This window comes from Dipodomys spectabilis, unplaced genomic scaffold, assembly GCF_019054845.1.
Source record: "Dipodomys spectabilis isolate Male_0828 unplaced genomic scaffold, ASM1905484v1 ptg000095l, whole genome shotgun sequence".
Taxonomy (NCBI): domain Eukaryota; kingdom Metazoa; phylum Chordata; class Mammalia; order Rodentia; family Heteromyidae; genus Dipodomys; species Dipodomys spectabilis.
In genome coordinates this window covers 36,875,961-37,164,318 of record NW_024870772.1, presented here as the reverse complement: position 1 = coordinate 37,164,318, position 288,358 = coordinate 36,875,961, and positions in this window count along the sequence as shown.

Here is a 288,358-nt window from a genome sequence, read left to right as displayed (position 1 = left end):
TTCTAGTAGTTTCCCTCACATATTTACTTTCCTATAATTTTCCACCTCAGAACTTAAAGTCCTTTTCATATATATATATATATATATATATATATATATATACACACATATATATATCCTTGTTACATATATAACTTTGTTATATTCATATATATATATATCCTTGTTATATATATATATATATATATATATAGCTTTGTTATATGTAGAACTTTGTTATATACATATGTGTATGTATATGTGTGTGTGTGTGTGTATATATATATATATATATATATATATATATATGATGTTACATAAGCTCAGTTCTAATCACTCCCTTGAGTTACTCATTTCTGTGTACTATCATGTGTGCACTGGGCACATTTTTATAGACTTGTGTTTGTTTCCTTGTTAGTCTACCTTTTGTCAATCTAATTTATTGGGTGTATATAGAGATCTTGCCAGAAAAGTTAAGATGAGTAAAGGGAAAATATTTTTTTTCCTCTCCCTTATATAAAGATACTAAATATTACCTTGGCTTCGTCAGTATTCCCCTCTAAGGTCTCAAAGCCAAGCAAAGATTTCTTACCTTGTGAATCACTCAGCCAGAGCATCCCAGGAGAAAACGTTCCTGGTGTGCCGTGCCTGCCTTTGCTCTCTTTCAATAGATGTCATTCCTGCAGAGCTAGCTCAGAGCTCTCATATTGTCTTAATGCCCAGAGCCTGCCAAAACTCTTTGGAAACGTATCCTTGTGCATCGAACCAACAGGGTGGAGAATTCCACTCTGAGGAGCATGAAAACCCTGAAGGGCCACATCACTTCTCTCCAAGGAGTTCAGGGAGGAAGATCCAAAGACTCTTGCCAGAAGCTTATATTGTGTTGTTTGAAACATCACCTTTAACAACTGTATTTAGGCTACTGGCCCTGAAATAGTGCATTTCTTTCTGGAAGGAAAAATTCAGTGAACTCCATGTGAGAAAAAGATGGTTGGGAAAATGAAGAGATTATTTTACATAGCCAAAGAAGGAAATAGAAACAAAGGAAAATTTCGTGTCCAATCTGAATTCTGGGATATTTTTTTTCCCTCCCATGTTCTAGAGCCAACTTGGTTTTATTTTTTTAATTTAACTAACTTAAAATTATTGTTATCATTAAGTAGATGTACAAAGGGATTTCATTTTAATGCATCTTGATCAATATTACCAATTTGGTTATAGAAAAATTATGAGTATCATTGAGTTATTTGTTGGGATATATATATATATATATATATATATATATATATATATATATATATATATATATATATATATATATGTGTGTGTGTACATACATATAGTATCTCAATTTGAAAAGATGAAATTATATATACAGAATTATATAAAATATATAATACATGTACATAAGAGTATAGCATATATTACATATATACATATATTATATCTTACATTATTAACATTATATATTATATATAAAATAGTTTGGGGCAGGTTATTGAGTCTTTTGCGATCTAAAATGGAGGACCTAAAGTCAAGCATCATATGGTAATTGTGAATATTTAAAAAGATAACCTATAGAAGTGCTCCAGAAATCTCAGCCATTAGTATATACTATAAGTTGTCTTACTTTATACAAAAGGTCCAGATAACCAGAAAGATTAAGCATCAGATTCCAGGTCATACAATTAATTATATGACAGGTTTCAACCCAAGATTATCAGAATGTCAGTTCTGTCTCCTTCAACATTTGACTCTATGGTGGGACCATCTTCCTGACAATTCTGCCAACATTGTTTTCAAGACTTATTAACCTCTACTTTCAGGCTTCTAACTTTTGGATTTTTTTTTTTCTTGAGAGTACAGTCACCTCATGACTTCTCAGTCCAACTAGAGCCATCTTTCCCATAGAGTAGATCTGGTAGTTCATATTACATCTCTACCTTCACTCACAGATTTTTCTCTTTGATTTTTTAAAGTGATAGTGCCTCTTACTGATAAAACATCATCAACTAGTGATGGCATCCGTGAGCATCAGTACAAAGGAAAGTACAATTGGCCTTCTGAATATATTGTCCTACAGCCCACAGACCCAATTGGATTCAAGTAATCATGTATCATGAGTATTTTTAAAATTATATTTACACTGATTATGTAAAAGTTTTTCCCTTGTAATTATGTGTTAAATAACTTTATATCAAGGTCTCTGAGCTCCTGATTTCAGAAGTTTCAATGTTTGTCCCAGAAGGTTCCAGTTACTTTGGAGCCTGTGATGAAGCAGTTCATCCTGGAGGCAAGAATTCAAGGAAGTGGGAAAAACAGAAAGTGGTCAGATCCCACTATCTATTTTAAAGTCACACCCACAACAATCTGCCTACCTCCTCATAGGCCCCTGGAGGTTCATGGTCCTTCCAGGAACATTCAAGATCCACACTATACTACAGTATTTTCTAAACAGTACAGTATAATAATTTTTATATTATACTTCATTATATTAGGTGTTATAAATAATATGGAGATGATTAAAAGACAAAAAATGTATTAAAGGACAAAAATCACAATAATTTAGTGTAACGGTTCTAATTGGCTTTATTTTCAGTCCTAGAATTAAATAACATTTTACTCCATAAAAATTAAATAACTGTCTCCATGGGCTGAGAAGAAAAGTTTAGTTTTATAGACTGAAAAAGAGTAAAGAAAATGGAAGTGAAAGGACAAAAACCCAATTGCTGTGCTTAATGTTACTTCCTTTGTAAAGTGAGCACAAGGAAATTAAATAAGAGCAAAATAATTGCTTAGTCAACAAGAAGCTAATTCAGATTAGTTCTTTTGTATAAGAATTAAAGCTGTTGGGCTGGGAAGGTGGCTCAGTGGTAGAGGGCTTGCCTTGCATGCATGAGGCCCTGGGTTCGATTCCTCAGCACCACATAAGCAGAAAAAAAAAGCCGGAAGTGGAGCTATGGCTCAAGTGGTAGAGCGCTAGCCTTGAGCTGAAGAGCTGAGGGACAGTGCCCAGCCTAGAGTTCAGGCCCAACGCCCGGACCCCAAAAAAAAAAAAAAAAGAATTAAAGCTGTTTCAAAATTCAGTTGGTGTCTCTAATTCTGAGTTATCAGAAGATCAAATACACAGCTTTATTTTTAGTTTGGGAATATGGAACCTTAGCATGAATGATTCCATTTTGATTCTTTTTAGCTTCATCTTTTAGGGCTTTGTGGAGGAATTAACACAAAATAATAGTCTCTTATTAACAACATGAGAACAATAACATCTCCTTTGCCCAGAGGTTGGGATTTGGGGAAGGTAAACAGAGCTCTCAGTTGTGTGAAATAATGACTAATGCAAATGTAAGTTACTATTCTTAAAGCTCTGCATTCCTTATAAGCAAAACATAACATATTCAAAGTGATTACCATGATCAGTATTACTTTTTTCAGGATTTCTCGAGGAAGTAGCATTATTTCACTATGTGTTTATAAATAACTTCATATATGTTAGAGAAATTGGAACGTGAAGGCTTCTAACAGTGAAGAAAATAAATAGAAATAAGTCAAGGGTACGATTACTCAATGGGATGTGCTTGGTTAATGTATAAATGACAACAAATGATATTAAGTTACAAGGCATTTCAAAGAATGTTTCCTCAATATCAACTGAGTAAAGTAATAGGTTAAAGTAAATATTCATGACATTAGTAGATTGAACTCAAAGGTCCTCAGGCCTTCCAAGTTAGTGTTCAATTCAAATCACATTGACATGAATTCTTTCTCTCTTTTTTTTTTTTTTTTGTATGTTGTGAGGCTTGAATTCTGGGTCATGTGCTGTCCCTCAGCCCTCTACCCAAGGCTAGCACTCTACCACTTGAGCCACAATGCACTTCTGGTTTTCTGGTGGTTAATTGGAGATAAGAGTCTCACAGGCTTTCCTACCCTGGCTGGCTTTGAACCATGATCCTCAGGTCTCAGGTGTCTGTCCTGAATTCTAACTTTCTGTTGGGCTACAAAAGAGAACATCTGGAATATTTTGCATTTGCTTATGATAATTTCAGATTTTTCTTATACAGACTACTTGTTGGAGTCTACCACTCATAAGTCCTATGAAGAAGGTATCTTCTTGAGGAATATTATTAGCCTCTAGAGTAGCATATTCTAATGCTCCACAATTACATAACCCCTGAAGAGCCTAAACATCCTACTGGAGTGTATTTAGTGCAGAGTCAGATTCCTGAATGGGCAGGTTAGCTGTGATCCATACATAGGCTTCCAGCTGGGAATGCTTTGGAAAACAACTGTTGAAAAGCCAACATCATTTTCTTTTGCTTCACATCACTCAGTTTAAAGCAACTCTTATAAAATGCCTGTCATCCAGGAAGCCTGCCTTCTTCACATGACCATAAAACAACCCTTACTGTTGCACAGGCTATAAATAACTATGATCTCAGATTTCTTGAAATCTTTATTGTACTTTTAGTGGTGATGCTGGTGAATTAAATTCTATAAGAAAGCCAGCAAATTGTGTAAAAAAGAGGAAAGAGGTAAAAATATGTTCTCCAGCTTCCATGAAACCAACCTGTAATTACACTGGGATTATGATTAGCAGTACCACACATCGAGCTATTTTCCACAGCACCCATGGCCTCACCAGTGCCTGCACAGCACTCTTGGCAAGCTCTGTTGTGCTTATCTCCTGGTGCTTTTCTCTAACAAGAGGACATTTGTACAATATTCTATTTAAGCATTAAAGAATGATTCTCAAATCATCTTGCCTTTGATGGGAAGTAAAAGATCAGGACGCCCTGCCATCCTGAAACGTCACAAAGGAGGGAGTGTATCAGTCTCTGTGGAAAGCTCCCAAGAATTGTTCGCTGTTCCTGCCCCCATTTTTTTTCTGCTACCAAGGTTGTCAAGCTCAGGGAGACAGTGTTTTTGCACATACAAGTGTGGGGTGGTGTATAGTCTAAGGTATGGATAATTCTCCTTTCAGTTAACTCATTGGAGAACTCTACAAAGTCAGATGCTATGAAAATTCTCTTATACAAGCTGTAAACTTCTATTCCTTTTTTCATAATTTTCACATTTTAAAAACTTGAACAAGGCAATAGTGGCTTTCATCTGTTGTGGTACCCACTCAGGAGGCTGACATCTGAGGATCAAGGTTCAAAGCAGCCTTGGGCAGAGAAGTCCATTAGACTTTTACATCTGATTAACCACCAAAAAAGCTGGAAGCATAAGTATGGCTTAATGTGGTAGAGCATGAGCCTTGAGTGAAAATTCCAAGCAAGTGAAGCCCTGACTGAGTTAAAGCTCACTGCCAGCACACACACACACACACACACACACACACATTTAAACTCAAATTGCAGGAAGTCTTCATAAAATTGAATATATCTGGGCGCCAATGGCTCACACCTGTAATCTTAGCTACTCAGGAGGCTGAGATCTGAGGATCACGGTTCAAAGCCAGCCCTGGCAGGAAAGTCCGTGAGTCTCTTATCTCCAATAAACCACCAGGAAACTAGAAGTGGGGCTGTGGCTCAAGTGATAGAGTGCTAGCCTTAAGCTGAAGAGCTAAGGGACAGCACCCAGTCCTAGAGTTCAAGGACAAAACTGACAAAAACTAAACAAAAACTGAATGTATAATCATCAAAAGACCAAGTTCTATCAGCCCTGACTGGAAGTGAACAAAACAAAAACAAAACAAAAATTGAATGTATAATCATCAAAAGACCAAGTTCTATCAGCCCTGACTAGAAGTGAACAGGAAATCTAGGCATGTTCTGCAGCCATGTGAGTTGGTATCATGGATGTTTACTCTGAGCTGATGGAACTTTCTTCTTAAACCATTTGCTTAAGGAAGATATGGTGTCACTGGTGTTACTCAACTCCAGACTCAAATTCAAAATTTTGTGAAAGGTAAAACACAGAAAACAAAGGAGTATAGCAGAAAACTGAAAATAAGCTCATCATCTAAGATGTCTGTAAAGCAATCTGACTGTGGAGCTATTGAGTTGAGAATAGAAAAGGAGGTTCATGGACAGTTCAAAACTTTCTGTGACAGCATGAAATTTGTATGCATTTCTTTTTATTTCTCTCTCTTTTTTGTAAAATTAATGAGGGCTTGGTATTAGGCCTCATGCATGCTTAGCCACACACTCAATGTGTATTTTTTATTCTTTAAAATATATGAAAATAAATATTTCTTTCTTTCCCTATTTCATTTTACTGCAAAATTATTTAAATGACAACTAATGAATGATTATTCTTTAGACTTTTCCATTTCTTTAAATTTTCTCATAAGTAAGTATGATGTCAATAAATGTTAAAGTGTTTAATGATTTTACTTATGTACAATCATTTACTTATGTAACTTTTTCTTCACATGCCCAGTTGCACTGGACATAGATGAAAATGAATTAAGCAATCCAAAGACAGTGATGGGTGGGAGGAATGAGAGGGAAAGAGGGACCAGCTTACATCAAGCAAAGGGAAAGAAATGGAAACATCACCTGATGTGGAAGAAATAATTGTATTGTCAAAGCTCATAGAATTCACAAACTTTAAGACCATGATAATGCCAATTTGCCTTGTTCAGGTTAAAATGTATTTGTGACTTTAACTATCACTATTCCACAATATTGTGAAATATGAGAAAGTTATGTAACCACCTAATCTCAATTATAAAAAAACAAGAAAAGAAAAGTGGAAGAAGGGATGGGTTAGGAGTGATGGGTGATAATGTTATCAGACATTGTTTAGGATGGGAACTTCTTTATACAACACTTAAAGGTAATAAAAAATTTAAAAAAAATAGGGGTCTAAACTCGCTATCTTTACTTCTAGCTCTCTTCACTCCACTTCACAGTGGCCAGCTTCTAGTCCCACCATTTCACCAAAAATGTTCCTGGGGGGGAGAGAGGGAAGAATTTCATTGAAAGTTACTTCAGTGTCAATAGAGAAGTCAAGAAGACATTTAGGGAATGAGAATAAAACTAAAAGTTGTTAGAAGTGAACACAAACACTTCAATTTCTGAGAAACACTATATGTCATGGATTACTCTGTTGGTATTTATCAGTATTGTCCAGAGAAACAGAACACGTAAAATATGTATATGTTGATTTGTTTTAGGACTTGACTCATCATGTGTAGGATTTGGCTGGTCTGAAGCAGACCAGTAGGCTGCTAACAGTCGGGGCTCATTTGTTGCTGTCTTGAAACAAAAACCTTTCTAGAAACCTAACTTCATTCTTTGGCCTTCAAGTAACTGGAGAGGTCTGCCTACAGTATGGAGGGCAGTCTATTTTGTCAAATACTGCTTATTGTAAATGCTAATCACATCTGGAAAATATCTTTGCAGAAGTATATAGATCTATGTTGAACCAAACAATTATATCATAGCCAATTAAAACATAAAATCAATTGTCATCATTCTAAAATAGGTAGTGCAATGAAATTAGATTTAAGAGTTGGGCATAGAACAATTGATAAAAGTGAGTGGGGGATGGCCACAAACAGAAAAGAGGAGCGTAACAAAGAGGGCAAATGAGGATGAATATAATCAATATATTTTCATGTATAAAAAGAACAATGAGAGCTTCTGTATGGCAAAGGACATAGCAAGCAAGATCAATAGAAATCCCACAAATTGGGAGAAGATATTCACTAGCCATAGAACAGTCAAGAGTGTTATATCTAAAATATACCTGGACCTCAAAAAATTAAATCCCCTGACAACAATCCTCAAAGAAACAATTGCCTGATTATTAAGTGTGCTAAAAACTTAAAGAGAGACTTCTCTGAAGAGGAAATATGAATGGCCAATAGACACTTGAAAAAATGCTCAATATTTCTAGCCATAAAAGAAATGCAAATCAAAACAACATTGAGATTCCACCTCACCCCAGTTCGAGTGGCTATAATCAAGAACTCTAATAACAACAGACACTGGAGGGGATGTGGCCAGAAGGGAACCCTACTGCATTGTTGGTGGGAATGTAAACCTGTTCAACCATGTTGGAAAGCAGTATGGAAGTTCCTCCAAAGACTCCACATAGAGCTCCCCTATGACCCAGCAATCCCACTTTTAGGCATTTACCAAAATGATCACAAACAAGGCCATACTAAAGCTGCCAGCACAACTATGTTTATTGCAGCATTATTCACCATAGATATGGAACCAACTCAGATGCCCCTAAGTAGATCAAGAAAATGTGATGTGTGTGTGTGTGTGTGTGTGTGTGTGTGTGTGTGTGTGTGTGTGTGTGTGTGTGTATGTAATGGAATGATATGCCTCCATCAGAAAGAATGAATGATACTGCCCCGTTTGTTAGGAAATGGAAAGACTTGGAAAAATTTATATTAAGTGAAGTTAGCCATGTCCAAAGAAACATAGATCCCATGGTTTCCCATATCTGCAATAACTAGTATATGTTTAGGATAAGCAGAAGAGGTCAAAAACTATGTACATATGACCATATAATCTGATGCTAAGCGAAATGAACCCTAAGATAAGGACACAAGAGATTTTTATCTTTCTTATTGATCTTTTTAATGTGTTTATAATATACAATGTAATTTTTTTTTGTTTCTTCGTATGTTCTTACCCCATAGTACAACCTCTATTGTCACTGTATTTGATTCTGGTGCCCTGCATCTTGTATATACATTTTTTTCTAATTTGGGGAGGGGAAGGGAAACAACAAAATGCTGAAATAAAGTTACAGGATGACCCACTGTAACAATGAGATATACAAGAGACTATGTTGAAAATGAATTTTACAACTTTGTGTGGGTGGGGGATGGAGGAAAAGAAAGAGTTGGGGAGGTGGGAGGAAAGGGATGGTAGGGGAAAAACAAAGGAGGGGTAACAATGCTCTATAGGAAATGGACTCATTACCTTGCTCATATAACTGTAATCTCTCTGTACAGTATCTTTACAATAAAAAACATATTCAATAAAAAAGAACAATGAAGCATTTTGAAATTGTTTTAAGAAGGGGAGTTGAAGACAATGATAAAAAAAGTTTTCACAATAAAAAACTTAATTAAAAAAAAGAAATGTACTCATTACCTTGCTCATGTAACTGTAACCCCTCTGTACAGTATTTTCACAATAAAAAACTTAATTAAACTGTAAAAAATAAGAGAAGTAAGATTGATCCATGTACATTGTACATATGTATGGAAATATTAAAGTAACCCCTCCCAGACAACTAATATATGCTAAAAAAAGTTACAGTTACTATAGTTGTTACTTCTCCACAAGAAGCACTGCCTATTCCTAATACAGTCTGTATAGGAGTAGTTTTATCCTCAACAATAAAAATGTGTACATGTGTTTGTATAAAGGAGCTATCAAAATAAAACCATATATTTAATAATGTCTTTCACTTATAATTTCTATTTTATTAAAAATTTAAAGGAAATATCTTGTATTCCTTTATGCTTTCTAACTCTCAAACAGCTTGTAGATAAAATATTGTCAGTAGCTCACATCTATAATCCTAGTTACTCAAGAGGCTGAGATTTGAAGATCTCAGTTCAAAGGCAACCCAGACATAAAAGTCTTTGAGATTCTTATCTCCAATCGTTTCCAATAAAGAAATAAATAAATAGCCAGAAATAGAGCTGTGTCTCAAGTCCTAGAGTACTAGCCTCAAACATAAAACTAAGGGATAGCACCCAGCCTTCAGTTTAAGTCTTAGTACAGGTATGCGCACATACACACACACACATACACACACACACACAAACACACACACACACACACAATTCAAAGCGGATACTGTGGCTCATGCCTGTAATTTTAGCCACTCAAGTGGCTGAGATCTGAGGATCAAAGTTTGAAGCTAGCCTTGGCAGAGAAATCTAAGAGAACTTGTATTTACAATTAAACGCCAAAAACTGGAACTGAAACTATGACTCAAGTGGTAGAATGCTGGCCCTGTGTGAAAAAAACTAAAAGTGTCTAAGACCTAAATTCAAGCTCCAATCCTGGCATAAAACAAGCAACTATTAGTCTAGTCATTGTGATTTATCTTATACAAAACTAAACTCTTGAGGATAACAATGTTTGACAAGAAATGTACTTACTACCTTACCTATGTACCTGTAACCCCTCTGTCATCACTTTGACAATAAAATTAAATTTAAAACAACTAAGCTCATTATACATAATTCATATTGACTCTATTAAAAATAAATATTATTCCAGGCCTAAAAAGTATTAGCAAGTTGAGCCTACCTACTTGGGAAGTGAAGATTGGGGTAACAAAATTTCAGGTCATCCCAGGCAAAGTTTGTAGCAATGTATGTTATATACATGTTTTCTCAGCCACACAGAGAGCACACATAGGAGAATCATGGTCTAGATTGACTTGAACATAACTGAGACTCTATTTCAAAATTAATCAACAACCAAAGGACTGGCAGTATGACTGACATGGTAAAACACCGATCCACCAGAAAATATAAGTCTGTTTGCCACTGCCAATAAATAAATTCTAAAAAACCCAAATGTTTCTAGACCCTGAGAGTACCTCAAAACATACAACCACTGAGGCCAGAAAGAAGATGGTATGTGAGAAAGAAGCAAGTTGAAGGTCTCAAGGCATCAGCAAATAGTGTTTGAAGCTATCACAGCAGCTGAAAATTAAAGAGAAAGTTCTAGAAAGGTGGTAACTAGGGGGACAGAAAGGAAGCATCCAAAAATCTGCATATAAACTACTTTCCAATCTTTGGCTGAACCCCCAAAGATGTAAGTCCAGAATGCATCAGATTCTATCAGAAAGCTACAGCTGTACAGCTAAACGTGCTAAATAGAAGTTCCAGCCTCTGCCCATCATTGACGAGAAATAATTTAGAGTTTAAGCTCTACCAGTTATCTTGCTAACTCGAGATGGGAATGGATCAAGGATGGCTGATCATTGTAAACTCTCTAGTGTGTCAATGAGATTGTTGTGGCTTTTGTTAACTGATTCTCAGACATTCTGATGGCTTAGACACTGGGCAAATGTGGTCTGGCCCACATAGGAGTAGAATAGATGTGCCATCATTTGGTGGGCTACTATAAAGGATAATTACCACTAGTCTTGCAGCCATGATTGATTTATGCTAGGATTGATAAAGCATTTCCATCAAGACGCAATCTGATGAAATAGAAGCCCTTTTCACAGTGACCAAAATGGGAAAAAGAGAAATGGCAACTCTTTAATCAGCAAGAATCAGCTTCAAGTGACCATGAAAGAAGTGGCTAGACTTTAATAGAACACAATCTGGAGGACAAATTTTCTGGAGAATGGACCATAAAACATTAATAAATACAATAAAGAAGGTAATAAATGTGGACAATGGTCCTTAAAACTATTGTAGACCCAAAGAGCTTTAATTGCATGAATTGTATCTACTGACATTTAATATGTTAAAAATTAAGATTGAGAACAGCTGATATTTATTTTATTAATTTATTAAAAATAACAACAATTGTATTGTACAAAAATTCAAAATAGTAGCAGGTAAGTTTGGCTTTACTTTTATATTTTCTTGCAAATCTTTTTAATGCCTGGTTCCTAGAAGATATATTTGATTCTATATTGGGTATTTTGAAATATCACTTATCATGTGATCTCTGAAAAACTCCCTCCCATAATCATAAAAGAATATGAGTGAAAATCAAAGTACTATTATGAAAGTAATGTCTTATAAAGGTATAAAAATAATGTTAACCCGTAGACAATCTGAGTTGACCTCAGGAACTTTCCAGACTGTCTTCTGCAGACAATTCACATGGAATATAAATGTTTTCACACTCTGACTCATTTTTTTAGAATTCTTTCAGCATAATTCTTTTGTAGGCTTCTCTAACAACCAATCTTTAATTCTTTTCTTTACAATTTCTAGTCCATCTCAAAGGGTCATTTACAACTTGCAATAAATGTTTACAATGTCCTGTGTGCTTCTGATTATCTTTTTTTATGAAGCAAAGTGGAAAACCAAATGTTGGGTCACCTGAAATACTGGCCAACTGTGAGAAATTTCTTTCCCCATTGCACATTGGAGATATCTCCCAAGTAAGCTACAAACCTGCTCATACTGCTTCCAGAATATTGTACCCAAATGTCTGACATTTACCTTTGAGTGAGTTCCTCTGCCCTTATCAGACCATGATTCTAAGATGAGTGAGTTACTACAACAATGAAGCAAACCTTACCTTCACTCCAAGTGGACACCAGCTGATCATTTCAACATACTGGCTTCTGTAATTTTTCAAACTTAGTTTTATAATTACTAATAATCAAATGTCCAAATTGATAGCTCAGTGGGTCACTGAACTCCTTGCTTCTGATAGATACTCTCTTTGCGCTGCTACTTGATATCTCTAGGATGCAACAGCAGTTCAAGCACTATTCCAAAAAAAAGAGAGAAATTTTCTGAAGAAGGTACAACTCTGCTCCAAAACCCAAGTAGCATGCATGTGTAACCATGATTATCTTAATGGACTTTCCCCACCATCCAAAAATAAATAAATATCAAAATAAAATGAGCTGAGATCCAGACACAGAAATATTTTATCATAAAGTATGAAACAGGTTTTCAAATATTTTCAAATCACAAAGAACAAAATGTGAGAACATTTTGCTGAAGGGTTAACTAGTCAAATATCTTCATAAATATCTTTTTGTGTGCTTCCTGATATAAATATTAGTTTAAAATTGGAAATTATAGTACACACATGAAGAGAAAGAATATTATGCATAGATAGGTCCTGGAGGTTGAATTCATAGACTGGACACTATCCTCGAGCTTATTTGCTCTAAGTTAGCATTCTACCACTAGAGCCACAAAAGCCAAACTTCTCATTGGTTAATTGGAGATAAGAGTCTTACAGTTTCTTATTCAGGCTGTCTTTGAATTGAAATCCTGAGGTCTCAGCCTCCTAGTATTATAGACATAAAACCACTGGTGTCCAGCAAAAATATTTGTTTTAAAAATTATTTACAGGTCTGGGGATGTGGCTTAGTGGTAGAGTGCTTGCTTAGAATGCATGAAGCCCTGGTTCAATTCCTCAGTACTAATAAATAGAAAAAGCTGGAAGTGGTGGTGTGGCTCAAGTGCGATAGCTGGTAGAATGCTAGCTTTGAGCAAAAGAAGTTCAGGGACAGTGCCCAGGCCCTGAGAACAAGCCCCAGGACTGAGATAAAAATATTCACAAGTTTGACAATCAAAACTAAAGTTTAGTACCACTGATGGAGGAAGCAGAGCAATAAGCCAAAAATAATTATGTGTAGGGTGGTATTGTGTATAAAATCAGAATTCACATACATGTATGGACCACACAAATATACCATATGTATGTAATATTTTTGCATGTTTTGTCATTATTAGAATACTTAATGCCCATGGCTCAATAGTCTTTTTCAACTAGGAACATATTGTTACCTACTTAAGTATTTCTAAAATCTTTTATTTCCATTCACCAGATGCAATTTTGGTGACCATTAATATGTCAAAGAATATACAGTTGTAGAAAAATTAATCAATTTTCTCTTTCAAGGAGATCTGAATGATGCATATAATCAATATGATGGACTGTGAGTGAGAAAAGGCAAATGAAACTCATCAGCCAGATTTCCAAATATGTAAGTCCCATTTTATTAAGCCAGGCAGCTGAATCTCAAAGAATAATGCTTCTAGCTTTCATTCTAAATCATATGGTCTCATGATGAATGTAACAACAGCAGTCCTGAAGATGATTTCTGTAAAAAATAATTCTGGAATCGACTTAAGGAAATGACACCGGTCTTTTATATTAAATTGATTTCATCAGTGAACAATGTACAAGGCCAGATAGTTTCCCTAAGCAGTATAAATCACCTAATAGGAGTATTATGATGGTTCATGTAATACTAAAACTCTAATACCATGTACAATACTTCCCAATAGCCTTTCTTATTTTCTTAGAAATGGAATTGCTGAATAGAAAGAACAGATCTATTTTTGACTGAGCCATATTTTTAAAGTCATAATTTGATATATATACTTTACCCTACATTTCTCTATTCTTCAAAAGTTATATATTATTTTTTCACAGTCATTTTAACACCTTATTAATATAGATTATGAATCTTAGACCATAGCAATCGTTTACCAAAATGACCTCCTGCAGATACCCTCAAGTCATAATAAGAAATGCATAGTGCATGATTAGAAGTAATGAATACCTAAAATATTTTTATCAGACTCCCCTGCTCAATTTTCTCCTACAGAGAAAACTAAGATAAATTGAAGTGCCTCCTTTACTAATCTAAAACAAATGGAAATGTAGACTAGAAGACAACTACAAATGTGAGAAGGTGGATCCGTAGATGATTCAATATAGAGAAAACTAAGTAAACAAGATGTTCAGGACACTGATGGCTCAAAAGTCAAAGCCTAGTTCCCTGCCTCTTAAAGTTCCTCACTGAGATAGCTTGCCTTGAACTGATATGAACATTAGCAGATTGTGCATAGAGTTAATCGCCATGTTACTTTAGTGCTCTTTCTTGAAATAAAATGTTCCATCTTATCCCCTTGAGATAAGACCATTATTACATGGAGGCTGTTGTTTACCATTGACTCATTTCTATCCAATTCTAATAAGCACATATAAAGGAGTGTAGGTGAGACCTTCTGTCCTTTGGCAAATGGGAAGATTGTGACACAATAGTAGCACCTAGACTCCTATCCAAGATGCATGCAAATCAAGGACAGAAATGCTAGATGGTTGGGAGCATGTGACTAAGTAAAATAAAGAAAATATATAGAGCACTTTTTTCACTGTAGCAAAAGTTGACAGCACTGAATTCTTTACTAAATGATTTTTTTTTTTTTTTTTTTTTTTTTTTGTCGGTCGTGGGGCTTGAACTCTGGGCCTGGGCGCTGTCCCTCAGCTCTTCAGCTCAAGGCGAGCGCTCTACCACTTGAGCTACAGCGCCACTTCCGGTTTTCTGGTGGTTTATTGGAGATAGGAGTCTCACGGTCTCTCCTGCCCGGGCTGGCTTTGAACCGCGATCCTCAGATCTCAGCCTCCTGAGTAGCTAGGATTACAGGCGTGAGCCACCAGCGCCCGGCTTTACTAAATGATTTTTTAAGATTATATTCATTGTATAAAATAGATCTATAGAAGAGCAAATTGTCAAAAATTAAGTGATATTTTGAAAGAAATTCCTTTAGTTCAAATATCTACCTGTGAGCATTATTCATTAATCAAATATTTTTTGTCATCTTTCAGGCATGGCATATTATTTGTTTATCAATTTTCAGGATGATATTTATTTTATAAATAAGAATCCTGTGTGTTTAGTAAGCCAAACCCAAGTAGTTTTTCTTTAATTACTAACCCATAATAGTGACATGTGTACCATGGAGACATGATGAGAAAGTGCTTTGATTTGTATCCCTTTTGTGATTTGCAAGGAATCAACTAAGAAGGACTAGAAAAATAAAGATCCACTTTCCAAGTTTTTAGGATTATGCATATAAATTAAATGAGCCAGGCGCAGGTATTTCACTCCTGCTACTTAAGAATTTGAAGTCTAAGGATTGCAGTTCGAAGACAGCCTGGGCAGGAAAATCAGTGAAACTTCTATCTCCAATTAATCACAGAAAAAGCCAGAAGTGGCATTGTGGCTAAGTGGTAGAGCACTAGCCTTGAGCGAAAGGGAGCTCAAGAACAGCACCCCAGCCCAGAGTTAGAGCCCCAGGACCAGAAAAAATATAAGTAAAATGAACATAATCAAGAAATGGGATTAACCATTATGTAGCTAGATGAAAAAATATATTTTAAATAAGAATATTTATGTAAAAGCAACATTGATTATAATTGCTTTATTTAAACTTTCATTGAATTTATCAATGACATCTTCATTATCTGAGAGTATCATTTCACTCAGAATTCTTTTCTATGTATTTCATATTTTCAAACCTATAAATAGCAGATTAGTATGACTGATGTCATATTTTTCTTTTTCTCCTTGAAGAAATTTCCTTGTGTGAAGTTATTAATATAATACAGAAAAATTCCAAGCGTGTGAATTCATTTTTCTACTTCACTCAATATAAATCTAGAAAATACTTCAATATGGCATTTCTGACCAACATTTCAGCATTATACATTCACATGATTGATAATGTGCCACAAATAGGTAGTGTTCAGTTAACTTACAAAGTTCTGAGGATATCCTAGAAATGTCATAGTTCAGTTATCCTGAGATTTTTCTTTACTTTACTATTGTATTTTTGTTGGTCATGGGGCTTGAACTCTGGGCTTGGGCGCTGTCCTTGCACTCTTCAGCTCAAGGCGAGCACCCTACCGCTTAAGCCGCAGTGCAACTTCTAGTTTTCTAGTGGTTTATTGGAAATAAGAGTCTCACAGACTTTCCTGCCCGGGCTGGCTTTGAACCACAATCCTCAGATCTCAGCCTCCTGAGTAGTTAGAATTACAGGCATGAGCCACTGGTGTCCGACGAGTCCTGAGCATTTTCTATAAAGTATATCATAACATTTAAATATTGGGAACAAGAAAATGTAGTATACATACACAATGGAATTTTACTCATGCATTAGAAAGAAACGATATCTCATCATTTGCAAAATAATGGAAGAACCTGTAAAACATCATGTTAAGTGACATAAGCTAGGCCCAGAGAGACAAAAAATGAATCTTTTCTCTCATATATGAAACCTAGCATTAATTTTTAAACATATAACCACTGAAGTGGTATACCAGTGTACATAAATATATTAACTGAAATATGGTAGCTTCAGGGGAGAACTCAAATAGTATAATTCTTTAGAAGGGCTAACTCATAGTCCAACAAGATAAACATCAAGAAACAGGTACTTGAAAAGGTGGTGGATCCATGAGATAGGGATAGACAAATGAGTAGAGGAATGTGGGGGAGGGGGAGATGCAGTCAATTTCGATGCATATCCTACAAAATTAAGAAAATTGAAGGATTGGGATGTATGGGGAAGAAAGATGCAATGAGTGACCCTGACCAAGGTACATTGTATTCATAAACTGCTTTGTTGAATGGCAAAAAAAGATTTAAAGATTGGAAAACCATACATATGAACAGAAGACTAATAATCTCAGTGGAAAAATTCTTGGCTATAGAAATGCCAGGTTAATTAGAGTCACATCAATAAAACAATGTTTGAGCCTCTTTTCTCACTCATCTGACCATCCAGTTATTTGACTTATCCATTCATGTTGTTGTGATTCTATTTTTTTGTTAGTTTTTCTCCCTTCTAATCTGGTTATCACTAAGAAGAACAGAATTGCAAGGAAGTAGATGCAGATACCAATTACTTGAAGCAGAAAATGTTAAATTAAAAGTATGGAAGCATTTTAATCTACATGAGTTTCAAGTGGTAAACATTTTCTGTTTTTTCATTATCTTTAAGTAGTTATTCAAAGGAGTTTCATCTCAACGTATCAGTTTGTAAGTACAGTATGTCTCGACCAATGTCACTCCTTCCATGGTTCTACTTCATCTTTCCCAACCCCTTCCATGCCATCTAGTATGTAATTCCATTTTTTACATACATTTGCTGAATATAATGGTTGTGTTTGTCCACCCTTCCTCTCCATTCATGTGATCCCCTCCCCTTAACTGCTCTCCGTGTAAAGGAAACCAATTTTTTATTGAATAATTTCCCAGGGATGTTGTAAAATACTTCAAAATTTGTTGTCCAACATTTTTATAAGTGGGGTGAAGATGTGAGTATTTTTCTTCTGGGAAGAGTTTTCCACACTCAGGGTTGACCCAACATTAATTCCCATACTAGTTTGCTATCTCTTCCATTTCTTAATAGCTACAGACATAGTACATCAACAAGAATGGCACTGAAATTGAGGCTTCTGTAAAATTTCTTTCACTAAGTATCTCCTTTTAGCTGTCCTGGTAATGAAATATGAGCAGATCACTTCTCATCTACAAAACATTCTCCACCTCTTCAACCATTTTGAGTTCTAGTTATTCCATTGTCAATGTAGTCCTTTCTATAATACAACACTAAGGGGGCAGCCTTTGAGCTCACAAAATATCATCCTGTCTTCACAAACAATGATCTAAAACATAGAACAGAAATATGGCAGCAAGATGCAAATGCTTCTTGGTATCTAGTACAGTTATTAACATTTTAAGAAATGTTTGTTTTTAAAGTTTATTGAAATATTGTATTATTTTGGGTTTTGGATTTGAGCTTATTCACTTAGGTTGAATGTCGAGACCTTTTTTTGGTCTGGTCGTGGGGCCTGAACTCTGGGCCTGGGCGCTGTCCCTCAGCTCTTCAGCTCAAGGCTAGCGCTCTACCACTTGAGCCACAACGCCACTTCTGGCTTTTTTCTTTTTGCTTATGTGGTGCTGAGGAATCGAACTCAGGGCTTCAAGCATGCAAGGCAAGCGCTCTACCACTGAGCCATCTTCCCAGCCCTGTCGAGACCTTTTTTGAGTCTTGGTTTCTACCCATAGATGGGACAGATGTAATAACAAGATATGATAAAGAATCTACAAAGTCATTTAGGAGAGTAAATAATAGGTGATCATGTTAATAACTTATACAATTGTTGAAATTATTATGAATGTTATTTTATTTGCTGACTGTAAATAGTTCCACACTACAATGAAAGCAAACTTGTATCTAATCCTGTATGTGGAGTGTTCTAGTTCTAGTGTTCAATCAATTTAAAAGAGGAAAAACTATCCCTATGTAATTAAATAGACACTCATGTACTTTGGGTGAGTATTAATACATTCTACTGCCTTTAAATTCAATATAACTGTTTTGTTTAGTTTTTTAACCATGTTGTCTGAGAGGTACTGTGCTGCATGCAGAGGATATGCACCTACATTAGATACCCAAAGAAATACCTACCCACTCCACAGCCCACATTCTTACCAAGGAGTTCAGGGGTATCTACTCTTTTACCAGAAAAGTTATGAAGACCAAGAAATCACTTTTGAACAAACATGAATGTGAAAAAAATTTGAGGTGTAATATAAACCAGAACCCATGGTTAGATGATGTTTAAGCAGGTAATAAAATACTTCTCCATCAAGAAATGAGAAATGAAGAAATCCCAGGGAATAGTGTTTATGCATAAACTTGCAGAAATTCAAAGTATGCCTTGGAAGAGTTTCTTCTGCAGAGAAACTTCATCCATAACAAATCATACTGAGTGGATTAAAACAACAGCAATCTGTTAATTCAGAGGGCTGGATGCTAGAGGTCAAACTTAAGGTCTTGGCAGGGCCATGTTTCCTTTGAAACTCGAGGGAAGAATTTTTTTCTTGTTTATTCCTAGTTCCTGACAACTCTTGCAAATTTTTTAACAGTGTGTTTATAAACACACCACTCCAATCTTTGCTTCTATCTCTACATGCCATCATGTATCTCCTTTCTATTTCCAGATTTAATTTTTTTCTTTTCTAAAGACAGCCATTGCAATTAGGGTCACACTCATCTAGTATTACCTTAACTTGATCACATATAAGACTCATTCCAAATAAGGTCAGACTCACAGTACCAATGGCTGAGACTTAGTCATATCTTTTGGGGAGCAGAGAAGTCATAATAAAAGGAAAATTATAGCTAAGCTGGAGATAGATAGTAGAGAGCAGAATGAAATGATAGTAATTAAAATCGAAAGATTAAGATTAGACCTATATGTATTTCCTGAAAAATGACTTTAGATATGTAATCTGCAGGAAAGAGAAACTTATTATTTAGAGTCTCAGCACAGAATACTTCTATAAGCAGATTCATAGTTTCTGTTCTATACATCACTCATTTCTCAACTGGGCATCCTATGATTCAGCTCAATGCTGACACTAACTGGAGTTACTGCAGACCCCAAAGGGTTGAGTGCTCTGTGACATACTTCAGATAACAATGGAAATTCCTAGCTTGTTTTATTTAGATGTGTGACTGACAGGCTGTAAATCAGAGGGTCTCTCAATGTTTGGTGATTCACTAAAGTAACTCAAAGTACTCAGGAAAACACGCATTCACCATAAAAGAATTCAAAGGAACAGTTAGATGGAAGAGACACACAGAGCAAGGCATGAAGGAACAGAGCTTCCATGATCTCTCAAGATAACCAATATTCCATATTCTCCCAATGTTCATTGACATGCAGCTCACTCATAGTTTAGGAACTTCTATGAAGGATTTTTCCAGATAGTCATGAGCAATTATTAACAAGCAATTATTAACTCAACCTCTAGCTCTTCTCATCTTCATAAAAAGATAGAGGGAAGGGATTTTTATTTCCAACTTTCTAATCATGGCCCAGTCCTTCTGGTGGCTGACCTGAGTCTGGGAATCTACTAATAGTTGCTACATTTGAACAAAACTCATTCTTATCATTTAGGAATTGCAAAAGTTTAAGATAGGCTTCATGTGTTCCTTCATATGTAAAAACTAGACTCTTTCTAGAAATCTACAAGTAAACCCACTGGATAGTAAAAGACAAATAATTACAACTGGACACGATCTTTTCCAGGAGAGAGTCACAAGGGCTTAATAGGTATGTGCTTAAAATCATATAAAATTATGCTTATTGAAATGAACTCCAAGAAATGGAAGTAAACAGTTTATTATACTGTTTTCAGTTCTTTTTTTCTTTTCTTTTTTCCTTTTATCTTTGGTTTAGTCCTTTCTGCTGTTCTTTTTTATTTCTGTACCCTCTGTCTTGCATATAAGTTTATCTCATTTGGGAAGGGGAAGGGAAAACACAGAAATGGAGGGACAAAGAGTGAACCAATTCAGCAGTGAAACCAACCAGACAGTATGTTGGAAATGAACTATACAACTCTGGGGGGAGGAGAGTCAGGAGGTGAAAAACCGGGAGAGAGTGAAGGAGGGCTGACACTGTTCAAAAGGAAATGTACTCATTACCTAACTTATGTAACTGTAACCTCTCTATGCATCACCTTTACAATAAAATTTTAAAAATAAAAGAAACCATGAACAAAGGTGCAATAGTCAAAGATGAAGTTCGCAAACTTTTTTTTGTTTATTTGTTTTGTTTTTGTCAGTCATGGGGCTTGAACTCTGGACCAGGGTGCTGTCCCTCAGCTCTTCAGCTCAAGGATAGCACTCTACCACTTGAGCCACACTCCACTTTCAGTTTTCTGGTGGTTTTATTGGAGATAAAAGTCTCATGGACTTTCCTGTCCAGGCTGGCTTTGAACCGTGATCCTCAGATCTCAGCCTTCTGAATAGCTAGGATTACACGTGTGAGCCACCGGTGCCCAGCAAAGTTAGCAATCTTTTTTTTTTTTTTTTTTTACAACTTCACTTCACAGGTGGGGGGTGGGGCAGAGAAATGAGAGAAGTTGGGGAGGGAAGGGACATTAGCAATCTTACTACTCAGATGAAAGATCTTAGGAGCTCAGTGCCAGTAACTGAGCATAGACACCAAGGACATATTTTTCATACTAAAACATCAACTGATCTTTTACAAAAGATTGTATGTTATGCATTGTCTGCACAGAAAAGTATTAAAAAGTCGAGAGAAATAGTATAGAAATAGTATAGCAAGATCAGAATTAGAATAAAAATACAATAGCTAAGTTAATTAGTTATAGAAATTCTGTATACAGAATTAATGAGTCAGAAATATAACACTAACCTAGGTATCACCAAGAAAGAATAGACAGGCAAAAAATATAAATAAAAAACTAAATGATGTAACAGAAGTGCCAACATCCAGAAGACAGAAGTTATTTAGTGAAAAAAATGAAAAGTTAAAACAAAGAAGTGGGTATATTTGAAAAATTAATGAATATAAATTTCTTAGAATTAAAGAAAGATGAAAGCTCACATAGACAGCATCATTAAGAAGAAACAAGATTTGGACACATCATGTTAACATTTAATAACATTGGGACAAATTTAAAACTTGAATAATCTTTCAGAGAGAAATATAAAGACAATAAGCAAATAACAATCAGATAAGGGGCTGGGAATGTGGCTTAATAATTCCTAGATATCACACACACACACACACACACACACACACACACACACACACACACACACACACACAAACATTAAAATTATTTTTTAAAATAAAAAGTAAGCACCAGTGGCTCACATCTGTAATCCTAGCTACTCAAGAAGCTGAGATCTGAGGATCACAGTTCAAAGCCAGCCCAGCAGGAAAGTCACTGAGATTCTTATCTCCAATCAACTACCAGAAAACCAGAAGTATAGCTATGGCTTAAAGTGGTAGAGCACTAGCCTTGAGCAAAAACACTCAGGGACAGCATGCAGGCCCTGAGTTCAACCCCCATGACAACAACAACAATAACAACAACAACAAAAGAATCCGATAAATATGAAAACTCCTTTTTTGTGTGTATGCTAGTACTGGGGCTTGAACTCCATGGTCCTTTTGCTTTTTCCTCAAGTTACCATCCTACCACTTACTACTTTTAGCTTTTTGGTTGGTAATTGGAGACATTTCCTTCTCAGGCGAGCTAGGATTACAGGCATATACCATTAGTGCCCAACAAAACTCTATTTTTGAATGAGAGCCTCTAGTAAATACAGTTAGCTTAGAGAAAATGATACTGATGGAAATATTTTAAAATGTTTAAATGTACAAATATTTAGGCCAAGCATGTTCACAATTTTTGGTCCCTTCAAAGGATTTTTATTTGACAAATATTCATGTGAGATAGACCTTGATTCTCTTGAATATTTTGTCAGAAATAAACATTGTGAAATAGCAGCCATCATGAAATTCATTTCATTGTCATTTATTATGTAGATTTATCCAATTAAAATCAGAAATACTAACAAAAGTTTCCCTCACACAAGAAATTCAAAATAACGATGTGTTGTTTGAAATAAAGACTGACTGGAGGAGTTGGGGGGGGGGGGGGAGAAGGGATAGTAGGGGAAAAACAAAGGAGTAGGCCACAGTGCTCTGTAGGAAATGTACTCACCTTGCTCATGTACTTGTAACCCTTCTGTACAGTATTTTTACAATAAAAATGTACCAAGAAAAAAAAAAAAAGACTTACTGAAGACTCTCCAATCAACATGTCAGTCTTGCTCAGGCATACACACACACAAAAAACAACATCCACCCAAGTGCCAAATTCAGCTACCAATTGCAAGTGAATAGGACCACTCTAATGAAAGGCATTTTAAGGACGAAAGTCTCAAACTTTAAAAAAATTGTAAAAAAGAGAAGAAATTCAACATAGCAATAACAATTTTGTAAATATAACCTTTAACCTTACGACCTGTCAGTGTTTCATTTATGCAGTTCTTTAACTTTTATATTAATAAAGTTTATTTTGCTCTGCTCTGTCATCTGTTTGAAATATTAGCAAGTCATTAAAATATTTGAAAAATGGCATTTTATTGTACTCAATATTTGAATATGTTGGCTAAAGATTTCCAGGTAATTTTGAACTTAATACAATTAGAAATCACTGAACTCCTTTAAAAAAAACAATTAAGATGGTTGTTTCTCTGGAATACCAAGATAATAAAATTTTTCCAAGTGACTACTTAAGTCCAAGGTTTTGAAAATCAAATAGATGATTGCCATATGAAAAAAGTATATTCTTGGATGATAAGGTTTTTTTTAAATTCAATATTAACTTCTTCACAAATATGGTATAGTTCATCTACTATGTGCATAGAACATAAATGTCAACAACTCTTGATTTTTATTTCAATGAGTAGACTATTTTTTCAGGCATCCGTGAGTTATGTGTGCATTGCAAATAATTCCAATCCAATATGATTTAGCTCAATAGTTGTCTCACTTTATGGATTTTTTTATGATCATACTGCACTACACCAAAATCTACACTCATATATTTTTACCCTTCCATGTTTCATGTCTAAATTTAAATAAATGTACAGTAATGGTAGGGAGGTATTATATCTTGTGTTGGATGGGTACTCAGAGCTTTTGATTCTAAAAATTGGTTGAAAACTTGGAGGTATGCTTGAAAGTAGTTTGGCTATTTTTCTATTTGAATCATCTGATGAAACCATTATGAAACTGGAATTTCCATTTCAACTGTTTGCAAAATTCTTCTAATGACAGAGCTAACTTTCTAAGATACTTTCCCCCTTCTAGGCATGCACAGGAAGACATCATAAACAAACAAGTTAAATAAGTTTAGAGGAGAAATCCTTTGCTCTAAGGAAAAAGTCTTAGCATAAAAATTAAATACACTTCCTGCTATTACTCATTCTCAGTTGCATCTTACAACATTTTAAAATAAATATCAGTTTTTAAATTTGTTGTCACCACTAGCTTTTCTAATTTGTACCTTCTCCTTTTCATGAGGTTAGTTGTATCCATGTGGAACACTCTGAAAACTAGAAAAGCAGTATTAACCTTTATCTAAACCTACACTTTCATTTTGTCTTACTGTCAGGAAGACCTCCTGGAATTACCAAATAATAGGACGTCGTTGTAGAATTCTACCGTAAAATTGTTGAGAAAACCACTGAAGCAAGGATGTTCAGATGGATGTCTACACAATATACTGCAGAATTTCTCAATCTCTATTTCCAGACATCTAGGTCAAAGTTATAATTTCCCATTTGTTCCTGCTGACTTCAGGTAACTCTTGTAACTGACAGTCTGGTGATTTTGGTGTTCTCTGCTTAAGCATTACACAGGCCATGACACAACATACCTCCTCTCCCACAATCAAAGGAGTTACCAATTATCCAAGCCCATTTTACCTTATCAGCAAGTGCCTTGTTTGCTGCCTACAAAACATGGGGGTTGGTCTGGGTGCACCTGCAAAAGGCTGAGGTGTCATAAATCATCTTGTTCTTCAGTTAAAGTGAGAATTCTGTTTCCTGCAATTCATACACCAGAAGATCAAAACAGATGGAAAGACAAAGTGAGGATCTATTGTACTCATTTTGACTTATTTTTTAACAGAACTATAAGAAAGAATGTACTCCCTAAGGAGTGCAAAACAGGAAACCAGGACAATGGACTTCAACCAGAGGACATAGGATATCTGGCTGCTCTAGGTTAAAGATTTATATAATAAATCTAATAGTCAAGATCCAAAGAGGCTTTATAGTTTCAACAGTTAATTAAATGAGAAAACTTTGAATATGGTCAATGATTCCTGTGACTCCTAGAAGATGACATGGTAACTAAGTCTCAACTGCCTACAGAAACATCCTATTTTGTTGCAAGAAAAGTAACTGAAAAAAATAATCACTTATGGCAACTTCTTTGTACAACTACTTAAAGATAAAAATAAAAATTGAAAAAAAACCTATAAACTTAAAACTGTGAATTGCCAAGTTCTACACACAACTTTCAAAATAACCTTTTGAATAAATGACTTTTTCTTTTTCTTTTTCTTTTTTTGATAGCAGGTTGAGAACAGAAGTGTCAACCTTCATGTAATTTTAGGTCATCCCAAATTAGACGTATTTCACACTGGCTACATGTGTTGTTGAAAATTAGACTGAAGATTTTCTGTATAACTTGAAATTTATACAGGGAGAACACAAGTCCTGTCTGCCAACTTTCCTAAGAGAAGTTAGAATTGTGGTTTTCTGGCAGGTTTATGATCTAGAACATCATCATTCTGTACTTCAAATTTCTAATTTTGCATAGCCGATATGCAGAATGGACCTCTGTTCATTATTACAACTGCATATGGTAGGTTTAACTCAGAGCTTTGTGCTTACATAGCTTTCTGAATAAGGTCTGATCCTCTATCATTTGAGCCACATTTCTAGTTCTGGCTTTTTGCTGGTCAGTGGAGATATTAGTCTCTTGGATTTTGTTTGCCTTGGCTGGCTAGTCAGCTTTCTGTGTAGTTGAAGTTATAGGTATGAGCCATCATCACTTGGCTTAATTGTTCTTTAGAGAAAGTAGTTAAAGCACTATGGAATTAATTTACTCATTATCACTTGTGAATAGTTTCACAAAAAGTTACATTCACTATCACTCAGTTACTATCACTCAGACATACATTTCTGAAATTTTAAAAACTATTAAAATCTTTTTATTTTGTAAGTCCTGGGGCTTGAATTCTGGACCTGGGCACTGTCCCTGAGCAAAAAGGTAGCTAGCTTTATGCTAGCTCAAAGCTATCATATATCTCATGGACTTTTCTGCCTAGGTTGGCTTTGATCCATGATCCTCAGATCTCATCTTTGTGAGTAGCTAGGATTACAGATGTGAGTCACTGGTGCCCCACAAATCTTTCTTATGTGTATACATTTCTAAATATTTCTTGATTGACTGTGCTATAAAAGTAAGAACTAAACAGAGTTCATTTATCCAAAATGCTAATTATGGATTAATGTATAATAATAAAAAAACTTACCACTCTCCCCACTAGATAGATCAACTCGGCAAAAACTCAACAGAGAAACCACAGATCTAAACAGCTGCATAGATCAACTAGACTTAACAGACATCTACCAAACATTTCACCCAGCAGCATCACAATACACGTTTTTCTCAGCAGCACATGGAACGTTTTCTAAAATAGACCACATTTTAGGCCACAAAGCAAACTTGTCTAAATTCAGAAACATTGAAGTTATACCTTGCATTCTCTCTGACCACAAGGGAATAAAATTAGAACTCAACACCAAAAGCCACCAAAGAAAGTCCGGTATCACATGGAGGCTGAACAACACACTGCTGAATCAAGAGTGGGTCATGGAAGAGATTAGAAAGGAAATTCAAATGTTCATGCTATTCAACAAAAATGAACACACAAATTACCAGCTCCTCTGGGACACAGCAAAGGCAGTACTCAGAGGCAAGTTTATAGCTCTGAGCTCCTACATCAACAAATTGGAGAGATCTGAAACTAGCAATTTAATGACACATCTAAACCTCCTGGAAAAAGAGCAGCAAGATAAACCCCAATCCAGTAGACGGAAAGAAATAATCAAAATTAAATCAGAATTAAATGAATTAGAATCCAAAAAAACTATAGAAAGAATCAACAAAACAAAGAGTTGGTTCTTCGAAAAACTTAACAAAATTGACAGACCCTTAGCAAATCTTATCAGAAAAAGAAGAGAACACACCCAAATTAATAAACTCAGAGATGAGAATGGAAACATCACCACGGAAAAAACCAAGATTCAGAACATTATAAGGGAATACTTCTCAAAACTGTATGCTAATAAGTTTGAGAACTTGACAGAAATGGACCTCTTCCTAGCAAATATTGACATGCCAAAACTAAACCAAGATGAGTTAAACTATCTGAACAGGCCCATATCAAGCATTGAAATAGAAACAGCAATAAGAGACCTCCCAGCTAAGAAAAGTCCAGGACCAGATGGTTTTACAGCGGAATTTTACAAGGCCTTCAAAGCAGAGCTCACACCAATTCTCCTCCAACTCTTCAATGAAATTGAAAGAGAAAGCTCACTACCGAACACATTCTATGAAGCCATCATAACCCTCATCCCAAAACCAGGCAGGGACTCATCAAAGAAAGAGAACTATAGACCCATTTCTTTGATGAATATTGATGCAAAACTTCTCAACAAAATTTTGGCCAACCGACTTCAACAATTCATCCAAAAAATCATACACCACGATCAAACAGGATTCATTTCAGGGATGCAAAGCTGGTTCAATATACGCAAATCAATTAATATTATTCATCACATCAACAGGAGCAAGAATAAGAACCACATGGTTATCTCAATAGACGCAGAAAAAGCATTCGACAAGATCCAACACCCCTTTATGATGAAGGTTTTGGAAAAATTAGGAATCCATGGAACATTCCTCAGTACAATAAAGGCTGTATATGACAAACCTACAGCCAGCATTATACTCAATGGTGAAAAACTAAAGCCATTTCCTCTTAACTCAGGAACAAGACAAGGATGCCCACTCTCTCCACTTCTCTTCAATCTAGTGTTAGAATGCCTCGCTACAGCAATAAGACAAGATGCAGACATAAAGGGGATCCAAATAGGGAAAGAAGAAATAAAACTCTCCCTCTTTGCAGATGACATGATCTTGTATTTAAAGAATCCCATAGACTCCACTCCCAAATTACTCAAGCTGATTCAAAACTTTGGCAAAGTAGCAGGTTATAAAATTAACCCCCAAAAATCAATGGCTTTTCTGTATGCCAACAATGAGAAAAGTGTGGCTGAAATTAGGAAAGCAACTCCATTTGTAATAGCCCCACAAAAAATAAAAAACCTCGGAATTAACTTAACTAAAGAAGTGAAGGACCTCTATGATGAAAACTTTAAAATCTTGAAAAAGGAAATCAACACAGAACTTAAAAAATGGCAAAACCTCCCATGCTCCTGGATTGGAAAGATTAACATCGTGAAAATGGCAATACTTCCCAAGGCTATCTACAAATTCAACGCAATACCTATCAAAATTCCACCCTCATTCTTCAAGGAAATAGAAGAGGCAATCCAAAAATTCATATGGAACAATAAAAGACCCCGAATAGCAAAAACACTCCTCAACGGAAAGAACACTGCTGGAGGAATATCAATACCAAATTTCAAACTCTACTATAAAGCCATAGTAATCAAAACAGCTTGGTATTGGCATAAGAACAGACCTCAGGGCCAATGGAATAGAATTGAAAACCCAGAAATGAACCTACAGACCTATAGCCATCTAATCTTCGATAAGGGAGCTAAAACAATAGAATGGAAGACAGACAGCCTCTTCAGTAAATGGTGCTGGCAAAACTGGTTAACTACATGTAGAAAACTAAAGCTAGATCCTTATATATCACCCTGCACCAGAATCAACTCCAAATGGATTCAAAGACCTTGAACTCAAAGCACACACTCTGAAAACATTACAGGATGGAATAGGAGAAACCCTGGGTCTCCTCGGCTCAGGCCGAAATTTTCTGAATAGAGACCCGGAAACACAACAAATCAAAGAAAGGTTGGACAAATGGGATTGTATAAGGTTGCAGAGCTTCTGCAGGGCAAATGACATAGCTAGCAAGATCAATAGAAAGCCCACGGATTGGGAGAAGATCTTTACTAGCCATACAACGGACAAGGGTCTCATATCTAAAATATACTTGGAACTCAAAAAATTAAACCACCCAACAACAAATCCTCAAAGAAACAACTGCCCAATAAGTAAGTGGGCGAAAGACCTAAAGAGAAGCTTCTCTGAAGAAGAAAGAAGGATGGCCAATAGACACATGAAGAAATGTTCAACATCCCTAGCCATAAAAGAAATGCAAATCAAAACAACATTGAGATATCACCTCACTCCAGTTAGAACAGCAAAAATCAAGAACTCTAACAACAACAGATGCTGGAGGGGATGTGGACAGAAAGGAACCTTACTTCATTGTTGGTGGGAATGTAAACTTGTTCAACCACTTTGGAAAGCAGTATGGAGGTTCCTCAAAAGACTCCATATAGAGCTCCCCAATGACCCAGCAATCCCACTTTTGGGCATTTACCCAAATGACCACAAACAAGGCCACACTAAAGCTACCAGCACAACTATGTTTATTGCAGCATTATTTACCATAGCTAAGATATGGAACCAACCCAGATGCCCCTCAGTAGATGAATGGATCAAGAAGATGTGGTATATATACACAATGGAATTCTATGCCTCCATCAGAAAGAATGACATTGCCCCATTTGTTAGGAAATGGAAAGGCTTGGAAAAAATTATATTAAGTGAAGTAAGCCAGGCCCAAAGAAACATAGGTCCCATGGTTTCCCTTATTTGCAATATCTAGTATAGGTATGAGTCAAGCGGACAAAGTCAGAGAATGTGATGTTAGGGAAACGAACCCTCAAATATGTATTTTAATGTTTTTGTTTCATTCATGCATGTGTTTCTAACGCATTTATAATATTATTTCTTTGTTGCTTTGTATGTCCCTCCCCCACAGTGTAACCCCCGCTTTCACTATATTTGATGTCAGTATAACATGTGGAGGAGACGGGGACAAACAAGTCGTTTAAGGATTCAGGTGGACCTGTTGCAACAATGAGAAGTACAAAATGTCATGTCAAAACCAGCTTTACAATGTCGGTGGGGGGGGGGGGGAAGGGGTGGGGGGGGAGGGGGGAGGCTGGGAAGGGAGGTGAAGGGTAAACAAAGGAGGAGGCTGCAATGCTTGGTAAGAAATGTACGCATTATCCTGCCCATGTAACTGTAACTCCTCTGTACAGTATGTTCACAAATAAAATTAAATTTTAAAAAAAAAAAAAGAGTCCTCCTGTATTTTGGATGATTCTAAGACAGGTTCCCCCCCAAAAAAATAATAATAATAAAAAAACTTTTACAAACCACTGGTAAAACAAACATGAGTTTACTGAGGTAAGTGGATAAACTATTGTTAAGCTTAATCCTGGTAAGGTCATCAAATTTGTTCCCACATGTCTCCAGTAACATGAGTTTTAGAGGAGACTACATATCCATGAAACTCTGAAGTGTTGTGGGGATGAAATGTGGCTGTTTACTAGGGGAAAAATTTTTAGCAAGAAGACAATTAGGACACAAAAAGCTGAGATCATAGCACTTTGTCTGAGATTCACAAAAATATTGTTTAGTTGATTATTTATTGATTGATTATTTGTTTAGTTTCTTTCTTTCTTTTTTTTAATCAGTCATGGTGCTTGATGACTCAGGGTCTGGGCACTGCCCTGAGCTCTTTCACTCAAGGCTAGTACTTTTTCACTTTCAGCCATAGCTCCACGTCCAGTTTTCTGGTGGTTAATTGAGGATAAAAGTCTTACTGGCTTTCCTGCCCTGACTAGCTTTGAACTGTGATACTCAGATCTCAGCCTCTTGAGTAGCTAGGATCACAGGCGTGAGGCACAAGTGCTGGGCTATTTGCTTAATTTCATCATCTAAGCATTCTCTTAAAATGATACAGCTCCCAAGGATTAAGTAGTCTCACTAAGTGTAAATACATTAATACACATATGTATACACACATACACATTTACAAATACATGAACAAACTGGGGGTCCAGACATGAAAGGCTTTTCTCCTTGTATTACTGTTGACTTAGAAGATTCGGTTACCAGTCATAAGTTACAGTCTTTAGAAAATTGCCAGGTGATTTGTTTGTGTGTTTTAACTACCATACATTTTTGGATGTCAGCTACCCTCATTGCTACCTTTGCAGATAAAAGGTATAGAAAGAGAGTGTGTAGTTCAGACAACAAAGTTCCATAGATTAACTCCAGCCAACTGTATGCAAATGATAAGAGAAATGAAATTTGCCCTTGGGGCCTCTATAGTCTATTTTTTCTCCTCCTGTTCTCCACTGAGCCATCTCATGCCTGTGGTCTCTGTCACTGAGGCTTTGCATATGCCCTGAGTGGGGATTACCAAGCTCTCCAGTAAGAACAAGGGGAGACACCACACTTGTAAGAAATCCTCTTTCTACCCTTTATTCATGTACAAGGATATCTTAAGAGAAGCTAGCTAGATAGAAGTTTGTCTTCTGCAAAAGGTATCTCTCAGAGTTTGTTCAATGTCCTAGAAGAAGTATACATCCTGGCTGCCACTTTCCTGTACAATGGATCTATGGATTTGGTGGCAGTTGGAAGAATTTTACACATGGTTTTAGAGTTACTTTGTGCAGTAACTTGACTTTTTTTTGTTGCACAAACTACCAGGAACAAACGACCAGGTAGGGTGATGACCAAAGATAGCCATATGCAAAAGAGAGAGCTATCTGCCCAGTGACACCAGTTTCTCCCATGCAATTCACTTAGATGGAAGAACAAAATTTTGCTCTATTTTTTAAAGCAATGACAAATGGTGGAGCTCTCCATACATCTGTCTTTCCAGACATAAACTATAAGTGAGGAAGTTTCCTGGCAGAATAAAAGGATGCATTCAGAAGTGCATGCAATTCATATTCTGCTGAGCCGGAAAAAGAAGCTTCACTCATCAGAAATCACACGTTTGCCTGCCTCATGTGCCCTTCCCTTATTGTACTGGCATGAAAATAATTTTTATATAAAAATATTTACAAGTAAAGAGTATGACTTCTCCCCAATGTTATCATTACACACCCAACGCAGGAGCAAAACTTTATTCTATTCACAAAATCCACTGTTAAATATTGTTGAGAATCAAAATCAGCTATAAACACCCTCACAGACCTGAAACAAAATCACAGAGAACTCCAAATGATTTTAGCCTTTAAAGATTAACCCGTCCAGCAATTTGCTCTGGAAGCCTGATGCTAGTGCTCTACTCATTTAGCCCGTGCATTATCAAGTTGATAGATATCAAGCTTGGACAAAAGTGCCTTGGAACACAGGGAGAAAAGAACACCATTCTAGAACTGTGAAAGAGATTGACATGGAGATGTTCAGCTTTAAAGTAATAGTGTAGGAAGCATAAAAACATTAAGACTTTATTGCAAAATGACTTCCAGTAAATGGGGTCATCAGACTGTAAGGTCATTCTCCTTGGCTGAGAAGCTTCCACAGGAAAGGAAGGAAATGGATTTCTAGCAAGTGTAAGTCATTTGAGAAACCTAGTTTTATTCTCAGGAATATTTTATGAGCTCCTGTAGACTTCACACATCTTTAGGTGAATAGCCTTACAGAATGACAGACATTCTCTATTCTCTCCATGTAGGGTTGAATGCCTATACTACATTTGGAGAGAGCTGTTCTGTGCCTTTACCGCCATCTACTCTTCACATATGAGTCCTCTATTTGCCAAACACAAGTTGCATTTTCTCACTAACAAGTTGCAGTTATAAATAGATAACAATGCAGTAATTTAATATATCAATTAAACCAAGTACAAAGGGCTGGATGCTGTAATCCTAGCTATTGCTTTAACTTGAATTTTCAAGATCTGAGAATCATGATTTGAAGCCAGCTTGAACAGAAAAATCCATTGACTATTATCCACAATTAACCAACAAAATGCTGAAAGTATAGGTATAGCTCAAGTGGTAAAGTAACAGGTCCTAGTGAAAAGAAAAGTACATGAGAGTATAAAGTTCTAAATGTCCAAACCTCTGTACAGGCCTACACATGGAAAAGGAGTAAAAAAGAGAGAAAGCCATAGTTTCTGTGAAAACTAAGTTGAATAATCTAGAATGACTCAGATTGAAGGCAAGTGCTTAAAGTTAAAAATAAACTGTAGTCAAATTAGTTGTAGGCTAGGTTAACTATAAGAGAAAAGGAGTGGTATCATAAGAAATGACACTAACAATCTATCAAAATTCTGTACTTAAACACATATTAGCCCACTTAAAAATCAAATGTCAATCATCTTAGATGCTGGTTTTGCAAAAAACACAAACTATTCCAGTCAGTAAACCTATAGTACAATTTTCACTCCTTAATCTTGGGTGAAAATATTGAGTAATAAATGTAATTTTCTGTAATTAAGACAAAATTTCAGATATTTATACATATTACTGCTCAATATAGCCTATGTTAACAGTTTGATTAACCAACAAGCTATGGACCTAGTTGTATCAGATGTGAGGGCTCACTCTGAATTCTGAACATGTTAAGAAAGTGAAAATGGAAATATAAAGAGTGATTTCTGGGGCTGGGAAGGTGGCTTAGTGGTAGAGTGCTTGCCTTGCATGCATGAGGCCCTGGGTTTGATTCCTCAGCACCACATAAGCATAAAAAGCTGAAAAGAGGTGCTGTGGCTCAACTGGTAGAGTACTAGCCTTGAGCTGAAGAGCTGAGCTGGGGTACAGCGCCCAGGCCAGAGTTCAGGCACCATGGTCGACAAAAAAAAAAGGATTTCTCCCAAAACCATAGTTAATGACAGCTAATGCTTGACTTGTTGCTGAATGAAAGCCAGACTTCAGCAAAAGAAACTGCTGTTATTCCCAGTTTAAAGATAAGGCTACAATCCTGTACTAGTAGCTCAAGCCTATAATCCTACCTTTTAGGGAGGATAAAATGTGAGGACTGTGACTCAAAGCCAACCCATACAAGAAAACCTGTATGATTCTTATCTCCAATTAACCAGTCAAAAGCTAGAAGTGGAGGTGTGACTCAGACACTAGAGCACCAGGCTTGAATGCAAAAGCTAAAGAACAGTTCCGAGGCCCTGAATTCAAGCCCCAGTACACATATGTGAGCGTGCATGCACACACACACCAGACACACATATCATTCCATCACTTCTCTTAAATATAAAATCAATAAATAGTTACATCCCAGTGTGTCCTTCTAAGGATATTCTGGACATGGTAAGGAAAGAAAGACAGTGCATTCTGGAGTGGTAAGAATTGACTAGGAGGCACAACCATAATCCAGGGAGTAATACATTTGGGTATGGATTTTGAAGGTACTTGATCAAGGAAGCAGAAAGGTAAAACTCAATAAATAACAATGATTTATTTGAAGGTACCATTCAACATAGTATTTAATACCTTGGCAAAGACACCAATGGATGAGAAAGACTCAATCTGAGAGTGGGTATTAAAAGCTCAAAGAGAATGGTGCTTTTGTGTTGGTGAAGTGTCTGAGTACCGTAGTAGATGTCAGAAAGATGGATAAAAATACATTTGTGAGATCAGTGTGCTGAAACACCACAAGTTTATTTCTATAGAAACACCTGAGGCCATCCCATGTCTGTCAAGAATACATGGACAGGAGGAACAGCAGCACTCAAGTTCACTGCGACTCTCTTCTGCAGGCAAAGGAGAGATGGTCATTGAGAGGACTTGTCACCCTGCATGGAAAGAATTGGACTCTGAAGCAACAGAGATTCTGAAAGAAAAACAATCATTTCTGTAATGGCTGAGATCTGAAAGGGTGTCTAGACAATGTTAACTTCAGAACATTCTGGTTATGAGTAAAAGAATATAGTATCCCCAGAGGCAACAGAAATCAACAGCCATTAAGAAATGTGTGTCACCTCTTGAGTAAGAAAACAAATCGATGGAGTGGTAGAAGTCTACCAGATGTGATTCCAACAAGACAAAAATCAGAATTCCTTGGTTAGCTTAACACATAAGCACTTCCTGGTTCTGGAACCCACTGGTTGCTCTAGTCAGGTCCCCAAATGGCCAGGTCCCCAGGATGAAGGACACTGTGATACAACAGAAGGTATATATTGTGGTATATATTCCTGCAATTCTTCCCCAATGATACTGCTGGCCATTTACTTGGGTGGTTAAAATGCTTTGTTTAGGTTCCTTAAGTATTTCTGGGAAAGAGATATAATTTATGTTGGTACCCAGAAACAAAATGTCATTCTCTTATTAGATGGGAAATGTATACTATCAAGGTAAAAAATGTAATCCTACATGTATTCTGACCTACAATGGGTCTACCATGTCCACAAACCTACTGACAGTCATTTTTCTAACCCTCAACATTCAATGAGAATGAATATAATTGACATTTGCAGCTACTATTTGGTGACTTTCATTGAAAAAATTATTATCTTTAAGTAGTTGCACAAAGAAGGTACAATTTAACAAAACAATACAATGCATTTTGATCAGTGCCACCCTCTTCAGGATTTTTTTTTATTGTCAAGGTGATATTCAGAGGGGTTACAGTACCATAAGTAACGTAATGAGTACATTTCTGGTCAAACTTGTTACCCCTTTCCTTAATTTTTTCCTACTTTCCTTACCCCCAAGTCACCCCCAAGTTTTAGAGATCATTTCCAACCTATTGTCTTGTGTATTTCGCTGTTGCATTGGTTCCCCCCTTGTCCCTTGTCTCATCATTCTGTGGTTCCCCTTCCCTTCCCTCATACAAATAAATGTATATACAATACCAGGGTACCAAACTCAAATACAGTGGCAGCAGGGCCCGCCTCAAAATTCTTATCCACCTTCAAGCCATCCCTTCCCTTACTTTGCTTAATTTTGTGGTATATGTGATGAATTATTGACTGTATTCTCCACCTTTTTAAAATTATTTATGTTTTTATTAATTGTTTTTGTGTAGTTGATATACAGAAGGATTACAGTTCCATGAGTCAGGTACAATCAGTACAATTCTTTTTTATATAATTTGATTTAATTGTAAAGGTGATATACAGAAGGGTTATAGTTACATACTGAAATGAGTACATTTCTTTTTGAAAATTTTTACCCCCTCCCTCATTTTTCTCCCACTTTCCCTCTCCCCCACTTTACAACCCATGTTGTAAAGTTCATTTCCGACATAGTGTTTTATGAGTATCACTGTTGCATTGGTTCACCCTTTGTCCTTTATCTCACCATTTTGTTGTTCCTCTTCCCTTCCCCAAATCAGTTAAACATATATACAAATACAGAGTGCCAAAATCAGAGACAACAGGGGGTAAACCAAAGGAAACAAAATGAAATAAAAAATAAATACTTCACACAGTACAATAAAATAATAACAACAAAGAAAAACCTCTTGTTTCCATATCTTGGAGTTCATTTTGATTAGCATCATTTTATATAGTCATATGTATACATACACAACAAATCAAAGAAAGGCTAGATCAATGGATTACATTAAATTGCAGAACTTCTATATGAAAGCCCACAGATTAGGAGAAGGTCTTCACTAACTAGACAACAGACTAAGGCCTCATATCAAAATATACCTAGTGCTCAAAAAAGTAAACCCCCCAATAAAAAAAATCCTCAAAGAAACAACCACTTCATTAGTAAGTGGGCTAAAGAATTAAAAAGAGACTTCTCTGAGGAGGAAATAAGAACAGCTAATAGATACATGAAGAAATATTCAACATCTTTGGTCATAAAAGAAATGCAGGGGCTGGGAAGGTGGCTCAGAGGTAGAGTGTTTGCCTCACATGCACGAGGCACTGGGTTCGATTCTTCAGCACCACATACACAGAAAAAGCCAGAAGTGGTGCTGTGGCTCAAGTGGTAGAGTGCTAGCCTTGAGCTGAAGAGCTGAGGGACAGCGCCCAGGCTCTGAGTTCAGGTCCCACGACCGGACCCAAAAAAAAGAAAGAAAGAAAGAAAGAAATGCAAATAAAAATCACATTGAGATTCCACCTCACCCCAGTTAGAATGGCCATTATCAAGAAAAAAAAAACAAATAGTAGATGCTGGAGGTGATGTGGCCAAAAGGAACACTATTACACTGTTGGTGGGAATGTAAACTTGTTCAACCACTCTGGAAAGCAGTATGGAGGTTCCCCAAAACATGAAACACAGAACTATCCTATGATCCAGCAATTACACACCTGTACATTTACCCAAATGAACACAAACAAGTCCACACTGAAGCCACCAGCACAACTATGTTCATTGCAGCATTATTTACCATAGTTAAGATGCCCCTCAGGAGATGAATGGATCAAGAAGATGTGGTATATATACACAATGGAATTCTATGTTTCCATCAGAAAAATATGATACTGCCTATTCCTAAGGAAATGGAAAAACTTGGAAAAAATGATAGTACATTCTTTTTGAACCATTTTTCCCCTTCAGTTGCTCTGTCCCAATCTTTCTGTCACATCCCCACCCGTAAGATGATATATCCTGTGTGTTGTGTATATGTTTACCAGATTTGGGAAAGGGGAGGGGAATAACAAAATAGTGAGGCAAAGGACAAAGGGTATCAATGTAACAGTGATACTCAGACACTCACAGGAAACTATGATGCAAATGAACTACAACTTGGGAGGGAGGGGAGTTTCATGGGGGAGGGAAACTGGGAGAAAATGAGAGAGTTGGTAACACTGTTCAATAAGAAATGTATTCTTTACTTATGTAATTTTATGTTACCTTTACAATTAAATAAAATATTATTAAACAAACAATATATAAATAATACAACAAAACAAACAACAACAATAAAAATATATCTGTTCATATTTTACATAATATTTGGTATCACTGTTGTATTTGTTCATTATTGTTCTACCTTTTTTTTTTTTTTGGTTGGTTGTGAGGCTTGAATTCTGGGCCTGGGTGATGCTCCTGACCCCTTCAGCTTAAGGCAAACACTCTACCACCTGGAGCCAGAGTGTCACTTTTGGTTTTCTGGTGGTTAAATGGAGATGAGACTTTCACAGACTTTCCTGCCTGGAGTGGGTTTGAACTATGATCCTCAGATCTCAACTTCCTGAGTAGCTAGCATTACAGGTGTGAGCCACCAGCACCTGACTGTTCCATCTTTTAAGTGCTTGCTTACCCTCCCAAATGCAAAGTAACAAACAATACAAAAGGAAAAAAGGATGAATACAACAATGACGACAACTAAAGAGTATTTCTTGTTTCCTTTTTTTTTAGTGTTCATTTCATAGAATGTTATTTTAAATGATCATCTGTCCATAGCTATTGAGCCTTTGCCCACTACCCTTATGCTCAGAAAGAATGATAATGGGATTTTGTAAGGAAATTGAAAATAATATTGGGACTTGTAAGGAAATGGAAAGATAGAGAAAATATTGTATTGAGCAAAGTAAGCCAGAACCAAAGAAACATAAGCTGCAAGGTTTCCCTTTTTTGTGATTAACTACAAGGTGCCTATAAATCTACAAGTAAACACACTGAATGACCATAACAAATAAAACTGAGACATGATAATTTATATAGGACCCTAATTATCATACAGAAGCCAAAGGAGGTTAAGCATAGGAGTAGTGAACAAAGTCTCCCCCTTTCTTATGTGTCTTTACATTTAAGCTGTTTCTCACAAGCAATATGCAATTTTTTTAAAAATTTAAATGGGTAAACTTTGAAACTTGTGAGGGGAGATGGGAGAGAAGGACTGGGAGAGAATGAAGGAACAGAAAACACTGTAATTATCTGAATTAGGAAAGGGACAAAGGAACAACAGAATGATGAGACAAAGGCCAGGGGGAGCCAATGCAACAGCGATATTCACAAGACAATATGTTGGAAATGACCTGTACAACTTGGGGGACTGGAGAGGTAGCGAAAGTGGGAGAAAAATGATAGAGGGGTAACAAGTTAGACAAGAAATGCACTTATTACCTTACTTATGTTACTGTAACCCCTTTGTATTTCACCTTGACAATAAAATAAAAAATAAAAAACAAAAAGAAAAGGATAAAAAGGAAATGTACTCATTACCCTATTCATGTAATTGTCATGCCTCTGTACATCACCTCTGTAATAACAATAAAGTAAATTAATTTAAAAAATTTAAATAGTGGCCTTTGTCTTTTTTTGGAAAAAATATATATTATCATTAAGTAGTTGTACAAAGGACTGGCCATTCAACAAAGCAGTTTAGGGACACAAGGCAGTTTATGTACAGTCTTGATCAATGACACCCCTTTCAACATTCTTACTCACCCCTCCCAACCAATTCATTTCCTCACTTTTCTCAAAATTTTCTTAAACTTTACTTTTTTTATTTCATTCTTCCCCACTTCTTTTCTTCATTTGTCTATCCCTATCCTCTTGACTCTACCACATCCTTTTCAAGAACCCATTCCCTGGTACTTGTTTTATTAAACGATGAATTTGCCTTTCTACAGAATTACAATTTGAGTTTTCTCCTAAATCTACTATATTTCAATTCATACATTCATGCATACTTGCATACCACCAATGATATTTATGTGTGTATTTGTAAACCAATTCTAGCTTATAGTGATTTTTCAAAAATCCTCTTTGACATAGTCATTTTCTCTTAATTTGAGAAAATTAGTCAGTTCAGATTTAATGTAATTACTGCTCTATCTTTAAATTTATCTTCTTATATTATTAGTTTCATTTTTGGTCCATATTTTTTTCCTTATGAAAGAATTTTTATTATTCCATTTCAACACTTGATTAGCTTGTTAGGTATATAATTTTTATTATTGAAAGGCTCCTTAAACATTTATACTCTTATCTCCTTCTAGCTTTAACATTGCTGTTATCTTATATTTTAACTTCACATATATTAAATTTTACAACATGCTATTATGTTGTAGAATCAATATCATTTAGATTTATCATTTTAATATCATCTTGCTATCCTATACTTTTTTAAAAATTTGACCTACAAATTCCATTTAGAATTATGTCATTTAGAAACTGAGTGGATTTGCATGAGCTCTTTAGCCCAGTGAAAACTGATAAATGGAGATAAACAGATGCCTAATTTATGGAGTTGAATGATATAATACACATTCAGAGCTTTGCTCTCTATCAGACATCTAGCAAAAATTCAATAAATTATAACTATAATTATTTCAGTTATATTTTGAATCTACTCAATGCTACAACAATTTGGTTTACGTTAGATAGCACTTCAATAGTACTAGAAGATGGGATTAGAAAAATAAATTGATTAATTGAAAGACAGCTATTCTAAGTGATCCACAAGATAGTTTCAAAGTCTTTGAAAGATATTTAAGCCCTGTGATCTATAGCTTTATGTACTCAGAGCAAGACAATATTATAAAACAAATAAATCCAGTGTAGGGAAAATCATTCTGGTATTTTAGGTCACTGGTAGTAGTTTGGGTTACTGAATAATGGATTAGAAAATGTGGTTATCATTAAGCATGTCAAAATACTTGTTAATTTGATGTCAAATGTAGCTGTAATAATAATTATTTTTATTTACAATCTAAAGTGCAACATTAGTTATTCCAGTTTAACTCAATTAACCTTTAAAGAGTTACATGTTGTAGGTATGAGGATAAATTCTAATTTTGTTCTGGTAGTTGGGATTTGGATACATACTTGATACCATAACAAAATAATTATGTTTATATTGACTCTCACAATTAATAATTGGTATATACTTTCATAAAATAGTAATCATACATTTAATACATACCAGACACTTCTTTAAAGTTTAGAGAAAAAAATAAGATACAAATCTTGCTTTCAAGGGTCTCATAGTCCAGTAGGCTAGACATTTCATTTCATATGCATAAATGTGATCTTATCATTAGTCACACTTCTCTTTTTTTTTTTTTTTTGGGTCTGGTCGTGGGGCCTGAACTCTGTGCCTGGGCGCTGTCCCTCAGCTCTTCAGCTCAAGGCTAGTCCTCTACTACTTGAACCACAGCAGCACTTCTGGCTTTTTTCTTTTTGCTTATGTGGTGCTGAGGAATCGAACCCAGGGCCTCAGGCATGCAAGGCAAGCACTCTACCACTGAGCCACCTTCCCAGCCCCACAGTTCTCTTTTCACTTATAAGAAAAATCCTTGGCTCTTATGCCGAATCTAAAATAGTTAAAATTGTAATTGAAGATAGGCCCTATACTGACTAGGTGTAAGATTTTAATTAGTAGCACCTGAAATCCAAGACAAAGGTATCTAACCAGAAATTTTCCTTTTAGACATTTAGGAACCCTATTACATCAAAAAACAAAGCCAGGATTTGATCATATGCAATGGATGTCTGCCATTGTTGGAAAGTACAATGATGTAACAAGAGACACATTGACATTTTTAGTATTTTTATATATCAGAGAACGCATAATTGACACATTGGGAATTGTGTATTTATTTATATAGATAGATACTTAATTTGATTTTACCTTTGGTTCTTAGCACAGTTTCAAAATTTCTCAGAATGCTCTGGTCATAAGAATATTTTTTGATATGAGTGGTGATGTATAATTTTGATTAACTTGAGTTTCTTATAAACAGGACAACATAGGTTGAAGATAGGAGCACATTCCCAGAAAAACCAACCACATTGCTAGAGTGTTGAATTTTTTTAGCTCTTCCTCCACTTAAATCTCTCTGGAAGGAGGAAGGGCACCTAAACATTATGTTCAACTACATGGCCAATGACTTTATCATTTATGCTAAGTAACAAAATATTCATAATATCTGAAAGGTAGAGGTGGGCGCTTCTTGATTGCTGATCATAGACCGTGTACCAAGATGTCAACATGCTCCAATTCCATGGATGGCAAGCTCTTCTATTTCTTCCTCCCCCAAACATTGATCTTGTGTCTTCAGAATTGTTTCCTTTGCAATACAACTATAATAGTAAGTACTTCTCCAAGTTCTGTGAATTTTTCTAGGAAATTATGGAACCTGAGGGAATGCCCTGAAGTGGTAGTCAGCTGAGAAGAAATTCAGATGGTCCTCATAAATAAGATGAAGCAACAAAATACTAGTAATACCTGATAAAGCAGGCTTAAGAACCAATGGAACACAGAAATAAACACATAGACCTACAACCACCTACTATTTGATAAGGAAGCCAAAAACAAGATAGAAAAAAGATAGCCTCTTCAACAACTGGTGTTGGGAAACTAGAAACACACATGCAGAAAATTGAAACTGGAACTCAGTATTTCACCCTGTAATAGTATCAACTCAAAATGAGTGAACAGCCACAATGTAAGACCTGAAACCTTGAAACGACTCGATTACAGGAAGGACTATGAAAAACATTAGTACATATTGGCATAGTCAAGAACTTTCTGAGTAAAGTTTCCGGGGGCTCAGCAAACCAAAGAAACAATAGACAAATGGGATTGCCATCAAACTAAGAAGTTAAGCTAAAAAGACTACAAAATTAGAGAATATTTTTGCCAGCCATACATCAGAAGTGGCCTAATATCCAGATCTAAAAAGGTCTTAAGAAAAAAGCACACAAAGAATCAACAATCTAGTTGGGCACCAATGGAGCCATTGCCTACAATCCTTGCAACTCAGGAGTCTGAGAGCTGAGGATCATGGTTGAAGCTAGCTGGGGCAGCAAAGTCTGTCAGAGTCTTATCTCCACTAACATATCCAAAGAAAGCCAGAGTGGAGCTATGGTTCAAAGTGGTAGAGCACTGGCCTTGAGAAAAATAAGCTCAGAGTCAGTACCCAGGCCTTGGATTGTCAGAAGGAGTAAAAATGACCAATAGATACATGAAGAAATGGTCAGCATCTCTGCCCTTAAAAGAAATGCAAATCAAAACAACACTGAGATTCCATTTCACCTAGTTAGAGTGGCCATCATCAAGAATGCAAGCAACAACAGATGCTGGCTGTGGATATGGAACAAAGGAACCTTAATACATTATTGGTGAGAATGTAAACTTGTTCAACTGCTTTGGAAAACAGTCTGAAGGTTCACCAAGGACTAACATAGAACTACTCTATGATCCAACTGATTTTATAAATAAAAGTCTGTCAGTGGATTCTAGGAGGCTGCATTTTATCAAGGACCCAAAGTATTTCTGGTATAAATAAGTTTGGGAAAAGAATTTAAGCAGAACTCTCCTATGCTTTGGTCCTAGCCTTAAAATCGATGTGATTGAAATCATTCAATTAAGTCACTGTCTTCCCTCAATGGAAAATGAGGTTGTGATCAAGTGCATTTGGCCATTTCTTCTTGAACCATGTCTTTCTATAATGGCTTTATCTGCTATACATGAAGGCAATTAGATCATGGGAAGCAATAGAAGATAAAAAGTCATATTCTCTTTGTTTACTTGACACAGTCATTGAAAGAAAATCCTGCCTCATTCATAAAGAACACTTAAATTTCCTTAACAAAATCCTTTAAAAATTCTATCATACCAGTGTATTAGTTTCTTGCATTTTGTCGCTATTAGTTATTGAAATTAAATATAAGATATTGTAAAAGTGTAGCAGCATAATTGGTCTCCTGGATTTCGTTATGGTAACCGTCAGGGCTTAGCCTGAAATTTTCATCCATACACTAAGCAATGCCTTGAGGAAATATTATTTATTCATTGGTAGAGAAATCTATGAAAATGTTTTTAGACTAATTAGATTTTTTTGAAGAAAACTCATGGCAGTATTTGTATTATTCCCAATGAATTATTTTCTACTTCCTCTCCCCCCAAAATAAAGTCTATATGCTGTTACAGCTAAGATAATTACAAAAACAGATATGGAAGCCTAGAACTTAGCCAGGGTGGGGAGCTGAGGAGGAAGAGGAAAGTGTGATGCAATGAGGCATTTAAAATTCCAAAAATATCCTGGATGTTAAATGCAGGTGCTAATAATAATATGCAAATTTTAAAGAGAAAAATGAAAGTGAAAACCTATATCCAATTAATAGAAGCAGTAGTCTCTGTGTGTAGGAAAGATCAATGTTGTGCAAGTGGACTGATATTCTCCATTACACCTAGTTTCTGACACATACCTACCAGTAGAGGCAAGGTAGGGTGGAGTAGAAACAGATCTCATTACATGCTAGGAGAGTTTGAAAAAAACATGTGCTTTTGAAGGAATAATGTAGCATTCCAGAGGAATTAGATGGAGAGCCCTGTGTTCCACACATGTACATTCAAGGACTATATTTGCTTCTCAGACAGGAATAGCAGGCTCCAGGACTAATGTAGATGCTTAGCCAGTATTTGGTTGCATCCTGGAAATCCCCTCACTTCCTATTCGTAAGTGATTTAGGGAGCAAGGATGAAACTTGACTCTTATTTAAAGAATGTTAAGATGAAAGCTTTGCACACTCTACATTTATAGATATATACATAGCAAAAGCAAAGCCTCCAAGGGTAGAGACATAAAGAAACATGTAAAGACTGAGACAAATAAATGCACTTGTGAAATGGATGATCAGTGAGGTTTGGGAGCTATCAAGAAACATGATTCCAGTTACAGATCTTTAGGAGGAAAAAGTTTATAGTGGCTCATCTAGAGTTTTAAGAAAATACACCTATTTTAAATATAGCTTTAATGTAACAGTCTCTCTATGTCTCCAGTAGTAGAGAGGGATGACCTAGCAAGGAGGCCCTGGGATCAATCCCATCATAAATATAGCAGACAGACAAACTGACAGACATACTTCTAGCCAGAAGTATTGCACATTTATGTCCCTGGAACAATTTAAATTCAAACTGAGAATAATAATAAAATAATACTTCTTATCTTGTTTAATCTGTGTTATAATTGTCATTTCTAAGGCCAGCTGTAATTTTAAAAATTTTATAAAAACAAAAGGGAGAGACAGTGGAAAAGAGGGAGAAAGTGTGAGGAGGGAAGGGACAGGAGGAACAGAGAAGAGAGGAATGAAAAGAGGAGTAAGAAGAGGATAGGAGGAGAGGTGAGGGGATAAAAGGAGAGGTAAGAGGAGAAGAGAGGGGAGGGGAGAGGATGGAAGGAAGAGGAGAAGAGAAGAGAAGAGAAATGTAGGAGAGAGGGTGCGGGGAGCCGGGGCGAACGCAATTAGACGCCGCCCACTCCCTTGCAGCTTTGAGGTAAACAACTCCATATTAGGCAGTGCTTGGTGGGACGGTGGGTCCTGGGCTTTGTGCATGCGCGAGCCAGGTAAAGTCCCCAGCCAATCCCGTGGCACTTGGTGACAGTGAAAGGCAGACGACCAATGATAGAACGACACGTGTCCCTATTCCCTATATAAGCGGCCATGTTTTTTGCGCACGCTCTCTCGCGCTCAAGCTCTCCTACAAACAAGAAGGCTCTCCAATAAAGTGTGATCTGAGAAGACTCCTGGTGTGGTGGTCGTTCTTCCTCGCTGGCCGAGAAGGTGTTCGCCGCAAGAGGGAGAAGAGACAGGGTGGGGAAGGAAGGGAGGGGAAAAAGAGAAAAATAGCATTATAAAAAGAGAAAAAGAGAAAAGGCTGAATAAAATGTCAATGACTTATTGCTAGAATGTCATATTTGTATTAAAATTATGTTCCTAAGTGTTGAGATAGAAATTGAATGTTTTTTGTGTGTGTGTGTGCAGGTACTGGAGCTTGAACTCAGGGCCTGGGTACTATCCCTGAAGTTTTTACTCAAAGCTAGTGCTCTAAAGCTTGAGCTTCAATAAGCTCTACTTCCAACTTTTTGTTGATTAATTGAAAAAAAGAAGCTCACAGACTTTCCTGAAAGGGTGGGCTTATAACCATGATCCTCAGATCTTAAACTTTCTAAGTAGAAATTTTTAAATGAAAACTCAAATGCTTTCTCTACTTGTTGCTGTTAGAATAATCAGCTAAGAACTAAACAACATGGTTAAAGTGGGTGAGAAGTAAGGGTTCCTATAGTATGACTAACATGTTAATAAAGACAAAGAATTAAAGGGACATTTAATATTTATTATATAGTCCTTTTGGGCAAGCTATTTAGTCTCTCTTATCCTTGAAGAAGTTCTCATTTGTAAGAATGGAAGATGAATGACTACCTTGAAAATTGCTTATGAAATAAACAACCAGAGGATGTTGAACTAATCTCCAAGCCCCTCCCAAACTGCCACCATGAATCTGGGACTTTCTCTTTTATTCTTCAGACATCTAGGCAACACTTCATGATTTCTTGATTATTTTCAACATGGTTTTAACCAATTTTATTTTCCTGGTAAGACCTTGATGGCCAGTATGGATTTAGGTGAACTCAAATTAATTAATAAGGACTGAACAAGTATTTCCTGCAAAGTAATATGCTTGCAGTATGTAGCCATCTTGCCTAGGAAGTGTTTGCGTTCACAGTCCAGAATCTACTGCTGACCTTGGTTCTCACACTCATTGTCAGCTCTACCCTTGGAAGAATTACTTTTAAGTGTCATCTGTGATACTGTTCTCTTGATGATTTAGCGCTATTTCGCCAGCTATATTTCCAATCCACACTTAGGTTTAGCTGTAGTTATATTTAACCTTATTCCTCTCAGTGAACTTTTAAAATCATGACAGAAAAGAATTCTTTCTTTCATGAGATAGATTTGTGTAATTGCTGGAGACTTCAGGTTTCTTTTAACATTCAGTAAGAAGATAATGTGTCCGCTAATTCCAACGCTGGGTTGGTGGTTTTGTGATATGACTCCTATTCCCCTTTGGCCTTTGAGTACAATGCCATATTAAAGCGATCAGATAAAACTCTTACTTTTTTTTCTCTTCTTAAATAAGTTTTTTTATTGTGAAAACACTGTACTAAGCGGTTACAGTTACATGAGCAAGGTAATGAGTACATTTTTTTTTATTGTGAAAATACTGTACAGAGGAGTTACAATTACATGGGCAAGATAATGAGTACATTTCTTATCACACATTGTAGCCTCCTCCTTTGTTTCCCCTTCCCATTCCTTCCCATCCTCCCCCCCCACCCCCACACCAAATCCTCCCCACACTCAATCCTCCCCGCACCCCCCCACCAAAGTTGTAATGTTTGTTTTCAACATAACGACGTGTACATCTCATTGTTGCAATGGGTCCACCTGTATCCCTATTTAAACGATTTGTTTTTCCCCTTCCCCTCCACAAATTATACCGACATCAAATACAGCGAAAGCAGGGGTTATACTGTGGGGGAGGGATATACAAAGCAACAAAGAAATAATCTTATAAATGAACACATAAGCTTATAAATGAAACAATCGCATGAAAGAAAAAAACATCTGAATACATATCTTAGGGTTCATTTCCTTAACATCACCTTATCTGACCTTTTCTGCTTGACTCAGACATATACTAGATATTGCAAATAAGGGAAACTATGTTTCTTTGGGCCTGGCTAACATCACTTAATATAATTTTTTCCAAGTCTTTCCATTTCCTAACAAATGGAGCAATGTCATTCTTTCTGATGGAGGCATAGAATTCCATTGTGAATTCCACATTTTCTTGATTCATTCATCTACTGAGGGGCATCTGGGTTGGTTCCATCTCTTACCTATGGTAAATAATACTGCAATAAACATAGTTGTGCTGGTAGCTTTAGTGTGGTCTTGTTTGTAAACATTTGGGTAAATGCCCAAAAGTGGGATTGCTGGGTCATAAACTCTTACTTTCTTTAGAAGAAACATTTGAACTCCCATATTTACAGAGGAATTCTTAAGAGCAACAACTAGGTTTTCTAGAAGCAAGAAATACCATTAATTTGATGTACTTCATTTTTGAGTCTCTACTATTTTTACAGTACTACATTAAGTATGATGATATAGAAAATAAATGAATAGAACTTGGTTATGTTCTTACATTTTTAGAAGCAATGATGCACTCAAATCACAATACATCAACAATATAACAAGTAATATACGATCCACTAAGATGATTCAAAGAAAGAAGAGGTTATTTCCAGAATAAGAGGATAACAAAAGATAAAAATCTAGATGTGCTAGAATTATTCTCTAACTCTTTTTTTCCCCCAAGAATTGGTGTATAGTTTTTCCCATGCTATATCTTTTGTTCATATGGGCGGCCTTGTCCATTCTGATCTCTTCTCTTCCTGGAAAATCTGACTTATCCTGACATCACAATTATGTTATTGCCTCTTCTGTGATAGATTCACTAATGTCTTTTTTAGTCATTCTTTTTTGCCACTATTTCATTAGAGCTTGACATTTTTCCACTTTCCAAATGGATATTCTTCATTTTCTTCTGAGCTTTTAAGAAGCATCTTTAACATCCATATTTCTACAAAATTTCCTGTTATCATGATACACATAATCTCTAAGATAACCAAAGCTTTCTCTGCTGCCAGATTAATCTAAAGCTCCCTAAATACCTTATTAAGTATTTTTACAAAAAGAAAAAGGAAAAAGAAAACAAGCATCTCACTTCCTTACAGCAAAATCTGTATTATTTTTCTATGGGTGTTATTAAAATTATCCAGAATTGGTGGCTTAAAAGGAAAGAAAATTCATCTCTCAATTTTGGAGGCCAGATCAAGCTCAAAAGGTTTGATCTGTCAGGAAGTTCTGGGAATAATCTGCTTGTGACAGGATCTAAGTCATGTTCATATAATTTGGTACATCTCGCCAGCCTCATGATACTTAGTCACATTTGTGAAGATCTTTTCCCCAAATAAGATAACATTTCTCTATTCTGAAACTAAGAGTGAGTATACCTTCTTGGGAGACATGATCTTCCTACCATTAGCCACTTTTCATAGTCAACATAAAGAAAACTGGAAATCTAGTGTCTAGCAAACTTTCTCTAAAATGTATGCAAATGAGGGCAATTTTGGCTGTTATTTGGAGAAATGAGGAATTAGATGAATAAGGAGAGGTGAGGCCTATTACTTAATGTGCAGGGATATACCATTGCAAACTTACATCTGTATGTGTATAGCCTGCATCATATGTGTGATTGAACTTCCTCTTCAGGAAGGCAAGGCAAGTGGGGTTGAACAAATGGGGGAATGAACAAATGGAGAACAAAGAAATGAGTTCTCACTCAACAATAAGTGAGCCTATGAATTACAACTCTTGAGGGGTTTATTACTGAGGAAGAAAGGAAGAATGGATATCCTGGGGACAATTAGCTCCCTCTTTGTAGCTCTTTCCTACAAATATAATGAGATGCATTCTTTCTTCTTTGGACATAAAAAAAAAAAAACAGTTCCAACTGTACGGATATTACAGTTACGGTGCAAAGACAAGGTACCTGCTACACTGCTACTTTAAATCTCCTCGTTAATATCCTACTTGTGGGGAGGCAGGGCATTGGTAACTAACTCATTTTCTGAAAATGATATGGTCTATGTGGATGAAGTATTTTGTTCTGATCTTTTGAAATAACTAGGTTGAAAAAGCTTTAGAGAAGAAGCAGAGTTTTAATCAGATAAATGAATGGCCTAACAGGATTAGTGAAGACTTCTCTATAGGAAAACATGCTCTTTTGTAGAGGCTTCATTAACTGTGGAAGTATTCAACCTTCACTTGTTATTCTGAGATAGGACCCAAATATTCTTCTTAGATTTAATGAATTATGAAAAAATCTCTAATTGAGAAACTGTGAATGAACAGTGGACAGGAAAATGTGATTGAACATTTGTGTCTAGAGAACAAGAGACCTCTAAAAACATTAGAGGTTTCATAAGAAAACATCATGGTCAGGTTTTCAGAGTAGAAACAAAATTTTGGTCTTGGATATTGCTTTAAACACTACTGACTGTGGACTTTAGAATGCAGACTCACTTCCTTTAACAATTGTAGGTACTGGAGGGAGCCGGGAAACATGAAATCTTAGTGTAAAATGTAGACAAATGAAGACAATTTCTTTTTTCCCTTGGGGAGATAGGGAATTTAGGAGATATAGTTTACTAAGTTGTAGACTATTTTAGAACCATAATTTGACAAAAAAATTTATCCAGACAGGAGAATAAGAGATTTTTTTATTTTATTAAGATTTATTTTATTAGGCTTATGGTACAAGAGACACAGTAGACAACTTAGTAAAGGAGCCTGGCTCCTTTGATTTTTCTTTGTAGTTGTTTTCAATGTACTATGTGAAGTTATTTCGTTTTTCTTTTGTTCTTTTTCTCCCCTATGGTTTATCCCCTGTTGTCACTGTGTTTGATTTTGGTACCCTGTGCATTGTTTATACATTTATCTGAATTAGGGAAGGGAATGGGAACAAAATGTGGGAGACAACAAATGGAGAACCAATGCAATGGCAGTACTCACAAGACAATATGTTGGAAATGAACTTTGCAGATTATGGGATGGGGGTGGGGGATTGAAGGAGAGGGAAAGTAGGAGAAAAATGAATGAGCGAGTAGCAAGTTCAAAAATAAATGTACTCACTACCTCATGTATGCAACTGTAACCCCTCTATACATTACCTTGAAAACAAAATTAATTTTTGAAAGAAAGGAGCATTGCCTTTTTTTTTTTTTTTTTGGCTGCTGCTTTTGCTGCCATATCAATATGGCAGGAACAGGCTTTTACGGGATTAATGAGAGTTGTGTTAGCTGGCTATCTCCCATTTCTGAACCCTGTTGATTGGCAGTCTCTTTGATTTGGATTTTATGTGCATGGGAATATCTTGTATGCTTTTTACCTCTGCATTCTCTCTGGTCTGTTTTGTGCACTTGGCTCCTTCTGTATTTGGTCCTGCCCATTCTGTGAGCCTGGATCTCCTCTGTATTTTACTTAGACCTTGGTATTTTTCTGGCTACCATCTGTCCTTAAATAGATTTTATTCCAATACATCCAGGAATGTGCTGTTGGCCACTTAGCTCTGTTTATGTACAGCCTGCATACAATGTGTGATTGAACTTCTTCAAGAAAGGAAGAGCAAGTGGGATTGAATGAAAACAAAGGATGAATGGGGTCTGAGAATGAGGATTAAAAAAAATTAAAAGTGCATGGGGGCATTATATTTCTTATTTTTGTTTTTGCCAGCTTGAATTAAAAAACCTGGGCACTGTCCCTGAGTTTCTTCTGCTCAAGGTGAGCAACTACCACTTGAGCCACAATGCCGCTTCCAGCTTTTTCTGCTTATGTGGTACTGAGGAATTGAACCCGGGATTCATGCATGATAAGCAAGCACTCTACCACTAAGCCACATTCCCAGTCCTATTTTTAAAAGGAAACACTGCAATAAACATAAGCAGGAATTTTTCTCCCCATATACCCTGGGAGGTCACAGACTTATCAGCTGCCAGGTCCTATGGCTATTAAAGTAGTAATAATAAATTCACATCATGGTAAAGAAATATACAAGTATTGGAAAAACAGTTAAACGTATTCAAGGATTGGAAAAAATGTCCTATACACTGATGATATCACTAATACACTGCTAAAAAAGACAAGTATTCATTACTTTACTTATGTAACTGTAACCCCTCTGTATATAACCTTCACAATAAAATTTAAATTTAATTTTAAAAAGCTATAATAACAATGTTGAATTTAAATGTGAGAAGGCTAAGCAGTCTTTTATTTTGGTCTATTTTGTAGAATCTAGATGAAAAATGTCCATATTTCTTTTCTCTCAAGATGTAGGGGAATAGATGCTCAATGTTCTTTACAAGTATCTTAGGATCTCTGGGTTGAACTGTCTAAGATGGGAGCTGGTGAAAATATTGAGTAATTAGTCAGGTGATACAACATAAGCCATAGCCTTTGGGGGACAAAAAGAGAACCATTATTTTAAAAAAAAGAATATGTAGAAATCTACACCTCAGCTTGTAGAGCCAGTTTCTAATTTTGTTTAACAAAGGTATATTTCTTTGAACAATTCCACTGGGCAAAAAGGATCTGTTTGTTAGCAGATGCAACAACACAAACCAGTTCTGTGTGAGGCTCAGAGCTTGCCACCAGAGATACATTTCCCTCTGAAGGACCACTAATAAAGGCTGCTGGAAGAGGAAGAAGTTGTAAAGTAGCAGGAAAGAATAGAGAGGCTGAAAGACTTTTGTGAATTGTAATAGAGAGAAGACAATGACCAACTGGAAGGGAACCCAAAGCAATTGTGTCCAAAATTTAAGCACTGTCACAAGTAGAATTTATCAAAGATGATGCAATTGGCCTGTATCTGAGGGTTCTGTATCTACAGATTCAACCAAGAGGTAATTGAAAATATTCTTTCTGAGATAAACTTCTATACTGGATTTTTTTTTGGTCGGTTGTGGGGCTTGAACTCTGGGCCTGAGGTCTGTCTCAGCTCTTCAGCTCAAGGCAAGTGCTTTACCACTTGAGCTACAGCACCACTTCATACTGACTGACTATGTACAGATATTTTTCTTGTTATTATTCCCTAAACAGTAGAGTATAATAAAAATATGCATAGTATTTACATTGCTTTAACTATTATAATAATCTAGAGATGATTAAAAGTGTATAATGATATAAGTGTACTATGCAATAGGTTACAGGCAAATGATGTACCATTTATATAGAACATCTGCAGCCTTTGGTATTTATAGGGGGTCCTTGTACCAATCCCCAGTGTATACTGAGACCACATTCACACACACACACACACACACACACACACATACATGCTTACACACACATACACACACGTGACTCATTCAGCATATGTAGAACCACTTGTATATATAGGTGGTTAGAATAACATACATATGTTATTTCTAAATCTATTTAGAACAGATATTCAAATCCTATAATACTATATTTATTTGTAGTGCTATTTTTAATAGAGTAAAATTCATCTAGTATCTAATGGAAGAACAGGTAAAAATTAATTATAAAACTACTTAAGTAGCACCTGCTATCATGTCACTGCTGATACCAGGAATCAGTAGAAAAAAAATAACACAAAGGAAGCAGTAGGAAAAAATATGACCCTCATGGTGACATTAACACCTTCCAGCAGAAAACTCTGCTTGGGTAGATAGAAAAGGCATCATGAATGAATAAAATGTCTTGGAATAGAGGAGAAAATTGGAGGGAAATAGTAACCCAATCCTTTGACAAATTTTGCTTTGCCTAGACCAAATTCTTGATGCCTCTCTAGATTTTTTTTTGGGGGGGGAGGGTCCGTTGTGGGGCTTGAACTCTAGATTTTTTTAAAATAAATATGGTCTCTCCTATCCCCATCACATTGCAATACCTGTCACATCCATCTTCCTGTAAGTACACTCTCACAAGGGGAAGATTTAGACCCCATTCTGAAGCTGAAAGGAAATTTGAGCTAAAGTCACAACAAAGAACATTAGACCTATAGTCAACACTAGACCTAGTCAAAACTCAAATATCTGATTTATCTTTTAGTCTGCTTACCACCTGAATTTGAGTTATACACCTACAAGCAGCTCTCATGGTGCCATTCTTCTGATTTTTAAAGCTCCAAAGTTTCCCTGCTTCACTTTGAGTCACATCAACCCTCCTCAGCCTGCCACATAAAGTTACAACACAAAGCAGCTCAATCTGACTTTATTGTTTTTTTCCTCTCTGACCTTCACTTTCAGAGAAGTCCAACCCTCCCTGAGCATCGGGGTACCTCTTTTTTTGTTGAAATGCATTTCTCTACCCACTCTTGCCTCTTCCATGCATCTTTTCCTATCCTGTAAATGAGATTTTGCAGACTTCTTTTGTTCTCATTGTCTTTTCCAATGGCTTTTATTTCAGCACTCAACGTAGTGGCTCTTGAATTTAGAATCATTTTACATGCACATTTGTACCTTCTCCAGATTGAGTTTTGGAGCACAGATTCTGCTATTTATTTTCTAGACATTGTGTCCCTGCAGTTCCTATAAATTGTGCTTTACAGATAGAGGCTCATTAATTATTTCTTGAAGTGTAACATCTGTTGGCTATTGTCTTTTTATTATTTAACTTTTACTACCTTTTCTACACAACTAAGTTGCCATCTCTTTGAATACGACTTTTCTTATTATGACTGAAACTTGGTTGATGTGCTAAGAGGGGACCTATGTAAGGATGTCATCTTTTGTCTGTTTAAAAAATGTGTCCTTAGTGGGAGAAAAGTGAGGGAGGGGTAACAAGTTTAACAAGAAATGTATTCAATATCTTACCTATGTAGCTGTAACCCCTCTGTACATCACCTTGACAATAAAACTCAATTTAAAAATGTGTTCTTCAGTTTTAGTTACTGCATTTTTACTTCATTATGTCATTTCTATACATGTAAACAATGTGTGCTTATCATCCTCTTCCATCACCTTCCTTTATCTCTCCCCTCTTCTCTAAAACAATTTCAACAGATTTTGTTATTCTATTTTCAGACATGCAAATAAACTTCATTGGCCATGTTCATCCCTGTTTAACATGTTCATCCCTGTTCACCCTCCATTCTTTTTTTTTCACTATTTTATTTATTTATTTATTTATTTATTTTAAATGATTACTTTTATTGTGAAAATACTGTACAGAGGAGTTACAATTACATAGGCAAGATAATGAGTACATTTCTTATCAAGCCTTGTAGCCTCCTCCTTTGTTTCCCCTTCCCATCCCTTCCCATGTTCCCCCCACCCTGTCCTCCCACCCAATCCTCCCCACTTCCCCCACCCACCAAAGTTGTAAAGTTCGTTTTCAACCTGTACATCTCATTGTTGCAATGGGTCCACCTGTATCCCCATTTAAACAATTTGTTTTTTCCCTTCCCCTCGACAAATTGTACCAATATCAAATACAGTGAAAGCAGGGGTTATACTGTGGGGGAGGGACATACAAAGCAACAAAGAAATAATTTTATAAATGTGTTAGAAACAAGCACATGAAAGAAAAAAAAACATTTGAATACATATCTCAGGATTCATTTCCCTAACATCACCTTATCTGACCTTTTCTGCTTGACTCAGACATATACTAGATATTGCAAATAAGGGAAACCATGGGACCTATGTTTCTTTGGGCTTGGCTTACTTCACTTAATATAATTTTTTCCAAGTCTTTCCATTTCCTAACAAATGGGGCAATGTCATTCTTTCTGATGGAGGCATAGAATTCCAATGTGTATATATACCACATTTTCTTGATCCATTCATCTACTGAGGGGCATCTGGGTTGGTTCTATATCTTAGCTATAATAAATAGTGCTGCAATAAACATAGTCGTGCTGGTAGCTTTAGTGTGGTCTTGTTTGTAAACATTTGGGTAAATCCCCAAAAGTGGGATTGCTGGGTCATAGGGGAGCTCTATATGGAGTCTTTTGAGGAACCTCCATACTACTTTCCAAAGTGGTAGAACAAGTTTACACTCCCATCAACAATGCAGTAAGGTTCCCTTCTGTCCACATCCCCTCCAGCATCTGTTGTTTTTAGAGTTCTTGATTTTTGCCATTCTAACTGGTGTGAGGTGGTATCTCAATGTTGTTTTGATTTGCATTTCTTTTATGGCTAGGGAGGTTGAGCATTTCTTCATGTGTCTATTGGCCATCCTTCTTTCCTCTTCAGAGAAGTTTCTCTTTAAGTCTTTAGCCCACTTATTTATAGGGCAGTTGTTTCTTTGAGGATTTGTTGTTGGGAGGTTTAATTTTTTGAGTTCCAAGTATATTTTAGATATGAGACCCTTGTCCATTGTATAGCTACTGAAGATCTTCTCCCAATCCATAGTCTTTCTATTGATCTTACTAGCTATGTCTTTTGCCATGCAGAAGCTCTGCAACTTCATGCAATCCCATTTGTCCAACCTTTCTTTGATTTGTTCACCCTCCATTCTTATATTAAAGTGGTTGACTTCTTAAGCTAATGCAAACACCAAATCTTTTTTTTTTCAGTCCCATTTATCCAACCTTTCTTTGATTTGTTTTTGTTTTATGTTCTTAATATTCCAAATCTTTGTGTATTTGGCATACATATGACAACTACTTAGTTGCTACTACCACAAATTCTTGTTTTTTTCCATTTAATTAGCAAAATTCCAGTAGATAATAATTATTTTAACTAGAGATGTAACAAATATTTTACTTAACAATCATATAAGCATTTTGCCAAGATTCTTGTATTTGGAGGGGGAGGGGGCAAATAGTCTCTGGGATTTACTAAATTATGAGTTTTTCATGCTACCAAAGTATAGGATAATGCAATGCTTGGGGGAAACATTTTCTAAAAGTTTGTACATATTAATTACTGTCACATTTCGAGGGCTTTTGTGTTAGTCTCGCCTCTAATAGCTATTTCATTCTTGTAGTAACTTTAAGTAGTTTATTATTGGTTTACCCATTTGAGATACAATGTTTGAATAATCTGTTGAAAATCATTCAGCCACTAAGTGGCAGAGCTAGGATTTGAGTCCAGCCAACATGCTAAGGTACAGAATGTTCATCTCTAAGGAGGGAATGATGCTTCCTCCTATATTTATAGGTAAGGCCAACAATCTACAAAGATCATTGCTACCTCCCCCTTCATCCTGGAGGGTGACACCAGACAGCAAGGAGGCCATTTGGGTTCCTCAGGGAGATTCTCTTACTAACATATTCTCCTTGTAAACTAGTTCTGGAAGTCATTTCTGGGATACCAAAGAGTTCCTGGAGAGCATATGAATCTAAGCTGAAAGTAATTTAATATCAAGTGAAGTGCTAAATTGAATAGAGTTGACTCAACAAAGTTTCAAGGTGACAAGGAAGGTATTTGTCACAGCTAGCCATTTCAGCCATAACTGGCACTGGAGTCCAAGTGCTCAGTGAAGAGAGCTCCAGCCCCTGAGGTCTGCTCTCAGGATTTCTATTGAACTTCCCTGTCCTGCTAGTGCCCTGTCCTGCTGTGGTCCCCAGTCAGTAATCTTTTCTACTTTCTTTAGCCCCAAATCATGCATGAAGTTGACTCAAAATAGGGAAAAATAGCTTCAGATTTCTCTCCTGTAAAATAATCAAAGGTCATGGTCATTTTTGTTGTTGTTGGTAGTAATTTTTTAAGTCTCAACTTGGTTGTACACATGATTTCCTTTACATGTGGCTATATAAGAAATACATGCTGTAAACAACGGTATATATTCTGTGCATATATATATATATAATATACTGTATATATACAATTGTGTATAGATATATATAACATGCATATAGCATATATATATATATAATTGTATAAGGAATTGCATAAGGGATACTTATACACTGTTATACAGTGGTGTATAGATATACTGGATAATAATATCAAAGGATGAATAATATGTATCAGATAGATTATATCAACTGATTATTTATTTCCAATATAGCACAGTTAGAATCTGACATCTACATTGTGAGATATGGAATAATTCACTGTTAACTGTGTGTGTGCTTGTCGTTGTGTATGTATGTGTGTCAGTCCTAGGGATTGAACTCAGGGATTTTTTTGAGCTTTTTTGCTCAAGAATAACTCTACCACTTGAGCCACAGCTCTTTTTCCAGATTTTTGGTGGTTAATTGGAGATAAACTCACAGACCTTTCTTCTTGGTCTGGTTTTGAACTGCAATCCCCAGATCTCAGCCTTCTGAGTAGCTAGGATTATAGGCATGAGCCACCAGAGCCTAGCTTCACTATAATCTTAAAGAACTCTAATTTCTCAAGTTTTTGACTCTAAAGTGAAGATAATACTCTGAGATTATTCCATCTATAATTTACCATTTTTATTCTTTCTTGAATAGTGATTTTTCTGACTCTAAAAAAAATTGATAGAAAAAAAATCAGTATCTGTCCTTGAAATAAAAATTCTGACCTCCTCTGGAGCTACACAGATGTCAACAGAAGTAGCCAGTTACCAGAAATCCCCCCATGCCTTCTTGACAAATTTCCTACCTTGGTCTAGAATCTGCATGACAGATTGTTGTTGCCAAAGGCCAGCAAATTCAATCTATGACAAATAAATCTAATTAATGAAGGATAACCCCAGAAAAAGGAAGGTAAAGGGTGTTAGTTCTTTATATGTTTTATCCCCCCTTAACTAGAATGGGAGGGACAGAAAGTCTGTATTTAGATATGTTAGCAAAATACATATAGTAGCTACATCTTAGAGCTTTGCTCTTCATTTATTGGCCTCAGTGAACAATTATTACCTTTCTTCTAGTCAATGAATTCTATTTCTTTTCCTTTCTCTTTTATTCTTAAAGCACATAGAAACATAATCCAAAATAACAAGAGCGTAATTCTAATTTATTTCTATTTCTGACTTTTATACCTGCAATTATGTTGGCGTTAAATTAGATTAAAATGTCAAGCTACCAATTTGCTGCTTCCTTTGTAACCTTTGGCATACAAAGTTTATCATCCTGACAAATAAAAAGCCTCTCCAACCCTGACACCTAAAAGACATGTAAATTGTGTTTTTTTTGTTCCAAATCAGAAAAGAATCATCAATCATATCCTATCAAAATAAAGTCAAATACCTGGTTTCCTTTAAATCCTTATTCTGTTTGGAGCTTATAGTATTAACTTAGTTCTAAAAGAGTAAAATTGGAGCCAGGAGCCATTGGCTCATTCCTGCAGTCCTAGCTACTCAGGAGGCTGAGATCTAAGGATCATGTTTTGAAGCCAGCTGGGGAAGAGAAGTCATAATGAAAAGTGAAGTGGTGCTGTGGCTCAAAGTAGTAGAGTGCTAGAGTAGCCTTGAGCAAAAGAGCTCAGGGACAGTGACCAGGCCCTGAGTTCAAGCCCCAGGATGAGTTATTTTTAAAGTAAAATTGGTGCTATAATTTATAAATCCAATAACTCAAACATGAATAGAGAGACTCTAAATAAAATGTATATTTCATTTTAATAAAAATCATTTTGGGCCTTTTGCTTGGTTTTAAACTGTAAAACTAATTCCTAAAATAGAGAAGTCTATGTTCAATGAGATAAAAGGTATTATGTTCTAAGATACCTTATCCCAACTTTCTCTCTTTCTAGAGAATAACCCATTTCTTATTTATGTGTAAAATTACATCTTCCAGAGTGCTACATTGACTTTGGCCTTTAAAATATGAGACGTTCCTTTATTTCCAGCTGCCTAGGAAAAATATGTCTCTGGAATCTTAAGTCTAACAAAAGCATCAGTCCTCTCCTCTCTGAAGCTGAATGTAGATCATAGCTCTACTGGCGATTTTCTATAACTTCTTTTTAAAAGATATTTTATTAACATTCATTTTATTAGCATTCATTAATTGTAAAAAGAGTTTCATCATGACATTTCTACTCATATATACAATTACCTCATTAACTGTGTGTGACGATTACTTTCCTCTCACATTCCTGCCAGCTTTTATTGTCATTTTTTTTATCTTTTCTTTTTTTACTATTGATATTTTTATTGTTATTGCAAATGTTATGTACAGAGCGTTTATAGTTACCTAAGTTAGGAAATGAGTACAATTATTTTTGAACAGTATCACCTCTTACCTCATTTCTTCCCAGTTTTCCCCTCCCAACCTTCCTCCCCTCAAGTTGTATAGTTCACTTTCAACATAATGTCTAGTGAATATTACTGCTCCATTTGGTCACCATTTCTGTGCCCCACCTTACCCGCCCCCAAATAGATAAATTTACATACAAGGCAAAACGTACAGAAACACAAAACAGTGACGAAAAGAAAAAAAGACAAACAAAACAAAAACAAAAAACAAAATAACAAAAATCCCCTTGTTTCCATTTCTTGGAGTTCACTTTGATAAGCATCATTTTATATGATCATATGCTCATGGCAATTGAGCTTTTCTTTCATGATGATTGCGATTATAACTGCAATGAGATGGAATCTTACTGTAGTTTTGATTTACAAGCCCTATGGCCTAAGGATGTGAACATTTTTTCATGTATCTATTAGTCATTAGTAGTTCTTTTTCTGAAAACTAGCTACTCAATTTATTTGCCTACTCATTGACTAAGTTAATTACTTATTTTTTGCTGTTTAATTTCAACCCCTTTGTATATTCTGGATATTAATTTTCTGTCTGTTGAATAGCTGGAAAAAACTTTTTCCATTTGGTTGACTGTCTCTGGATTCCTGTACTTGATTCTTTCACAGTACAGAAACTTTTTAATTATATGCAATCTTGTTTGCCACTTCTTGTTCTTATTCCTGGGAGACTGGAGCCTTTCAGAAAAGAATTACCTGTGCCTGTAACTTCCAGAGGTTTTGCCAGGTTTTTCTATAGTAGCTTCACAAGTTTAGAACTTAAATATAGATCTTTGATCACTTGGAGTTTACTTTTGCATGGGCAAGAGATAAGGATCTAATTTTAGTATTCTGCATGTAAGTAATCAGTTTTTCCCAGCACTATTTGTTTAAGAGACTATCTTTTTCTCCAGTGTATGAATTTGACTCTTTGGTCAAAAATGTGGTATCTGTACCTGTGGTTTTTACTTGTCTTCTATAATGTTTCATTGGTCTTCATGTCAGTTTTTGTGCCAGTATCATTCTGCTTTTGTTACTAAGCCTGTTTAGTATAATTTGAAGTCCAGTATTGTGATACCTCTACTGCTGCTCTTTTTTTTTTTTTTTTTTTTTTGCATTTTGGCTCTTCATGTTTTGTGGGTAACTTTGTCCCCATCATACAATTTTCATTTTCTTTCAATGTTCCTATGCTCAGTAAAAAAATTTTAAATAAAGAAAAAAAAACTTTTATGGGCTTCCCTTATTTGAACTAATACCAATATTGCCAAATTTATCACTTTGAATTTCTTGTTGGTTGATATTATGATAGCTAGTTCACAAGTCTTTAATATGAAAAATTAAATGACTTTGCCAAGATTATAATGGGAGATCACAAAATGTTTCTGTTACTAACATGGTTCTATAAAGCTCAAATGTAGGGAGGAAGCTTTGACTTTTTGAGAACCTTCTATCACAGTAATAAAGTTTGTATAAGAAATATTCAGAGAGGACTATCAGGGAAGATGGTGGTGGAGTAGCTGGGAGCTAAAGAAGCTCTCACATAGAAAGCAGTTTTAGTGTTCCAGTGAAAAGTCCTAGCCTAGAGAGTCACACCAAGTGTGCTATCCTAGTACAGAGAGTTTGGCCAGTGAAAAATTCAGGCAGCTTGGTTAAGGAGAGAGATTTGAGCACTTGCCTGTGTCTGCCATCATGGTGGTAGCAGCAGCAGCAGCAGCAACAACAGCAGCAGCTCCTGCCGGCCGCCATATCAACAGAGAAGAGCCTGGGCCAAAGGCACCAGAGGCAGTGGGCAAGCAGATTCTACTCACCGCCAGGAAGAACTGACAAGGAGTGAGTATCTTTATTGTGCTGACCACAGACAGTTAAGGAATGTGGATGGCCCAGAAACCAAGGGATAGTCGTGAGTATCCCAAGATATCCTCCCTCCTTTTCACAGAGAAGCAGTGGGAAATTAGCCCCTCCCCACCACTGGAGAAGAACTCCATCTTTGATGCTGACAAACATGAAGCCAGAGCAGCTAGCTTGCAGCAACTCAGGCCTTGGAAGAAGACAATAGGAGCCATTTAACAGGCCACAGGAATCTGACCTGCCTGGCTCAGCTCCACCCAGAAGAAAGTTGCCCTTCCCAGGCAGAAGAAGCTCCACTCATGGAGGAGTGACTTTCTTCACTGGGTAAACAGAGTCAGAGGCTGCCCCTCCCTACTGCGGTCTAGGCACCAGACCCAGCACAGGAGGGGTAAAAGAAACACAATTGAAACTCAGTAAACATAAATCTTGAGACAGGATCCAGGCTGGGCTCTGTGAGTGTCTCAGGAGCTAGCCCCTCAGGGTAAAGCTATTGATCGCTGACCTGACTCAACCCTACCCACAATCTAGCCCCATCACAGCAACTCCAAGCTAGAGGAAACCACCATATCCCTCTTTTGTGATACTTACAGTAGATCTTCCTCCCACTGAACTAGCCTGAGAGGAGCGTCATAAAGTTCTGGGTAAGGCAGACCTTCTTTCTGCCTGCTCCTCAAACAAACTGACTTAAGAAACCAATCAAGCCACAGGGAAACCAAACACCACAAGCAAACCAGAGACTCCACCAAGAGATTGGGTACAGACACAGGGGAGACACAAGATTCCCCTCCCCCCAAAAAAATCGAAGAACTCTTTTTGTTACCTATTTTTTAATTTTTTAATTGTGTTTTTTTCTCATCATTTTTAATGTAGGTGTATGTGTTTTGTTTTGTTTTGTAACTCTTTTTACTCTTTTCCCTTTTGGTCTTTTTTGGGTTATTTTACCATGACTTAACTGCTGTTCTTCTCATCCCCAAATATATGCCCATCTTCATCTATTAGAACTTGTCCTTTATTGTGTGCATACCTAATTCAGAAATTGATTATTCAACTCATGCTCTCTCAGCCTTAACTCCTTTAATAGTGGTATTATTTATTTATGCTTATATAATTCTTAAGTGGTTCATTTTTAATTTTTAAATTGTCCTTTTTTCCTTTTTTCTTTATCTCTCTTCTCCTTTCCCTCTATCCTGCTCCTCTCTCAGTATTATATCTTTATACTTATAATTTTTAAGTGTTTCACCTTTTAATTTTAATTTTTTAATTTTTCATTTTTCTTTATCCCTCTCCTCCTTTCCTTCTATCCCCTCTCTCTCTCAAATTAGGTCTTGGATAAATTCACTCTATCCTTTTCCATGTTCATATTCCTCTAATCTTATTTTCTCCCCAGAATCCTCCTTAAACCTATAAATTCTGGTCTGCTGACTCCTTTTTTGATGTTCTTAGTCCATTAATCCATAGTTGTTTGTTGTTTAAATAGATTGTATTTGTTGAACTGGATTGTATCTCATTTTGACTACATTAAACAATCTGTACAACTACAGGGTTCTGGTTTATGGTTGCCTTAAAATAGTGTTTTAGCATGAAATTTGTTTTGTTTTCATACCAAATAGGCAGAACAAGCTGTAGAAACACAAGAAAAATGGCAATTCCAGATATCTCAACTCCCACTCATGATAATCAGGTGACAGAGCACTTAATGACTAATCCAGAGGAGAGTTCCCAAAATGCTCCACAAACACTACTGGAAAATATGCTGAGTGAAAAGATTGAAAACCCGCAAAGGATTCAGTGTGAATGTGATAGGGAAGTGCGGGAACAAGACAGGAAAAAGCATGAGCGTGATGAAGCTAACTAAAGATTAATACAGGAATCTCATGAGCATGATGAGGCTAACCAAATATGAATACAGGAATTTCATGAGCATGAAGAAGCTAATCAAAGATAAATACAGGAACTGCATGAACAGGATGAGAATAGATAAAGATTAATACAGGAATTTCATGAGTGTGAGAAAGATAATCAAAAATTAATACAGGAATTGAAAGAGCGGGATGAGAATAAACAAGATTATTGGACACATTCATAGAATCCACAGATAGCTGAAGGAATCCAGGGAGGCCACAAAGGGAATGCTGAATGGAGCCCATCAGAAGGAAAGAGATTTGAGAATGAACACAGAAAAACAAATTAAGGAAGTAAAGAAATCCATAAAAGATCTAAAACAAAGCTCCAACAAAGAATTTGAAGCCATCAAAGCCGACCAATTAGAAGGAAAGGAAATAAAAAAAACAAAGTAGAAAGTCTTGACAGTATGTTAGACCATGCAGTAGATCAAATCCCGGGGATTGAAGACAGCCTAAATATTATAGAGAAAGAACATACAACCATCCAAGACAAATCCAAGAAATATGATAGATCTATTCAACACTTGGAAGACACCATCAGAAGGCCTAATCTGAGGATAATGGGCGTAGAGGAGCACCTAGAAACAGAAGTTAATGGTCTAGGAAATTTATTTAACAAGATCCTAGTAGAGAATTTCCCAAACATGCAAAAAGATAGGCCTATTCAGATACAAGAATCCTTTAGAAACCCAAATAGACCAGACCATAACAGGACATCCCACCATCACATTATAATCCACACAGGATCATTTTGGACCAAGGTAAGGATCCTTAGAGCTGTCAAGAAGAAAAGATCAATTACCTATAAAGGGAAACCAATTAGAATAACTTCAGATTTTACACCAGAGACAATTAAAGAAAGAAGAGTCTAGAATAATGTATGCCATGTCCTCAAGACAAATAACTATCAACCAAGAAAAATGTACCCTCCTAACCTCTCCTTCATGATGAAAAATCAAATAAAAACCTTCCATAGCAAAGCAAAACTGAAACAATATCTCCACCAAACCATAAGATACCCTACACAAAGAAAACCAACAAGAGCACAATAAAGGCCAAGAAACAGCCCCCAGAGAATAAAAGATTAATAGGAAGAACCCAGTAGGTACATCCCCCAAGAAAGTGGATAACATGGCAGGAACTAACAAACACCTCTCAGTCCTAACTCACAATATTAATGGACTTACTTCTCCAACTAAGTGACACAGACTGTCTAGTTCAATCAAAAAGCAAGATCTTTCCATCTGCTGCCTTCAAGAGACATGCCTTGCTCAGAAAAACAAACACATCCTGAAAGTACAAGACTGGAATAAAATCTTCCAAGCAAATGGCCCCCTTAAACAAGTGGGAGATGCAATCCTAATATCAGATAAAATAGATTTAAAATAAAAATTAGTGAGAAGAGATAAAGAAGGACATTAGATACGAATTAGGGGATCTCCCATTCAGGAGGATATTACAATTCTAAATATCTATTCACCAAACAATGGAGCACCCAAATTTATCCAAGAAACACTATTTTCCCTCAAATCTCACATAGACCCAAAGACATTAATTGTTGGAGACTTTAACATACCACTTTCCCTGCTGGATAGATCAACCCAGCAAAAACTCAAAAGAGAAACCTCAGATCTAAACAACTGCATAGATCAATTGGATTTCACCCAACAGCAGCAAAATACACACCTCCTCAGCAGCACATGGAACATTCTCCAAAATAGACCACATTTTAGGTCATAAAGTGAATTTGTGCAATTTCAGGAACATTGAAGCTATACCTTGCATTCTCTCAGACCACAAGGGAATAAAATTAGAATTCAACACGAAAGTCACCAAAGAAAGTCCTGTAACATGGAGGCTGTACAACACAGTGTTGAACCACTATTGTATCATGGAAGAGATCACAAAGGAAATTCAAATGTTCATGATATTCAACAAAAATGAACACATAAAGTGCCAACTCCTCTGGGACACAGCAAAGGCATTACTCAGAGGCAAGTTCATAGCTCTGAGTTCCTATATCAACAAACTGGAAATAGCTGAAAACAGCAATTTAATGAAACACCTGAAGCTCCTTGAAAAAGAGCAACAAGCTAAACCCCAATCCAGTACATAGAAACAAATAATTAAAATTAAATCAGAATTAAATGAATTAGAATAAAATAAACATGGAAAGAATAAACAAAACAAAGAATTGATTCTTTGAAAAAATTAACAAAATTCACAGACCCTTAGCAAATCTTATCAAAAGCAAAAAGAGAACACACCCAAATAATGAAACTCAGAGATGAGAATGGAAACATCACCACAGAAACAACCAAGACTCAGAACACTATAAGGGAATACTTCTCAAACCTTTATGCTAATAAGTTTAAGAATCTGGAAGACATGGACGATTTACTATCAAATATCGACATGATGAAACTAAATCAAGATGATTTAAACCAACTTAACAAACCCATATCAAGCATCAGAATAGAAACAGCAATAAGAACACTCCCACCCAAGAAAAGCCCAGGACCAGATGGATTTACACCTGAATTCTACAAGGAATTCAAAGCAGAACTCCCACCAATACTCCTCCAACTCTACAATGAAATTGAAAGTGAAAGTTGACTACCAAACTCTTGCTATGAAGCCATCATAACATAACCCTCATCCCAAAACCAGGCAGGGACTCATCAATGAAAGAGAACTATAGACTCATTTATTTGATGATCATGGATGCAAAACTCCTCAACAAAATTGTGGCAATTGACTTCAACAACTCATCCAAAAAAAAGAAAAAAAAACCAACACAAAGCAAACAGAAAAAATACACCACAATCAAACAGGATTCATTTCAGGGGTGCAAAGCTGGTGCAATATTTGCAAATCAATTAATAGAATTCATCAATTAATAATAAAATTCATCACATCAACAAAGAGGAAAGATAAGAACACATGATTATTTCAGTAAATGCAGAAAAAGCATTTGATAAGATCCAACAACCCTTTATGATGAAGGCTCTGGAAAAAAGGGGATCCATGGAACATTTCTCAATATATTAAAGGCTGTGTATGACAAATCTACAGCCAGCATTAACTTAATGGTGAAAAGCTAAAGCCATTTCCTCTAAACTCAGGATTGAGACAAGGCTGTCCACTCTCCCCACTTCTCTTCAATTTATTATTAGAATGCCTAGCTATATCAATAAGATAAGATGCAAACATAAAGGGGATCCAAGTAAAACTCTACTCTTTGCAGATGACATGATCTTGTATTTAAAGAATTCCATGGACTCAACTCCCAAATTACTCGAGCTGATTCAAAACTTTGGCAAAGTACCTTTCCTATATGTCAACAATGAAAAGAGCACGGGTGAAATCAGGAAAGCCACTACTTTCCTAATAGCCCCACAAAAAATAAAATACCTGGGAGTTAACTAAAGAAGTGAAGGATCTCTATGATGGAAACTTTAAAAACCTAAAAAAGGAAATTAAAGCAGAAATTAGGAAGTGGAAGAACCTCCCATGCTCCTGGATTAGGAGGATTAACATCATGAAAAAATTCAGTACTTCCAAAGGCTATCTACAAATTCAATGCAATACCTATCAAAATCCCAACCTCATTCTTCAATGAAATAGAAGAAGCAACCCCCAAATTCATATGGAACAATAAAAGACCACAAATAGCAGAAACAATCCTTAGCAGAAACAACAGTGCTGGAGGAATATCAATACCGAATTTCAAACTCTATTATAAAGCCATAGTAATCAAAAGAGCTTGGTACTTACACAAAAACACTTCTGAGGAATAGAACTGAGAACCCAAAAATGAGCCTACAGACCTATAGCCACTTAATCGTCAATAAGGGAGCTAAAAAATTAGAATGGAAGAAAGACAGTCTCTTCAGCAAATGGTGCTGGCAAAATTGGTTAACTATTTGTAGAAAACTAAAGCTAGATCCTTATATATCACCCTGCACACAGAATCAACTCCAAATGGATCAAAGACCTCCGAGTCAAAGCAGACACCCTGAAAACATTACAGGATGGAATAGGAGAAACCCTAGGTCTCCTTGGCACAGGCCGAAATTTTCTTAATAGAGACCCAGAAACACAACAAATCAAAGAAAGGTTGGACAAATGGGATTGCATGAAACTGCAGAGCTTCTGCATGGCAAAGGACATAGCTAGCAAGATCAATAGAAAGCCCACGGATTAGGAGAAGATCTTCACTAGCCATACAACGGACAAAGGTCTCATATCTAAAATATACTTGGAACTCAAAAAATTAAATCCCTCAACAACAAATCCTCAAAGAAACAACTGCCCTATAAATAAGTGGGCTAAAGACTTAAAGAGAAACTTCTCTGAAGAGGAAAGAAGGATGGCCAATAGACACGTGAAGAAATGCTCAACCTCCCTAGCCATAAAAGAAATGCAAATCAAAACAACATTGAGATACCACCTCATCCCAGTTAGAATGGCTAGAATCAAGAACTCTAATAACAACAGATGCTGGAGGGGATGTGGACAGAAGGGAACCTTACTGTGTTGTTAGTGGGAGTGTAAACTTGTTCAACTACTTTGGAAAGTAGTATGGAGGTTCCTCAAAAGACTCCACATAGAGTTCTCCTAAGACCCGGCAAGCCCACTTTTGGGCATTTACCCAAAGGATCACAAACAAGACCACACTAAAGCTACCAGCACAACTATGTTTATTGCAGCACTATTTACTATAGCTAAGATATGGAACCAACCCAGATGCCCCTCAGTAAATGAATGGATCAAGAAAATGTGGTATATATACACAATGGAATTCTATGCCTCCATCAGAAAGAATGACATTGCCCCATTTGTTAGGAAATGGAAAAACTTGGAAAAAATTATATTAAGTGAAGTAAGCCAGGCCCAAAGAAACATAGGTCCCATGGTTTCCCTTATTTGCAATATCTAGTATATGTCCTTGTCAAGCAGAAAAGGTCAGATAAGGTGATGTTAGGGAAATGAACCCTAAGATATGTACTTAAGTGTATTGTTTTCTTTCTTGCGATTGTTTCTAACACATGTATAAGATGATTTCTTTGTTGCTTTGTATGTCCCTCCCCCATGATAATACCCCTGCTTTCACTGTATTTGTGGAGGGGAAGAGGCAAAACAAATCGTATAAATAGGGATACAGGTGGACCCATTGCAACAATGAGATGTACAAGTCGTTATGTTGAAAACAAACATTACAACTTTGGTGTGGGGGGAGGATTGGTTGGAGGGGGTGGGGGAAGAATAGGAAGGGATGGGAAGGGGAAACAAAGGAGGAGGCTACAGTGCTTGATAAGAAATGTACTCATTATCTTGCCCATGTAATTGTACCTCCCCTGTACAGTATTTTCACAATAAAAAAATAAAAAATAAATAAAAATATAAAAGATGCTGTTCAGTGAAATAAACGCCAAGAAAGGGACAGAACTGTTTTTTCATTCTTGCTATTGTTTTTAACGTCTTTATAATGTACTATGTGACTTTTTTGCTTCTTTTGTATGTGCTTCCCCCATGATATAACCCCTGTTTTCACTGTGTTTGATGTCAGTGCCCTGCATCTTGTATATACATTTTTCTAATTTGGGGAGGGGAAGGGAAATAACAAAATGTTGAAATAAGGATATAGGTTTACCCACTGTAACAATGAGATGTACAAGACACTATGTTGAAAATGAACTTCACAACTTGGTGCGGGGGAAGGAGGAGCTGGGGAAGTGGGGAGGGAAGGGATGGTAGGGGATAAACAAAGGAGGAGTCAACAATGCTTGATAGGAAATATACTCATTACCTTACTAATGTAACGGTAACCCCTCTGTACACTATTTTTACAATAAAAACATTTTCAAAAATAAATAAAAAATAAAAATTTTCCCTTGAGTTATAATGTAATATTACTTTTTTCATCCACTTTTCCTATAGATTTGTTTATAAGGAAGAAAAACTTCATTTTAAGCAATAAATAATGATTAAATGAGAAAAAAAGTATTCAGAGATTATAAAATGAAGATAATATTTAGAAAAGTTTAAAGTGGATCACAGATTCACCCCATACCTTGTTTAACTGGTATCTGCTAAGCTTTGGTTCAATCCTAATGAAGCACAGCTCCCAGAATGCTTCTCTCCAATGCCTGTGTCAGTGAGTGCCTTCTAGTGAGGGCTCAATTCTCCCTGGACCATCACATAGACTTTGTGGGTACATGACTCACCACTAGCAATATTTCATTCCTTCAAATAAACAGAAAATGGGAAATTTCAGATGCAGTAATACATTTAGTCCATCAACTCAAACACATTAGAAAATAGGAAGGTAATATTAGCAACATATCTCTACCCACATTAAAAGCACTTAAATAATAAACCTCTGTTCAGGTAGTCCAAAGCAATATTAGATATGATTTGGGAAGATAATCTTCACATCACTCCTATTTATTTTTGTGTCTCTGAGAAGGTAATATGCAATAATAATCTTGCATGTTTTCATGGAACTCCAATGACTAGGGGAAGCTTTTACATCCATTGTTTGGATGTTTTCACATTTGCTACCTTACATGTCCTCTTAGGGATGTAATCTTCTTGGAGTGTCACTGGAAATGAGGAAACTGAGGATTCAAAAACAAAAGTATCATTAAAAAAAACTCACCTGTCATGCAAATAATGTTTGTGTTGGTTTATCAGATTTCTCTTTCTTTCCACATAAGATTGCTCTATGTTATAGCTTTTCACAAATATGACTTCTTTCCCTCCCAAGGAAGAAAAATGACTTATTCACCAACTACAAGAGAGAAAAGGCAAAGATGAGGGGAGGGACTATAGAAGAGAGGAAGGGAGGGAAGAAAGGAAAGAGTGTGTGTGTGTGCGTGTGCATGTGTGTGTGTGTGTGAGAGAGAGAGAGAGAGAGAGAGGGAAAACAATGTAACAATCATCATTTAGATCACTATTTATTTAGCACTTACTGGGTGCCACTCTATAGTTCATTCTTAAATTACTCTGTAAATTAGATAATATTCATTCCTTTTAAAAAAGAATTACAATCCACATATACTAGTTAATGTAAATGACACAAACTGCTGTGTCATATAAAAGCCAATGTCAGTGGTTTGAAACAAAAAGTTAATTTCTTGCTCCTGTACAAGAGAAAGCTAGTCTAAATTCCCCTGACTGGTAAATGTCTTTCTGTTGGATAGCCAAGGGATCTTGGATCTGCCACACCCACCTCAAGCATACACACACACACACACACACACACACACACACAACTTTGACTCTTCAACTGGATCCTCTATATGCTTCTATTAGATATATTACTTGTACAGACCTTACAGGTAACCCTAAGTTAGATTTTGCCCGGCTTCTTCTGAAGTATATCAATTTCAAACTAATGCTTAAATTAATGTCATGTTTCTGAATGCAAGAAGTTTTAATGATATGAATGCAGGGGTGATATTTATCTATGACCATTGCTAGCCTCTATCTTTGCCAGAGCTCAGTGACATGGACACACGTAGTTACCAGAGAGGCTGGAAGACACCATCAGGTAAGTGCTCAGGAGGGACAGCAGGGGGTTGTGAGGTTGGGGGAGAATGTGTAGCAGCCTGAGGCTGTGGCATGGAGGATTGCCCTGACTCATGCAGATTATAACTGGCAGACAAACAGTTTGAATTTAGAGGGATTCTTGCTGTGTCATTCTCTTAAATATGCTTGAAAAATGAACCTACTTTTCTTATTTTCAAGGATTGCTCAGGTGCTTACTGGTGACATAGGTTATGCATATAAATGACTCTATTTTCAGTGTAAAAATCCCTATTTGATTGAATGTCAGGTGTTTGTGTAGGGAGATAATTTGATTAATCACTAAATTAACCCTTGTCTGGGATTTGTTTTTTTTATGTAAGACTCCCCCAAAATAAGACCCAAGCACTTGTGCATGCCCTGATGATCAGCAAATGGCAACGAATTTGCCTTGTTTTGGATGTCATGAAATAATGGGGTGCTTCATGAAGAAGGAAGATTTCTCATCCTTCCCTCTGTTCTGTTCACTAATAAGTCACCAAGTAAGACAAGAGCCCATTACCCAGAGTCACTACTAACATACCTTAGCTACTGTCTTCAAATAATAATCTACATGAAGCTGCCAGACAGACAAATAGTAAAGACTCATGCCTCTGACATTTGCACCCTCATCCTTCAAACATGGGTCCTTTCTAAGGGTCTCAGAAGAGTCAACTCATCTAAATAAGTTCCGCCATGGTATGCTCACAAGCCTAGCCCCAGTGCCCAGATGATTCCCCAGACCAAGTTGTGAATCTAGTCTATTCTTAAACTAGGATTCTTACTGTCCAGTTATACCGTCCAGTGATTTAGCATTAGAATACAGATTATCAAGTGTGTTCAGTAAACATTGTTAGGTGACTCCTTTTGATAAAATGCTAGGAATAGGTGGAAAGAAAACTTACTTTCTAATTGGCAAATTCATCATTTGAAACTGGAGTCTTGAGGTTACTTAAAAACTATTTTCCACTCATAGGCATTTTACATATTCACTCTGAAATACTGTTCCGTTAATAAAGGCTTCAGAGATAATCCAAGAAGAGGTTTCATCGCGGTTTCTGAGTTAAAACAATTTCCAGATTGATGTTCAAATTAATGCGAGTTTCCTGGGCTAAGTTTTACATTTCATCTATGTGTGCTTCAGTGCTCTTTTCTGCTTTCATAAACATCTCCTAAAAACGATTCTCATCTCATGTTATATACACAGGCTTGATCATTGCAATCCAAGAATTCTGACACCCTAGGGGACTACAGTGCAGATAAACACTGTCTCACAGGAAAAGCCCCACCAGGAACCGCAAGATGATGCACAGTGGCAGGAGATCGAAGTCTCTAGCTCCCTGTGGACTCACAGTCTATGGCAATGAACGTTTAATGAATAGACCTTCAACATACTCATCTATTAATTCCAGTCATTTAATGATCAATGAAGATTGCTGAAAGGATGACCTATGATGGTGATCAATATGCATCATGAGGATAGCTGAAATAGACACCAGCCACATATTGATGTAGCCTGCACCAGCGCAGAGTGTGTTGTGATCACCCAGTGTGGTGGTCCCAGACCTGTACACAGTTGAGGTAACAGTTCATCCTTCTAGAAGATACTTCACCAGTCACTGGATAGTTACCACTCAGACCTGCTGAATCCTGTCTTGGGCCACTAAGCCTGCACTTGGCCTGGGTTTTGTGGTGGTTGTTGTTTGTTTTGTCTTGTTTGCAGACAAAGTCTCTCAATAGGCAGCCTACATAGACTCACCTTTGTAATCTTCATCCTCCTCAGTGCTGACATTACAACCATGTACCACAACACCTGAACTTTGGATGGTAGCTTTGTGTTGTTGTTATGGTTTGTTTGTTTTTTTTTTTTTAATTTCTCACTGACCTTTTAGTGAAGTGGTCTTGTTCCAGCATTGGGGCAGAAATATGCTTTCCAAGGTAATTGTCCTGATCTTTGGGCATCTTGGACTCTCTTGGCTATAATTTTCCTTGATTGTTTCATACTATCTTGTCTTGATTCAAAAAGGATTTGATGCCTGCAGATACACTTCTGAGTTTGAAGCTCATGGTGAAACTGCAGGAACAGGAAGTTGCTATATCTTAGCGATTGGGAGAGAGGGTATATTTTGGTGAGTGCAATCAGAGCCAAATTCTCACATGACAGGACTTGTCTGTCAATGCAGTTCCCATAGGGTCCTGGCTCTGGCCATAGTTTAATGTTTTATAAAAGCCCTGAGAGAGAGAGTTGCTTATGGTTCTTGTCTTGAACATCATCATTACATACAGTCCATTTCTCTTCAAAAAGGTTAAGAATTGAGGAATTAAGAGAGGTAGGAGAGTATGCATCAATCCCAGACTGACAACAACAAAGGCCAGGTAGTTGAGAAATACTTGGGTTTGCCACTCCTCTTTTTTGGAGTGCACTACAAGGTCTTGTATCTATGCATCTATGAAGTGATCATATTCTATTGGCCTTAGCATCTGGAAAAGGCAAGGAAAATTAGGAGAGAGTAAGAGGCAAGATTTCCAGTTACAGGGCTGAATTTGGAAAAGCTCAAGGAACATTAGGAAATTTGCCCCATGCCAAGCCATGGTGACTCAGCTACTCCAACAAGATGACTTCCCCTAAGAACTTGAAGCCTGACATGACCCAGAACATTGGATGTCATGTGAGCCTATATGCTAAGGGGTTTACCCTCATTTTCTTCAAAGTTGTTCTCCTGGTAGCAAAGAGCTCTGATAAGAAAAGGCCACTTGAGTTTTCCTGGCTCTCATAATGGAAGAGGCTCTTTAGTCAAATATGTTTCTAAACTAGTTGCCATGGAAATATGTTTTAAAGATAGCTCATCCCAGGGAACTCTGACTGGCAGTGATAGCAAATCAGGCTTTGATTTACCCCCCTAATACAGCCTGTCGAGCAATTTCAGAACAAGTGCTTGTGTAACACTGAGGTCTCAGGGTTTGCCAGGCTGGCTTGGGAGTGTGGAGAATGTACTTTGTGTGAGGCGCTTCTGTCAATTGCTGATTATCTGAGATCCTGGTATGAAGCTGGAAGGCTTTTAAGGCCCTTGCTTATCCTTCTGCTCCTCCTGTGCTCTGAGCTTTCACTATTTCATTGCTTATTAGTGCTTCCACCAGAGGGTGGAGAGGATAGAAAATTCCAATCAGTATTTGCCGTTTTCAGGAGATCCACAAAGGGAAAAAGATAAAAGCACTGGCCAAATGTGCTCGTTATCTTGCTCGTGTAATTGTAACCCCTCTGTACAGTATTTTCACAATAAAAACAAAGGAGGCTTGGCTATGGATTTCGTAGGTGATGTCTTTGGGAGTAATCTGATTGTTAGACCTTGTCTGTCTTTGGTGTAGTTGAAAATAGCTTTGATGAAAGCAGTCTTACAAATTGGTACATGAGTTTTTGTGTACATTATAATAAGTGAATAAGTGTCTAGAAACCACTTTTTTGGGCTGGGGTTGGGACCTGAACTAAAGGCTTCTCACTCTTGCTTGGCTTTATCATTCATGCCTGGTACTCTACCACTTGAAACATACCTCCACTTATGGCTTTCTGCTAGTAAATTCGAGATAAGAATCTCTTGGATTTGTCTGCCTAGGTTGGCTTCTAAATTCAATCCTCACATCTCAGCCTCTGGAGTTGCTGAGATTACCAGTGTGAGCCACTGATGCCCAGCTGGAAACCTCAACATTTAGAAAGCCCACAGATTGGGAGAAGATCTTCACTAGCTATACAACGGACAAAGGTCTCATATCTAAAATATACTTGGAACTCAAAAAATTAAATCTCCCAACAACAAATCCTCAAAGAAACAACTGCCCAATAAATAAGTGGGCTAAAGACTTAAAGAGAAACTTCTCTGAAGAGGAAGGAAGGATGGCCAATAGACACATGAAGAAATGCTCAACCTCCCTAGCCATAAAAGAAATGCAAATCAAAACAACATTGAGATACCACCTCACCTCAGTTAGAATGGCAATGATCAAGAACTCTTACAACAACAGATGCTGGAATGGATATGGACAGAAAGGAACCTTGCTGCATTGTTGGTGGGAGTGTAAACTTGTTCAAGCACTTTGGAAAGTAGTATAGAGAGCTCCCCTATGACCCAGCAAGCCCACTTTTGGGCAGTTGCCCAAAGGATCACAAATAAGACCATACTAAAGCGATCAGCACAACTATGTTTATTGCAGCATTATTTACCATAGCTAAGACATGGAACCAACTCAGATGCCTCTCAGTAGATGAATGGATCAAGAAAATGTGGTATATATACACAATGGAATTCTATGCCTCCATCAGAAAGAATGACATTACCCCATTTGTTAGGAAATGGAAAGGCTTGGAAAAAATTATATTAAGTGAAGTAAGCCAGGCCCAAAGAAACATAGGCCCCATGGTTTCTCTTATTTTTAATAACTAGTATATGTCTGAGACAAACAGAAAAGGTCAGATATGTTGATGTTAGGTGAACTGATAAGTATTCAAATTTTTTTTCTTTCATGCGATTGTTTCTAACATATTTATAAGATGATTTCTTTGTTGCTTTGTATGTCGTTCCCCCATGATATAACCCCTGCTTTCACTGTATTTGATGTCGGTATAATTTATGGAGGGGAAGGGAAACAAACAAATTGCAATGGTGGACCCATTGCAACCATGAGATGTATAAGTTGTTATATCCAAAAATGAATTTTACAACTTTGCGGGGGGAGGGGGGGGGCGGGGAGGAGGCAGATATAGGTGGGAGGAGGGATATGGGAAGGGATAGGAAGGGGAAACAAAGGAGGAAGCAACAATGCTTGATAAGAAATGTACTCATTATCTTGCCCATGTAATTGTAACTCCTCTGTATGGTATTTTCATAATAAAAAATTTTTAAAAAATGAACATAAGCAGAAACACAGACCATTAAACCCCTAGAATGTTTATTGTCATGCATAATCATCATTTTGGGTATAACTATTGTTTGAATCTATCTAATAATGTCCTTAGATATAAAATCATACAGAAGGCTAACAAATAAGAGATCAGAGTGAGGAACTTCTGAATCTCCATTGGGACAATGAGAAATAAATATACACATACGTATTTGCATATATGTATACACATAGGTATATATACATACATAGACACAAATATGAATGTATATATCTATATACATTCATGCTAACCCATATGTATTGGTTTTCAAGGAGTGGCTTTATACATGTATATCTATATTTTGTCAATATATCATAACATATGCCCTTATAGGATAGTGGCGTTCTTTATTTCTTTATGTATAAATACAGATAAATATGTTATCATATACAAATACATGAATATCTATATATATGTATATATATATATACTTACATGATGGCAGAATTTCTACTTGATTTTGATAAATTATTCTATGAGTGAAATACTAATTGAATTCCGGTATTATAGAATACGCTATGGCAAAACTAATGTTAATATCTGCAGAAAAATTTGAAAATAAGTATCTTTCAAGTTATTCCTCTCACCCTCTGTGGAAGATGACAGAAGAGATGGTTTCTAGAAATATGGACAAGTGACCCCAATGAGCTGTATACGTCTGATGAGTCACATCTCCAGTGTAATTGATGCTGCTTCCTTTCTGTTTTTTGGGTAAAATATAAATGAGTGACCTTGGGAGAGGTTCCTTAACTGAATTAAGAATCCTCTTGTAATCCTAGCTGCTCAAGAGGCTGAGATTTGAGGATTGTGGTTGGAAGCCAGCTTGGCCAGAAAACTCCATGAGACTCTTATCTCCAATTAGCCACTAAAACCTGCAAATAGAACTATGACTCAATCAGTAGAGCACTAGAAATGAACAACATTTGGGTCAGGGAAAGAACCCAAGCCCTAAGTTGAAGCCTTAGGACTGGCACAGAAAAATTAATCAAAATATAAAAAGAATCATCTGTGTCATGTATCTTTTAGCCACTCCTTTTCACAAACTATCAGCTTGGTCCTTGCCCAGCTTCTTACTACCAGGGATCCTTGAATGGCAAGATAAGCGCTTGCAGATTTGCAATTCTTTTTCAATTCTTGCTCTGGTATATCCCCCTTTTTTTCCAACACACACACACACACACACACACACACACACACACACGCGCGCACGCACACCATACATGCACATGCACATACATAAATACAATAAATACATACATAAATACACACACAGTTTTTCAGAAATCACACAGCACCAGCAGGCTGTATTTATTGGACTTCTTAATTGAAGCAGTAGGCAAGTAGGCAAGTGCTCTACCACCTGAACCATACCCCTAGCTAGCCCTTTTGGCTATAGTTACTTTTTAGGTAAGGTCTTGCATTTTCCTGAGGGCTTCTCTCAGATTCAGATGCTTTTGTGTTTGTTTCTCTTATGGCACATACTACCACACTTGGCTTATCAATTGAGATGAGATCTCACTAGCTTTTTGTCTCGGCTGACCTTGAAAGGTAATCCTCCCGAATTTGGTGGTGTCCTGAGTAGATGGGAATGACCAACAAGAGCTACCTGCATCTGGTATGGGCAGAGCACAATCGTAATGTTTGCCATGAGTGGCCCTTCATTCAGACACTCAGTAATACAACAATTTATGAGAACTTCCATCATCTCATGCTCAGGTGGAGCATTTCTTTAATATATTTTATCATTAAATTCTTTTATTCCAGGAAATATTAAAGAAATACATAATCAAATATTGAAACAAATAACAGGATGAACATTATTGATGGAGCTCTTTTCACTTACATACAGATCAGTTCAAATCGCACCTTGCTTCCACAAAATCCATTGAGCTTTAGTCACCAAGATTGTAAAGGACCTATCAATTCACCTGAATAAGATTTGTGGGGGTATGTTCCTATAAAACATATGAATGCATAATACATTCTTATTTCTCCTTTTCTAACCCATATAACTCAGGTACCCATAAGCATCCTTTGAAAGAAGAGGAAATGAAGCTCATGAAAAAATACAAGGAGGAATTTACATCCACACAGTGCCTTCAATCAACTTCTTCCTTTCTGTGTCTTCCCTTTGACTCTTTCCACTCCTTCCACTGATGTCTGATGGCTGAAGTCTTCACAAGGCAGCAGATACAGGTATGGAAACAACTAATGGTGAAAGTAAAGTTCCAGATTCTCTATATTCACCTCTTTAAATTCTCCCATCACAATTCTGGCGACAGTGAACATTGGCCAGAACTCACTGTACTTCCTGTAGGATTATCTGGATAGCAGTTGATGCTTTATCATTGAGCCCTATACATCTACCTTTCAGAACAAGACCCTTCTTCACACACCTCTGTATCTCCTCCATTTTATAAAGGGTAAACATAGGTTCAGAGAACTTCTAACTCAGACACAACCACGAGTAAGCACCATTCAATCCAGCATTTTTCTGGCTCATATATACTATCTCAGCCAGATGCCAGTGGCTCACATCTTTAATTGTAGCTACTGAGGAGTGTAAGACCTGAGAATTCAGTTCAAAGCCAATTGAGACAGAGAAGTCTAAGAGATTCATCTCAGAAAGGTGAAAGTGGAGCTGTAGTTCAAGTGGTAGAGCATAAAAGCTAAGGGACAATTCCAGGCCCTAAGTTCAAGCTCCAGTATCAGCACATGTGTGTGTGTGTGTGTGTGTGTGTGTGTGTGAACGTGTGCACACGCATACACACACACACACACACACACACACTCCAAACCCTTATCCAATAAAAACCCTGGTTCTTATACTCCTGGCACAGGGAGGCATCCAGGCAATTAACAATTTGGAGCTTGTCTTTTCCCGTTTTTTTCTTCCCTGATACACAAATGAAGCACACTCCATTCAATTTCTGACCACTCAGACTGATTTATTCCACCCTGAAATATCCCCATCCTCCAAGTTACATCATAAGTCACCAAGAAATTTCTTTGTCCCTATTTCTCACCATCCTGCTAGTGTGGCTGCAAGTACTGGGGCTTGTAGAGTGATCCTGGGAATTTACTTGGCTGCAAATGAAAAAAATCAAAGGTGCTGGTAGCTCATACCTGTCATTCTAGCTAATCAGGAGGCTGAGATATGAGGATTGTGGCTCAAAGCCATCCAGCGCAGAGAATTCAAGAGACTCTACAATTAACTAGTAAAAAGCCAGAAGTGGAGATATAGCCCAAGTGATAGAGTGCCAGCCTTGAGCAAAACAACAGCTAAAAGAAAGTGTGAGGAGCTGAGTTCAAACCCAACTTTCAGCACACAAACACACACACACACACACAGAGTTTGAAGAAACCAAAAAAGTAATGAATTAAATCTTTACAACAGATGAACTGACTTCCATGCTCTTTACATTGAATCTTGCTCTCTTTTAAGCTCATTAAACTATTTAAAATTTCAACAGATACCGCATGAAGAAACACATTTTCTACCTGTCTGCAGAGATTAACAATTTACCTATTTTATTGACCTGAAGTTCAGCATTCCAAGTCATGTAACTCTTGATGTTTCTAAATTAATCAATGTGATGAGGGCTTCTCTAGCTTCACAGTCTTGTTTATGACTTAGTAATTTCCTTGATTTCTTTGAAACAGTAGTACGTGTCTATTTCTGGAGTCTATCAGATATAAGCATATAAAATATGCTCTATGTAAAATAAAATACAAGCTGAAATTTGATAAGAGCAGAGAGGGAAAAATATTAGATCATTTAAGTTTAGTTGTATATGACAGCTTGAACGACTGGGTTATTGTTTGCTTCAATGAGGTCATAAGTTTGATATTTATGTCTCAGGTACACAGACGTGTTAGCTGTGCTGGGGTTTAATTTAATAAGTCACGTACTTTTGCTGCAAAAATACATTTGCATTTATAGCCAGACTAAAAGAATTAACCTTGGATAAAAAGATCCAACCAGAAATAGAGTGAATGGTTTTGCTAAATTTTTATACCTGTGGTAGACATGAGACAGGATCAGGTCTTGGAGTATTGAAGACATAATTTATTTTTATGTTTCATTTAACATAAACTACCAAATATTTATCAACTACCTGTTTGGTGCCACACATCCAGCTGTGGCTAATAGCAAGTTACTAAATGGAGAATTGAAGCAAAATGAATTCCTTGGAGAAAGAGTTAAAAGCCACATGAGAATTATAGGAGACTCTTTATGAGCAATGTGTTGTGATGAACAATGCCAAAGGGTCAAGTTATCCTCATCCCTATATCATGAGGAGTACTTCCTCTTTTTCTGTCTAGCAAATAATAATTCTATTTTGTTGATAGCTGATGTGAGGTCTCTTCCCAAGGTTTGATTTCATGGGTGAGAACATTTGTTTCTGATGTACCTTCAGTTTCCATAACTTCTGTATCTCTACTGGCCCCAGGTAACCTACAGTCAATGGTTCTTAGCTCCCATAGGAAGAATCTTTCTATGAAATGTTTTAATTTAGTGTTTTAGAAGTTTATATTACCTTTAAGAAGTTTTAACAAGGATTTGACATTTAGTAAAGCAGTTTATGAATACAATGTGTCTTTCACCTAGCAATCATGATTTTTCTCTACATAACCCTAGCCTTAAGCTCTGGCCAATTTGGGGCACTTATTGTCATCTAGACAAACCCCCCCCCCATCATTTGTTGACATTGTTTCAGCAAAATAAAATGCCTACCTCTTTATCCCTGTGCATGAAACTCTGACCTGTCCTCTAATATCTTGATCCTGAACCAGCACCTTGACATAGTTACTTACTGATTTGAGTTCAACCAAGCTTGTCTCTTGTGTGCCATGTGTTCTTTATCCTATTATATTTTAGTACTGGCTATTGAATTATAAACTATTAGAAGGTATTCTACGCTACTTAGGAGGCATAGGTAAGTGACTGAACCACATTCCCTTCTAAATCTCCTATTGAACACTGTACCAAGGTATTTCTAGAAACTAAATGTTCATTGAATGAGTAAATGAATGTAGATCTTGCCCCACTTCCCCTCTGCATTGCTTATAGAGGAAGTGAGAGACGTTGTGTATGTAAGCCCACCTCGCCTATCTGCATCCAGGTAGAATATGCTCCTATATTAAATTTGAAGACAGCATTTCAAATGATAAATCATAATGGTCAACTCTATGTCTTTCTGACAGACCCTTATCTCTGCCACCACCTCAGCGGACTGCAGATTTTACATGTTAGAAGCTAGAGTAACACATCATTACCTTACCATGAATAATGTTGGTGCAACTGCCAAGAAAGAGAAGTGCTTACAGAGCAGGGTAGGTTCATTCTCTATTTTTAGCCACACACTCACCATAGCACTCCTTTTTAGAGAAGTATGAAACTCTTCATGGAAAGAATTGGACATTTATCGGGCTAGCCCTAATTAAAAAGTAAGGAAACAAAAGTGTACCTTCTACCCTTCCTTTTCCATATTCCTCTGCCTATTGGAATATTCTATTTTTCAAATTCTTATGCTTTGAATCCATTATAAGGTGATTAACTTAGCACACTTCCTGATTAACTTAGTGTAGTCTGTATACTAATTATACTGTGAATGGTAGAGCATGCCTGTAATCCCAGCTACGTAAGAGGCATAGTTAAGAGGATAAGTTTGGCCCGTGCAAAAAGCAGAAACAACCCAAAAGACAAAAGGATTAGAGTGTGGATCGAGTAGTAGAGTATTGAGGCCATGAGTTCAACTCTTAGAATTTAATTAAATAAATTATTTAATTAAAAAGAAGTGGCATAAGAATACAACATCACCTAGACTGTAAGGTTCCTCTCAGATGGAGGCAGTATCTTGAGATCCTGTATTGATAGGTTGGGGTTAACATCTCTGATTAGATGTAATGAACATAATGAGGCTGTCCAGGGGATTCAATGAGCCGTTAGTCCTGTGAAGAACAGGGAACAGTCTCAGACTTGAGCCCCACTTGCCATTTGATGAGTTAGAGTACCCAGAATACCAGTATTCTCTTGTGCTAGTTTTCCAAGCATTAGATCTCATGAGGTTGCATAACAAGGGCCAGGTAACATTTGTACACACAGTGATACAGAGGAACCCTGAGCTCAGGAAAATAAGTCATGTAATGTACAGTAGGCATGATCACACATGGATCAATGAGAGATATAATGTGTGTTGTACTCATAGTAGGCACATACCCTCCTGGATCATGAAAAGTTGTTTGCTATACAAATATTTTGAAACCAAGATATAGAGCAAAGGCAGGCAAAGCCTCTGCTGGCATCACATACAAAAATGGGAGCTATCCAGAAAGGATTATCTTCCAACTTGTAAAGTATTTATTGTATCACTGACATAGCCTGAGGATTCGGTAATTATGATGTTACACAAAATGATTTTACTTTTGCACAAATCATAAAATGTTTGTGCTCTGTTACCTGAAAGACAGCCTTATTCAAGCTGGATGCTGGTATTTCACATTTGTAATCCTATGTGCTCAGAAGGCTGAGATCTGAGGATCAAAATGCAAAGGCAGCTGGGGTGGAAAAGTCTGTAATACTCTGATCTTCAATTGATTAGCAAAAAGCCAGAAGTAGATTTATGGCTCAAGTAGTAGAACACCAGCCTTGAGCAGAAAAGCTAAGGGAAAGTTTGAAGCCCTGAGTTCAAACACTAGTTTACACACACACACACACACACACACACACACACACACACACACACTAACCTCATTCAGTTGTTGATAGGATAATAGGCAGACTGAACAAATAACCCTGTTTCTCATCTGTTTTAAAAATTGAAATAATACTATTTATTTGTGGGTACCCATGTAAGACAGCTTGAGGAGAGCTTTTGTCTATCTCTTCCAACATGTTTAATGTTGGCGTCCATTTTACATTCCTAATCTATCCAGTGCTGTGGTGTTTTGTGGGAGAAAGTAAGTATGCTGGAGCCACTGCCGTTATTAGGAGACTTTGATCTTTCACCTTGAAAGTATTGATCACTCTGTCAATATGGAGAGTCCTGGCTTGCTTCTTTCTTGCTTGCTGAATGGCTGTGTTGTAGTTCCTTTCCTTCTAAGAATAAATCTGTACCTGGACATCTTGTCTTAAAATGCCATCGAGATTTTTCATTAAGTTGAAGTGACAAAGGATGATTTTTAAATGGTAATGGAAGTAGAGACGGAACAGCTTGCCAGTTCTGAAAGGCAAATTCAGTTAAATCCCAGTACACTGAGGGCCATACTTGTCTTGGGAGCTCCCTTTCTTTTGTCCCTTGAATAATTCTTCTCTCCAGAGAAAACTCTGCTTTGCTCACAGAACTTTGTTTCCTTAAAAATAAAATTAATTTTGTGTGTGTGTGTGTGTGTGTGTGTGTGTGTGTGTGCGCGCTGGTTTTGAGGCTTGAACACAGGGCCTGAGCACTGTCCTTGAGTTTTGTTTTGTTTTGCCTTCCTCAAAGCTAGTGTTCTATCACTTGAATCATAGCTCCACTTCTGACTTTTTGGTAGTTTATTAGAAATAAGAGTCTCATGGACTTTTCTGGCCGCACTGGTTTTAAACCACAATCCTCAAATATCAGCCTCCTGAGTATTGAGGATTAGAGGCCTGAGCCACCAGTGCAGGTTAAAACGATCTTGGAATATTAGTACAAAGAAGGTTTGATTCACTGTGTCAATTTGTGAGGATAATGCATCGTGATTATTGCCACTCCTTGCATCATTCTCTCCCATCCTTCCCAAGCCCACCCTACTCTCAAGTTCTACTGACTGCGTTCACCGACTCTTCCTCTCTCTATTCTACCACTACATAGCTCTCTTCTCTCTAAGAAAAGAGGAACTCAAATACACTTAGCATCCCCATCAGAATGTTAAACAACATGGGCTCAATAACAATTTCTTAATTTTTCTTTAATAAGGATGAGATCTCTTGTGTTCTCCTTCTCAGGCACCATGTGAATTTTAATAAAAACTGACACTGCTTAGACAGAAGGAGAGGATCTAAAAGAATAAATCTTCCAATATGACATTTTGACACTAATGGGAAAGATAATTTGGGTGAGGTGGGGAGTGGGTTTGTGTTTCTGGTGTTCTTCATATCCCGTGACAAAGGTAGATGCCTTGTTTGGATCAGGAGATCATTAAGAGCTGTGTTCCTCAAATGCCACATGCAATGACTCACATGGGGGAAAATGAATGTTCCTATTTACTAGGTTGGGCCCTGAGCTCTTGTATTTTTTTACTCAGTTGTCAGTGAGTTCAAGTTGTTGGCCTATGAGCCAGAGTTCAAGGATCAAAGATTAAGAGACCTTGGGATGGAGGAGGGGAAAAATGGACCCCCAAGGTTGCTTGGCTTTCAGAGAACAAATCTCAGCTCCACTTGTTCCAGAAGATTCCCTACGGAGAGCCTAAGAATCACCAGTAATCCAATGCCCTTGCATACCTTCCCCACCAAGTCCTGAAAAGCAGGTTAGGATCCGTGGTAGAGGGAAGAGGGCAGAGAAAATGAACCCCTATTGGTAAGTTCACAGAGCAATCTAACTCCCTGTGCTGGCACAGCTCGTGTCTCTGAGAGCAGATGGCAGATACACCACAGTGCCACTGTCACACAGAGAAGCCCACTCCCTACCCATCCTTCCCTGCCCTCCCAAACAGCTCTTCTACCTTCTTCCTCAGCAACTTCCCAGATGAACAGAAACTCACCTGAAGAGCAGACTGTCTGCTGATTATTAATCACATTCCCAAGACCTCATGTCTATGCCTGGGCACTAAGCCAGCATAAACCAACCCTGCTGGAGAGAAATCTGCCCCAGCAGCAGAAAGCCAGTCTCTCTGTGATGTGTGACTTTCAGACCCTGGAGATATCTTTGAGATTGCAGAGTAGAAAGCAGCAAAGCTAGTGTGTCCTCATGCCTCTGATGGTGTGTTTTCTAAAACAGAACAAAAACCAAACAAAAAAAAAATTGAAAGCAATCTCTGGGGTAGTGCCTGGAATTTTGATGCAGATCAATTTAATCTGAATTTGGCAAACGTTTGTGGAGCAATCTGCCAAAAGTGGATGGTGCCTTTTTATTTTATTTTTACTTTTTGGCTTCTATGGCAAAGCTGTCTTCAGGGCCCTGGACTGCCTGCTAGCTCTTCTCCCCACTGTTCCTTACTGTGTTCCTCTCTCTAGGACCACGGTTCCCAGCTTCCATCCATGGCCACATGTCTCTCCTATCCCAGGCCTGCAATTGGGTGTGTGTGTGGGGGAGGGTTGACTTCCTTCTCCTACTTCGTGTCCACCGCACCACTCCAGAAAAGTCCTGGAGCTAATCTGGAAAGTGTTTTGCAGTAATGTCTCAGTGAAAACAGTAGCTCAATGTGTTCTTACACAGATTATTCCCAGGTGATATGTTCTTTAGGACATTGCTAGCATCTGAGGGAACAATGAGGCAGGAAGATGGGCTTTCCCCTGCCCCCAACTCCACTCCATTCCCAGAAGTGCCACCTGCATTAGTAAATACACAACTGACAAACGAATGCTTTAGACAGATCAAGAGTTCAGAAAGAGTGGTGGGCATGTGATTCTGATGTCTTTGCTCCTGAAAGGCAGCCTTGGGTTCAAATTCTCCATCCCCTCTTCTCACTCCTCTTTTCCTCCCCTCCCCTCTCCTCTTCCCTCCTCTCCTTTTTTATATTTTAGAAGTCTGAAGTGCTACAGTGATCCATTTTGTTATTGTCAAAGAGCAAAAATATTGTGCAGGCAAGCGTTGATGAGCACAGTGCTATCCTGTAAATAAAAGCTTTTCTTTTAAATAAGAGGGTGGGGGAAGCAATTGCCAGTGAGTTGAGAGGAGGCTGTGGGACTCTGAGAATGGGAAAGGGCTTCACTGAGATTACAACTGTGAGATTTGGGTTAATCTTTCAAAAACATCCTCTTCTATATCACCTGTGAATCTTGGTTGCCTCTTTGCTGCCTTTTAAGTAGACATGGATGATAAACCTTTCAATTGCCACCATCTCCATAAAGATGGATGAAGATGAACTTTGAATTCCATTGCAACACCAAGGAAGAAAGGCTTTTTGGAACCAGGTCTAGGTATATATTCCTAACATTCCTAAATCACTTGGGAAAGATGATTCTGCCATGTTTATAGCAGGGAAGTACAGCTAGGTTAAAACATTACTGAAATAAGTGATCACCATGAGAAATACATTTCCCTTTCCTCACTCCTTCCTACATCTCCCTTCTCTACCTCTCTAAATTTAATTTTCTAAGGTGCTTGAGGACCCAAACCAGAGCTATATGTATGCCAGATAAGCACAATCTTCCTGAACTACAACCACAGCCTCTGTTTGATTATCTGGCCACTCTGATCACAAGTATCTGACAGATATCCCTACCCTGGCATTTTTTTCCTGAAAAATTTGTGTCCAGGCATGACCTTTTTTTGTGAAAAGACTGTTTTTCACAGAAAACTATGACTTTGGTTATGTGGGGTCATCTTCATCCCTATATGACCATAAAGCTACTTATGCAATGTTGCTGTACCTCAAACAGAAAGGCCGGCCAAACTTGTTGCAGGGAAGTAACTGGCTTTTCAGGACCACAGGTTAACTCCCATAGCCCCTAGAGTGGCAGGTCCAGAACTTAAATCCAAGCCTCTGACTTAGAACCCAAAAGCTTAATTTAGGGGTTTTATATTCCTGCTCTGGAATCAGTGGTCAAATTTCTTTTCCAAAGGATTTAAGAGATTTCACATTTGTTTACACTAAGAATGATTACAGAAGAATTAAGTAGACACTGCTCCCTTATTAGTTCTTACATGTCTATTATCCATCTTACCATTAAACCATCCATCCATCCATGAATATACACATACATACATGTTTATTTGCTTCCTGACCACTATGATTACAAAACTATAGCAATGTATTTTAATAATAGCTACTTCTACATCATCATGAGCCTTATTGAGATTCCTAATTTAGAGGATTCTTTGAAGGGCTTAAACTTAAAGACTGGTATGGAATTTAAAGACTGGGGTACCACTGAGAAAATGGTAGACAGATGTAAACAGGATCTCTGCAATTCTGGGTGGTATTTTCCTGGAAGTCTGTCAAGAAGCTTTCCAATTAAAATTAATTTCATGGTATCTGAGTCAGAAGCACAAGCAATACTCCCTGTCTTTGTATGTTATCTGATTGTGTGTGTGTGTGTGTGTGTGTGTGTGTGTGTGTGTGTGTGTGTGTGTGTGTATACAGGTATGTGCATATGCATATGTATATGTGTGTGCGTTCTGGGGATGAGGCTAGACAGTAAATATTTTGAAGAAAATTAAGAAGGACACCATTGTGTGCTAAATGGCACATGTTATAATAACTTACATTGTGTAGCTCACAATACAAAACTAACTGGGCTGAACTAATACAGAACTCGTTGCACTGAACTGAAAACAGAAGCCTACCTTGGCCAGGATTATTCCAGGTGATATGATCATTTAGTCACCATCAAAAGTAGAATGATTTAAAAAAAAAAACCTATAGGATTGTTTGTAGTTACCTAGGAAACACTGGTGAATGGCAGATGAACAAGAAACCACAAATCTTAGCTTTTTTATGAGGCTGACTCTGCATGCTACCTTTTATAGAGTCTGTATTCTTCAGAGCACATCAACCGTTTGCATCCATTAATAGGCTTACATGCTGCTTTTCTGATGGATTGAGTGAATGATGGTGGTAATTTGGTGGTAGTAGAGGGATGAGGTCGCCTGCTGCCTATCAGAGAGGGTATAGGAAAGATAAGTTAGAGTTCCTATTCCATTAGATTTTTCTAGATGAGGTTGTTTTGAGTTGATTGTATCATTGGAATGAATTTCATACTTTTTCAGTTCAGATTCCCAAGGGCTACTTTTGTATCTGCTACCTCTTCTTACCTCCTTAGGCCTAGGCATGGTCAGAAGAACTGTTTGTCCATCTCAGCATATTAAACTTTTCCCAGTGACATAGGGATGGCATTATAATAATTGCATTTACTAAATTACCAGAATCCTTCCAATAAATAGACCAACTGCAGTTATGGATCCTTAATGAAAATATTTTAATGTTTTGTGTGTGTGTATGTGTGTGTGTGTGTGTGTGTGTGTGTGTGTGTGTGTAATTTTCCTCCATGAACACAAGGAAGTTGTTAGAGCAAAATGTGGCAGCATAAAGAAAGTCTAGAAGCACCAAGAAACAGAATCATTTCCTAGTATCTTAGTACAACTTATACAATGTTATCTCTTTATCTCTCAGTCACAATGATAGTCAAAGGTAAACAGCCTAGTCACTAACAATCCTAGAAGAAGGTTTTCTGCACTCTCTGGGATATTTTTCATTAATTAGCCTCTTGCTCTCTATAAGTAATTCAGCTGAACATGAAAAATTCGCTGCACAAATTTTAGCTTCATCAGAACACACCCACCTTTGGCTGGGTGCTCTCCCATTTTGTACACACCGATTTCCAGTGGTTGAGATAGATGACCCACACTGGAAATCACAATAAAACTGTATTTGAACCAGGTACCAGTGGCTCTCCTGTAATTAGAAGGTTGAAAATAGGCAGTTCACTGTTCCAAGCCAGCACAGGCAGATATGTTTTTGAGACCTCTATTTCAAGCTATAGATGAGCATAGTGGTATGGGCCTGTCATCTTAAGCTATATTCAAGGCTGAGATTGGCAGGCCAACCCACGCAGAAAACATCAGATAAACTTTTTGTCCACCAAGGCAAGCTGGATGCAGTGGGGTGTACCTGTCATTTTAGTGATGATTAGAAACATGAAAGTGGCAGATGATGGCTCAGACATGCATCCAGCCAAAAATGGAGACCCTATTCTAAAATAAGCAGTGAAACTTAAGGCTAGAGGTGTAACTTAATCATATTTTACTAGTCTAGCAAGTTCAAAGCCCTAATTTCATAGTCCAGTAGCACCAACAAAAGACACACACACAACACATACACACAAAAAACAGAAAGAAGGAAAGAATGAAAGGAAGGAAGGAAGGAAGGAAGGAAGGGAGGGAGGGAGAGAGGGAAGGAGGGAAGAGAGAAGGAAGGAAGGAAGGAAGGAAGGAAGGAAGGAAGGAAGGAAGGAAGGAAGGAAGGAAGGAAAGCACTTGCTTTTCGCTAGTGTGATTAATGTGGACTCTATTCTTTTCAGGTACTTATGGGCCTAGACTGTTCAGTGCCTCATTATCCAAGATTCATTGTACTCTAGCATATGTGTATACCTGGGTCACATCCCTTGTCCTGGCCTTGGCTTACCCAAGGATGTTCACCAGGATCTGGCATTGTGGGTGAACAGAGTTAATCAAAAGGTTAAATTGGTTTTCTCCAACATTATTTCCCTGGAAAAAACTTAACAGGAAAAAACTTAGAAAACATAATGGAAAAGAAGTTTTGCATTATCAGATTTTTTAAAAAAGATTTGCTTTGGACTTTTCCATAGCCCAACTCTAGGTCCATCACTGTAATAAAGATAGAAAACTATGCTTTGTATATTGCTCTTAAGCGCATGTGTTGCATACTTGGTCTCCGAAGCAATGTTGCGAAGAGTCAGGTTGCTTCATTTCTGTGTTGGTTTTGAGGTAGGCTCTACTTTTATCCCAGACTGGCATTAAACTCCCATTCCTTGTGTCTCAGGCCCCTGAGTGCTGGAATTACATATATGACCACCACACCTGGCTAAGAGGTGGTTCTTGTAAGAAATATTTAGACAGAGAGTACATACCCTCATAAGTTGGTTAATGTTGATATTATGCTTGTGGGAGTGTTTTGGGTTTTTTTAATGTAGAAAAAAGCCCCAAGACTAGCTTTCTTGCTTCTCTCACATTCCCTTTTGACCTTCTATCTTCTACCACTGAATGATTCAATAAGAAGGCCCTCATCAGATGCAACATTTTTATCTTGTATGTCCCAGCCTCTAAAAGTGTGAGACAAATGGTTTTCTTCTTCTTTATCAGTTAACCAATTACTGGCATTCTTTGTAGCACATCAATCAGACTAAGACAATAACTTGCTGGCTACAAGCAATCATAGTTTTGACTTGAGCAATAGGCAGGTCTCAGACAGTTGTATCCCACTCCGTTGAAAACTAGACATAGAATCTGAAGGCTATGATTCGGCTGAAGAAGCAAAGGGAAGAGGCATAATGAATTTTCTTGGACATTTTGCTGTGACATAGAAAGCAGAACTGCAGAGAACAGGTACTAGGGGATGTCTAGCTCGCTAGTGTATGAACTTTAGGGCCCTCCTGACAGACAGAAGGGCTCTAAGCAAAGGTACTATAGTTTTTATATAAATGTCTCCTGGATTTATCTTTTTGTGACTAGACACTGATGTTAATCTTCTATCATGCCCTATGACAAAGCCCTATCACACTATTCAGACCTAGTTGATGGAGTAGCCTTTCTACTCAGTATATTGTCCTAATCATAGCAGTGGTGATGCATGTAGAGATGATGCTCCTTGGATTTCTTAGAAGAGCCTGGACCTTTTCTGAACAGTTTTAGTCTCATCCTGGTGGCCTGAGTTATATGAAGTGAAGTGTGCTAGCACCTCCCTGAATGAGTCTGACCATGTGTCTAGAATAGAATCTATTTTTGTCAGGGTTGTTTGCTTCCCATTCACAACTCCCACTGGCCGACAGGCTGACTCTCTCACTTGGCAGCTGGCTCCCATCTGCCCCCTGCAGATCTGCAACTGTGAACCTGGCTTAACACAAACTTCTAGTACCAAACTTCTAGTAATAAGGTACACAGTCAAACAACAACAACAAAAAATCCATGTGGATCTGAGCATTCACTTTTGAAAGTGACCTTAGTCCAGTCATTTAAATTTAGTATCTGGAGGGTCAGGGTTATTAAGACTTTCCCACTTGTGCTAAACAGAAGGCATGTGGATGTCAGGTGATTTATGTCTGGCACCTCCCTCCATTTAATCTAAGAAGTTGAGCAGGTCAAAGACACTCTGTTCAACACACAGTTCCCTCTGTTTGCTCTTAAGACACCCGCCAAAATATCCAGGAAATGACTCAGAATATATATTCTTTTTGGAAACGGGTTCTTCAAGATCTTGATGGTTTAATACAAATATATTAACAAGGGACTTCACAGAGAAATCGTTCTTTCAGAGCCAACAGGGAAATGGGTTACCTTCACTAGTACATTACTGAACTTGGTACACAATGAGGTCTTATCAGGCAGAACAGTAAGACCACAGAAGAAAAGTCAAGGGCATATCCAGGAACCGGTTTAAGAAAACAATGCAAGTGACATCCCACAGTCCTTCCTTAAGGGCAGACAGATGGATTACATGATTAGGAATTCCTCTGGGTCCTGATCTGAGTGGGTTAGCTTTAGTGTACTTATCTGTCTTTTTCTGTGTGTATTTGACAAGGATCATTGCTATTAAATGAGAGGAAAGAGCAAACTCATAGCTGAGAATTACACAATTTGAGTTATCAAAACTACAGCAGCTTCCTGTCCCCTCCTCTCATAGGTTTATAGGGACCGGAAAGTCAGGCCCCTCCTACCTAGTTCTTCTTAAGTGACTTTCATTGAGTCATAGTTCATGTGGTAGAGCCCAGGAAGAAACAAACACTCATAGAAGCTACCTGTTCTTTGCTTTTATCTATCCTGTGCCTGGCCTTGTAGGCATTTTATAAAGCTATGAGGTTCTGTAATTGTGTGATTTCATCTCATATCCACAAGTCCCAAATGGAAAACTAAATAGTGACCATCCTTAGCCAGAGATAATCTTGTTCTGACTGTTTCTGCCTCTTTCTTTTGTTAGGCTACTGGTACCTTATATTGCCATAGATCTCATCTTTCTATGAAAGAAAATCCTGGGGTAAAGTTTTTTGAAACTCAAAACAGAGTTGTGTGTTCACAAAATTTTGGGAGAGGATCCCCAGAGGAGGTTGAAAGCAAAGCATCTAGTTGGTCTCTTTTTTTTGTCTTTCTTTAAAATAATGATAATCTGAGCATGAAACTATTTACAGCTTTAAATAAGCCTCCAGTTCAATACACTGAAGCATACATAATACATTCTCTTCAATTGAGCAATGCATAAGCAGGCATTCTGAAGGTTTTATTGTACTAAATAAGTGCTATTATAATTAAGAGGATTGGCGTAGTTAGCTCTATGGACAAAGGCTTGACCCAAGATAACACTTTAATATGAAGAACTTTTTCCTTAATTAAAAACAGAGATTGGAACAATGATTTCTTAATGTCATCTCTCTGCTTTTATGCCACCTTGTCTTGCTGCATTCAACCCTACAGTTTTGTTTCTGCTGGAATATGTATATATTAGATCATGTGTATGACATATGCAAATTACCCCTGCCTCTTTGTCAACCTATTGTTACTTCCGTGTGCAGAGCATCCTTGTGCAGCTCTGGCTGGTTGGCAGCCTGGGGCTATTTTCAAAACTATTTCCTTTGGCTGATGGTTACTTGCTACTCCAGTTTTAAAGGTTAGGTTATTTATGCTTTGTAACATTTGAGATTTCACAGATGCTATTTTTCCTGTGGAACCCTATGTCTGGGATATTATTGTCTGAAGAGGGAAAACATATGACCTCAGGCAATGTCTTTGGGTTCCAGGGTCATAGATGAAGCTCCCTGAGAAGTACTACTTTATGGGTTGACAATCATGGACCGCTAACACAAATCATTTCCTCTGCTGCTGAGAGAAAATGTGCAATTACCAGACGAAATGTCACTTCACATGAAGCACAGGTAATGTGGGAAACAAGGCATATTTGCGTAAAGAACACACATTATTCTGAAATATGTCTGCCTCATTGCACTTCCTTAAGAGCAAAATGCCCTTTTGGGAAAATAGACTTTCTCTAGTATCATTTTCAATGACTGTGAGTCCTTCTCACATTTGGCTTTGACTACATTCAGAGTTTTCTTGTCAATTAAAAATGATAAATTGAGGGCTGGGAAGATGGCTTAGTGGTAGACTGCTTGCCTTGTGTGCATGAGGCCCTGAGTTCGATTCCTCAGCACACATAAGCAGAAAAAGCTGGAAGAGGTGCTGTGGCTCAAATAGTAGAGCCCTAGCCTTGAGCTAAAGAGGCCCAGAGTTCAGGTCCCATGACTGACAAGGAGGAGGCAACAATGTTTGATAAGAAATGTACTCATTACCTTGCCCACGTAATTGGAATCTCTCTGTACGGTATTTCTACAAAAAAAAAAAAAAAAAGATAAATTGAGCCAGTGGCTCAGACATGTAATTCTAGCTATTTAGGAGACTGAGGATCACAGTTTCAAGCCAGCCTGGACAAGAAAGTCTGGGAGACTCATCTCCAACAAAATACTCAGAAAAAGCTGTGACTTAAGTTGTAGAGCACTAGCCTTGAACAAAACAAGCTCAGGGATAGTGCCCATACCCTGCCCCTTAGTTCAAGTCCTAAGGCTGGAAAATAAAGATAAATTAGCTCCATGTGGGTCAGATGAATGACTAGCTTATGTTTACCATACAAATACCTGAGATTCCAGAAGCATGCAGATCATTATTTAAAATCATCCCACAGAAAGGGCACCCCAATATTTTGAAGAGCCACTGGGCTTTAGAAATTTGAGACAAACTGTCCTCAATGAATCCTTCCTTCCTGGCTCTTTGTTGGGATGGCCAACTCTAATCACATCTGTCTACACGCTGTCCAGAAAAACAATCCAAGACCAACCTCAAGATAGATTTCTGTCTGATTCTGCTTTTATTTTTAGAGGCGCATTGTCAGAAAGTGACATCCATTTACTGGTTATTCATTTTGCTTTCTGCTTCAGGGATGTTGATAAAAAATGTGGATCTAAATAATTGCTTCCCCTCAGCCTACTCACAGAAGGTGTCCTGCTGCATTTATATCTCAGGACAAGTGAAAGTTATGTGCTGTGTGTGGCAATTATTTTCTCAGTTGCTGCTTCTCTGACAGCTATGCATGTGCCAAGAGGGCTACTGTTTGATATGAAAAGATGGGAGAGGGGGCGGGTCAGATGTAGAAAGAGGTGGGAAATTCCAAGTTCTCCTCTTTTACCCCTAATTTCTTTCAAAAGTCACTCGGATTTGTGGTGTGTGTGTGTGTGTGTGTGTGTGTGTGTGTGTGTGTGTGTGTGTGTGTGTGTGTGTGTGTGATTACTGGAGTTTGAAATCAGGGCCTGGACACTATCCTTCAACTTTTTTCTTGTCTGGAATTTTTTCACTTGAGTCACACCTCTACTTCTGACTTTTTTCCCCCTCATGGGTTATTGGAGGTAAGAGTCTCAAGGACTTTCCTGCTTTGAATCATCTTCAGTTTATTTCTATCCCCTTGTCCCAAACATCCAGGTTAAGGACGATAGGATACACCCACACCAAGTTTGATTATGAAATTATTAGTTTGGCCTCTTTCAAGCTCTTGGGCCTCATCTTCCCACTACCCTTCACTTAACACTTTCCCAGTCACACTGGCTTTACTATTCTTTAAATGTATCATGACTGTTAGAAATTTGCATTTAATATATCTGAGGCCCATTGCTATGGACTAAAAATCACCATCTCTTGCTAAAGATGGCAGTGCTTCCAAGCTGGTCTGTGTGGTTCCAAAAGTAAAGTTGAACACTGGCTGCTTACAGGCATGTGCTACCAGCATCCGTTTCTTTGTGATTTTATGTGAGATAAAGCTCATTATATAGATGAAATAGCCTGCCTTTCACAAATATTTGAATTCTTATTAAGATTGGCTTAACAAATGATGGAAGAATATAATTCATCTCTGAGAAATCTTTAATCTTCCTTCAAAATAAAGTCAGAAGCTGGGCACTGGTGGTTTATAATCCCAGCTACTAAGGAGTCTGAGATTGGAGGATCATGGTTCAAATCCAGCCCAGACAGAAAAGTGCATGAGACTCTTATTGCAAATTAACATCAAAAAGTTGAAAGTGGAGCTGTGGCTCAAGTGGCAAAGTACTAGTCTTCAGCACAATGACATCCCCCAGGCCCTGAGTTCAAGTCCCAGGAGCAACAGGCACACACAGATACACCACATACACAAACCCTCCCTGCCCATCCAGACACATAGACACACACACACACACACACACACACACACACACAAACAGAGACAGGGTGACTTTGTAAATTTCATTCACTATGCTTCACTTTGTCCATTCACAAAATAATTGGTTGCCTGTGCATAAGAGAATGATGTAAACCAGACATACTCTGAAAAAAATGCATTATAAGTTGTTGATGTCCATAGTGATGGGATGGTGGAGAAGAAGATGAAGTTGTCTTTTGGTGAGATTTCCTGTGGAGAAAGATAGTTCTATGAGTAATAATGTTAATAGTAAAAGTAGCAATAAATGCCATTTGTTTTTGTTTTTTTGTTGGCCATGGGGCCTGAACTCTGGGCCTAGGCACTGTCCCTCACCTCTTCAGCACAAGATTAGCACTCTACCACTTGAACCACACGGCCACTTCCAGCTTTTTCTGCTTATGTGGTGCTGAGGAATGGAACCCAGGGCCTCATGAATGCAAGGCAAGCGCTCTACCACCGAGCTACCTGCCAGTCCCAACCATTTGCTATATTTTGTTAGAAAAATGCATCGTATGCATCTGGTCAATCATACAGAACAGCCACTGTTATGATCAAATCCGGTCTAAACCCAAAGATGTGCATTTCACTTCCCAATGTCTATTCAGTCCTAAGACTGTTAAAAATGAATCATCTGCATTCTGTTTGTCTCTTTTCCCTTGTCCTAAACATCCCAGTTGACAATGATATTCCCCTCCCCCAAAATTAGACTATAAATTTCCTAGCTTGGCCTCTTTCAAGTGAGTCCTGCTAAACTCTTGCACCGCGCCTTCCCATCACCCTTCACTTAGCACTTTCCCAGTCACACTGGCTTTACTATTCTTTAAACGTTAGGAATTTGCACTTAATATATCTGAGGCCCATCGCTATAACCACGGACTAAGAATCATCATCTCAGCCAAAGATGACAATGCTTCCAAGCTGGTCCATGTGTTTACACTGGTTCCAAAAGTAAAGTTGCACACTGAATCGTGAATCATGTTGTTGATATTTGCTTTAAAGCTACCATGGCTTTGCATTGCCTTAGAAACAAAGATCTATGTTTCCTAACTCAGCTTGTGCGATCCAATGGCAACCTGCCTGTCAGACTACCACTGTCCCCCATACTCTCAGATTCCAACCTCTACTGTCTCCCCTGGAGCAGGTTCCACTTGAATTTGCTTTAAAACTTTGCACTGATTGCTTCTTCCTTCTAGCAATCAAATTCCAAGTATTCACATGATTGGCATTGTATCATGGTTATAATTTCACACTTCTAGTTAAAAAATATGTAGTAATGAATGGGAGTAACAAGCAGTCATATCTGTTTTCCCAAGCGGAGGTCAATAGAGGTGTTTGGTAGGGGTGTGAATGATAGATGAAGTAGCAGATCTTAAAAGTGGTAACTGAACTTTGTGTGTAGGTGTGGGGCTGAGCTTGAGTGCATAAGAACTTCAGGGGGGAAGAGGATGTTCTTTTTCTACTGATTTGGTGGTAACTTTGTAAACAAATTAAATGTATATGTATTCATATTGCCTTAGCTACTCTATCTGATGTCAACACTGAATGGAGAAAATCTGGGATGGTGGAAAATTGGCAAGTCAATAGAATAGATGTAACAGCCTTACAGATAAAGAAAAGTGAGGTTGAAAGATGATTTAAACCATACCTAAGGTTCAAATGAAGTGGCAGAGGCAGAAGTTAAATCACAACTGATTTCTAAACACCTGTCACACACCCAGCGATGTTCTAACCGTGTTGTTCTCACTCAGTTCATGTCCTCTTATATTGAATCTGAATCACATAATCTCACATGTGACTCAATATACTCTTTCTAGAGTTTCTTAGGCATATGTTTTGCCTTATTCATATATTTATAAGCTACTAGAGACCAAAGACCCACCCTTCATAGTCTTGGAAGATAGAAGGCCAGCCACAAATGTTAACCATATAAGAGGTTGTATTTCCCTTGCATCTCTGCAAACATTTGGCCAACATGTTATTAAATAGTTACTGAAAGATGAGTAGCTATGCTGCTATTTCATATGCAAAGTATTGCTATAAAAGTAAGACTTGTCAGGATGCACCGTTCAATTTAAATAGAATGAACATTGAGCTTCTCCAAATAAACTTAAGTACATGTCTATAGGCATTTATCCACTCTATCTGAAATTCTTCACAAGAGTTTCTAAATGTTTTTATTACTATAGCTTTGTAATAGAGTTTGAAATTTGGTACTGATATTCCTCCAGCACTGTTCTTTCTGCTAAGGATTGTTTTTGCTGTTGAGGGTCTTTTATTATTCCATATAAACTTTTGGATTGCTTCCTCTATTTCATTAAAGAATGATGATGGGATATTGCTGGGTATTGCATTGAATTTGTAGATAAGCGTTGGTAGTGTTGCCATTTTCACGATGTTAATCCTCCCTATCCAGGAATATGGGAGGGTTTTCCATCACTTTAGTATTGTTTTAATTTCCTTTTTCAAGTTTTTAAAGTTTTCATCATAGAGATCCTTCACTTCTTTGGTTAAGTTAATTCCTAGGTATTTTATTTGGGGGGGGGGGACTATTACAAAAGGAGTTGCTTTCCTGATTTCAGCTTTGATCTGCTCATTATTGGCATACAGAAAAGCCATTGATTTTTGAGAGTTAATTTTTTACCCTGCTATTGTACAATTTGGGGGGGGAGGGAGTAGAGGGGCAGGAAAGTGGGAGAAAAATGAGGGAGGGGGTAACAAGTTTGACAAGGAATGTACTCACTACTTTATGTATGTAACTCCTCTGTACATCACCTTGACAATAAAATTATTTTTTTGTCCTGTGTCTAGGAGACTTAGGGTTTCTCCTATTCCATCCTGTAATGTTTTCAGAGTGTCTGCTTTGACTTTGAGGTCTTTGATCCATTTGGTGTTGATTCTCATGCAGGGTGATTATATAAGGATCTAACTTTAGTTTTCTACAGGTATTTAACCAATTTTGCCAGCACCATTAATGAAAAGGCTGTCTTTCTTCCATTCTATTTACTTTTATTTTATTTTTTATTGTGAAAATGCTGTACAGAGGGATTACAATTACATGGGCAAGATAATGAGTACATTTCTTATCAAGCATTGTAGCCTCCTCCTTTATTTCCCCATTCTATTTTTTAAGCTCCCTTATCAAAGATTAGGTGGCTATAGGTCTGTGGGTTAATTTCTGGGTTTTCAATTCTATTCCATTGGTCCTGAGGTGCGATCAAGAAACACAACAAATCAAAGAAAAGTTGAACAAATAGGATTGCATTAAGCTGCAGAGCTTCTGCATGGCAAAGGACATAACTAGCAAGATCAATAGAAAGCCCACAGATTGGGAGAAGATCTTCACTAGCCATACAATGGAAAGGGTCTCATATCTAAAATATACTTGGAACTCAAAAAATTAAATCCCCCAACAACAAATCCTCAAAGAAACAACTGCCCAATAAATAAGTGGGCTAAAGACTTAAAGAGAAACTTCTCTGAAGAGGAAATAAGAATGGCCAATAGACATATGAAGAAATGCTCAACCTCTCTAGCCATAAAAGAAATGCAAATCAAAACATCATAGCAATACCACCTCACCCAAGTCAGAAGGGCTAGAAACAAGAAATCTAATAACAACAGATGCTGGAGGGGATGTGAACAGAAGGGAACCTTACTGCATTGCTGGTTGGAATGTAAACTTGTTCAAGCACTTTGAAAAGCAGTATGGAAGTTCCTCAAAAGACTCCACATAGAGCTCCCCTATGACCCGGCAATCCCACTTTTGGGCATTTACCCAAATGTTTACAAACAAGACCACACTAAAGCTACCAGCAGGACTATGTTTATTGCAGCACTATTTACTATAGCTAAGATATGGAACCAACCCAGATGCCCCTCAGCAGATGAATGGATCAAGAAAATGTGGTATATATACACAATGGAATTCTATGCCTCCATCAGAAAGAATGACATTGCCCCATTTGTTAGGAAATGGAAAGGCTTGGAAAAAATTATATTAAGTGAAGTAAGCCAGGCCCAAAGAAACATAGGTCCCATGGTTTCCCTTATTTGCAATATCTAGCATATGTCTGAGTCAAGCAGAAAAGGTCAGATAAGGTGATGTTAGGGAAATGAACCCTAAGATATGTATTCAAATGTTTTTTTTTCTTTCATGCGATTGTTTCTAACACATTTATAAGATTATTTTTTGTTGCTATGTATGTCCCTCCCCCACAGTATAACCCCTGCTTTCACTATATTTGATGTCGGTATAATTTGTGGAGGGGAAGGGGAAAAATAAATCGTTTAAATAGGGATACAGGTGGACCCATTGCAACAATGAGATGTACAAGTCCTTATATCGAAAACAAACTTTACATCTTTGATGCGGGGGGGGGGGGGCAGGGGGAGGATTGGGGGGAGGGTTGGGGGGAGAGGATGGGAAGGGATGCAAAGGGGAAACAAAGGAGGAGGCTACAATGCTTGATAAGAAATGTCCTCATTATCTTGCCCATGTAATTGTAACCCCTCTATACAGTATTTTCACAATTAAAAAAAAGAAAATTCAAGTATCTAGTCATATAAGTTGTGACAAATGGAGTTTTACTCATTGTTGGCATTGTATATCTTTTGATGCTGGCCACTGAACTGGATGTGGCTCAACCAATTACATTGCAAAATTATTTATTCTACAGTGGTAGGGAATTTTCCTAGCTGTCGACATGGTTGTGGATAGGAAAGGTAGCAAACTCACTACTCTCAGACTCACTCACAGGGCAGATGCCTCACTTTGTGTGGACTGCCAGTGCTACCAAAATTTGAATGTATCTCTGGGAGATACAAAGGAAAACAGTGGAAAGCTTCATTTGCACCCAACATCTTTATCAATTGATCTTTTGATCATCAACTGATTGGGCTATGAAACAAAGACAAAGTCATCTTGATCTGAAATCATAGTTTATCCTTCCTGGGTTCTAGTCTGAAACACTCATCTTGATCTGATTTGTGGAAACTCCTTTATGTTCTGGAAATGCAGAGTTCTTCTTGAAGAAATGTTGAGGCACAGCAAGTTAAATACACATGTACATACTAATCCACATGTGTACATGTGAAGAGATGTAAAGATTACCTTAAGAAATCCAGAGATGAAATAAATGGAAAGAAAATTCTGGAAGAAGAAGGCCATTGAAATAAGAGTATGTTTGACCCAGGATGGGAATAATACTTTATTATTAAAAGTGACTGAGCAAGGGAATGTCCACAGAATCCTCAGCATTCTGGAAGGGAAAACTGGGGTACCTTCAATCTGACTTAATCAACTATACTTTTCCTCCTCATAAATACCAGTGCTTTTGGTATCTTTATTCATGAAGATTTTACATTTGAATAATTCAAAGTACCTTAAAAGATATTTGGTTCTTAAACACAATATCACAGCTGTAATACAAATCAGAGTTGAAGCTAGAGCCATGAATAAAAGTTATTTACAAACCTAACCCAAGAAGCATAGTACAATAGAAAGCACACAAAGGCTTTTTATTTTAGTTAATCAAGCAAACAATTGACAGATTCTTAGTTTGGACTCTACCTATGTCCCTTCTCATCACCACTGATATTCATGAAATGCAATGACACCAGCATAACAACAATGTTAAAAAGATGAAGTATCTTTCCCTTAATTAAAGTCTACAAAGAGATTTAATGATGAAAAGTGCCATTAAATGCCAAGTATTATTAATTATTTTTGCTAGCAAGAGGCACAGATCCCTCATTATATACTGTTTTAAATATTATAAAATAATTATAAAATATTTGCAAAATAAGTTTTAAAATTATAAACAAGTCAGATGGAAAGGCATTTTCCTTTCAAGATGAAACTAAGATCAAAACCCAAGAGAAACCTGATTTGCATCCTTCAATGCATGCTCCAAAGATTCCTGTCACTCTGTTTTTATTTTCCCCATATCCCTTGTATATTTTCTATTCGCAACAAATTTCTACTTAAAATTGAGCACAAATGTTAATCGCCTCTAAGCATCCCACGCCTCCCTACTTTGTCCACTTGCCTTCTGTAAGGTTCTGAAACAATTTCTTAAGAGAAGAAAAACTCCAGAATTATTTGTGATATCACTTCAGGTGTAGATTAGAGACTACTCCCAGCTCAGACCAAAGTTGATCTGGAATGAACAGCTTAATTCACTTACCTCATTGAAGACTTCAGTTAAGCCTTCCATTGTGCCATGTCCCTCCTGCTCCTGTGTATGGTTGGTATCAATGGCCGTATAACCTTTCCTCCCTCATTATTACTTCATCATGAGCCCACCCTTCTTGTGAGCATGGGCAGGTCAGTTGGCAGGAGAAAATGGTAATATTGAGGTTTTCATTTTTATGTTTCCTCCAAAGGCCCATCAACTTTAATCATTTATAGAATTACCTAGGCGACTCAAGGCTCAAATATATTCTTGGGTTGCTTCCCCCCTTATTCTTAAATTTAGCTTCCTGGATGTCTGTCTGCCTGCACAGATGGTAGCACCCCTAAATCAGAGAGGGTTGGCACATGGCTTCCTAATCTTCTTTCTAGTTGATGCTTTGCTCATAAGAGCTCATTTCCTGGGAGTCCAAGTAATTACGTTTCACCTGTGCTATGTACTCCGTAATTACATTATTTTCTTAATTATCCTTGATGACAAAGTTATCAAAATTCAACATGATCAAAACCAAAATAAAACCTGGGAACAAAGTGTTTCTTGCTGCATCATCACAGTAATTTATAGCTAGGGCACATCATACAGTTCCACACGGAGAAAGTAGATTATTGGTTACAAGCCAAAGTGGTTGCCTTTGGAAATAAATGTGAAGGTTTTAGGAATCCTATAGGCTCTTCAATATCAGTATTGTTAATATTAGCATGTGTATCAGTATGCATTAGTGAGGGTGACAAGAAATGTTACCACAAGAGTGGAGAGAGGGTGGGAACACATAAGTGTCTAGAGGTGATGGGGAAAATCTTCATGAGAATGGTGCTTAGTGAGATCTTCAATTCCTCATGTCCTGTAATGGATCTTTGTTTCTTCTTCCTCTTCATCCAACCCCTTTTCTGCTTCTTTCTTCTTCCTTTTCTTTTCAAACTTCTTTTCCTCTCTTCTTCTCTGTCTCCCATCTTCCATTTTGCCCTCTTTATCCCATAGACAATTTGATTGTCTTCAAAATTTTAATGGAGCTTGCTTACATCTGAGTCTCTGATACTCATTGAAAGAGATTTACTTAGAAGGCAAAAGAATAAGATTTATTTTAAAAAGATACATGATGAAATCATTATTTTCCAAATAGAGTAGTTTCCAAGGTCATGATTTGCTAGAAGCTCTTTGGTCAGGTGATACTCCAGAATTCAGTTCAAGCTGTCTTTACCCTACATTTATTCTCATGTATCCTATCTCTTTAGAGTGAGCAAACCTACTAGAGAGGGTCCCAATGCAGGATGTGTTTGCAGGTGCTTCAAAAGAAATGCATTCACAGGCTGGGTGCCAGTGCCTCACAACTGTACTCTTATTTACTTAGGAGGCTTAGATTTGAGGTTCATGGTTCAAAATTAGCCCAAGCAGGAAAGTCTGTGGGACTCTTATCTCTACTAAACTCCCCTCAAAAAACTAGAAGTGCAGGTATGGCTCAAGTGGTAGAATACTAGCTTTGAGTAAAAAACAAACAGCCACAAAAAACCACAAGGACTGCATCAGACCTTAAGCTCAAGCCCCAAGATAACACACACACACACACACACACACACACACACATCCACTTACAGTGTCAGTTTTACACAAATCAATCTGGGAATCTGGATGAACAAAGTAACATAAGAGGAGCACTGGAATGGGTGTAGTAGTTGCCTCTCATTACTACCAGCTCCCAAGTATTTGATACTCAAGTATCTAAAATGCTCTCATAGACATTATTCTTTTGGATCCCTTGGTTCAATCAGGTTAAATCCAGATAGAATCACCTTTTCTAGTTATTCTTACTGGGAAGGGGGATTTTTCATCTCCTTTCTCTTGAGATACTGGAAGATTCCTAATTTCATAGAATGTATGATACTCAGGAAGAAAGAAATGATACAGAAATGGATTTGGAGACACTAAAAACAGATCTTAGGGCTGGATATGGTGGTACATGCCTATAATTCCAATAATTTGAGAGGTGAAGGGAAGAGGATCACTGTGCAAGGCTGACCTGGGCAAAAAGCACAAAAACTACCAAAAATAAAGGAAGAAGAAAAGAAAACAAGTTAAAAAAATCAACCCTATAAACATGGTTCAAGTGGTAGAATGTTTGCCTAGTAAATGCAAGAGCTTAAGTTAAATTCCCAGTACCATTGAATGAAAGAAAGAAAAGAAATGAAGAAAGAAAGAAAGGAAGGAAGGAAGAAAGAAAGAGAGAGAGAAAGAGAGAGAAAGAAAGAGAGGAAGGAAGGAAGGAATGGAGGGAGGGAGGGAGGAAGGGTAGGAGGGAAGAAAGGCAGGAGGCAGGAGGCTGGGAGGGAGGCAGGCAGGGAGAAAGGAAGGAAGGAAGAAAGAGAAGGGAGGGAGGGAGGGAGGGAGGAAAGAAGGAAGGAAGGGAGGAAGGGAGGGAGGGAGGAAGGGAGGGAGGGAGGGAGGGAGGGAGGGAAGGCAGGAGGCAGGAGGCTGGGAGGGAGACAGACAGGGAGAAAGGAAGGAAAGAAAAAAGAGAAGGGAGGGAGGGAGGAAGGAAGGAAGGAAGAATGAAAGAAAGAAAGAAAGAAAGAAAGAAAGAAAGAGAGAAAGAAAGAAAGAAAGAAAGAAAGAGAGAAAGAAAGAAAGAAAGAAAGAAGGAAAAAGGGAAGGAAGGTTCTATTCTACAATTTGGAGGAAAGATGATCTGCCTGGTCTGTTTACTGAGGATGTTGAGCATTGTAGGAGCCCCTTCTTAATGTCTTAGGGATAAAATGCACCAGAATTGCTATTTTTGTGCTACCTCAAGGTCTTTCAGTCTCCTGACATTGGCATACAGTTCTCTGAAAAATATTGCTGTCTTCAAACTGTCTGCATGTGAAATTATCTATTACTCAGGGAGCTCTTTTGCTTATTATTTTTTGTAAGGTACCAAACATTAAAAATCTTTCTTCTGGGTGAGTGAGCAGTTTAATGCCACTGAATATCTTCCTCTTGTGGCTCTGCCTAGGACCAGCCTGAGTATTTTATTACCTTTGGTATGGATATATTGAAATGAGATGATCAGTTTTACAGATTTCTCTCCCTTGTACATATCCATGTTCATTCTCTGGGCTGAAGTTATCTTCCTAAAGGTCATATGGGAACAATCTTTCTCTCTAACATCTACAGATTTATAGCACTCACTTCTAATGTGCATGGCTTTGTGCCATATATTTAGCTAGGAATAGGTAAATCAGGTTTATTTTTTGGCAAAAACAAACCCTAGTACTACTCAAGAAGAAAATAAAGGATTTAACCGCAAGTATATTACAATGTAGGAAGGAGGGTGGAAATTGTAGTTGATGATGTAATAAAGTATGAATGTACATTTCTATGGATTGACATGATTGCTCATTTACACAGAGCAAAGTTGTTTTGAACTAATTTGGGAAACTTCAGCACTGCAATGTGCTAAATTTTAATTATTTCCCTTCCTGCTTGGTATATTAATGTTGTGATTACCCTTGAAAGAGTATTACCCATGATGATTTATGCGAAACCTAGTCAGCTCCACGGCTCCATCAGTTTCAATTAAAACAAGCCACAGAGGAAGTGCATTGCTGCCGCTTTGGCTGAGATCACCATTACTCTCATGACCAGGTATGGTCCGTTTACCTAAAGCATTATCTTTGTGAATCCTCCTGGAACCACTAACACCTAACCTCTGAGAGAGGAAATTGTAGATATTTGGTATGATGGCCTTGGATTCAAACAAAATCCCATCCAGGACAATATGATTATGTATTCAACTATATGTCTGCTGACTTAGGCCATTTGAGGACAACCACCACCTTTCCTTTTATTTTCTTTCTTCCTTTCTTTCTTTTGAACTGTTTCAGTGCTGAACTGGCAAAAAAGGCTATTGAGCATTTAATGTTTTCTGATTTCAATGAATAGTGTTTGATCAGTCTCCGGGCACTGTGGTCATCTACAGTTAATCATAAAGCATGTGCATTTTCTAAAATGAAGTGCTGGCTTCTGAGCTCATTAATCTCAATGACTTCAACTATCCAGAGGTCACAGGGCTTTTCATGGTGTGTTCCCAGTATCCAAGCACTCTAATTACTAATTTGGCTGCATAGTTATTGAAATCTCCTCTCTACCTGGCAAGCCCTTCCTATATCTAGTCCAAACAGTGTCACTGGGGTTTGTCTGCCAGGTCCAGGAGGGCTCTTTCTTTCTGAGTACCGGAGAGAGGGGCAGCCAAACCTGATTTCAATGGCAGTTCCATTTTAATCCATTTGGAAGTTCCTGACTACAGGCTGTCTATTTTAAAAATCAAGGGAGCCTGTGCTTGCCAAGTGAGCAGCTTGCCAAAGCAGGACATGATTCCCAGCTGAGAAAGTACAATCCACCTTCCTTTGTTTCACAGAGCCCAAGGCTGAGATGAAGTCAGAATCATGGAGCTAGGAGTCTAAGAGCTCCTCAAGTTCATAAATTGATTCTACTTCCCAACTTTATCTCTTCACACTTGTCTTCCTTACTGTACATGAAACAGGCATGAACCAAGGTACCAAAAGTCTCCCTACTTCAGGGCCTTTGCCCTGGTTGCTCTTTACATCTGAAAAAATCACATCTCCACTAATTCAACAGATACTTATTTCTTTTCTATAGGTTGAATAGCATCCCTCATCTAAAAAAATACAATTATCTTCAAGGTTCTAAAATCTAAAACCTTTGGAGCATCGACATCAATACTCAAAAAATTTCAGATTCCCGGGTGGTTTGGATTTTAGGTCCAATATTTGTATCAAACATTGCTCACTGAAATCAGAAAATGCCAAATGCTTAATGAAAAATAGTCACTAGGTTAAATCTATACAAAGAATACCAAATCATAAAAATTCCAAATTTGGAATAGCTTTTTATAAGCATATTTGGTAAGTGAGACTCAGTTTGTACTATAGGAAGCATCCACCACATGGTCCTTTTCCCTGTCAGATACAAATGGGCGGATCTGGGTACATATAGTAAGAAAGGACTGTTAACAGCATCTACAAAGAGTGAACTAGACTCAGGAGATTCTTGGTAAATATTTCGAAGGTTGGAATTTGTACTCACAAGAGAAATGTGATTAGTTAGCATGACAAAAATTACACTGGTGTCTGTCATTATTTCCTTGGACAGGCTGCCAATCGATATTCTAGTGGTTATATCATCAGTCCAAGGTAATGAAGTCAGGGAAGCTCTTTATGAGTATATTTGACAAGTTAGGTTAATTGCATTTGCTTTCAGCTTGTTAAAGTATACTATTTGTATATTTATCTCTCCAACTACCTTTTCATTGAAATGTCTTTGTAATACATCCTAGTTTTGCTCCCTTTTTGGCTGCTCTCAATATTCCAGCATGCTTTTTTGATACAGCACCTTTTTATGATACAGAAATAACCTTGATTTTTCTTTCTCTCTCTTCCCCTGTCTTTCCCTCTGGCAGTCTTTCAGGCCACTGCTGAGGGACTATCCCTTTATCCACAGATGTACAAGTCACATTTCAACTATCTTTAGTGTGCTTTTTCCTCTGCCTCCTGATTGGTCTGAACAACAACTACGTTCCTATGTCCCAAGTTGTGGTGCAATATGGGGGAAGGGGCAATCCCCAGGGCCTGTAAAAGGGGTTCAGGATGCTGATTTTGTCTTCAGATGCATGGTTCTAGTTCAGTGTTTTCTGTCCTCTGCCTCTGTAATCACATGTGAGTCACAATCATCCTGAGCTTTGATTTCTCAATAAAGTTGAAATAATTAAAAGTTCATATGACCATTACTGTGAGACCCAATAGGTATGAAATGTATAATGGACATTTTCACATAGTTCTGGTAACAAAATGTTGTCAGTAAGTTCAGCTCTTTCTTCAGAACTGTATGGGGAAGTTCTTTGCCCTCAAATAACTCAAGACTAAAAGTCCACTATTAGTAATTTTCTTCTGTGGAATAAGCATCCTTTTCTATAGTTCTTTGTGGAAATAAATATAGTCTCAAGATGGTCAATCCATTAGAGTTCTGAGCAAATACTGACAATAGAAAGTTTGAACTACAGGAATTTTTAAAAATCTTTTATTGTGAAAATACCATACAGAGGGGTTACAATTACATGGGCAAGATAATAAGTACATTTCTTATCAAGCATTGTAGCCTCCTCCTTTGTTTCCCCTTCCCATCCCTTCCCATCTCTCACCCCAAAGATGTAAAGGTTGGTTTTCGATGTAACGATTTGTACATCTCATTGTTGCAGTGGGTCCACCTGTATCCCTACTTAAATGGTTTGTTTTTGCCCTTCCCATCCACAAATTATACCAACATCAAATACAATGAACTACAGGGATTTTAATACAGGGTATGGGTAGAATTAAGGGGACTTGTAAGGAATGGGGTGCTACACAAGACCTAGCAACAGCAAGAAGCTAATACTAACTTAGAAAATAACAGCGTTTAATTTCAATAGCAGTGGAAAACATAGAACAGAATTTCTGTTCATCGTGGAGGTCCTGTCCTGTGTTAACTCATCTCAATCTAGGCAGTCTGATGACTTGGAAAGGCTGTGAATTGGGTTATGGGGAGACAACATAGAAACGCAGTTGTATAATGGTCCTCAGATTTCAGGCTACTTCAGAGTCAGGTGCATAACATAAAAACAGATTCCTGACCCCATATCAGAGGTTCTGATTTAGTGGGCCTAAAGTGAGGCTGCAAAGAATGTATTTTCATGTTCTCCATGATACTATTCCAGGCACATGCTTTGAGAGGCATTGAACTATCATAGCATAGCAAAATGCTAAATATGATTACCCCTACAGTTTATGGAGCAAAGATTACAAACTCAAAGAACAACAATGGCAGACTACCAACACAGGAGAGGATAAGAGCATGTACAATTGTCTTTGGAACTCTTATCTCACTTATCCTTCCAGGCTATGTAAACGTAGACTAGAGAGGGCTCAGAATGGCCTTTAGTAAGGGCCACATCAAGGGAAATCATCAGAAGGCATTGACAAGGTGAAGGAGCTTTCCAGAAATCCACTTGTGTGCTAGAGTGTGGATCTCTGGTAGAATACTTGTCTTATCATTTGTGTAGAATTGGGCTTGACATTTAGCATGTTAAAAAAGAGAGAAGATAAAGAAAAGGTGAAGGAGTAGGAAAAAGAGAGGAGGAAAAGGAGAAGGAGGGTGAGGAGGGAGGAGTAGGAGGAAAAAGAAGAAGAAAAGAAAAAAGGAGGAGGAGGAGGAGGAAGAAAGGGAGGAGGAGAAAAAAGGAGGAGGAGGAAGAGGGGGAAAAAACAAATATGTAAATAAATAAATCCACTTAATAGATGTTTGCTAGAGTTTGGGGGAAGTGCAAACCACCAGTCCCTGATTTAGTACTGAAACTCTTAAAAGTAAGAGGTTGGCTGCAGAGAAGGCCCACGATTGTATTGGGAGTGTCCTAAATTTCTAGAAATTGCTGAAACAAAGAATGAGATTATTTTTTCCTAATCTAGTGGACCTCAGAAAAGGTTACTAGCCTGGAGTTATCTTAAAAAATATTTCATCGCCTGATGGAGTGATTTAAGAATAAAATGCCTTACAACCTCAAGGGCCTGAGCTCAAATTCCAGTGCCCACCCCCCCCCCCCAATAAAAAAAAAACAACAACATTGCAAACCCGTGATCAGATTCAAATACAAAACATCCCACCCCCCCCCAATAAAAAACAACAACATTGCAAACCCTTGATCAGATTCAAATACAAAACATAATTACCATAAATACATGTTTGAACAGACAAATAAATAGATCAGTTAAAAGAATAAACAAATGCTCCATGGAGAAGAATCTCTGGTAATTTTATAGATATGCTGAAATATTTAAGCAGTGGGTCATAACGACCCACTTCTTAAGCATGAGATTCTCCATGATGATTAGAGTACTGTGGGAATGGCAAGATTACCAAGAAAGGGCAGTGTTTTAAAATGAACTATCTTGAGCAGTGATATCAGCTCTCTGGAAGAAGCTGCACTCGATCCAAATTTGCCTTTGCTGAGATGACAGGAGCATATCAACAGAAGTCCCAAACCTTTATCCATCTCAACTCTGTTTTTACTTATTTATAATTTACAAGTCCTCTGGCTTTCCTTAAAACATGAAAGCTATACTGTATGGCTTTATTACTAACATCTGTTCTCAGAACCATTTTCACTGGACACGCAAAAGAGAATGTAATCATCTAGGGACTCCAAACTTGCCTGTATACTATTTTAATATCGTTGCGACTGCATCATACACACACAAACACACACACACACACACACACACACACACACACACACAAAAATGCATTATTCTCTGAGGCATCATCTATCTCCTCCTGTCATCTTCAGATGGAAGAGTTAAGCTGATAGCCCTCTGTCGTACTTAACAGAATCTCACTCAAATGCAGACCAAATTTTCCCTGAGATAAAATTCCATTTTAAGCATTTGAATTTGTATGCCATGTTTGCCCTTAAAAAATAACAGAAGATACAAATTTTCACTGCTGAGTGATAGGCTTTGGGAATGAGAAGGCTAGTAATGAAAAAAGAATGTCATACCACATTGTGAATAAGTCATAGTGGTGATGAATGTCATGTCGATAATGCATCTTACACACAGTGAGATTAGCATGCAGGTCACATCGAAGCTCAGCTCTGAATGAGATGGAAGCTTGCTCACTCAGCACCTTTGGTTTCTCAGACTCCATTATCTTGGTTACTTAGTAAATTTAATGTTGTGTAATTTATTTTTTATCGCCTCATTTGTAAGTCTCTCTCTTTCTTCAATCCAAGATATCTTCAGGGGCTTAAAGTGCCTATTACACTCAGATGTCCATTTGTATAAAGGATAAGAACTCTTGTTAAAGAAGTTGAGCAGCAAACACTGCAATTTATTGGAGAAAAGAATGAAGGTACCACATTGTGTTCTCAAATTACCAAAACAAGGATGGATCGAGGACTGGAAAATAGCAAACAGCTGTTTAGCACTGAAGATTGCTTTCAAAATGAGAAGACTTTTATCAAATTGTACAAAGAAAATACATGCCTATCAATATTTTTTCTCTCATGAAGGATCTTTTTATAACTTATTTGTTCAGGTAATACTTCTCCATTCAGATTTTTATTTATACATATAGCCAGTGAACACAAATCCCATTCTTCTTCCTTTTATGCCTTGCAAATCTTCCTTCATTCTATTGTCATTCCTATTTATTGAACCTGCTCTTAGACACAGCATCATAATGCTCAGAGAACAAACACAAAAGAACAAGTTCTACAAATTTAAAAACATAGAAACTCAGTATCGTGCTCCAGGGGAAACAGAGAATAATTATTAGCACTTCGAGAGACATATAATGTCTAATTCATAATGGCAAAATTATGCAAATACTAAGTATTTATTTTTCTATCTTAAGCATCTATAAGTGAGTGCTGTGTCACTTCAAATCTGATAGCAAACTAGGATGTTCAACTATGTGTTCAAAAGATGTGTTCAACTTTGCCAAGGGAAATGAGGCAAAAATAATTTCTCTAGGACCTAGGAACTAGGTTAGTGTTCTCATGATTACACTGAATATGAAGAACAAATGAGCCAAACTCTCTGTGTTATTAGGCACAGTACATGCATGCATATGTGTGCCCATGTATGCATATTAAAAAATAACTCAATTTATACCTATGTGTCCAATTTGTCTATGAAAATGAGAGTCTTGGAAAACAGTACAAAATGTTTCAAAGTTGTTTTCAATGTTGGTACTCTTATTTGATTTTTTTTGTTTTGTTTTTATGTGTGTGTGTATGTGGACTAGCAATTTGCCGGTCATGCACTTGAACTTTGGAATACAGTTGTCTGTGTTTGCCTTCCTGGCTTCCTTGCTTACCAGCTTTGTGGTTCTGGGAGGGTTACTTAACTCTTGTGTACCTTGTTTCCTCCACTGGATAATAAGAGCCTGGATTTTTTCTAAGGATAACTCAAGCTCATGGTTGCAGTGACTGCCAATTTGGAAGCACTTGATTAAACAAGCTCTGATTGCTTCGGGTACTTCCTTAGAGACGACAGAGGATCAAAACAAATCCTAATTCCTAACAGGAAACTTTGCACTCCCTTGCTATTTCTGGAATTAAAGCAGTTCTCTGTGGTCTCCTGCACAAGGACGTTAGAAACACAAGCAGAGAAGTTTAAATATGATGTGGGATGGGAGGTAGAAATGGAACATCATGATTATTCTAATATCCTAGTGGATCTACACTTTGATAGTCTTCATTTTCATTTGACTGAAGTCCTTCCCAACGTCTTTCCTCTCAATAAGGAACTCAGTGTTGACATGGCTGTGGTTAGCCCTGCTATCCCCAGAGGCAGCTTCATATTAGCTGTCACAGTGCATCCTCTTCTGTCTCCTCCAATGCATCTCTTCCAGGCTAATGCATGGAGCTCTTCTCGCCATCCTTTGCTTCTTTTTAGCATACGGGCATTCGACCCTGCTGCGCAACCTGCTCAACCATGATATTCTGCTCTGGAAGAGCAGCCTTACCATTTTCCTCCAGATCTTTCATTTAAAGACACACCTCATTCAAAGAATTTTTAACAATGAAAATGGTTCCCTGCTAGCAAGCCAGTGACAAACTAGAAAATGACTATATGCTTCATCTCTCCCCATGGAATACTTTCATTGCCATAACTCACTAAGCCCTATGGAGAATCTTTCTATACATACTTGGCTCCATTCATCTCTCTCTATTACCCTTACCAACTCATCAATTTCTATCCAACTGTTTCTCTCTCTGTAATCATATAGATCTTTATTTTCCATTAAATTTTCCATATATTTTTATTTTATTGGTGCATTCAACTATGTAACTAGAAGCAGTCTATTTTAAACCATGGTTGTTCTTTTTATGCTCATAGTTTCTCTGTGAATCTCCTCCTATTTGTTTTAATCAGTCACCTATTTGCTGAGTGCTTATATATGTAGGCACTCTCGATTTTAGGATCATTTTGATTTGTTCCACCAAAAAGAAAAGGGATGATAAGTTTTGACATCTTTGAGCAAGGGAAATGGCAAATTATGTAGCTTTTTTTTTGGTTCTTCATGAAATAGAAGGTAAAGTTTTGAAACTGCATGGATATCAGGCTATGGATTTACATAGAAAGATAAAGCCAAAACCAGGTGAATTTCCACAAAAATAAATTCTGATTTAAGGCATGCTTTCTCTCTCTAGCAGATCATGTCTCCTGTGTTTCATTCATGTAGCCAATGAGTAATAAGAAACAGTTCTTTTAGGATCTTCGACCCAAGAACACTCATGGCCCTTTCAAATCACTGGATCAGACAGCCTTTTATCTCTGTGACAAAATACTTAAACAACTTATAAAAATGAATGTTTTTGTATATTTTTTTATTATCTTTAAGTAGTTGTACAAAGAAGTTACCCTCTAGCTGGGTACTGGTGCCTCATGCCTGTAATCCTGGCTATTCAGGAGGCTGAGATCTAAGGATTGCAGTGCAAAGCCAGCCCAGGCAGGAAAGTTGATGAGGCTCTTATCTCTAATTAACCACCAGAAAACAGGAAGTGTGCTATGGCTCAAGTGATAGAACACTTACCTTGAGCTGAATAGCTCAGGGACAGTGCACAGATCCAGACTCCAAGTCCCACAACTGACCAAAAATTCCCCCCCCCCCAAAAAACAAACCCAAGAAGTTACCATTTAACAAATCAGCTTATGAATACAATACGTCTTAATTGATGTTACCCCTTTCATTATTCTTCCCCATTCCTCCCAACCCTACTCCTCCCCTCAACTGGTTTTAATTTTAAGATACGCATTAAATTTTATGACGATATCCCCGCTTCCTCTCTTTATTCCTCTATCCTCCTCCCCTTGGTCCCACCCTCCACCTTTTCTGGTATTCATTTTGTCGGACTGTTGAGTTAGCCTTTCTAAGGAATTACATAGTTTGAATTCTTGCCTAAGAAAGCTATATTTTGGTTAATTCACTTGCATATAGTGCAGAAGTATTTACCAGGAAATTTATAAATTAGGTCTAGCTTCCACATGTGAGAGAAAACATTGGTTTTGAAGGGAGGTTTCAGAAGCTTCAATCCATTGTTTTGAGTCTGGGGCAAGGCAGGACATCATGGGAGTGGGTAATCATATATTAGGGCAAAATTGTTTTTCTCACCGTGTCCAGGAAGCAGAGAAAGAGGAAGAGGCAGAAGTCTCTGTCTCCTCTTCAAGAGCATACAACCAATCATCTAACTTCCTCCAACTAGACCCCACCTCCGAACAGTTATACTTCTTTCCAGTAACTTTGTTCCCACAGCCTTCAACACATGGACCTTTGCAGGACACTGCAGAGTTTTAGTTTCATATCCATAAAATATTGCTCTCAATCTCCTCATTCTGATCTCCCTGAGAACAACCCCATTACCCAAAACGACAGCTGTAGCAACCACAAACAACAAAACAGTTGTAAAGTGTGCCAACCAGGGCTCTGATGGAGGAATTGCAAAAGCCAAAGAAAATGTCATGTACTACCACAAGCCAAAAAAAAAGTTCAATGAAAGGTTCTTTGGCAAGTGTTAATATGTGTACCCTTACCAATTTTCTGGGGTAGCACATTTCCTGGCTTGAGTGTTAGGGGATTATCACCTTTCTTCAAGGCACAATATGAGGTGCTTTAGAGCTTCTTCACTGTATTTGTATCTTGAATCATCATGCACAGCTTGGTGCTTTGCCGTTTACAATGGTTAAGTCAATAATGACATTAGCTTTGACAAACATGTTTAATTTTGCATAGAGGCAAATCTACTAAGCTTTTGCACATGATGACTAGGCTGCAGATTTGTGTTGATATGGAGTTATGTGGAATTGCCTTTCCTTACTTCTGCTTTCTCCAAATTCACCTTTCACAATTTGGGTAAGATGCAAGGCCAGGCATTAGAGTGGCGGGTCTTGCACCAATCTCCAATCCTTGACCAACCATGAATGAAGTACCTAGATGAAAGGACTCTTTCCCTCTGTAGTGAGATTTCAGGTTTTTCAAACCACTGGGCAGGAGTATTTTTCTCCTTTGAACTCCAGTGTTGTGCTTTCTACTCTGATATCCTAGAATCTTGAGGATTCTGCTCTCTGATGAGGATGAAGTTAAAATTTTTGAAAAGTAATGCTGGAGAAATAACACTTGTATTATAGGCATAAGACCCTGGATTCCAGCCCTGACATCTCCCCAAACCCCAGGGAAAGGTTTAGAGAAATAAAAATACCGGAGTACGATAGAAACCAGAAGCTGAGAGTTTGGGAAGGCTAAGTCTAAGGACTTTGTATAGTTAGGCCATCAGGTCACAGAGGCACTTCAATTGGAACACATTTCTTTCTTGAGCATAATATACATTAATATTACATGGGCTGTTTTCTGCTCCATCTGTTTTACTAGGCTTCAGAAGTAGCTGTGCAATGACCTAATACCCCAGTTACTGTATTCTTCCAAGGTGTTCTCTGTAGTAGAGGTGTGTCTCCTGTACTTACTCAGCCCTAAAGCTTGTACTGAAGCTTCGGAGGTTAGATCATACCTATAAAAATCATCCCTGGTCACTAAGATTCAGTGGCTTAAAAATATCCTGGTACTGTCTTTGCTTAGGGTATTCTGCTGATACTATGGTAAGGAGAAAAGGAGACTCTATTATGTTCTGTAATTAGATGTATTCCCTAGCTTTAGTCTGTGTGGACAGGTGATAGGAGGAGGGGGAGAAATGAAGTGCAAATGACAGAGAAAAAGAGGTAGTGAATTTTAAAAAATTGCTATCTTTTAATTTTCTACCCAGTCAATAGATGGGTGAAACTTCCAAGGCTAGCCTATATGTTTCAGAAACTTTTGTTTAAATATATGCCATTTTTCTCATATTGAGTTCATTTGTTTTTATTAGTATATGTTAATTACACAATTATATATATATGATATAACGAGTTTCATTACAACATTTTCATACACATGTAGTGCATTTCATCATAACTCAACCCAATTGCCTTTCCTTATCTCCTTCCTTTCTCCCTGCCCCTTCTTCTTCTCTCCTAATCTCCCTTCTATTTTCATGTCTTTTTTGTTTAAATCTATAACTCATATTTTTTTTTTACTTGATAACATCATTCTGAGTAGGTGAGATGGCGTCTCTGTGTAGTTTGGGTTTATATTTCCCAGTATAGCTTTGTTTTTTAAAAGGGAGTTGAAGGTTATGGAGATATATAGGAAGACTTTTTATGTAATTACATGCATTCTGTGGTAAAGGTTTCTGGGAGTAACTCCAATACTAAGAATAGTACTTTTTTTGTAACATATATATTAAGCTAGGTGCCAGTTTCTCTACTAGCTACTCAGAATGAGACCAAACAATTACAGTTTAAAAACCTGTCCAGATCGAAAAGGCCTTGACACTGACTCCAAAATAACCAGGGGAAAGAGTTGGGCGGAGCTATGGCTCAAGTGGCAGAGTGAGGTAAAGTGTCAGATGAGCAAGTCCACCAACTGAGCAAGCATGCGGACATGAGTTCAAAATATAGTTTGGGCATACATAAATATATATAAATATGATATATATAATAACATAATAATTAAACATGATGTATTTTATATAGTAACATGTTCTGTAGTAGATATTTTAATAAATATTATATAACATACTATATATTATAAATATATTTATATATAATACATTATGTAAATTAGTACATTCTATATTATATATGATAAATATATTATATAATTATATATAGTTATATAATCTTATATAAATTATATAATGTAAAATGTAATAATATACAATAGTATGTATTATGTATACAATACTTTATATTATAACTTACATATATATATATATATATATATATATATATATATATATATATATATATACTGATGGAGGGAGCTGATTTATTGTAAAGTCCTCTTTAGTTCTGCAACTGCTCTGGTTTGTAGATTATGTAGAGGATCTAAAATTTAAAAATGCAGAACCATATACACACATATGATAGTTATAGGGAAATTACAAAATTTGTATATTTATATGCAGGTATTATTTAGAATAATGTATGTGAAGGTCTGGACACATATTCATTTGTGGCACTGCAATGGTTGGATGTAGTTAGAACACAAAAAATCACTAAGGACAGTGGGGCTTCAAAGCAGAAATACTAATAGCAATACAAACATCGCTTTAAGAGTGTCTCATGTAGGGGGTTCCGGGAAGATGGCGGAGGAGAAGCTGGAATCTGAACAAGCTCTTGCATAGAAAACAGTTTCAGAGTTCCAGTGAACAGTCCCAAGCCAGAGAATCACACCAAGTGTGCCATCACAGGACAGAGAGTTAGCCAAGAGAGGGGAAGCCAAGCAGACACATCTGAGCGCCTGCCAGCAGCTGCTGCTGTGGCGGCAGGGTCGCAGCGGCGACCACAGCCGCGGCCATACCTGAGCGCTCACACAGAGAGTCCGGGACGAAGGAGCCAGACGCGGGCGAGCGGATTCTACTCAACACCAGCAAGAACCGACAAGGAGCGGACAACTTCATCCTGCACTTTGCAGACCAGAGACGACCCAGGATCCAAGACTCGGCGTGAGTAGCCCCACTTCCTCACTCCTTCCCAGGGAGCAGAGGAGGGAAGGCCACCCCTCCCCCCACCCAGCACCGGTGATCTCCATCTTGGATACCAACAAAGCTCGGAGGAGCGCCTAGCTCCAGCTCAGGTCTTGGAATAAAATGAGTCATTTAGCAGGTCACAAGAGCTTAACGGCGAAGTGACCTCACAGACTCAGTTCCATCCAGGGAAAAGTCACCCAGCTCAGGCGCCAGCCATTGGAGTGGCTCTCCTCACCGGGTAACCAGACCCAGAGGCTGCCCCTCCCTCTAGCAGCCACCACAATCAATTGAGAATGGCTCCAGGCTGGGTGCTGTGAGTTTTTTTCACAAAATAGCCCCAGGGAAAAGCTACTGTTTGTTGAAAGGCCTCAACTCTACCCAGAACCTAGCCTCATCACTGCATCCCCCTCTTTTGTGATTCTCAAAGCAGATCACCCTCCCAGTAAACTAACCTGGAAGGGGAATCTCAAAATCTTGGGTAAAGCAGAGCATATTTCTGCCTGTTCCAACAAACTGACTTAAGAAACCAATCAAGCCACAGGACCTCAAGCTGACCAGAGACTCCAACCACACTCTGGTTACAGACAAAAGGGAGATACAGGACTCTTCCCACCCCTCCCACCCCCCCAAAAAAAAAATCAAAGACCTTTTTTTTTTTTCTTCTTCTTCTTCTTTTCTTTTTTTCTTTTTTTTTTGTTTTGTTTTTTTTTTTCATTTTTTTTACCATATATATATAAAAAAATTTTTTTTGCTTTTCTAAAACTTTTATTAATCTTTAATTTTTGCCTCTTCTGAAAAAATAATTGTTTTCCATTAACTTTTTTTTTTTTCTTTTCTCCTCTTATAATTTTTATTTTAGGAATACGTGAATGTGTGTTTTCCTTTCTTTTCTTGTCTTCTTTCTCTTTTTCTTTCATTCTTAATTATCTTTTTGTTTTTTGTCTAGCTCTACTGAACTTCTGATATTTTCTTCTCACTTTCCTATCCTTTCCATCTTTTCCTCTTTGTTCTTCTTTATGTGACTTAACTCTTGTCCTGCACATCCTCAGATAAACTCATAGTTAACCAGTAGACCCTACCCCCCATTGTGTACACACTTAACCCACAAACTTATTACTCAATTCAAAACCTCTGAGACTTAAATTCATTAATAGCAGTACTACCTCTTTATACCTATATAATATTTTAAGCATTTTTTTTAAGTTTTCCACATCTCCTCTATGTCCCTCCCTTTCTCTCAACATATTCATATTCCTCTATAAATAGATGGTCTTTTAATCTCTAAAATAACATTAATTTTTACGTTTCTATTTTTTTTCTGGTCTCTTTTCATTCCCCTTTCCCTTTCTTCTTTTTGTCTCTCTCTCTCTACTTGCATCCTACCCAACCTATTTCCTGCACTGTGATTAGGACATAGTTAACTCTCCCTGTGCCTCCCCACACCAATCTATTCCTATTTTTTACCCACATCTCTCCCTAACCCTAATAATTTCTGGTTTTCCAAATTCTTCTCTGCGGTTCGAAGTCCTTTAACATATAGTTGTTTAATGTCGAATAGATGTATCTGTTGAACTAGATTGTATCTGTAGACTATTGACTGTACAAATGCAAACTTTGGTTGATGGTTCCCTTAAGATAGTGTTCTAGCACAAAACTGGTGCTATCTTCATCTCAAATGGGCAGAGTAAGCCGGAAAAACACAAGAAAAATGGCAAATTCGGGTATCTCAATTCCCAATCTTGATAATCAGGGGTTAGAACAGATAATGAATAATCCAGAGGAGAGTTCAAAAACAGCTCTACAAACACTGCTGGCAAACATGATAAATGAAAAGTTTGACAATGTACAAAGGACTCTGTATGAGCGTGACAGGGAGAGAGAGGAGGCATCCCAGAAGTTTATACAGGAATATCATAAGCGTGAGGAAGCTACTCAAAAACTGATACAGGATTTGCGTGAACAACTTGAGAATACTCAAAGAGAAAGGGAGGAATGGCGTGAGCAGGCTGAGAACACTCAAAGAGATCTGCAGGAATCCCACGAACGGGAGGAAGCTAATCAAAGAGTAATACAGGAATTGAGAGACCAGGTAGAGAACACACAAAGATCACTAAAGGCATTCATGGAATCCATTAACAAAGAGCTGAAGGAAGTCAGGGAGACCACAAAGGGAATGCTGAATGGAACCCAACAGAAGGAATGGGAGCCCAAAGAAACCATAACTAATCAACTAAGTGATTTGAGGACAAACACTGAACACCAAATTAAGGAAGTAAAGAAATTCATACAAGACCTAAAACAGAGCTTCAACAAAGAACTTGAAGCCATCAAAGCTGACCAACTAGAAGGAAAAGAGATAAAAAACAAAGTAGAGAGTCTTGACAGCAGGTTAGACCATGCAGAAGATCGAATCTCAGGGATTGAAGACAGCCTAGATATTATAGAGAAAGAACATACAACCATCCAAGACAAGTCCAAGAAATATGATAGATCTATCCAACACCTGGAAGACACCATCAGAAGGCCTAATCTAAGGATAATGGGTGTAGAGAAGCACCTAGAAACAGAAGTTAATGGTCTAGGAAATTTGTTTAACAGGATCCTAGCAGAGAACTTCCCAAACATGCAAAAAGATAGGCCTGTCCAGATACAAGAAGCCTTTAGAACCCCAAATAGACCAGACCAGAATAGGACATCCCACCGCCACATTATAATCCACACAGGATCAACTCAGAACAAGGAAAAGATCCTTAAAGCTGTCAGAGAGAAAAGGGTAATCACTTATAAAGGGAAACCAATTAGAATCACCTCAGATTTCTCAGCAGAGACAATCAAAGCAAGAAGAGCCTGGAACGATGTATGCCATGCCCTAAAAACAAACAACTATCAACCAAGAATACTGTACCCAGCTAAACTCTCCTTCATAACCGAAGGCCAAATAAAAACCTTCCATAGCAAAGAAAAATTGAAACAATACATATCCACCAAACCAGCCCTACAAAAGATTCTTAAAGATGTCCTACACATAGAAAACCAACAAGACCGCAATAAAGGCCAAGAAACTGCACCCAAACTGAGAATCCAAGAACCATAGGAAGAACCCAGTTTTCGCAGCCCACAAGAAGGTAGATAACACGGCAGGAACTCCCAAATACCTCTCAGTCCTATCTCTTAATGTTAACGGACTGAACTCTCCAATTAAGCGACATAGACTGTCTAGTTGGATTAAAAAACAAGACCCTTCTATCTGCTGCCTGCAGGAGTCACATCTTGCCCATAAAAACAAACACATTTTCAATGTTAAAGGCTGGAACAAAATCTACCAAGCAAACGGACCGCATAAACAGGCGGGAGTTGCAATCCTAATATCAGATAAAATAGACTTCAAATTAAAATTCGTGAAAAGAGATAAAGAAGGTCACTACATACTAATTAAAGGATCTCTCCTTCAGGAGGATATTACAATTCTAAATATCTATTCACCAAACAATGGAGCACCCAAATTTATCAAAGAAACACTACTTTCCCTCAAATCCCATATAGATCCAAAGACATTAATAGTTGGGGATTTTAACACACCACTCTCCCCACTAGATAGATCAACTCGGCAAAAACTCAACATAGAAACCACAGATCTAAACAGCTGCATAGATCAACTAGACTTAACAGACATTTACCGAACATTTCACCCAGCAGCATCAGAATACACGTTTTTCTCAGCAGCACATGGAACGTTTTCTAAAATAGACCACATTTTAGGCCACAAAGCAAACTTGTCTAAATTCAGAAACATTGAAGTTATACCTTGCATTCTCTCTGACCACAAGGGAATAAAATTAGAACTCAACACCAAAAGCCACCAAAGAAAGTCCGGTATCACATGGAGGCTGAACAACACACTGCTGAATCATGAGTGGGTCATGGAAGAGATTAGAAAGGAAATTCAAATGTTCATGCTATTCAACAAAAATGAACACACAAATTACCAGCTCCTCTGGGACACAGCAAAGGCAGTACTCAGAGGCAAGTTTATAGCTCTGAGCTCCTACATCAACAAATTGGAGAGATCTGAAACTAGCAATTTAATGACGCATCTAAACCTCCTTGAAAAAGAGCAGCAAGATAAACCCCAATCCAGTAGACGGAAAGAAATAATCAAAATTAAATCAGAATTAAATGAATTAGAATCCAAAAAAACTATAGAAAGAATCAACAAAACAAAGAGTTGGTTCTTCGAAAAACTTAACAAAATTGACAGACCCTTAGCAAATCTTATCAGAAAAAGAAGAGAACACACCCAAATTAATAAACTCAGAGATGAGAATGGAAACATCACCACGGAAACAACCAAGATTCAGAACATTATAAGGGAATACTTCTCAAAACTGTATGCTAATAAGTTTGAGAACTTGACAGAAATGGACCTCTTCCTAGCAAATATTGACATGCCAAAACTAAACCAAGATGAGTTAAACTATCTTAACAGGCCCATATCAAGCATTGAAATAGAAACAGCAATAAGAGACCTCCCAGCTAAGAAAAGTCCAGGACCAGATGGTTTTACAGCGGAATTTTACAAGGCCTTCAAAGCAGAGCTCACACCAATTCTCCTCCAACTCTTCAATGAAATTGAAAGAGAAAGCTCACTACCGAACACATTCTATGAAGCCATCATAACCCTCATCCCAAAACCAGGCAGGGACTCATCAAAGAAAGAGAACTATAGACCCATTTCTTTGATGAACATTGATGCAAAACTTCTCAACAAAATTTTGGCCAACCGACTTCAACAATTCATCCAAAAAATCATACACCACGATCAAACAGGATTCATTTCAGGGATGCAAAGCTGGTTCAATATACGCAAATCAATTAATATTATTCATCACATCAACAGGAGCAAGAATAAGAACCACATGGTTATCTCAATAGACGCAGAAAAAGCATTCGACAAGATCCAACACCCCTTTATGATGAAGGTTTTGGAAAAATTAGGAATCCATGGAACATTCCTCAGTACGATAAAGGCTGTATATGACAAACCTACAGCCAGCATTATACTCAATGGTGAAAAACTAAAGCCATTTTCTCTTAACTCAGGAACAAGACAAGGATGCCCACTCTCTACACTTCTCTTCAATCTAGTGTTAGAATGCCTAGCTACAGCAATAAGACAAGATGCAGACATAAAGGGGATCCAAATAGGGAAAGAAGAAATAAAACTCTCCCTCTTTGCAGATGACATGATCTTGTATTTAAAGAATCCCATAGACTGCACTCCCAAATTACTTAAGCTGATTCAAAACTTTGGCAAAGTAGCATGTTATAAAATTAACCCCCAAAAATCACTGGCTTTTCTGTATGCCAACAATGAGAAAAGTGTGGCTGAAATTAGGAAAGCAACTCCATTTGTAATAGCCCCACAAAAAATAAAATACCTAGGAATTAACTTAACTAAAGAAGTGAAGGACCTCTATGATGAAAACTTTAAAATCTTGAAAAAGGAAATCAACACAGAACTTAAAAAATGGCAAAACCTCCCATGCTCCTGGATTGGAAAGATTAACATTGTGAAAATGGCAATACTTCCCAAGGCTATCTACAAATTCAACGCAATACCTATCAAAATTCCACCCTCATTCTTCAAGGAAATAGAAGAGGCAATCCAAAAATTCATATGGAACAATAAAAGACCCCGAATAGCAAAAACGCTCCTCAACGGAAAGAACACTGCTGGAGGAATATCAGTACCAAATTTCAAACTCTACTATAAAGCCATAATAATCAAAACAGCTTGGTATTGGCATAAGAACAGACCTCAGGACCAATGGAATAGAATTGAAAACCCAGAAATGAACCTACAGACCTATAGCCATCTAATCTTCGATAAGGGAGCTAAAACAATAGAATGGAAGACAGACAGCCTCTTCAGTAAATGGTGCTGGCAAAACTGGTTAACTACATGTAGAAAACTAAAGCTAGATCCTTATATATCACCCTGCACCAGAATCAACTCCAAATGGATCAAAGACCTTGAACTCAAAGCAGACACTCTGAAAACATTACAGGATGGAATAGGAGAAACCCTGGGTCTCCTCGGCTCAGGCCGAAATTTTCTGAATAGAGACCCGGAAACACAACAAATCAAAGAAAGGTTGGACAAATGGGATTGTATAAGGTTGCAGAGCTTCTGCAGGGCAAATGACATAGCTAGCAAGATCAATAGAAAGCCCACGGACTGGGAGAAGATCTTTACTAGCCATACAACGGACAAGGGTCTCATATCTAAAATATACTTGGAACTCAAAAAATTAAACCACTCAACAACAAATCCTCAAAGAAACAACTGCCCAATAAGTAAGTGGGCGAAAGACCTAAAGAGAAGCTTCTCTGAAGAAGAAAGAAGGATGGCCAATAGACACATGAAAAAATGTTCAACATCCCTAGCCATAAAAGAAATGCAAATCAAAACAACATTGAGATATCACCTCACTCCAGTTAGAACAGCAAAAATCAAGAACTCTAACAACAACAGATGCTGGAGGGGATGTGGACAGAAAGGAACCTTACTTCATTGTTGGTGGGAATGTAAACTTGTTCAACCACTTTGGAAAGCAGTATGGAGGTTCCTCAAAAGTCTCCATATAGAGCTCCCCAATGACCCAGCAATCCCACTTTTGGGCATTTACCCAAATGACCACAAACAAGGCCACACTAAAGCTACCAGCACAACTATGTTTATTGCAGCATTATTTACCATAGCTAAGATATGGAACCAACCCAGATGCCCCTCAGTAGATGAATGGATCAAGAAGATGTGGTATATATACACAATGGAATTCTATGCCTCCATCAGAAAGAATGACATTGCCCCATTTGTTAGGAAATGGAAAGGCTTGGAAAAAATTATATTAAGTGAAGTAAGCCAGGCCCAAAGAAACATAGGTCCCATGGTTTCCCTTATTTGCAATATCTAGTATAGGTATGAGTCAAGCGGAAAAAGTCAGAGAATGTGATGTTAGGAAAACGAACCCTCAAATATGTATTTTAATGTTTTTGTTTCATTCATGCATGTGTTTCTAACGCATTTATAATATTATTTCTTTGTTGCTTTGTATGTCCCTCCCCCACAGTGTAACCCCCGCTTTCACTATTTTTGATGTCAGTATAACATGTGGAGGAGACGGGGACAAACAAGTCGTTTAAGGATTCAGGTGGACCTGTTGCAACAATGAGAAGTACAAAATGTCATGTCAAAACCAGCTTTACAATGTCGGTGGGGGGGGGTATGATTGGGTGGGGGGGAGGGGGGAGGCTGGGAAGGGAGGTGAAGGGTAAACAAAGGAGGAGGCTGCAATGCTTGGTAAGAAATGTATGCATTTTCCTGCCCATGTAATTGTAACCCCTCTGTACAGTATGTTCTCAATTAAAATAAAATAAAAAAAAAAAGAGTGTCTCATGTATTTATTTCTAATAATCATCTTTTAATAGAAAAGACAGCTATAGTACAAAGAGGTTAATGTGTCCAAGGTGTCATGAAGAAGATGATAAATTAGTTTTGTGATGTTAGAATAAAAAAATACCTATAAAATGTCTTGAAGGCATTTGGTTTTATTCATTGAAGGGATTTATAAAATTTAAAGCATATAAAAGGAGACTTATATAGTGTTGAAAGTAATTAGTCTTCTGTATATAAAGCCTCAGATTGTAAATGTTAATATTGCCAAATTAATCCATGAATTCAATTAAATCCAGACTGAAATTGCTTCAAGATTTTTAAATAATGCTGTATAACAAGATTGTTATTATATTAAATTAGACTCCCATGGAAGATAAAATGTTTGAGATTTGCCATGACATTTTTGAAAAACGAGATTTTCATAGTGACCTATCCTTACCAATATCAAAAACACAGTAGTAACTAAAGATGCATGATAATAATTCCAGAGCACATTAAGACAAGCATAGAAATCCAAAAATAAATGCATTCATTTCTTTATGATGGTATTTCAGAGGAAAATGGGTAGATCATTGAAAAGTAATCTTGAAACATTGTATTTTCCATCTTGAGAAAGTAAAGTTAGACAGTTATATGCACAAAATAAAATATTAATGTGTATTATAAAATTATTATAAACTAGTATTTTACACGTGACAATGGAAACTTTCAAAGAATGCAAATATTTCACAATCTACAAAAGAAACTATAGTAGATTTGGCTACTTTATAAAAATAAAAACATAAACAATGCAGCTGGAGACACAGCAATGTCCAATAAAGTCAACATCAGAATAACTATAACTTAAGTACATATTTCCAGTAGCCCCTTGGGGGAGCCCTGGGAAGTTTCTTGCTTAAATTACTGTCTTTATCAAATAAGTCACCCTTTTTCTTTTTTCTTTTTTTTTGCAGACTTTTATAACTGACTCCCTCCTCTTCATTCTCAACTTTTCTTCTCATTTCACTGAAAAAATAGAATCAGTAAATCAGAATGGAGTTTCTTATCCTATGCCAACACATTGTTCAGTTCATCTGTTCTCCACCTAAATATTTACTTTGTTGCTTCTAGTTACAAGTGCATTGTTGCTGTTCACACAGTGAGGCCTGGGAACATAGTACCTGGTAGACAGAAAGTGGACCATACCATGTGGATTTAGACAAAGTTTACTAAAATATCATTTGCTTATGTACAGCATAAGGGCATAGAAAGTAAGTGTGTAGTCAGGGGGCAATCACAGGACAATCATAGGACAGAAAGTTAACCTTAAACAGTTTTCGGAGAATGCAGACAATAAAAATTAATAACCTTTAATCAGGGAGCAGGAAGAGTTGTCAACAAAGGTAGAGCAGTTCCATGTGATCAAAGAGAATAAAGAGAAAGCAAGGTGCAGGAGAGATCCATTAAAAAACACGAAAGGAATCTTGAGGCATTGTTCTATGGAACATGAAGGGCACATTCCCCATGTCCTCCACAAGGTTGTTGGCGGGCATCCAGACCTTTGTCCAGATAGGGAAAGAGATTCCTCCTTCCATCTTAGAGGCTGCAGCTGGGTACTCCGACGTTTGCTAGGGTTATGGGGGAGCATTCTCCTTGTTCACCAGCATACATAAACCTCACACAACACATGAATCCTTAGGCAGGGTCATGCAAGTATGTGTCTCCAACAGTGGATGAGTGATCTACAATATTATCTTTTCTCAGTTTCTACTTGTGCATTGGTTTATTGCCATCACCTCAGAAGAAACTACCCAACATTGCAGAAATAAAATAAGATTTCCCTTGGTATAAATCTTTCTCCAGCAATTACTCTCTATTTTCTGTTCTTCCTCAGAGCAAAAATTCCTCTAAAACAGATTTCCTTTGCCCTACTTTCTCAAGATCAATTCATTTTGAATCTTGTCTTTCTTCACTGAAATGTCTTTACTCAAAGTAACCAGTGACCTTCATGTTTCCAATTATAATAGTCCCTTCCAAATCCTCAGCTCTACTAAATCTCCTCCTCTACTGCGGTCGATCTGAGCTCAGACTCTGACACTTGTATTTCCTCCCCAAAGTTCTCACAGAGCTCAGACCTATTGAGATGAGAGCGAAGAACTGCTTTGCTATCATCAGGCTGTAAAATAAGAAATAACAACAGCAATCAATTTTATGTAATTACTTTCCTGATTTTTATTTTAGTTTTTCATTCTACTGGTCACTTCCTGAGCTCTTATTCTGTACTATCCCCATTCTTTTTCCATAGACAAATCTCCAAGATTTGGCCTTAACATTGGAGGGCAATGAGGAGGAGGACACAGAAAACAGAGGGAAACGGGAAAACATACAACAGCGGGACCCATCAGCTGCACTGGACATTGATCAAAATGGACTAAGCAACTCAATGGCAGAGATGGGAGGGAGGGAATGAGCAAGAAAGAGGGAACAGCTGACACTAAGCAAAAGGAAAGGAATGTACATATCACCCGATGTGGAAGAAATCACTGTATTGTCAAAGCTCATAGAACTCATAAACTTTATGGACCACTATAAAGACAATTTGCCCCATGAAGGTTAGAATGTATTTGTGACTTTAACTAAGTATCACTATCGCACAATTTGTGAAATTTATGTAATCACTTTTACAATAAAAAATTGCAAAAAAAAGGAAAGATTTGGCCTTAGACAACTTCACTTTCTACCCACACTGACTTCCACATGTTTTATAGTTTGAAATACCATCCACACACTAATGACTCACACACAGCCTTCTGCTAGCCAGTAGTCGCTTCTCCCTTGAACTTCAGACTCTTCCATATCATTGCCAACAAGACAGAAAGTAAGCTTCTTCAACACAATATATAAATGCTTCTCCATCACACAAACAGCTACCCACCTAAAGTTTGGTCTAAATGCTGAAATTGGGGTGCTTGGTTTATGGATCACTTGCTACGTGCCAGTCTCTGTTCCCAGTACCGCCAGGTGCATTATTGTACTTAACATTTGCAATAATGTTGTGGGTAATGTGCTATTATTATTTTCCAGATTGGGAGCTCAGGAGACAGAGGTATAAAATAACAATGGAACAGTCAGTCTAAGTCACTTTCTCTGGGATGCCAGAAGGTAATTTGATTATAATTTAATTGCATAAAGCTGGATTCACAACCCATGTTCTTTAGCTTCTATGTATATAATCTGTCATGTCTCATGTTTATTGTTATGATGGCAAGATTTCAGAGATAAAGAAACACTAGATCACTAGTTGTCAAAGTGGTTACCCGTGTAAATTTATTTGCTTTTGTAAAAAACAATAATGTTGCCAGATTTAAAGGTGTTGGAAAAGAAGGCATGTAGGTTCCTAAGAATTATTTTGTTCTAGTTTTTTCAAAAGAAGTTGTTTTCTCCTTCTTCATTCCTTTCTCTTCCTCGCCTTATTCTTTCCTTTTTTCTGTCCTTCCTCCTTCCATTAAGTTCTTCCTTCTTTTTTCTTCTTCCCTCCCTCCCTCTCTTCCTTTCTCTGTCTCTCCCTTCCTTCCTTCCCTCCTTCCTTCCTTCCTTCCTTCCTTTCTCCCTTCCTTCCTTCCTTCCTTTCCTCCTTCCTTCCTTCCCTCCCTCCTTCCTTCCTTCTCTCCTTCCTTCCTTCCTTCCTTCCCTCCCTCCTTCCTTCCTTCCTTCCTTCCCTCCTTCCTTCCTTCCTTCCTTCCTGCCTGCCTGCCTTCCTTCCTTCCTTCCTTTCTTCCTTTCTCCCTTCCTTCCTTCCTTCCCTCCCTCCCTCCCTCCTTCCTTCCTTCCTTCCTTCTCTCCCTCCTTCCTTCCTTCCTTCCTTCCCTCCTTCCTTCCTTCCCTCCTTCTTTCCTTCCTTCCTTCCCTCCTTTCATTCCTTCCTTCCTTCCTTCCTTCCTTGTTCATACTATTTTACTTTTACTTTACCAGATAAGTTGTCAGTGTTTAGCTCACAGTGAACCATTTGTCTTGTTTAAATACAATCTATTAGCAGTTTCAGAGGTGAACATGGCCAACTGACTGATTAAATCATGAAGTAGGTAAATTGCTTTGTTTAATATGACATTCTATCCTTCCATCCTCAGTTCTTCTCCTACCTATACTTGGACTCAGAGTGAAAGAAATATTAAAATGCTCTGAGTTTTCAAAGCTTTAAAAGCTTTCACTTCTCATATAATAAGAGAATCATTTCTTTCTTCTTTAAAATTGTCCCTTAATAAATAATAATTTCTGTTATTTATGAGCTTTAAACAAAAAAAGCACCATAGATAATGAGAACTAAATCCAATTAATAGAAGGTGTCCCTCTCTTTCAGCCTGAACAAACACGGAAAGCACAGATAGCAAGAGTCAAAATGCCAAGTATTTTAGACATGTTTGGATACAGGTTGACTCACTGAAACAATGAGATGTACAAGACACTATGTTGAGAATGAACTTTATAACTTGGCGGGAGAGGGAGGAAGTGGGGAGGTGGGGAGAGAAGGGATGGTAGGGGAAAAACAAAGGAGGAGATGACAATGCTCCATAGGAAATGTACTCATCACCTTACTCATGTAACTGTAACCCTTCTATACAGTATTTCGACAATAAAAAATATAACCCCCCAAAAGAAAAGCAGCTTCATCATATATATCAAGTTCTGTACATATTTTCAACAAGAGAGACCACAAATCACTTTCAACTGCTAATTGTCTAATATATTTGAAATATATTTCAGTGGATAAAATCCACTGATACAGGCTAATAGTCTTACCACCTTCTACCACATTACCTGGTTCCTGTGCTAAAGAAAAATTTCAAACTGCCAAGAAAAATTACAAATGAGCAACTAACCAGAAAGAGGAGAGGTAAAAATCTTTCCTCTGGATAAGTGTACAAAATTAGGTGATAATGAGGTTGAATTACTTTTATTGAGAAAAACAATCATGTCACCTTCCATCAATTATCACCAATATATACCCAATATATGAAGAAATGCAGCATTTGAATATAGGTGCTTAATTGTTCCAGTTGTCTCTTTTGTCTTCACTGGTTCATTTTTTTAATTTTGTGAAGGGCAAGGATTATGGTCTGCATTATATTTCTTTTCTCTTTTCTTCTATTTATTCTCCTCACCAGCAAAGATAATTACCTATCTCAATGTTGTGACCCATGCTTTCTTTCTTACTCCCTAGGTTTGAGAGAAGATAGACCTCATCAAGAATAAACAAGTAATTATTCCCTGGGAGTTGTTGTAAATGGATTAGCAGAATTTTTCTCCTGGTATTTTGCTGCATTGTTGACATATTCTCTAACTTGAGAAGTTAAATCAAACTTCAGTTCTCTATATATACAAAACATAGAAGGGTAACAAAGACATGAAATAAATTTAATTCACTGTAAGACGTGAAAGCTTTAGTAAATGACAGACAGTCCAAGATGTTGCTGAAAAATACAGAAATGAATCAGAGCTGTCTCTGATAGAGAGAATCCACTCTCAGGAAAAGGATACAGATCAGGGACATAAGTAATTCTAAGAGGAGAAGTCTGTAATATGTATGACCTTGAAGAATAAATAAAACATTATAGGATAATAAATAAAACATTATGCATAACTACAGAGGTATCAAACAGCCAGGTCCCCACAGTAAGCTATATAGATGGGATTTCAACTCCATCATATCTTTACACACGCATAGGAGCCAGTATAGGCCTATGTATTTGTTTGCTTTCTTCTCAAATTACCTTTCTAAGATAGATTTCTAGGTGGATTTCAGAAATTTGTGATATTTCTAAATAAATAAGACCTCTCACTTAGAATGACATTTCATATGATTTTCTTGGCCTTTATCCATTTTTATCAATTTGTCTTCTTTGTCCTATTGTTCTGTGCCCTTTTGTTCACTTTGTCGTGAATCTCTAATACTTTACTCAGACACAATTCTTTCTTTTCTGATGTCATTACCCAAAAAGTGGGCAAGGTAATTTTCTTCAAAGATAAAATATTGTCTTGACAATAATGTCTCACAAATAATTCCTTATAACCAGCTTTACATGGGAGGTAGAGATCAGGAGAATCTTGGTTCAAGGACAATCAGGACATAAAGTTTACAGAGCCCATTTCATCTAATAAAAGCTGGGTGCAATGGGAGTGCACCTGTCATCCCAGCTGTGTGAGAAATGTAAATAGGAGTGCCCAAGTTGGTTTGGACATAAATATGAATTCTGATCTCAAAATTAACCAAAACACAAAGGGTGAGGTGCGGCTCAAGCTGTAGAGTGCTTGCTTAGCGAGCACAAGGCCCAGAGTCCAAACCCCATGTATTATTTCCAATTTGTTTGAGTTACTTCATTCTATTTGATTAATGCTGGGCCTTAAAAACAAGAAAAAAAAATGAGTGGAATTTCCCATGTCTTTACTCACAAAGGTACAGGACTTCCTGACTGAAGAAGGTCTGACAATGGTAAGAGCAGACACACTGATAATAACTTTTGCCCAGTGCAATGTAGGCAGATGATGGAAGATCAATACTCATTGATTGGTAATTGAACTCCATCTGGAAGGATGAAAATATGCAAGCACTCAGTATTTTAGTTTGCTGTCTTTTATAATTGCTTGATGTTGTATCTATCTGCAGCATCTCACTCAATTCCAGTAGTGAGACTGTGAGATAATTTATTTCCAGAATATCCACTTTTCATAAAACGAGTGCTATAACAATCAGTGATATAATTGTCTCCAAGTTGCTGGTACAGGATTTTCGATCTTTGGACTCCAAATTCATAACTCTTTCATTCAAATCTGGCATCTATTAGGTTCTAACATTTAGGACTGAGGGGGACATGTTGTCATCATTGTAGACTAATTTGATTAAAATTCTTGGTTTTATGCTCTAAGGTGCTCAGGATTTGAAAGAATCACTTGGAACTGCAACTTAATTTCCCTTGCTGGTTTTCCTTTCAAACATGTTGTACCGATTTCGATAAGGAGAGAAAGATGAAAATTGTGTTTTAGCTTGTACAAATGTTATGCTTCACTGACCAAGCATAGGAAGGAAGTTCAAGAGACATCAGTGGAAGCTGAGAGTTTTCCTTATTAATAAAAGCAATTAGTGCATCCCAGCTGTGCAGAAAGCTAGCCCAGGGTGCTCTCAGTGAACTCAAGGCATCTGAGTGTAGCAAGTTATCTGGGAAAGTCATTCTAGGCAGAAAACTAAATCTTGCCATTTGTTTTAATTGTTATTTCTATATCAAAACTCCTGATGCACACCCAATTGTGCTAAAGGGGAGAGTTAACTTTGAGAGATCAGTTCCACTGTATCTAAAGTTGTAAGATGGTACAGAAGAAAAAAAGTCTGAGTTTGGGGCTGGGAAGTTGGCTTAGTGGTAGAGTGCTTGCCTCATATGCATGAGGCCCTGTTTGATTCCTCATAAGCAGAAAAAGCTGGAAGTGGGGCTGTGGCTCAAGTGGTAGGGCATTAGCCTTGAGCTGAAGTCTGAGTTTTGAAAAATCAGAGTAGGACCGTTAATATCTCTAAATACCACAGTGAAATTTTCTGTATCTAGTGACTTCTTTTTTAACTAATTATGCTTGATGGAAAGTTAGTATTGGGAAAAAATAATAGCCAATTTATTAATAACTGCTATTATAAAACTTCTAGCAAAAGTCTTTGGACAGGTAACCCAGGGTAACTTGGAAGGATGTGGAGGATCCTGGTGAAATTCAAGGTAGGATCATCCAGGCTCAGGGACATAGAATTTCACACAAATTATAGAAGTGTACAACATGTTCTTCTTTAAAAAAAAATTGGACTGAGAAAGTGGCTCAGTAGTAGAGTGCTTGCCTTGCTTTCATGAGGCCCTGGTTTCAATTCCTCAGCACCACATAAGCAGAAAAAGCCAGAAGTGGTACTGTGGCTCAAGTAGTAGAGCACTAGCCTTGAGCTGAAGAGCTGAGGGACAGTGTCCAGGCCAAGAGTTCAGGACCCATGACCAACAATAAGTAAATAAATAAATAAATAAATAAAATAAGGTACTAGTTATATTGCAGGAGTTCTGTCCTTTCAAGTAGCAGACACACTGGTTTTGCTGTTTAAAGATTGGTTCATAGCAAATGTACATAGAAATAAAAAATGGAGGAAAAAAATGTCATACCTGCCATAAATCTCACCCTTCTGGACAGGGGCATGGGTCAGTGCTGTCCAGAGCATAGTAGTAGCTGTGGTTAGCTTGTAAATTTGCAAGTGATGTGACAACCACTCTTGCTGCTATAAACTCAGCACTCTTCCCCTCCTGCTCCCTTTTTCTTTGCTAATGAATAACTGACCTTTCTTCTTTCTCTGACTCGTCAATTCAGCTTTTACTTTTGTTGTTGTTGCTTCTTCTTACTGACAGGGGCTTGAGTCCAGGAGATGTCGACCTTCTAATTTTGTATTTAAGTGAGATCAATAAAAAAGAAATAAAAAACTTAGCCTTTTCAGTCTAACATTTTGATGATACCAGGCTAACAGGACTTTAGCAAGTAAGCATTTTGAAGACTGCAAATGCCTTGGCAATAGGTAAGGGGTAATGTCTCAGTAAAATTCGTGACATTCTAAAAACTTGACCTATTTTGGAGTGTGTCTTCTAGAATTAAAAAATAAACCACAATAAATAAACCTTGCCAAGAAGAAAGTTGGTATAGGGCTTTGGAAGCAATATAAAAACTGTGTGATGCTCAAGATGTTTTCTGAGAAAGTCTCCCAGTTAAAGAAACTAGAGGAAGAGAAAGTTTGGGGCTGGTCTAGTCTGTGATACTCAACTTGTATTATCTGGTACATTCAAGTGTTGTTTAAAGCATTTGTGCTGGACAGTGGAGCTGTGCATAATCTAGGGAAGTCTCAGAAGATCTGTAGTTTTATAACAAAGCTGTAGGTATATAGGTATTGATATGTATATATATATATGTATAATATAGGTATATAATGACTCCTTCAAGAAACAATTTGCAATACTTTAGTGTTTAAGTTAACACACAAATGTCGGCTCTATTAGTTTCCATTTTTCAGTACCTAAGAAAAGACTATGTTCTTGAGAAACTAAGTAAACATGTGTTGAATGAGGAAGTTAAGAACACTTATTGGTTATTTGAGGCCAAGATCCATAAAAATTTATTATTTTAACCATCAAAACACCTAGATCATCTTGGAGGTCTGCCAAATACATGGAGAATGTGGCAAGTGTGGCATGAAAGTCATAATAATAGCTCCTGATAATTCTACAAGCAAGAACAAAATCTGCCACCCAACTCTTGTAATGAATAACACATACATTAATATACTAAACCATTTCCCTTATCTTCTTTTTTCATTTCCCTTCTATTAGTATAGTAAATGCAGCTAAACATGATATTACTGTTTATGACAGTTCTAGAGAACCAGTGAATGGTTATAGATCCAACTGAGCTGAACCAAGTAACTTATAATTTATAAGATTTTTCATGGAATTCTTACAAGAAAGGGGTGAATAGCTTACTGAAATGTGATAGACAATGATATTAAATAGTCATCAGGTTCTTTTCTGTTGATTTGTTTTCATGTAGTTTAGGGAGGAAGGGTATATACATAAGTCACCATGGCTGGGCAGCAAAAAGAAGTAACTTCAGTCAGTATTTGACATATTTGTAGTTGACTCTTGTTCCAGTGGCTCTTTCACTTGCCACCTCTCCCTCTCTTTCAGAGGAAGGAAGTTGCCAGTGGCTCCTTCCAGTGCTAAGATTATGAAGATCAGCCTGTCTGAATCGTGCCTGGACAGCCAAAGAGTGAACATTTCATAAAGTCAGTTCTTGAATTGTGGAGGACCACTTGACTCTGTAAGAGATGCTTGGGGTCCTTCTGTGGCTACAGAGCAGCACTCAGAATCACTCTATTTCTGCTGTCTCTTTCCAGGACCCCTGAGTCCTACCTATACTTTAGACCCTACTCTCTAGATTCTAATAAAACCTGAGAGCCCAATATTGTTCCAATAGAGGTTCAAGTTCTTTTCTAAAGCTATATATACTGATTTGTATCGTACTTGACTTTGTTATTTTATTTGTGTTTCTATATTCTGACTCCTTATGAGAGAATGTGACTGGATTGGCTGGCCATGATCCACAAGGAAGATCCCACTAGGATGCACATGTCCCAATATTGTAGTATTCTGGACACTTATTAGCATATACATTATATTTTCTAGTAAATACCTACTTCACCACATTTTGTTTTGCAATCCCCTACCACCTAGCATAATGACTTATTAGGACTTTACAAGAGGAAATTGTAGGTCAAGGTCTTACATTTAGGTGCTCTGAGTTTCTCAAATAGGCAGTACCACTGGTGTGTATTCTATATGGTATCATCAGGGAAATATAGACACTTCTGAAATTTTTATTTTTTGTTCCAGTAAATTCTAGCTGTTATAAAACCTTCATATGGTGGGTCATGAGAACTTTCACACATGCATTCTAGGAGACTTATCTCTCCTTACCTTCTTACCCATTGCCATGTGTTATCTACAGTTTACAGAGTTCCAGTTCCAGGCCTGGGGCTGTAGGTTACTTCCTTGTGACTTTGTAGGGCATTACACAAAGGTACAAATTGTGTTGTCTCTGGTTTGGAAAGGGATGCAAGGATTCTGAGAAGAGTTCAAGCAGGGTCCTTATAAAGGAGGCCAGCTAAAATATGGAGAGAAACAGGTTCTCAGAACATTTATTACCGCTGATGATAATGACAATGAGTTGGGTATTTGACTATTTCTCAAAAGTCATGGCTCATTGAAGCAATGACAAATATCTACCTTAATTGTTGTTCTGGGATCTAGATTAGCTTGCCTGCTGCTAGTTGCCATTTCCTTTCATTATAGATGTTGCAAATCAGAACATCACTCTTTGGTGTCTGGCATGGATGCAGAAGGAAAATAATGCTTGGGAAAGAATATATGTTATTGAATCTATAGAGTAAACTATTACAGCAGTAGGATTCTAACCCAGAGTCTTCCATCTTCTATCTCCCCTGTGGATAGATGTAGATTTCTCCCAAACATTAAAAATTAGGAATTAAAATCCAGTTTTCATTTCTCAGCAAAACAGGAATAAAACACTTACAGGTAACTTGTCAGTGTTTGTTAACAGTGACCTACAAAAATATAATCATGGCAATGTCTTCCCATACATGATTGGTATAAGTAAATAGCCAGTATCTGTTGCAGAAAACAGTAATGTGGAGTGAGTCTTTTTTGAAGAACTCAAAAGACTTAAAGTCTTGTTTCAGCTACTCCTGGGATACATGTTACCCAACGGAGCTCCTCCAGTGCTTTTTAGGACCTCAGAAGAACTAAGTAGAATATATTTGGGGCCGTGAGAAAAGTAAGATCTTATTTAAGCAGTCAAGAAAGCTGCCAAAGGAGAAAAGGAGACAAACTGAAGCAAGAAAATACTCACAAAATCATTTGAGATTAATTCTGCATGAACTGATAGGCAAATACCAATGTAACAGCAAAACAATCAGGGAATATAGTCACCTTCAAAACAATTTTACCCAGTTTGACAAAATACAGATGAAACTTTGTATGTATGCTTTAGTATGGGGGTCTTCTTTTTTGTAAACTAATGTATTTGAATGTCCTTTGAGGCATTGTGGACCTAACTAAAGGATTATTTGAACATTTTGTCCATTCTCTATTAGAGTTCATCAGGGAGCCATAGCCCAAGGTTAGTAAGAGGAGAGAAACCTGCTATTTTGTCTATGAGCAGGTGCTAGAATGGAATTGCATTACAAGGATACTCAGAATCACTCTGAGCCCCATGGCTTGCCATGCTAGCCCAGATTGTTTTGATTAGGCTGCTTTGTGATAGGTAGTAGTTAGTCATGAATGATGAGAATATGCAAAGGAAACTTAAAATTGAGGATGGGATCCCATTTTTTCTGAGCAAAAAAAAAGACATTAATGTAATCAAAGTTTCCAAATTCATAGGTGAATTTAGCCTTATAGACTAGATCTAGGGATAGAAGTGTCAGTAAGAATTCAAACTCTAAAGGTTAATGTTGTTATTCTCCCCCTAGAGACAAACTGCTTTTATATGTTTTTATTGTAAAAATACTGTACAGAGGGAGTACAGTTACATGAGCAAGGTAATGAGTACATTTCCTAACAAGCATTGTTACCCCTCCTTTGATTTTTCCCTACCATCCCTTCCCTCCCACAAGCTATTGAATACATATCTGTAACAGGTGCTTAAACTGTTTTTGCCACCACGTATGAATTAAAATCAGGATAAATGCTTGTCATGTCTCTCTCCATTTTACATTTGTCTCTGCTCTAAATCATTTTCTTTGGTAATCGTCTTGGGTTCCCGGAAAGTCAGAACAAATCAATAACATATTTAAGACAAGAGACTGAAACTAACTTTAAGGAACAGCAGGGCCTTACAGGACAAACCACTCTCAAATGAGGACAATTACCAATAACAGTCAGGGTACACTTGGAGCAAAAGGAATTATCTATGGAAACCAGATTACCCATGTCAAGTGATAACAATTTATCCAGAACCTTGGAGAACCATAATTGAGATAATGACCAGCCAGGATACACCTGCAACTAGGACTCTGAAATAATGCATAACTTTGTTCTTGCCCCTAATTCTGTCTGTATTTAAACCCAATGTTCATCTATGCACCTGGAAGATTGCTACAAATGAATTGAAGTGCTGTCCCAAGGCATCATGTCATGCAATATCTCTTCTCTCTCCCATAACCTTTTCCTCATAAACTTTCCTGTCATTTTCACACATTTTGTGTCACAACTGAATTTTCTACCAAGACACAGAGGCCCAGGTAGATAATGGTGTTAACTCTCCAGCAATACATTGTATTTTCTCAGATGGGCTAGAATGATTTGGTGGATAAGAGCAGATGCTTGGATATTTTCTATGCAAAACCCACACAGGTAATAAAGAACCTGGTAGAATGAGGCATTAATGGGGAAGAGAGAGTCCTTGGGTTCAGCTGTCTGGAATAGTTTGAGAGCATTAGTAAGCCTTTATGTTGAAAAGCGCTGATGGTAATTCAGGCCAGCAAAAGAAAAAAAAAAAAAAACCAGGATGGGGCTTACCATGCAAACGGCCCTTTCTTGGCTAAATGGTTGGAATTCACAGATCAAAAAAATAGAATTCCCTCACAGTAAGTAAACTTCAAAACACAAGATGAGAGAAGAGCTATGAAGTATTTCCATCCTCTTCTACCCAGTAAGAAAGAAATATTGAGTAGAGGTTTCTTTGGTTGTTTATTTTTGTGCTGGTACTGGGCCTTGAACTCTGGGCATGGGTGATATTTCTTAGATATTGTTCTCTCTATTACTCTCTACTTTGCTCTCCATATATTTCTATGTCTCTGTCTCTCTAATTCTCTATTTGTGTCTGTGTGTCTATCTGTCTGTCTCTCTTCATACTCTCACACTCCTTAATACCGTGAAAAAAAGGCTTTGGTCATATTGGAGAAACCAAGAACACACTAAAATAAAGCACAGATTTTTTCAAAACACAATTTTCTTTTCCATGTGACATGCTTTGACACCTAATAGAAACAAAATTATTTCTCATTGTTCATAAGGCTTTTTTCTTCTTTTCAGTTAGAGCACCAAGAACCAAGCCGAGGAATTGAACCCTTCACAACTTCGAATAAATATTTGTATTTCAAAAGCATCATGTATTGGACATGCATACAGCACAAACTATAAAACAAATGGTTCCTAGATATTGTTAGTTTATGTAACCAGAGTTTACCTCATTTTTAAATATCCTTAAAGATATCCCATTTTTAAATTAGAAATGCTATTTATAATTATATATGTTGAAAGGTTACACTGTTCTGAATAGCACCATAGATAATATATCTCCATATCTCCATTGTATTGTTAAATACAAAAATGGTTAAATACAAAAGTACAAAAATGCAATGAGGACAAATTTCTCACTAGAGAAGCTTAGTTTTGTTAAAGAATTCACCTCTTAGAGCTTATTAGCTCTTGAAATTATTTAGTATATAATGTACTTATTGAAGTAACATACACAACATATATGTGTGCATAAATAGTACATAAAATATATGATGTAGAAAGTCATGTATATATCTATATCTATATATATTCTATAACCTGTGAATTGTGTGTATAAATATAGATATAGGCTATATATACATACATACATACATATATATATATATATATATATATAATTTTAGCCTATATCTACATACACAATGCGTGGGTTGTTCAATTTAGTGAAAAAGGCCAAACCAAACCTGACATGATTCAGTCATAGGAGCTCAGGAATAAGATCTTAATTTGAAAAAATAATTATTTGGTTCTGTGTTTAGTTAAGATGAAAATGAAGCAAATGTAATCCTCAAGTCATAATTATCCAAGAGACAGATGATTCTGTGTGAAGTTTTCTTCCCTCTGGTGTAGTAGTCATGAGACTTGATAGAGCTGACTTCTCTCATTACTCTCACATGCCTTTTCTTCAGGATAAAGGTTCTATAATCAAACAGAAGCCTTCCTTCCTCCCTTCTCAGCCCAGATCCATGCCACATGGAACTGCATTCTATACACAGTGTATCTCTTAGTAATCAAGATAGAATGTTTTGTGCCCAGTGATGTCCCCTGAGTCCATGGGTCCAAGGTAGCCAGGACTAGTAGAAGAGCCATCCTTGCTTCTGAGAAGCAGGCACATTGGCTCAGAGGGAAGGAGAAGAATGAGAACTTAGGAGTGTTTCTGCAGCTTCTGTTTGCATGAAACGATCAACAAACTAGCATAATGCTTAAAGTCAAATGTTAAAAGATTCTAGTGTGAACTTCTTGTTCAAATGACCAACACTTGACCTCAGATCTATGTGTATGACTTCACTGCTTTTATTTATATAACTTAAATTTTTAATAGAAAAGATTGACTCAAGTCAAAAACTTTAAATTATTCCAGTTTTCAACATTACTCAAGACAGAGTTCTCAACCACAAATCGGTGATTGGTCATATGGCAAACCCACTTAAAGAATCCAAAGTGCCTAAACAATCCAATCGTTCTAATGAAAGGGTATCTTGGGCTGTAAAATCAGAGCAACCTAAACTTTGTCCTTCAAGTAGACTATTCATAGCTCAAATGCCATATCCATCTTTCAGAGCTATTGCAAGGATTACAATTTGCTTTTATAATGGTTCTACCACATAGTAAGTGCTCAACAGTCAATGGCTATTATATTAAAAGCATGCTCTTGCATTCTCATATTTTAAACTTACTTAACCTAATTTTGTACATGCACAATGAACACTTTCCCCCTAATAGTGGAAATGCATTCACTTTAAGCCATTGACCACTCAACTTCTTATTAGATAGAATCTTGATTTCAGGTTTTAAGCAAAGCCTCCATGTTTCCAGTGATTAAAAGTAAGACCCAGGTAAACAGATAGTTTTGATCTACCATGTCTATTTTGGCATAATTAAAACAACAACAACAACAACAACAGCAACCTAAAACCTTAAGACCTTGGACTAACAATGTGACAAAAGAATGTCTTGTATATTGGTTTTGTGCCAAATGTTTTCTAAACTCCTACTGAGAAGAATTGTGATGGTTTTCCTAGTTTAGGAATTTCCCATTGGATTTCATAGGGAATCTTATACAAATCCCATTGTTTCTACAAAGAGGTATACTTGCCACCTGATCCAAACTCACTTTTAAAACAAGTAATAAAAAATTCATCAACAAACTGCTTTAAATTTCCTCCTCTGTAAATTGACTCTAGATCTATTAATAAGCCTTGTTGATATAGGAGGGAGATTCTATAATTTTGCTTATGTAGATCAGTGATTCTTAGCTTTGACCTGACTCCATGGTTGCTCACTGGGTACTAAAAGACTAACTCTTGGTGTTCCTTAGGGAGCTTCTATGGATAGTATACCACTTATGTTTAAGCGAAGATTTGACAAAAAGGATGGAGAGTTTCCCACTGGAGGAGGGGTGAAAATTAAGAAACCACATTCACACAGGTCCTAAGACCTCTGTGGCTATTATCCTAACAATATTCTTATAAGGAAACTGAAGGCCCTAGAGGATAAATCCTGTATCCCAAATGAGATTCCCTTCATCCAGAGTGCAGAAAATCTAGGATTTGGCTTCAGCAATTCTACCAAACTAGAAGAGCAATATGGTCAGAGATCAGATTTATTGAAGAATAAACATAATTTTTCTTTTAACTACTCTACACTATTAATAAATCAATTAAAAATCTATAACATAATTGATATTCTTCAGTCTTTTTTTTTTGTTGGTCGTGGGGCTTGAACTCTGGGCCTGGGCGCTGTCCCTCAGCTTGCCAGCTCAAGGCTAGTGCTCTACCACTTGAGCCACAGCACCACTTCCAGTAATTATTCTTGATACCCAAGATTAGATAAAAATATCAACAACTTAATAATAAGTGCTAAAATGAGAAAAATATGAACAATGCAAACTAACAAGAGACTGCTTTCAAAGGAGAGAGTGGTTAATTCTCATTCAATGAGAAGTGAGAATTGCACCATATCCTGTGTCATTGAGTTGTACTTCTTGTTTAGCAGAACAAAATTGTGAAGCTTAAACACCGATGGAAAAAGAATATTTTGTTAGTGAGATTTAACAAAATTACATCTGTCAGTTAATAAGCAGTATGAGTAGTCCTTTTTTAGTTTATGAAATAGAGAAGATGAAAGGAAAGAGGAGAGGAGAGGAGGGGAGGAGAGGGGAGGAGAGAGGAGGGGAGACGAGAGAGAGAGAACCTACATTAGGGTTTCCATGGACAACCTATATAACATAAAGTGTCAAAAATATTTTAGAAAAAGAAAAGCAATACTGAATATGAATTTTTACATTTCTGTAGCAAAAACCGTGTTCATATCATTAGTAAATTCTGCTATATGCAATGTATCTTGGAGGAGTAATTGGGAGAGAAAGGGAAAAGCAAGGGGTGAATTTTCATGTCTGCAATGGTATAAAAATGATAAAGGGGGAAACTGTGGAGAGAAGGTGTGACTGAGATCCAGCATCCCTCTAAAGGTGGAGGTGACAGTCATAAATGTCTAGTAAAGTAGAAACCTTTGAAAGGAAACTTCCCTTCCTTCCTGGACATGATAGGTCAACATTGTGACAGGGAAAGGTCTATGAGTTCAAGGCCACCGTGGGCTACATGCCAAGACTCTGTCTCAAAAACTGTTTTAAGTGCATTACTTACATAAAAATAAAAATAAAATAATTTTGAGGTTATTTTTTAGATAGAAACCAATCAGTACCTGAGATGGGGACCTCAGCTCAATAAAACCTGCTAAGTAGTCTCTTTTTCAGGAACTCAAAGTCTTCCAGAAAAGTTGTTCTTAACTGCTACACAGCAAGAAGCATGAACCAAGCTGCAAGGCCCCAGTCACTTAAAACCAGTCTGTAACAACCATCCAAGAAGCCAAGGTTTGCAAGGAATCTACAAAATTCCCTCCTTAGAAGATGGTGGGAGAGAAGAAATGGGAGGGAGAGAAGAGGAGTCGCCGCCACATTTCTAGTATCTGTCTTCCACATCAATCGTGCACACCTGAACAACACAGAACGTGCTCTATTTGCTCCTATAACAGGCATTACTCCAACAAATATTTGTAGACATTTAGAGAAACATAGTGCAACTTGCAGGGTAACAGGCAGCTACTGGTGCAGCAGCCAGGTGATTCTGAAGCCACTGAGCCAGAGGTGGGGATCACATGCAGAGTAATTAGCAGGATCTCTGAGGGATTCTTTCTTTGTGGAGGTGGGATGGTGAGAAGGGGTGAAGCTCATAACAGGACCTTGACAAGGATGATAACATCCATTTACTTATCCTTCAGGTGATCCAAGCACTTGAAAATGGTAACCTTTTGATAGATACCTTCTTTACTCATATTTACCATCTCCAGAGCCTCTATCTCTGGCTAGCCTAGAATAGTCCATGACTGCTTGCTTTATAGTGGCTACTACTTATTAAGATACCATGTGGAAGTAAGTGCACTATGCAACATTTTTAAGTTTAATTCTCACCAAACATGGTCTAATTTCCATTTTGACAGTGACTGGAATAAAGTAGTCTTAGCAAAATTATGGAAATGTATAGATTTATGTAGTAGTTTAAACATATAATCCCAGAAGTTAAGAGGTGGAGGTAATATGGTGAGTTTGAGGTCAGTGTGAGCTACACAGAGAGCCCCTTTCTACAAAACAAACAAGAAACCAAAGATATTTGCCCTAACTCTTGGAACTTTTAAATCACAAAGTCAAAATAGAAACTTTGACCTTATTCCTGAATTGAATTAACTAGAAGTGTAAAATTCAAGAGAAAAGCTGGGATGTTTCTATATGCCTGTCTCCTGCTTATTGAAGATCTCTTTTTTCTTTCATTGCCTTCTACCAACCCACTCTGTGCTACTTTTCTGTCTAAGTCTACCTGACCTTGAATATTTATCAAGTGGAATAGTGATTAAATTCATCGCATTCTCTTTTATGTTGCTTGTTTGATATAGTGACTTATAACTTGGTCCTTAAAATGCTAGGCACAAGCTGTTAAAATGGAGTTCTAGTAAAATTAAATCAGAGATCAAAGCTAGAAATAGCTTACGTTTATTTGGATTTTGCCAGGGGAACATTAGCTCTTTCTGACATTTGAGAGATGATGCTTTTATGATCTTTTTATAATAGGTTTACCAAAGCACTCTGTCTCATTTAAATTCCAGTGATCCCAAAGGGGAAAAAATGGTGCACCCTTACTTATTTTGTAGTTTATAAACTTCGATCATTCATGACTTCAAATATTTTTCAGAATAAATCAAATATGTTTTGATCTATTGCTTTTCTGTTAGAAAAATCTGTGTTTGTCCTGCAAGTGACTATGTAAATGGCTATATACATTAAATGGTTAGATATTTTGTATATGTGAATATTTCTTTCTTGGCCATAGTGGATTTGATTAAATTTTTCTCTCATTTGTGCTTTGACTATTTCTACTGAAACTAACAGTAACAACAGGAGCCAGTCTAAATTAAACACCCTAGACTTTTAAAAAAATTCCAATCTTGGAAGTAATTCGTGTAATTAAAATTTTATTTTTTGAATATTCTTATTCTCTTTAGTTGTCTGGAGGCATTGCCATTCACTGAAACAGTCTATGAATGCTGTGTGTCTTAACATTCTCACCAACCCCTCCCAAACCACCCCTTCCCTAACTTAAGTTTAGATTATGTATTGCATTTTTCCCACTTAAAAAATCAGTTTAGGTGTACAATGCATCTTGATTTGTGCCACTACTTCAATATCTTCATCCCTTTCTGACATATTCCTTCTCATATTTCTCAATTCTGTGCTACATACAATGAATTCTGACCTGCATTCTCCCCACTTCTACTGTCATTCTTTTACCCTTCGCTTTTAGGCCATTATTCTCCTCTCTTCCAAGTACCCATTCCCTGGTACTTATTTTGTTGGGCTTTGACTTAGTCTTTATACAGAATTATACTTTCTGGGCTGTCTGTAGAGTCTATTATACTTCCGTTTATTCATTTGTTGCCCCTTGCTTACCACCCCGTGTCTTTATTTGTAGATTTTCAGGCACATTTTAGTTATCACAAATGAGGGAAGCCATACAATATATGTTTCTCTGGGTCTGGCTTAGTGCACTTAACATGTTTCATCGTCTTTCCATTGCCTTATGAATGGCACAATATCATTTTTTCTAATAGATGAGAATAATTCCATTGTATATATTTATCACATTTTCCTGGTTCACTTGGCTTTTGAGGGACAGCTGGCTGATTCCATATTTTGGCTATGGTAAATAATACTGAAATGAACATGGTCGTGCTGGTAGGTTTAGTGTGAGATATACTGGTTTCTCTTCAGATCATATAAATCTTTCTCCTTTTATTTCCATTAAAATTATATTCTCAAAATTATCTTTGAATAAAGGTTTCAATTCAACACACCAACTTATAAGTACAGCGCATCTTGATCAATGTCAGCCTTTCCATTGTCCCCATCTCTCCAAGTCCCATATATCCCCTCAAGTTACCTGGCTCCATTTTCACATAGGTAAATTGAAAGTTATGACCGCACTCACCCCCCTGCCCTTGGTATAAAAAAATTGTGTGTGCCAGTCCTGGAGTTTGAACTCAGGGCCTACATGCTGTCCCTTAGCTCTTTTTTACTCAAGGCTAGTGCTCTACGACTTGAGTCACAGCTCTACTTCTGACTTTTTTGGTAGTTTATTAAAGATGCTTTCACTTATTTGCAATAACTAGTATATGTTTGAGACAAGCAGAAAAGGTCAGATAAGTTGATGTTAGGCAAAATGAACCCCAATTCAAATGTTCAAATGATTTTTTCTTTCTTGCGATTGTTTCTAAATATTTATAAGATGATTTCTTTGTTGCTTTGTATGTCCCTCCCATGGTATAACCCTTGCTTTCATTGTATTTGATGTTGGTATAATTTGTGGAGGCGAAGGACAAAAACAAACCATTTAAATAGGGATACAGTTGGACCCATTGCAACAATGAGCTGTGTAACTCGTTATGTTGAAAAATGAACTTTACAACTTTGGGGGAGATGGGAAGGGGAAACAAAGGAGGAGACAACAATGCTTGATAAGAAATGTACTCATTACTTTGTCCATGTAATTGTTACCCCTCTGTACAGTATTTTCACAATAAAATTTTTTTTAAAATCTCACAAACCTCCCTGCCTGGGCTGGCTTTGAACCATGATCATCGGATTTCAGCCTGCTGAGCAGCTATCATTACAGGCATGAGCCAATGGTGCCTGGCAAAAAAATTTCAAAAGTAAAATACATGATGATTACTCAGATATTTCAATTGCTTGTGGTTATCCCATGAAGTCCAAAATTGAAAGGAATGGATAAAGAACAGAGTATGAAGTTCCTCTTTTATTTTGTCCAAAGGAATGTGTCCAAGGAGAATACTTAGTCGCTTAATATTTAATTAAGACTAACTATATTTAGATACAGTTAAGCATTCATTATTATCATTAATTATCTAACGTTAATTCAGGTAGCCCCAGCATTCTAAATAGGGTATAAATTCTTGTAGCCTTAAATAAAGAACAGAGCAGACTTTATGTTTCTGAAAATTTAGAACATAAAAGAGAAAGATTGAAATCTATGTCAGGACTCAACTTTTGAGTAAAAGGAGCAGACCTCCATGTCTGATTGATAGGGAAGAATAACATGAAGCAATTGCCTATTGGCTCCACTCTCTCTCACCAGTTGTTTTCAAATTGTGTTCCAGAGCCCTAGATCTATTTTTGTCTTTTTAGAATTATTTATTTTTTTTGGTTTGGTCGTGGGGCCTGAACTCTGGGCTTGGGTGCTGTTCCTCAGCTCTTCAGCTCAAGGCTAGCACTCTACCACTTGAGCCACAGCGCCACTTCTGGCTTTTTTCTTTTTGCTTATGTGGTGCTGAGGAATCGAACCCAGGGCCTCATGCATGCAAGGCAAGCGCTCTACCACTGAGTCACCTTCCCAGCCCTAGAATTATTTTTTTAACATGAGTCAATAAGTCCTTCTGATACTAGTAGAAGTCTGTAAGAATTTTTGAAGTTTCTTCAGGGGTTAAAGGTAGTTATAAACAAAAATTCATGGAGCAGAACTGTGGACCTACCTTCTATCAGAGTATGGTCTATTTTACTTGGTTTTGAGTGTTAGTCCTCTAATACATTATCGTGTGTGTGTGTGTGTGTGTGTGTGTGTGTGTGTGTGCGCGCGCGCACGCATGCATCGCATGTGTATGTTAATACTGGAGCTAGGGTCTGGGTGTTAACCCTTTAGCTTTTTGCTGAAGACTAACACTATCACTTGAGCTACAGATCCAATCTCAGTTTTTTGCTAGTTATTTGGAGATAAGAGTCTTGTGGACCTTCCTGTTTTGGCTGGCATCAATTCATGATCTTTCCTCAGATCTCTGCTCTAATTGCTAGGATTGCAAATGTGAACCACCAGTGCCTAGCAATAATTTCATTTTTAGAATAGTTCTACTATCAAATATATTTACTGTAGTGTGAATGGTTCTTTTTTTTAATCCTTCTGGTCTCAGCTTTAATAACAGACTTTTTTCTGACCTTCTACCACCTGAGGTATTCTTGACCTTAGAACTCTAGTTCCTTCTATTCCTTCCAGCAAAATCAATTATTTTTGGGCTGTTTGTTTGCGCACTTTTGAATTGTCTGACTCCATCTAGACATGTAATCTTTGCTAGACCTTATCCTCATTTATCTTGTTATGTTCCTTGTACCTCTCATTATGCTTCACATAATAGATGCACTCAATAAATGTGTCATGAAGAATTGAACAGAAAGTTAAGTGAATGGGTAAAAGTGACCATAGATGTGCTTGCCCTAGAATTCACGTATGGTTGATTATGTCTGGAGAACCATATCAAAATTCTTCACTACCCAATAATCTATTTGTACTCAGGAAACATTCTGAACACAAACTAATGGAAAGAAAAAATAAACTCAAGATATCAAGGTTTGGTTCACTTTTCTGCCCTCTTTGAACACTGCTTCTCAACTTCTACTTTTACATTTGGTTAAAAAGCCAGGATCTGTATATACATATTTGCCACTGGAAATGCAGAACTTTAGATAGTTACATCTTTTATTCAGATTTCTGTAGACTTGGAGAGCAATTGGTAGAAAATATTGTAGACTAAGGATGATAAACACTGCAAACTGAGAAAATATATTTGTTACAAATGAGTGAAATTGACTGTCTACCAATAGAATAGCAACTACGACTTTATGTCAACCACAGGTAAAAGAAAAAAAGAAAGTGAAGCAAGAGTCTACTTCCTGGGCCTCCCAGGTCCTTCTCATTTCTTCTAGGAGAACACAGAGATTCTGTCTTCAGAAAAGAAAGACCCCAAAAGTCTCTATTTGCATGTGATTCTCTGCAGAAACTTTTGAAATGTATCTTAAAGGCATGGAATATTGGCCCTGAAAAATAAAGAGGAGGGAGTGGGCAAGCAGATTGTAATTTACAAACTAATAAATTAAACAAGTTTATCTGAGATGTCAATGTGGTATTTCAAGTTTAGCTGACACCGTTCAAGTGTTTTTCTCTGCCAGTCACATCTTCCTTAATAAAATAAAATATGGCCATAACATTTTCTATAGAAATTAAACCTCAATTGTCATTATTATCTCCTTCAAATCACTTTGTACTTAAAATTAATTTTAGGTCTTTGTGCATTTTTAAGTAATAATTTCCAAAATCAGGAACTACAACTGGAAACTGACCCTGAGTTTGATTAATTTCCAAATTAACCATGAAGAATTCCAAGTATTAAAGGCCTGAATTAACCTATGGGAAATCAAATAATGCTTTTAAATATCTTACCAGTGAGGGAGGGCTGTGCAAAACTGATCATTATTACATTGTCAATTATTTCTAAGTGAATTAGTGTCTAATCTCAAAGTTTCCATGCTCATGAAGTAATTCATTCGAATATTAATACAGTGTGGTTTACTAAAGCACATTCAGACTCATCAGAAAGGAAAATAGAGCTTTTCCTTACCCCACTTCTGACATGAGAGATTTATATGCTTTAAAAATTCATGAAGATCAACTTCTGACATCAAGCTACAGCTCTAAGACTGAGGACTCATATTCAATTTATTAAAACAAAACAAACCACAACCAATTAATGAATCAAAATGGCCAAGTGGTAAATACAGGAACATATTAATAAATGAAAATAAGAATAATTTGCTAAATGAAATTGTTATATAGAAAAATAGAAAGTGTTGTTACTAATATTGGTAGTATGTAAAATGTCCTTCAGAAAATATTTTCTATGTCAAGTGATTACCCACCTGGATTATACTTCTTAACGTAATATATATTATCTTCATACAATGCACACAAAGTGAAAAACAAAAATAATCATAGAAATGTTCAGATTATAAAACTCAGGCTGAGTTGTTGTGAGCTTAGAGTGCTCCAATGCCTCTAAAATTTCCCCTTTCTCCATAATTTTTAGGAATTCTAAGAACATCAAGTACTCATAATGTTTTTATGTTAGATATTCTATAATGCTCTCTTTCCGAAAGCATTGCTTTCTGTTATTGCGGTTATCTGTGGTCATTCATGACCAGAAAATATTTCCCTATATAGGACATTCCAGAAATGAGAGATTCATATGTTTGAAAAATGCATGCTGGTCTCTTCACAATAGCCAATATATGGAAACAACCCAGAAGCCCCACTACAGATGAGTGGCTCTAAAAATTTTGGTATCAATATACAATGAATATTGTGCAGCCATTAGAAAGGACAAAATATTGTCATTTGCAGGGAAATGGATGAAACTAGAGCAAATCATTTGGAGCAAGGTAAGCCAAGAGCAAAGAGACAAACGGCACATGGTCTCCCTGATATGTGGATGCTACAGTCAAAATGCAAGGAGAGATGACCAAGTAAACAGGACTCGAGAAACAAAAGACTTCCACTGTTTTTTGTCGTATCATTGCCAAATGACTCCATGTTCTGGACCACATATATGGTGTATATATATATGCACACATCTGAGGGAAGCTAGGAGGAGGACACAGAATCAGAAGGAAATGGAAAAACATACAAGAGAGCAGCCCATCACTGGACATTGATGAAAGTGAACTAAGCAACTCAAAGGCAGTGATGGGAGGGAGGGAATGAGAAGGAAAGAGGGAACAGCTTACACTAAGCAAAAGGAAAGAAATGTAAATATTATCTGATGTTGAAGAAATAGTTGTATTGTCAAAGCTCATGGAATTCACAAACTTTATACACCATGATAATGACAATTTGCCTTGTGAAAGTTAAAATGTGGTTGTGACTTTAAATATCACTATTTCACAATACTGTGAAATATGTGAAATTTATGTAATCACCTAATCTCAGTAAAAATTATTAAAAAAAAATTGAGAGATAAATTTTATAAATTATAAAAAATGCATGCTGGTCTGAATATAATGAAAAAAATCTCATTCCAATGCTATTTCCTTTTTCTGGGATGCTAGTCATCTCTTTGCCCAGAATATTAATACTATATATGTTACCCATTCATTAGTAACTATGTTGACAGACTGATCATCACATCACATGCTCTGATTCAAATAACCTCTATCTTTTTTAGTAATGGCATCACAATGCAAGAGTAGTGATGGTTGGCACTTTGGATATTCCAAATACAAATCACAAAATGTTTCCTTTAAGTTAACTAGGAAAGTTCTTAATTAGAGGAAAGAAAAATATAGATTCAAAGGTTGCTAATATCTATGGTTAGAATACATTTTCTAAGCCAGCATTAGTGGTTCAAGCATATAATCCTAGCTACTCAGAAGGCTGTGATTTTAGGATCATGATTCAAAGCCAACCCAGACAGGAGATTCCATGAGATTCTTTTTTTCATATACAGTATTTATTTTATTTAATTTAAAAATATATTTTATTGTAAAGATGCTGTACAGAGGAGTTCCAGTTATAAGAGTAAGGTAACCAGTACATTTCCTATCGAGCATTGTTATCCTCTCCTTTATTTTTCCCCTACCATTCCTTCCTCCCTACCTCCTCACTTCCTCCCTCCCCAGCCCCAAAGGTGTAAAGTTCATTTTCAATAGTGTCTTGTACATTTCATTGTTACAATGGGTCATCCTGGATTGGGAGGAGTAACATTGTGAAAATGGCAATACTGCCAAAGACTACCTACAAATTCAATGTGATACCTATCAATATCCCAACCTCATTCTTCAATGAAAAAATTCATACGGAACAATAAAAGACCCTGAGTAGCAAAAATAAGACGTAGCAGAAAGACCAGTGCTGGAGGAATAGCAACCAAATTTCAAACTCTACTACAAAACCTAGTAATCAAAACAGCTTGGTACTGGCACAAGAACAGACTTGAGGACTAATGGAATAGAAGTGAAGACCCAGAAATGAACCCACAGACCTAAAGCCACCTAACCTTTGATAAGGGAGCTAAAAAAATAGAATGGAAGAAAGCTTCTTCAGTAAATAGTGCTGGCAAAATTGGTTAAACACCTGTAGAAAACTAAAGCTAGATCCATGAGAGTCTTATCCCAAATTAACCACCAAAAAAAACCTGGAAATGGCTCAACTAGTAGAGCACTAGCCTAGAGTGAAAAAGCTAAGGGACAGTATCTGGGCACTTAGTTCAAGCCCAATGACCAGAATGGGAAAAAAAGAATACATTTTCAATCTGTGAAACTAAGAAAAAGAAAAAGAATCCTGTAATTGTTTTGCATTCACTATTTGATTATATATTTGTGTTTTATTCTAGTAAAAGTAAAATTGATCATTTTATTATATCCTTTTTACTCCCTCAAAATCATAATTAGAAATTTGTTGATAGTAGGTTTAATTCATAAACCAACTGGACAAGAATATCACATGTTTTTACAATGCCAAATATTCCCATCAAGAAATGGAGATTTCTTTCTTATTCTTATTTCTTTATATATATTTATGAATTTCTTTATATTTTTCATTATACATTTTTGTCAGTTGTCGGTGTCTCATTCCTGTAATCCTAGCTACTCAGGAATCTGAAATCTGAAATCTGGACAGTCAATTCTGAGGCATATTTATCTAAATTAAGTAGAAAAAGGTGGTAGAGTGCTAGTCTTAAGCAAAAAAAGCCATGTGAGATCATGAAGCCCCTTGCTCAAGCCTTCTTGCTTACACAAAACTATATATCATATACTCTGCATATTCTCATTAGCTTTATTTTTATATATTTTATATTTCAGTTGTTATTGTTATATTGTTGGTAGCATTTTTTTTTCATGACATTTTCTAGTAGATTTATTTTATGGACTTCATTAAATAACAGATATACAATTAGAGCTCTTTAAAGTTCTAATTATTTTTGGTTCAGTCTATCCAGACAGATAATCATATCATTTCCTGATAGACATCTATAACTGAACTTCTCTCCTAATCTTTAAAAATGTGTGATCAAAGCATCTGCTTGATAGGTTTGTTGTGATGATTTTGTACTTACACAACCCTGAAACTGGTGTTGAGCACATAATAGGCAGTATATCAATGCTACTCATTGCTATTACTATTGTATTTTCTGATGAAATTATAAATCCAGCGTATTCTTTAGTCATTTTTAAGGTCAAAATTTGCCACCTTATATTATTATTTGTTCTTTCTTTATTCTAACCAAAGGTTATTATGATGATTTGTCCCAGAGTCCCTTCACAAACAAAACTTTTGCAAGCACCCGATGTACATGCTATTGGTTCTTCTTTCACTTCTCTCCTGCATCTCATCTTACATGGATTTTTCAGTGTCTTTGAGCATGGACAACACTCTTACACTTGGCAAGGTTCATTTCCATTTTTCTCTTTTTCTATCACTGACCAATTCAACGGGCCTTATTTAGATCTTGTGATTCGTATCACAAGATTCTAATCACAAGATTCTTATCTTAAAACAGAAACAACCTGTCAGTCTTTTTATTCCATATCTACTGTCTTGACTAAGTTCAGTGTCACCATTCTCCATCATCCTACCTTCTTTTTCCTAACTTTGCTTTATCTAGTGAGTCCTTTCCTCTCCTTTTTCTCCTTTCATAGGAATGATTGATGCTAAAGAGTTCAGAAATTTTCTGTTAGGAAGTGATTATATGCAAACACTGTCAAAAAAGTATACTTGACGTAAAGAGTCTAGTTAACAGCCAAACTGAAATCTCTTGCATATCCATTTCTGTGCCAAGAGAAATCAATCAGTGCTCAGAACAGGTAATTAGAAGAATCAATATGAAACCAAACTCTGTTTTCTTCTCCAGGTATTATAATAAATCTTGACTCTGAGTTGTGCCTCACTAAAATGAAGCTTCAGTAGCTACGAGCAATAAGTATTTAATTCATAACTATAAAATAAAAAGAAAGCAATTTATTACTGATAAAATATATTTTCATCTTAATCATTCAATGACTTTGTTAATTAATTATGTAAGACTGAGATTTAAATAAAAATCATGGTCGAAGATTACTTTTAGAGGAGAGGAGAGTGTTTACTGCATTGAAGGAATTGATTGAATAATTACTTTAAAAGAAAGAATTACTTCTTCTCCTTCTCCAGGAAAACACCAAATGGCGCATGATGCCAGTGCAGCAGGAGGGCCCGGAAGACAAGGACAGACACTACATATTAATACAGGGAACAATCCAAGAGGAGGATATTACCATCATCAACTTATATGCCCCAAATATTGGTGCACCCAGATATGCTAAACAAATACTCTCAAACTTACAGAATAAAATAGATCCCAATACGATAATACTAGGAGACTTTAACACACCGCTCTCACCAAAGGACAGGTCTACCAACCAGAGGATTGGCAAAGAAGCTACCGAATTAAGTGAGGCCATACTTCAAGCAGAATTAACTGACATCTACCCTAAGACAACACAGTACACATTCTTCTCAGCAGCTCATGGAACTTTCTCCAAAATAGACCATATCATAGTTCATGCAAGGAACTTAAGCAAATACAAAGGGATCGACATAATCCCCTGTATCCTATCTGACCACAGTGGAATCAAGCTAGTTCTCAATAACAAAGCATACCGCAGAAATTTCTCTAATACATGGAAATTGAACAGCACACTCCTTAGCAATGCCTGGGTAACAGAAGAGATCAGAGAAGAAATAAAACATTTCCTACAACTCAATGAAAATGAAAACACCTCGCAAAGAAACTTGTAGGACACAGCAAAAGCAGTCCTGAGGGGCAAATTTATTGCCCTCAGTGCCCACATCAAGAGAATGGAGACAGACCAAGTAAATAATCTCATGTTGCAATTAAAACAGCTGGAAAAAAAAGGAAAAATGGAACTTAAAGTTACTAGACAGAGCCAGATGACCAAATTAAGAGCAGATATTAATCAATTAGAAAATCAGAAAATTATAGCCAAAATTAACCAAACAAAAAGCTGGTTCTTTGAACAAATAAACAAAATTGATGGACCGTTGGCAAGATTAATTAAAAAAAGAAGAGAGGAAACCCATATTAACAGGATTAGGGATGCCATGGGAAAAATCACAACACGTACCCAAGATATCCAAACAATCCTAATGGACTACTTTCAAAAGTTATACTCTCTAAAGGAAGAAAACCTGGCAGAAATGGATGCATTTATAGAGAAATACAAGTTGCCCAAACTGAACAAAGAAGAAGTAAACCAATTAAATAAGCCAATATCCTACAACGAGATACAGGAAGCTATCAAAAGTCTTCCAACAAAAAAAAAAAGCCCAGGACCAGATGGATTCACAGCAGAATTCTATAAGACCTTTAAACAAGAACTAATACCCATACTCCTCAAGCTCTTCAGAGAAACAGAGAAGGAGGGAGCTATCCCAAACTCATTCTATGAAGCCAATATCATACTCATTCCCAAACCAGGCAAAGACCCAACCAAAAAGGAGAATTACAGGCCAATTTCCTTGATGAACACAGATGCAAAGATCCTTAACAAGATTCTAGCTAACAGAATCCAGAAACACATAAAAAAAAAAATCATACACTATGACCAGGTAGGCTTCATCCCAGAGATGCAGGGATGGTTTAACATATGTAAGTCAATAAATGTAATCCAACATATCAACAGAGCCAAGGTCAAGAATCACATGATTATCGCCACAGATGCAGAAAAGGCCTTTGATAAAATTCAACATTCATTCATGCTAAAAGCTCTGGAGAAAATAGGAATAGAAGGATCATTTCTTAAAACAATAAAAGCCATTTATGACAGACCAATAGCCAATATTATACTTAATGGGGAAAAGCTACAACCAATTCTCCTAAAATCAGGAACAATGCAAGGATGCCCACTGTCTCCACTCCTCTTCAATATAGTCCTAGAACCCTTAGCCAGGGCAATAACTCAAGAAAAAGACAATAAAGGGATCCGCATAGGGAAAGAAGAAGTTAAATTATCCCTTTTTGCAGATGACATGACACTATACCTTCACGATCCCAAAAACTCAATCCCCAAACTCTTAGAAATCATAAATCACTTCGGCAAAGTAGCAGGATACAAAATAAACCCACAAAAATCAGTTGCCTTCCTGTACACTGACAATGTACAAGAAGAGAGGGAAATAAAGGGAGCAACCCCATTCACAATAACCTCCCAAAAAATAAAATATTTAGGAATTAATCTAACCAAAGAACTATTTAATGAAAACTATAAAAAATTAAAGAAAGAAATTGCAGAAGACACTAGGAAATGGAAAGACCTCCCATGCTCTTGGATAGACAGACTTAATATAGTGAAGATGGTAATACTGCCAAACTTAATATACAAATTCAATGCAATTCCTATTAAAATCCCAATGACGTACATCATTGAAATACAGAAAACAGTCCAAAACTTCATATGGAACAACAAAAGACCTAGAGTAGCCAAAACAATTCTAGGGAATAAAGACAACATGGGAGGGATATCCATGCCGAACTTCAAACTCTACTACAGAGCTATAATAAAAAAGACAGCATGGTACTGGCACAAAAACAGACACAAAGACCAATAGAACAGAATAGAAGATCCAGAAATAAATCCACAGGCTTACAGCCAGCTGATATTCAACAAAGGAGCCAAAGACATACAATGGAAGAAACACAGCCTCTTCAACCACTGGTGCTGGGAAAACTGGGCAGCCACATGCAGAAAACTAAAAGTGGACCCCAGCCTATCACCATGCACCAGCATCAACTCAAAATGGATTAAAGACCTTAACATTAAACCTGAATCTCTGAAACTACTGCAGGACAGAGTAGGAGAGACATTTGAACTAATAAGCACAGGAAGGAACTTCCTGAACAGAGTCCCAGGGTCACAACAAATTGGAGAGAGACTCGACAAATGGGACTACCTTAAAATAAAAAGCTTCTGCACAGCTAAATCTATCGCAACCAATCTAGAAAGACAACCAACTAATTGGGAAAAAATATTTACCAGCAATATATCAGACAAGGGGTTAACATCCTGTATATACAGGGAACTCAAGAAACTAATCCCTCCAAAACCTAACAAACCAATTACTAAATGGGCAAGGGAACTAAAGAGGGACTTCTCAGATGAAGAAATAAAAATGGCAAAGAAACACATGAGGAAATGTTCATCATCCCTGGTGGTGAAGGAAATGCAAATAAAGACAACCCTGAGATACCACCTTACCCCAGTCAGAATGTCCCACATCCACAAATCAGCCAATGACAGATGCTGGAGGGGATGTGGAGAAAGAGAAACTCTATTACAGTGCTGGTGGGAATGTACACTTATACAACCACTTTGGAAAGCAGTCTGGAGGGTCCTTAGAAAACTAAAGATTGACCTCCCTTACGACCCAGTCATACCACTTCTAGGCATCTACCCTGAACAACAGGAACCAATATACAAGGACACGTGCACCTCCATGTTTATTGCAGCACTGTTCACAATAGCTAGGATATGGAAACAACCCAGATGCCCCACCACAGATGAATGGATCCAAAAATTGTGGTATCTATACACAATGGAATATTATGCAGCCATTAGAAATGACAAAATAATGGCATTTGCAGGGAAATGGATGGAGCTAGAAGGAATCATGTTGAGTAAGGTAAGCCAAGAGCAAAGAGACAAATGGTACATGGTCTCCCTGATAAGTGGATGCTAAATCCAAAAATGTTAGGTGATACGACAAAATTAACAGGACTTAAGAAACAAAGAACTCCCATTCATCTGGTCGAACCACTACTAAATATCCCCATGCTGCTGACCACATGTATGGTGTATAGTGTACACTGTTATATGTTATAGACTGTGATAGACAATTTGCTCCAGGAAAGTTAGAATGAACTTGTGACTTTAAATGAGCATCATTATTCCACAATACTGTGAAATTTGGGAAATTATATAATCACTTAACCACAATTAAAAAAAAAAGAACCTGGGGGAAGGTAGGGAGGGAGGGGATGATAGGGGGAAAACAATGGAGGGGGTAACAATGCTCAATAGGAACTGTACTCATTACCTTGCTCATGTAACTGTAACCCTCTGTATAGTATCTTTACAATAAACAATTTAAAAAAAGGATTACTTAAGATCCACCACATAAAATTGTTGAGGAAAACATTTCCCACATTATCTGATTCCTCAATCGTCATAATCACAAAGGTAATCAAAAAGTCCTTTATTTGACTGACTAAATTTGGGAACCAAATAGTTTCAAACAACCAAGTCTGTGGGCTCCCAAAGGAATGGAAAATTGGAAAGGTGGAAAGGAATGGGGAAAGAAAATGATTCTAGGATTTAAAATTCCCTAACATGATGACTGAAGGTATGCGTGGAAGAGACTTGTAAGAAATGTGTTTACTCTAGAAGTGTTATTTCAAAACAGACTGTGCCATTTTGCTTATTAGGCTTGCCAAGGGCAAAGGACCTTTTGAAGCACTTGGTTTTCTTCCCTTTTTTTCTCTTTCTTTCTGTTTATTGTTGTACTCAATCAAAACTGATTTCTCATCTGCTAGTACCTTTCCATGTTTCATTGTATTAGGATATCTATAACAGTTTAAAGTACAGGGAGGGAGTTTTAGCAGAAAAAAAAATGTTTCCTATAGCCATGCAGCACATTACAACATTTGGTCAAAATTAGATTGCTTTCAATGGTGCTTCCATAAGGCTACAATGAGACCGCTAAACTTCCAATAATCAATATCCCTTGTAACACCACAGTTCAACATATGATTTGCATTTCTGGTGATGCTAATATAAACAGTCCAAATGTGAAGCCATTTTGTAGTCTAGTATGCATGATTATGTCCAGTGTTTAATTGTAGCCAATGATAATAAATGACTATGTTAACTGGTTCCTGTATTTAAAATAACATACTCTATTATTATTGTACTGTCCTTCTACTTAAGAGTTTACTGTAGGATTGTGTGCCATACTATGTCAATGACAGCCTTCTACAATTTGTGTATACTAGTCTTGATTACTAATCAAGAGGTTGTCTTGAGTGGTTAACCTACACCAGCTGGTGTGTGTGAGCACATGCTACCATGTTCACACAGTGTTGAAATGAGCTCATACCTTCACAGAATGTGTCCTGGTCAGGTAGAGAGCAACCACACTGTTACTATAGCCACGTCTACATGTATTTCTTTGTATACCTAATGTGCAGTCAACTCTAACCTTCAATGTGTTATAAATGGGTTGAGTGGGATCAGATAGCAAGCAACCAGTCATAAATTTCAGCCAAATCTGACCTCCTTTCAGAAGGTCCTGGATGATAGAGTTAACCTAGATTCTGAATTCTATTTGTCTTATCCTTGAGGAATGAACTACATTGATATTCTAGGATTTGTTAAAGTTCAGAAGGGTTATCTGTGACTATGAAAAACCCATGGAAGGTCGGTAGGAGAGTGAAGAACTGAAATCCCTTCTCGTTAAATCTTGCTTAGGATTAAAGGGAATTACAGGTTTACTGTTCACTGAAGAGAAACAAATGCCCCATTACACAGAAGGGATTAAGGCCCAAAGGAGCATTTATACCTTTGAAATGAGGTTTGCCATTTGCCTCAAAGTCCAGAGCTCTGGCACAGGGACTCCATTAAAAACAGAGCCCTCTCTACGAACTGGAGTTACAAAATGAATGTTATCCCGGGCAAGTTATGTTTCAGAAAGTCTAAGCAACACTGGAAATTAAAACTTGATCTCCAAAAGGATATGAAAAAAAAATGTTGTCTGTGTGAATCTGAGCAAAGAATCCTCATTATTCAATGAACTTCCTCTTTCTGAATCTTACGATTTCCCACTCAGTCTTTGGCAGACTCAGATAACAGAAAGAAGTCCTGGTGACCTGGGTGAGTAGTCCATGCATTTCCAGAAGAACAGGAATGACTGGGAGTTTGAAAGAACTAGGCTGAACTTCTGAGCTTGCTATGTGCAGCTGTGGATGCATTTTTCAGCTTTGACCTACTGTCTATTTTCGTGGATGGCTACTAACACAGGTGCTAAGGAATGAAGAAAGGGATCCAAGGACATCTGAATGTTTTCAGAATTAGATGTGTATATATCTTGTGTGTGTTCACACATGCATTCATACACATAATTTGAAATGTTTGGGAAAGGAAATTTGTAATCTTTCCATTTTTCTGTGCTTCATAACCTTAAACCAGTCTTTCACTATGGCTTTGAAGTTAACTATTAAACCATAAATGAAATACAAATTGACAGCCTGGTAGAGTTTTAAATATAATAAACTTAGCAACTCAATAAATACATTCAACAGGCACTCTCAAAGATGATGATGAAGAATTGTACATGACTTCCATTTGTGGTGCTTATTTACACAGGGCATAGACTGTATAAGAACAAATATTTCTGAATACATCTGACAAGATAGTGATACATATAAACAAATACTGATCATATAAGCTAGATGTTATATATGAGGTCAGAGAGATCTAGTAACCTAGCAAATTTCTTGGATATAGGAAAGGTGATAATGAGGGCTCCTTTCATTGTGGCTATGAGGAAGGGATGACCACCTTTGGTCTCTTGAGGGCATAAGAGGCTCCTTGGTTTTTTTGTTCAGGCCTGTACTCTAAACCCATCTTCAGGTACAATTCATTGTAAAATGGTTTCTGTGTCCTTTCTTAACTTCTTTCCCTACAATAAATGACCAACTTGATAATTTTACAAACTGACTCATGTAAGTGTATGACTAGTTAATTAGGATAAAATTTCATGTTTCCCCCCAGCTACTTATGTTTTAGCCTTCTTGGATTTATATTACTGAAATACAACTATTCCCAATATAAATGGCTACTGAAACATGACCATGCATACATTTTTTGACAAAAAAATTTGCCTTCTAACCATCTTTTACCTATAACTTAAGGCAGGACATTATGGATAGCCCCACACTTGCTAGTCCTGCTTCTGTGTGGTAAACAAGGTGTAGATTAGGACAGAATGCTTGTGTACTCTAGCCAGGAGATGGTATCCAAATTCCATGGGTTGGTAATTCAGGTAAAACAGCAAAGGAGATGATATTTTTTTTAAATCATGGACTAGCAAAATAATTGGTCTTTTAATGTATCATTTAGAAGTTAAAATTGGGAAATGAAATGGGAAAAGTGGCACTTCTCTGAGGAAAGAACCAGAATAAACAGCTTTAGGACCTCAGTCGTCACATGCTTTATGTATAAGGAACTCGGGCATGGGTAACAGAAAAGACTGGCTTTGCATTGTGTTCTGTGGAGCTCTCCCATGCTCCACCACGAAGTTAACTAGGACAGAATGAAAGTAATACAGTCCTAAGTACTGGACTGAAGACTGAGAAAATGTCAGGCACACATGGAAATTGGTCTGCTAGTTTTTTAGAGTGAAAAATTCTAGTAAAAAGATGAGCCAATGGTTCTCCTCCTAGGTACATCCAGGTTGCCTTGGCAACCTAAGGGAGAGAACTAGTTTTTTTTGTTTTGTTTTTGTATTAGTCTATATATCTTTATGCTTGCAATAATCTCCTACTTAGATTGTGGTATTTGTTCATGTTCCAATATATGTCCTTATATGGACAATGCCTATTTTATAGTCTCAGAAACACATTGTTCTCTTCAACACTTGTAACCACCTTTTCCTCACTAAAGGAAGCCTAGTCCTATTTGGACAATATCATTCTTGGGGCAAAGATCAACTATGATTAGTCTAACTTTCAGCCAGCCTTGATCAGCCTTTAGATCAGTCTAAGCCGGTAGGTAGAATATGAGGTGAACCTGGGAAATGACCTAGAAGGGAAATATCTTAGAGCCTCTAAGAAAGATTTTTTTTAATCTGTGATAAATGATGTAAATAGGATAAGGAAATAGAATAAGGAAAAAACTTCTTCAGCTTCAATATTCTTGAGGATGTGATTCTTGGAAATATAGGAGATACTTTTGCTATTTGTGATTTGGATTGAAGCATTGGGAACACAGAGAAATGAGAAGAAAGACCAAGAATCATAGATAATATTATTATGACATGACTCTGAGCTTCTTGTTCAGCAATCATTACCTATATCCATGCCATTACTTGCAACTCAATGATACACCCCATTACTTTCAATTCAATGCATTCTATTAAATACTCACACAGAAATCTCTGTTGGAGAGCTAGAAAAAGCTGTAAATTCACAGTGTAATTTATAAGCCCAATCATCAAAATGGTGGCAAAGTTGCCATGGAATTTATTTCTGAAGAAAGATAATTACAAAAAAGAACAATAGCTGCATTAATTATAAAGTTCAGTACAGAATATGTTTTAGTCCTTGGCTTCCCAACATGTCTAGGTAATGTCTTATAATGGAGAGGCCTTGGCTGTCCTCATCCTTTTCCTTCTCATTACGGCCTTGATAATGTTCCTCTGATTACAGAGAGTTCTACAAGGTCCTTTCCTTGATCATCTTCTTTCCAATACCTTGAATTTAGCAATAGCCTACGATCATTAAGCTTTAAACTTGTTATCCTTAAAAATCAACCCTTTAAGCTACATGCCAGTGGCTCATGCCTGTAATTCTAGCTGCTTAGGAGACTGAGATCTGAGAATCACAGTTTGAAGCCAGTTTAGGAAGGAAAGTCCATGAGACTATTAATCTCTGATTAACTATAAAAAAAAAAAATGAACAAACAAAAAATCCTCCAAGTGGTTCCGTGGTAACACCAGCCTTGACCAAAAAGCCCAGGGACAGAACTCAGGCCCTGAGTTCAAGCTCCAAGACTGGCACGCACACACACACACACACACACACACACACACACACACACACACACACACACACACACACAAAGCCTTTCACCTTTTACTACAACTTCTTGCACTGTAGACTTGAGCCTCCCATTGCTGATGGCCATTTCCTTATGGGAACCAAAGTAATCATTCCCCACTGCAATATCCAACATTTTTACTTCTGAAAGTATCTTATCACACTCTAGTCACTCAATAGCATACTCTAGTGTCATATTACACTCTAGTCACTCCCATATTGCACTTATACAACCATCTGGTATAAATCAACCTCTGAATTCCTTCCTCCACTCTTCTCTCCTGTCCACTCCATCTTTCCTGCCTCTACCCTAGCTCAACATCAAAATTGACCTGTGATTCTGTAACAGACTCACATTAAGAAATTTCTTACTCTGAGTCTATTTTACCTATGGGTCTCAGGTGCCTTTTTGTTAGGGAATCTTGAAGAGCGGCCTACTCCCTGCATAAGGAAGTCCTAATTGTTATTTGTATCCCCATCCCTAGCATACTTAGCTTACAGCTTTCACAGTATCTCATACTATTCATCTGCTTTCTGTGCTCTTAGTTAAGCATGACTAAAGTCACCATTATTATCACCACTAGCAACTACGGCTACAATTACTTAGCTCTGATGTTACCATGACTACCACAATACCACTGTGTACCTTAATGGTGAACATTTATCGAATACTTACTATGTAATAACCCGTGGGGCCCAATAGTCAAGCGTGGCCCCTTGGCCCAGCCTGCTGGAGGGGGCGGGACATCAAGAGGCGAGCCTACCGCCCCACAGACCTGGCCATTGGACAGAGCAGGGCATTGAGAGGCTGATGTCACCGCCCCACGGTGCAAGCCGCCGGAGGGGTGTGTCATTCCGCTGAAGGAGTGGGGCGTGCCGCTGAAAGGGGTGGGGCGTGCCACTGGAGGGGTGGAGCATCGAGCCCCATAGGGTGAGCTGTCAGGAAGTGATTGGACAGTGGGCAGCTTGGGAGAGGAGCATGAATGGCAGTTGGAAAACCTTTAGGGGAAGAACCGTTAGTTAGTATGGAGTTAGCGTGGAGGAAGGGGAGGAGTAGAAGTGGAGGGAGAGATGGCAGGAAGGAAAGCCTGCCGGAGTAGGGCAGGCCTGTGGAGGACAGGGCAAGCTTCGAGAGGCCATTTGGAGAAAACCATTTGGGACCTCCTCGAGGGGTCATCTGGGGCCTCCTCTGGAGGTCATTCAGGGCCTCCTCTGGAGGTCATTCGGGGCCTCCCTCTAGAGAAGCCTGCCGAGGGGCGCCTACCAGAGCAGAGCAGAGCAGGGCAGGCCTGTGGAGAGTGGAGAGGCCTGCAGAGGAGGAGGAGGAAGGGTAGACAGGGAAAAGCCTTCTCCTTTGGAGCTTTGGAGCTCTGGAGGTCTGGGGTTAGAGGTTTACAGACCAACTAATAAAGGTCAGGGGTCAGGACTGCCTATTGGAGGCTTGGGGGTTTGGTGGTCGAGGCTGCTCTTGGTTCTGGGTATCTAGCCCAGGACAAGGTAGTCTCAAGATCCCTTTCTGGTGTAAATGGTGTAAATAAACCGTTGTCCACTTTTCACTGTCTGTGCCTCGGTGGATTGTCTCCGCCCTCCAGAGGTCATAACTAATATGTGCCAATCGGTCCTTAAACGCTTCCCATCAACATGCAATCAGCAATCACTGGCCATCTGCAGCACGCTTCATGTTCTATGTTCCAGAAAACCTAGAAGAGATCACAACATAGACAAGGATATGCTTTCTACTCAGGGAGCTTACAGACTAGCACTCCTTATTGACCTTTATCTTGGAATAATCTTCCAGTGATAGGTACAGTTGTACAAATGAAGAAACAGAAAAGGATGATGCAGCATCCAGATGTCTCTAGCTTTACTTCCTACCATCTTCTCTACCCTTCTCATTTTTGTTTATTTTTTCCCATCTTTCATAACTTTTTGATGACTGGTATGGTGTCTTATTCCTTTCTGTAGTTCCTATACCACCCAACATATTGACTAATGTCTTCAGCTCAGTGCCAAATTTGTAGTTAAATAAAATAAGATTCAAAGTTCTAGTCATAACTCTCCAAGACCTCAACCTCTCACTCAGAGTTTCTTTGAGATGACCAAGGTGCTTTCCTGGAGAGATCAATCAATATCTGCTCACTCTCTGAAACAGAACACAGTATGTCTTATTCTCAACTACTCATACAAGACTTCATTGGTTCATCTGTTCTTCTGCTGAAGACATGAGATTAATATCCATTTTAAACTCAATTGATAATATGATGCCATTAAGTCTTACATTCATTCTTCTTTCAAATGTACACTCCTACAAATCTTAATGTGCTATCATGTTCTGCCACAATGCAAAAGGCAGGATTGGTGACATTTGTTTGAAATCAGACACCTGTTATCAGTTTGCAGCATGGCTTATATTTCCTGCTTCAAAATGTCTAGGGGGGAAATAGAGATGAATGAGGCATGGTTAATGTCCCTGATGCATTGCAGAGTTCCCCTTTACATAGAAAACCATGGAGAAATACCCTGTGATAAGGATAGACTTAACACAACCATTATAGGAAAAATCATCTGTAACACAATCTGTCTTCTTTCATTATCATTTCTCACAGGACATTAGTAATCTCTAACCCTGTTTTCTTCCTCTCAGATCTGACAGCACAGAATTCCAAGCCAGTTAAGAGATGCAGAAGCTCAAGGTGAGTTTAGACACTATCATATAACACACAAAATGTAATGTTAATTGCAGATCATTCCTGAAATATAAACATTCAAGCCAGCCTTGAATGATGAATCCACCATTTAATAAATGTTATTGAGTCTTATGTCCAGAAATAATTTTATTTTGCTGGGGGTAAATAAGAGGAATCACAAGAGACAATGCTAGACTATCAATTATGGTGCAGAACAGAACAGTTCATTCCTTATGCAGGAGGCAATGCAGCTATTGAAGTCTTCTTAGTAAGGAGGTACATGATGAGAGCCATGGGTAAGATGATGGACATTTTTAACAAGTTCTTGATTTGAGTCTGGTATTGAGCTCCAAATAAACAATTTTAAGTTTTCTCCACTCAGGGATTCTATAATCTGGTTTGAAGGCCAGACCGGCAGTGAGGTTCCACTGATAATAATCCTTCACTTAAGGGGCATCTAAAATCTATGATATTCCAAAGAGACACTGTCCAATTTGTAGGCACAAGAGAATTTTCCAGAAATGTTGGTCACCAGGATATAAGAGTTAGAATAGCATGCTTAATAAAGCTGCAAAAAGATCGTGGAAGTTGAGGAGAAATAAGGATCAGGTGTGAATGACAACTAAATATCTAGATAGGTTTTTATAGATTTTAAGGAAAAATATTCTTAAAATATATTCAACATAAGGTCCTAGGTTAATCTTCAGTAATTAAAAAATTTTAAATATGTATATGTGCACATATATACACAAATATATAAAGTATCAAATATATATACAGACATATATATGTATTCACATATATACAGGCTCACATATATAATAGAGAAAACTATGTTACAGAATTACTGAATACAGGCACAATGTAATATATAGCTGTTGAATTCAGAGACATCAAACCAAACTATCCTTCATTCAAAATAAATTTTTTGGGGGGTCCGGTCGTGGGGCCTGAACTCTGGGCCTGGGCGCTGTCCCTCAGCTCTTCAATTCAAGGCTAGTGCTCTACCACTTGAGCCACAGCTCCACTTCCGGGTTTTTCTTTTGCTTATGTGGTGATGAGAAATCAAACCCAGGGCTTCATGCATGCAAGGCAAGTGCTCTACCACTGAGCCACCTTCCCAGCCCTCATTCAAAAGTTTTAATCTTGTCTAATATTGTTTTAATAAAAGTTGGCCACATAATCTTTGACACTCCTTCCATGGAAAGGTGTAGTCTATGGAGCATTTATTTTAATTAGATCAGACTGTGACTATTTTAGTCAATGTGATACAAAGGAAAGTCACCCTATGACAACTCACAGGCCTGATCCTCTAGAGGCCAGTAGCTTACACTTCCTGTTTCTTGAACCTTTGCTTTTGGAACCAAGAGTTCTTGTCATAAGTCAATCTAGGCCAGTTGCTCATGAAGAAGCCAGATGAAGGTCTTGAGACTTCTACCTTGCAACTCAACATAACCTACTTGTTACTCATCTGAGATAGGCATTTCTAAGTAATTCTCTAGCCCTGTCCTGCCACCTCAGCTAGAACTTCCCAGAATAGATACAAATCCAGTTCTCTAACACTGCCAAAAGTGTGCATTAATAACTGAGATCGCTGGGATCAGACATGATTTTTTCACGTAGCAGTAGCTAAACAGAGCTAGCACCTACTTGAAAGAACTATACACATTTTCTGATGAACAATGCAGAGCTTGCACTGAGGAGCCTATAATGTAGCCAAGTTGGAGCAGGTGCTGTCCATGGTGCTGACCTCCCTCTATTCTCTTGAGGCATATAACAAATAAAAGCAGGAAGGAAGATAGGCCTGAGAAGTGGATGTCAGGAAATAACTCTGCCAGATGCTGTCTTTCAGCTTCTCCATTGTGATCAGTCAGATAATAATCCCAGCTGAAATGAACACATGTTCTCAATTAGAACCTATTGATAATAATTGGGAAACATAGCATATGCCAAGCCTGATCTCCTCTAATTGCTACAGAGAGTATAAGAGATCTCAGTGAGAATGTGAGACATGTTGGAGGAAAGGGAATTTAAAAGACTATCTTCTGTGTATTTGGTCTTTCACACCACTGCCACCCACCTCAACAAAGCTTTCAGGATGAATGAGATAAGTGTTTATCACGCCTTTGGAATCCAGCAGAACAGAAATTACAGACCAGAACCTAATGTTATTAGCAAAAAACACAATGTTAGTTTGAAAGAAAGAGGCACAGTGTAAAAAATTTATAAGCAAACAAACGTATATTGCTAATAACTTGGCTTGCTTCTGTGATAATCATCATTCCAATTGCGCTGGCTTGACACTTTGATGTCCTTTACAAAATCGTTGGAAAAACAGTATACACGGTCTCCTTTGCCTCTGTTCTCTTTTGGCCTTCTATCTGTCACTTACCTACTGCCTAAACCATTGTGTACTCCTCTAATTGTCTCCATCCCCAGTTTCTAGTTAATGTTGACAGATACCAGGCTTGTATTTTTGTATATGTCAAGTCCCTGTTTGAAAACCCTCTGTTGTTTCCTACTGCCTTGGAATAAAGTCAGAATCAGAACAGAATATCACAGCATCCAGAAATATGAGCCCAAAAGCAAAGCCAAATAAATGTAAGGTGAAAGCCATGGAGGAGGCAGAGATGACTCTGGGGACCAGGACAGGATGATGTGGGGTTGACTGTCTGCTCTGGGCTAATTATCTGATCCAGTGAGAAAAACAGAACCAACCATCCCTAGACAGAGAAAGAAGAGGGTGGCATCTTGAACAAGCACTTAATGAGGCAAGAATAGGTGGAAAGTCCATAGCCTGTTAGTTCTCTGCAACTTGAATGAGCAGCCACCTGGGTAGTTAACAATGACACCCTCTCCTATTGTTGGCTTTAGCTCAAATGGGTGCAATTTGAAAGGAGGAAAATGGAGGAGCTCCTGCTGTCTGGAAGATAATACTAAAGCTCACTGAACTGCTTATGCTATTTGGTGCTGTGAAGGCCAGCAGGAAAGAACTCATTTCCTTCAGTGATCACTAGAGAAGTTCAAACTGGAGCTTTGAGTTGGAACCACATCTGGATATAACCATTCAATCTGCAATGCAGTGTTTCTGTGTTAATTTGGTGGCTACATTTTGAAATCTGTACCTGTCGTCTAAAAACTTTCTTGAATTTCCAGCTTCATTAATAAAAAATAAAGGATGAAATGCAAATATGAAGCCCAGATAATCAAAATCTGCCAGAGAGCCTGTCTCATCATCACAGGCCATGCCACATTCACCCTGTGGCCTATTTCAGCCATTAGAAATATGTGCATTCCTCAAGCAGTACTCTGGAATGTTTTCTTGGTTTATTCTGAAATGGTAGGTTTGCCTTTGTAAGGGACGTGTGTGTGTGTGTGTGTGTGTGTGTGTGTGTGTATGCGTGAGAGAGAGAGAGAGAGAGAAAGAGAGAGAGACTATCTGATTAAAGAAACAAAAGCCAAACCAGTACAACTATGTTTATTACAGCTTTGTTTACCATAGCTATAATATGGAACCAACCCAGATGCCCCTCAGTAGATGAATGGATCAAGAAAATGTGATATATATATATATATATATATATATATATATATATAATGGAATTCTATGCCTAATCAGAAAGAATGACATTGCCCCATTTGTTAGGAAATGGAAAGACTTGGGAAAACTTATATTAAGTGAAGTAAGCCAGGTCCAAAGAAACATGAGTCCCATGGTTTCCCTTGTTTGCAATAACTAGTACATGTCTATGACAAGTAGAAAAGGTCAAAAGCTATGTATATATGACCAGATAAAATGATGTTAAGTGAAATGAACCCCAAGATAGGGACAATTTTTTTCTTGCTTGCTATTGCTTCTAACATATTTATAATGTACCATGTGATTTTTTTCTTTCTTTGTATGTTCTTCCCCCATGGTATAATCCCTGTTTTCACTGTATTTGATGTCGGTGCCCTGCATCTTGTATAGACACTTCTCTAATTCGAGGAGGGGAAGGGAAAACATAGGGATACAGGTTGACCCATTGTAATAATGAGATTACAAGACACTATGTTGAAAACGAACTTCACAACTTTGGTGGGGGGGGTGGTGGTGGTGGTATAGTTGTGGAGATAGGAGAGAAGGGATGGTAGAGGAAAAACAATGGAGGAGGCAACAATGCTCAAAAGGAAATGTACTCATTACCTTGCTCATATAACTGTAACCCTTCTGTACAGTATTTTTACAATAAAATTTGAACAAAAAAAGCCAATAAGGGGGAAGGATTTGAAGAGAGAGAGAGAGAGAGAGAGAGAGAGAGAGAGAGAGAGAGAGAGAGAGGAAAAGAGAGAGAGAGAAAGAGGGGGAGGCAGAGAAAGAGAAATTGAGAATTACTTCATTTTCATTCAGAAGACTGATTCTACCAGAGACACTTCAAAGGATGCCCCTCTGATGCCCTCTTTTGAACCTCAGCCCCAGTAGCAACTTTTATAACTCAGACACAATGAAATGTGATTCTCAGATTCTAATATCTATCATTATGTCTGTGGACAAGGAGTGATGAGCTCAAAGGGCATTGAAATGAAAAGATTGGCTCCATGGTGAAGTGGTATTAGGAGTAGATCAATTTGACTTGTAGAAGTTGGGGGTGAATGCACACCAGAAGGTGTGAAGAATGATGTGATTGGCAGCTGGAATGACTTTGGGAAGGTCTTAAAGTCTTGGCTGTTATTGTCTTTGGTCATTTTAGCAGGCTCTAGGAAAAGTCCAATTTATAGGGCAGTCTTATGTATGTTCTGTGTTATGTTATGTTTACTTTGAAGCTTCTTGAAGGTTTTGCAAAATGTGTTGCACAGGTGAATTGTGGAAGTGTGAGGGAAGGGTTCCAGGTGGGAGAGGCAGTCAGGAGTAGGTTCAGAGCAGCACCACTTCCCTGTTGTGGAGACTGCCAACCTGCTCTTCTCTCATTTAATAACAGGACCCAGTTTTTGCTGAGTATCTGGTGCCCATGTCAAACTCTCCCACTACAGTATCTCATAACAAAGTGTTCAAATTATAGTTACTGACCTGTGGAACAATTAGTATGTGCAAATTGCCGAAATGTGTCCTTAAGTGTAGAATGTTATATATCCCCTTCCTCTTCCTTCCCCGTCCTGCTATTCGATGTAATATACTTTAACCTTCAACAAGTGGGGGGTTGGGCAACACAGAGCCATCTCTGTTTCCCAACTAACAATGGAGAAGAACCACCATCTCAAATCTGGATCACTCAGCTCCGGATCACTCAGCTCCAATACTGTATGAAAAAATGAGCAAGTTTCCAAGTTGCTTATCATGAGCCTATGCATAACTAATACACCCTCTCCCTAAAGAGCCCAGATGTTGAGATCTGGGAATCTGAGACTGGATCGTGCATTGCTTCTCTGCTTATGGGGACATGGCCTTGAGGAATATCACTGTCTTCTCTATTGTTCCTTCCCTTAGCATCTTGCTTGGCACATAGTACTTGGAAAATGTTTTTTAATAAATAAATACATGAATTAATAAGCACACACATGTACTCTCTGATATGCAGCCTGGGTTGCAACTCAAATTACCCATGCTATGATTGGAATGTACCCTCCAAAGTTCATATGTTAAGAGACTGATTCCTAGTGTGGAGGTTTAGGGCAAAGGAAGGATCTTTTAAGAGGTCTTTGGGTTATTGGGCTTTGTATGATGGAATCATGTGTTCATTGTGGGAGTAGATTCCTTATAAATGAAGGATTTGAGCCCTCTTGCTTTCTCTCATCCTTTCTTTGTCTTTTTGCCTTCACCACAAATGATGCAGCAAGAGAACCCTTTCTTGAACTAGAGCATGGCTCAGCTGTTAGAGAGCAATTATTTGAGCTTCTAGAAATTCTCAGTCCTCCCCACTTCCTATGTAACTATGCTGTCATCCTAAGTCCGGAATGATTTTTTTGCATCTCTCTCCTATATGCCCAACCTCTCCTTTTAGTGTATGTAAATTCAATTAAACGGATTCTCCCCTATTATTTAGGAGAACTTGGCTTCTCCATGTCCCCTTTGGCATACGTCTTCTTACCCAAAATCAGTAAGAGAAGACCAGGGGAGAGAAGCTTTTTCGTTTCTTCTAGATGTTTCTCAACCATTGTTCCACAAAATACTTTTACATGTTCCATCCGTTAAGGTTTCAATTAATAAAACACATGACATTTTTTAATACTACATAATCCCTATCTTGGTGTAAGAATTATAATTTATCATAAGTAACTATTGAACACTTTACATTCTTAATGATATCAAATTCTCACAAGAACACTAGAAGATATTTAATAGTATAATTTTGATCACAGAGGAGTAAATGGTGGTTTAGTGAGGTCAAATGACCATTAACAGTCCACAAGAAACAGAGAAAGGATTCCATTCTCAGGTCTGCAGAGTATCAAGTTTAGACCCTCATATATTCTAGATTAGACACTATTTGTAGAACATGTCAGCTGATAAAGAGTTAGAAATGCAGCTTTTCTTATCTTCTAATTTGCAGTCTCATGTAGCATTCACCTTAGCTCCTTTCTGCTTCTCTTTTCTCAACAGCTTCCTGTCACCCCAAAAAGGAAAAATGATGGTTTTGTACATCATTGATGTAACAAACAAATACATTGGAAGAAATAACTGTTAGTGTTTTTAAAACCCAATATGTATTAGTCAGCTGAGAGTAACATTAACAAAGGGCTATAGATGGTGTGGCTCCTACAACAGCAATTTATGTTCTCATAGTTCTGAAGGATAGAAGTCCAAGATCAAGATGCCTGTAGGCTCAGGCCTACATTTCTGGTGAGACCTATCTCTTTGGCTACAAATGGCAGCTGTCTCATGGTAAATACCTCCCATACTCTTTTCCTGATGCATAAATTCCTAGTTTTCTTCCTCTTTTTTTAAGATACAATCCTACTGGAGTGAGGTCTCACCTCTTTAATTGATTTTAACCTTAATTGCTCTTTTTAATGATCTATCTCCAAATACAATCCCATTGAATACCAGGTGTTCAAGATATAAGTGTAAGAGAGGAATAATTCAGTGCATAACATAATGTATATTTTAGTTTGTCCTCAGCATCCACAGGTTCTACATCTATGTACTCAAACTGTGGATAGAAAATATTAAAAGAAAATTGCACCTATACTCAACAATTCAGACATATTTCTTGTTTTTCCCTAAATAATATACTATAGAATAAATTGGCTCTCATCTTATAATCCTAACTAGTCAGGAGGCCTAGATCTGAAGATTGCTCTTCAAAGACAGCTGGGCAGGTAAATCAAAGGCTGAAAATGGGGGTGTGGTTCAAATGTCAGAACACCAGCCTGAAGAAAGCAAGAAAGTACATGAAGCCCTGAGTTCAAGTGCGCGCACACGCACACACACACACACACACACACACACACACACACACTACATCATCTATCTCTAGCTTCAGTTTCAACTCTGTCTAGGTTTAGATCTAGGTCTAGAAGTAGAAGCAAATATAAATAAATGAAGCGTAAATGGATAGACAGATAAATAATTAGAGTATTTATATAACGTTCAGATTGTAATAGGTATATGAGATAAAGTACGTGGGAGATGTATGGGATTAAGTGTTTTATATATATATATATATTAGGTACATGTAGTAGGCGGGAGGATATGCATAGTTTATATGCAGTCCTATGTTGTTTTATGTGAGGCACTGGAACATCTGTGGATTTGGAGTCCCAGGGAAGTCTTGGAATGGGTTCCCCATGGATACTGAGAGATAACTGTTCATAGCTCAGTGCTTGCTAAACAAAGATAAAACATTTTCTTCTAAGTTTTCATATACAAGACTAAATGAAGAGATTAATAAACTGCAGCAATAGTAAGAAGGGAAGATGTCACCACATTTCAAAGCCTTAACTTTGAAATTATAAAATATTTCTCATAACCTCTGTGAGTAAATATTGCAGATTTTCTTTAAAACTTAATCTGTGTATATTACACATTGTTCAGATTTATGATGTCTAAATTGCCTAAGGTGGATAAGAGAAAAAATAAAAGGGAAGAATTATTGATTCTGAAAGAAATTTAATATCTGACGACTGCTCACTGAACTCATTTCCCAGAAAACACATTTAGACTCAGATTCACTACTGATACATGCAAAGAGGCAATTTCCAAGGCTTCTTAATTAAAATAGTCTATCCAAAGGATTTTTTATCATAAGAAATGTGCACTTTATTTTAATAAAAATCTATTTTTTATGTGAGGAGGAAAAACAAAATCTCACTTCAGATATTTTACTTAAGTTTAACACATTGCTTAAGTTTAAAATATCTATTTACAAGGAAGGCCTCACAATTTATCTAGGTGATAAATAGTATCACTTATGGACCCCAAGGTATGTGCAGATCTGTAAACACAGAAACAACTTCCTATCTCACCTGCAGGTTCCTATGCAAGAAGTTGCCTTTCTCCTGGATATTTCTATTGTCTACCTATTCTCTCCTTTTATCTCTTCTGTTGTGCAAGGAAACCTGAATACACTGTTAGCCTTATTTTAAATCTATATTTCTTCCTATTGTGTGGCTTTTAATTTATCTCTTTTTTAACTCTTTTCTTTGTCTCCTTTTGTATAAGCTTCAGAGCTTACTGGGATATGGCAGAGATTCCATTTGGTCGAAATGGCCAGCTGCCAACAGGCTATCTACCAAGGCATGTCAACTGTGCACGTTGCCAGGGGACAAAATTATCTTCTGGAATGAGGACAATTCTATTCTCTTCACAGACCTCCAAACAGCTTAACCAATGACAGGCTTGTCTTTTCTGGGCTACTATGTTCTATTTCAATATAAATCTTTGCATAAAAAGTCTTTGATTAATACAAACATGACTGGAAGCTACAGTATGGCTTTGAAACAAAAAGTTAAATAAATGTAAATATTTTAAATAGATAAAAAAAGAGGTTAGTGCAAAAGAAATTTTCACCAATCAGTAGCATATTAATTCTTTTCCTTCTTTGTACTCAAAGAAATGACAACTCAATATAGCTTGCTTGCAATAATTCAGTGAGGATTATATAGTTTATAATAAAAAGTGTCACAGTGTATTTGTGAGTACTGTATGGGTTTTATAGTTTATCCCACTAGAATTTTTAAAAAGGCTCCTGTTGGTATGATGATTCTTTGCACAGACTTATCTGAGATTTTGCTCAGACCTACTTCCTCAGAATTCTGGCAAGAGGTAATATGATGTTGGATACTGAGATGAAAATTATTTAAATTATATAAGCTAATATTGTGTTGTACATTCTTTACTATATTTAAACCCAGGAATAAAGCCTTGATTCTTAAACCACTGTATGAGATGCTATGTAATGTAATCACATAAAACCCCAAAAATATATATCTAAGTACATTTATCCTGGGTGGGTGGGGAAGGGTCTTAGGCTTTATAGAACATCTGAATCAATCTACATATCCCCTGGTTTAGGATGATTTGGCTCAATGTTGGCATATCCACACCCTGGCACCACATTTGCCAGTGCAGATCATGCCATTAGCCTGTGTCTGTGCTAAGGAAATGTGAGTATGACAGAGTAATATGAGAAGTGCGATAGTAAATGTGTAATATGAGCCAATTCATGTCACTTTGCATACCCAAATCTATACATGTGAAGCTAGAACTAGAAGAGTGTCAACAGATCAGGGAAAAGAAAATATTTCTGGGTAGTAGGCTCTTAGCTGATTTAGCCTTATTTAAAAATTTTCTGTACTGTTAGAACTTATTTTTTATGGTATTATGATGTTGCATTTACCAAGTGTTCTACCACTTGAGATATGCCCTTGAGCTTCTGTGCTTTAGTTTTATTCTGTGTTTTGTCTTGACTCTATGACTAAACCTGGACCATAATCCTCCTACTTATACCTCCCATGTAGCTGAGATGAGAAACCCATATCACCATACCCAGCTTTCATTCATTCTTGCAATTACTTTTGTCCAGACTGGCAAAATAATCATAAGCTTTCTGATGTCTACATTCTGAGCAGTTGAGATGACAGACATGAGACACTGTGCCTTATTTGAATATTCTTAAATGAGTAGCTTTGTTTTTACACCAGCACTTTTGAAAACTGGACAAACAGGTGTAACTACTGAGTTCTGGGTAGGCTGAGTTAGCTAGCTTCTGTCTGGTGATGAGGCCTTGCTCACCTTGATGGCATGCTGCTTCTCTACTTATCACCATCACATCAGGGGACCCTTTTGCTTGCCTCCTAACTCACTATGATGGTGTGTTCTTGATGAACAGCAGATAGTTTGAGCATTGGGCCTCAGTGGAACCTGTCTCCCTTGGCTACCTCTTCCTCCTGACTGCACTTGGCACATATGTATTTAGCTCACACATAATTTCCAATTTATAGGAACATTGCAAAGAATTCCTGATATCCCTCACTCAGACTTTCTAAATATTGATGTTTTACTGTATTTAGGCTCTTTATGTGTCCATCTCTCTCAGAATAAGTTATAGACAGTTGCTCTTTTCTCTTTAGCTAGTTTCATAGACATAACTTAAAAAGTATTCATTTGCATAAGGACAGTACAAGGAATAAACTCAGAAAATTAGCATTATTATGACACTAAGAAAATAATATAGCAATACACTATTAATAGTTTTTTAAAATTACCAAACAAAAGAAAATCTAAGAACATGCATTACATTATTGTCTTTTTAGTTCCTTTTATTTTCAGTTGTTTCTCAAATTTTACATGTGATGTGTGTGTGTGTGTGTGTGTGTGTTTGTCTCGGACTTGAATTCAGTGCCTTGGTTTAGCTTCTTCACTCAAGGCTGTGCTCTTCCACTTAAGCAACATCTCCACTTCTGGTTGGTGGTAGTTAATTTAAGATAAAACTCTCACAGACCTTCTTGCTTGGATTAGCTTCAAACTATGATTCTAAGATCTCAACTTCCTAAGTAGCCAGTATTATAGGGATGAGTCATTGTGCCGCATCCAAATTTTACATTTTGATTTCATGACACTGGTGTTTATAAGGAGTACATGCCAGGTATTTTGTAAGGTTTGTCTGATGTTTCCTCACTATTACTTCTAGGTTATATGTTTTTAAGCTAAACACACTGAACTCTCATTTTGTTTAATCCTCATGATAACAATGATAACGATTGTTATCATGAGGATTACAAATGAGGAAACTGGGGCTGGGAAGGTGGCTCAGTGGTAGAGTGCTTGTCTTGCATGCCTGAGACCCTGGGTTTGATTCTTCAGCACCACATAAACAGAAAAAGCCAGAAGTAGCACTGTGGCTCAAGTGGTAGAGTGTTAGCCTTAATCTGAATTGCTGAGGGACAGCGCCCAGGCCCAGAGTTCAAGCCCCATGACCAACAAAAAATGAGGAAACTGAGGCATGGGGTTAGCTTACTGGATCAAGATTCACATCTGAAGTATGCCTGGGTCCAAAGTCTTGACCTTCCTATCTTCAGCCTCTCCCACAGACACTAAAAATATTGTGTGATTAATGTATAATTATATGCCAGAACATCTCTTGATGGCCATCCCATTGGATGTATAATTTCATGTGAAGACAGCCTACCCAGAAAGCTTCCTCTATTGCACCTTCCAGGAAGAACATTAAGTCTTAGAGCAATTATATAACTTGTACAGTCTGGAATCTAGTTTTGTGCCACTCTTTAGACATTATTTTGCTGGCCATACATTAGAATCACCAAAAGGCTTTGTAAAACACATTAGTGTCCAGACAAATTAAATAAGATCTCTGGGCACAGATTGTGCTATCAATACATTGCTCTTTTTAATGCACCCAGACAAGTACAATATGCATCAAGTTTCCACAACATTGCTACAGAATTAAACTTTCTGTGGGCTCTTATAATTAGGACTGACTTTTTAAAAAGTTGACCAAAGACATGGGTTATTATTGCAGACTTTCCTTTGGGAAATGGGTGTGTGGGATGGAATTTTAAACTATCCCTCCAGGTACAATGTTCAACTCCTATTCCACAACCATTTTGGATCTTTCTGTAGTCCATCTGTGTTCAGACCAGTTCAACACATAAATATCACCTGTTCATTACTTCCCAGAATTTCTTGTACAAACTTAATATCCACTGCCAGGTTGGAATACTCTATGAGATGTGAAACCATGTCTCATCCATTTTTGAATGACTCCAAATCAACCAATAGCTATTCCTGACACACAGTAGGTATTCAGTGAGTCTTCACTAAGTGTACTTTTTCTTTAAATGCATTGTGTGTGTGTGTGTGTGTGTGTGTGCGCACGCGTGCGTGCATGCCAGTCCTGGGGCTTGAACTCAGGGCCTGAGCTCTGTCCTTGAGGGGTTAGGCTCAAAGCTGGCACTCTTCCACTTGAGCCATATCTCCATATCTGGCTTTTGGGTGGTTAATTGGAGATAAAAGTCCCTTGGCCTTTTCTTGCCCTGGCTGGCTTCAAACCATGATTCTCAGACCTCAGTCTTCTGAGTAGCTAGGATTACAGGTATGAGCCACTAGCAGCTATCTTGAATGCATTCATTTTACCCTTCTTTTTTTACCCCACTATCTTCTGAGCTAGAACCTTGATGGATTTTTTGTGTATCACTTGGAAAGCATTTCATCCTGTAAGTTCCAAGATCAAGTTTAAGGTTAAAATTTTCCTCCCTTTCTGTATCCCTTTTCGCAATAGTGCATTGGATATGTCCTCAAAAATCCCTGGAGCTCCCATGACAACAAATCTCTCTCTTTAGATGTATGTGTTTATCTCTAATCTTTGTCTTACTCCTAAGCTGTGTCTTCCTAAAACTTGTAAAAAGCAAATTTAAAAACCTTGATACAGGCTTGTAGGGTCACTTTAGAACCTTTGTCAGGTCTTAGTTGTTCAGGTAATGATCTGCCTCTCCACCTCCACACTGCTTTAGTAAGTTAGCCAATGATCATTTCTCTTTGAAACACTTTGCCTTGCCTTGTCTTGAGTTCTACATGCTGTCAGCTCTCTCACAAGTCCAGAGTAGCCACAGGTGCCCTCTAGAATATTTCTGGTTATAACTCATACTGATATTCTTAGATTGTGATGAAGAGATTTTCCCCATTGACTGTGGTCTTCATTTGCTTCAGCATCTTCTGGCTCTTATGGAACACTTAGTTGGCCCTACTGGTTTACACCTGGTTTACAAACTGGGTGTGTAGGATTCTACTTGTTTACTACTTATGAGACTAATTGCTTCTCACTTCCCTGATCCAAACACAAATAATGTAACAATAGTTTAACAATTATAATAATAATATACCTTCCCTCACTCTTTTATCCTAAAGCTTATTTCTTTAATATCAAGCATCAAGATATGGCCTTGACTGTCTCTTGAAAATGCTAATCAGTGATCACTTCAGTAATTTAAAAAATAGGTTATTTAATTTAATAAATTGCATTTTTAATTGTTTTTCCTGACATCTCATTTGACCTTAGACATGTGGTCTCCTTTTACCAGAGACATTTTCTCCTGGTGATACTTTGTTTTATATTCTCCTGTGAGTTCATGTTTTCCTGGTTGATATAGGGAAACATTTTTAGAACTGGACTGCTAATGGATATATTAGTCTATTTTCTGTTGCTTTAATGAAATATTCAACACTTGGTAATGTATAAATAAAATGGAGTTCGTTTATCTCAGTGTTAGGAGCCAAGAGTCTATGAGTGACCCCAGTCTCTGGCTAGGGCCTCATGGTGGATGTGTATGAGTAGGAAAGATACCATGGTATGAAAGGAAGCCAGAGAGCCAGAAGGGGCAAATCTTGCTCATTTTATAACAGCTAATTGTTTAGGAACTAACTCATTCTGTGAGAACAGTATTAATTCCTTCCAACAGCAATGCCTCCAGTATCCTAATAATCTACCTACCAACATGCCACTCTGGGGGTCAAGTTTCCATTTCATGAACTCCAGGGATAAACCCCATCCAAACCATGCAATAGATACCATAAAAATTAAATACTCAAAGACCCTTGGGAAGAATATCTGGTGTCCATATAACATCCAAATTTCTTGAGGAAGTTTCGGGAACAGAGGGTATTTGGAAATCCCATGAAATGCTCACCTGCTTGAATATTTAATTATCTGATGGTTTCATTGGATGTTCCTCTTCCTCCTCCTCCTCCTCTTCCTACTCCTCCTTACTTTTTCTTCTTTCTTGGGTTTAAACTTAGGATTTTGTGTTTATTAGCTTGCTAGGCTGAGCCACCCCTCCCTAGCCCTTTCTGCTTTAGCTAGTTTCTAAATAGAATATCTCCCAACTTCTTTACTCACTTTTTGCCTGAACAGGTGTTGAAATTTGATCCTCCCAATATCCCCCTCTGAGTCCGTGGGAATATAGGTATGAATCACCACACCCAACTAGTAGGGTATTTGTAAAAGGTTGCTAAAATATATGGATATTATTGACTCTGTATATTTTCAACATAAATAATGCTTAGAAGTTTCAGTGTGAGTGGTAGACAGAATAACTCATCTATTTAAAGATGTCCATGCCCAAACCTCTGCAGCCCATGAGCATTTTAGGTTCCACTGTAAAGAGAAACGAGATGTCTTATCATCTGTTAAAGTGGAAAAGGAAGGCAGAGAAAAGAGTTAAAGGAAGGTATGTGTAAGGTCTGCTCCTGGATGGCAAGCAGACTCCACTCTCCTGACAGCAAAGTCTCCACCCAGTACCTGCATTACCTAGGCAACTGGCACACCTGGAAGAGGTCACATCTGCATCTGCTGAGGTCACATCTGAATTTGATGTGGCCACACCTTTCTCCGCCCATACCTTAGGATAAGGCCTAGCCCAGGCCTTTGCCAGGTCTTTCCCAGCTGCGTGGAGTGCCAACATGGCCAGGTGCCAGCCGGAACGATGAATAAACCTACCCCTTACCTGAATACCATGTGCGTGGTGCTGTTCTTACTCCACTTCTTTTTAAAAACCTAACAGTATGGATGTGGGAAAATGATCAAAAAGGCAATGACACTTGTTTTGAAAATAGAAAGAGGGAGCCAAAAGCCAAAGGATCAAAGCAGCCTCAAGCAGCAAGAGGAAACAAGGAAATGGTTTCTCCCCAGATCCTCCTGAAAGCAACATAGCTTTACTGACTAGATTTTACTTCAGTAAGACCCACTAGGCTTCTGAGCTCTCCAAATCCAAAGATAATACATTTATATGGTTTAACTCAGTCTTTGGTAATCTTTTTTATATTGCTAGTCAATAATCATTTTCCATTCAGAAGAATCAAATGAACTTTGTTTTTTAAAAAAATCATCTCAGATTCTTCCTCCATGCTTTCTGTGTATTGGGGTAAGTGACTGTAAACATCAGAGCCCTAAGTTGTTACTATTTTTAACACAAAATGAGTATGAGAGAAACTATACAGCTTTATAGACTGAATAAAGTCATTATACTGTACCAGGTGAGAGAAAATCTTATTCTATTGATTGATAGCAAAATAATTGCATATTAGACAAGGACTTACTTGCCTTTACAAGGAAGAGAAAAAAGATACAGGAGCAAAGGGATAAAGAGAGTAGAAAGCTAAAAAGAAAGAGAATGTGATTTAAAAATATGCCATGTACGATGTTTAAAAACATCTTCAATCATGTTTTCAGAACTCCAAAATGATTTTGATGAGATTGGATATCTGTGAAAAGCAGCAAATATGATAATTTCTGTGTCTCGGTGAGTGTGAACAGTTTGGTGAGCCAAAGACAAATCACATAATTGCAGGATTCTGGGCCATAGGAATTTCCAAGATCACTGGAAGATACTGTCTCTAACACTGGAGGATCGGACAAGAGAGCAAAGAAACTCTCTATCTGCAGCTGAACAAGGAGGCTCAGTACAACAGACAAGAAAGGAAGCATGTGAATCTTTATCCACCACAGATTACTACTAGAACTACTCTCAGTACTCTGATATATCCACACACCACTGACCACACTTTGAACCCGATCACCAGCTTCATATCTAATAGATTTCCTTTTCCAGTGCATTCTGCAGTCACAGTAACAGAAAGGGTCATGCATGTAAAATCCATTTGTTTATGTAAAGCCTATGTGTTTGTTCCTTTGAATCCCTCTTGGCTGATTGAAAGCCCCTATCATTATCAAGAGACCAAGCTAGTGTTTGGGAAAGGTAATGAACTTCATCACACCGACATAAAGCCAGGAGGAGAGGGTCCTGGGAGATCAAACTCTGGAACCTGGACAGACTGTAAGCAGTTTCTTCCTCTGGGGCTGCAACATGGCTCTAATGATTGGGAGAGCAGCTGTTGAGCTGCATAATGGCCGAGGCAGGCTGGGCATGCCTTGAGCAGCCCCAAGCCCTCCTCTAGCCTCTAATGAACAGCGCTGCGGGCAGGCATGGTGATTCATTGAGCTCCTGTCTCATTAGAATGTCAACCAAGCCTCAGCTGCCTCAAATCCCTGGTGGAAGTAGGCAGGTTGAAATTATAAATAAATACAATAGCAAAAGGTTAGTTCTTTCTCTGAATGGAATTGATTTTATGCTTTCAACTCCATATGTCATTTAATGCAAGTTCAAGCACACAGATGTTCCTCAACTTCTGATGGGGTTACATTCCCCAAAATCCATCAGAAACTTAAGTGATCCTATGTCTAAAATATATCTAATGAAGCTAACTTGCTGAACATCATAGCTCTCAGCTTGCTTTGCTTAAATGTGCTCTGAACAATTCTTACTCTATCCTACAGTTGGAGAAAATTCCCTGACACAAAGCTTATTTTATAATGAAGTGCTGAATATCTCATGAAAATCTACAGACTATTATTGTACTGAAAATAAAAAAAAACCAGGTTGGGTGTTAGAGTTCCCATCTCACCCTCATAGTATCAAAAATTCCAGAGTCAGAAATGGTCTGTACAAGAGATCTCATTAATTTTTTTTCTGTAACTGAACCTTAATTTCTAGCTCAAACTGATACTCCATTAAGATCTGCTAAACATCTTCCACTAGAGTTGTATTCAAATGATAAGGTGCCTATAACAGTACTGAGATTTGGGGAAGGGTGTCTGGTTATCACCTGTTTTCACCATTTTACATTGGTAACCTCTGAAATGTCCTTTTCTTTGTCTAGTTTTCAGGCATCAGCATATGCTAGTTTTTTTTGTCCCAAGAGTGAGGTTTTTCAGGTGTATATATATTCTATGCTATGATCATCTGGATATATATGTGTGTGTGTGTGTGTATGTGTATATATATATATATATATATATATATATATATATATATATATACACATATACTGTTTTACAAATCTATGCAAACTCTTTGGGGCTGATTCTGACATTTCTGCTTGCTACCTCTTGGTGAGAGATGTCTCTCATCCTGTCCTGTTGGGATTAAATAAATTGGGGTTATAGAATAGTAAGTGATTTTTGACCATTTAAACAGCAAAGGAATATGTAAGATATCTATCAAAGGCCCTGAGGCAAATAGCTCAGAGTATGTTCATGATGCCTTGATTTGATCCCCAGAATTACCAAGATAACAAGAAGGTAGAAGACAAAGAAGAAAAAGAGAAGTAGGAGAAAGAAAAGAAGGAATTCTACTCCCTAAATGAACAGTGGGATGATCTCCTGAAAAACAGGAGGAGATTTAGATGCTAGACAGGTAAAACATGCTACCTTCTATTAAGCACACTATGTGGTCAGAATGATAGTTACAGGATGTAATGACTTTCCCAAGGTATTAAACTCTGGGTACTGACTTTTAGGCAATAAACTCCAGGACAGAGGAAACTTAAGACGATTATAAGATGGTCTCGGAGAACTTATCAATACCCTATGTGAAGTAAGAAATAATCATTATTGGTATACCCATGAAAAAGGTGGATATATATTGCACTAACTAGTGGCCATCTAGAAAACTTAAACAAAACAGTAGACAGTATTAGGGCATGCATTGACAGAAGCTAAGGACTAAACAAGGAAGCAGACATTGTATTACATGCCAGAAGTGACATGGGACAATGATGACCAGAGGCCTTTCCTGCCCCACAGACTCAACTCGCATGCTAACCTGGCTATTGAGAAATTATAATAATAAGAGAAGACAGATGCTTGAATGAGGGGAATATCTGTTCCCAAGTGGAATAGAACAGCACATTAAATTGTTTAAATAGGGATACAAGTGGATCCATTGCAACAATGAGATGTACAAGACATTATATCGAAAAACGAACTTTACAACTTTGTCTGGGGGGTGGGGGTGGGGGTGGTGGGAGATGGGAAGGGATGGTAGGGGAAAAACAAACGAGGAGGCAACAATGCTTGCTAAGAAATATACTCATTACCTTGCCCATGTAATTGTAACTCCTGTGTACAGTGTTTTCACAATAAAAAAAAGATTAAGCTTAGGAAATATAAAAGAAAATATTTTTTGCTCATCAACATAATGAATGGTTAAATTGTGAGGATGTAAAGAATAGCTATTAAGAGTAAGAGTGAGTTCATTCAATGAAAGGCCTTACAGTTCTGCCCTCTCTTTGCCTAGGAAAGGTGGCACATGGAACCCTTGTGGTATAATGACCAGTGGGTCCCTGAAGGAAGATGGAGGCAAGAAAGGGGAAGTGGACTTTCACCCTGATGGAGGGAGACAGCTCTGCTCAGGGAAGATGGCTTCACGGACAAGGATGTGGTGGTAAAACACAGATGATGCAGACAAAGCACTTCATCAGATCCAGAGCTGCGAATTAACCTTTACAAAATGAATGGCTTTTTCAGTGCTGAATAAAAATCCCAGGGAAACAGAGGAGAAAAATCCTGGAACCAGGCTCTAAATCTGTGGATGGTGGTGACCTTTGCATTCTAATTGCTTGCGGCTATCTTAATATGACGTGTGGCATTTTTTGACCTTGGACATGGTAAAATAACACATTTTGAGCAAAAAAATAAGTTCAGGTTAATAAGCTTCCTCTCAACAAAACTGGATTCTTTCTAGCAGAAAAAAAAAATGACAAAAATAAGGAATATACCCTGGCTGCTTGACTTCTGTCATGATGTGGATTTGTAATTGGTGAAAGGTTCTGGATTGTGAAAATGGTTTATTAAAAAGATAGCTCCATTCAAGAGAGCAGATTTCCATGATAAAATGAATTTACCAGTTTCCTGTCATCTTTGAAATCCTTGAATGAAAGCACAAGAATGACCCCCCTGGATCAAAGGCCAAATACTGAGGATAGGAGTGACCTTAGCTTGTCAGAGATGCTGGGCTCTCTTCTCTAATATAAAATGATAATCAGATGATAAGCCCCCAAAAAAAGAATATAAAATGTGAAATTAGAAACAAAATAGTTATTGATTATTAAGAATAGGACCAAACTTGAAAGGCAGGATCTCCCTGTAGAGAAAAATCTCCAGGCTAGTCATTAAAAGGAGAAATTCCAAAGAGAAAGGCTTGAAGTAAATTGGTGAGTTAAACACTGGGGTACTGGAATTTGGTAAGTAACAGTGAAACTCAGAAAGAGCCAGAAAACCTGGAAGGTGGTTTGATTTGGGGTATGATAAGTAAAAAGTTTGGAATGTGTTCTGGTCAATATCAATTAAACCCCAAGCCGGGAACTGATAAAAGGGAAGTTGGGATAAGAACTTTGCATTGTGACTTATTGCCTTTGGCTGTTGGAATGATTGGAATTGTAATCACTGCTCTGCTTCTGTAATTTGCTTCTTTACCAATTGTGAAACTACCACTGGCCACCTACTGGTGGCCCCCTTATTGATTTTTTCCTATATTAGCTTGGTGTCTGGTGAAGGACAGCCACTGCGGTTATTAAAAGGTTCCTAGCCCCATTGACTGACTGTTGGTGACTCCTTTTGCCAATCATGGATTCAAGTCCCACTGGACCCCGGAAGTTGGGATTCTTCACCTTGCTCAAATTATTCTCATAGTTGCATACGCAGAACAAACTGGACAATGCTTGTTTAAATGCTTGGAGCAACTAGCAACAATAAGGAATTAAACCTGGATACGGTTTAGTAAAATGAGCATAAATGTAATTGGAATTCCCAGTCCTCCATTGAGCTAAGTAACGTTTCTGAATCTCTCCTTGTACTTTTATAGAATGGAAAAAGTAATAGCTGCATTATCCTGCTGTTAGTAATTATTAAAAGTGTAGACTAAGTCCAGCTCAAAGATCTACATTTTCCATACAAACACAACAATATCCTGGGGTTTACTGTATACTATGTTTCCATTGTACTTGAAGAGTTCCTAGTAATGAATAATTACTCACTTAGGGCTATCCTCTGGGGTAAGGATAGGGAAGACAAAATTCAGGCAAAGTGTCTAGAATAGGCAAGAGAAATCCTACAGAGAGAGAGAGACAGAAAGAGAGAGGCAGAGAGACAGAGACAGAAAGAGAGAGGCAGAGAAACAGAGAGAGAGAGAGAGAGAGAGAGAGGCTGTGTGATTGTTGGATCCCTTGTGATGCTTGGCTTATAATTCAGGAACTGGATTACAATGAAACACACTTTGCATTTTAAATCCTTTGAAGAAACTAGTTAGAACTTTTCTTAATTCATCTGTTCCCTCATTAAATTCATCTATTCATCCAATCATTATTCATTATTCATTTAGAAAATTAGTGCAAGCTTTTGTCTTCTATGTGAAGAATATTCTCTTTACATCTATCAGGAAATTATATTTTTAAAAAATTGGCTGACAACTAGAACAAGCAAGTTAATTTATAAAATCAGAGCTTCTTAAAAATCAACAGATGGCTGAGTATGTCAAAAAGAAAATCAATGGACTATATTTCCTAAAAATCTCCTATTGGAGAAGAGATATACAGCTGCTTTCCTTGTTGGAGAGTAATGGGATGAAGAGAAGGGTTTTCAGAGAAGCCAGTAGGGACATTTTAATGGATGCATAAAGATTACAATTCCAAGAAGCATTTTTTCACATACCTAAACATTATCTCCTGCCTGGGTCTTCACTTACTAGCTGGGTATGGTATACCAAAGTCATGGAACAGGGTGAAGAAGGGCAGAAGAATGGGAAAAAACCCTCTCAGGCATTTTAGGTCCTCACCAATGACACTAGATAGCTCTCGAAAGCAAAGAGAGGACAGTGAGCTGGAGGGGTCTTTCTAAGATTCAGAAGATTAGAAAGAAAACAGTTGTGAGCAACCCAAAATGCTAACAGTCCAAACTTTCATGAAAAAAAAAATCCTGACCTCTCTCAAATCTTTAAAGATATGGGATGTTGTATTCAACTGAAGCTGTAGCAGATCCTAGATCCAAATCAACTACAGACTAAGGGAATGTAGCACCACACTCTCCTAATGCTCAGTGCCTGTCAGGTTTTCCTGCTCTTTCCCAGAGCAAATATTATATGTAAAGCAAAGTATAAAATAAAACTTATAACAAGGAAATGTGAACAGTTGGTCACACCAGTAATCCTAGCTACTCAGGAATCTGAGATCTGAGAATCACTGTTAGAAGCCAGCATAAGAAAGAAAGTCTAGGAGATTCTTATCTCTGCTTAGCCACCAGAATATTGGAAGTGGAATTGTGGCTCAAGTGGTATAGTGTCAGCTTTGAGCAAAAAGTGCTAAGGGATAGAACCTAGACCCTGAATTCATTACCCAATACTGGCAGAACAAAAAAAAAGTTAGTATGAACTATAGTCATGAGATGAAATGGTCCATAGGAACAGACACAGAAATTGCCAAATCATTGGAAACATTAGAAAGAAACTTGAAAATAATGAAAAAGTTAAAAAACATAATAAAGAAACTAATGAGTGAAGTAAAGAGAATTTCAGCCTAGTGGAACTTTGAAATGCTAGAAAAATTTATCATGAATGAGCATGGTGGTTCACAACCATAATCTCTGCTATTCAGGAGATAAAAATTGGGAGAACTATGGTTAAGATCAGCTCAAGGTGCAAGTTAGTCCCTATCTCAGTAAAGTAAGCATGGCATGGTAATATACACCTACAATTCAAGCTAAGAGGAGGAGGATAGATAGCAGGATCATAATCCAGTACCCTGAATTTCAGAAAACAATATTTCCCTCCATATAGATGTAAATGTAGAAAAAGGACTTTGCTGATATATTACTCAAGCAAAGATACATGAAGATTAGTGAATGGAAATTATGAGAACCGCAATATGCAGAGATTTAAAATTAATATATGATGCTATATAATATATGATTCTATATATATATATATGATTCTATATATAACATATGATTCTATATAAGAAAATATGCTTGTCATATATACATACATATATATATATAATTTGAATACCAGAAGTAGATGAGAGAGAGATTAAAAATATGCTGACAAGATAATAGTCAAGAATTTACCCAATTTGACAAAAGGCATAAATAGATCTAAGATCAGTAAACTCTAAGCAAAGAAAAAAAATTCCAGAAAACCACTCTTTGATCTATAAGACTAAAAAGTCATAGTTAAGAATCAAACTATGACTTCCTACTGAAAACCAAAGATAAAGAAAAATATCTTAAAAGTGGCTACAAAAAAAAGACATACTTTCTTCAAAGGAACAAATATAAGATTCAGAGCTTGTGTCTGAGAAATAAGCTTATTTCTCAGAAATAAGAGAGGCTTGAAGATTACAGAACAATGACTCTGAAGTGCTAAAAGGGGGGAAAAAGAGAAAAACTAACACTGTCCATGAGTAACCAGAGCAAAAAATAAACAAACAGGATCGCATCAAATGAAGTAGTTCTCCATTGGAGTGGAGAGAAAATGGAGTGAAAGAAAATATTTTCTTATGGAGAGTCAATAACCAATATTCACAAGAAAAATACAACTCACCTGCAAAAACTGTATTACCTAATTTAAAAATGGACAACAAACGAATATATTTTTTAAGTGACCAACAAGAACACATAGAAAGGTTCAACATGACTAATTACCAAAGAGATGCAATTCGACCCACAATTAAATTCCATTTCTAATCTGTTAGGATAGCTATTACAAAAAGACAAAAGTGCCAGGTGCCAGTGGCTCATACCTGCAATCCTCGCTACTCAGGAAGCTGAAATCTGAGGTTCCAGGTTCAAAGCCAACCCACTCAGGAAAGTTCGTAAGAATCATCATTAATTAACCACCAAAAGAAGCTGAAAGTAGAGCTGTGACTCAATGTGAAGTGATAGCTTTAAATGAAAACATAAGGGAGAGTGCTTAAGCCCTAAGTTCATGACCAGCATATTCTCTCTCTGTCTCTCTGTCTCTGTCTGTCTGGCTGGCTGTCTCCAAAAGATAACACATTTAGTAAGAATACAGAGGAACCATCATCCTTGTATGACATTGATGCAAATGTAATCTGGAAAAACTGAAAAGTTTTAATTTTATCTTTTTAAATTTTTATTATTATCTTTAATTAGTTGTACAAAGGGGTTGCCATTTTACAAAGCTATTTGTTTATAAATACATCTTGATAAATGTCACCCCCTTTCAAGATTCTTATCCATTCCTCCCTCCCCACCCTTTCCCTTATACTTGTTAGTTTTGTAGGCTATACATTGGATTCTTGTCTGTGTTTCTCCCCCTCTTCTCCAATTCATTCATCTCCTTTTCCCATGACCCCATCCCCCCGCCCTTTTGAGTACTCTTTCCTGGAGTTTTACTTTACTGAACTTTGATTTTGACTTTCTTAAGATACGTACTATAGCCATCCTACTTCTGAGTATGTATCCAAATTAATGAAATTGAGATGATAAAAAGTTATCTGAACTCTCATGTTCCTTTTCGCATTATTCACATCAGCTAAGCTATGGAGTCACACCTAAGGATTCATAAATAAATGAATGAAATATTATAAGGCTTTAATGCAGCGTAAAATCCTGCCATTTGTGAGAACATGGGTGAAGCAACTCAGATACAAAAAAAGGATAAATTCTGTGCAATCTCATTTGTATGTGATTTCTAAAAAGCTAAAGTTACAGCGTAGAATGATTACTTCCATAGGTTGGAAGACAAGGGAGCCATGTTTGTCAAAGGATGAAAAGTTTCCATTCTATAAAATGAATGGATTCTAGAGCGCTAACATACAACATGGTGGCTATGACTAATGATCCTGGATGTACGTTTGCAATTTCTTAAAAGAATAGAGCTTAAGAAGCCAAGCCAAGTGCTGGTGGGTCATACTTGTGATTTTAACTACTTAGGATGACATCTGAGCATAGTGGTTCAAAGCCAGCACAGGCAGAAAACGTTGTGAGACTCTTACCACCAACTAACCAACATAATGTCAGAAGTAAAGCTGTGGCTCACTAACCTTGGGAGGAAAATCAAAGCAATAGCATAAGACCTTGAGTTCAAGCCTCAATATCAGTGCACATGCACATGCATGTGTGTGTGTGTGTGTGTGTGTGTGTATGTGTGTGTGTGTGTGTGCACATGCACAGGCACACACACACACACAAGAATACCTCTTAAGAGGTTTTGCTTTATTTTTTTAATTTTCTTCTTCTTCTTCTTCTTCTTCTTCTTCTCCTTCTTCTTCTTCTTCTTCTTCTTCTTCTTCTTCTTCTTCTTCTTCTTCTTCTTCTTCTTCTTCTTCTTCTTCTTCTTCTTCTTCTTCTTCTTCTTCTTCTTCTTCTTCTTCTTCCTCTTCTTCCTCCTCCTCCTCCTCCTCCTCCTCCTCCTCCTCCTCCTCCTCCTCCTCCTCCTCCTTCTTTCTTCTTCTTCTTCTTCCTCCTCCTCCTCCTCCTTCTTTCTTCTTCCTCTTCTTCTTCTTCCTCCTCCTCTTCCTCCTCCTCCTCCTCCTTCTTCTTTCTTCTTCCTCTTCTTCCTCTTCTTCCTCCTCCTTCTCCTCCTCCTTCTCCTCCTCCTCCTCCTTCTCTTTCTCCTCCTCCTTTTTTTAACTTTTATTATTATTTTTTTTTATCAGTCATGGGGCTTCAACTCTGGGCCTGGGTGCTATCCTTCAGCTCTTCAGCTCAAGGCTAGCACTCTACTACTTGAGCCACAGTGCCATTTCCTCTCCTTTATTTTTTTGCTAATAACAAAGTTTAAACACAAGGCCTCAGATTTACTAGCATCAAGCTAAGAAGATTTAATCACAAAAAGACAAGTAGGTGACTGATGGAGGCGTTCACTCATTTGGTAATGGTAAGCTTTCTACAATGGAGCACTTAACAAAACATATCACACATCGTAAACACATGCATGTTTATTTCTCAGTTATGCCTTAGTGAAATGGAAACGGAGAAAAAAATCAACCAGATTCTACATCTAATGAAATTACATTGAAAAATTAAGGCAAGATACACACATTTTCTTTCAAACAACAAAATAACAAACAAAAAGCAAATGGAATGTTCAAAACTTTCTCAGGAAAAGGTAAAATGACCCCCAAAAGAAAGTAAGCATACTCCCCCAAGGGGTAAATAAAAGTATTTACATTAAAAAACAAAATTATTAAATAGGAACTATTTAAAAATTAAAAACTTCATATACGCATATATTTACAGATATATACTATAAGGGACTTATTGACATTTGAAGTAAAATAAAAATATATCTCAAGATTTATAATATTCATAGATGTAAATTATAAAACAAGAAGTGTAAAGAATAGGAAAAGAAAATGGAATTACATTGTCATAAGATTTTATGTTGCTTATGAAATAGTACATTAGTTGAAGATAAGCTGTGAAGAGATAAAGCTCATTATTTTACTTCTCAGAAACTGCTGCCTAATAAACATTGAGTTTTATAGCTAGAAACTCCACAGAAGGTACAAAATGGATATTTTAAAATAATGTGATTGATACAAAAGGAGACTAAGGAACAAGAAATAGAGAAACAGAAAATAAGTACACTGATTATAATTATATGTGAATGGATTAAACTGCAGAGAATGTATAAATATATACATCAGTAATGACAAAACCACAATTCTTACTAAATGTTGTTTATGTGACATTGTGCTGAATTTATTACAGAGCATTAAAAATGGGTCAGACATGGCATTGGCATCGGTGGCTCATGCCTGTAATCCTTGCTACTTAGGAGACTGAGATTTGATAATCAAGGTTCCAAGCCAGACAAATTCAGGGAACTTATCAGCAAAAAGCCAGAAATAGAGGTGTGACTCAAGTGTTAGAGTATCCAACATGAGCAAAAACGCTACGCAAGAGAACAAGGTCTTGAATTCAAGTTCATTGAGATTTGAATAAGTATACTCTGTGAGATCCATAGTGACAGTCACCCAATAACTCAGTTCTCACAATTCAATCCAGTAAAGTGAAACAACACATGATTGTACTTAACACGTGGAAATCACAAAGCATCATGAAAGAATTGACATCTTGTCTCTGAAAAATAAGTATAAACGCCATCTTAATTCTGTGTCATCTTTTTCTGTGTTGATGTTATATTATGGGTAGAGAAATACATCACTGATAATTTGGATATGATACTTTGTTGTGGAGTCCAAATCCCTCAAAGATGATGGAATCTTTACTTAGACATGTTAGAGGCAAGCTTGGAACAGGTTTATGGAGGCCAGAAGTTCACAGCTTCAGTTGTTACCTTTCTCATGGGCAACTATATAAAAAAGCATTTTTTTCATTGGCATGGCCTGGGAAATGTGCTGTGCACATAGTTTTGTCCATTAAAGCTAGCCTCATCAAATGATTAAATGTGAAGTATTGGAATGGTGCTATGCCACATAGTCAACACTCTAAATGCTCAGTATTGCCAACATTATTTACTTGAATATATATAATATAATATAATATATATTAGGTGGAGAAAGAAAGGTCTTGTCCAGGGCCCCTCATCCATACTCTATTTTCCCCTAGGGAGGAAACACTGTCAAAAAACATGAAACATGGAGGTTCCTCAAAAGACTCCACATAGAGCTCCCCAATGACCCAGCCATCTCACTTTTGGGCATTTACCCAAATGATCACAAACAAGACCACACTAAAGCTACCAGCACAACTATGTTTACTGCAGAATTATTTACCATAGCTAAGCTATGGAACCAACCCAGATGCCCCACAGTAGATGATGGATCAAGAAAATGTGGTATATATACACAATGGAATTCTATGCCTCCATCAGAAAGAATGACATTGCCCCATTTGTTAGGAAATGGAAAGACTTGGAAACAATTATATTAAGTGAAGTAAGCCAGACCTAAAGAAACATAGGGCCCATGTTTTCCCTTATTTGCAATAACTAGTATATGTCTGAGACAAGCAGAAAAGGCCAGATAAGTTGATGTTAGGTGAAATGAACCGCAAGATAAGTATTCAAATGTTTTTTTTTCTTTCATGCGATTGTTTCTAATATATTTATAAGATGATAGCTTTGTTGCTTTGTATGTCCCTCCCCCACAGTATAACCTCTGCTTTCATTGTGTTTAATGTTAGTATAAATTGTGGAGGAGAAGGGAAAAAACAAATTGTTTACATAGGGATACAGGTGGACCCATTGCAACAATGAGATTTACAGGTCATAATGTTGAAAAATGAACGGGGGAGATGGGAAGGGATGGGAAGGAAAAACAAAGGAGGAGGCAATGATGCTTGATAAGAAATGTACTCATTACCTTGCCCATGTAATTGTAACCCCTCTATACGGTATTTTCACAATAATAAAAAAGAAAACATGAAACATGCGTTTATTTTAAGAAGTTTTATGGTTAGGGTGTTGGGGGGACAGAAGACCGTATTGTGGCATTGTCTGCTAGTAGTATTAGACAGTTTCCTAGGAAAGCCATTTGCTCTTCTTTCTCTGGAGCTCACCTAGTACAAATGAGGATGTTGAGCTTATGAAATCTCACAGCATTTCTATTCTCAATTATTTCATTGTCCTTTCCCTCACTCTCACCATCTTAGCTCAAATGTATGATTTTTGGAGCTGGAGAAAGGACCCCCCACACACACACCAAGGGGTTTGAAAGTAGGGGCTTTACACACTATCTCCATTGGCAAGAGAAAAATCAGGCTGATTTTCTTGAAATACCAAAATCAGCCATCACATTGTTTTAGCAATCCACTAAGCTATGATATTTCAAGATTCTCTGGTTTCAAAATGTCTCTGCTTTTAAGTGATGCCACTTTTTATTGCCACTGTTATTTTAAGAGCCTTTCCCCTACCCCCATCTCGCCTCAAAGATATCTCTGAAAGTCACAGGGAGACTATTTTAGGGAAAAAGATGTCCTTATCCTTAACAGTGATAACATACAAAGTTTCTAACATTCATCATTGTAGAACTATTTTCCAAACAGAACCTTGAAAACACTCGTAAAGGTGGAATTAGAATTATTCCTGAAATGGGTAGACAAGCCAACTAATAGAACATATTAATATGCTATCTTTTGCTACTGTTGATAAACTATCCCAAACCCATGTGACCACTTCTTCAAGTCAGTACTTGGGGTTGAGTTCAGCTGGGTAGATTTTCTCTTCTGAGCCTGGCTGTAATGTTTCTATCTGGCTCATTGATGGGACACATAAGTGACCTGGTGCTGAGTGGCTTCTGATGTTTTCTTCAGTCTTTCCTTTCAGAAGAGTCTATTCCAATCTTATTCACACAAGAGTCAGAGGATCCCATGATCTCCCAAAGCATAAGCTCTTCTCAATTCTCTGCTCAAATCAAAGCATCCCATGGCCAGTTCACCAAGCATATGCTGTCTAAAATGTACATCGTGAGGAAAAAAAACATTTGAATACATATCTTAGGGTTCATTTCCCTAACATCACCTTATCTGACCTTTTCTGCTTGACTCAGACATATACTAGATATTGCAAAAAAGGGAAACCATGGGACCTATAGTATGACCACAGACAGTATGGTTCCTCATCATCATAACCTCCCTGTGGCCTAAAGCCCTTTCTTTGTCACTGTGAAGATTTCTCATCAGACACTGAAATAGGACTCTGTAGTTCATCCTTCCTGGCCTTCAAATTTGCTTTTGGCTCTCCACCTCGACCCCCAACCTCCATACTTTCTTTTCCATCACTCTACTAGTGATCGAGTCTGTTCTGTGTCCTAATCACTGCTTGCTTTCAGGTATTTTTCTCTTCAGGCAACCCTTGCAAGCACCTGGCAACAATGATGAATGAGCTTGACTTTCCCGGTGACGTGACTGTCCACAAACACAGCCTGGAGCACGTGCAGTGGCTCAGCTTCCAGGGCATAATGCAAATGCCAGAATGTGCTGCGGGGTTGGACAGAGGTCATGGGTGCAGAAGCATGAGACCAGCATTCTAGGCTGCTTTGCTTAATTAGAGGGATAAGCAAGTTGAAACCCTGGGGTTGTTTCTGGATTGTCTCAGCAGACCGAAAAGTATGAGGGAAAAGGTTGCATGCAATTAAGCAAAATTCATTGTGATCTGGCTGTCTGGTTTAGTTCACTCAGATTATACATAAGTAATTAAAGAACCATAAAGGAGAGCAGAAGCATGACTTGCCATTATAAATCTGATAAGTGTTCATGATAAGGAAAGCTTTCTTCCTTAACAGGACCTGAATGCCTGATTACTATGGATTTATTTACAGGGAAAATTGCTTTCTCAGTACTATCTTTCTATATAAAAAGATCAACTAATCAACCAATAGACCTTGACTTTAAACAGCTCACATATTAGCACATATGACATATTGGCATGACATAAAGAGGTCACACAGGTATAATGCCAAGACAATACTAACAAAATAGCCCCATTTGACATTGAGTAAGTCCTAGGGTTGCATCAGGTAGTATCTATAGATGATTTTGTTTATTTCTTATAATTATGTGGTATTTTTATTTCTTTTACCATCCTGAATTTCTAGAGAGTTCAATAAGGTATCCAATAGGATCTCCAAATATGCAACAATGTCAGAGAACTGAAAAAGTTCATGTCTTTACTAAAATCCAACCTCTCTGATGCTAGGTATTTCATTACATTACACTTCCTCTTGTAATAAGAAAAACAATCAGGGAAAAATAACATTGACACTCAATTATGACTGAGCGTTGGCCTTGAGCCAAACCTGGATGCTGGAAATACAAATAAGGGTCAATCCTTAAGATGTTCACAGTCTAGGGGAAAAAGTCTGCCTTGCTATATGATCAGTACAGTGCTACATTCGTGGTGGGTGGCCATGCATATAAGAGACATTATTAGTATTTACATAATTTACATATTTACATAATATTATATACAAAAAGCACAAATCAAAGAGCTTATTTTTCTTTCTGCCTGTTATCCTTCCTATTTCTGCCAGCTCTTCCTTTAACATAACCATGGCATTTCCTTCCAGGGAAAGCCTTGGTACTGTCAACCATATTACAAATATATTACAGTATATAACATAAGATTAATCTATGCATATGTTTTTAAAGTAAATATATATCAGTTAACGTATACATTAAGTATATTATTTAAAGTAAATATATATTAAAGTATATATATGTAATAGTTAATATATTAAATGAGACTAACTCCTTAGTACTTGCTGATACTGACTTTTCCAGATAAAGAGGCATAACGAACTAAAATCATTTACTGCTTCTGACTGTTTTTAAAGTATTTCCTAGCTCTAAATTCACTGTATTTTATAAACAACTGCAATGATTGTAATCTCATTTGATTCTTCTCCAATGTCTTTGGTGTATTCACTACGTTGCAGATGAAAAAAGAAACAGGATGCATTTCTCAAAATATTCATATTGGGATGCAATAATAAAATAGCACATTGGGCATCATAAAGAATATGATGTGGTTTACTTGCAGTTCTGGAGAGTTGAGGTCCAAGATCAAGATGCTGCAGTGTAAGTTTCTCCTAAGGCCTCTATCTTTTATTGTGAATGTCCATCTTCTTATTGAGCCTTGCTATCGGAATGACTTTCCTCTATGGTAGTATCTCTCTTGTCTCCTAATCTCATATTCTTATAAAGACAGCATTTGGAATGGACTAGGGCCACACTACCAGCCCTATTTAAGATAATCACATCTTAAAGGGTCTATCCTTAATACGATCATATTCTGAAGTATTTAAGGGAAAGCAAATGAAATTGAGGAGCCACCATTCAGCTTATAATAATGCCTCAGGTATAAAGTGTTAGAATCATTTCTGATTCCACCTGAAGTGATCCATGTTAGCAACTTCCCTTCTCTTTCTATCTCTTGCTTACTGCTTTACTCTAATCCTACCATAATCTCCAATACAATCTGACTAAAAATGAATCAGGCCACTCTTCTCTCCTATCTATATATCCAAATGAGTCCACTTAATGGCATGATGGCAATTATTTTTATTAAATATATATTTTATTGTAAAGATACTGTACAGAGGGGTTACAGTTACATGAGCAGGAAAATGAGTCTATTTCCTACTAAGCATTGTTACCCTCCCTTTATTTTTCCCCATCATCCCTTTCCTCCCCACCTCTCCAACTCTTCCCTTCCCATCCCCCAAAGTTGTAAAGTTCATTTTCAACATAGTGTCTTGTACATCTCATTGTTACGATGGGTCAAATTGTTTCCTTATTTTAACATTTTGTTATTTCCCCTCCCCTCCCCAAATTAGAAAAATGTATTTGCAAGATACAGGACACTGGAATCAAATACACTGACAACAGGGGTTGTACCATGGGGGAAGAACATACAAAGAAACAAAAAATCACATAGTACATTATAAGTACATTAAAAAGAATGACAAGAAAGATAAAATCTTTTGTGTCCATATCTTGGGCTCATTTCTCTTAATGTAATAATATATGGTCATATGTACATAGCTTTTGACCTCTTCTGCTTGTCCTAGACATATACTAGTTATTGCAAATAGGGAAACCATAGGATCTGTATTTCTTTGGGTCTGGCTTACTTTACTTAATATATATTTTTTCCAAGTCTTTCCATTTCCTAACAAATGTGGCATGTCATTCTTTCTGATGGAGACATATAATTCATATATATATATATATATGTGTATATATATATATATACACACACACACATATATATACACATATATGTGTGTATGTATACATATATATGTATATGTATACATATATCTATATATGTACATATATGTATATATACATATGTATGTGTGTGTGTGTGTGTGTATATATATATATATATATATATATATATATATACACTACATTTTCTTGACCCATTTATCTACTGAGGAGCATCTGGGTTGGTTCCATATCTTAGCTATGGTGAAGAATGCTGTAATAAACATAGTTGTGCTGGTAGCTTTACTATGGCTTGGTGGTTGTTTGGGTAAATGCCTAAAAGTGGGATTGCTGGATCATAGGGTAGCTCTACGTGTAGTCTTTTGAGGAACCTCCATACTGCTTTCCAAAGAGATTGAATGTTTAATAATGATATCTGATCTCAGTTTGCAAAACTTTTCCCTAGTGATCCTCACTGACATGTCCATTTTCTTACAGATGTTCTCTTTTGTTCTAAATGTGTAAGTTCCCAGGTCTATGCTCCCATGTCTTTTCCAGAGCACACTCTGATTGAATCATAGTCTTCAGCACTGACATAAGCCATACACAGATCTTTCCTTTCTGGAATGTCATCCTAGTTCAAAAATAAACAATATATAAGTAGTCAAACTATTATGGGAGCCAAGGGGAGTTTAGGAATAAAACCTAGGACCCCACCTATACTAAGCAAGCACCTTACCATTGAATCACATCTCTAGCCTATGAACTAGCCAAAGGTGTATGATGTGATGTGATATGATGTGATGTGTGTGTGTGTGTGTGTGTGTGTGTGTGTGTGTGTGTGTTTATGTTGGCAGTGGATGCTAGCCTTGAGCTTTTTTTGATCAAGGTTAGCACTCTATACATGAACCACAGCTCCAATTCTGTTTTATTTTTAGGCAGTTCAATGGAGATTAAAATATCTTGGACATATCTGCACAAGCTGGTTGAGTGATTATCTTCAAATCTCAGCCTCCTCAGTAACTAGGATTATAGGTATATATTACTGGTATCTAGCTCCATATAACCTATTCTCCACTTGGAAATTAAATTTTTATCCATCTGTTAGGATCTGGATCAAATAATACATGTCTTTTATAAGGAATTTGATTTTTTGCTGCTATTAAGTAACTGAACATCATTACATTTTTATTAATCAACTGAAGATCTTAGGATGGCAATATCTTAAGACATTAATCCTCCTGATGGTAATAAAAATCTCCTAAATACCTGATGACAACGATTAGGTTTCTTCTGTAGTACAAGATATGAGTGCATTATTTCACGCAGAAAACCTTTACTCATAACTGGAGTAGCTGATGTGATTATTCATCTTAGAATTGAAATATGTTTGGTACTTGATGTGACCTTCATTTCAAGCTGGGCTAAAATTCTGTTAGGGAGGGGAGCATGGATACAAAAGTACTGTTCCAAGGAATAAATAGCAATATCTTTCCTCTTAAGCACAAAATAAAATACACTATGTAGTGGGTGTTAAGTTCCCATTGCAGTGCAAGTATTGCCAGAAAAAAATAATTTCTCCATTCCAATTGTGATGATTCATCATTTTTCCCTTCCATGAATCTTATAGAAGTAGTTAACACTGAATATCATTTCTAAGAAAAGTTACAGGGTTAGTAATTAATAAAAGTCTTGGGAAAAGAAGCACATTTTTTGTGAAAATAGAAACATATCTTCATTCATTCACATCCTCTGTAGGAAATTGGCACATTGTCTACATTTTATTGTTCTTAGCACAAGAATCTTTTGTTGTTAGTATTGTTGTTGTTTATAACTCAGCAAAGAAAATTGAGCAGACAGACAAACATGTGGGTTTGAAGTAGACATTTGGTTTGAGGATTTAATCTGATGTCTAGATTCAAAAACATGCAAACTACAAATGTCCATACTTCATGTTCTTCAACCTGGTTACGACTATTTGTTAATTCCCTAATATGATTATTATTTTATATATTCATTTATTTTGGGCCAGACTTGGGGCTTGCTCTCAGTGACTGCCACTCTTGCTTGGCTTTTTCTCTCAAGGCTGGTGCTCTATCGCTTGAGCCAGAGCTCCACTTGCAACTTTTTTGGTGATTAATTGGTGATAGTCTCACAGACTTTTCCGCCTAGCCTGGCTTTGAAGCATGATTCTCAAATCACAGCCTCCTGGGAAGCTAAGGTATGAGCCACCAGCACCTAGCACCACAATATTATTTCTGTGCTTTAATAGAACAGGGGACTAATAGGGTAATATCTTTTATTACAGCTGGCATAGAGGTAACCAAATTAACTGCTCACTATTTAAGAGCAGGGGCTCTTTCAGCAAGTAAGAATTTCATCACATAAAAGAAAAACAAAGATGAAATTAGGATATTACAAAATATACAAATTAAGGGCCATGGCTGCAGATAGCAGTAATTTGGGTTATTGTTCCATAAAATTTTTTAACTGGGCTGGTCCACTGCTCTTTTTTGCTTAATACCTATCCCTGGTACAAACTAGCTTATTTTAAGAGACAACCTACTTACAATATGTCCACATCCACCAAAGCTCAATTATCTACCACCCTCTAGGACTCCCCTACTGGTGTAATACTGCAGCTCATGAATGTGACTGACAGCAAGGTATGCATCAAAGGATGTCAAAGTGAAAACAAGGGACACAGAAGGCAAAACTTGCTGCTTTCTACAGCCCATCCACCTTGCAAATATGACTCTGAACTTTATGTGACTTGAACCCAGGGTCCTGATGTTCAGCCATTGTTCAGTTAGGAAAGGGGCTCATTAATATTACATGGCTCCTGCAGTAAGTTCTTTGCAATGATATGGGACAATAGAAAGCACACAGGATTTAGGTGAGACCAGGAGCAGATCTAGGTTCCACTGTTCAGCATATAGTGAACTGGGCAAGTCACAACCTTCTGCAGTCTCATCTGCAAATGGTGATGATGCAGACCACTCCCTAGGGTACTGTAAAGATTAGGTAAGTGTGGCAAAGTACTTTCCACAGTACTGTCACACTTCTCTATTCTCCTTTTCTTATGACTTTGCTCTAGGTTCTACCTAAAAACACTTTTTCTTCTCCTACCCTCCAGAAAGTCATACCAAAGCTAGAAATGGCCCCCAAATAAAGCAGTTCAGTAACCTGGCACCACAAACACCTTTTGACCTGCTTTCAATGCATGGAAATTGTCATTCTTGTTTTGCCAAAGTGGCTACTTCTATGATTACAGGAAATGTGTTCTGGCAATAGTGCCAATGAGGGAGACATCCAATAAGGGTTACGATGATTCATTGTTGAGGTTCTCAGGTATGGTAGATCTTTCACAATGTTATTTTAATTATAACAGCCTAACAGGATTGGATTCTAAAGGACTCTAAAATCATCTAAAGGATGACTGCTCCCAAATTTATTAAAGCATAATTTATCTAAAAGAAACTGTCAAAATAAAGATATGGATATGGGGGAATATATGAAAAACATGGATAAATGCATGGTGAAAATATTGGAATTAAAATAACTTGTGGCAATTTATTACATCTTAAATTAAATAAAAATATCAAAAGAGACACCAGGCACCAATGGCTCTTGCATGTAATCCTAGCTATCCAGGGGCTGAAATCTAAGGATAATGGTTCAAAGCCAGTCAGGATAGGAAAGTTTATGAGACTCATATCTCCAATTAACCACAAAAAGCTGAAAATGGAGCTGTCGCTCAAGTGATAAAGGGCTATTCTTGAGCCAAAAGCTCCCATACAGCTCCCAGGCCTAGATTTCAAGTCACAGGACTAGCACAAATCAAAACAAAACAAAACAAAACAAAAAAGGAAATAAATAAGAAAAGACTAAAGTTGGGGTAAAAGATTTTGAAAAACTACAGAAAAACAGGAGAACAAAATTTTTTCTACTCCATAATAAGTTAGTGGTTTAAAAGGCTAGGATTCACTGCTGCTGTGGCAATAATAAATTTTATTTATGTTTAAAATAAAAAAATAAGCAGGCCTATAATTTAAGTCATATAGAGAGATAAAGAATGTTACTATTGGAATGTTGGAGGAAAGGAAGACTGGTGGGTACTAAAACTCCATCCTCGTCTGTCAAGAAGTTAAAATTAATTTTGTGTTCTACAAAGCAGGCTAATTTGAAGTTTATACTTTTCCAGGATTGCAGAATATTCCTGGAAAATTTAATTAACAGAAGAGAGAAGGTGTTTCCTTATTTTCAAATAAATAACATTAATTGAGGTTTGCCTTTTTTTACTCAAAGAGGGAATTAAAATAGTAATAATTTGAAGAGTTTGTGCTGATTAAGGGCATTTCATCTTTGTCACTGGTGGTCAGCCAGGGCTTGATGGAAGTCAGAGAGAGAACAACATATGGCAGAAAATTTGGAGGCACATAGAAGTTTGCCTCCCTCTCCCACTCCATCTGTGCATTGTGTGGTTCCTCTCCCCACGGCACAGAGATGCTGAGCTACATAGCCAGGAGAACGGTATGATGGAAAAATGCAGAAACAGTCTCCATGTCATGGGAAGTGTGAAAAAAATATTTCCGTTCTATATCACATATCTTTCACAGAAGAAAAAAAAAGAGGAGTGAGAGTTTATCTGAGGGCAGACAGAATGATTCTTGGAGTTCTGCACTCAGAGACAGCACTGGGGATGAAGGCAATGTGTGTGGACCACTGGAATATATCCCTGGGTGGCTTTAGGAGACGAGGAAGGAGGGGTTGTAGAAATCTTTTGCCTCTAGAGAAGCATATGAAATCTATTTGGGTAGCCAGTGAGTCTTGCGAGCAGTTTGAGTATTTCTCACATGTACCTCAATTCAAATTATTTTGTTGATAGAGGCTAAAGGATTAGAAAAAAAAAAACAAGAGCCAATGATTTGCATTTTATTGCATTAAGTGAGTCTTTAGGGAACTTTTCATAAGCTGGTAGTCATTGTTTCTTGGAAACATAAGGAAACATCAGAAAATATTTTATCCTCATTTACTCTCATCTCTTGTACCTATCTAAATATTTCAAATAAACCCTTTCCTAATACCAAATTTCCTTCTCATAGGGGTTTGACCTCCAGGCTTCTGTCCTGTACCCAAGCTCCCAGCATGAAATAGACATGGAAGGAGGACCAGAAGAGACAGTAGGGCTAGCCACTGCAACCATTTGCCTTACACACAGACAGACAGACAGACAGACAGACAGACAGACAGACACACACACACACACACACACACACACACCCCAGGAAATCATCTACCAACAACACAGGACCACTTAATTTCTGGCTAGATCAGATCCCCTAAAATTGAGTCTATTAAATTCCAAATTGTCCGCACTTCCCAAGATAACTTATGTTTATTAAACACAAAGTTGTATCTAGCTAGGATTTAGTTAACTCCAACTTAAATTATTCTACTAGAGCACCTTTGGGTATTTCAGTGGATGTAATACTACTTCTACTGAATCAATGAAAAGACCAGGTTTCTGCCTCAATTCTCCTTGGCATATTATATTAGAAGTCATTATACATTTTGCTTTGCTTTATTTTCTTTTTCTCTATATCTTTTCTCTATTTCTGATGACTTTCAGGGGATCTTTTTTTCTATTTTTGGCTACTTTTAGTGAAATAAACTCATACAAAAGTATTGGAACGATTTCCATGTATTTGGGAGGTATTTCATGCATTTCCAGAATATATTTGCCTATGCTTACATATGGATTCTTTAGCTTGGGCTGTAATTTTATGAATGTAAATGTAAGAGATGAGAAACATCCCCTGATTTGTGGCCAAAGGCAATATTTAGAACAAAACCAACAGGAATTTCTCAGGCAATTGAGCACTAAGATGTGAATCCCTGTTCCTGGAATATGGCCCCGCCACATGCTTGCCTCCATCTCAAACTGTGACAGAATGATTAAAGATGGAATTTTAAACTAACTTTTTTTTACTTTAATAAAACACATTTTTTTAATTTTGAAAATACTGTACAGAGGGGTTACAATTACATGGGCAAGATAATGAGTACATTTCTTATCAAGCATTGTTGCCTCCTAGCACTGCCATTCAAAACACACTCAGGTAGAAAAAGAACCATGTTTCTTGTTTTAGAATAAGGGACATGCCAAGGAGCCATAGAAAGGAAAGGAATGCCTGAGCACATGATTGGGACCACAGGGGTATCACCCAACATGATAGACAGTCTTGGCTATCAACCCACCATGAAGCCCTCATAAGCAACCAAGTCATGGCTATTCTTCTTACAGAAAATAGGCAGAATGGAAGGACAACAAACCTTGGAAATATAAGAGTATTGATTGAGGTCTCAATTCTGCTACCAACAGTTCAAATACACTTGTACATGAATGAGCCTTTCTGAGTGTTAATTGCATTTTGAGATGGAACATTCTTTAGCCTATGAAAGGTGAAATGGTAAGTAGTTATTTCTTGTATAGGGAAGGAAGCAAGGAAATGTAGAATAAAAGCACTAAGTATTAAGACACCTTGCTATTAAATATGGTGCTTATAAAGGAGCAAGTGAACTTACCTATCTAGGATTCTATTCCACCATCCTTTTTTTTTGTTATTATTATTGTTGGGTTTGAACTCGGGGCCTGGGAAATGTTTCTGAACTCTTTTGTTCAAGGCTAGCACTCTACCACTTTGAGCCACAGCACCACTTCTGTTAATTGGAGATAAAGTTTCACAGACTTCCCTGCCCAGGCCAGCTTTGAACCACAATCCTCAGACATCAGCCTCTTAAGTAGCTAGGTTACAGGCATGAGCCTCCAGCACCGGGCTCATTTGACAATCTGTGAAACAAAGCAAATGAACTACTATGTTTCTTTAAGTCTCCTTGTGAAAATTTCTCATTTCTACAACAGAATCTTTGCATGGTAAGGAAAGGAAGGTCTTCATACATTAAAAACTGCTCCAGTATCAGCATTTTCTTTTGGTCTCTTTAATTTAAGAAGAGGATAGTGAGAAAAGAAAGGATCAATTGAGAGATATTTTTGTAAGTATATAGAAGAGTACAATCTAACCTTATATTTGGCAAGGGTAGGGCTGGAGACCAAGTCATGGAGTTCAGCCATCCGTAAGCTCTATATCCTGGACAGTGGCTACCTGGGTCTCAGTAAAACACAACTTCTTTCTTTCAGAAGTATCTCATGATCAATGACAACATCTTCAGCTACCTCTAGCTTAGAGGATTTTCTGATAGGAAAACTCGCGTAGAATGACACGACTAGAAATTTTGCTAATGAGATTCCTCCTGGGGAGCTTGGATAATGGATATTCTTCTGAAAGACTAATAAAGCAGGAGGTTGGTAAGTCAATCAGAATCCCTTAAGCATGTTTTTGTAGAAGCCAGTAGAAGTTCTTTTTTTTTTGGTAAAAATTGTTTTTCTTTTTCTTGATCATTGTCCTCTATTAAATCAAAACATTGTACTCTATTAAGTCAGAACCCAAGGGTATAGTAATTAATCCTCCAAAGACAAAGGATCTTTAATCAGGTCTTTACTTTTGTATATAATTCATTCCTGGAAATGCGTAAGAATGCTCAATATAAAAATGTACATATTTCCATTTGATGAACAGTCTCCATACCTATAGCTCTAAAAATACGATAAAATCCCCAAATATCATTTACTCATATTACATGATCATTTCAAATAATAAATCAAACATTAACATCTACAGTGTAAGTTAATTACCCAAGTAATACCTTTCCTCAGTCAGAGCTGACATTTAGAAGACATAGCATCCATCCTCACCTAATGTTAGAAAAGGATCAAAGGAATTGTTTGCACAATTTATATATGTGTGTGTGCGTGCGTGTGTTCATGCACGCGTATGAAGTCTTTGCAATGAACTAGGTGACTGTGATCAATTAGCTTATTATGCCTCATGGTTCAAAATGTCCTTGCCCATTTACACATTTCCCTTTAACAGTGCACATGAGGAAACCAAGACAGAGAAAAATACTGAAAACTACCCGGGGAGGTGTTAGATTTAAAACTTATGTAGCTGTGACTCTAGGGCTCAAGATGTTCAAACTCAAATCTTTTAGCACCAGTGGTGTCAATGGCTCTGTACTCCTACTCCATTTTTCAAGTGGGTTGTCTGAGATTTGTTCTTTGACTCACTTGATCTAGATGGTCAGTGTGATTCTTCCCTGAGTCACAGAGGGAGAAATGAAAGGAGACAAAATGCTTCTAGATTCACCATTACTCACATTGCCACTGTCCATGCTGTAATAATTATGCGTGGATTCACTACAAATTACTCCCAAATTTATAGTGTCAGCAATAATGTATTAGGCCTCATGATTCTGCAAGAAGACTGGGTTCTGCTGGGAAGTTTTTAACGGGTGTGTTTGTTCTTTACTATCTGATGGAGGCCTGACCCAGTCATCAAAACACTTGTCTAGGTTACATATCCAAGCTCTCTCCCATGGTAACTGCTGGCAAATATCAACTTTCCACAAGTAGTTTGATTTTTCTCAGAGAAAGCTTCATCATAATCAGTCTTCCCTCATGCTGCCTAGGGTAGAAGTCCAAGGTAAAAGCTGCTGACCCGCTTAATGGATAGCCTTAGCACTAAAATGCAATTACATCTTCCATGCTTTGCTGATTAAGCATTTCAAAGATTAACCCAGATCCAGATGCTAGAGAATCAGACATTTCCTCACAATGGGAATAACAGCAAAGAATTGGAAGTCATATTTCATTAACCACACCCTACCAATGTCTGCCACTTCAATATCTTGTCCATATTGATGTCATCAGAATTGCCAAGTCCTACCCAGCTGGCTTAGAAATATGTCTCTATTATATTTGTCAAGGGGAAAACGGTCTTGGATGACTAAGAAATCTGTTGTTATGTGCCATGGATGTGTTTTGTCTTATTATTTAAAATGCATTTGTCAGAGATCCTATTGTGGCAATGACTTGAGTCATAGCCAAAGGCTTCATGGATTAAAATTCATACATGATCTTGGGTTATTGAAGCTGGAAATTCAATCCAACAATAGTGGTAAAAGGTGAGACTTTGGAATGTGTTATTAAGTAAGATCATTAGAGTATAGCTTCCATGATGATTCACTTGTGGGAGAGAGGCAGAAAGAGAAAAACATGTAGCCCATCTCTCTCTCTCTTTCCCCTTGTCATGCTCTACATTGCTTTGGAGTTTTGCCTTTACAGAAGGCTATTTTTGAATGAAATTCCTGGAATTTTCATCTCCCTAATCATGGATTAACCTATCTCTTCTTTTTGTAACTTACCTAAACTTTGTATTGCATTATTAGAACAGAAAATGACTCTGAAGTCATCTCCTTTTTATTGCTATTTATGATTTTACTAAAAAATAACGAAATGAAGAACAATGTTCATGCTTTAGGAACAAAACTTTTTAAAACTTTCTAACAAACACACACGTTGCCTCCAAATTGCCTGTACATTTCCCTAGATCCATAGTAGAATTTTCATCCCCAGATTGTCTTTAAGTGTTCAATTGCCACCTGCAAATTGGTATCTGCCAAAAACATCTCATTTCTCCCAACTTGAGAATCCTTGGCATTTTAACAAGACCCAATTCTCCTTTTCTCATGTGTGAAAATACTTTTCTATATTGCATCAATCTCTTGGAGAAAGCATGGATATTGTACCTATTTTTATGAAGACTCAATATTTAATGTCCTGGGACAGTTTAATATCATGCATCAAGCTAAGTTACAAATACGTACCCATTATTACCTATTTACTTGTGTTATTGTTCTGGCTAAGGTATAATTTTCCACCAGGCACTTATTTAGAAATTTGGCAGCAGAGTGAGAACATTTCCATACTTAAAAACCATCCAGAATTTAGAATGACACCCAGTGATATTAAACAAGTGTAGATAATGCTCTCAAAATTCATCAAATATTCATGGATAATTATAGTCATAATATTTATGTGGCTGTGAAAATTAAGGTTGTGAGCCTCTTGTACACAGGCTAAAAATACAAGCTTATAGACCATGTTGTTGCTTACCCCTTTCATTACTGGAATTTCTCATTGCCATTAAATAAAGCAGCAAGCACAGTATGGATTGGCTTTCTAATTTACATCGCAAATTTGATATCTCCCTTGATAGACTCATTAGAACAAATGCAAAAGAACCACAGAATGTGATTGGATGTACAATGACCACCTCTTCTAAACCAAGCCCAGCATGTACAGACTGACAAATCTTAGAATGCTTTGGGCAGCCACAAGACTTATTATATGAAATTAAATGATTCTTGGGACATACAGTCATCCCATTTGAAAAGAAATAGAATCTCATGGCTTGCATCATTTTGTTTTTAGAATTGTTGTTAGAAATGAAATGAAACTGTAAAGTTTGAAAACAATGTGGACGAACCTTACCAAATAAATCTCGGATATTAGTGCCTGTTTATAAAACAAAACGACACATCAAAACAAAGGACAAAAGTCCTAGAAAATCTTGTGTTTCTCTTGCCTCACAGCCTATGGTATCTCTGAAGCTGAATACACTGAATGCAAGGAGATAAATAGTCACTGATTAGTTCATTGTGAGAATAATATAAATCTATAGCAGAAATATAACATCTTAAAATTTTGGCCTACCTGAGTGTTTGGGGCTCATATCTGTAATGCTTGTAATTCAGAAGGCTGAGCTGAGAACTGTGGCTCAAGGCTAGTCCATACAGAAAAGTCTGTGAGATTCATTTCTCCAATTGGTCATCAAAAATAGAGTTGTGGCTCAAGTGGTAGATTGTTAGCCTTGAGTGAAAAAGTTAAGGGACAGCATCTGAATTTAAGCTCAAGTAGCGTGTGGAGGGTGGCAATTATTAACTATCTTACTTAATGCATATATGCAGTTAGAGAGTAGTCATGCCTCACATGTATCCTCATTGGGAGGACTATGAGCTTAATCTTTTTAAATTTTATTTTTATTTATTTATTTTATATATTTTTATTGTAAAAATACTGTACAGAGGGATTACAGTTACGTGAGTAGGGTAATGAGTACATTTCCTATGAAGCATTGTTACCTCCTCCTTTGTTTTTCCCCTACCATCCCTTCCCTCTCCACATCCCCAACTCCTCCCTCCCCCACCCCCGAAATTGTAAAGTTAGTTTTCAGTATAGTTTCATTGTTACAATAGGTCAATCTGTATCCTTATTTAAGAATTTTATTATATCCCTTTCCCTCCCCAAATTATAAAAATGTATATACAAAATGCAGGACACTAGAATCAGATACAGTGAAAATAGGGGTTATACTGTAGGGGAAGAACATACAAAAGAAATGAAAGAATCACATAGTGCATTGTAAGTATGTTAAAAATAATCGCAAGCAAGAAAAAACCGCTTGTGTCTTGGTCTTGGGGTTCATTTTATTTAACATCATCATATATGATCGTATGTAAATAGTTGTTGACCTTTTTTGCTTGTCGTAGACATGTACTAGTTACTGCAAATAAGGGAAATCATAGGACCTATGTTTGTTTGGGCCTGGCTTACTTCACTTAATATAATGTTTTCCAAGTCTTTCCAATTCCTAACAAATGGCGTAATGTCATTCCTTCTGATATATATATATATATAATTCAAGAAAATGTGATATATATCTAGATATATATATATATAATTCAAGAAAATGTGATATCTATCTATCTATCTATCTATCTATCTATATATATATCACATTTTCTTGATCCATTCATCTACTGTGGGGCATCTGGGTTGGTTCCATATCTTAGCTATGATAAATAATGCTGTGATAAACATGGTTGTGCTGGTAGCTTTGGCAAGACATAATTTGTGATTGTTTGGGTAAATGCCTAAAAGTGGCATTGCTAGGTCATAGGGGAGCTCTAGGTGGAGTCTTTGGAGGAACCTCCATACTGCTTTCCAAAGTGGTTGAACAAGTTTACACTCCCCCAGCAATGCAGTAAGGTTCCCTTTTAACGGCATCCCCTCTAGCATTTGTTGTTACTAGATTTCTTGATTATAGCCATTCTAATGGGGGTGAGGTGGAATCTCAATGTTGTTTTGATTTGCATTTCTTTTATGGCTAGAGAGGTTGAGCATTTCTTCATGTGTCTATTGGCCATTCTTATTTCCTCTTCAGAGAAGTCTTTCTTTAAGTCTTTAGCTCACTTATTTATTGGGCAGTTGTTTCTTTGAGGATTTCTTGTTGGGGAATTTAATTTTTTGAGTTCCAAATAATTTTTAAATATGAGACCCTTGTCCATTGTATGACTAGCGAAGATCTTCTCCCAATCCATGGGCTTTCTATTGATCTTGCTAGCTATGCCCTTTGCCATGCAGAAGCTCTGCAGTTTCATGCAATCCCATTTGTCCAACCTTTCTTTGATTTGTTGGGTTTCTGGGTTTCTATTAAGAACATTTCCGCCTGTGCTAAGGAACCCTAGAGTTTCTCCTATTCCTTTGTGTAATGTTTTCAGAGAATCTGCTTTTATTTCGAGATCTTTGATCCATTTGGAGTTCATTCTGGTGCAGGGTGATAAATATGGATCTATCTTTAGTTTTCTACAGGTGATGAACCAATTTTGCCAGCACCATTAACTGAAAAGGCTGTCTTTCTTCCATTTTATTTTTTTAGCTCCCTTGTCAAAGATTAGGTGGCTATAGGTCTGTGGGTTCATTTCTGGGTCTTCAGTCCTATTCCATTGGCCCTCAGGTCTGTTCTTGTGCCAGTACCAAGCTGTTTTGATTACTATGGCATTGTAGTAGAGTTGTTCTTTCTGCTAAGAACTGTTTTTGCTATTCGGGGTCTTTTATTGTTCTATATGGATTGGATTGTTTCCTCTATTTCATTGAAGAATGAGGTTGGGATATTGATGGTATCGCATTGAATTTATATATAGCCTTTGGCAGATTGCCATTTTCACAATGTTAATCCTCCCAATCCAGGAGTGTGCAAGGTATTTCTACTTATCTTAGTTCTGCTTTAATTTCCTTTTTCAAGTTTTTCAAGTTTTTTTTATTGTGAAAATACCATACAGAGGGGTTACAATTACATAGGCAAGATAACGAGTACATTTCTTATCAAGCACTGTTAGTTTTTATCATAGAGATCCTTCACCTCTTTAGTTAAGTTAACTCCTAGGTATTTTATTTTTTGTGGGGCTATTACAAAAGGGGTTGCTTTTCTATTTTTAGCCATGTTCTTCTTGTTTTTGGCGTACAGGATAGCCATTGATTTCTGAGGGTAAATTTTTTAAAATAAGTTTTTTATTGTGAAAGTACTGTACAAAGGGTTTACAGTTACATGAGCAAGGTAATGAGTACATTTCTTATCCAGCATTGTTGCCTCCTCCTTTGTTTTTTCCCCACCATCCCTTCCCTCCCACCTCAGCTACATTCCCCTACCCCCTCATCCTCCACCCCCACCCCTGCCTAAATTGTAAAGTTTGTTTTTCCACATAATGTCTTGTACATCTCATTGATGCAATGGGTCAGACCGTATCCCTATTTAAACAATTTGTTTTATCCCTTCCTCTCCCCAAATTATACCAATATCAAATATAGTGAAAAACGGGTTATGGGGGGCGGCTGGGGGAAGGGACATACAAAGCAATAAAAAAGTCACATGGTACCTTATAAAAACATTAGAAAACCAATTGAGGTTTAATTTTATACCCTGGTACTTTGCCAAAGTTTCTGATCAGCTCAAGTAATTTGGGAGTAGCAAAGATCAAAGGTCAAAGATCAGTTCACTAAAACTCACCACTGGTTGTCTATAAATATCAATATTTACTCTTCTTTATGTTTATGGGAAACAACGTGCCCAGCTAAAATGTTTTCTAGTGTCCCTTACAAATAAGTAATACAATTATATTCAGTCCAGTATTTTGTAGCTTGATCTTGCTGAAAAAGCCGGTCAGAGAACATATTTCTCACAGGGAAAATACCTTTTCTGATTTGCTGTTTTCCTTTTCAGGTATGGAATAGAGAGGTTGTCTTGAAGCCAGATTCACATATAGTAATCACATGATATTAATAAGAAAGACAACAAAAGTCACATGCTAGGGTTGTCCAGAGAATCCTGTGACTGCAATGTTTCTTCCTTGGCAGACTGAAACTACATTGTTTAAATGAGAAGCGGACTACCCTTGTTTAAATCACTGATGCTTTATTTTTGATTACTGTTCACCTCTCATAACATTGTTCAGTACAGATAATGCCTTGGGTATCACCCAGAAATGGATAAGTGAAGTACGTTTAGTCTGAAGGGGGAAGGACTGTGTAAGGAGGCATTTGCTGCTTTAACTGTTTGAAACTCTGGAGTCAGAAAGAAAGAAACTTTATCATCTGGCACCCGAGAGCAGAGCAGATCAGCACAGTCCTTGTAATAGAGTTTGAAGCAGAAATATTGGACTCATCAAAAAAGACTTTGGAACAGCATTAAAACCACTTATAACAGGAAGTAGTTAAAGTACCACTGAATGAATGCTGGTGGTTTAGATTCGAAGTAGACAAGGATCTTTATTATAAGACTTAACTTTCTGCCTGCATTTACTAACTTCCATCATTTGTCAAGTACTTTTGAGCACTTATTTTAGTCTCTCTCTCTATATAGATATAGATATAGTAAATGTCAGGGAATGCAGCCTAACTCTAAAATGGGTCCTTACAATCAGTAGTTGGAACATATGCAAAAACAGATGATTTGAGTACAATATCAGAGGTTAAAATAAAATATGCAGAAAGGAAAAAGAAAATCCTCCTCAAATTTTAGGTTTAACATGAATAGAAGAGGTCTTTATATATATATACACATATATATACATATAATTGTAAAGATACTGTACAGTTACTATTTTTTAAAAATAATTCAGGCAAATGAATGGTATGCATAAAATATCATCCACTGAAGTAGTATGTTGTATGTGTGGGAATCAGTATTTTTTTTAAAAAAAGAGAGACAAGCAAAGCCTAGTTCAAACGTCAGTACTCCAAAAGTAGAAAAGAAGGAAGGAAATCATAAACTTCAGAAAGGCGAAAAGAAATTGCTGAAAGAAGCCCCGGAATGCCTGTTTAAGAAGTGCCTTGCAGGCTGATAGCACAGATTTTATCCTGTAGCCAGTAGGTTCCAACTTCCAGATTTCAAAGTAAAATTTTAAAAACTGTGTAGCTCAGGAAGATGATCGATTTTGCATTTTGCCATCAAACTATTTAAGAAGCACCATATCTTTTGCATACAATTTCATAATACTTATTTGCATCAAGAGAACAAACTAATATAGTTTTAAGGATAACATATACTATTTCAAAAGAAACAGCCTGAAATTTGTGTCAAGCTGAACTTTGCATTATCCTTATTTCTTCATTTTACTTAAGAAAACTCATCAAAGAGTTTTTTTAAATCAGAATCACTGACATAAAAAAACAGCAAATACTCATTATCTCTCATGGTCTGTGGGTCAGGAATTCAGTGTCACAACTGATAGTTGTGGCATTTGTCTTTCATGAGGTTAAGGCTAAGTGGTGACTGGGGTTAGGGATGTCTCAAGGACAGTTTCACATACTTTTATCTTACCTGGAATGGGGTGGCAGGCTGAATATCCTCCAAAATAATCAAGTCCCACTTCGTGGAGTTTGAATGCAAATTATCCAAGTAAGCCACTTTGCAGATGTGATTATAGTTCTTGAAATGGGGAGATTATCCTGGATTATCCAATTGGGTACCTAAATGCAATTACCAATATCCTTAACAAAAAAAGAGATGGAAAGAGATTTCACATTGAAGAAGAAGGTAAAGTGACTGCCAAAGCAAGATGCTAAGCCACTGTCTTAAAAGATAGAGCAAGTTAACCTGTGTCCTGGCATGCCATCCTGAAAGCTGGCAAAGGTAAGGAAATTAGCTTTTTCCCTAGTTTCCAGAAGGATCCTAGCTCTGCTGACACTTTGATTTTTGGCTTAGTGAGAATGATTTGGAACTTCAAACCTCCAGAAAAGTAGGAGAGAATAAATGCATGCTATTTTAAGACTCCAGGTATGTGTTGACTTGTTACAACATCAGTAAGAATCTAATACAAATAGGAAGTCTTAGCTAAGAACTGGAACATGAAGTGAGGCTTCTTATTTTTATGTAGTTTCTCTCTTTGATAACCTGAGATAGGATGCTTGCCAGATGCCTTGGGTTTGCAAAGTGCATGGGCCCCAGAAAATGCAGCACTGGGTATGATTTGAGTCTTTAAAACTTCCCACACAAGTCACATACTGTCACTCCAAGTACATAGAAATTATTTGAAGTAAAATAGAACTTATTTGAAGCATGTTTTAGGTCTTGCCCACATTAGAAGAGACTATCTTGTGAGTGAGAAATATCAAAAAGAAAAATCTATTGACATTTAGAAACCCATAATCATAAATATAGAGTCTTCTTTTCCATCTAGAAGCTTTCACCTTTCACCCTGAAGTCATCTGTGATGCAACTTATACAAATAAACTCTGTTACACAGTATGAAGAGTCAGAGTTTTCTGTATGTGGACATCATGTTCTGTATCATTTGGTCGAAAAGAAATCCTTTTCATTTTTATAGCACTAGCCTGTTTAAAAAATGCCAATTGTCTTTGTATGGACTTATTTTCTGTTGCTCTATTTGCCTATTGTTGTTCAATAACAATTGTATTAGCTTCATAGTAGTTTTCATACCTGATAGTTTTAAATTTTTCAATTATTTTCAAGATTGCTTTGGACTGTCTATGTCCTTTGTCTTATTTGTGTTGTAGATGAGGGACACTGAGAGGAAGCCCTTCTCAAATTATACACATCATGGGAATATGATTCATAGGCTAAAGTGTTAAAGGATTTATTTTAAATATGTTTTTATTGTAAAAATACTGTACAGATACATGAGTAAGGTAATGAGTACATTTCCTCGTGAGCATTGTTACCTCCTCCTTTGTTTTTCCCCTACCATCCCTTCGAAGCCTCCTCACCTCCCAAACTCCTCCCTCCCCCCCCTGAAATTGTAAAGTTCGTTTTCAACATAGTGTCTTGTACATCTCATTGTTACAATGGGTCAACCTGTATCCTTATTTCAGCATTTTGTTATTTCCCTTCCCCTCCCCAAATTAGAAAAATGTATATACAAAATGCAGGGCACTGACTTCAAATACAGTGAAAACAGAGGTTATACCATGGGGGAAGAACATAAAAGAGAAACAAAAACATCATATAGTAAATTTTAAATATGTTAAAAAACAATAGCAAGAAAGAAAAAACTACTTGAGTCCACGCAGTGGATTTATTTTTTTGTTGTTCTAGGGGAGTGGAGAATTGACGAGGTAGTTATGGCCATCTCCCTCCTCCTTATCTTGGGAACTTATTTCTAGGTGTTTTAGGATTTGAGGGATTATTATGAATGATGTAATTTTCCTGATTATTTCTTAATCTTTTCATTATTGACATAAAGCTGCTGATATTTGTATATATTTGATGTCATTTATCCTGAGATCTTTTAAATATATGATTGTATCATCTACAAATAGAGAACATTTGTCTTCTTCCTTTCCTATATGTATCTCTTTTATTTCTTCCTCTTGCCTTTTTGATCTGGATCCTCTATATTGGAGCATAATTTCCTTCCCTTTTAGGGCTGAATGATACTCTAATGTAATATTATCTTGCTCTTTGTAAAGACCATATCTTCCTTATCCCTTCATTCATCCATGGAGATTTGGGTTCCCTCCATCTCTTGGCTATTGTAAATTGTACTGCTGTGAACACCGACGTTCTGCTATAGGCTTTCTGCTATGTTTTCAGCTGAGGATTTCTTAGGTCTCTTACAAAGTAAAAAGTTCCATGAAAGTTGATACAAACTCTGTGAATTTTTTTCTTTCTCTCCTAGCTCTTGCTAAAACCTTGTATACTAGAAGATTTTCTTGAAGACATAACTATCAAAATTCCTGGATTTATCTGAGTAAATTGGCTTATATCTGTAATCTCAAATATTCAGAATGCAGAGATTAGGAGGATGATTGTTTGAGGCCAGCCCAGAAAAAAAAAAAAAAAAACTTATGGGATTCCTTCTCTACTAACAGCTGGCGTGGTGGTACACATTGTCAGCCATGCTGAAGGCATAAATGACTAACCGTTCAAGTTAGCCAAGGGAAAAATGCAAAATGCTACTGAAAGGGCTGAGGGCTTGGTGTAAATGATAGAGAATTTGCCTGATGAGTGCAATGGCCTGAATTCAAAACCCATGGCTACAAAAATTAATTTAATTTAAACCACTAGATATACATGGCTTCCTCACACTTAACCCCAATCATGGTCTGTTAGCTTAATCTCTCATCTTTCTGTAGAAATAAAAAAAAAAACAAAAACCTCATTTTCCCAGGTCTACATCCAACTCCAGGTGTACTACCAATCTAGTTCCTGCCAAATTCAATATTTTTTAAAGTGGGAATTTATTTGGAACAGGCAATTTAGAACAAGTTATAGTTCATTTTCAATTTATTGTAAAAATACTGTACAGAGGGGTTACAGTTACATGAGCAAGGTAATGAGTACACTTCCTATCAAGCATTGTTGCTTCCTCCTTTGTTTTTCCCCTACCATCCCTTCCCTCTCACCTTTACAACTACATTCCCCCCAACCCCTCTGTCTCCCACCCCTGCCTAAATTGTAAAGCTCATTTTTCAACATAGTGTCTTGTGCATCTCATTGTTACAATGGATCAACCTATATCCCTAGTTAAGCATTTTATCCAAATTCAATATTTTTAAGGTTTTGTTTAACTTGGAAAATCCCTTTAACTTTTTGGGAGCTCAATTGTACAGATCAGAGGATGTATTTTTCATCTATGTTTTGGGGAATTACTTCTCTATTAGCTACTTCAGAAGTATGCAAGAAAAACTAATAATTTCCCTGTGCATATTGAATCAAGTACTATACAGTACATTTAATGCTAAGTACTAACTACTTAGTATTAATAACTATTAAGTACTTAGTATTTAAGTGCTAAATTCTGTTTCGGAGTTACAAGTTTCTTCCACTGATAGGTCTGTCAGTTCTGATTTCAGTTTGAGAGGACATTTTAATACCTAGGATAATTTTTTTTGTTTGTGTTTTTGTTTGTTTGTGTTTTTTTCATTTTTTAAAAAATGGGTACTTTACTTAATATTATGACTAGGTGATTATTCAAGCTAAATCATCTGTCTCATACCCAGACCCTAGCTAAACATGAGAGAGTTCTAATTATGCCACATAGAATGTTAGATACCTTTCATTTTTTCAAACTGTATATTTATTTAGAGACCAAAGACCAAATTTGTAAAAAGAATATGCCTTGATGCTATTAGCTCTTTGACATCAGTTTTCAGTCCTTCCCTCTGTATTGTGATTCTCTGTTCCCAAGCCAATGGTTCTTACAATCTCATCCTCTTTATCAAAATCTGTAAGAAAGGAAAAGACATAAATAATTAACAATAGTCAACATATTTCCCCTCCTGGAAGTAGATGTGAGTTGGGCCTTAGCTTCAATTATACAAGGAAATGATTTAACTTCACATATTTTTCCACAGCTGAGTTTATTTTTCTATTCTTGAATTCCTGGAATCTAATTTCAAATCTTCTTAAACATAAAGAACACTCCACAGAATGCAGTCTGCCATAAAGTTTATGGTTACTATTCCTCTGATACATTCTTCCCATTACCATCTGGAGAATAGAGTGTAAAACTTCTGCACAAAGAAAACTGTCCTCGGTAGCCTTCTTGGATTCACCTTGAACATCACACACCCATTAATTTGGGACTATTATATTTGAGCCATCATAAGCAAATCTTGTACATAGGCCTCTCATTACCTCGATGCCCACTTGATAATTACCCAACAGATAAATCAAATTATCATCTTCTTATTTCTGCATGCACCATGGAGAATTGTAAAGCCAACAACATATGATGAATCTACCTTCAGTACGAAAAGGGGTGGAGAAAAGAGAAGAATGACAAGGAACAAGAAAAGGTGTAGGAAAGGAGGAAAAAAACAAAAAGGAAAGAAGGAAAGCAGGAAGGGAGGGAAGTGGGGAAGGAGAGAGGAATATTATTACCATATAAAAATGACTAAAAGGTAATCTGTTGTTAGAAAAGTTCAACAGAGGACACCAAATCCAAATTAAGCTTTTCAATAGTTATATCTAGAGCACTTTATGCTTCATTAAGAAAAAAATAACTGAATCTATTCAGCAGCATCCTGTCAATAGTTCAAAAAAAATGATTTGGGACTAAGAATGTAGCTCAGTGGTAGAGAATTTGCCTAGCACAAGACCCTTGACTTGATCATCAGCACAGGTCAGGGGAGGGAGGAGAAATTATGTGAATAATCCCTTCTTTTGGCTTTTAAATACAAAAATGACTACAGACATCACCAGTGTTTTCCAGCAATTCTAGAACAATTCATGCTGCTAATAGATATTTTGTGCCTAGACTTGGAATTATTTGATAGACTATCCTGGTGTCCATTGAAATAGACATTGTGTCTCTTAATCAGGGTAGAAATTAGTAGTAGGATTACAAATTTTTTTCCTCATACTTTCTTCCCAACAAAATCACTACCATTTTAGAGATTCCAGTCTCCCATTTTATTCTTTTTTTCTATACATATTTCCATCTGAGAAGGACAAACTCTCCATTTAAGCAATTTTCATTCCTTTTAAATAATATGATATAGCAAAACAAAATTGAAAGTCCAAACCTCACATTAAGTAGTTGAATGAAGAGAACAGTACAAAGCTGACTGGTTCAGTGGTGCAGAGCAGAGCTAGAACTAGATCGTGCCTTTCTCTCTTTACTTGTGAGACTTCATGCTAGTTTTATTAATGTTTTCCCTGGTGGTTTCTACTGAGGTATTTAATGAATTAGCTATGTTCACTTAACTTTTTTATGTTTGGTAATCACGTTAAAATAATACATTTGAAAGAATATATTTTACCTATAAAATATATGAATACCAATATTTTTAATTAGCTATCAAAATTTGAATATTAAAACAAGCATAGCCTCATATAGCTTTTCTTTTCAAGGGGCTTCCTTCAGATCATTGACATTATATTAATGTTTTCTGACTGTATACAAAGTACTGCCTTGGCAAAACAGCAAATTTAGTACCAGGACCTTAATGAATGAATGATTATAAGGTAATATAATATATATTATACATATATAGTATGTGTGTGTTTGTGTAATACTTGGGGTCACAAATAAAACATTAATCAAATAGAATACAATATAATTTCTTGAGCCAGGTAACTGCAGAAACTTAATTTTGCATAAGAGCAAGAGATTTCTCTTTTCACAGACAGTTGATGAGAAATAGAGAAAAAATGGCCTGCATAATATCTGTGACCATATACAATAGATAATTGGGAGTGGGAGTAATTACAGCATACTCATTCTTTTTGCACATCTTTGGTTGACGAAACACCACTATAATAACTATAACAATCATGATGAAGACCAGGCAACCTCACCAATTGAATTCAATGCCATCTTAATTACAATATGGATATAACCTACAATGTGTTGGTGAGATAATTACAATTACATATTTTGACAAATGACACTTCCAGATATGTAAAGTACCCAATCATTTATCTGAATAGCTCACATCTCTTTTTAATCTGTGTCTATATACCCTTAGTTTAAATGTTCACTCTCTACAAATGGTCTTGATCATATAAAATATGGTTTCATATTAGATATAGCTTGATACCAAAGCAATGACAAAGCTAAGTCTCAGGTATGTGCATTACATCAGCTGTGCAGAAGAGCATATTCCCTATCTCAGTTAGCAGTCTTGCTGATCGACATCATGTAAGCTCAGATAAAGTGTTTCACTCTTGAACATCTTCAGGGACTATGAATATATCTAATTCAGTTTTACTTCAAGAATTATTGCAATACAGCCACAGTCTGTCAAAGTACATCAATTCTAGGAGAGCCACCAAGGGAAGCAAAATCCTCTCAGCATGAGAGTGTTTTAATTAAGGTTGTAAGCCAAAAAGTCATAGCAAGTGAAAAACTAAATGACTAGGAGGTACCTAGATGGACTTTAAAAATTGTATTTAATAAGGTGATGAACATTAGGTCTGTCTAAAGTTTGAAACATCAAAACATTTTCTACCCATGCATAATTTATGTTCTAATTTATTTTCTTTTTGTGAAGGCAATTGTAAGGCAGAAAATTATAATGAAATTGCAGTTTCAGCAACATCACAGGCTTTGATGAGGCAAATCTTTTATGCTCTTTCCAGTAGGGTAATTTATTAATGGACAAACTCATAATGTTTATAATACCAAAGATGATTTCTACAGAATCAAACCTTGCAACATTGTTGCTGTTTGTCATGGAATAAATTGTGATTTTCAAGCAATAAATTGAATTTTTTTAATCTAAAATAACTCATGTGAGAAAGAGCAATGGAATAGTTCAGTAACTAGCAACATCAATGGCTTACATATTGATGTTCCATGTCTGGCTACACCAAGAGAGCCAAAGAATTTAAATATTCTGCTCTTGGGAAATGCATTACATAAGGTATTGCAAAAAAAGTGATTGCTTTATGTTTACTGAACCAGTTTGAACAAAAGTGAATTCGTTTAAAGGAAAATAATATTCTTTTTCTAGTCCTGAAAACATTTGTAACCAAAATGGTTTGAATAAACAAAGTGGGTTTGGGTTTTGTTTCTTTGTTTTTTCTTTGGGGATTAAACTCAAAGCTTAGGTAATATCTCTTAAGGCTGGTGCCCTACCACTTGAGCCACAGATTCACTTTCAGCTTTTTGTTGGCTAGTTGGAAGTAAGGGTCTCATGAATTTTCCTACCCAGGCTGGCTGTGAACTGTGATCCTTTCATCTTGTTATAGGCATGACTCACCACCACCTGGCAACGAAGTGTTCTTAACATGCATTCCATTAATGGCTCAAAAGGTACCACTGAGGCCTAGTTTCCTATTGCTCACCAGAAGAGTATTTGCGTAGCCATGCATGAGACCCAGAAGAGTTGAAATCATTATTTTCTGTTAATTATAAGCATTTAAACGCTTAATGATTTATAGTCAGATACTTGAGAGTGAAAGTCACATCTCCAGTGCATGTTCATACTTGTTTAGTGGTTTCTAAATCTGTGCTTGTAAACAAAATTATTCTTAGTCCTTTGACAACTGCTATTTGTCCTGTAGGAAAATTGCTCCCTAAGGAGATGCAAATTGTTTGGTAGTACTTGATAGCTTTGTAGTAATTACTATGCTATCTGATAGTTCAGAATTAAGATAAGCCTTAGCATCAAAATTCCATATGGTTGATTCTAAAATAAGATGCTTAGATGAGCAGAATACTAAATGACATGCATTGAATAAGTAAAATCCTGGGCCAAGTTTATCTCAAACTACAGATGATCACAAGTTTTATCTGAGATCAAAAAAAGGTCAGATGAATGCTTCCAATATTTGTTCAATAGTTGAGAAGTTTATGACTTTAAGGAAGAGTTTGTTGATGACATTAATACACAATTAATATTAGTATAATTAGGATAGTCTGATCAGAATAACAAGCACAAATTATTATTATAGCAGATAATAGAGTGAACAGTGTATTTTTATCATCTAATTTCAAATAATTCCAAAAGCAAAGGGATATTGGAAAGACCAAAGAATTTCTTGTATGTAGTAATATATTATAGTCTAAAATTATCTGTCTATCTAGCTATCTAGCTATCTATTTATCTATCTATCTATCTATATTTCTGATTTATAGAGAAAAATACTTGGGTTCTATATATTTCATTTACAGGTTAGTTATGGCAATATATCTTAAATAAAGTGTTTTAAATAAAACACTTTAAGTGTTTTAAATAAAAACACATAAAACTAAGTTATACATTAATGGGTGCTATATATAGTGAACGCATCCCATCCACAATTTACATTGAAACGTAATATTAACTGCAGTGGTAGTTTATTAAAAAGTAAGGCTAGGGGTTGGGAAGGTAGCTCAGTGGTAGAGTACTTGCCGTGCATGCATGAGGCCCTGGGTTCGATTCCTCAGCACCACACAAGCAGAAAAAGCCGGAAGTGGGACTATGGCTCAAGAGATAGAGTGCTAACCTTGAGCTGAAGAGCTGAGGGATAGCACCAAGACCCAGAGTACTGCCCATGACTGACAAAAATAAATAAATAAATAAAAAAGAAGTAAGGCCGAAAGGAAACATTACTACAGTGTTGGTTGGAGTGTAAACTTGTTCAGCCACTCTGGAAAGCAGTATAGAGTTTCCTCAAAAGACTAAACATAGAGTTCCCCTATGATCTAGCAATCCCACTCCTGGGCATTTACCCAAATAATCACAAACAAGGTCATACTAAGCTACCAGCACAACCATGTTCATTATAACATTATTTACCATAGCCAAGATATGGAACCAACTCAAATGCCACTCAGTAGATGAATGGATCAAGAGAATGTGGTATATATAAATACAATGGACTTCTATGCTTCCATCATAAAGAATGACATGGCCCCATTTGTAAGAAAATGGAAAGACCTGGAAAAAATATATTAACTTAAGTAAGCCAGGCACAAATAAAAGTAGGTTGCATGGTTTCTCTAATTTGTAATAACTAGAGTATGTCTATGATATTCTTAACAGGGAATCATAATAGCCCGATTGCTAAGTGTACCATATATAATGAAGCATATCAAAATGAACTCCAAGAATTGACATCAAGAGGTTCTTAGTATGTCCTGTATGCAGTTCTTTTTTTTTTGTTTGTTTGTTTTTGTTTTAGTTTTCTGTACCCTTGTATATAAATTTATCTGATCCATGGAATGGAAAGAGAATCACAGAAACAGCAGGGCAAAAGATGCACTAATGCAACAATGATACTCGCTTGACATTATCTTGGAAATGAATTATACAACTTGTTGGGGAGGGGAATAGGGTTAAGTGAGGGGAGAAGGCCTAAGAGAGAGAAAATGAGGGAGGTGGTAACCGTTTTTAAAAAGAAGTATACTTATTACCTTACTTATGTAACTGTTCATTACCTTTACAATAAAGATTTTAAAAAACAACATTAAAAAAAGAAGTAAGGTCTTTGGGGAGGTGCTTAAGGTAAGAAAGTCCTAAATAAGGATACAGGTTGACTCATTGTAACAATGAGATGTACAAAACACTATGTTGAAAATGAACTTTACAACTTTGGCAAGGAAGGGGGAGGGTAGTTGTGGAGGTGGGAGGGAAGGGATGGTAGGAGGAAAACAAAGGAGGAGGCAACAATGCTCAATAGGAAATGTACTCATTACCTTGCTCATGTAACTGTAAGACCTCTGTACAGCATTTTTACATTTTAAAAAAAGTTAAAAAAAAAGACCAGGATCTATTTTACTTATAAACTGATTTGTAGAATTGAAGCTCCCTTGTACAACTACTTAAAGATAATAAAAGTAAATCCTTCAGCAATTAAAAAAATAGATTAGTGCCTTATTTTAAAAAAGGCTGAAAAAAGCCAGCTTCCTTGTTGTTCTTCTAGCTTGTACCTCTGTTGTGCATGAATATGGCATTTATGCCCTCTAAGAGACACAGTAACAAGGAATCCTAATGGAAGCAGAGAGTAAACCTATTGTTATTGTGATTCTGAAATTTCCAGATGTGATAAATTCTAGAAATTACATGTACCTCATCTTAGGTATGTTTTTATAGCATCAAAACTGTACAAGAATAATTATTAAATAAAAGTTGTGACAAGAAGTTCACAGGAACCAACCATACTCAAGAAATCTTAGTGTTTTCAGCAACTTTACAGAATGTAACTATTAATTGAGTGCCTCTTACCCAAAATACTTACCCAAAATAGTTAGGTTTTGGATATTTTTTGGAATTTGGAAGACTTGCATATACATAATCTTGGGGATAGGATCCAAGTCTAACCTTGAAATTGTCTTATATTTCACCAAGTCTAAACATGAAATATGCTTTTATTTCATATATATGTGGTATAAACTTTATTTAAATAAATTTATACACAAAAGAAAATTCTATGATGTAGAAATATTTGAGAGTTTGAGTTTTCAGATTAAGAATGTTCTGCCTCTATTGTACAAAGTAAAAATTAACTATTAATTGTAGTCACAATATCCTTTTACTCTTTATTTTACAGTATGTTTTCTTAAATTCCGGACGTTTTTTTGAGAAGTATTAGTACAATTCTCAGAGTCAATTACTAAAATTGATATAATGCTTTTACACAAACTATGTTCATGTTTCTCCAGTTATATTACTGATGTTCATCACATTAAATTAAAATTATAGCTGAGTACCATGGCTCACCCCTATAACTAGCTACTCAGGAGACTGAGATTTATGTATCACATTTGGAAGCCAGCCCAGGTAGAAAAATCTGTAGACTTTTACTTTAATTAACTACAAAAAACAACAACAACCTCCCCCCCCAAAAAAAAAATCAGAATCAGAACAACACTTGAGGCTCAAATAGTAGAATGCTTAACCTTGAGCAAAAAAGCTCAGGGAGAGCATTCAAGCCTTGAGTTCAAGTACGGACCAGCACAATAAACAAACAATACTCTTATGTTCTGTTTCACATTGCACATTATATTTATCCAGTTTCCTTAGATTCTTTTGATCTGGAATATGTTCTCTTTCTTTTCTTTTCCTTCTTTTCAATCTGAGACATGAACAAAATAGTTTCTCAATCTTCCATGACTTTTTGACTTTTTTTTAAAAGAGTTATAGACAGCTCTTGTGTAGACATCCTCTATCTGGGTCTGTTTGACATTTTCTCCTGATTCAATTCAGGATGATATGGAAAAAATAACACAAAAATGGATATAGTCATCTCAACATGTCATGCTGGGCTCTATTTTTCCAATACTTTGTTGCTTGGTTAATATAATATCTGTCATGTTTCCATGGAAAAGTATTATCTTTCCATGTGTTAGTAGATAAATATTTTCTCAGGAAAACTGTCTGAGGTCATGAAACAGATATCATTGGAGAAGGAAAAAATGTAAATGATGAAAAGAATAATTTTAGACACTATGATCACATAAAACAATAAAATTTCTGCTTATGACAGAAGGATGTACATTGAAAGGTAGAAATTTCCTTGATTTTGTTTATAAATAGTTTACCACACATTCTATGTTTCATAATTAGTTTATTCGTATCGTTTAAGATTCAGAATCTTTCAACTTTGGAAGTATTATAATAGCAGCATGGTTTTTAATGTCTCACACTTCTATATAAGAATAAAACAAGTAAACTGGATATGATGGCTCATGCCAATAATCAGTTTCACAAGAGGAGAAGATTTAGAGGAACATGGTTTGAAGCTAGCCCAAGCAAAATGTTTGTAAGTCACCAAATCAACCAATAAAACCTGAGCATGGTGGTGCATCTCAGCTACATAAGAAGCTTAAATAGGAGGGGTGTAGTCCTTACCAGCCTAGTCATAGATTTAAGACTCTACATCAAGAAACCAAATCCAAAGTGGTTTAGTGCATGCATCAATTGTGGAGAACCTGCCTAACAGGCACAAGGTCCTGAGTTCAAATACCAATATAAAAAACAGCAAATAGAATAGCAAAAGCCATGACAAACATCTATAAAAATGTAGACGACAAAATATATTTTTAAATATATAAAATAAAAAAATATGCTTGGGTAACAATGAACCAGTGGTAGATCAATACTATGTGCATCTGTGCAATATAGCCCTCACAGAAGAAGGAGAAGAAATCTGTAGTACATCTCACAGAGTAGAGAACACCAAAATAAATTATAGATCCTCTTTGAAAAAGCTCAGGGAACTCATAATGTTGTTTGTGGTCCTTTTCTTAAAAGTCTAACAACTGGGAGCCGGGAGCCAGTGGCTCACAGCTGTAATCCTAGCTACTCAGGAGGCTGAGATCTGAAGATCATGGTTCAAAACTAGCCCAGGCAGGAAAGTCCATGAGACTCTTATCTCCAATAAACCACCAGAAAACCAGAAGTGGTGCTGTGGCTCAAGTGGTAGAGCACTGGCCTTGAGCTGGAGTGCAGGGTCAGTGCCCAAGCCCAGAATTCAAGCCCTACGACCGCCAAAAAAAAAAAAATTAACAACTGGGAACCAGTGACTCATGCCTGTAATACTATCTATTCAGGAGGCTGAGATCTGAGGATCATGGCAGACAAACTTGAGAGACTCTCACCTCCAATTAATTATTTTTAAAAAAGCCAGAAATGGATCTGTGGCTCAACTGGTAGAGTATTAGCCTTGAGCCCCAAAGTGCCTAGATCCTGAGTTCAAGCCCCAGAACAAGTACAATTTAATAACTAATAAGACAATTTAATATATAATAAGCTTCAAGTAATCTAAATAGGTGAGCTACATGAGGGGTTTTAGTGTATATTAAATGGGTTTACTTGTAGAAAAAAACAGTGAATGAATAAAAAATGTAGTATACATTCTTTGACAGTGACACTATTACTTTATTAAGTAATAGTGAGGACATGTCCAAAGATTGATCCAACTGCATACAATAATCATATGTTTGGTGTCAGTCTTTGTATTATTATTGTGAAATTGTTGCATAGCCAGTGTGGGAAAAGGAAGTAAATATGATACTTTTAGTCCTCAATATGCTTGATAACTAGAATGTTTGCTCTGGGAAAGGCAATGCAGACTTAACAGAAAAGAGGTTACGTAAAATCAATGTAGTGTTGAGTCTGAATTTATTCATATATGAACATATTTAAATTTATTTTCCTATTTATATCCATTATTATAGCTTAGACACATGACCAACCCAGTTGCAATAAATATGACTAGTATATATAAATTTTTTCCTTATATTATCTCCCATTAAGAGGAACCAGAGCTTCCTGGAGAAATAGAGGATTCCATATTTGGAGAAGGAAATCTACAAAAATAAGTCTGGACAATCTTCTCATGGTATAGTTTTTTGAAATCCTCCAAAAATCTACTACTAGAGCCATGCCTAAAGCACTCCAATGAGAGCCAAGTGTGGTAGTGCATACCTATAACCCCAGCTTCTCAGATGGTGAAGGCAACTTTAGGTTACAATGTCAAAGTCAGCCAGATTAAGGACAGGGAAACACTATCTCAAAAACCAAACACTGTTGGGCAGAGAAAAGATGGAGATGATCAGCTAGTTGGAGAATCTGTGGGCAGTAGAGAAGACTACACTGCTGTAGAATGGGAGAAGGAAGATGGACTATTTGCTCCCAGACAGGAGAGAGACAAAGAAGATGGTTTGTGAAAAGTTCCCTGGCACTGTTGGCCTGTGGCAGCTTAAAGTGGGATCTCCAGACACAGAATTTCTGGGACCTGAGCTCATTGATGAAAGCAATGTCGATCCTATCTTCATATGCAAGGATACTAGGAGTTTCCAAAGGTGGATTCAAAACTTCCCCTAAACAAATGATGCATATTGTGTCTGAGTGGCCCAGAAGGAACACTACATCACTGTCCAAAAGACCAACCAAAAGTATTGTACATTTTCCATTCTTTACTTAGACAAATACCTCTGTATGAGTCCTCTATGAGCTTCTCTCAAGCGAAGCTCACACTGATAATCTCCTATCAGAAGCCAAGGTAGTCATGAGCTCTTGCTAACCTTGGAAAATCATCTCAGAACAACAGAAAAAGCTAAAGGAGGTAAAGGCAACCCACAGGAGTGATGGAGACTGTAAGTAACTGAAGGAGGTTTGAGCCATCTAGCCTTGTACTTTTCTGGCCTGGGACAGCCTCCTTTCTTCTGGTAGCTATACAGAGTACGCTAGAGTGACCCTGGGCACTCCTAACCCATACTGTGGCCTTGTTTACTCTGTAGACATTCAGAGTTCCTAACAAAAGCAAAGACTCAGAAGCAAACTAAACTTGGAAGAGGTTTGCACTGCTCAAAGATTTGACAATTCCTGACTTCAAATGCATTATAATATAGAAAGGCATCAAATATAAGTATCTGAGAAGTTGTATTTAATCCTTCTTTCCCTTTGCAGCTCATAAAACATATTTTAGTAGTACAACAGAAAATCCTAGAGACCAGGTCTGAGATTTTTCCATCCTTCCGGAGTTTAAATTTGGGTCCTCCAAGAAGTCCAGTTGAAATACTTTAATGTGGGAAAGAAATGAAGGCCCACATGTATGGTCATTTTTCTGGAAGGAGAAAGGAAAAGCATGCAGACCAGTACATGTATCCTCAGATCGTATAAGAATGGATTCTCCCATTGTTTCCCTTATTTGCAATATCTAGTATATGTCTGAGTCAAGCAGAAAAGGTCAGATAAGATGATGTTAGGAAAATGAACCCTAAGATATGTATTCAAATGTTTTTTTTTCTTTCATGCGATTGTTTCTAACACATTTATAAGATTATTTCTTTGTTGCTTTGTATGTCCCTCCTCAACAGTATAACCCCTGCTTTCGCTGTATTTCATGTCGGTATAATTTGTGGAGGGGAAGGGGAAAAACAAATTGTTTAAATAGGAATAGAGGTGGTGGACCCATTGCAACAATGAGATGTACAAGTCGTTATGTCGAAAATGAACTTTACAACTTTGGTGCGGGGGTGGGGGGTGAGGGGTGGAGGGGGAGGTTGCGGGGAGGATTGGGGGGGCGGAGGGAGGATGGGAAGGGATGGGAAAGGGAAACAAAAGAGGAGGCTACAATGCTTGGTAAGAAATGTACTTATTATCTTGCCCATGTAATTGTAACCCTTCTGTACAGTATTTTCACAATAAAAAAATAAAAATAAAAAAAAGAATGGATTCTCTGGGCTTTGAACTTGAAGATGAGACCTGTGTTTGTCTACTTAGCATTACTAAAAGAAATGCTAGACATAGGTTATACATGATCTCAACAGAAGTTTATTTACCTCACAGTTTTGATGGCTCAGTGCCCAAATAGATGAACAGGTTTGGTGAGGACTACCATGTCTATATCACCTCACACTGTGCACACCAAAATGAGAGCATCACAATGCATACATAGATAGATAGATAGATAGATAGATACAGAGACAGAAGAGTGGGTGATAATATCTCACAATTCCATTCAAGACTTTGCCCTCCAATGACCTAAGGAGGCTCTGCTTCTCATTAGCACTGGTCAGGGTCTGTAATTTAAACCATAGCAGGATTGCCCTGTTGTAATTGAATTTTAATTTTGAAATTAATATCGTTAACAATGTTCCAAGTGGCCATGGATATAGAGTGGAGAGTTTCAGAGCAGAGTGATAATCAGAATCGAGGGGCAGAGATGGACTTCTCTCTTTTACTCCATACTTATTTTTTTCTATCTTTGGCATTTGCCTCAGTTTATATCCGTACCCACACTCTTTCTCATCCATTCTAAGACAGCTTTGTTTAAGACCAGTCAGAATCAACTGGTGTTCAATCCTGATAATGGGTAAATTTCAAAAGATTAATATATAAATCTGATCTTTGAGGTCATGAAAATTTTTATATCAGTACTCCTTTGATTGAAACTTGAATGTACTTTGTGGCTCTAAGAGAAAATCTTAATGCATAAATAATTCTGATTTTTAGACTACCAAAACAATGTCATAACATCAATAAAAATGCTAATATTTTAGTGCTAATATTAGCACAATATGCAAAAATATTAAAAACAGGTATCACAACCACAAGTAAGGATTGAAAAATATTATACTTGAGAATTATGTATATGTGTACCAAGGGACATGCCAATGAAGAGAAATGTTTAGAGAAAAGAGAAGTTATCTTGTGGGAAAGAAATTACCATATTGGGTATGTGAATTGGATGGAGAAATTCCTTGAAACTCAAAAATAAGGAGAATAAGTCAGCATAGAAACCAAACACAATGAAAACAATGAAATGGGAAGTCAACGGTGTGATACAATCTTCGTTCAAGATAAAGGAGGACTAGAAAACAGGTGGAGATGGGAGGGAAGGGATGGTAGGGGAAAAACAAAGGAGGAGGCAACAATGATTGATAAGAAATATACTCACTACGTTGCTCGTGTGATTGTAACCCCTCTGTACAGTATTTTCACACACACACACACAAAACTATGACATCCAAAAAAGAAAGAAAGAAAGGAAGGAAGAAAGAAAGAAAATTGTGAGTGAACTAGAGGTTACTACTGAGAGATAATTGTTGAGTGGTCTTAATCCAGAGATTAAGAATGAAGGAGTGGCTAAATGCAAAAACAAAGGAGGAGGCAACAATGCTTGATAAGAAATGTACTCATTATCTTGCCCATGTAATTGTAAGCCCTCTGTACAGTATTTTCACAATAAAAAAATAAAAATTTAAAAAAACAAAAACAAAACAAAACAAAAAAACAATGGCAGTACCTGTGAGGGAACTAGTAAAGAAAAAATGGAATGGTATGTGGGGGCAAAAGGATTATAAAGTCCTATTTCTGAAGAAGAGCAAAGATGTGCCCATTCTGGATGGAATAAACTTAGAAATCTTCTGAATGGTGAAGATTTTTCCCATGTAAGCTAGGCCGTAAAGACTAGAACAAGTAGTGTTTTCTTCCAGTGCACAATACAAGAAACACAGAGTCAGAAAAATATGATATAATAGTATAATTGCCCAGTAATATAACCTAAGCAAATGGAGATTTGTGATTTACTTGACAAATAGTTCCAAAAATTATCTTAAACTAAGAAAGTTACATAGAATTCAGACAGAAAGCTTAATATTTAGGAAATGATATCTAAATACCCTATAAGCAAATAGAAATTGTCACAAAAATAATAATTCTGGAATAGATGAAAATAATACATAAACTGAAAAATCACTGGAAGACTTCAAAGGTAGATTTGTTCAAACAAAAGATCAATGAACTCAAAGAAAAATTACTGCAAAATTACAGACAGAAGTTTTTTTTAAAAAAGAATAGTTAAGGAGTGAATAGCCAGGTGCCAGTGGCTCACACCTCCAATCCTAGCTACTGAGGAAACTGAGATCTGAGGATTGCAATTCTGAGCCAGGCTGGGCAAGAAAATCAGTAAGATTCTTACCTCCATTAAACTACAAGAAAAAGCAGGACACAGAGTTGTGGCTCAAGTGGTAGAACACTAGCCTTGAGTAAAATAACTCAGGGACAGAACCCTGAATTCAAGCCCCAGAACTGGAACACACACACACACACACATACACACACACGTGTGCACGCGCGCGCACACACACACACACACACACACACACACATTAAGGTGAGATATCATTGAGCAAATCAATATATGTATATATTATGGAAGTTTAAAAAGGAGAAAGGAAAAAAAAAGAGGAAGAAAGTTTGCTTAAAAAAAGAATGATTGAAAAATCCTCAAATCCAGAGAGGAAAACAGACCTCCAGATTCATGAAACCTATGAACACCAAATAAAATACATCCAAAGATATCAATACGTAGGGATATAACTATCAAATAATTAAAAATCAAAGAGCAAAATAAGAGAAAAATTTGCTGGGCACCAGTAGCTCACTGTATTACTAGTTACACAAGAGGCTGAGATCTAAGGATCGAGATTCAAAGCCAGCCCAGGCTGAAAAGTGTCTGAGTTCCTTATCTCCAATTAATCACCAAAAAGCCAGAAGGGAGCTATGGCTTGAGCCTTGAGCAAAATCTCTCAATAACAGAGCCCATGCCCTAAGTTCAATACCCATGACTAGCAAAAAACATAAATAAAATAAAATAAAATAGACATAGAAAAATGACTTAGTGTACATAGTAAGTTGTCATAAGAATATCAGAAAAGAAAAACTATAGCTCATGGACTCTGATAATACAGATGCAAAGATCCTCAACAAAACTGTCCAAATTGAGACAATTAAAAGAACTATACACAATAATCAAACACCATTTATTAACAAGATTCAAGAATGTTTTAACATGCAATTCAATATATATGATACTACATTATCAGAATAAAGTATAAAATCATATGATCATTTCCATAGACCCAAAGAAATTACTTAACATATTTTAATTATATAGAAAATTCCCAACAAACTAAATATGGAAGAAATTTCCCTCAACATAGTAAAGTCTATACAAGAAAAATCCATAGCTAACATCATATTCCATGAGGAAAACAAAGTTTTCTCTAAAATTACAATGCTTGCAAGTATTCCTGTTCTCATCATTCCTATTCAACATAGCCTTGAAGCCTTACTCAAAAAAAAGTAAGCAAGAAAAAGAAATAGTGTCCAAATCAGGAGAGAAGAAAATTTATGGCTGTGCAAATAATGTGATCTTATAGGTAAGAAAAGAAATGATTAAAAATATCTTGGTGGGCCAGACACCAGTAACCCTAGCTACTCAGGAGGCTGAGAGCTGAGGATCATGGTTTGCATCCAGTCCAGGCAGCAAAGTCTATGAGACACTGATCTCCGATTAATCACAGAAAAATCCAGAAATGGTGATATGGCTCAAGTGGTAGAATGCTGGCCTTGAGCATAAAGAAGCTCAGGGACAGCTTCAAGTAATTTTTTGATCAAGTAACTTGATCAAAAAATTGTATACACTGAAATATATAAATCATGGATACTAGCAATCAAACCAACAAAAGGCAAGGCATGCCATGCTCACAGACTAAAAGATTTAACATTGTTCAAATATCCATGTTGCCCAAAGCAATCTACTGATTCAATGGAATGCCTGTCCAAATACCAGGGCTAGTGGGGTCATTGGTGCAAGTCAGTGGTAAAAACTTGCTTATTAGGTTTGAATCCTTGGAATTGGAGCACAGCTTCACAAGAAAGGGAAAATTTCCCAGTAGTATATTTCACACAGATAGAAAAAAAGTCTTAAATTGGAACTACAAAATGACCAAAGAAAATCAAAACTATCTTGACGAAGAAGAGCAAAACAGGACATATAATACTTGTGTTCTAAATGCATTACAGTTGCTAGTAGTTAAAATAGTACGGTACTGGCATTGGACAGATTTAAAAACTATCACAGCAGAGTTGAAAGCCCAGAAATAATTTTATGTGCCTCAGCTAATTTGTGCTGCTACAACACAATACCATAGACTGGGTAACATAAAATGAACACAGTTTATTGTCTTATCATTCTACAGGATAGAAAGTCCAGCATTAATGTGCTTCCACCAGGCATGGAGCTTCTTGCTGCATTATTATGTTACTGGAAGGTAAGCAGAGATAGCCAGCTTCATTCCTTAGGTCAAGCTTGAGGAGAATTCAGGATGTATTAAAATGACAGGCAAGTTTACTAGAAAAGAATATGGAAAAGAAAGGGATGATATGACATTGGTATGGCACAGGAAGATGGCACTTTAGATCATCTTTAGCCATCTTCAAGGTATAGATATAGGTTTAAGCAAAACAATAATTAGGGGCAAGGGACAAAGGTACATATAGTCTAAGTCCTAGTGACAGGTATGACCTGGCTAGTCATTATCTCACTTCTGGTTCTTTGGGGTTTTGAAAGAGGTTGTTATTGCTGTCAGTACTTTAGAGGAACAATTTGGTTTCCATGAGATGATTTCTCTGGCTCAAGCATACAGTCTGATCTTTATAGGTAATTATCTTCATTTGGGGGTGATCTGTGTGAGAAACACACTCACCTATCCAAGCTTACAGGATAGACTCGAAGACCAGAAGTGTGAGACTTTAATGACCATCCTGAAAGGTCATGTGTCTGATGCATAGGCATGCCCTGGACAATTACAACAAGCAATTTATCCTTAGTACATGAGGCCACTACCTCAATTCTTCATTGGCTGAGTGCTATGGTGTTTACATTCACTCCTGGACATTGATTAACTTACATTACTATTTAAGTGATAATTTAAACACATGTACATTGAGATTGGTTGAATTCTTCTTTTGTAGCTAGAAAGCTTTTCTGGATGTAAGCTTTCTAGTATGTGCATAGTTTCTAATTGTCTAATTTTATTGTGGTCCATTCTTCTCCTTGATAACCGATATCCTTGTCATAGGTCTTGTTGATCTCCAAATGTTGCAATTCATTAACATTGCCAAGCTTACAAGTCAAGGTACTGGTAATTTTCCACTCAGGAGTTAAATACCTTATCTTCAAAATGGACCACCACTGTCCCTGAATTCAATGCCAGATGAGAACAGCGTATTATGGAAAAGGAAATAAAAGTTCATGAACTTGCAGGGCAAGTAAAAGATAGCAGTAGACTAGCATCCCAAAGATCTTCAGTCTATACTCAGAGAGAGAGAACAGATTTTAAGAAAATGTTTCCTGGAAGGGGCTGGGAATGTGGGTTAGTGGTAGAGTGCTTGCCTAGCATTTATGAAGCCCTGGGCTCAATTCCTCAGTACCAGATAACAAAAACGGCCAGTAGTAGTGCTATGGCTCAAGTGGTAGAGTGCTACTATTGAGCAAATGAAGCTCATGGACAGTGCCTGGGCCCTGAGTTCAAGCCTCAGGACTGGCAAAAAGAAAAAGAAAAAAATTTTCTCTGGAGTTTTGAGCTTCCTGTCCACTTATCTCCAGATTTGTTTAAGTCACTCTCTGACTCTATTTGTAAAGCTGACAATGGGTCCTTCCTCTCCACAGCCCCACAGAAAATTCAATGGCTCAGCAGGTGGCTGAGCGGCCTCCTTGGGGACTATGATGGCACAGCAGGGTGGATGAAAGGCTAATCTTCAATTTCTCAGCATGGGGGAAATGGGAAGGAAAGGAAAAGAATAAAGAGAGGAAAAAGCTAAACTTGAGTCACTGAGCAAAGCAGGCTAGGTAGAGAGTAGAACTACTGCGCTAAAATGACAGGTACACTTAGTTATACTTCTATTAGCTCTCATCTCCCAACATGAAGATGAAACAAGAAAACCATGTGGAGGTTCCTCCATAAAAGTTAAAAAGGAAACTACTAAGCTTATTGCTCAGAATATGAATTTAGTACAGGCCAAAACCATGCAAATCTTACTGCTATGAGTATTTAGTCAACTGATCTTTAATGAGGGTGTTGAGGAAAGGAGCCTCTTTCACAAATGCTGTTGGGGAAATAGGATACTTACATACAAAAGTATGGAAGGGGATCTTTATCTTACACTTTCCACAGAAATTCAAAACAGATTCAACACTTAAAATTTAACACTGAAATCTATAACATCCCAGAAGAACACAAAGGGAAACAGTCTCATGACCATGGTTTTATGGCAATGGCATCCAAGCACAAACACAGAGAAAAAGAAACAAGTCAAATGCTAAGCTTATGTACAGCAAAAGAAATTATCAACAGAGTGAACAGGAAACCTATGGGGGGTAAATATATATAAACTGCATATCTGCTAAAAGATTAATATCAAAAATCTATAAGGAGTTGCCACAACTTCATGAAATAAAATGAAGTGATGAAGGAATAGGCAAAAGACTTAAACAGATGTGAGGAAAATAAGGGAAATTGGTAGGTAGACCAGTATGAAAATTGGTGGACATACATAAGGCATATAGCATATTACCCGTGGTAGGGTTTCTTATTCCAATAGTGCCTTTGGCTCCTGTTAAAATATCTCTTCTTCCCATAATGCCTGAGTGTATGCTCAGCCAATAGCAAGAGCCAAGATGGCCCCTGCACAAAGGATCAAGCGATCAGGACAAAGCCTAGGGAAGGAGATATGGGAGGAGCCTTGGATTATACAAACCATCCTCCTAGTAGACAGCATTGGCTTTCCTGTCTACTTATCATGAGATTTATTGGATCCAGTCTTTGAAGCTGTTTGATCTGCTGACAATGGTTCCCTTTTCTCTGTAGCCCCACAGAGATTCTAGTGTCCCCACAGGTAGCTACACAGTCCCAAAGGGGAACATGATTATCTATCTACGGGGCTGAACAAAAACTGATCTTGAATTCCACAGTATGGGGAACTAGAAACCTGTCTTTGAGAGTCTCCCTGTTTTTTTTCTCTCTTTTTTTTTGGTAACAATTCTTTTTTTATTTTTAATTTTATTTTATTGTAAAGATGCTGTATGGAGGGGATACAGTTACATGGTTACATGAGTAAGGTAATGAGTACATTTCTTGTCCAGCATTGTTACCCCATCCTTTGTTGTTCTCCAGTGATCCCTTCCCTCCTCTACTTCCCCCATTCCTTCCTCTCCAAGTTGTAAATTTCATTTCCAACCAAGTGTCTTGTTGGTATCATTGTTGCAATGGCTCATCCTGTGTCTTTGTTTCAGCTTTTGTTATTCCTTTACACTCCCCAAAGTAGAAATGTATATACAACATGCAGGGTACAAAAATTAAATACACTGATAACAGAGATATACCATAGGGGGAAGAACATGCAAAGGAAACAAAAAAAATCAAATAGTACATTAAAACCAACAAAAACAAAGAAAGACCTCTTGTGTCCATATCTTGGGGTTCATTTCTCTTAACATCATCTTATAGGGTCATATGTACATAGCTTTCGAGCTTTTCTGCTCATCTGATAAAATATCCTATACATATACTAATTGTTGCTAATGAGGGAAACCATGGGACCTATAAGTCTTTGGGTCTGGCTTACTACACCCACAGACCTATAGCCACCTAATCTTCAATAAGGAAGCCAAAAAAATTGAATGGAAGAAAGACAGTCACTTCAGTAAATGGTGCTGGCAAAATTGGTTAAACACCTGTAGAAAACTAAAATGAGATCCTTATATATCACCCTGCACCAGAATCAACTCCAAATGGAACAAAGACCTCGAAGTAAAAGCAGACACCCTGAAAACATTACAGGAAGGAAGAGGAGAAACACTAGGGCTCCTAGGCACAGACCAAAATTTTCTTGATAAAGACCCAGAAACACAACAAATCAACAGAAGGTTGAACAAATAGAATTGCATGAAACTGCAGAATTTCTGCATGGCAAAGGACATAATAAGATCAATAGAAAGCCCACGGACTGGGAGAAGATATTCACTAGCCATAAAATGGACAAGGGTCTCATATCTATAATATACTTAGAACTCAAAAAATTAAATCTTCCAAAATCAAATCCTCAAAGAAATGACCTTCTTTCTTTTGACTTTCAAATAAACTTGTATTGTATGCTTAAAACACATCTGTCTTTTAATTCTTTGAGAAAATTAACTCCACCCCTAAGTGGCATTGGATATTTTTCAAAAACATACATAAATGGCCAAGAAGGATATGACCATGTTTGGCATCATTAATCATCAGGAAAACTACAAATAAACTGATAACTGTTCAGATGGTTATTACCAAAAACCCCAAAGATAACAGGTTGGAGTAAGGATGTAGAAAACAACTAGACCTAATTAGTGTTTGTTATGGTTTGGATGTAGTTTAAGTTTTGTGCACTGGAAGCATGATCTCTAGTATATCCATGTTGACAGGTGATAGAATCGTTGAGGTGAGGCCTAATACAAGACACTTAGGAAATGCACAACTACCCTTGAGCAGTATTAATGATGACCTCTAGTAAGAATGAATCATTACAAAGAAAGGCTGTTCCATTTTAGGGTACCCTTTGGCACATGGTTGTTTCGCTGCCATGTTGTGATATAGCCAAGGGGTCCTCACCAGTAGCCATACAGATGAAGCACTTGATCTTTGATTTCAGCTTCCTAAACTGTCAGTTTAATAAATATCCTCGAAGTTGTTCAGTTTCAGGTAACAGAAAACAAACAAGGACAACACTGTGGGTGAGAATGTAAAATGGTTGTAGCCATTATGGAAAACAGTGTGGAGATTCATTAAAAACATTGTAAATAATACAACACAGCCTCTTTGGGAACGAAAAGATGTGATATGAAGTGATATTGATATTTTCATGTTCATTATATTGTTATTCTCAACAGCCATATTTGGTATCCATCAATGTTGAATGGATATAAACAAATATAGTATATGCCTAGTAAAATACCCAATTATACATATATAGTATTTGTGAACTCAGACATATACATAAGAACATCATTTGGTCTTTAAAAAGAAAAACTACTCCCTAAAAGGCAAACGAATGAATCTAAAAAACATTATGGTAATGAAAAAAGCCAGTCACAGAAAGCCAATATCGCATGGTTAATTTATATGAGATATTCAAAAATATCAAACTAACAGAAAAGAATAGTATGGTAATTAGAGAGGTTACAGGGGTCCCAGATTCTTGGCACCTCTATCAATGAATTGAATCACTACACACACACACTCACACATATACACACACACAAAGTGGCAAAGCAAGGAGTCTAATGGAGAAAAGTACTTTGTTAAAGAAAATGATAGGCGAAGCTACATGGGTCTTTAGCAAACTCGTGGTTAAAATTTTCAGTTTTTTAAGGTTCAGGGAGTATGGGAGGAGTTCATAGTACTGATATTGGGCTAATCTTAGGTAAATGAGGTGACCATAACTCAACAAGGTCTCTATCCCATAGTTTTAAGTATGTATATGAGATGCAACCCATATGGAAGAAGTTTTAAGGAGCTTGCTATATAAAGGTCTAGCTAAGTGTTTGCACTGCTTAGTGGCTCACTTTGGTTAGAACTAGCCTGAAGTACTTCTACCCCTGGGGAGAAATCCTGACCAGAAACTGATCACTAATTATTCACATGGAAGAATGTCATGGGAGGTACTAGGGAGAAGATAGGACCCATGGAATCTCCCAGGGCATTAGCATTCTATCCCTGTAGCTTACCTAAAGAAATAGGGAATTGGTATGAGTTTTAGTTACAAAAGGTAAGTCAGGTCTAGAGAGCTGTTGTTCAATATTGTGTGTGCAGTTGGTAATTCTGCATTGTGCACTTAAAATTTGGTCAAAAGAGTCTGTGGCATGTTTGGAGTAACAAAGTGCTTTCCTAGCAAGTGAGAACCCTGAGTTCAAACACTACTGCTGCAATAGTAGTAGTAGTAGTAATAGTAATAATAATAATAATCTTATTCTCCCTCCCCAACAAGGACTTAGCGATAGTCATTTAAAAACTATTGAAGAGTGCTTTTGCTTTAATGCAAATGCTGTTTGCCTCTGGATTCCAGAGTGCTCCAGATTCAGCAGCTTAGGTCATCAGCCATCTTGCTTAGACAAGGAAAAGGGAGTCCCTGAAGAGCCTCCAGGATTTCATGCAGTGGTCACATCAGCTTGTCTTCTCAGCTCCATTTTAGGTAAAATATCAAGGATCAAGGGTTCTTTAGGCCATTCACCTTGTCTTGGAAGTAAGAATTTTTGAAAAGCTACAATTCTGTACCTCCCTTTCTGACTTGCCTTTGACTTCTCAGCTGGACAGAGAGACTAATATCTTTTTGTTAGACTGGTGTGTAAAAAAATCCTAGAATAATCTAAGTCTCTGTAGGTCTGGTAATAGCTTGACAGGACCTACAGACTGAACTCTACTAAACAAATGGAGTCACTGACCATGTTGCTGGCCTCAACAGATGCTGGAGATGGCATCGACATCCATAGATATGCATCAAAGCAGGACCCTGTGCAGGGCATGGGCAAAGCATGCTTCCTTCAATTCAGCAAGAAAAAGTTATTACTCATTTGACAAACCTTTTTCCCCCTGGGAAGTGATAGCACAGTTGTTATTACTTTTTATAATTCAGCCAGGAACTGCTAAACTTGGAGATTCTTATTCAAGAATTTAACAAATTCAATATAATGGAGCATACTAATAGACTGGATTTTACATGCAGTCAATACAATCTTATTCAGAGAGAGAACTTGTATAACGTTTTCTGACATTAGTTGATATATTGGTGTAATGAAATTGTTAGTCCTTGGTTTTACCATTTTAAGAACATTGTTATTATTTTGCAACCCTGAGACCATACTTACTTAACAGAATCTAGGAGAATTACAAAAGGATTTGATGAATGCTAGGACTTGCTGGTATAATTTGTATTCAAATAAAAATACATGAGATCTATCTAACCAACTGGCCATAACTAAAAGTTACATTTTCCATTTCCTTTCCATATTTTCTTACCTAAGTTCACATAGAATCAAGAACAAGAAGACATATGCATTTAACTTTTCATTTTCATCAAAATTGGCAGAGGTTCTTGGAACGTTTGTGTATGTGTGTGTGTGTGTGTGTGTGTGTGTATTGGAGTGTGGAGAATACTTAACAATTTTGTAAATTTCTTCTACTAGAGAGGAAAAGTGCAGAATATATAAAACAAAGAGCAATTGCAATAGCTAGAATCAGGAACTTGTAATTATGTCTCATCCTAGACAAGTATGTGATGAATATCCGGATATACTATTTAAATATTCTTTATTTTGGTTTAAAATTGAACAGCAACGTTGAGTGTAGACTATGGTCCTTTTATGTCTTCTGGCTCTGAAACAACATTTATTTCCAGGTCTCAGTCATGGTTCTCCTCCCACAGGAAGCCTCCTAGACTATTTTAACCTCCTCTCCTTAGGGAATTCCTTGTTTTGCTTTATTTGTTTTTAATTGGCCTTTGCATTTAACTTTTCCAATTTTACCCTGTTGCTTGATTGTAGCTATTTAATATTGGTCAACAATTCCTTTGCATGTCCACTTACCACTAATAACACTAAGTCTTTCAAAATAGGAATCTGGGCTTCACTTCTAAGTGATACCATAACAAGGACCCGGACAGCAGGCTGTTTTGGTATCAATAGCCACAGGACCAAGATGTCCTTACTTGTGTGGGTAGCTGTTGATGCTGGTAGGAGATTTCATGAGCACATGTGTGATCAGTGTAGCCACCACACCATGCCCCATGCTTAGAATGGGCCCACATTTCAGGAAAATGGCTGCCATCTTGAAATTCTTAATAATTGTATCCCTGAGTTTGTATTTACTAATTGAAGAATAGTAGGACAATGAAACCCTGATCATATGCAGCCCCAACTTTCTCCATCATTCAGCTGTCCTGGTACAGTTTCTTGGATACAGAATCCTACTTCCTTGCTCTTTGTACCCCAGAGATTCCCTACCTACCCTAACTACTCTCCAGGACTGTTCAATGACTCTGCTGCCTGCTGTGCCTTTGCATTTGTGGATGGAAAGCCAGGACTCAGCCCTGCCCCTTTGGCTCCAGGCTCTCAGAGGTCAAGGATTAGGGTCTGTATCATCGTAGGGGGCTAATAAACAAAAAGGCTTCCAGAACAGTAGACAACTATGGACCATGATCAATCAAGAATCTGAGCACTTGTCTTCCATTGGGGATACTGAGTCTGACAGAAGAGAGTTTGACTTCCCTGAACCTGGCCTAATCACCCAGTCATTATGCACCAACAACTACAAAATAGGTACATGGTCCCACATGCTGGCTTTCTTATGAAGGCTGAGCTGAAGAAGCTCCCTGGGAGCTGTAGGAGTGGATGGGAAATGTCATTGCCTTCTGTGTAGGGTTCCTATATCACAGCAACTGAGTGTAGACCTAGTGTCTCAAGTAGCCACAGCCATTAAAAGACACCACTTGAGGCTCATCCTTGGAAGTTACACATTCTCACTCTGCCACATGTTATTCATCAAAAATGTCACAAAGACATTGCAGAATTAAGGAGAGAGAAAGCACATTTTACCTCTTGAGGGGCATTGGCAGGGTCACAGGCATCAGAGGGTGAGATGGAAGTTGATTGAGAGTGAGATGGAGTCATCAACTGTGAGACAGACAGGTCAATCTACAGTCCACAACCACCAGGGCATTACATTGGAAAATGGATCGTTTTTTTTGTTGTTGTAATTGTTTGTCAGTCATGAGGCTTGAACTCTGGGCCTGGGCACTGTCCCTCAGATCTTCAGCTCAAGACTAGTGCTCTACCACTTGAGCCACAGTGCCACTTCCGGCTTTCTCTGTTTATGTGATGCTGGGGAATCAAACCCAGGGCCTCATGCATACAAGGCAAGCATTCTACCACCGAGCTACCTTCCCAGCCTTGGAAAATGGATAGTTTAATGGGGGCGGAGGGGAGGGGCAGTCAGATCTCTGCTCTGCCACTGCCCAATGATTAAAGTTATTTAGTTTCCCTAAGTGTTAGTATCTTCATTTGTAAAATAAAGTGTGTCATGTGGGTTAAATAAGATGCATGTAGTACTTGGCTCATACCTGATGTTCTACAGCAGCTGCTGTTACAAGTGGAGCCACTTGTGATATTATTTCTAAGGACCAGTGAATGCTCTTCTATAGAAAAGATAAAAGCTTCGACTATGAAAACCTTCAACAGTCAGACATTCATTATCCATTCCTTTGGTTAATATATTTGATGATGCTCATGGGTGTCAAGTTGACTATGGTTGAATATTTATTGAAGAGTGTGTTCACTTTAGGGTGCTTGAGAAGTGTTCAAATTATTTGAAAATAGCAGTAACTCGTGATAATTCACATCATCCTGGAGGCAAAATTTTAACATGAAAATAGATTCTTAGAACTTAACCGGTAGTCAGTTTTAATAAGGGGCAAGAATAAGAAAAGGTAAAAATATCCTGTTTCTATTTTTGGGTAGTACTGAGGGTCTCTTACTTAAGATATGTTTTGAATAGAGTCTCCTGTTGTTTTTTTAGGACCAGCCTCAGACCATGATCTTCCTACCTACCTTCACATAACTGAGATACAGGAGTTCACTACCACATCTGTGCTGAGTATTACATACTCCTGAGTATCCTCCTCAAAAGCTGGAATCTCACTGATGGGAAAAAAATGGACCCTTCCCCCTAAAAATACCCTCAGCTCTGAAAAGCCATTTCTCTTGCTAAGTACCAGGAGAAAATAAGCAATATGAAGCATCTTTTACTTGACTTAAAATAGTACTGTTGCCAGGTATCGGTTCCTCAGCCCTGTAATCCTACCTACTCAGGAGGCTGAGATCTGAATGTTGAGGTTCAAAGTCAGCCTGGGCATCAAAGTGGGTGAGATTCGATTTCCAATTAACTACCAGAAAACTAGTAGTGGCATGGTGGCCCAGAGTGGTAGATCCTTAGCCCTGAGTGAAAAACTTTAGCACCCAAGCCCTGAGTTCAAGCCCGATGATTGACAAAAAATAACCCCCCCCCCAATAGTGCAGTGAAACTTCCTAAGCAAATATTAGACATTTGATGTTGCATTGCCTTTTACTTATTCTCTGACCTAGATGAAATGAAAATAATTGTTACTAACTCTGAAAAGTTCTCAAGTTTAGCTTTTTCTCCTTTAAAGTAGAAAACGAACATATACATTTACAATGAATTGCAGCCTAAAATCCCATTCTTCTTCTTACATTCATTTCAATAAAAATCATTGTAATAATAATAATAAAGTTAATATAACACCTCAGGAAATCTGTCATTGTTACGAGTGTGAAATGAACCAATGGAGAAAAGATGAAGTGGGACCCTTAAGGTTAAATTGACTGAAACATTCTGTAACAATGGAGATGATAAAGTACAATTAAGACTGAAAGTGACCGGAGGCTTTAAATATCAGAGTACTTAATGGGATATGAAGACCACATAAAGGTCAACAACTCAAAAGTGACCTCCTGGTTAATAGATAGGTTTAAAAAGATTATAAACCCCTTGAAATATATATAACATATCACTTGAGAGATGGAAATTATTGTTCAATTTTCATTAAAGTATAATCAATTTTTTTATTTATTAAAATGACAAAGATTCTACAAGGTAACACTGTAGTGGCAAGGACATGAGGAAGGAGGCATTGCTATTGGAAGAAACTCACACTTCTTTAGCTCATAATTTGAGTAGATTTCATGTCTTTGTGTGTGTGTGTGAGTGTGTGTGTGTGCGTGTGTGTGTGCACGCACATGCATGCTCGTGTGTGTGCATGCCATGATAGGGGCCTAAACTCAGGGCCTTGTGCTCTTCCTTAGTTTTTTTTTTTTTTTTTGCTCGAAGCTGGTGATTTGCCACTTGAGCCACACCTCCACTTCTTGCTTTTTCCTAGTTAATTGAACATAAGAGTCTAATGAACTTTTCTGCCTGGATTGGTTTTGAATCACCTTCCTAGGATCTCAGCCTCCTCAGCAGCTAAGATTACAGGCATGAGCCACCAGTGTCAGGTCACTTTACATCTTTGTACCCAGTAATTATCCTTCAATAAAACTACCTTGGAAAACAAGTTAAAACATTTAAAAAATATGTGCAAAATATATGGAAATAACAGCAGAGTATATATACAATAGGATTTTATGTTGGAAAGGTAAGTTCATTCCAATAATAAAACTCTGAAACAGCCTCAGTAGCTAACAATCTGATGAAGGTTTAATTGGGCTACATTCCAGGAACAGAACATGCTTCCATTTAAAGGTTGGTTTCTGAAGACACTTACTGGTACAGAGGGGGAAAAAAAATCTCACAAAATGATATGTAGTTTTGTAGAAGAGCAGATATAAAATTATAGATCATTACAACTGTCATTTAAATGCTTTTGAAATAGAACAAGTGGAAGTAGGAAAGACATGGACAAGAGTTAGCAGAACTCATGCAGAAGCTGAACATAGAGCATTAGAATAAAAGCCCACTCCATGAATCCTAGCAAGAGTCGAATCAGCCATTCATCCTCATATGCCAACTAATAGGAAAGGAGATTTATTAAAGAGAGAGGAGATGCCAAGTAAGAGCTTTAGTTTATCTTCAATCATCTTCTGGTACAGACATGAACTTTGGGTTAAAATAGTCAAAGAACTGAGGACAGAAGGAAAGAAATGTATACATTTTATTAAACAATCCTGATCCATATGACCTGGTTGATTGTTATGGAGAGGTTTCATAGAAGTTGTTATCATCGTCATTACTTGGAGAGGAGAAATTTTGGTCAGGAAAAAAAAGTCATTGTTGCCTGGCGGTTGGTCTGTCTGTCCTATGTAGAAATCTTGTCATTCCTTTCCCTGTGATTCCCTTCATCCCTCTTTGTAGAGCTGTAATCAACAAGTCTTCTTCTCCCTGGATCCCATATGATTGCAAAGTGACTTCAAAAAGAATGGCTCAGAGCAAAGCAGGTACAAAATGAAGGTATAGATGCCAAGCTTTTTTTCTTTTCCATGATCTTAGTTAACTCATGAGTCCAATGAAGAAGTTAAGGCTTTTCAACAAAAGCAGTTTAAGCATAAAGGGTCCACTCTCCAAAACCCTTCAGGAAAAGCTGCTTGATTCAAAGAGGTGAGAAGTACACAGTGAGTGCCATGTCTGAATCAGGAGCAGTAACACGGTGCTGTAGACGCTGGTTTATTGGTATTGAAAGCCAGTCACAGGAAGAAGAGGCTGGGCCTTGGTCATCAACATAGCTATAAATGAAAAGCACTTTGGGGAATACAGCATCTAATGTATGATCTTGTAGCAGAGACTGGGGCCTCACCAGACAACACACTTGCTGATGCTTTTTTTGATCCTGGACTTTCTAGTTTCTAGAGAAATGAAATTTTGGCCTTCATAAATTACCCAGTCTGTGGTTAGTCTAGGATGACAGCACAAAATGACAAAGGCCAACTGTGAATATTTACAGATAATTACTATTTCTATCAGAAGTTGTTTTGGCAATTCCTACCAAAAAGCATTATACTAAATATAATTTTGGCAAACCAAACTTTGGCTTCAATTCATTTTAAATGGTTTAGGAGTATCTGAAGAAGAAAAATCCAACAGATTGTATAAGATACTTCCAGACTTCCTGTTGGGTTGCTTATTCACCTGGAACATTACAGTGTTCTTGAAATACCCAATGAGTGTTGAATATTGATCATAAAAAATTATACTCAAGATACAAAATCTGATGTGTTCCAAATACCTATTTAGAAACCTTGGATTTAAAAGATAAATCTCTATTGGTTCTAAATTACTCAGGTATATTGTAGAAATACATTTTTTGCCACAAAACTTCACAAAACTAATAAAGCATGCCACTGATTTTGTGCTTATCAGATAAGGCTTCTGCAACTTAATACCTTTACTTCTGAGTGGCACAGAATGAAAGACAAAATACATAATGACATATACAAGCTGCTACATTTCTGATGAGAACTTAGACAATTTTCACTTAAATACTTATAAAATAGACTCTTTAAATTTTCATTTTTATACACTAGATTACATCCTGTAAATAAAGATGTCATGACAGTTGTAATGTACTTTTATCTCTAGAATAACTCAAGTTCCTTGGATATGGTTAAAATTTTAAACAAGAAATGTTAAGCATCATTAATATCATTGTATTCTTCCATATATCTACAAGATGGCCCTCAGTTTTGTTCCAAGCCTCTGTTCTTGAATGAAGGACACATTCATTCAATAGACAAAACTTGTTCTAGGCTCTGATGCACGGGAATGGAATGGCTTCTGCCTTCCTCTAAGCCTTCTTTGAGTACAGGGTAAAAACCCAAGAAAACAAATAAATATGACTTGCTAAACACTAGGAGAATAATTAAGAAACTAGATTTAGTTTAGATTTGGTATCCTGATGTGGTTGTAAACTATGACCTTGGATTTAACACGTTTTTTCTTTATAATGACTTTGCTGCCTTTTGAGGTCAGTATAGAGGATTCTGAACCTAGAGGTTAGAGCTTATGTGGAGTCAAAATTTCACCTGATATTGGATTGCTACAACCAATTGGTGAACTACAATGGGACAGATGAGAAACCCAGAAGCTGAGCTGTAGTGCAGTTCTGAGACATTAGGTCCTCATGACGTACTCTGAAACTCTCATTTTTTGAGTTAACTGAAAATAATACTCATACTCTTGGGAACTGTACTAATTTTTTTTTCTCTGCTTCATTTCAAGTCTCACTGGCCAATCTGTGTCACCGTACTTCACACAGGTCTAGTTTGGCTTGGAAGATCTTGTCTTCTATATTCTCAAAGCTGACATTCTCACACTTGAGCCAAACCTCCACTTCTAGCTTTTTAGTGATTAATTGCATGTAATAGCCTCATGAATTTTCCTGTCCCTCAGACTGGCTTTTAAACACAATCCTCAGATCTCAGCCTCCTGGTTAGGTAGGATTATAGGCATGAGCCACCAGTACACAGCTCTTCTTTTCTCTCTCATTTGTGTCCTCGTCCTTTTCTCTCACTTCTCCCTACTACTTTGTCAAAATACCATAAGCTGGCCATCTGGTATGCCCTCTTTGAAAGAGAGATTCTTTTTTAATATATATTTTATTGTAATGATAATGTACAGAAGGGTTATAGTTACATGAGTAAGTTAATGAGTACATTTCCTATCAAGCATTGTTACCCCCTCCTTTGTTTTTCCCCTACCATTCCCTCCCTCTCCACCTCCCTAACTCCCCTCCCTGAAGTTGTAAAGTTCATTTTCAACATAGATTCTTAACTCCAAGAGCAGTGGCTTTGAGGAAAGGAAAGAGTTGATAGGAATGACAGTAGACTGGATTTGATTCTCCTGGGGCTGGGAAAGATATCCTATCTCAATGTGAAAGCTCATGTGTATTTATTTGGTCCCTTATTTCTCAATATTTTAATAACTGTAAACTGAGTGCCTGTGACAGGATATATCATTCTGACATATGTGTCTCTCTAGCTATCTCCTTAAACAGGAATATCAAAGAGAAAGTCCAAACAAACATCACAGCTTGATGCTCCAAACTTAGTAGACTATGAGATCTTTACAAATCAGATGGTTTAGAACCAATCAAGACAACACTACATTAACAATGTTTTGCAACATGTGTCACATTGCCTTAAAAAAACACTTTGTATCATCAGACACAGTAACTAGCTGGCAACACAGAAAGCTTTGATGTTGTTTGTAACTCCCACTGTCCCTGCTCATTTCCAATCTATCACCCAAATCGTGTGTGTGTGAGTGTGTGTGTGTGTGTGTGTGTGTGTGTGTGTGTGTGAATTTACACTTGTGCTTGGCTTTTTTGATTCAAAGCTTGTGTTCTACCATTTGACTGACAGCTCCACTTTTCTGTCTCCAATTTATAAGACTCCATATTTGCAAGAATCCAGCCATATTTCAGCATCTCTATTATAACCAGGAGACCACTATGACTGGACAGCAGTGACAGCTTCCCAACAGGTCCTGATGCATCTGCCTTTTCCCCATCTCCCCATGAGCTACACAGCAGTAGCCACAATGATGCTTTTTATCTAAATATAGCCTTCTCCTACTGTTGATGTCATTCCATGTCAAATATACTTCACCGAGACCTCCAGACAGAGCCTGTGTAAGCTTGTCCTGGGTCTCATCCTGAATGCTTTGGACTCAACTTCTGTTCTTTTCTGCCTCCATTATAATGTCTTTCTTGCTGTTTATCAAATGTGACAAGTGCACTTGCCTCAGGGCTTTTGCATGGATCTTTCCCTCAACTATTCTCTTAGGTAGCCACATTGCTACCCCAGTACTAAACTCAGGAAGGACTTCAAACTCTTCATAAAAAATGACATTTGAAGAGTTTGAAGTCCTTTCTGAGTTCAATATTAATGACATAGATTCAACAAATATTTAATCCAATCCAACTTTGTGCTAGGTACATTTTTAGCACTGCACATGCAGCAGAGAACAAAGCAATCTCTGCTCTCATGTACTTTGGTCCATTGGGAAAGTTGGAAAAGAAATATGTGCCCACTGGTCATAGTTAATGGAGAGAAAAGTAAGCCAGTGGAGCAGAGTAAAGAGGAAGAGAGTCTCTATCATCTCTAACACAGAGTTGGACTGCATTAAATATTTATTGAATCAGTGAGTTGGGTTTGTGACTGACTTTTGCTTCCATTCACTGTTTCTTGGATGTTTCCACAATCTACAGACAACAATATAAGTTGACAGCTAAGTAAGCATATAAAAGTCTTAGCCAAGTCTTTTGTTTGATGACAATTATTAGGGGTATGCTTCCATGGCTTTCCAAGATTAAATAGTTTAAATTGATTCCTAAAATTCATAAAAATAATTCTGTCCAGGTTTCAGATTTCCTTTTCTTGCAATAATTTTCATACTTAAAAAATTGCTTTGGGGATCAGTAGAAACTACTTCTTTTTTTAGAAGTTAAAGGCAAATGACTTTTATTTCAACTTACAGAGAAGAAAACGCATATAGTTAAATATAAACTCAAAACAAACCAAAGTAAGAACAAAGGCAAACCAATTTATGTACAATAAATTGTGATAAATAAAGTATGTATCTCTATATAGACTTCTCTACAGGATTTAAGAGGCTGCTTACTGTCTGTGTGCAAAGGCTTCTCTCAGAAGATTTTACATGGGGGGAAGGCCTTCAGAGTCCAAGCTGATGGCTATCCACACACACACACACACACACACACACACACACACACACACACACACACACACATACATCCATATGTTACAGCAGGGAGTTCTAAAGCTGCTTTGCTACTAGGTGTCTGCACTCTTGCTTCTAATAGTGAGCTGTGCTGGATATTTCCTGAGCTGCTATAGCTTTGACAGCAAGTCCTAGGCATGGGCTGGCTTCCTGGGAGGCTGCAGCTCTTTCTATGGTGGGAACGACAGCTGTAAAAGCTACTTCTTATAGGTGCCATGGCTCACACCTGTCATCCTAGCTACTCCAGAGGCTGAGATCTGAGGATCTTGGGTCAAAGCCAGCCTTGGCAAGGAACGTCTGTGAGAGTCTTATCTCCAATTAACCACTAGAAAACCAGAAGTGGCACTGTGGCTCAGGTGGTAGAGTGCTTGCCTTGAGCTGAAGAGCTGAGGGAAAGCACCCAGGCCCAGAGTTCAAGCCCCATGACTCACAAAAAAAAAAAAAAAATATCTTGGGGCTGGGAAGGTGGCTCAGTGGTAGAGCGCTTGCCTTGCATGCCTGAGGCCCTGGGTTCAATTCCTCAGCACCACATAAGAAAAAAGAAAAAAGCCGGAAGTGGTGCTGTGGCTCAAGTGGTAGAGCGCTAGCCTTGAGCTGAAGAGCTGAGGGACAGCGCCCAGGCCCAGAGCTCAGGCCCCACGACCGGACCCAAAAAAAAAAAGTAAATATAAAAAATAAAAAAATAAAAAAAAATCTTCTTTGCACAGAAGTGACTGTCTTACTGAGTGTGGTACTATCATTTCCTATGATGTATGATCAAAGAGTTCTGGTGACTGTAGGGCCTTGAGCTTGGGCTTTGTTGTTTAACCCTTTAATAGCCAGTTTATGTAGATTATGTATCCTCAATAATGTTGACTTAAAAGCTCATGAAAGCTGAATTCTCATTAGTGTTATGGGAAGTTTTAAGGTTTGAGGCTAACCCAACCTACTTTACTTACTTACTTTACTTGGCTTACATAATTTACTCAAAATATATTGAGTACATACTTTGCAGGTACAAACACTAATAAGAAAGAAATTATAAGCTAACGCAGTCAAGGAATAAAACCACCAATTAAAAAGAAAGTTAAGGATTATAATTATTGAAATAATTATAGGATTTAGGGCAATTTATCTAGACTAACCATTTCTCTAAAGATATTGGTGGATAAATGTTTTGTTTTAATGTATTTTGCTTTTTAACTACTTTAGCTATGTTTAAATATGCAGTATGGTAGTTTTAAGTATGTTCACATTCAAGAATATTATTCTGAGAATAGAATAAAAGGAATTATTTAATTTTTTCTTTGGTATACTAAGTTTGGTAATTGGGGCATATTTGCTTTGAGTGATGTTATCTACCAGACTCTTCTGTGTTTACCCCTCCTGCTATTTTATGTTACAAAAAATAACATTTTAAAGCCAGGCACTAGTGGGTCACACCTGTAATCCTAGCTACTCAGGAGACTGAGATCTGAGGATAGCGGTTCAAAGTCAGCCCTGGCTAGGAAGTCCATGAGACTTCAATCTTTAATTAACCAACAGAAAACCAGAAGTGGCACTGTGGCTCAAGTGGTAGAGACTTAGTCCTGAGCTGAAAAGCTTAGGGAGAGTGTCCAGGCGCAGAGTTCAAGCCTCACAACTGAGAAAAATAAAATAAAATAACATTTTAACTTATTCAAAAAGATTTTTTGATCAAGTTTTGAATAGATTCATTTTCCCACTTCTCTGACTTTAAATATGCATGTCTCCTCTATTTTAAATGATTTTCTTCTTTCTCCACATCTCTGGCTTTGGCTTTGGTTTTGGTCTGCCTTCCCCTCAGGATTGAAGGGTGCTCCTACCGGAAATGATTGGTGTTCTTCAATACCCAGGATTCCTACCTCGAGGAACTCCTTCCATAGCTGACAACCATGCTACTTGTTGGTCACAAAACATATGAAATTCTGGAAGATTATTCTTCATTTGATGTATAACTGATTACAAATCTCTCAGGAGAAGGGTCTACACTTTAGTAATAATGCTCAAGTGTTAAGAATCTGATGAATACATGCATTTTATTTTATGTATTTATATAGTGTTTATTTATTATGCAGTGTGTGTGTGTGTGTGTGTGTGTGTGTATGTAGGTATGTGTAGGTGTGTGTATGCACATATATTCTAGCCAGTACTGGGCCAGTACAGGCCCTTGTGCTTTCACTCGCTTTTTTTGCTCCAGGTTGGTTCTTTACCACTTAAGCCACACTCCACAATTCTACCTGTGATACATACACTTAAAATGCAGTATGTGCAGAACACTGTATTCAACACAAAGATATACAAAGATATACAGATTCTCCCTGGAGAATCTTACTACACAGTTATTTCATTTGCATTGCCTCATTTCCTCTTTCAGGAAATCTGTGCAATTGTTCGGGAAAAAAATTATCCTCATTGGAGGATAAAGATATTGAAACTGAGGAGAAGAAAGAGTCTGTTAAAGACAGTGCCAGAGACAATGTGAATTTACCAGAAGATGTGGCAGAAATAATATTGGATTCCTCGAATCCCAGATTTGGTTGTTTTCATTGAAGAGATTTTCACAGTTATTTAAAATCTCAGACCATCCATCACCTCCTCTAAGTAATATGATGATGAAGGCTACCTTGTAGCTCTTTGGGAAGCATCAGGAAAATGTTGTAAGTTATGTCTGCTGCTATCAAAGTCTCACTAAATGATACTATTGCTGTTATCAATCCTCTCATTTCTACCTCTGGTATGCAGGTGTTGATACCGATCTCACATGCCAAGTGCCTCGAATGACTTCCTAGCATTCAGCAGTCTTTCATTAGGGACGTTGGTTTTAGTAACGTCATAGTCAGACATAAGGCTAATATTTAGTCATTATATCTCAACTTTAGCACCAATTCTTCTCCACAGGCCTCAATTCTGACCAGGCCATTGTCTATTGTGGATGGCTAATGCTGCTGTTTGTTTTGAAATATTTTGCACAAAAAATGCCTGCTCATAAAAATTACAGGACCATTCATTGGTTTATGCAATTTACCCAGTGTAGTTAATTTCCCCTAAGTAGTGATTCTACTTTTCTTCACCGGCCAACACTTGCCACAGAAAAGCCTTCCACTTAAAGATGTGTTCAACCAACAAGTTTTCATAGAAAGTGCACCATCATTTGCATTGTACCCATTTTGAGCCCACCTTGGGAAAGAATTCTCTTCATATACCAGACTAAGAAACAGGATATCAGAGAAATAACTTGGAGTTTAATTAACCACTAGCCATGGAATTGATTTCTTTATCACACTAGTTCAGGAATTCTATCTCTGACAGGTTAGACATTTCCTCCATGTCATTTAGCTTAATTTATGATCCTTGCTCAATAATCATGACTTCAGGCTAATAGATGCTTTGAGGAGAAGGGCAGTATAGCAAGCAGGTTATTCAGACATTTCAACTAGTGCTACCCTTCAGGTCATTAGGCATTTTCCAACGTATCCTGGGTCTTAACATAACCAGGAAGGGTTTCTGAAGCTGTAGGCAGAAGAGGACCCTCATTAAGCATCCAAAGGCTATGAAAACATATAACTACTGAGCCAGGCAGGAGGGTGACCTGCATTAATATTACTTTGAATAAGGCTGAGCATACCAATGGTGCATGTGTAAATGCACACAGAGGATTTTTTTTTTAGCTGCCTCTGAGTCAGGTGCCAGAACACTGTTCTCAGCAATAACCACCTCTTCTCTCATCCTCAGTTCAGAGAAGGTATTGTCAAACTCCAAGCTGGAATCATGTGCTGCTTGGAAGAGCAAGAACAGTGATTAAGAGGCATAAAATGCAAGTGTGCACTTGTAATGAAATTGCCCTTACTTACCACCTGGTTAGTATCTGTGATTGCCACGGTATGCTTCTGTGAGCAGCCTCAGCATAATGAGAAATCACAGTAAGGCTTAGCTTTTCAGATGCCTTATATTAGAAGTAGATAGAAGTGTTTTCAAGGCTGATGTGGTAATGGAGAGGAATCTGCGATGCAGAGAATAGCAATTGATGTTTATTCATACGTAAAGGAGGGCTTCCTTGGCTGAAAGATGTATCAGCTGCAAGTCTCCTTACATACAGGTTGCAGTGATTTAAGGTCTCTCCCCAAATGTCAAAGATATATCATGTTTCTGTGATCCCATCTTCTTGAGAGATTGTATCACTTTCTTTGAAAAGTAATCTAGCTTTATTGCAAGGAGTCATGAAAGGTGCACATTTGTGTGATAGAATGAGAGCATGTGTGTGTGCACTTGCATGCACACATGTGCTTTCACACCCTCCCCCTATGAAATCAGAATTAGAATTCTATTTCTAGATATTTAGGGAAATTTTCAGAGGTTTAATTATAAGGCTGTTCATTACAACACTTTCTATTTTTAAGAGATAAAACATAGACCATCCAGATGTCTAATAATAGGAAATATTGTTTACATAAATCATGGCACTTCCATATAATGGAAAGTTATATAGCACAAGTATACTTAGATAGAATGTATAACAGAGGAACTAATATTCCTAATACATTAAAGAATATACACATGTACAGTGGATGATAAAACTAGAATATACGTAACATGTACACACTAATTCTCCATGTTAAATTTGGGCTGCTTATTTTGTTCATTTTGTTGAATGATTTAAGAACATGTATTACTTCTAAACAAGAAAATCTTGTTTCTTTATATAAAAAAAGAGGAAATTAGTAACTCTAAGAATACCTGTGTGAATCAGTTTTCAGCATACATAATTACAGCGTCAAGGCCAAGTACATATTGTATATGTGACTGTGATTCTATGTTAATATATTATATAGGTTTAAATTCTCATTTTCTATAAGGTTATTGTTTTTTTTAAGTATGCACAAACAATTTGTTGGAGTCATAGGAAGATGCTGTTCATTTATGAGGTTCTCTCCCATAATGCATTTGTGATCCCACTGTAACGGATAACTTATTACCTACTCTACCACCACCACCACACACCCTCCACTTTCTCATCTTTCATTCCACTGCAACTCTATAGACTTAACTTTTTCATTCATTCTTACAAATTCTACACATTTGTCAAGGCCCAGTTCAAACCTGACATTGTCAGGCTAACTCTAATTCTCTTTACTCAAGAACAGATTCTAATTATTCATCTTCTTAGACCTCTGACATTTTTGCATTATGCACATTGTGCACATGTCTTCTCTGATGAAAGATAAGCTCTAGGGGACGGAGACTTCATTCGTATATGTATCTTCTAAAATTGGGAGGATGTACGGACAGTATAGATACTTAGATGTTCACTGACTATATAAATGAATTAACCTATTTTACAGAATACACAGATTGGTACATCTGTATGCTTGCTTGAAAGTCTGGCCAGTCTTAGCACCCATCTGGAGGTGAAACCCAAATGAAATGGAAGTGCCTGGTTGTTCTGTGATTTACACAAATATTTTTGCCTTTAATTAGCATTTGCTTTCTTCAACAGATTCTAATGCAGTTCATGACTCAATGGGTATTTGTGTAAAGGAAAGAATCTAAAGAATTATATCAACTATACTCTATAAACTTTTCCTGAAGAAGCTTCTCACTACAGCAAAGGCTAGGAGAAAAAAGTTGGAAATGGCAGTGTACTGTGCCATCCCTTCTTTGGCTCCTTCCTGTGGTCTATCCGGGTTAAGGCCAAGAACCGATGGTACATGTATAAATGGATATTTCTTAAATGACATCTAAAGGTGGAAGCACTTCCCAAACCATATAGGGCCAGGCAAATGCACTCATACACCCGTCACTATCACCATTTCCAGAATGCTTCTGTGATATACTTATGGCATCAACTTTGCAATTTGAGAAGACAAGTTTAATATGCCTAAGTTTGCACTGAATACATTGTTTCCCATTTGATCATGGACTTCACTGTACTTAGGTGATTCGAAAAAAAACGTTTAAGGAAGAGTGCTTCCATGTACAAATTCCAGGCTGAGCTAGAATACTGTGATGCTTAAGGCCAACACCCAGCTTCCATAAGGACTTGAACTGACTTATATCTCAACGATGCTTCCAAATAATGAGCCTGACAGCAAGTCCTCAGGTGCTCTTCAGAATAAAGGAGATTCTGATTAGAGCACATGCCTGGCAGAAATTTTAGTAGCTATGTTTATATTTATTTATACAATTGTTCTTAGAAAAAAAAGATTCAAATGTGGTTCCTTTTGCAGACATAAATAGTTTTGCCTAAATTTAGCCGTAATGAGTTCAGTTTATGGTTTAAATATGACTTAGAGGTTTAAAGATGGAGGAGGGGAGGAAGCAAATCCTACAGGAATTATTGAAAAGCACTTATTTAATGTGCAAGCTTTCCTTAGAAAATCTTGGAGAGCAAGTAAGTTGCCTTCTCGCCAATATGACACCACATGGGGTAAGACAGAGAAGACAAGGGGATCACCTTGGGCATTTTTTTCAAAGTGATGTAAAGCTGTGTAAAGCAGTGTAGCCATATGCCAAAGTTCAGTTAATTTGTTAACCAACAAGGGAAACAGAAGATAAACTCTTCAAAGATGAATGCAGAGTGACACATATAATGACAGGGAACAAATGAAGTAAGAAATAGTTGCAATCTTGACTTACTGATAGGAGAGACCAGAAACCAACTACATTTCTATCACACCTTATTTATTTATTTATTTGACTGTTTATTTTTTGTTGGTCATGAGACTTGAACTCTAGGCTTGGGTGCTGTCCCTGTGCTCTTCAACTCGAGGAGAGTGCTCTATTGCTTGAGCCACAGTGCCACTTCCAGTTTTCTAGTGGTTTATTGGAGATAGGAGTCTCATGGACTTTTCTGCCCAAGCTGGTTTTGAACCATGATCCTCAGATCTCAGCCTCCTGTGTAGCCAGGAACCTGGCTCACTATTTGTATTTCTATGGACAAGACTCAGTGTGAGCCACTGGTGACCACATACACATATTGTCTTTATCTGCTCATAAGTTGATGGACACTTAGCTGATTCCATAGTTTGGATATGGTAAACAGTGATGTAATAACATGAATTTACCTTGATTGTATTCTGATTTATATTCCTTTAACTGTAGGAAGGCATAACTAGATCATATGGTAGATCTGGTTTTAGTATTTTGAAGAACCACTGTACTGATTTCCATAGCAGCTTCATTAATTCACATCCTCACTAACGTTATATGAAGGTTCCTCTTTCTATGCATCCTCACCAACAATGATTGTCATTTGTATTGTTGGTGACTGAAATCTAACTAGGATGAGATGGAATCTCAATTTTGTTTTGACTTATAATTCCTTTATGATAGAGGGGGTTGAACATTTCCTCAGTGGATTTATTAGCCAGTTTTTCACTTCTTCTTTTAAGAACTATTAAATTTGTTTACCCATTTATTAATTGCATTGCTTGCACTTTTGGTGATTCATTTTTTGTACTCTTAATATGTTCTAGATACTAATCTTTCAATGAATAATTGGCAAATATTTTCTCCCATTCCATACGGGTCATCCTATTTGTCATCCTATTTGTCAAGTATTATTCTTATTTTTTGAATGATTTGAATCCTAATAAGAAAGTTTTTGTTTATGTTTATATTTTAAAATAGTCAATTTTTAGTGCCTCAAAAGACTAGGATTGGAGTCTGAACCCACACTCATTCCCCAACTTGTTGGGAATAGCTTTCGGCCAAGTTCTATTTTCTATTGACTAATGTCAGCTAACAATGATCATGTATCCTTCTTTATGTAATATCTGGTTGATACAAGGCTGAAGTTCTTGCTCCATTGGCTCAGAGTGCTATAGCTTTGCATGTCTGTGGATTCCCACTGAGATATCTTAAAGTATTTTTTTTCTTGCTAGTCCAATTTTTTCCTTTCTCTAACATTCAGAGGTGTTCAGACAGTTACCAATAATCCTGCTACCTCCACCTGAGAGCGTACTTCACAGAAACCCACTCTGAAACAGGGGTGTAGAGGTCAACAATTAAGGGTTCATCCATACTCCTATAAGCGCTTAACTAAAATAAAGATATAATAGCTTGCTAATTTCTTCCTACCTCTCCTCTACTGCATTATGAACAAGAGTGAAAGAAAAAATAATAATCTCTCTGTTTCTCTGTCTCTGTCTCTGTCTCTCTGTCTCTCTCTCTCTCTCACTCATGGACCATTGCCAACAGCCTTGAAGGCATACATAGGCCAGATTTTATATTTGCATCTTTTTCTCTCATTACCTCGCTGTAACATCCTCCTACAACATGTGTTTTCTCATGGCAGTATATATTTCTGTTTCCTGGAACAACCCTTCCACATTATCAAGGTTCCAAAAAACTAATCATCCACCTCTATAATGCCAACTTCAGTTCAAAACCATACTTCAAAATCTGCCACTCTTTCATAAAATCTTCCCTCCCCAATTTCCTCAGAAAGAACATGTGAACTCTTTCTCTTCCCAATGCACTCTGTCCTATGCTTGCCAGTTTGTGTTCTGCTCTCCTAGAGATGCCACTAGCTCTTTGCAGAAGAGACCACATCCTCAGCACAGTGAGAGCCTATGGGAGAAGTAATTCTACATCTGCTTGACCTTCACATGAATTATATGAAGTTACCCCTTTCCTTTCTGCACAGTTCCAACAAATGTGGAATGGATGCTCTTTGTCTTAGTGGTGTCTTTGGCCTTGATACTACCAGCTTTCCTTCCTTCTTAATGGAACAAGAGAAGAAAATAATAAATATGAAGTATATCAATCTCTCCTTCACCCCTGGTCTTTAAAACCTAAAGCTAGCTCTGGGAAAGAACAATGATTTCATTTCATTATCTTGACTCTACCCTTGTTCTTTCTATGTCTTGGCAAAATCACATTATAAAACAAACATTGCCACTGAAAATCTAAATTTAAAAGGTGAGTGTGTTTACGAGACATACTTGAGTTTCATCTTCTTTTTGATGCCCTCCATATCCCAAGAAATCATAATCTCTTTGGGGCTTATAAATGTATAGAAGACATCTTCTTTGTTACTCTAGTCCTTCGCCATCCTTTTTGGTAGCAATTGGGGAATATTTTTGAGACAGGGTCTTGCTATGCAGTCCAAGTTGGTTAAAAACTGACTATGAAGCCCAGACTGGTTTTGAACCCACAATCCTCTTGTCTGACATACTCAGGTTTGAGGTTACAGGTGTTAACTAACATGACCTTTCTATTTATAGGTCTATTCTTTCTTCTTTGCTTGGAAGGATCTTGGGATGTCATCTTTGTTCATATATTTCAAAGAAACCTAAATTAAAGGAAGCCAATTAAATATGTGATAAAATTGATGTTTTTAAAAAATTAGAGCAGGGGACATGGATCAAATCAAGGAACAGTTGCCTAGAAGGCATTAAATTCTTGAGTTAAGAAAGTAGGGAAAGAGTGAAATGAAGGAAAGAAGGAGAGACTGTGTGACCCGCAGCCCTATTTGTGCTACTTCTGATACCCATATAAAATTTATCATTCTTTGCTCTCATAATAAGCTTGTTCAATAAAGACTACTTTTAGTATTTTGAGGAAGTACAGAAACATGAATATAAGACCTTGGCATCCCACATGCCCATTTATAGAACTATACTAAGAAGTCAAAAATTTTAAATATCCTTAAGAAAAATATTTTTCCTCCTCAGGAAAATTTATTTTCAGATGAAAGTTACTTTCTTAAAAATGGTGATCCCATAAAACTTTATTTTGCTGGTGGAATTATGTATTTCCATTATAAGGACCCAAGTCTATTTTACATGAGGTTAGATGGAAAATTAGTTCCTCTGAATTTTCTTAACCTTTAAAAATACACAATGTATTTCATGCCCTTTTGATGAAAAGAATCAGGAGCATAAAAATTCAGGGAACAAATAGCTAATGAAAGCTTATTAAAATGTAAAATCTACTAGTTCAGAACTTCTGGTAATTCTGGTACTGTGTAGGCTGATGTTTTCTTTTCCACTGTCAATGGGAAAAAAGTACAACTAGGCACTGAGAAGAAAGAGTTCACTCTTTTTTGTTGTTGGTGGAGGGGGGAGGGCTTAACTCTAGGCCTGGGTGCTGTCCCTCAGCTCTTCAGCTCAAAGCTAGCATTCTACCACTTAAGCCACAACGGCCACTTCCAACTTTTTCTGCTTATGTGGTGCTGAGGAATCAAACCCAGGGCCACACGCATGCAAGGCAAACACTCTACCACTGAGCCACTTTCCCAGCCCCAGTCACTCTTTTTTTTAAATAATTTAAATTTTATTGTAAAGATAATGTACAGAGGAGTTAAAGTAAGGTAATGAGTATATTTCTTTTTGAACAGTGTTAGCCCCTCCTTTATTTTCTCCTACTTCCCCCCACAGTCCCCTGATCCCTCCCAAGTTGTATAGTTCCGATACAGTGTCTAGTGAGTATTACTGTTGGATTCATTCACCCTTTGTCTCACTGTTCCTGTGATTCCCCTTGGCTCCTCCAATCAGATAATTGCAAATACAAGAAAATGGGTACAGAAATTTAAAACAGTGCCAACAGGGAATAAACCAAAGGAAAAGAAGAAAAAATAACTGCAAACAGAACAATAAAAAACCTCCTGTTTCCATTTCTTGGAGTGCATTTCAATAAATATCATTTCATATCATCAAATGCACAGTTATTGAGCCATTGTGATGCTCTCCTAAGAATAACCTCCTTTGGCCTCATTGTGCAATGCTTAGAGAACTGTTAATTAATCATGGCGAAGTTAATTATTTGCCTCTTACTATCCATTTGATTAACTTGTAGATTTTTTAGACATATTTAATTATTTAAAAAGATGATTGCTGGGTCATAGGGGAGCTCTAGGTGGAGTCTTTGGAGGAACCTCCATACTGCTTTCCAAAGTGGTTGAACAAGTTTACATTCCCACCAACAATGCAATAGGGTTCCCTTCTGTCCGCATCCCATCCAGTATCTGTTGTTATTAGAGTTCTTGATTATAGCCATCCTAACTGGGATGAGGTGGCATCTAAATGTTGTTTTGATTTGCATTTCTTCTATGGCTAGAGAGGTTGGTTGAACATTTCTTCATGTGTCTATTGGCCATCCTTCTTTCCTCTTCAGATAAGTTTCTCTTTAAGACTTTAGCTTATTTATTTATTGGGCAGTTGTTTCTTTGAGGATTTGTTGTTGGGAGATTTAATTTTTTGAGTTCCAGGTATATTTTCGGTATGAGACCCTTATCTGTTGTATGGCTAGTGAAGATCGTCTCCCAATCCGTGGGCTTTCTATTGATCTTGCTAGCCATGTCCTTTGCCATGCAGAAGCTCTGCAATTTCATGCAATCCCATTTGTCCAACCTTTCTTTGATTTGTTGTGTTTCAGGGTCTCTATTAAGAAAATTTCAGCCTGTGCCAAGGAGACCTATGGTTTCACCTATTCCATCCTGTAATGTTTTCAGGGTATCTGCACATAGAGCTCCCCTATGACCTAGCAATCCCACTTTTGGGCATTTACCCAAATGATCACAAACAAGACCATACTAAAGCTGCCAACACAACTATGTTTACTGCAGCATTATTTACCATTGCTAAGATATGGAACCAACCCAGATGCCCCTCAGTAGGTGAATGGATCAAGAAAATGTGGTATATATACACAATGGAATTCTATGCCTCCATCAGAAAGAATGACATTGCCCCATTTGTTAGGAAATGGAAAGACTTGGAAAAATTATATTAAGTGAAGTAAGCCAGGCCCAAAGAAACATAGGCCCCATGGTTTCCTTTATTTGCAATAATTAGTATATGTCTGAGACAAGCAGAAATCGTCAGATAAGTTGATGTTAGGCAAAATGAACCCCAAGATAAGGACTCAAGTGGTTTTTCTTTCTTGCTATTGTTTCTAACATATTTATAAGATGATTTCTTTGTTGCTTTGTATGTCCCTCCCCCATGGTATAACCCCTGTTTTCACTGAATTTGATGTTGGTATAAATTGTGGAGGGGAAGGGAAAAAACCAAATTGTTTAAATAGGGATATAGGTGGACCCATTGCAACAATGAGATATACAAGACGTTATGTCGAAAAACAAACTTTACAACTTTGGCGGGGGGGATGGGGGGGGAGAGATGGCAGGGCAGGGATGAGAAGGGGAAACAAAGGAGGAGGCAACAATGCTTGATAAGAAATGTACTCATTACCTTGCTCATGTAATTTTAACCCCTCTGTATGGTATTTTCACAATGAAAAAACTTATCAATTAAAAAAAACTAGGGAAACCATGCAGCCTATGTTTCTTTGGGTCCTCCTTACTTTACTTAATACAAGTCTTCCATTTCAGTACAAATAGGGCAATGCCATTCTGTCTGATGGAAGCATAGAATTCCATTGTGTATATATACCATTTTTCTTGATCCATTCATCCACGGGGGTGAAGGGGGAGAAGAACGGGGCGGGGGACATATGTGTGATTCCATATCTTAGCTATGGTTAATATTTCTGCAGTGAACATGGTTGTACTGTGGCATTAGTACAGTCTGGTTTGTAGTAATTTGGGTAAATTCCCAGAATAGGATTGTTGGGTGAAAGGGAATCTCTATGCTTAGTCTTTTGAGGAACCTCCATAGTGCTTTCCAGAGTGGATGAACAAGTTTGAATTCCCACCAAAAGTGTAGTAGCATTTCCTTTAGGCCACATTGCCAACAGCATCTGTTATTGTTAGTTTTCTTGATAATGGCCATTCTAACTGAAGTGAGGTGGAATCTCAATGCAGTTTTGATTTGCATTTCTTTTATGGCCAGAGTTGTTGAACTTTTTAATGTGTTTGTTAGCTATTCTTATTTCTTCTTCAGAGAAGTAGGTCTTTAATTCATTAGGCCACTTATTGATGGGGCTAGTAAAGATTTTCTTCCAATCCGTGGGCTTTCTATTTATCCTGCTTGCTATATCCTTTGCCATGAAGAAGCTCTGCAGTTTAATGCAATACCATTTATCCAGTCTTTCTTTGATTTGTTGTGTTTCTGGATCTTTACTTAGGAAGTTTCGACCTCTGCCAAGAAACCATAGTGTTTTCTATATCCCTTCCTCTAATATTTTAGCATATCTAGTCTTACACTGAGGTCTTTGATCCATTTGGAAATGATTCTGGTGCAGGGCAAAATAAAAGAAACTAACTTCGGTTTTCTACACATGTGTAGCCAATTCTGCCAGCACAATTTGTTAAAGAAGCTTTCTTCTATCATGTGCTTTTTGGCTCTATTATCAAAGATTATGTGGCTATAAGTATGTGGATTCATTTCTAGGTCTTTGATTCTATTCCATTGCTCCTCAGGCCTGTTCATGGGCCAGTAACAAGCTGTTTTTACAACTATGGTTTTGTGAAAGAGTTTGAAGGTTGGTATTGATATTCTTCCATCACTGTTCTTCCTGCTAAGAATTGTTTTTGCTCTTTGGGGTCTTCTACTATTCCAAATGCATTTTTGGATTGCTTCTATTTCATTAAAGAATGTTGTTGGGATATTGATGGGTATTTCAATGAATTTGTAGATAGCTTTGGGCAGTATTGAAATTTTCATGGTTTTAATCCTCCCAATCCAAGAGTATGGGAAGTTTTTCTATTTCCTTAGATCTGCTTTAATTTCCTTTTTCAGGGTTTTAACATTTTCATCATAGAGATCCTTCACATCTTTGGTTAAGGTAATTCCTAGGTGTTTTTTTTTTTTTTTTTTTTTTTTTGAGGCTAATACAAAAAGAGTTGCTTTCCTGGTTTCACCCTTGCTCTTTTAATTGGTGGCACATAGAAAGGCTATTGATTTTTGTGGGTTAATTTATACCTGCTACTTTGCCAAAGTTTCTGATCATCTCAAATAACTTGGGCAAGGAATCCATGGGATTCTTTAACTATAAGATCATATCATCTGTAAAGAGGGAGAGTTTCATTTTTCTTTCCCTATTTGTATCCCCTTTATGTTTGTCTTTTGCCTTATTGCTCTAGCTAGGAATTCCAATACTATATTGAAAAGGAGTAGAGAGAACAGACATCCTTGTCTGATTCCTGATTTTAAAGGACATGATGACTTTTCACCATTAAGTATAATACTAGATATAGGTTTGTCATATACAGCCTTTATTATACTGAGGAATGTTCCATGGATTCTTAGCTTCTCCAAAGCGTTTTATCATAAAGGAGTGTTGGATCTTGTCAAATGCTTTTTCTATCTATTGAGATGATAATGTGGTTCTTGTCCTTACTCTCTTGTCCTTACTCGTGTTGCTGTGTTAAATTACATTAATTGACTTGCATATACTGAACCAGCTTTGTATCCTTGGAATGCATTCCATTTAATCATAATATATAACTTTTTTCATTAGTTGTTGAAGTTGCTTGGCTAGAATTTTATTGAAAAGTTTTGCATCAATGTTCATCAAAGAGATGGGTCTATATTTCTCTTTTTTTGATAAGACCCTGTCTGGTTTTGTAATAATGATTATCCTGGCTTCATGATAGTGATCTTTTCTTTTCAATTTCATTGAAGAGTTTGAGGACTATTGGAATGTGTTCTTTGAAGGTCATAGAATTCAGCTGTCCTGGGCTTTTCTTGGGTGGGAGGTCTTTTATCGCCATTTCTATTTTATTAATTGTTATGGGTCTATCTAGTTAGTTTAAATCTTTTTGGTTTATTTGGCCATATCAATATTTGCTAGGAATTCTTCCATTTTATCCAGATTCAATTTGTTAGCATAAAGGTTTGCAAAGTATACTATTAAAATGTTCTGAATCTGGCTGGTTTCTGTAGTGATAGTTCCATTTTCATCTCTAATTTTTACTTGGTTGTGTTCTCTTCTTTTGTCAAATATGCTAAGAGTCTGTCAATTTCATTAATTTTTTTCAAAGAACCAACTCTTTTTATTGATTCTTTTTTTCATTTTATTTTATTTTATTTTTTTTGTGAACATACTGTACAGAGGGGTTACAATTACATGGGCAGGATAATGCATACATTTCTTATCAAGCATTGCAGCCTCCTCCTTTGTTTACCCCTCACATCCCTTCCCAGCCTCCCCCCTTTATTGATTGTTTCTATGGTTTTTTTTGTCTGTAATTCATTTATTTCTGATTTTTTTTTGTCAGTCATGGGGCCTGAACTCTGGGCCTGGGTGCCATCCTCCAGGTCTTCAACTCAAGGCTAGCATTCTACCACTTGAGCCACAGTGCCACTTCCAGCTATTTCTGCTTATGTGGTGCTGAGGAATCAAACCCAGGGCCTCATGCATACAAGGCAAGCACTCTACCACTAGCCACCTTCCCAGCCCTTCTGATTTAATTTTAATTATTGTTTCCATCTACTGATTTGAGGTTTGCTTATTCCTATTTTTTAAGGAGCTTAAGGTGCATCATTAAACTGTTGGTTTAAGATTTCTCTTATTTAATGTAGGCACACAGAGCTATATAGTTTTCCTCTGAGTACTGCCTTTCCTGTGTCCCAGAGGAGCTGATATTTTGTGTGTTTGTTTTTGTTAAATATAATAAATGTTTAAATGTACATACTGATCTCTTCAGTGACCCACTGGTGATTCAATAATGTGTTGTTCAGTTTCTATGACTTAGATAATTTTCTAGGATGGCTTTTGGTGTTGAGCTCCAATTTTATTCTGTTGTGTTCTGGCAGACTGCAGGGAATAATTTCAATATTTCTGAATTTGCACAGATTTGCTTTGTGACCTAAAATGTGATCTATTTTGGAGAATGTTTTATGTGCTGCTGAGAAGTACATATATTCTGATGCTGCTGGGTGAAGTATTCTGAAGATTTTTGTTAAGTCTAGTTGGTCAATGCAATTATTTGGTTCTGAGGTTTCTCTGATGTGTTTTTGCTGAGTTGATCTATCCAGAGGTGACACTGGTGTGTTAAAGTTATCAACTATCAATGTGTCTGGAATCTATGTGTATTTTTAGAGGAAGTAGTATTTATTTGATGAAGTTGGGTGCTCCTACATTTGGTTTATAGATATTTAGAATTGCTATACCCTCATGTAGGAGTGATTATTAGTATGTAATGTTCTTCTTTGTCCCTTCTCACTAATTTTAAGTTGAAGTCTGGTTTATCTGAGTTGTCTCTGCATCTGTCTGTGGTTGGCTAGGATATAGATTCTAGTTCTTGGTCTTTAAATTCATGCTAGAGGTGAATAGAAAGTCTGTGGGCACACAGACACACACACTGTTATCCACCATAGCTTCCACCTTTGTTGTAATTCCCTGGATTGCTGCTGCTGCTGCCACCTCCACCACTGGGTGCTTAAATCTGTCTTCTTATGTAGTCTACTTATAACTTTCTTCTTTGGTATAAATCTCTGTATAATTATAGCTTACTCGGTGTGATTCTCTAGATGTGGATAGCTTCATGGAACCCTAAAACTCTGCTTCTTTGAAGAATGCTCTCTTGGTCTCCTGTTAACTTTCCGCCATCTTCCTTGTACTCGGTAGTTCACACGTAACAAGAAGAAATGTATGGAGTTATTTTCATCAGCATGCCTTTAGTGGTAAACAATATTGCAATTACTTTCAAATTTCTTCATTTAATGAGTCAAGTTGGACATGGACTTCTGTGTTACTTCATGGGGCTGATTGATACCCTGAGTAGCTGAGTGAAGTGGAGAGACTCCCATCCAGGTGTTTTCAGCATGTGTCATTCTGGTGGCTCCCAACCTTTCTCTCTACCATCCATATTGCAAAAAACTTTCTGGAAAGCTTACTTCTTTCACCCTCCCCCAACCCACAAGCTCTGTGAGGGAAGGGTTTTCTGGGTTCTCTGATCTTTTAATTTCAGTGGTTGTCATTGTGTCAGTCACATTTCTGCCATTGTAACACAATACCTAAGAGTATAAAGTTATAAAGAGGGAAGTTTTATGTTGGCTCACAGTTTTGGAATCTTCAGTACACACACTGTAGGGTCTTTGCTTAGGAACCTGTGGCAAGGCAGTTCATTGTGGTGGGAGCATGTGAAAGAACATAACCTTTTACTTCATGGGGAGGAAGCAAAAGTGTGAAAAAGAAGAGGACATCAGCAATCCCTCAGTCTCCTCTGGGAACACATTTCTGTGATCTAAAAACCTCCCAATAGACTCATCTTCATAAGTCTCCACCCTCCCAATGTCACCAAGCTGGAGACAAAGTCTCTAATACAAGAACCTTTAGGAGACAGACAAAATCCAAACTAACAGATATAGGATATGAACAGATATAGGTATATGAACTATTATGGTGTAGTTACAGGCCAGAAATGCTTTACTTTTGTTTCTTCCTGTGTTTCTTTCCTATATCTTTCCTTTGCCTAGACCAAGTCATTCCAGACATGGCTGGTATTCAACCTAGTTTTTTTTCAGGGACCTCCAGGTCCCCATGTTGGGATCACAAAATGACAGCTTCCAGGACTGCCTGAGCAGTGTCTATCCAGGCTACTGCCATAGTAATCAGCTGTCTGCTTAGAAGCCAGCCTCTCCACACAGCAAGGTACAGCATGGGAGGAGGTGGCAGTGACTCATGTCAGAGAACCACATGTTCCCTATGCTAGCAGATGCTGGGATTTCACTGATTCATTTCCACCTACTTCTAGCACTTTCTGCACTCTAAAATGAAAAGAGGGTTCATTCAGCTTGCTCATCACCTCTGAGAGCCTGGATGTTATCCTAAAACCTTCAAACCTTTCTACTTTCCAGTTGGTGGGATACAGGATGTAAACCTGCTAACTCTCAGGATGTACCAGAGAGGTCACTAGATCTCTCAAAGGTCACCATAGTCTCTTCCAGGGCTTTCCAGTTATCTTCCTGATAGTTTTTAGGATACAGCAATCTCCTGACAAGACCCTCACCCACTTGTTTGTCCTCTTAACATTCTGTCTACAATGCACAAGTGATAGCATTGACTCTATATGCTTTTTTAAAAATATGCTCACATGCTATTGCGTTGTTTGCTGGAAAGGGTAAAGACACCTATTTCTCAACCCAGAATTGTAGGATGATCCTGTTCTAGAGAGACACCCAGGAGAGGTTCAAGAAACAAGGAGTTAAACACAGCCTTGAATACTGTGGTAAATCAATAAAGATGCATTGTACAGTATTTATAAACTGCTTTGTTACATAACAACTCTTTTGTACTACTTAAAGATAATCATTTTTAAAAACCCCAAAAGACCTAATTTAGCCTTCAAAAAATAATAAAGTTGTCCATGAAAAATATATATTGACAGGTGATGGAGCAGAGGAAGGGGGAGGAGGTTTGCTAACCTGACCTAATATTTGCTGATGATACCAAACACATCTTGGTAACTCTGGCTGTCCACATCCCAAGCAACACGTAGAGAAACAGCAAAGAGTTCTGAGTTCATTGGAAAGGACAAGATTCAGGAAGCAGGGGACACTGGGATCTACTCACTGTCAAATTTGCTTCCATTTCTTTGAATCTAGACTTGTGTTAGGACTCCTTCCAGCTATAGCTCCCTGGGACACTCCACAACTACACACAAACACACTGACCTAAAAGATGGCTTAGTTCTGGATTAAAAATCTTTCTGAGGTTGTGATGTCAAGCTGCAAAGCTTAATTGCTCACAACTTAAAGGGTTATCAGACCCCGACCTGCATCTCAGAGCACATCTCTAGACCCTTTTTTTTTTTCTATGACTCTAGATTATATCAAAACTTCTCTTCTGATACTGTGGAAAATACTAATCTTTTCTCTTTCACAATTAGTATAGATTAGCCTACCTTGTATGTCAGCCAATCAAAGACCCAAATATTCATTGAGCTTATTGGATTATGTGTGAATCATGAGGTGAGGTCTTGTGAGAAAAGGGACAGGTTTCTAAGACACAGAGACTTCCTTCCATATCACTGATTGAAGCTAATAAGGATAGGTACCATTTATTGTTGTCTGTGGCGAGACAGCCATTCTACATCCATTATCTTTCATAATCTTTTAATCTTCCCAGAGCCTTGGGTGAGTGTGAATGTGGTTTATGTTATTTATTGGATTAAAACTTCACAATCAACATTCTGGTTCACCTGAAATATATCTACACAGGTTAAAAAAATCAGACCTTGGATCCTATTTTTAAAATTAAGTTATTAAACGAAATGCAAATGAAAGTATGAGTAAGAATATGTAGCTTGTATTGTGACACAGTCAGATTCAACTCCTGTGAGAACTGGAGAAACTCAGGTTTTTAAAAACTTCAGTAAACTGGCAGGATCCCACCTGGAACTGTGACTTTCTGCGTCTAAATTTGAGTGTTTTTCATTATACCACATTGCTTCCTTGTGCTAGTGTGGGAAAAACAATAAAAAAAGAAAGTTCAATAAAAATACAAAATTTAGTGTTGGGTTAATTCAGGACATGCTGCATGATAGTAGATAAATTCCAACATGTATAAGTCAGATGATATAGTTCCTACAGAGATGGAGCCTCACAAGCCTGAAGCAGGGGGAAATTTTGGATACCAAGGAAGCAGTGATGGAAATTCATATTTTTCACTTTCCTTTTTGTTTTCCTAAAATAGTAAGAGTTCATGTTCTTTTTTCTACTTTTGATACTTCTGGGGTCTCACGTTTACCAGACAGAAACTCTAGGGCTGAAACACACTTCCAGCTCTGGTTTTTATTTTGCTGCCTGTTTTTTAGATTGTGTCTTTCTTCCTGTCCTGGCATATGCCTTGTTTGTAGTCTGCCCATTTTGGTTTTCCTATTGTTGCTAGGATTACAGTTGCACATAGAAGCATTTAGTTTCCCTTTCATGATGTAGAGTCTCATAGCCATTCCTTCCTAGCCTGACCTGGAACTATACTCCTCTAAATCTCTCTAAATCCCTATCTTGGGATGCTAGATGGGCAGAAACCAGCTATTGGATGAAAAGAGATTCTGCTTGTCTGGCTTCTAATTCTGATGCTTCTATTCTTAGCCTATTAACTAGTTAAGTGTTACAGGCATGAGCCATCAGCCCCTAATTTGATGTCTTTTATGCATAATAAAGCACCCATAAATGGAATTTGATGTCTGGAATTTGCTTATAATATTCAAACAAAGACAAACAATTAAATCAATAAATTGAGGAAGTAGATCAAACAATGCTGGAAAATGTTATTCGAAGTTGAAGTTATACAGTTAACTAAAGTCGTCCCAAAGAAACCTTAATGGCTGACCCCATCTTTATCGAACAGAGGAAAGGAAGCCCATGTGGAGGAAACCCATTCTGTGATAAGAAACCCCACCTGAACTTTTTAAAACAGACAAGTCTATTTAAAGATGCTAAGCACCAGCTTCGGGAAAACAGAAATGCCCTCAAATGAAATTAGAATATGGTGATTTAAGCAAAGACAGACTTGAGAAATAAGACACAATTCAGGTACTGAACGACTTACTACAATACTGTAAAGCATAATTAATAACTGCAGACGGGAGCAGGTAGCAGCAAACAAAAACATATTCATTAATTATTTGTCTATTAGCCATTTTCCTTCTTCCTCTACTTCTTCTATACTGTTTGTGGTTTAATCTCATTTCAGTATGTCCTTTTGCTCTAATCTGAAACCATAGCACTTATTTAAGTCTCATTTAATAAAATTATAGTTTTATCTTAATTATAGCAAGGCATTCTGCCTTAATTTTCTGCTTATTTTGTTTTGTTTTCATTACAACTTTAAATTTCAATAATTGATTGCCAAAAGCTCACTTATAACTACTAATAATCAGATACATTCTGTTTTCCAATAGAGATATTTCTCTTACCTCTCCTGAAAAACAATCAAAAGGACTTCTTCCAGCACTGGCCTATGGAGGGAATTTTTTTAATTAGTTCATTATCTCAACATTTTATAAGCAGAAGCTATGAGAATTTACAGGCCAAATTATCAGCTCATCTATGTAATGAGAAAGGCATTGGAATTATTAAATTAGTTGTTACATAACCATATACTCCGGCAAAAATTCAATTCTTTATGATTGAACAATAGCTCATTATTTTGACATGACATAATATGCCCTGAATCTAAAAATTGTTTTAGGAATAATACTTATAATTGCCTATTTTATTCTCAAAGCCACAGAGTTTCTTAGTTGGCTTTATTTAGTTGGAAAGATCAGAACCTTTTCTGCCTTAGAGATGGAAAGTAAAAATGGTGGATCTGGACCTGGTTTCCTCTCATGGAATCTGAGTTCCACTCTGAGTTTGTTTTCCATGTACTTATTCTACCAAAGACCTTCCTATCAGCAGCAAAACACAAAACCAGGATTAGCTAAACTGTACTGCACATATTCTCCATGCCAATTACTGTTTGAAGTATTTCATACATACTAACTTATTGGATTCTTTCAACACCTGTCATTAAACTTTAATTAGCACATGAGTTGGTCTTACCATGGCTTAGAATACACATATAGAAAAATTTCTTCTTTGACCCCACAAACAATTGGCCAAGTGTATCCATTAATCATTTAAGATTAAACAAAGCAAGGATCTGATTGTACCAGCTCACTTTTGAGGCATTATATAATGGCATGGAAACCTCCATCAGAACCTATAAGATTCTGAATTCCAGCTGCGAATGTTCTCTTAATCCAGAACATTCTAGGGAGGTAGTTATGCCTGTGAGTGGAATATATTTCCTTAAGAGTTGTAGAAAGGGCAAGTATTATTCTCATCTCTTGGGGAAAAAAAGTAGGATTTTACGTGCTAAAAATTAACCAAAAGGCCTGGGAAGGTGGCTCAGTGGTAGAGTGCTTGCCTTGCATGCATGAGGCCCTGGGTTTGATTCCTCAGCACCACATAAGCAGAAAAGGTTGGAAGTGGCTCTGTGGCTCAAGTGGTAGAGCACTAGCCTTGAGCTGAAGAGCTGATGGACAGTGCCCAGGCCCAGAGTTCAGGTCCCACAACTGACCAAAAAAAAGAAATTGGCAAAAATTAACCAATAACTTAAAAAGATGTTTTTGGCAAATCATGTGAATGATAGATATTGAAGCCATTCACTTTTGGGCTGAGAAATGTATTAGTGTGTTAATAAGAGTCAGAGAGTTTTATGTCAGAGTCTGCCCTATATGTAAGTAGAGCAAAGAATTACTTATATACTGGGATTTGAAGGATCTCAAAAGATTCACTCTTCCCCCAATTTTTCTTCAAAGACTCTGTCTTATATCTACCATTGAAACAGTGCCTTTGGGCCAAAGGAAATGATAAGCTTTGCCTTTGTTTTCAGCATTCTGTAGTAACAAGAAATTCTGTCAACAACTCTTCTTAACTACTATTAGGCCTCTCTGGTGCTCTTCTAGTTGCTACTTACTCTTCAGATGTCAGAAGATACTCTACAAATCTGAGTCCATTATTCATGTGCTGTAGTCCATGTTTCTTATCAAAGCTCCTTTCAAACTTCATAGCTTAACAGTTACTTTGGACTCCAGACTCCTTCTAAGTCCAGGTCTCGGGTCCTGATTATGACTACATCACCTGAGCACAGTGTCTGAGACACTTTAAATGACAATACTTATTTGTCGAAATGAATCAAATTAAAATGAAAATATGCTATTTGTAAGGGGTAACATTAATTGTTGTTAATCTGCAGATTCAATTTACTTCATAGTTTTTCTCAGAAGGGCAGGATGGTGTGGTTTATAAGGGAGAATGGAAAAGGATTCCACTGAGTTTTGAAAAAGGGCAACCAAGTACGATATTTTCTGCCAAGAAATTCTGCTCGTAACTAAACTAGACTTGATTCTTGCAGGTTTATCTTGGTCCTAGTCTAAATGTATGAACGTTCTCTTGGTAAAGTTATCACATGGAATCCAGCAATGATGGATACAGAATCAAGATTGAGGCTATAAGGGATTGAGTCTAGAAGGGAAACAGTAATCCTTCATATGTGGCTCCCTCTACCATATTTGAAACAGGTAATTAATGGCCATAAGTACCTACTTCTTGAGACAGTCAACCCTTCAGGGTCTTTTATTTGACAAAGAAGTCTATATTTGTTAACTAAATGAAACATAAAAGGTTACCTGTCCAGGGAAAATATGTGAGAATGCTGTCTCAAAAAGATTTAGCTTAGATCAATATTTAGAAACACAGAGAAATGCTTGATAATGACTAGTGTGTCTTAAGCTTAATTCTACATTTATGGTTTAAGACTTTTTTATGAGTTATAATAGTTATGGCTTGAACTCTTAAAGTTTGACCTATGTGGTGACTAGATCTCTTTTATAAAAAATATTTTCCCAAAAACAAATCGTTTAAATAGGGATTCAGGTGGACCCATTGCAACAATGAGATGTACAAGGCGTTATGTTGAAAATGAACTTTACAACTTTGGTGCGGAGGTGGGGGGGAGGATTGGAGTGGTGGGGGGAGGATGGGAAGGGATGGGAAGGGGAAACAAAGGAGGAGGCTACAATGCTTGATAAGAAATGTACTCATTATCTTGCCCATGTAATTGTAACCCCTCTGTACAGTATTTTCACAATAAAAAATATTTTCCCAACAAGAGATTACTTTTGAGTCACTCAGTCTTAAAACTATATTGAGAAATCCTATTGAAGATATAGAATGTAATAATTAATAATGACAGATTTGGTACTATAAAATAAAGTGCTTTTTGCAAAAGGATTTTTATTAATAATGATCTCTAAGAATAGGAAGTAGAAAGATAAAAGGATGAATATGGAAAAGAATAAAAATATTGGGGGAAAAATGAAAGGAATAAGTGAAGGGTATAGCTTATTGACCTTCCCAGCAAGATCCTAGTCTTTTGGAGGATATTTCTGTCTCTCTTCCTTCTACAATCTTCCTTCTAGAATCCTCCAAAATTAATGTTTGGGAGTGTAAAACAGAATTAACTAGATTCTAAAAGATATATCCAGCAATTTAAAAATGGAATAGGAAATGTATTTCAAGGAGAACTGCCTCACTAACAGTCCTTAAAAATATAACTTTAATCTTTCTTTTTATTTTATTTTATGGATGCAGTAGAATTGAAAAATAAATATAACCTAAAAGACCAGGATGTTAATCATATTTGCATTTTAGAATGTTGCAGAAACAATTAGAAGACAAAAACAATATATATATAAATCAATGTATAAATTTGTGTTTGGGGAAAAAGGCTTTATGAGGAATAAGAGGTGCAATTTGGGGACTAGGAAATATCTTTAAGGGGGCCTGTATGGGTGTCCTTTGAATGTACACTTTTGCATGTATGAGGTGAACCCATGATGACTAGAATGTAGACTTCTTGCAGATATGCTGCCTCTTGTGAACGGTATTTAGAGAAGGTACCATTAGCATTCCTTGTACAGGGTTCAATCTGAAGTAAGTAATTGCAGAGATTCAGAGCCCTTTACCATCTCCTTTTTATAACTAGCACGCAAGCCTTGAATAGAATAGAAGAAGCTGTCTTGCTTCAATAATGGTTTCTCAGAATAGCTGAACAGCATGACTCGGTGGCAGCTTCCCCAAACCCTGGTAGAAAGCTTATAAAAGGGACAACAGGAGAAAGAGCGAGAAATACAGTTGTCACAGCCACCAGGAGATGAGGAATTAGAGCTCTGAAGAACCATTTTCCACCTCCAATTGTATCATTTTACAACCTTACATTTCATGAGAGAAAGAAATCACATGTGAAGATGTATTATCTTATTTGATTTCAAGTACTAAGTAGCTATATATAGACAATTATATGTATGTATGAATATATGTAAGTGTATATATATGTACATATGTATGTGTGTGTATATATATATATATATATATATACAAATATATCGAACCGAAAACATAGGTGTACAGGAGTCCATTGGGCCATTACAATGAAAGGCAAGAGTTGTTTCATTTCTTTCAAGAAGTTATCTTTCATCCATTGTTTCCCAATTTTCCTTGCATTAGTGCCATTTTCCCATAAAAATAAGAGAAAGCAACAGACAAGATTATTCTGTTTCAAGTATAATATATGCATGTCTGAAATAACATTGTGAAACCCTTTGGTACAATTATGAAAAAAATAATGACAGTAAAACAAGTGCCATTGAGAAATTATCAATGGATGGAGGGAGGTCAAACAAGGTGAGTGAAGATTAATGTGGTCCAAGTAATTTCTGTACATACATGAAAATAGAATAGTGAATTGGTTGAAACTGTTTTAGAAGGAGAGGATGGGCAAGAAAGGAAAATAGAGATATTTGACTGGAATTATGTGTGTGTGTGTGTGTGTGTGTGTGTGTGTGTGTGTGTGTAGAAACATCTTAATGAATCCTCCTTTATATAAATAATGTATGCTAAGAAAATTGTTTCTGAACTAAACAAAAAGGAAATTAAGGACAACATTCATTAGAGTGAAAGTAATTTGCTGTCTTACCCTGGCTCTTCCACATAAAGTGTCCATGAGTTTGAGCAAATTACTTAACCTTTTGGAAACATAGTTTTAAATAAAAATACTAATATTCTCCAATTTTCAGGGCTGTTGAAATTAGATAACACCCATAGCAAGAAAACTTCCAATGTAGCTTCCCTCTGCAGCCTGAGGAGACACTGGCATTACTGCTTGCATTATGGCTGTGGTGAAGGGTATGTGGTGCTCATGGGTCATTCCTTATGGGCTTGAGGCTGGGAAAAAAAGGAGTCTAGCTATGGATTGCTGGGGGCCATCAGTATCAAAACAATTACTGGATATCTGTGGGTCAAAGTGAAAACTCAGAGAAGTAAGAAAAATATTATAATGATTGATATCCACAATAGCCAGAAAACTAACAGAGATTGAAACAATAAACAAGAAAATCTGGGAAATATTTATGTGAGATTCAGCAAAAGTAACAGAAATTATGTCAGATAGCTCACAGTTAACCAGTCCAATCTCCTCATCACTCTTAAAGTAGGGTTTGATGATTCTGAATTTTATTAATAAGTGACTGATTCACTTTGCTGTATGTTTGATTTGATTACATTATTACTAGATTCTTTTGGTAGTAATTAGCCTTCTCCAGCTCATATAGTGGGATATTTGTTCATGATTTTTTTAAAAATAAAAGGGTAATGTGCTCAAGATCCACCAGCAATAAGGGATACTGTGCCTCCTTCAACTGCGATGGGAACATGGTAGAGAGTAAGGTAGAGAAGGTATGATGAAGACTTGATTGGGAAGGAGATGCTGACACTGAGCCACTTCCACCCATGTAAAATACACACAGTCTCCTTGTGTGCATTACATAATACATTCAGAAACCAAAATCCTCACCAGCTCCTTCAACTGAGGAAATTGAATATAAAAAAATAGGTTGTAAATGTGGTTAAGAGTAGAGAAGGCATAGCCAGATGCCGGTGGCTCACTCCTGTAATCCTAGCTACTCAGGAGGCTGAGGTGTTAGGATCGAGGTTCAAAGCCTGCCTGGGTAGGAAAGTCCATGAGACTCTTATCCTCCAATAAACCACCAGAAAACCAGAAGTAGAATTGTGGCTCAAGCAGTAGAGTGCTATCTGAAGAGCTGAGGGACAGCTCCCAGGCCAAGAGTTCAAGACCCACAACCAACCAACCAAACAAACAAACAAAAAGAACAAGTAGAGAAGGCAAATAGGGCTATAATAGCATCTGTTGATCCTTCACATTAAACTGACAATAGGATAGGGTGGCATTTTAAAAGTATAGGGTAGACTATCTTCCAAAAACAGAACTGTGTGACAGAGTGATATTTGGTGGGAGTGATATTTGCCAAGCTTCTAAACCAGAACAAGGTAGGAAAGAATATCAGCCTCTTGGCTTAAATGACCTGGAATTTTATCTTCTAAGATAAAAGGCAGGATCCAGGAGGTGGGATAGAATGGACCAGAGATCAAACAGAATACACATCACCATCTATTGAAAGTGTGAGAACGAGCCATTGGTCAATGAACTAAGGTGAAACTTCTGACACAGCAAAATCAGCATAAAATAGTGAGAGCCAAGTCTCAACACAAATTCCTCAGATTTAAGAAGTTAAAATCACTATTGGCTGAAGAGGCTTCAGATGGAGGGGGCTTAACCTCTCTGATCAATATCTATATTCTGTCCTCTCTGGAAACAACTCTTATTAATTGATGGTTATCAGAGTTAGAATGTAAACTATCATTTTACTAAAGGTTCTGGAAAAACTAAGAATCCAGGGAACATTCCTCAATACAGTAAAGGTGGTATATGACAAACCTACAGCCAGCATTACACTTAATGGTGAAAAACGAAATCCATTTCCTCTTAACTCAGGAATGAGACAAGGATGTCCACTCTCTCCACTTCTCTTGAATTTAGTATTAGAATGCCTAGCCACATCAATAAGACAAGATGCAAACATAAAAGGGATCCAAATAGGGAAAGATGAAGTAAAACTCTGCCTCTTTGCAGATGACATGATCTTGTATTTAAAGAATCCCACAGACTCCACTCCCAAATTACCCAAGCTGATTCTAAACTTTGGCAAAGTAGCAGGGTATAAAATTAATCCTCAAAAATCAATGACTTTTCTGTATGCCAACAACAAGAAAAGCATGGCTGAAATCAGGAAAGCAACTGCATTTGTAATAGCCCCACAAAAAAAATATAGGAATTAACTTAACCAAAGAAGTGAAGGACCGCTATGATGAAAACTTTAAAAACCTGAAAAAGGAAATCAAAACAGAACTTAGAAAGTGGCAAAACCTCCCATGATCCTAGATTGGAAGGATCAACATCATGAAAATGGCAACACTTCCCAAGGCTATCTACAAATTCAATGTGATACCTATCAATATTCCAGTCTCATTCTTCAAGGAAATAGAAGAGGCAATCCAAAAATTCATATGAAACAATTAAAGACCCTGAATAGCAAAAACGATCCTCAACAGAAAGAACAATGCTGGAGGAATATCAATACCAAATTTCAAACTCTACTACAAAGCCACAGTAATCAAAACAGCTTGGTACTGACACAAGAATAGACCTCAGGACCAATGGAATAGAATTGAGAACCCAGAAATGAACCCACAGATCTATAGCCATCTAATCTTCGATAAGGGAACTAAAACACAGAATGGAAGAAGACATCCTCTTTAGTAAATGGTGCTGCAAAATTGGTTTATCACTTGCAGAAAACTAAAGCTAGAGCCTTATGTATCACCCTGTACCAGAATCAACTCCAAATGGATCAAAGACCTCGGAGTCAAAGCAGACACTCTGAAAACATTACAGATGGAATAGGAGAAGCCCTAGATCTCCTTGGCATAGGCCAAAATTTTCTTAATAGAGACCCAGAAACACAACAAATCAAAGAAAGGTTGGACAAATAGGATTGCATGAAATTACAGAGCTTCTGCATGGCAAAGGACATAGCTAGCAAGAACAATAGAAAGCCCACGGATTGGGAGAAGATCTTCACTAGCCATACAATGGACAAGGGTCTTATATCTAAAATATACCTGGAACTCAAAAAATTAAATCCCCCAACAACAAATCCTCAAAGAAACAACGGCCCAATAAATAAGTGGGCTAAAGATATAAAGAGAAACTCTTCTGAAGAGGAAAGTTGGATGGCCAATAGACACATGAAGAAATGCTCAGCCTCCCTAGCCAAAGAAATGCAAATCAAAACAATACTGAGATACCACCTCACCCCAGTTAGAATGGCTATAATCAAGAACTCTAATAACAACAGATGCTGGAGTGGACGTGGACAGAAGGGAACCTTAATGCATTGTTGGTGGGAGTGTAAAATTGTTCAACCACTTTGGAAAGTAGTATGGAGGTTCCTTCAAAGACTCCACCTAGAGCTCCCCTATGACCCAGCAATCCCACTTTGGGCATTTACCCAAATGATCACAAAAAATTCCATACTAAAGCTACCAGCACAACTATGTTTATTGCAGCATTATTTACCATAGCTAAGATATGGAACCAACCCAGATGCTCTTCAGTCAATGAATGGATCAAGAAAATGTCATAAATGTACACAATGGAATTCTATACCTCCTTCAGAAAGAATAACATTGCCCCATTTGTTAGGAAATGGAAAGACTTGGAAAAAATTATATTAAGTGAAGTAAGCCAGGCCCAAAGAAACATAGGTCCCATGGTTTCCCTTATTTGCAATAATTAGTATATGTCTGAGACAAGCAGAAACGGTCAGATAAGTTTATGTTGAACTCCAAGATAATGATCCAAATGTTTTTTTCTTTCTTGCTATTGTTTCTAACATATTTATAAGATGATTTCTTTGTTGCTTTGTATGTCCCTCCCCCATAGTATAATCCTGCTTTCACTGTAGACTTTTCCTCATCATCATGAATAACTGAAAGTTGCATCTCATTCTTCTTAAAACACTTAACTCTGTGTATTTTTTTACTCTATCCATGATATAACTTCATAATAAAGACATCCTAAATTTGTATAGCTCTTACATTATATGACACACGGTCAGATAAAATATTTCTTATAGCTTGATGCTCTGATAACCTGAAGTAAAAGGAAGAGTATTAGCCTTTGTTGAATACTCTGGATGTGTCAATATGTTATCAAGAATTTTATAGAGATTAAGTCAATTAATTGTCACCAAAACCCAGTGAGGACTGATATAATTATTTTCATTGTATAGATGATAGAATTCAGATAGGAGACTGAACTGTCCTATTCAAGATCATACATTAAGCTACAGTAACCATATCATTGTGAAAATACACACACACATCATATACATAGACTCACATATAAGTTTGTGATTTGTTTATTGGTCATACTGGGGTTTGAATTCAGGGCCTTCTACTAGCTAAAATGATATTCAATCACTTGAACCACACTTCCTACCCTGCTTTATACTAGTTATTTTTGAGATATGGTCTCTCAAACTTTTCCGCCTGGGCTAGATACTGATAATGGAGTGTATTTAATGCTAATGAAACATGTATTTTTCAATGATTAATATGGTAGGTTTTATGTTATATATATTTTACAATTCGTACTTCAAAAGCAAAAGGGAGACAGACATAAGATAGTAAGACAAGACATTTTCCTACTATGTTTATGATCTTCAAACTAATATTATTTTCATCATTTTGCCATATAAGCCTGTAGACATTCACAACTGAATAAAAATTTATAGTCTAAAAACTTAAGTTATATGTTCTCTTATTTTCTTCCCCACATCAAATGTTCTTTTTTGTAAAGTTTGTGTAGGTTTACCTGTCCTGGAATGCCAATTTCACAGTTACCTAAGGATCCTGCTGAGCAATCAGAAAGCCATTCCATTCTAAGCCAAGTTGCATATTACATTCTCTTGGACTTGTGTCCTGCTTACTAAACCTGAAATAAGAAGAGAGAATTGGTATTTTATCACTCTGACTCTCCCAGTTCCTGTTGCAACTTAAGTACTCAAATATAGTTTTTAACAAACATCATCAAGCTACTCAAATCTAAAATTAGGGGTACAAAGAAGGTGATCAGTGATGTAGGTAAAACTTGTAGTGTGAAAAGGTCCATTCTAGGTGTATCAGGGCTGGCAATACCTTAGGTACAAATTTAATGTCCTAATTTGAAATGAGTTCTTTGTTTGGTAAATACACTAAGACAAATTAGGAAAAGACACCATGGGCCAGGCTCTGGTGGCTCATACCTGGAATTCTAGCTAATGGGGAGGCTAAACATCAGAGAAATGTGGTTCAAAATCAGCAGAGGCAGAAAAGTCTGTGAGACATTTTATCTCCAATGAACCAGCAAAATAAATCATAAGTTGAAATGTCACTCTGGTAGCAGAATACCAGACTTGTTTGAAAAAGCTATGCAAGAGCACAAGGCCCTGAGTTTAAGCCCCAGACCAGCATAAAATAAAAACAAACATAAGCCGGGCACCAGCGGCTCATGCCTGTCATCGTAGCTACTCAGGACGCTGAGATCTGAGGATCGCAGTTCAAAGCCAGCCCAAGCAGGAAAGACTGTGAGACTCTTATTTCCAATTAATCACCAGAAAAAGCCGGAAGTGGCACTGTGGCTCGAGTGGTAGAGTGTTAGCCTTGAGCTGAAGAGCTCAGGGACCGCGCCCAGGCCCAGAGTTCAAACCCTAGGACCAACCAAACAAAAACAAACAAACAAAAAAAAACACAAAAAAAACCAGCAACAACAACAACAAAAAAACATAGGCACAAGGACAAGGGTAAAATAACAGGAAACAGTTATGCATTATGCATAATGCATAAGCCTGACTCCTAGTCTGAAGTTACTTATACAGTGATATTTACTAGTTATAACTCTGCATATATGAAATAAAAATAGCTTAAGTTTTCTTGCAACGTAACTATTAAATCAATAGTTTTTTTTTTCCTATTTGCAGGGAAAGAAATAAATCTATAGTAAAGATGCTAATTAAAAATTCCTACGTGGCACATTAGAACCAAGGCTGGGATCAGGAGTACTGAAGGTTCCAATTAAGACCATGAAGCAATTGCCCTGCAATATCCAACCCACTCCTTCAAGCATCAATATGAAATTAAAGCAGGTTGCTGGGAGGCTGTGTGCTTTAATCTAATGCCATCTGCCCAGGGGTGCTCCCAACATGCTTATCTCATCTGAGCCTCTAGCAAAGGGTTGTTAAGAGGTGCTAATGACCACTTTATCCTATACTGACTCTGTTGAGATCGATTTGTGCCATCTCAGTGGGATAGCATGGCAACTAGTCCACTGCTTTGTGACATAAGTCAGGAGCAAAACTGCCATGGATTCATTGGTCATTCAGCTCTTTATTCAAAAGGACATTTACTGGGCTGTTACTTAAAGGAGGGCCATACTCTCCAGTGAATGCAAAGTCAAATTAGAATACTAAGAGGTTTAGAACCAATGAGGAAAGAAATTGCCCTGGAAGTAGAAGGTGGAGAGTATTTTTGCTGGGGCTGTCAAGGAAAGCACCACAGAACCAGTGATATTTCTGTTGAGAAAAAGGAGCCTCATGTAAATGTGAGTTAAAAAAAAATTACCTGTGGACAGGCACCATGGATTATGCCTGCAATTAAACTACTTAGGAGGCTGAGATGGAGGGAGGAAAGTCCACTCTTATCTGCAATTAACCACCAAAAATCTAGAAGTGGAGCTCTGGCTCCAGTGCTAGAATACTAGCCTTGAGCACAAATGCTCAGAGACAGCACGTTGGCCCTGGGTTCAAGCTCAAGTACCAGCAAAAAGAAAAAGAAACCAAAAAGAAAATAAATAACGATCTGTGTAGTGTTTCCTTGAGCCGATCCAATGAAGTACTTCTAGTTGGGTGGCCAAAACCATAGACATTTATTGCCTCACAGTTCTTGATGCTGGCAGTCTGAGATCAGGGTACAGGCACAATTAGTTCCTCTATGGAGAGATCAGGGTACAGGCACAATTAGTTCCTCTATGGAGTTGTGAGGAAAAATCAGAGTTTTGAGTTGTTGTTTTGTTTTGTACCAGTATTGAGGCTTAAACTCAAGACCTGGGAGCTGTTTCTTAACTTTTCTTTATTTGTTTCAGATTTTATTTTATGTTTATTGTCAATGTAGTGGTGATATACAGAAGAGTTACAGTTACATGAATCATCTAATGAATACAATTCTTTTTGAACCATATCTCCCCTTCCCTCACTCTCAGTAAGTTTTTCCTTTCCATCCCTACCCACAAGATGTGCAGTCCATTTTCTACGTAGTGTCTGGTGAGTACCACTACTGTATTTCTTCATGCTTTGTTCCACCCTTTCTTGTCCCTCCTTACCCTCCAAAATACAAACAAATTAATGAGACAAACAGAAAAAAAAAACAGCAATAACAACAACTAAAAAAGTTTTGTTTCCTCTTCTTGGGGTTTATTTCCTAAAATATTATTTTATATGATCATATGTACAAACCTATTGAGCCTTTGTCAACCACTCTTATGCATACCTTCCTTTGGCTTCAGTGTGTGTATGTCTAGAGACATATAATTTACCATGTCCCTGTGTGTGTGTGTGTGCGTGTGTGTGTGTGTGTGTGTGTGTGTGTATGTGTGTGTGTGTGTGCATCATTCAGTGTGTTTATAGATAGATTTATAGGCACATTCTAGATACCATAAATGAAATAAACACGCAACCTGTGTTTTGTTAGTTCTGGCTTGCTTAATATAATTTTTTTAAGTCTTTCCATTTCCTTATGAATGGTTCAATATCATTTTTTTCTGAGGGATGAGAATTCCATTGTGTGTATATACCACATTTCCTTGATTCATTCATCCTCTGAGGGACGTGTAGGTTGATTCTGTATCTTGGCTATGATAAACAATGCTTCTTCATGGTTGGGCTGGTTGTGTTAGTGTGGCATTATTTGTGTTCTATTGGATAAATACCCAAGAGTGTGATTGCTGGGTCATAGGGTAGCTCTATGTTTAGCCTTTTAAGGAACCTCCATACTTCTTTCCAGAGTGGTTTAACTTTTTCACTTAAGGCTGGTGATCTACCATTTGAGTCACAGCCAGCTCCATTTCCAACTTTTTGCTGGATAGTTAAAGATACTGTAAAGATCTCAGTAACTTTACTGCCCAAGGATGGTTTTTGAACTGTGATCCTCAGATCTCAGCTTCCTGAGTTAGCTACTGAGGGCTATAACTATTGTGCCACCAGCACCTAGCTAAAACAAACTCATTTATTTCTTTATGACATGATTTTTCAGAGACTGTGATATGGTGATGAATTCTATCAATATACAAAGATAAGAAAGAATATATAGAGCCTTCCTAACATTTCACTACAGTGAATGCTTCCTTTCTCCAGTGAACATTTATTAAAAAATTTTGGAGATATATGAATACAGTCAGGAAATACATATTCTATCTAGCCTTCTGGCATATCTCTGAGCTTCAATTTTCTTATTTGTAGAGTTGGATAATTATAGTGTTTCTCAGGTTTAGAATCTGTAAAGTGAAGATAACGATGACTTGAAGTGATCATTAAACCATTGTGTACATACAGTGGCATCTTGAGCAGCAAGAGGGAGTTATAAATGTACTGGCTAGCAGGAAAGATCAGGGAGAGTCATCATTTGGGAAATCAGGTTAGATGAGAACAGACCTCTGGTCAGCACCTGTAGTCCAGTGGAAGTGCCACATCCCTTCCCCCACTTCCCCCCGGGCTTGGCTTCTCCCTCTTTCCTCCTGTTCCTACTTGTCTATTCATTTGCCCAATATTTACTAAACACATTAGTAGCCTTCATAAGTTACTTGTATTTAATCTGCCCTCTCTTTCCTCTATCATAAGTACTCATTGACTCACATACATAGGCGTTTGTATATATATTGATTTCCACTCTTATTGGATGCAATTACTAAATGAGACTGTGAGTCTTCCCTAAGAAATTGCCAATTAATAGTCCATGGTTCTCCAATTTTCACTGTGCACAATGTTATATATTTATATTTATGCTTATATATCTTATATATACATACACACACTTATATAAATATATATATATATATATATATATATATATATAATTCATCAAATACAATTCTGCAACTTGGAGAATCTCTGTACCAGCAATCTAACTTATCCTTGTGATATGTATGCATTTACAACTAAACATAGCATGTGGAGAATTACTTAAATACATGTTTCATTTTTAAAAATTATTGTTTCATGCACAATTGTGAAATGATTCCTAGGGGTTCAGGTATACAAATAAGCCATTAAATGTTAGGTAAGCTTTAATTCCAAAGAGTCGAGCCTACCTCTAACCAGAATAGGGCTATCATGGGCAACAAGAAATGACAGATAATGTGAAATAGGCTGACACCACCCCTACACATTTGCAGAAATCATGTTTGAGATTGGGAGCTGATGGATTTCTATACATTAGTTCATTTTGTTATTGTGCCCTTCCTGAAGTAGTCTTAAAATTATTTAATGAAATTCAGGAGGAAAGTTTACATCTATTTTAACCTCAAATTAATGTCATTTTTAGATTAAAGAATGACTGAATTATTAAATTGAAAATCACCAGTCTCTTTGGGCAATTTTCTGTAAAGATTGTGTCTCTAAATCTCCAGTGTGGTGCTGTTTGACATAAATTATTAATTTGTCAGGTTGATGCATTGCATTAAGGGTGAAAATAATTTCTTTGGGAGAACATTCATTTTTGTCAACATTAAGAAATGATTTTCATCTCTTTGGATAATGTCTTGTCAATGAGGTCTTAGCTCATAAAAACAGTAAATGGTAGCTTTGTGATCTAATAAACTATTTCCTGCTTTATGATTGAGGGAAGATATTATAGTAATTAAACAAAAATATGAAACCTATAACAGTTTTCCATGAAAACCTTGCATGTCTACCAATGAATAAAAATGGAACAAAACAAACAAGAAGCAAGTTCTTAAAGAGCTCTAGCAGTCTGCACATAGCCCTTGTCTACTCAATCAACATGCCCTATACATGCCCAGACCTTTCCAGTTCTTCCATTTCTCATTCCACAAAACTAATTTCACATCTCCTCCAATCAAGTTTACCAATGTTTTCATTCTCTTTCTTTTTCCCTCTCCCTCTCCCTCCTCCTCTTTCTTTCTATTTGTATCTGTGTTGTAACTGGGCCTTGAATTCAGAGTCTGGCTCTGCCCTTAGCTCTTTTGCTCAAGGCTAGGGCTCTACAACCTAACTTACTCATCCACTTAAAGGTTTTTAGGTGGTTAATTGGAGATAAGAGTCTCACAGACTGTCCTGCCTGAGCTGGCTCCAAACTGTTATCCTTAGATGGCAGACTCCTGAATGGCTAGGATTACAGGTGTGAGCCACATATGTCCACCTTCATTCTCCTGAGCACTTAGAACTCCTCATATGTACTTCGTTGCAAGCATATTGGTCATCCAGGAAATGTACAACATACCCAAAAAATAATCAAATCAATCCCTCTTGTGTGCATAACAGCATCAATATGCTAGAAAGAGCATTGACCCCATAGTCTGAAGAGTCTGGATCAAAGTCAAAGTCAGCTAAGCACTGTCTATGTAAATTCACTTCACTTTCTAGGCCACAGGTCTACCTTAGAATTTCCTGAACCATGGTATATGTTTGGCTTTGGGTGAACAAGTGAATAAGTGAAATTTTTCACAATATAATCTCTCCCATGTTCCTCCATCTCCCTTTCTTCTTCATGTTTTTCTATTTTCATGACTTTTTCTTAATGGTGTTTCCTGTCTTGCTCACTTACACTCCCAGTGTTGTAAGCCATTTTCTTCCCTGTGACTTTTTGCTTGCAATCATTTCTCTTGATTTCCCTAGTTAACTCATATAGTACAGGCTCCCTCTCCATGTCTCCTTTATCAGAATACCCCTGATTCAGGGGAGGGTCTCTCCTCTACATTTTCAAAGTCAAGTGTTTCTTCTCATTTAAAACCTAGCATAAGGGATGGGAAGGTGGCTCAGTGGTAGAGTGCTTGCTTTGCATGCATGAGGCCTTGGGTTCGAATCCTCAGCACCACATAAGCAGAAAAAGCTGGAAGTGGCACTGTGGCTCAAGTGGTAGAATGCTAGCCTTGAACTAAAGAGCTGAGGGTACAGAGCCCAGGCTCAGAGTTCAGGCCCCAGGACCAACAAAAAACAAAACAAAACAAAAACACCCAACCAAACAAATAAACAAAAAACCTAGCATATGCTAGCTACTCAGGAAGCTGAGATCCGAGGATTGCAATGTGAAGCTAAACTGGGCAGGAAAATCCACAAGACTCTTATCTCCAATTAACCACCAAAAAACTAGATATGGCGCTGTGGCTTAAAATGGTAGAGTGCTCACCTTGAGCCAAAAAGCCCAGGGACAGTGCCCAGGCCCTGAGTTCAAGCCCCACAACTGACAAAAACAAAAAACAAAAAAATAATCCCCACAGAAACCTAATACAACCTTCACACTTGTCTATCATAAGTGTGAAGTTAACAATAAATGATTGAAGGGGTGATGGTGAATTAATCTGCAAAGGATGTATATTCTCAGTAATTTTGGCAAAGAAACATGTTGAATAACTGCAGTTCACTTAGAAACAGGTGTGATGTCTCCACCCAACCATTTCTTAAATGTATGATGGTAATTACTTCTCTGGAAAATACTACATTGCCATAGAAACATTGTTTCCAAATACATATTTATAGTTTTGATTGATGGCAAATATTAACTATAAAGTCATTTCCATGGCATTGTCGTGAGCTTTGACCACAGAGAGTGATAAGGAATAGAATTCAGTTTCCAAAATTGCCCCTTTGGAGTTGAAAGACTTTACAATACAGTAAGAAATTTTCCCCCAAATGCTGTCTTTTAAGGTGAATAGAGCTTACATTTTCCCCAGATGCACTTACTGAAAAGTAAGAGAACTGGCTAAAATAGAACACTGAGATAAAGCAGGACTCAAAAAATAACCATATGAAGAAAAAAAATGAACTAGAGCAACTCTATCTTCCTCATCTGTAAAGAGCAGATTTTCATTTCACAAAGAAATATTCGAAGTGGGGTAAAGCCCTGATAAATTACAGTGTAAATAAGCACCAAATTCTGGGTTTGGGATATGTATTTTATTTATTTATTCATTCATTCATTAGGTACTGGAGATTGAACACTGCGCTACATATATGCTAGGCAAGCTCTTTATCACTGACCTATGTTTCCAGCCCACAACACAATTCTAGCTTTTACTCAGTGTTTGTTGTTGTTTTATGCCAGTCATGGGGCTTGAACTCAGGGCCTGGATGATTTCCCTGAGAGCCCTTTTGCTCAAGGCTAGTGCTTTTCCACTTTGAGCCATAGTGCCACTTCCAGCTTTCTGGCGGTTAATTGGAAATAAGAGTCTCACAGAATTTCCTGCCCAGCCAGCTTTGAACTGCAATCCTCAGATCTCAACCTCCTGAATAGCTAGGATTATAGGTGTGAGCCAACAGCTCCTGGCTGCTCTCATGTTTTTAATAGTCAATTCTGAGAATCTGCCTCATCCGCTTTTAAAGGATCTGGAATCTTTCCCCTTCCATATATTTATGGACAGGTAGAGCTGTCCTGGCTGAGTTTTTCTTTCACAAACCTGGGAAAGGACAGGACCTGGAAGCAGATAGGCTTTTATCCACCCCTTCACAATTTTCCTTGTTCTCTCTAACCAGTGAGAACATATCTATCTCATGAAAACCTTGGAATTTGTTTTCCAAGGGTTGTTTCTAAGGGTGGGGCTTAAATCAAGACAGCCATACAAAACCACTGAATTCAAGAAAACTAACATAAATTCACACCTTGAACATGGTATGATAGAATCAGTTTAAAATTAACGTCTTCTTTTCAAAAGGCAACAGGGGGGAAATAGAATAATCTTTTCGAAAGAAGTCAAGGGAGCAAATCTCTTTAAATAACAAGATTGAATGATGATTAAAGTTCTGATTCAAATACTAACATTTAGTATCTACCAATCTTTCATAATGACAAAGAACTTCCTTCCCTGTCCTTTATCCCAGTTCGTCCAAGTTACCACATTATGAAATGATCCCCAGTTCTGAGTAATGAAATGTTTTTTTAAAATATTTCCTCATATGTTATCCCTTAGCTAAAATGTGTTTTCTTTGTCTGCCTCTTTTCTCCTATTAAATCTAATCACATGGCTATTGCCCAAGGAAGAGAAGTAAATGAGCCATATAAAGGTAAGAAGTTCACAAGACAGAGAAAATGAGGACATGGCACCTGGGGTTGGCTTTCTTAGGCTGATTTCAAGAGAAAAAAAAGTTTTGGAAGCCACAAGGGAGGAAAAAAACATATCTTGAATCTCACCAGTGTCACACCTAAACATTCCTAGATTCTAGAAGAGGCAGTAATGGGAAAAAAGGCATTCCACGGCATAACACCTGGATCATAAGCAAAATCAAAGGGGACCAGTTGCCCATTTTCTCTTTAGAAACTGTCCAGCGGTGTTCCCTTACCCTAGTTTGGCAGGTGTGGGAGAATAAAATGGTGAAATGAAAGAGATAGGCATCTACATCCATTGTTCAGTTTTTATTTTATAAGTCTGTGTACCTGGGATTATGGGAGTGTGGCTGAGAATCGATATCCAACTTAATCTGTCAAAGAGTCATTGAAATGAGGGATGCGATGATCCATTAACAGAGACAGTGAAGTGAGAGCCTAGGCAGAGACAGACTAGCACATTCCACTTCCAAGCCCAGGGCTCTGCAAGTGAGATGAACTCATAGCAAAGACTGGGGTGCACAGACCAAGAAAGGACTGAATTTCCACAAGCATTCTAAAGAGCTGCACAACAAAACTACTTTAGCTGAAGTCACTTTTACATAGGGCAAAAAAAAAAAAAACATGCCTTTGTCTCCCAAGTATCAAGAGGGTATAGATTTCAAGGTACACTGACCAGAGATACTTAATCAACAGAGACAAATAAGGATGAAAGCAATGTCCAGACACCCATCATGTTTAGAAGGAAATCAACCCACAGAGGAAGAGAGTATGGACATCTGTGGCTTCCTATTAATGCCATGAAGTTATTAAAAATGAAGACCAGACAACTGGGTAAAGCAAATGCTTATAGCAAAAGAAGTCAGCCACCATCACCAAGATTAAAGACCAGCAGAGGAACAGAGAAGTTGAATCATGGAAAGGAGAAGGCTCAAGTATACCCTGACTGGAGGCTATTGATCTGGGAAAGTTATGAGTGGGCTAACAAGAAATGGAGCACTCATAGGATTGGTAAAGAATATCCTTATTTGGTTTTCTCTATGTTTGTTGTGAGGTAAAAGTGGGCACAGAAACTAGGAGAGCTGTCAGTTATTAATCAAGTCCTGGCCATTTTGGATCAATTGTAACAGAGCTATTGTTAGGTTCCTAGATTGCCACTAGAGGTAGAAATCTGGCTTTCCTGTGAATCTGATTCGTAGCAGACTGACTTCTGGGGATGTTTATTGTAGATAAGAGGTTAGTTTCCTGGCCAGGTTGCTGGAGTTTAGTCTCAGAGTTCTTTGTTAACATATGGACTGGCCAGTGTCATGCAGTTCTCAGCACACACAACCATCCTGCCATCTAGATGAGATATTGGGGGAAAAAAAAAGATGGCAATTTAAACCCAACAGAAGAGCCATCACTCTTTTGAAAACTTCAAATTTCGCATTGATTGAATTTCAGAGACTGAGTTAGGTAGCAAAAGACATTGTAACCTGGAAGAAAGGAATTGATCACTAACATCGTTTTAATTTTTTTCAATTTGTTTCTGCTAGGAACAGAATTAAAGAGTCCAAAGCAAGATGAAACTAAATTGCATCCCCAATTTGTAATAGGCAAATATTCACTCTATAATTAGACATCATTTTGAAAAGGAAGAATCTGACATTATGAAATATTCAGAATGATGATAACTATTAAAATGATACATTTTAAGACGCTACTTTCTAGAAAACTGGTCAGATTCACTCAGGATACTTGACCAAGATGAGTTATATCAATCTGAGGGCCAACTCAATGAACACACACCCAAATGGTCCTAGAGATTGATAATGTGAGAAAACACTTGCTCATCACTAAGAGAATTTGTTTCTAAATTTTCAATATTAGAAAAGTTCATGTATTAAAATGTCCATTTTCTTGCAAGAATATACACATTGAAAATGAGAGGTCTCAATTTTGACCCAGGTGACAGTCATCACATATCTCATTCCTAGATTGTTAAAAAAAAAAGTTAGAAAGTTATTTAAAAAATTTTTTTTATAATTTCAGGCCAGATCATCTAAGCAGGCTGTTCTAGACAGGTATTGTCAGTGACCAAGGCCCACACATAGCCAGAATTCCCACAATAGAACCGCTGTAACTCTCTCTGCCTTTTCGCAACCATTGGAAATATCCAGCTTTGGGAGCAGAGGTTATGTAAGAATAAAAGAATATTTTGTTCTTGGCATACTGTGGTTAGTTTGAAAATAAAATGAGATCTCATAAAGCACCTTTGTCTTCCGGAACTCAAAAGCACTTTTTCCTAAGAACAAATGGTAATACTAATTAAATATCAAGCAATGAATGCTTACTCTGAAGACATCGCTGGAATTCTAATTCATTAGAGCTTCTCTTAAGCCATCTTCTGGCTTGGCAGCCACATTCTGTAATGTTTGAATGCTACCTTTTAAAAAAGCTATGTCTTATAAATTCCATACTTATATAACAATAGCATAGCAGAATAATTTAAAGGCTTTTTTCCATTTGATAATTGCACTATTGCTCTTGGAAATAATGATTCTCAATTATTCCAGTGTGAGATGCATTCATTTTATTACATTACCTGAATTTGTGTAGATATTACAGGGCTTTATTGCAGCCCCCTGGTAAAGACACAAAATGGTCCTATTTTTCTCAATTATGCTTTTTCATTTGACTTTGCACATATAATGACATTTTACATGTTCT